The 243,793-nt window shown below is 44.7% G+C and overlaps 3 protein-coding genes and 1 long non-coding RNA gene across 12 annotated transcripts; 1 reads left to right on the top strand and 3 right to left on the bottom strand.

Annotated features, from left to right (window-relative positions):
* Window positions 1–575: 575 nt before the first annotated feature.
* Window positions 576–124,609, bottom strand: LOC111842992 (uncharacterized). Of its 3 annotated transcripts, none has more exons than XR_002838037.2 (6): window positions 123,827–124,609; window positions 71,515–71,760; window positions 52,649–52,770; window positions 41,283–41,367; window positions 40,800–40,917; window positions 576–3,022 (listed from the first exon to the last, which is right to left on the bottom strand). It is a non-coding gene; the product is annotated as an uncharacterized lncRNA (long non-coding RNA). The 3 variants fall into 3 exon arrangements; XR_011984280.1 differs by lacking the exon at window positions 576–3,022 and adding an exon at window positions 36,601–36,981 and having other exon boundaries at window positions 123,823–124,609; XR_002838036.2 differs by lacking the exon at window positions 576–3,022 and adding an exon at window positions 36,601–36,981.
* On the top strand, window positions 119,156–122,593 carry marcksa (myristoylated alanine-rich protein kinase C substrate a). Its single transcript, XM_023810177.2, has 2 exons — window positions 119,156–119,541; window positions 120,694–122,593. Exons 1-2 carry the CDS (start codon window positions 119,446–119,448, stop codon window positions 121,384–121,386), a joined length of 789 nt encoding a protein of 262 aa, XP_023665945.1. The 5' UTR covers window positions 119,156–119,445; the 3' UTR covers window positions 121,387–122,593.
* A 935-nt stretch (window positions 124,610–125,544) lies between the features above and the next one.
* Window positions 125,545–137,525, bottom strand: LOC111842990 (histone deacetylase 2). Its single transcript, XM_023810176.2, has 14 exons — window positions 137,299–137,525; window positions 136,018–136,130; window positions 135,437–135,554; window positions 134,326–134,400; window positions 133,553–133,691; window positions 133,261–133,402; window positions 132,680–132,772; window positions 132,259–132,367; window positions 131,838–131,978; window positions 130,727–130,835; window positions 129,916–130,046; window positions 129,476–129,631; window positions 126,918–126,975; window positions 125,545–125,877 (listed from the first exon to the last, which is right to left on the bottom strand). The coding sequence occupies exons 1-14, from the start codon at window positions 137,351–137,353 to the stop codon at window positions 125,847–125,849; spliced, it is 1,470 nt and encodes a 489-aa protein (XP_023665944.1). The 5' UTR covers window positions 137,354–137,525; the 3' UTR covers window positions 125,545–125,846.
* A 6,258-nt stretch (window positions 137,526–143,783) lies between these two features.
* LOC111842979 (heparan sulfate glucosamine 3-O-sulfotransferase 5) lies at window positions 143,784–191,152 on the bottom strand. Of its 7 annotated transcripts, none has more exons than XM_072702958.1 (4): window positions 191,054–191,152; window positions 172,502–172,612; window positions 146,761–146,902; window positions 143,784–146,322 (listed from the first exon to the last, which is right to left on the bottom strand). In XM_072702958.1, exons 3-4 carry the CDS (start codon window positions 146,865–146,867, stop codon window positions 145,392–145,394), a joined length of 1,038 nt encoding a protein of 345 aa, XP_072559059.1. In that variant the 5' UTR covers window positions 146,868–146,902; window positions 172,502–172,612; window positions 191,054–191,152; the 3' UTR covers window positions 143,784–145,391. The 7 variants fall into 7 exon arrangements, with proteins under 7 accessions (XP_072559059.1, XP_023665930.1, XP_023665931.1 ...); XM_023810162.2 differs by lacking the exon at window positions 191,054–191,152 and adding an exon at window positions 190,811–191,047; XM_023810163.2 differs by lacking the exon at window positions 172,502–172,612.
* Window positions 191,153–243,793: the final 52,641 nt, after the last annotated feature.

Here is a 243,793-nt window from a genome sequence, read left to right as displayed (position 1 = left end):
GGTGGGGCAGCTGGACCACTGACAGGTGGATGTCAGGTGAGCATGACTTTCGCTCAGCCGGGCACACGCATCCACATGATGCAATGAAGTTAATTTACGCTGCTGTCTGTAATATCCGCACCATAACCTGGACTGAGCTGCACGGGCTCATCAAGGAAAACTGAGAGGCTGTGGCACCATCTGCTGAAAACAGACGCCCATCGGCCTCTTTCCCGTCGCCAGCCTTTGAACCACCATCGACAGAAAAATATTTGCATGGCTCCGTCCACCTGGCGAGTGCAGTGGGGCGATCGGGACAAGTCACGTCAAGACCAGGAGGGTGGGGGCAGAACAGCGGGGCGCGGGAGGGCAGCACGCGGTGATATGTGCGCCTTCTACTTTGACACGGGGTTGGGGGGGGGGGGGGATTTGGAGGAGGTGGCGGCGGGGCAGGTCGGTAAGGGGAAGGTTTGTTGTCGCGTAATTGGCTGACAGCCTGCTGCCACCCTAATGGCTCTCGTGTGACGCGTGGGGGAGTGGGGGGGGGGGGGGGGGGGGCAGCGGCCTGACTGCAGCCGTCCCGCGCCGTGCTCAGGAAGTCTGCTCCCCCTGTCCCCACATTCCTACCGCAGATGTTTGACAGAGAAAATATTTTTGCAGCTGGGAGGGAAGGGAGGGAAACGCATCTTACAATATATCACACAAAAGGTGGCAAGGGAGAAAAAAACAGCAGACGATGTAGCACTCAGTTGGCAGCTCTCTCGTCTCCCACATAAACTTTCAGCAGCGCAAATCCGAGGTAGTTATCGTATTTCCACTCGCCACACATTGGTTCCCGGTACTTAATGGGGTGATTTTCTTTTCATTTCTTTTCATCGGTTGGCTGGAAGCCTGAACTGTATCTTGGCCAAACTAATGACGAACAGCTAAGGGTTTTTAGGATGCCAAGGGAGGTCTAAGTGGAATATCTGTGCCTCCTGAGTTCAAAGATTAGTTTTGCTGCAATGTCATCCACATAACCTCACCCCCTGAGCCGCTAACAGATTACAAAACAAACTGCAACCTTCCGTAAATATACCATTCAGTTGGAGCTGTCCTGGGATCTTGCTTGTCACATTCAGCATAATCCTAATCTCACTCCTGCCTGGGATTGTTCCGTCAACTGTGGGAATGGCTGCCGAGGAAACTTAGGATTCCCTGCTCGGAAGTCTCCGGACTGCAATTCACATTGCGGTCCAGTGTTCACCCCCGCTTAGAGTTTCCAGCGTGTGTGATCGCAGCTGCGTTTGCGAGTCCGAAGGTTCACAATGCAAGGAGGAAAATGAAGAGGAGTGGGGATCGCCCTTCTTTCCGTCGTTATGCTTGGCGCCCGCCGTTGGGTCACGAGGGCGATCCAGTGGGAAGCTGTCCTCCATGGGTGAAGGCCGCCCGCCGTTGGGTCACGAGGGCGATCCAGTGGGAAGCTGTCCTCCATGGGTGAAGGCCGCCCGCCGTTGGGTCACGAGGGCGATCCAGTGGGAAGCTGTCCTCCATGGGTGAAGGCCGCCTACTGTTGGGTCATGAGGGCGATCCAGTGGGAAGCTGTCCTCCATGGGTGAAGGCCTCATCATGACGCCCATCTTACCCAACAGCCTGGGCCAACTATCCAGACCGACATTATCTATCCACAGTCCCCAAGCTGTATATGAGCTGCACAGTTGACAGAGGCTGAATATTGAGATTATAAATCACTGATATGAACTTATAGCATAAGCACTAACGCACGATTGTGAAATCGATAACAGGGTAGTTTACTATGTTAACAACAGGAAGGGTAATGATGGAGATGAGCATTATGATGAAAATCATAGTCATATCAAATCAACGGAGGTTAATATCTTAAGCACAATGCTTAGAAATGTGGCTTTTGACATTTCTAGTGAATGTATCCTCGTTCTAGAAAAAGCTGTGGGTAAAATGATGAGAATTCAATTATTATTAATTAACATCATATACTGAAGTTCCCCGTGATGGACTGGCAACCCATCCTGTATTTCCTGGATCAGGCTCCAAGCTCTCTGTCTGCCTGTACTGGACCAGTGCTTATAAACGATGGATTGATGGAAGGAGAGATGACATATTTAATGAATTTCCACGACTATGGCAACCATTAAGACAGCATTCCTTCTACACCGTCAGCAGTCTGCTCAAGGCCATTTCCATCCTTGGAAGGAGATGACTGAGGTAGTTCCTGACTGCCACCAGTCATATTTCCATGCTACACGCTCAGCAAATCTACACATCGACAAGCACATGCAACAAAAACACCAAACATACCTTCAGGATAAAACAATCATGAACCACCAATACCTGTTGTAATGGATATGCTGTTCAGACAACAAATGGTACGAAAAAAACACCAGGTCTGGCCAAAAAGTGGCACGAAAGTGTGCAAAAATCATAATAAAGGGATCACAGCTATAAAGTATAAATAAGAGGCTGGTTTATACTCACACATTATTCTGTGTCTCTAAAGGAATTAAAAGCTGCAGCTCAATAATGAAGGACTTTACATTAAAGACATGAGGATTGACTTCTGTAGGTCGATCTGTGACTCTACTCTGCAGAGACTCGGGTGTCAGAGTCAGAGCTCCAGATCGATGAAGACGCGGAGTGGTGAGCAAACACGGCTCCCCTCCGCACGCGTGTGATCACAGGCGTCACCGATGAGCAGCGAATCCGAGATCCATCACACCTTCCACAAAGCAGTTGTGTGAGCAGAGCTGCACTTTCCCAAGATAGAGAATTGAAAATTATAGATCTATTGTCTTTTTTGGATAACTGTGTTAGAACTGCCCTCCTCAAAATGGAATATGTGTTTTATCCATTACATTAGCTGTGTCATCTTCATGACCTCGGACAACATTTTTACCCTGAAATGTTGATCATTGCAAATCCACCCTGTTGTGAATTGTGAATTGAACATTGTGCATCCATACTGTACTTCTCTGAGGAGAACTTGCTGTCTCTGCGATGCCGAACTGATCTGCGGGGCACAGGGAACCTGGAGAATGGGATGGGGAAATGTATTAGTATTTGTGGTCAGGAGGAGATAATGATGTTCAAATGCACATTTTGGTCTTTAATGTAAACAAGCACACTCTCTCTCATTCTCTCTCTCTCTCCCTCTCATATATAGTATGATCTTACTTAATACTACAATCAAATAATCACCCATGAGTAGAGGAGCCTGCCCCCCACCCCAGCCCTTTCCCCCAAACACCCACGCCCTTCCATGGTTTACAGCCTACCCCGGAATTGCTTTTTGCACTGCCTATAAATTATCGGCTTAATTATAAAGCTCAGTCACACAACTGGTTGTAGCCTAAGGCCCTGTTATGTTTCTCTGTATGCTTTGTGGTGGTATATATCCTCTCTGGCTTCCTTGCGATCGGGACGCTGTTGTGGACCTTGTGCCCCCAGCATTGTGGTGGACACCACCAAGGTCACCAAACGTTTCTAATGTTTGTGAGGAGATCGGCATTCTTTCGGGGCTCAGGGATCCTACGGCAGAAGGGAAATCTGATCGTTTGCTTCCTGTGTGCGGCCCGGCGCACATTGCAGATTTCTCACACTTGCACATGCTATTGTGACCCTGGATAACCTCAGGAACAACTGGCCTGTGCCTCACCCCCCCCATCTCCTTTACTAAAAGAACTAGTGAAAAAAATCTTTGGCTGGAGGACATGGGAAGATCTGCGTCTGTTAAATCTTCACCCCGGCTTTTTGGCTCATGTGGGCTGTCACTCGTACTCCTTTTCGACTAACGGCAGTCAACTTAATCTCCGCAGTGCGTCGACACTGCCGTTTATCTGCTTGATTAACTTGTCAAGAGCTCGGCGACTCCCACTGTTTCCAGAAAAGCCACTAAAGTGCAATGACGCAATAGCAGCCACCGACAGACCTGAGCCCATTGACTCATCAATAGCTGTAACCTGAATCTATAATTCGGTAATTATCCTCCAGCAAAGCAGACCCAGCGAAGTCACAGAAGGTGATTTCAAGGCATTTCTGTTCGACTGTCAGAGCTGGTAATGAAATTATCACATACTGGGGATGGTAGCAATTATGGTGCATTATGGAGCTTCCGCCAGAGGGAGGCGATAGGGAGACAAGCAAACGGAGGCTGACACCTCACCAAAGCCCGACTTCCTTTCATCAAAAAAATCTCAATAGAAGCGAATAAAGCCTGGGGGGGCGAGGGGGGTCTTGCTGGTTTCACAGGGCGGACTCCCAGTGCAGGAATGTGTCTGAGGCTTCCAGTGAAAAGGGAAGACAGTCACTGGAAGACAGAAAAGTGATACACTAGTGTCCTTGTGCCCCGGCACCCCTGCTCCCTCTCCCCCAAGAGCCCCGGTCACCCGATGATAGTGAACAATGGGATGGTACGTTCTGTCGACCCGGGCCGGATGTGTCACCATGCGCAGGCGTGCAGGACTTCCCGCCATTGTATGGGGACCTGGCCATTGTGCCTGGGCTGTACACACCCCCCCGCAGATTCTTCACACTGGGGGGGCGCTTTCAGCCCTGGTCAGGAAGCACGGGGCCCCCAGGCACAGGGCCATTGTGGCCTACAGCAAAGTGACATCAAAAGGGCCCCCCAAGGCTGGCCTTCCACTCAGGGCCCTCTCGGGTCCCACTGGGCCGTACACTCCGGGCACTGCGATTTGTGGGAAATGACGGACTGAGCACATTTGTGGAGGATGTACAGGAAAGACAGAAGAGCCTAAAGACTCTCTGCCTGCGAATCACTGCATGTAACGTCTCCTGTTTCATTGTCACTGCGCAAAGTATAAGTACTGCAAGATAGTTTGGCATCTAATCCGAAAAAATGAAATGATGCAAAAGTCATCATTCTATCTATCGGGGGGGTATGCAGTGCATAGCGATGGCCGGCATTGGGTACAGATTAGGTGCAGTATTGAGTGTTCAGCAGGGAGGCAACTGAACACAGGGCTGTTGATCTGAGAAAATCAAGGTCACATTTGCATACGTCTAAAGCTATATGACAGGGGAGGGAGGCATGGAGCCTCAGGGTCCCAGGGTTTTGGGCTCATTGCTGCCCCCAGGGTTTTGGGCTCATTGCTGCCCCCAGGGTTTTGGGCTCATTGCTGCCCCCAGGATTTTGGGATCGTTGCTGCCCCTTGTTCATGCAGTTAACCCCCCCCCCACCACCACCACTCCCAGTCTCCTCCCACAGCCCAAAAATGTGTGGACCTGCTGAATCTGTGTCTCAAAATTGCACTTCACATGTGCGTGTGCAGAAATGGACTGACATGGCCTGTCTCAAACCCTGGGGCGATATGCGGACTCGGTGAAGATGACAACCAAAGCGGGGAAGATATTATTGTTACGGTTTATTTGCTCACTCATACGTGGAACACGCTATACGTCTGCGAGAATTCCTCAAAGCCAGTGTTTTTTTCGTACTGTGCATGATTCACTGCAGATACACTGGTACGGAAGAAACCTAGAAAGGACGTCTCCGAACTTCATGGCTGTCGGGGCGTGAAACATGATAACCAGACTTCACAATAAAGGTGGGGGGCGGGGGGCCTTCAGCCCGCAGCCATTGACACATCACACGATGTTCAGAGCACTCTTTGGAACAGTATACTGTGAAGAGCTGTGAAAGTCCCTCAGGTGCATGCCAATGTCAACATTTACATGCGAGATTGAACGCAGGTACGAAAATGATAAAGACTGATCATTACCTGACACTGGAGCCTCTTGCTTTGGTACATCTGACCTTCCTTTACACCAGTTGTAGTCTGTTGTGTTGCTATTCAACCCCATATCATTCTTGAGTCCTCGGGATTTGCCATTTTAAGTGGATGCTTTAGGACAGGGTTTCTCAACCCGGTCCTCGGGGACCACCAGACGGTCCATGTTTTTGCTCTCTCCCAATTCCCTGCCAATTGGGAGAGAGCAAAAACGTGGACCGTCTGGTGGTCCCCGAGGACTGGGTTGAGAAACCTTGCTTTAGGAAACTAACTTGTTCTGCAGCTTGCTTGCCTTTTTGTTGACTGGAAGAGTATCTTCTATAGGTCCTTGGATAAACACTAATAACGCAGCACAGCAGCAGCTTATTAGCATGTATGATTTTTCTGCAGGGGTTCTGCAACACCAACCCTCCCTTTACAATAACAACAACATGCAACATGCTTTGTTTGCCATTTGCACAAGTACACATACAGGTACGTTGGGATGCTTCTCTTTGCCGACACCATCTTGCTCTCCATAGCTTGGGGGTCACAGTACAGGGTCAGCTGATGTGCGGGGCCCCTGGAGCTGGGGGTTAAGGGCCTTGCTCAAGGGCCCACGGACATGTGACTGTTCTGCCAAGGCTTGGGTTCAAACCAACGATCTACTGATTATAGGCACAGAGACTGAGTCTGCTGAGCCACTCGCCGTCGCCCCCCCCCTTATGACCTCTGACCTGTAATTGTAAATTAGAGGATGACGAAACCTCTTCAAAATGCAGAGAGCAACAAGCATTTTAATAATGTATGCGACACACACAAGAGAACCACCCTTTTTTATATGCTCAGAACACCTTCAGATGAAAATGCTCACAATGTCACTGGCAAAAGAACTCAGTGACACCTGACCTAGGTAATCCCATATGTTACATAATAGCGACAAAATAATCTGTGTTTTTTTTAATCTGTTTATAATTTTTGAGTCTGAATTCTTTCTTGGAGAGCAATTTTTTCTGTCTGAAGACTAAATGACAAAATGAATTGCCTGAATTTACACATGGTACATTTTACGATTTTCAACAATAAACAATAAAAACGTGTTTTATCTGTGGTGCTTACAATATGTCAGATCCATGGTTTCATGATGTGAAACCATTATGTAAACAGAAAAAAATACCCAAACACGTCCTTACCATCACTTGTCTGCATATATCATATTTTTAATTCCCATGTGTAAGCAAAAAGGTGACATTTGGAAAAAAAAACCCAGCCCCCTTTCTTTGCTTTGTCACTTGGTTACGGTGACCATGGAAACAGAGCTGTAAAACGTGTTGTCTTCCCAAGAATTAAAAGAAAAGACATCTAAATTTGACTTGAGCTGAGATTTTTGGAAAGACAGAATTGCAGCTTTAAGTAAAACAGCATTTTTGACTAATGGGAGAATATTCTCTTTAGCAAATACGTACACATTCAGCTTGGAGCGATTAGGAATTGTGTAAGCAAACCGAAATTTGAAAGACACAAATGCGAAATAAAATGTCTCCACTTTGAGCCGTGCCGAATTCACGTTTTCCCTGTGCATGTTTCTAACACTCAGGACAGGAGACGCTAGGTCTGTCTGCCTCGTCTTTCATTCCCGACTCTCACTCCTTCTCTCCCTCAAACAGCCATCTTAAATCCATTCAGGGATCTCTGGGGACTGGCTCTCTGCATTCTCAATATGCTCGCCGCTCCCTGAGCCCGCATGGTCGCCATGGCAACTGTGGACCACCTCTGGCTCCCGGTACATCTGCTGGCCCTCCCCACAATCCCACCCTCACCCCGCCCCCCCCCCTCCCCCCGCTTTGTGTGCCACTCCGTCCGTGCGGCGAGCCGGCCCGATGAATGCTGTGGATTGTTTATGCTGCACCCTGTGGCAGATACTGGTTAGCTAAGCATGCCGCTCTTTCATGACTAAGGAGCGCTGATGGGCACAGACACCACAGGGCGTCTTTCATCCTTTACGGCTAAGAAACCTCCATTTTATCTGCACTGAGATGGAGATGAACCCACCAGCGCCAAGCCCTCCCCTCCTCTTCAGTTGGCTGACAGGTAATGCCAGCACAGCCTGGAGAGGGCAGACGTGGTCTTCTGTCGCGTGGTGCAGTGAGTTCTTTCTGCTGAAGACCACAGAGCCTCTCCGTCTCCCGGCAAACATGCTGTGTCACAACACAACCCCTCTGTCCCGGACCACCCGCTCGGAACCGAAACCCCTCGCAGGGCTTTATGCCCCACAGTGACCCAACCCAGTGTGAGAGGGGGAGAAAAAAAAAGCAAAAAAATCCCCAGAGAGCCTCGACAGGCTGGCCGAGCACGTACGCGTTTGGGGACGTACGCGTTTGGGGACGTACGCGTTTGGGGACGGCTTCTTCCCACGCGCCTCGCCGCCGCTTTCTTGCATTGCGGCACCTTCCGGAACAAGCCCGTTTGCTCTGCACCCCCTCAGCTCTTTCACCACAGATTTCATCCCATTGTTATTCTTCGGCATCAACCCCCGCCATCCACCACACCCCAGCCCGGCCCCCACCCCCCTGCACTGCGTCGAAGCACATAAAGGGGGAGGGGGAGTGGGCGGGGCCGGGACAGGGTTCGGGGAGGGGCATATCCTCGTTTTGTAATCCACAATGCTGGCAGTCGGCAGTATAGCTGGGGTGTCACCATCCCGAATTGATTTAACCGTCAATGGCCGTCTACATTGAGGGCCGGGAGGCGCTTCTCCCCACCTTGTATCAAAAGCCATTGTGTCCTGGGGGGCCCCCGGGGGTCAGCCGTCCGCCCAGTGGGGCGACAATGGCCCAGCCGACGGCTGGATGGGGCCCCTTGCAGAACGTGCTCAGCCGCTGCATCCTCGCCATGCGACGCACACATACCACTCCGCATGCGGCCGCGGCTGCAATGCATGCGGGATGCAGGCATCCCTCTGTTAGTCAAAGACAGTTGTGATTAAGCGCCGTCAAATAAATGGATACATTGTAAAACCATCTATGTAGATCTGGGAGTCAATGGTGATAATTACTTCTGCAAGGGAAACATCTAACCTTGTAGCTGCGAGCCGCCTTCAGCGTGACCGGCACACGCTGACCGTGTTTACATTAACCGCACACAGAAATAAGGCGTAGCATCATAAACGGTAACGGACATCGAAAGCTCTAAGGCGCCAGGAACGCTGAGTCAGGAAACAAGCGACTCTGCATATTGCTCTCTGGTCCTATGCAACGTCCAAACCATCTGTACTGGGGGCACATTTCAGGTTCAAGAATGTTGGAATGCGTAATAACCCTGCATCCTACATTTCTGTGGTGAGGCTTCCGGGTGAGGGTTGTTTAAAGTGGGGGGGGGGGGGAGGGGGGCAGCCTGGGGGAGGATTCTGCTTCTGCAAAGTAGCTTCAGGAGGCAACAATTATGCATGAAATATCTTTGGGTTGCGCCCGTGCCCCGGAATGCAAATGAGGGCGGCTTTTCACATGCTTCCTGTCCACAAAGAGTATCGCTGTCTGTCACCCAGGGAAGGCCGTCGTCGTGACTCCCTTTATTCCAGCTTTGCTTCCCTGCGTTGCCATGGAAACAGGTATATCATTCAGGCCCGGCCGCAGGCGGCCATCGCAGGTGGCTCGGTCCACGCACAAAGGCTGCCACAGACGCTGGCTAAGCCCCAAACGACTCCTCACCACCACACTGAAGTGCATTGACGTCGGGGTCATATGTTTGTATATATCCTTTGTTTGCTTTAAAAAGACTGGCAAGTGTGGCGAGTTTATAAATAAGCTACATAATATATGTAGGTCATGATTTTTACTAATTTCTCACAGAGCCTTCAGGTAGCTTTGTCCCGCTTAAGAGCGATTCATTCCAGGTATGCAGCTCTGAGGGGACATTCGTGGCAGAGTGATCTCATCTGGAAGTTGGAGAGATGACGCACGCAGGTCCACATACCGCTGCCTGAATGTCTGTGCGCCTCATCTACGTAAGATCAAGTTCATACTTCAGGAAATGAAAACACAGAGCTAACAGATTCCGTGTTCCTCCCTGCCGAGCGTCTAATGGTCCTTTGGGAATCACTTTCGGTTCAAATAGCAGGACAATGGGGACAGAAGACAGCTAGGGTTGGTGGGGGCTGGGATGGTAATGATAGAGTAATGAGATTGTTGTAATTTAAGTGGATTTCTGTGCTGTGCTTGTAGCTGAGTAACCGGTTGGCATAGCAACGCGGTCTCACGGCAGCGTCTCCCTCGGCGGTATGTGATCTTCATTACGGCGGCCATGAGAGGGGCTTTTTTTAAGGGCCTGCGATATGAAGGAAGCCGGGATAATCTGTGCTCCGGCAAACGCGCGCACCAAGGCGGGCGGCCCGGGTCACTGTCACCTGCCATATGTCCGCGCAGCGGGCCAAGATGTGGCGTCACCGTTAGCTCGCTCTCGCCCCCTAGACGTGCCTGGTGCATTCTGGGCAGTGGCGAGCTCTGTGAAGCAGACCCCCTAGCTAATGAACTCACCCCTTTCAGAACCTGAATGCAGGCCGAGGAAATAACTCACGGGCGCGTACTGAAGGAGGGACGTCCGTCACCATGGAACCTTGTACTCCCTTGTAGTGAACACCAAGCGCCGATTGCGAAATTAGTCAGGCAGTGGCACAATGCTTAAGCCAACTGTGGTTTAACAGAACAAATCAAAGGTGAAAGAAGATTAACACTGCAAGCAGATTTATTTGAGGCAGATGTTAAACAAAATACCCGTCAGTTTTAAATACTTCTAATTTAACGTTTGCAACGTTTATTGATTTTAAATAGTTTTCTTTAGTGTGGCCCACATTGGGCTATTACGGTTGAACCAAAAAATATTAACCACATATACAGCTGAGAATAGCTGTCAGTGTCATGAGTGTTAGTATTCAAATTCTGGTCCAAAATGCTTTTATCTTGCTATGCTATGAGGTTCCAGGAGTTTACACAGCTATAACACCCAAACAACGTTTCGTCTCAGGCTTATCGTAGTAAGCGTTTTTAGCACCGGCTGGGAATATACTATGCTTGTCGTTAATTGTTAACACACCACCGCCCCCCCCCCCCCCAGGTGCCACTGCGAGTGATTTATTGTGGTACATGTTTTATGTGCTGTTGTTTTTTAAAGAGTAACCACTAAACTGTATTCCGAGACGTCCAGTCTGTGTCTGAGACAGAGACACAAACATTGCAGAAGAAATGAAGGGATCTATGGGGTTTGTTTGGAAGCAGGTCAACCACACACTACTGAGACACATCCCTCTAATGCTAAGGACATCGGTAATAGACGTGGTGCCTGGCGGGGACAGACGATGTGGTTATCGTCGAGGAATGGGCTTCTTGGTGCTCCACAGTTGTAAATCAATTGTCCTTCATTTTCACTTAAATGGGACGCATTTATAGATTGTTCAGTTTTATATCTGCACCACGCAAATCAGATGCAGATCACAAAGGGCCATAAAACGTCACACATGGCTCCATAAACGTATGTGTTCCCCGGGGGGGCGTTTTTGCAGTCAGAAAGCATAATTTTGCAACCACAGAAAAGAAGTTACAGCAAGCTGAGTCACAGTGTATTCCGTTTCACTGTTTGCTGTGTGCAGCTTCAGCTGCTGAGGCAGATTATGTGCTCTCACTGACTCCCGGGTGCTTTCCGTTGGGGGGAGAATCACCGCCTGGTTTCCCTCACAGCTGAAGGAAGCAGCATCATTTGAACTTTGAGGATGAAGCTGTAAGCAAATCTGCTTCCCAGGGTGCATCAGAGCGCTGCAACGAGAGCGATCACAACATTTTAGCTCCCTCTACTATATGATGCCTTGGATAAAAGTATCAGATAAATTAGCATTAAAACAGCTTTGTTATACAAATATATTTATATTTGAAAGCAGAGGCTCCTGTCATTCTAGGGATTCAGGTCCAAATTGAATATTGGAGGGTACATACCCCCCCCCCCCATCTCCCTGGTTCCTACACTCCTGACATATTTTATTTATATATTTTTTCATGTCTGAAAAAGAAAGGGTGATCTCTGCAGAATATTTCTTCTACAGCTGCCATTGAGACCCTAACCGCCCAGCTAGCTGCACTCTCTGATATTAAGAAGCTTTTAAATTCAGTCTCTTTTGGGAAGAAGGACGATATCAGTGCACATTACGATCCCCCGAGGGGCTGGAGTACAGTCTATAAACAAAACAAAATGAGTTTTACAGGCAGGAAGATGGATGTTTTGTTGATTCTTTTTGTTGGATTGATGTTTGTATTACGATATTCTGCTAAAACAGGACCCGATTCCCAGTTTCCACTTTTGTTTCTGGCATGGATGCTTTGTGGGAGTTAGACTGGATCATTGCTTTATACACACGGGAGTTATCTTCTTGTTGGAAAGGCCTTCAGCTTTCACTAAAACATGGAGGGCTGCAGCTCTTTAACCAAATTATCCTCACTCTGGCGATCAATAGGGGGACTTTGAAGGGTTTGCAATCAAGGCAGTTCATGCATTATTCATTTCTTACAAGTGTGCACTCAGAAGAAATTATAATTTTGTTTTAATTAATTGATTGGCTGTTTCTTTCATGAAAAATAAAAACTCTGCTTTGCACATTTAGTGCCACAGGGAGTCTTCGTTTTTTCCAAAGGTTTCAATTCTGCCCATTCACAAATAGAAACATGACATGTGAAGGACTGAAAACCGTATAGAGATAAAAAATCGGGGGTGGGGGAGTTGGCAGATGCGGGGGGGGGGGGGGGGGCGGGCAAGATGGGGGGCCCTCTGTTTTCGGAATCACCCAAGCACTCGTGTGACGTGCCTCCTTTCTCACCAAACCTTGGGATGCATTGGGAACAGAGGATGGATTCATTTTTCATCAGCTTCTGCCTGAAAATAAGGGGGAGTCTGAGACAATGGTGCTAAGACATCTGGCCCAGGCTGTACCGTGTGCCGAGAGATGCCAGGCCTGGCCGGTGAAGCAGAACCAAAGGGTTGGAAAATCAGTTAGGTGTCACAAAAGCCCGTTTGTCCGTGGCGTGATCCACAGGAGCAGCTGGAGTGCCTCGCTTAATACCGCGGCCAAAGCCTGCCTGCCGGGAAGCCTGCGACCCCGGCACACGTGACCGCCGCTGCCGCCGCAGGACAAATGCTGTAGCTGGGGGACCAAAGCTGGGGTCCATGGATCCGCCCCTTTAAGAGAAACAGGCAGATGAGCTAAAACTAATGGTGTAGTGTCACTTTCGTACTGGATTGGCTGAGAACATGCTTGGTCGAGAACATGATTGGCCGAGAACATGACTGGCCAAGTATGTGATTGACTGAGGAATTCGCTCCGGCACCGCCTCAGTCCTGACAGGTAGAGTGATAGATCTGTTATATCACACACAGCTGTGCACAGTGCCCATTTTGTAGTAAGTAGACACAGTTTTGGACAGTGTCCAGGGCAAGTGGATAGCATCCATTTCTTAGCAGTTGACGCCAACATTTCCAGCTTTTCAGTAAATGACAAAGACAGACAGTGGTCAGTATTTTTGTAAGTTGGAAACAGTGGAGCAGTCAGTTATCTTACCAGCCCAGCCAAGAAACCCTGCTCACACCAAGAAGTGTATTAAACAAAGTTATCTGGCACTGAAGTCAGCCTCATCCATTTTAATTGCCCTTTTAAAATAAGCCAAGTAATGTCTCCTATTGACTGGAAGGGAGCGAGGAGAACTGAGCTGTCTGTACTCTAGCCAAGACACTGGAAGGTGCGGAGAGCGGTCTTCAGAGAGCAAGGCAGCCCAAATGCGACATGTTTTACGCCTGAGCTTCTCGGAGCATCGGTTAAGTCTCTGTCACAGTCTGATGGTCACCGCTTGCAGACTATTGGTTTCATGGCGCTCGTGGTCGGAGTGGCTAGACAAAATGTCACCACAATAATCACCTACATAGCTGAAGTAACACCAAGCTGTAAAAGCAGGCGCCACCCCTCATTTTCCTGTGGTCACTGGGCCTGTGGTATATTAGTTAAAAATATAAATTTGACAACCTGTGTCCTACCTATACCGTGTGTCACATGACCAGAGAAAAATCTGCACTTTTCTCTGTTTTTCAGTATCTGAGGATATCAAACGCACGTGAAACACGAGGCTTCTACAGACTCTGTCCTCTCCCGCTTTATTACAGTGCGGATTGAATCATGACACATTGAATCATTCTCAAAATCTGCATGAAGTTTTGGTTTATTCTGGAGACTTAGTACCCTGGCATAACATTGAAAACTCTGTAAAAAAATATGAGTATCTGGTACCCAGGAGGTCCGATGCTGACCAGCCATGGCTGGATTACCAAAGATATAAAATAAGAAGAGTCACACACAAAACACACAGCAATATGCACAAAAAAATAGCATTAATAAAGGATCAGAACTCTGCCTAGTATCAAAATCAACTAATACAATGGGTACAGCACTCTAATAAAATAAATCTTACGATGATGCCCGTTGATTTGATATGTTTTTGATGTCTTTAGCCGTGATCCACACAATGCTCCTCTGAGCTCTACCAGCCTTCCCTGTCATCCTCATTCGTCTTTCGAACCCCTTCAACCTTCCCCCAGTCTCCCCTCCATTAAATGGCCTTTTCTTTTCATTGGACGCTGACTTTGGGTCCTTTGTTACCCCAGTCTTGCCACATGGATATCTTAATTAGCTTCTGCAGAAACAATAGAGTCGACAGGGAAGTTTTGCACAGTGCGGAATCGTCTTTCACTGTTTGTTTTAGTTGGGTTTCATTTTTTTCCCCGCCAATACATTGGCAAACATTCCCTTTTTAGTGCCTTGTGTTTGTGAGTGATGTTTGAGTGCATCTGGCCGTAGATAAGTGCTGTCGGGCTTGACCTTCCTGGCACCAGGTACACAAACTATATGGAGTTACCATATTTTGACTCCTGAACCCTGTGAAAACCAAGGATGGTCACTGTGTGTGATAGAAAATGTCAGTGGGCAAGAGTTAAAAATGTACTTGGAGTGGTAATGGACCAACAGTACACACAACTCGGGCCCGGATTCAGACAGAATCTCGCCAGTGCGTAACATTCTGCTGGCTGAAAATTCTGCGGTGGTGGAAGTTGGGTAAAGTTTGAGTTAGTTTTTTTCTCCAAAGTAGGAATAGCCAGTTAATCCCAGCATGCCTACCCCCCCACCCTGCTGCATAACGATAAACTCAAAGGAACATTAACACACGGGAGCACATGGTCCCATGTCCTCTAGTGTGTCTGCCGACCACCTGCTTCCTGTCACGCTTCAGGCTGCGCGTCTCATCGAGTGTCGTGACGGACTTGGCCGGTAAGACTAATCACTCCTTTCCATGCCCGGTGGACAAATCTGTACAGCAGTAAATCTGATCAACACGACGGAGGGCAGGCCAGTCGCTGCACTCGAGATTCATGATGCTTTATTGTCGTCTCACCATGTAAGGATACATGAGCGCTAAGATTTGTGTAACAGACCCCAAATGGCTACCCTGAAATGTCGCTTCTCCACGGCCGCCGTGCAACTTGAGACAATCGATGAGGCAAAGAGTGTCTGAGTCTCCTCACCACAACCAGCTAATTTGGCAGGATGGGCATCAAACTGAGATTTCCACCTTGGTTGTACTGGTGTATCTCCAGATTTGGAGTTTCTAATGTTTTTTTTTTTCCTCCTGATGAAAAGCAAGGAGCCTGTTCAGGATTAGGCCCAAGGACTCGATGATAGGACACAAAAAGCCGCTTGTTTACGGAACAGATTGCTCCAGTAGAAATTCAAGGCTAACACAGCCACTAATTACAAATTAGCTACCTGTGGGAATACCTGTCATGTGATAGCTATGCGGCTGGCATTGACTTAGTCACTGGAGATAAGGCTGATGCAAAATTACCGACAGGTAGAAACAAAGAAGTCTGATAAACTGGGTGAAAACACATTTTTTAAATTTTTAAAGAAAATTCCCATGCTTCCCAGATTCCTACTGCAATGCACAGTACTGGTTATGCGATTAGCGTTCTTTATAAAAAACTGTGTGCCGTCTTAATGTTTGACTGTTTTTTTAAATACATACATATACTTTTTAGTATATGCCTACAGAAGCATTCCGATTGGCTATATTCCCGATAGCGTCAATAATCCCACATGAGGGTGAAGTGTCTGTGTGTCTCCGCTGGGAGCACAACAGTGCGCACTAGCATCGTGTAAACAGAGCGGACCGGGCCAAGTACTGCCAGTCGTGCCGGGGTCTCCCATGCAAACAGAAAACAATCCGCCCCCACAGAGCCGTCTCGCGAAGGGGGCCAGCGAGAGACATTCCCAGGATAATGCTTACAGTCCGCTCCAGCAACCTGAAGGGCAGCAGCCGCCGTAAAATACTTTCGCCCTGTTTTTCTGAATAATACATAAACTGAAAACGCACACTAAGTGTAATCCACTGTTATGAACGTGAGCTGAAATTCTGTGGGCTGTTGGCCACAGTCAGCTCGTGCCCGGACAGACGGTCAGGCTCAACTACAGATTATTTCCACCCTATTTGTTTATAACCTCTGAGCAGCTTAGAACCATGCAGTCCAGAAGCCAAGGTGGTCAGAAAAAATATTCCTTTGTGTGGTTTGTTAGGAGTCATTGATGCTGTCTAATTAATGTAGTCTAATCCAGCTGATTAACAGGAAGGAGAGTGAGTGAGCCTGGGCCAATAAAATATTCATGATATAAGGCACAGAAATGTAATTCTAACGTGCTGCTGGGAATTAAGATTTATTTTTAGAGTCCTGCAGTTTTCCATTTCTTTTAATAATCTACCTTCAGAGAGCAGGAATCACATCTTTTTTGCAAACCACCCATCTCTGTATGTAAGGTCACATGTATGTATGAATGGATACACCATACCCGTTAGACTGCTACGTAACGAGCAGGATGCACAACAGCATTCTCTTTCCTAACTCGCTTTCGTCATGATCACTCTCTCTTGCCTTTCTAATTAGATTTGCACATCATTAGATTATGGTTACAACTGCACTATTCCATCATAAACAAACAAACAATCGATTATTGTGGCAAACGGCAAATTTGTAAGTGAGGTCTTGGCATGATGACATCCGATACTTTCAGAGACCGGACATAGTTAGGCAAGAGCCATTTACAATTTAGAGGCAGTGACAACAGTCATCTGGCGACCAGTCAGAATGCAGATTGAATTCCTTCATACATATATATAATTGTTACTGAGTTACTGCTTTGTTCTATCACCCTCATATCAATATCACAGGAAATGGGAAGAAAGGTGTGATTATGTGATAAACATCCCCCCCCCCCCACAGAATTTCACCATGATTTCCCACTGCAGAGGCTGACATTTTGCATGCTGCCCTTCACTCACCCTGAGACTCCATTATGAGAAGAAGGAAAGGTCAATTTGCCACACTTTGAGAGAAAATGAGCTTTACCGGGAGCTGGTTAACGTTCTTAATGCGGCTAATATTCTCGAAAAGCTAAACGGGGACGACGGAAACTGCTCAAACCACTGAGCAGGTGAACTGCGTACTAGGCCTGATGTTAATGAACAAGAAAAATACAGTTATTTGATAAATCATTAAAAGACACCAAATAAAAACAGTACACTTCCAGTCAAAATGCCCAGCTTATAGGAGAAAGCCTTTGGAGAGAATGGAAGACTTGCAAAATCTAACGTTTCAGACTCAACACACACCTGCTAGATTAACTTATTACCATTTAAAACATCCACCCTTCAGACTGTCCACTCAGATTTAGCCATAGGTAGTAGGATTTCAAAAAGAACTATGGAATGTAGCCACAAGGACAACATTACAGTGCAATATATGACCATTCTGCTCCTAATCAAAAATATTCCCTTTGTTTGGCTTCCTTTTTATTCCTGAAGGTATTGCTGACCTTTCAAGAAAATATCTGAACACAATTACGCCGCAGAATTGAGATTCAAAATTAGAGAAATAAACTGTAACTATAATAAGGGTAGCCATATTACAGAGTTTTTTTCAAATGATCAGTTGTGAAAATGTTCATGTGAGAAAATTCACATTAAACGCATTTGTCGCACAAAGCAGTGACTAATAAATTTTATTGTTAATGGTTAAAATAAGCAAATACTTCTGCTTTCCCAAGCATGACGTGTGGGAAGAGTCACAGGGCAGATAGCTTGGCACATGATTCCATCCATCTTCGGGAATAGGCCTGAAGCTCATTCCAGCACAGAACAAAAGCCTAGGCTACACCTTAACGGGATGAACACATGCTCTGTTTTGGCAAATTGCATGAGCTTTTTTCTGGGTGTCGATTTAATTTTGTGCTCGTAAATGTTGCGTCATGCCATCCTTTTTAGAGTCTTATGCAACAGGAATGAGTGTACAATTATCTTAAATAAATATAAACATTGTTCTGGCACTACGGAGAAATAACTAAGAGTTTAATAGCATTGCCATGTGGCCTATATGCAACTTAAAATATGGTATGTCCTTACGAAATGATTATTGTGGGGTTATGTATTATGTAGAAATAACTTAGAGTGAATGGATGGTGAAACACTGAAGAAATTCCTAGCAGGACAAAATGGTTTGTATTGTCTGGTTAGAAAACCACTAGGTGTGTGAAACTGTCACACACCTAGTGTCTTAAAGTAATTTCCTCTGGTTATAATTCCAGCTTGTGGTGGAGCTAAGAGTGCCCTTTCTGGCCCTGTTATGATAAAGGAGCTTAGACTCATGTGTGATTCACTCATTTTGGAAACAGAGTCAGAAGCTTTATTCACCAGGGACAAAAAAACACAAGCAATGTCTTTCGGCGCAGGTGGTGGCTTGGCAATTAAGCATACAATTAAATATACAATTAAACATATTTCAAGGTTTCAAGATTTTCATTGTCATGCGTATTAAGTACAAAATAAAATGAAATTCTTACTTGTGTGTCTCCTTGGAGCATGACACTTAAGTGGTAATAAATACAGGTATACAAGATTTAACAGCAATGACGATATAAATAAATACAACGTAAACAGACAAAAAATAAATAAATACAATTGGCAGCAGTACTGATGTGTAGCAGGACTAGGGAATAGCAACAGAATGATATAAATAACAAAATCAAAGGTGCCAGAAACGAATAAAAGTAAAACAAAAGTAGTAAAACTGAAATAAAGAATAAATAAACATAAATAAAGTGGGAGAGCCAGTTACTGGGGGGCAAACGGCAGATGAGCTGGTGAAGGCGTGAGGAGGCCCACGTTCAAGCTTACTCGCACTCTCTGCCACCTTCACCCGCTCCAAATAAATGTGCCGACCCATGCCTACTGCTCTGGGAAGGACATGGTCCTGCTTTCGGAGGGGTACTGTACTAAAATGGCTCACGCCCATGTTTCAAGGGGGTGTTATAAAAGATGTTTTTTTGGCACGTACCCTTCTTACCGTAAATCCCTGAGCGTGTCACTTATTTCCCATTTTCCGCTTCCCTCTGCCATGCGCGAAACAGGCCACACCGGTCTGCCATTGGCTGTCGCCTCTGGTGTAATGCCGTGCCGGGAAGGTCTCCTCTGCACCAGCATCAGCGGTTCCAGGAAGCACCCTGATCTCTGACTGAATGAGTCATTGCCCCCTCACATCAGACTGAAAAGGGCTCTTTATCTGGCCTGCCCTCCAGCACTATTCATTACATAGTATGTTTTTAAGTGACTCATGTCCTTTCACAGACGTGATAACGAATGTCTCATTTCGTCTTAGAGCGACAGTGACATTAATCAGCCTTTTGTCAGTTGTAAATGAGGTCTGCTTCTGGGGGCACAAATACAGAATATTCTAATTAGGAATAAACAGCTCATTGGTTATGGCAGCTGAGAACAAAAGAAAAAGGTTATTCCAGTTTGCTAATTGGAAAATCAGGCCTTGTGTGGCGTACGTGATGTGGAATCTTAAAAATAATCCCAGGTTATGGATAACAAGTATGATACATTTTCCAAGAAAGAGTATTTCCTGCTTTGTGCATAATAGTTTGGTGTTTTAACCGTGACGTTATAAGCAGAACTGAAATAAACAGTATTAACAAAGGGTAGGACCATTATTTACTGGATGTGTAGATGGCTAATCTCTCACTACAAAAGCTAAGCATTAAAGTGGGCTTGGGGTGCGTCTGTGATTCCTTGTTCCAGCTCTTTTTTTCTAAATCTTTGCCTTGTGGTGGGGGTATCGAAAATAAAACCAAAACAAAATAAAAGACCACGTATGTACTGTATAGGACTGTATTTGTCCCTGTAGGCTAGCAGGAAAACGTATGGTGTGGAAAAAGAGAAGCACGTTTCCAGTTTGTTCTAATTTAAACACATTTGTTACCCTGTAAATATGAACAATACTTGCACAGCTTCTCCAAGATTTGCTCTGACTAAAATAATTCTGCCAAGAATCAGATCTAAGCTCAGTTTATGTACTTAGTGTCCAGTCCCCTCTCATATTGTGTAGATTTATTTTTCAGAAGAATAATTATATCTTTCCCCAAATTTTTATGTCTGTGTACTATATACATATTTTAGGAATCAAAATAGTATTTAACACCTTCATGTGCTATGCTTAGACCTATAACATCCATCCAATCAACCATCCATCCATTTTCTATAACATCCATCCATCGATCCATCCATCCATCCATTTTCTGTGACCATCCATCCATTTTCTGTAACTATCCATCCATTTTCTGTAACTATCCATCCACCCATTTTCTGTAACCTCTGGTCCTATTAAGAGTCGCGGGGGGTCTGGAGTCTATCCTGGAGGCTACGGGCACAAGGCCCTATAACATAATCTATAATAAAAATGTGACCAGAAACTTGCTTGTGTATCCAATACAATAACTGGCCCTTAAGCATAATCTGTGTGTTCAGAAAATTGCAATACAATAGTATCTCAAGGCAATAAGCATCAGTAGTAGGTTTCACTGGATGCATCACCGTGTAGATGGGAACATAGCTGGTGAGGACCTCAAACTGCTACCCAAAAGGTCCTTGGCAGTGAGTCTATCATCCGTGCAGCAGCTACCCAGACCACGCCCAGGTCCCGCTCCGGGCCTCGGCAAAGCGCTACCTGCTTCGGGGGCTGCTTCACCCCCCCAGGCCTCCGGGTAAGCAAATAACCAGTGACCTGCATCTCTCCCAACTTTATTGCATTACAGTATATTTCGCACTATTGTCAATATTCCACTATTTCCTCACTTCAGTACCTGTCTACATCATCACCTTTATGGGAATTATTGCATATTCATACCATATTTATTGCATATTTATTTATTTATTGAGGAATGATGTGCCATTTTCATACATTTCGCCAGCTGCCAAAACATTTGAATTTGGTCACGGCCAATGAAATCATCGTTGTGTCGCAAGCATATTCAAGGTAAGAAAACGGCATCTTGCATTTTTGTGTCCACAGTTTTATTCCACCTAACGATGCATACTCAGTTTTTATTTTACTGGTCATAAACATCATTGCCTGCAGTCTGGCTTTGTCAATGCCTTGACTGAAAGGAGGAAAGAGGAAATACTGGATTTTTGTCCCAACAAAAATCCATTATTAAAGTTTTTTTGAGATAAAAACAGAACAAAATATGTAAAGGGAAGGATATTGTGGTATAGAGGCCAAGAGAAACTTTAAGCTGACATTATAAATGCTGAATGATTAAGTGGTTACATTCTAAGTATTGTGAAAAGGAATAATTTTAATCGTACACTAATAAAAAATTATCACTTTAGTTTTTGGGATAGAATGTTCTATACAAGTAGTTCATGCACCTAGACTTTGGCACTCAATCCACTCTCTTAGGGCTAATTAATTTCACAGATCCTTAACCAGTGTCTTCCGTCTGACAGTATGCAAATGAAGCTGACCACTCCGAACTGTCCATTATGCACCATCGTGAATCATCAGGCTGCTTAAATCTGGCAGAGAAACTGGTCAGAGAGCCTTTCACACATTAGCAGATGTCAGAAAGGCCTATTCTGTGACTATGAGCCTTCAGAATGAGGGCACTGCCGGGTAATGAAGCTAATGGTATTTATTTTGCGCAAATTTTACAGCCCGTTTTCTCAGCCCGTCGGCTTTTTCAGCCACTTCTGACCAAGCAGTGAAGCGAGAGACAAAAACATCTGCAAATCGCTATGCATCATTATTTGGCCAAATGGCATTAATTAGCTAAATAGCATGTAAGTTTTCACGTACTCCAGCGCCAAATTACCAAATTTGTTTATTCTTGACAACCTTTTCCTGTAGTTATTTCCCAAATAACAATCCATTACTTCTGAAAAAATATTTTGAAAGATAAAATGTTGTTAATGATGGAACAGCCAAATCTCCACCTCTCCATAAGACGAAACTTTGCATTAGACTTGTTCATTAAAAATAAACCACTTAAAAATACAGCACTGAGTTCATCCATGAATTGTTTCCACCTCTCTAAATGTCCTGGGTATGACGTTAAACTGCATCCGGCCCTGCAAGCAGTCCTCCAACTTGCAGGGAAACAATTTCTGGGGATTGGTGGTGGGATTGGCACTGCAGCCACTGTAAAACAACTCGCAACTGCTCGATTTAAACAAGCTAGATACTCTTCTGCTCCCCAGGGGAGTAGCTCTGCTGCAGCCGCCACCATGAAGGGGATGGGGGAAAGGGTTCAGGAGCCCCATCCCTGGACGAGTCGAAACCGTCGGAGAGCTAATAGGGTCGGGGCTGTTGGGGGTCGGGGCTGTTGGGGTTCGGGGCTGTTGGAGGTCGGGGCTGTTGGGGGTCGGGGCTGTTGGAGGTCGGGGCTGTTGGGGGTCGGGGCTGTTGGGGGTCGGGGCTGTTGGGGTTCGGGGCTGTTGGGGGTCGGGGCTGTTGGGGGTCGGGGCTGTTGGAGGTCGGGGCTGTTGGAGGTCGGGGCTGTTGGGGGTCGGGCCTGTTGGAGGTCGGGGCTGTTGGGGTTCAGGCCTGTTGGAGGTCGGGGCTGTTGGGGATCGGGGCTGTTGGGGGTCGGGGCTGTTGGAGGTCGGGGCTGTTGGGGGTCGGGGCTGTTGGAGGTCGGGGCTGATGGAGGTCGGGGCTGTTGGGGGTCGGGGCTGTTGGGGTTCAGGCCTGTTGGAGGTCGGGGCTGTTGGGGGTCGGGGCTGGTGTGGTGCTGAGGCGTCGCCCGCTGCATGGCGGCATTTGGGTCCCAGTTTGAGGCGGCCCATCCGGGTAGGTGTGTGGAACGTCTAGCAAAATGACCATCTTCCTCTGCTGTCGGAGGAGCTTCGTAAACTCCGCCTGTCGGTCGCAGCAGTCTCTGAGGTACGCAGACCGGGGAGTGGCCAGATCTCTGTAGGTGGGTATACTTACTTTCGGTCTGGTCGCTCTGACAGCTGCCATACTCAGGGAGTAGCTGTTGTTGTAGCGGATCGGCTCCTTCCGAAGGTGTCTGATGTCACTCCTTTCAACGAGCGTATCATGAAACTCAGGCTAAGGCACTCCTTAAATAAATACAAATTAAGCAGCGCCATTAAAATCCAAAAAATGAAAATGCATTTTTAAACGAGACTTAAAACTCCCAGAGGAGGGGGGGGGAGATAGCCTAACATGGACAGGCAGCCTACTCTCCTTTCATCTTTAATGCAGAACGAGGAACCAGCAAATTAAGCTGGTTCCTTGACCTTAGAAGTCGGGCAGTGGGATTGATGTGGAGCATATGAACAATATAAGGAGACTGACCGTGCAAATGCCTTAAACACAATTAATAAGACTTTCATTTCGACTCTCTGTCTAACTGTCAGCCAGTAAGACCACGGTAGTAACATCTTCCATCTTCCTGGTAGCAGGGGAGGAAATTTTGCAAGATTTTGGGGAGGATATAGGACCCTACTTTGTATCTGGCACAAAGCGGGACCAAGCGAGATGCGAGTGGTTTTGCTAGAAATATATGTCATAATGGTTAGTCATAATATTCAGCAGAATTAGCTAATCACAGTAATGACAAATGAAACCGGCTGATTATTACACTGAGACCCCAGTATCCACCGTTTACTACAGTCCCAAAAAAAGTTTAAGAATTCCAGAAACGGTTCATAAGTTTCCGAGCTGGTACAGACTGCAAGCTGGTGAGTACCTGCACAGGGAAAAGATTTTTAAACAAATACATTTTTCTCATTACAGATTACATACAGGTACATTACAATATTTTTCATTATAAAACGTGTAACAGTAGCCTATGGTTATTCGTTGTTTCTTCGTCCTTTGGTGGGGTATAAAAAACATGATTTTCATTGCTCTGTCATCTCTTGATACACAATATTTTTTCTATTTCTATATCATCTCTTGATAATTAGGCTAAAATGAATCCCTTGCATTTGAGAGCATACAGTACTGCATAATGATGTACAATGCACTTTATTATTACTGTATTTAATGGTGTTAATTTCTTGCTGTGCATAATTTATCAATTAGCCTAAACATTACCATATGTACACCACGTACCGTACAAAACAATTATGCTATATATTGGGTCTGCGGATGGTTTGCAATTAATTGTTTTCCGTGGTAGGTCTTGGAATGTATTGGGGGGGAAACTACTGTAATTATTATTATTATTATTATTATTATTATTATTATTATTATTATTATTATTATTGTTATAAAGCTGAGGGAGCTTTGATGGAATACTGTTGTTGCCGTAGATAGCCTGTTCGTGCACTATCATGTTGAGTGCTAGCAGATCTGTTTCCTCTGCAGAGAAACATTCTTTTCTACTCCCTGGCAAATCCACCATTATAATAGCAATCCGTCAAGGTGTGCAAACACCTGGCTCTTACAGTGAACGAGAGGTGACACTCTGAGCAGCATGTGACACGTTACACCCAAAACACACCCATGACTAAATCTGAGACCATTCTGGACCATGCTCCTGGCGCTGAGACTATTTTTCTGCCATCTAACTAGCAAAGGTGGGTAAGCCACGCCTTGAAGGAACTTGTGGCGTGTGGTTCAGATTGCGTACTTTACACCGTTAAAATAGGGCCCAAAGTGCTTCATGAACCTTGTGTATGCACCCTGGTTTCCACATCATTAACCACCACCACGAATATTCATACCAGTATTCATTCACTTCAACTGAGGCAGCATTCTCAGGTCCAAACTGGCATCTCCGCTCGAGCTTTACCGACTGGCAATGCCAAGTCACACTGCACTCTTCAACCAAGCACCTCAGAAATGTACACTGAAGACTTGTTTTTTTTCCAGCCTGGCTGTTTGGATCAGAAGCAGTTGAAAACCACAATCAGACGAAATTGGCCAGCACTTGAAATCGCTGTCATTGTGGAGATGAATAAGCAACTTGATAAGAACAACAAAACATGTTTCTTGACAGCCTCTTGGAAATCGGATAAGAAAATGTCTTAGGCTATGATACAAAAAAATCCTAAAAACTTTTGATACATCTGGCATAAACCCTGTCCTCATACAAATCTAGTGTATTAATACATTTTATTAGCTACAAAATGAAACTTGAAAGTGAAAACCATGTTTCCAAAAATATTTACCTCTGTGACATTGCGTGTTACTATGCAGTACTTCTAATATTTATTATGCTACATTTATAGCACCATGAACAGGTGAATTAAGGATTTTACAGCTGATATTACTCTGAAAAGAAAAACAACATAATTTGTTGTTAATGAAATGAAACATGAAACCTAAAAATCAAATTTGCCTCTGGTGACACAGCAGTGAAGCCACCAGCCTCATCACCATCAAGTATATTTGCTTTTGATGTCATTCTTATTTTCACAAGCTGTTTACAGATGGATGTTTACATGGTTTTCTGTACGCGTAAGTGTACGTAGGTGTGCGACAGCTCTCTTAGAGCTGTTTACAGCTTCAGAACGTGACAAAGTCGAGTCTTTATTGGGCATCCTTGTGGTATATCTGGGTCGCTGTACTAAACAAGACAAAAATACTGAAAGAGTCACATCTTCCAGCGCTTCGTATAGAAAGAAGCAGGTGTGAGAAATGATTCTCACACTTTTTGAAACTTCATTCTTAACAGCAAAAAAAAACCCCTCAGACTTTCCTTTTATTTTATTTATTAATAAACTTCAATCAGAATCTTCTAGCAATATATAGCAGCAAAAAAATTCCCAGGATAACATATGTTGGGCTGGTGTCAGGAATTGCAACCCCAAAGACTTCTGGGAAATCGGGACTAGACAAACTCAGAAATGCCAGAGGATTGGGCCTCGTGACGCAAGCGCCATTCTGCTGTGCGAAGACTACGTCTCTGGCCCAAACAACATATGTAAGAATTTTATGAGTCTCCACAGTGAGGTGAACCACTCAGCAGTGGCCTGCTGTCATCACGAATTCCCGACACATGGCTTATTATGTTCGAAGCTGAAATCACACAGACAGATATGAAAAAATGTAAATAAACAGCAGACCCAACATTCCTGGCATTGTGGGCCCTATCTTACCAGAGATAGCTTCTCTTGACATGCAATGTTTTAAGGCGGCTCTTCTGCTCTTGCCAGTTTGGTTTTTGATCTATGGGCACCCAGTTCTGGAAATTTCCAGGGACTGATCAAATCAAGGCCGAGAGCCCAGATAACACACTGTCACTTCTTAACGGAATGGTGTCCATCCAACATTCTCAGATAACACACTGTCACCTCTTAACGGAATAGTGTCCATCCAACATCCTCATTTCAGCACGTCTTACTGATATCCGGTTACAAGCCTATGTGGAAATTACAATCTCGCCCCGAGTTCACGCTCACGTTTCACGCTCCGTGTCACCCTAGGCCACTGCTCTGAAGGTCCACCAGATATGATTACATTTTTCCCCCTCTTAGAAGATTTCCTACCTTCGTTTTATTAGAACATGTTCATCCCCTGCACCTTGCATGCTGGTAACTCTGGGTACATGTTTCTGCCCCGTTTCATAGCTCAGTTGGTAGAGTGGAGGACTCTCAAAGCTTAAAGATAGACATCCTTAGGTTGCTGGTTCAGTGCTGGGTCGAACGAGGTTGGGTTTTTCATACTGCTCTGTATTCATAATGGTGCACTTTATTTTCATTGACTAATAGTATAATGATGTTCTTACTTTGTTTGGAAGTTGCTGTGTAGCTCCTGCTCCAATCCTGTTTGCGCTCGTACCTGGGCCACTCACTGCACTAGCTGAGTCAACCCCTCGACAGCATATACAGCTCCACTGCACAATTTATCGTTTCATTCTTTTCTCAATTTTTAGGTGTGCGTCGGTGAATAATATATATTTTTCTGCAAACTGCAGCCTGGTTCTTCTCTATTTCTCACTAATGAAGGGTTTCTTCCTTGCTTTATGGGACTTCCATTCTGCTTCTAGGAGCCTGATATGAACTCTCCCAGCAGTGCACTTCACACCTGCACTCAATGTTGAAGGTCACTTGATGTCATCTTCCAATTCATGAGAAACTGTCATATAGGTTAACAGTCATCTCTGGCATTAGAAATTTGCTTCTGCCCTCTATCTGGCTGGTTTTTGGTCGTTCCCAGTGTCTCCTGCTTCTCCTTGTTCTTGTGTACTGCTGTTATAGAAATTTTGAACCTGGAAGCAATCTGCTGGTCTGCCAGCAGAACCAGGGTTAAACCAGGATTTCAAAATTCATATTTGTTTACAACAGAGTGGTCTGTAAATTTTTTCCAGAGCTGTATATTTTGCAATGTGCTGTTTGCCTCACATGTACATCACTTCGGACATAAGCGTCTCGTAAGTAAAAAAAAATAAAACGTAAACATAAATTACTTCATCTGTAGTCTTATAAATAAATGACAAAACAAATGAGTTATCACACGAAATAAGACAAGAAAGGCGGCCTTCATCCCTTGACCAGTCGATTTCATACCATTAAAGGCAGATTAGGGAGCAAATGGACTATCGGAATCTATGAGAATGATATCGGCATGATACAGCAAATAACTGTGCGGTACTTAATTTACTGCATAATATTGGATTTATCTGAGTGTTGTTGCAATTAATCGCTCCTAAAAAATCTTAATCAAGTAGTACAAGTAGTATCCATGACAGTTATCAAATGCCTGAAGCTGTAGGCTGTCCTGAGCATCGTTTTACAGGCTGAAACGGCGAAGCCAGCGGAGGTGTGGCTCATACAGGAAGCGCATGCATTGCATGTGACGTCGGCCTTTGGCTGATTATCTCTCGCACTGTGTTGCCCAAATTGGGTGGGTGGGTGTCCAGGGTATAAGCTCTTTTCATCATGCCTCAACACATGATCACATGACATGCTTTATTACTATTCCAGGGCAGTACTAGAGACCTGCTTCTGTACCAGCAGGCATAAATCTTTAATTAAAACCCCTCATTACATGTTCTGTAGTACTTCCACTGAGTAAACCTGATTACCTCCCTTTAATAATGAGCATGGCGTTCACACTGCCAAAATCAAATGAGGATTTATAAAAATGACTTTACAGGCTCACAAACTGCAAATAGCAGAACCATGAAATAATTAACACGCTCTATGCGGGAATTTCATGTGACTAGATTAAGGAAATTGAGTTAGTACCAAAAATGCAATCATGAATGTGCATTCAGTTCTTAGCTGACCAATATGCTTAGAAAGAAAGAATGTTTTGTGTTCTTTCACATTCAGGTCTTGGTTGAATAAGATCTTGTCAGATACATACATACTGGAATACAGTTCTACTGTTGAACAAAAAGTTGTATTGTAGTAAATTTCAAAATGCATGTCGTATATGTATATATAAAGGGGTAATGCAGAATGAAATGTATCTTTCGGGCTAAGATCAGAGGGCGGGACTGGAAGCCTGTTCCCTCCTCACTATTACATAACCAGTATAATTACAGGTTACAGTGCCAAAACCAGCAATTAAACATGAAACAAATATATATTTATTTTTAGCATGGATACAGCAATTGCATTTAATTAATCTCATTGTACCGGATTTAATTAATTCAGTTCCATTGTTTTTCTGACAATTAAATCTGATTGTTTCTACTCAGCACTGAGATGTAGAGAGGAACGGATGATTGGATGTCAAGATAATGTGCAGTGTGGAGAATGACAAGCCGAACTTCATAAAGGCGTTGCCCTGACAGATACCCTTACCCAAAGCAAATAAAAATCTAAAGCTATATCGAAAGAACTACAGTATATATATAATTTGGAATGGGTTTTGACAACCAGTGTTTATGTGAGATATTTATAAGACTAATACACTAAAACCTAAACGATGTGGCTGAAAAAATGGATAATCCCGGCATACATACTATAATAGGACATTTCGTTCATATGATGTATGCTATTTTCTATTAGTAATAATATTAAAATTTTAGTGCGACTGAACACTAAGTTAAAATTTTCTTGACGTTGCTAAAACATTTATGAAGACATACAACCATTTTTCTAGTGTTGAACTGCATTCAGAATCCAGGTGATTCAGCGAGATAATATTCTTTTGTCAGACTGGGCTTATGTTACAGGGCCCGACTCAGCAGTAAGACAGACGTTCTGACACTAAAACCATTCCAGCGGTCCCGTTCCTCATGGATCGATGTACCAGATAGATTCATTTTACTGGAAAGGTCGGGAGGTACGCGACGCATTGATTAAATTCTTCCACGAATCACTTGGTGTGTTTTATTTTTTTGTGGAGGAATGAAACGGGAGTGGTTCAGGGAGCCACACGAGAGCATGAGGGCCGAGTGGGAATGGAGAAACACCACGAGAAATTCCAGGCAGGAAACCACTCTTCTGGAGCAAGATAAAAATCACATACCACAAATACTGTACCACCTCGGGCTCCACTGACACGCAAAAAATGCAAAGCAGATGGTCACTAATGTGGGAGGAATGAGTTTGCTCATACCAAGAGTTATTTTACATACATAAATCCACATGCTGTATTGGGGACTCTCATTGTGAAATATCAGACCTATCGATAATAAAACACTGTTGAGATTGTTTACATTCTTGAGTAGGACACCAGTAGGGTCACCCTGGTGGAATCTTCTCTGGATGAACTTATAGTTCATCATCATTATATGGTTTAATTCAGGTATACAAACACACGCAGAAGTTGTGCAGCCTTCTGTTTATATTGACTTAGCAGTAAGTCTGATGCTGAGCTGCAGGTTTTAATTTCTTGCTCCAGTAAAACCAACCATTTTCAAAGTGATCCCAGTGTCTCGGACCGAGGGAGGGGGCCAGAAAGGGAGAGGCCGCCTTTTAATTTGTAAAATGACACTTAAAAACAAAACAAAAAGCAGCTGCGTGTCGTTTCATTAATATGGGCTGATCATTGAGTTATATCTGACCCCAACATGCAGTCAAATCACTTATGAAATTATGCTGTAAGATCATAAGACAAAAAAGCCAGCATGCAAACACCCAGAGAAAACCAATTTATACTAATTATTTAGGTAATTATGAATGGGTTAGGTAAGGAGGATTAATACTTAGCTATTAGCACGAGGTGCCTAACTAACCCACATGTCATTTTCATGAGTAACATCACCAGTGAGTAACACCGCCAATTTTCTGTCCGTTTGGATTTCTGGCAATGAAAAGTAATTTAAATATTACAAAATGTAAGCCTTACACTGACCAGCGTAACACACAAACATATTCTAATCATACATCTGAATTGTTTGTTAAGTATTCAATTTCCCCTGTGTAAAGGCACAAAAGAAAAACGACATACTATTCAGTCACAATCACTTAGAGTATCTCTGGGGCCCATTAAAGTCTTTATGCTCGTAATGAAGGCTTCCCAGAGTAATGCCGCTGCATGCCACGCGTCATTGCAGCGCATGGACGCATGCTTTCTGCATGCAAGCTGTCACCTGGGGGGAATCAGCAGCGGAGCCAGGATGGGAGGAGGTGGGCCGTTCCCGGGTCAGCCTGCTCCCCAGCCGGACGTGTGCCCGTGGCGCCGAAACTGCTGACCTGTCAGATCCCGGGCGTGGGCTGTCTGCAAACGGGGGGCTTCCCCGCAGGCCGGGCCGGCGGAGAGCGGCGCATGCCAGGTTCTGCGGCAGGAAGTCGTGGGACGCTCCTGGCGAGGGGGGGGGGGGGTGCTGTGTCCTTCAGAATCCCTCCCCTCCCAAGGCCGTGGCCAAAGCAAATAAAAGCAGACTGACCCCGACCTCCACCAAGTCCATCACTCGGCAGCAGCTGTTACCGTTTAGCCGGGGGGGGGGGGATTTAAAAAAAAAAACCCACCGACATTCCTCACCCAGAATGTATATGTGACACATGAGACTGCGATCAACACACACATTCCTGGAGTGCGGTTTCACTCCAGCGATCTCTCCCCTTCTGAATGTAAACATGCTGCGAGGTTAATGCTGGAGCCGCTCGAATCATGACTTTGGGACGTTATTTTTCTGTTTTGCTCGTAAACAGTTCGCACTGTTATTATTCTGCTCTGTTACATGCCACAGCTACTGCAACCATCCATAATTTAGACTGTTACTCAGCACGCCAGGTACGAGGTATTGTTTATGCAGAAGCAAATGTTTGGGAACCGCACTTTGGAATTCAGGATAACAAATTAAACCAAACCCTCTGCTATTTCAAACATAGAAATGTACACACCACATGCATTGCTGCACACCATAATGTATCTTTGTGTATAAATTGCACAAAAGGCAAGATAGATTTTAAGATGCAAACCTGATTTGGGCTAATGTGTCCCTCTTTACAGTTCAGCTAAATGCAACAGGCCAGATATAAATGTTGAATTATAAAAGTCTGCAGGAAATTAAGAAGCATTTCAGTTACCCGCCTCGTGCCCGTAGCTTCCTTGATAGGCTCTGGACCCCCCCCCCCTCCCCGCGACCCAAAAAGGATGGATGGATGTATACTGGCTGCTGAGTGTGATTTCCTCTGCCTAGGCAAAATAAACAGGAAAATGTGTGATCAGTCAAAATCAGGCCTGCCCAGCTCACACACTTGGAAGGAAAACTCAAAATAACAGACAACGTGTTCACAGGTCCAGCCTGCTACTAAAGAGGAATGGTGATCACGATGATGATGCAGTTCGGCAAATCTCCCAGTCAGTGCCCTTATCACATTGCCGTGCATCAGAAAACACACATGATCCAGGCTTAAAATCGCCACACCAGCTAATGACTGCTGACGGCCCCCGACAACAGTACAGATGCACATGTTGCTGTGCGATTGCGCCCAACGGCCAGGTGTTGAGAGTAAAACTCTAGTCCGGAGTTAATTTACCACTTTGGAAAGAATCATGTGATTGGAAAGTCAGCAACCCGATGTTTATCAACAAATGCAAAGTGCCGCAATCCGTGCCTGTCGCCAGCTCCCAGCCCCCTGGACCATCCCACACTCAGCTGTGACATCCTGCACATATGGATGGTTTCCACAGAGGTTCTGTTCATATATCTGCATCAGATGGTCCGAGTGCTGTGTTTGTATGTCTGCTATCCCAGTAAATAGGAAAGAAGGCAGTCTGCTTTAAAGAGCTGAATCATGCAACAAATGTGTGCGGTGTATACTGCCTTCCACATCGCATTTCATTCAGTTTAAAGGTGTAGAAATACCACCAGGAACACATGACAAATACGTATCCCATGGACTCACGGCACTTTGAAATCACTCCCATTCTCATTTGGCCATGAAACACTCATTTGTGCTTTTCAGTCCTCTTTGGGCGGGCCAGTATACAAAACAGTCGCATGCTTGGATGTGTTTATTTTCATTCCTGCGACGTTCCACAGGTTATCGCAGCCGGGCATTCGCAGTAATTGTGCTCCCATCTTACAGAATGGTTATGCTTTAGGGATCCTGTTAAGATCTCGAGTTTTGTCTAATTGCATGCACAAGCCTGCCTGCCCCCCCCCCGGGCCATCTAGTCCGTTTCCCCTATGTTTGTAACGTACTCCTGTACCATCAACAGTGGCGGTTTATAGGACTGTTTAGAAATATGTAGGCCCAGAAGGTGTGGCCACCCCGGCCGGCAGCACCCAGCTAACATAGCATGTCCCGTCAGGACAGCCGTGGGGCATCCAGCCTTTGGCTTCTGAACTCTGGTCTGGGCAATTGGCTGGTCCAACAATCTGTTGTGTTGTGACGGTTGCGAGCGGTTTGGACTGGTACGGGTAGCTTTTTGATGAGCTCTGACAGTCATGAGAGTGAGACCGGAGGGGGGGCGGATGCTCGGAGTATGAGGAGACCAAGGAAAATAGGAACTGAAATATGTACCAGTTAATTAAAAAATGGGCGATCCAGCCAAACCTTCGGGCCCCACCTTAATTACTCTTTATTTGTGTATTCAAGTGTCAGTCACGGTCGATTTCGAATAAGGCCAAACAAACGGTGGGGAATTCAAAAGTGCAAAACGATGACAAAGGGGTTTGATAAGCGGAGCTGGTCAAAGGGTGACGCTGTTTATAGTGAACGGCACAGAGTGCAGTCAGTCAGGTTCGGGGCGCGGTGCTCCCACACCACACCTCCATGAAACGGCTCGCGTGTTTACAGCCAGGGCTCGCTGATAACGCGGAATGCTGCTTGAAAGTGCCCTCTTCGGAGCGACAGCGGGAGTCATATGCAGCAGCCGGTCGGCTTGGGTTAACTGCCTTTGCTCAGGGGCACAACGGAACCTCCTCTCGAGGCTGGGAAGCAAGAAATCCGGTTTCTGTACAATTAGACCCCCCTAATCCCCCATTAAGTGCGGCACGGCTGCTCGCTGGGCAGGTGTGGCCGCTTTCCCATGAGGCCTTGCTGCTGACACAGGCCCTGAGGCTGTCTGTCACAATGGCCCCATCTGTGAGCAAGAAGAGCAGAGTCATTGCCAGGGTCTCTCTGGGTCAGACAACGGGGGGTCAGTGGGCTGGCGGAGATGGAGAGTGGCAGTCTTACGCAACGCGGGTAAATCCCATTATTTCCAATTGCGCGGCCACAATGGACGACACAATTAGATTAGGATGCTGTTAAAAACTGAAGCTTATTGTAAAACCGTAGCTGCAGAGAGCTAAGGAAATCTCAAAACACCGGCGAATGTATACAGATGTAAAAATAACCCCTATAATGCATAAATTAATACCATGATCACTCTGGAGGCCTCAGGAAAATGTTCACGTCAAAATAAAAGGCTTTGAGATGTCATAATTCATGCCTGTCCCACACACAGGCTAGAAAACTGGTGAGCGGTGTTGTCGCCATAGAAACAATCTTGCCACTAAGAAACCTATTTTGTGCATGGAGCAGGGACACCGATGCTGTTTTTCATTCTCCAATACGATACCTAGATAGGTCTGACCTTTACGTAACATCTGTCATTATATGCGAGAGCCACCAACGCTGCTTACCGAAATACACACTGTCGATAACAATGCACCATTCTCAGCGCATCTCTGAAAACAAAATATTGGCCGTTTTATGCCGCTTATTGCCAAATTCCTGCTATTTTTATACTCCTTTGATCGAATCGACCGTTGAACAAAAAAAAAAAACGGGCGAGAGAGGAAACGAGGAAACTGCATATAGCTTCCTGCTGCGCCTTGTGAACGCCGCGCCACGCTTCCAAGTCATTAATGACAGGCTGGAAACGAAAGGCTGAAACCACCGAAGGGAGCGATTGTTACTCTTCAGGCTGTCGGGCACAATCCTCGCTACTGGCCTGGCGCGAGCAACCGCATTAGATAGACATGATGGCATAAACACATGCCACAGTGCGTGGGAGAATAATCCAGCCTCCCCCCCCAGAAAGCCTGAACACCTTAATGAGACCGAGCCCCCTGCTACAGCAAACACAGCAGTCTGGCGCAGCCCCAAACACCACATCACATCTGTGCATTTCATGCAGTCGCAGCCTCCATCGCAGCAGCTGCCAGAAGCCAAAGCCTCACCTGTTTCCCATCCAGTCCTGTATCAGGATCAGAATCAGTATTCACTTTATTGGCCAGGTACACCTCAGGGTACTAGGAGTTTGACTTGCCAATACTGGTGCGTACATTCACAGGAAATGCAGACCATAAACTAAGACAAAATAATGAAAATAGACAATTAATAATGTAGATTTAAGTATGAGTAGTGCTGCAAATCATGGCTGGATTGTGGACCGGGCTAATGAGGCTTCAGGGCCTTGGAGCACTAGTGACTGTGAGTCACAAAATTCATAGTGCAAGCTAAACACTACGACCTTCAAATACAGTTCGAGTTCACTACTAGGGCCCTCTGCATATACAGCAAGAGAGACCACTGGGGCCCCAGGGCCATGAGACATATACAGCACAATTAAGCCATCAGGGGCCCCAGGCCCCTCAGCAAAAACAGTGCAAGTTAACCACCAGGGGCCTCCAGGGCCTTGTGTATTTACAGCAGCAGGTCACCACCAGTCACCCGGGCCCCGGGAAAATACAGTGAGTGTCAGGGGGCTCAGTAGCTATAGCAGAGTTGACCATCAGGGCTCCAGGGCCTCTCGATATACACAGTGAAAGTTAACGACAAGGGCCCCGGGCATGCAGAGAGCAAACTATCAATCAGGCCCCTGCCCCCCCCGGCACATACGATGTGAGAATCCAGACCCATTACATGCTATGTGCACTGCAGCTGTATGTCCCCCATCCCCAGGGGGGGCTTCCAGAAAGCAGGGGCCTCACAGGACTACAATCTGACCCAGGTACAAGTCCGATAGATAAGTACTGCCTAGAACCAGCTTCCCAAACAAATACAAATGAATAATGTCATCCAATAAGTATAGATGTGCATGTGCATGCAAAAGGACAGCAGAAATATGCAAGGAGTCCAAGTATGTGCAGATAGTGTGTAGGCAGAGGTCCAGAGATGCACAAATATTGCGGAAATGAAGCATGACTTCTGCTCTCCGTGCTTCACTTGATGAAGCATTTGATTTTTCAGAGCTGTTATTCCACATCCATAATGTGGCCAGTTGCACTCGACGAGGGACACGTTGCCCAGAATGCATTGCTGCGCAGTCCTCTTTGCAGAGACCCCCTGCAGGTCCAGGTTCCCAAGCCAAGGACACGGGGCCCGTGATTGGGGCCCAGCCACAGTGGCACGGTGCGATGATGGCCGGAGCGGCCAAGAAAACTCATAAAATGCCAGCGCTACGTTTTATTGGTGTGGCCATCGGAAGAAAGACAGCAAGGTATCTAGACTCAGTGTGTTATGATGCTGCACTTATCACCGGCAGGGTGCCAGTTCAAATCCCAGTGTCAATGGAGTAAGCAAGGCCCTTAGTCGCTCCAGGGATTGTCTGACCCTGCTTTCTCAAAACGTGATTGGCTGTCTGTGCCCCTTGGCCTTGACCCAGCCACCCAAGTCCTGTGTTTTCCTGACTTTTATCTGTCTCAGGGAAGTGATACATGGAAGCATCCCCTTTGTTACCATTAGCTAGCCATACTGTGTTCATCCCCATGTCTATAAACTCTGTAGCCATGCTTTCCATGTAACCATATCTCTGTTACATTATTTGGCTCCCTGTCCAAATGCATTAGAAGTTATGTATAATGCGAACATGATACAGGGACCTATGAGGGCAGAGGTGGCTTTGCATTTCGCCTGTTCTAAAGTCCATAAGAAATGGCCTGTAAAAAAAATATTAATATAGCTGTGAATATTGATGCCTGTGAATTTAGAATGGGAGGCCATAAAAGTTCATGTAGGTGTAATGGCCCAGTGTCCTAATACTTTTGTCCATGTAGAGTATTTACATATTTCCTCCACACCCCAGACAGCAGCATTAAATGATATACAGAGGAATGGAGGAGAACATATGTCATGATTACAAAATAGAATAGAATAGAATAGAATAGAATAGAGATACTTTATTCATCGCCATGGGGAAATTGTTCGCCTACCAAGGTGTTAAGAACCTTGCTCAGGGGTCCAATAGCGTTACCAGTCTTCTGTCCGCACGGTATTTATATTATATATGATAACAAATATATATGTGTATACGTGTATGTACACACAAACAGATACTGGAAATAAGATTGAAGTGGCTCAATCTTCCTTTGGTCGGTCCCAAAACAGCCCCAAGATTTTAGCACTCCTTTATTTCTGAAGAAGCGGTAAAGCGCACCATAGTGCTCACAATGTGCTCTGGCTATCCGTCACGGTGTGTTCCCCGTCCGGCGGTGGGATGGGCGCCCACAGGTCCTCGGTGAAGCACGCCGAACCACGTGAGGCAGTGATGTCAGCCCTTCCTGGTGGGAGGACAGATTTATTAGCCCCGAAGCCTGGAGCCTCTCCCAGGAACAATAATGATAAACACGTGTTTAGGATTTCGTTCCACCATCCCTACATTCCAGCACCGTCAAACTTATGAATCATACAAATGAGGAGAAAAAGCTTCTCTTAGCCGAGCCGTCACTCGATACGGTCTCCCGACGCACGGGAATGCCAGAATCTCTCATGGGGTTTATCTTCAGTTGGGACTTGTCACTTCTTCCGGTCGAGTGATCGCTGTAATGCCACTTAGAGGACAGATCATTTCTTTTAAGGTTTTTGGGGAAAGACATTCTCAGGCTTTCTAACTGTGCTATATATGTAATGGGATTCGTATATAAAAGAAAAACATAGCTATACTTCACAATTTAATTAAACAAGATGGAATACACCATGTTTTTCCATCTTGTGAGGGACAGTCTTTCTTCCCAAACCCCGGCACTTCACCTTACAGTATATACCAGGGGCGCACAAACTGCCGGTTGATCTCAGCCAAATTCCAGGTCGATTGCAGTAGATGATTAATGGATAATGCTTCACTTCATCGTTGGCCATGTCGTTACCGACAAGAGGGAGACCCCCCCGCCAAGTCGGCAGGAAAATATACCAAGGGGGACTGCACTCCCACATCCCAACTCCCCCCCGGTCAGCTGAAAATTTTGGGTGCCCCTGTCTTTTGTACACTGATGGTCTAAGTGCTGTATACTACAATGTAAGTGACCAATGTTGTTAAATTGTAGCAATTCAGTAATTATTCTATAATTAATAATAATTCTAATGGATAATAATAATTGTTATTCTCTTCTGGATCTGATATGAATTTATTTGATAAAATTACTTGAAAATAGGCACATTATTCGCTGCTGTAGGTAGATTGGTGTATCCAAATTGGCCCTGTAGTTGTGTGTGTGTGAGTGTGTCCACCCTGTGGTGTGTTGGCGCCCGCCCAGGGTTGGTTCCTGCCTGTGCCCATTGTCCCAGGGATAGGCTCCGGTCCCCCCCGCGACCCCAGTTGGGATCCAGTGGTTTCAGAAAATGGATGGATGGATGGATGGATCCCCTACTGTACGTGTCAATACATCTCGAACAACTTACTCAAGGGTACAATAACCCCCTCCCCCACCCCCCCACAAAGATTTCAGCCAGCGGTGGGTTCAACATCGGAGAATTTTTTGCAGACCGTAGCTAAGCTGCATACATTATAATCTAGCAAAATTAAAATAAACACAGTGCCATTTTTAAACTGATGCTGTGGATTTCCTGCACACGGCTTTCATTTTAAACTCAGAGCAGCTTTTTAAAAACAATAAAAATCTCTGACTGCTAATACTCTGCCAGGTTATTTCCATATTCACCCCAAAATGACTGTGCTGGACACACAGTGACAGAGGAGGGAGCCTGAAATTACACAGCAGACTGTGATTAAATGCCAGCCAACTCTCAGACTATCTCGCCGATCAAAGTCCAGCCTGAACCTGACTTTACAAACGCACACCCGCCTGGCACCAAAAACAAATGAACCTGAATCGCTGAATCCTTCAACCACAGTGAGTCACACTTCCTGCTGGGAATGCTGGATTGCGGCATATGCCGTTATCACTACGCACGGAAAATCTCCCCGGAAGCCTGGTGTGTGGAGTCACGTTCAAATGGTCATAACAAGGAATTTCATGTTTTTTTTTTGTTTTTACATGAAATTTAATGTTTCCATATGAAAATGCACAAGGAATACGTGCATTCTGAACGACTGTCTGAATGGAGGATGGTGCCTTCCTGTGCTGCATTGCGATCTACATCCAATACACTGTACCGCCTACATCTTCAGAATCATAAATTATGGCTACGTTAGTTTCCTGGAAATGTATGCCAATGATATGTTTGGGTAGATTTGTGGAATGCATTTACAACAGTTTGGTAAGAGCAACTCACAAGTCAATGCATAATAACTTACATCAAAATGAATGCAGTGTTTCCTATTCTGGTTTTAGCATAGTACTGCGTAGTCTAGTGCAGTGTTGGTCCTTCAACAATGGTCCTTGGAGACCCACAGACGGTGCACGTTTTTACTCCCTCCCAGTTCCCAGTACAAAAATGTGGACTGTCTGGCAGGGAGCTGGAAGGGAGCAAAAACTTGGACCATCTGTGGGTTGGAAAGCTGCACTAGGCTATGAACAGTACTCATAACCACATTTAATTATACTATATATAATTATATAATATCCTCATAATACTGCACTGGATGACTGCTTTGAATATGGATGGATATATTAAATGATATATTTATATTATATAAATAAATAGCTAAATAGAACTGGATTAATTAAATTGTTTTCAAATACACAAGCAGCAAGCATCTGTCTATATGGATCCGCTAAGATGAATGAAAACAAACACCGGTGCAAAGACAGTGAGATGGACGTGGCACTTGGTGGGAGGAAAGCCAGGCGTGAGAAGATAGAAACGCAGAAGCAGCTGGATCCCTTGTGCAAAGCAAATAAAAACCCAAAGACCGGTGATGAAGGCGCCAAGGCCGACTGGGAGAAAAAGTCGGCTTGCTGCCACTCTGTGAATAATCAGCCAGTGTTTATAACCGTTCCCCTGAAGTGGCGACATGAAGGACGAGGAGGCCGGCCTGTCACTGATATTCCCACCTATTATTTCCAGACCAGCACCTGAGAAAAGTCATGTTCAGGTTTCCCCATATTGCCAGACAGAGTTATCTTCCTTTTTTTTTGCGATTCCTGGTGGCAAACAGAGGCAGCTAACTATTAATAATACACTATATTGAAAAATGGCGTGACTGGATTGCAGCAGGACGGGGAGATGTTAAATGCCAGGCTGTCAGTACACTGAGAGCATGTTTCTGTGAACAATGGCAACGGGGAGATCAGCAGCCCCATCGTGTTTCCTCCACGGATGCTTCTTGTTCTGCCTGCATCACTGCACGACGCATGTCTAGCCAAAGCTTCCGTGCGGGGGGGGGGGGGAGGGGCGGAGTCTGCAACACATACCCACTGTGGCGCAAGTGTGCCTAGCCTGCATCGTGCCCTGTCTGGTAGGGAATATGTGGAGTTACTCTGTGTCTGTGTATTGCATGTGTGTTTATTCTGATCCCGTGGAGATTGGAAAGGAAGTAAAAGCTCCATTTCTCAGGACGCAGGAATCCGAGTCCGGCGGGGCAGAGACGTGCACAGCTGATTGCTACAGAGCTGCGTCGTCTGACAGCTTAACAACGCTGCAAATGGAAATGGCTCATCCTTCAGCTTCTCCAAGTTGACCAGGCTCCATCTAAGACCTGCTGCGAGATGTTCTCTGCCTTCCTGCCATGTCATTTGACTAGGCTATCTACCATGCTACCTTTGCCAAACGATTACAGCCAATCATTGTCAAGCAGATAGTGCACATGGTGTTCTGCTGCTCTGTGCCATTCATACATTTCATGCTAGCATGCTTAGTAAAGTGATGGAAGAATGTTTACGTTAGTAGCATATGCAGTTTCTACTGGCAAACCACTGGTCCGGCCACATAGTGGTTAATCTGGACCTTCTGTGGAATCATTCGGGGCAATATGCTGTGAAAGGCCTGAGGCAGCCTAGATCACAGATGCACGGAGTCTCCTTCCCTCAGCTCCGAAGCCAGCGGGTAGCTGCAATGGAGAGTCTTGCTCACCCAGGGAGGGTTAGGGTTAGGGTTAGGTTTAGGGTTAGGCCTGCAAAGCAGCAACTCTCTGAGATCATCAGGAGATCTTTCTTGGCTCTGGAGTCAGCGTGAAGTTGGAATAGAGAGTCTCACTCACCCCTGGAGGAGGCCTGGAGCTGGAAGGGAAGATCTCTCGCAACTCTGGAGCTCGCCTAGAGCTGCAGCTCAACCACTGAGGACGCTCCAGAGCCAAGAAACCCGGACCACTGGCAGGCCTACAGCGATGCAAATAACCATCAGCACATCGCTATTTCCTGCCGAGCCCAGGACTCCGTGGGTGACGATTTGTGCATTTGATGCTGTGCGATTGATTAAACACTAACAAACTGCAGCACCATGCGTCCCATATGCTAAGCGTCCCTGAATGAGTTACATAAAACTTAATGTGTGCCAGAGATGTCGATAAGCTTGATTTTCAATTAAAAAGCACTTGGAAAAGTGAATGGAGCTCATGTGGGCCTTCAAATCTAGGTAATATTTTACTTACGTCCTTTAAAGAAGCAGCTACTTTTCAAACATTTGAATGCTCAGAAAATGTGTATGCAGACATGCAATCAATCCAAGCACCCAATCTGCTTACCTACTATAGTGTTGCAATGAACTTGGGGGTTCACCCAGGAAGTCTGAAGAACAAGGCAGTGAAAGAACCTGGATGGGACTCCAATCTGAAAAAAAATATCGATACGAAGCAACATAAGAATATGCTGCCAGGGAAATTACATATGTGTGTCTCTCCTAATGCATATGAAGCACTGACTGCTGCCCTCTATGAACCTCTTGGTAACTACAGCACGTCTACATGCTGACAGCCCTTCATTTGGGGCGATCGGATACAGAATCTTCACACTGACTTTTGGCAGCCCGCATAACCTCCTGAGAGGCCGGAGGGGGGATGGCACACGGAGTCTTGTCTTAGTGCATCCCTAAAGACCCTATCAGCAGAACGGCCGCAGAATGTTCCATAAATTCAACAGTTTCCCTATGTGTTACACAGCGCCGCAGCGTAATACTCAGTGGAGAACTGAGGGTGGTGTTTCACCTACACAGCATATCTCACTTATCCCATTGCTGACCAGACCAAGGCAGCATTGATCCACTTTCCACAGACCCCGCAGCAGACAGATGGATGTGTAATCCGGCATGTCGTTTCTACACAGTTGCAGTTTTGTGGCTTTTAATCTCTGATTGTTTTTTTTTTAAAGCTTTGTCCTGACTAGTTCTACCTTGATAAACCCTGCATATCATTTATGTATTTTTTCTTAGGGGGGTGGGTAAGAATTTGATTGTATATCCACACAAATTACTGCGTAAATAAATCAAGTTCTGTAGCTTAATGATTTCTGCACCGCTAAAGAACCTGACTTGTAAAAACTTAATTGAACTGGATATTTTTATTTTTTCAGCAAAGCTGAAACAGGTAGTGGAATAGCTGGCATATATTACACATATTTGAAAGTTAATTTGATTCTGTCCCAGTTATAAGTCATTTATATACAAGTACAAAGTAACGATACAATGTCACTTTATAGATGCAGAAAGATGGTAACACTGTAAACCCCCAGCCAGTTTAAGTCGTTGTTGCTTTGCAAAGTGACCAAAGTGTGTGTTCCTCCTTGTCAAAATGCTCAAAATATCTTTTTTTTAAGGATTTATAGGACATTCAATTCCAATATAAAACTTCCAGTAGGACAAGAAACACAGACTCACTGAGAATTAACCCCCCTGGGCTGTCAAATTAAGCAGCATGCTTGCAATGATCCCCTCCAGCACTCTCCCAAAATTTCACTCCCTCACCCTCCTGTTGACGGAATTTAAAATAGAACACACAATAATCTCTTATGCAAGTCTTCCCGACCTGTGTCTCAGCAAAGATGTGGTAGGGCTGACCTTTTTTTAACCCTCCAAACTATATCGCCCAGACTGTGTCCTCGTTTTTCATTTACGTTTTCCTGGCTGATGTTGACTAGCCACTATTAATAGATTTGCGACAATTTCCGGACCAAAATGACTGTGCAACATCAGACTCCCTGTGCACTTACGGCAGAACCAAGAATCCTAATTTACACTGTCAAATTGTAAGATTTACGGTGCTGGTGCTGCTTCTCACAGCAGGATGGACAGTGCTGCAGCAGCAGGGCAGGAGAGACGTCACAGGCAGAATAAAGCTCCGATGTTGTAATAACCTTGCCTGGCTCAGCAAGCTGAGGTGTTTATTCATTTCAGAATCAGAATCAGAATCAAATTGACTAACCATATGCAGCCCCAGCACAAGGAATTTATCTTGGTGTAACCAGCGAAGGTGGAAAGTTCAGGTCTAGAGAGTACAAATCCACACCAAGATTTTGTTTCAACCAGCCAGTTGAGTACTCTGTAAATGCGACTCTGTACACTTAACTGGTTGGTTGAAACAAAATCCTGGTCCGGATTTGTGTTTTCCAAAACTGAACTTTCTACCTCTGGTAATTGGTCACATTAACGTGAAATAAATCACAAAGAGAACATAACATAATGCATTAACCAACCAGCAACAAAGAGCGTACACAAGTGAGCAAAATGAGACAGTCGGACAAGGTGCAATGTGAAAATACACTACAGATATATTAAGGGAAAGGCGAAGGACTAAAATAGGTCATTATAACGGGGGTGTTTTAGTGAGACACCGACAATGGATGCTACTGTCTAGATTGGATGCTGGTTACTGTTTTCCAGATGCAAACGAAGCATGGTTTACACACTTGTCCAGGACCAAAACAATGGACAGTTATTCACATTTAAGTTTATTTGTGATTATCGCCATACAGCTTCCATAAAAAGGCAAACAAAAGCCGCCATGGTTTTTTGTTAAACGGAAGCTGTCACCAGAGGCTGAAACATCATTAACGTCTGCAAGACGGGGGAATACACACAAGTAGGGATCAGCGGGATGTGCAAACTCAATGCATTTGTTGCCGTACTTGTTGCCAAAACACTGATAAATAATCATGAACGTATATGGTTGTAACATGTAAACCCAGACTAAACCTGCTTGAGTGATGTGAGGTAAGATCCCCCAGTGAACTCCGTATTTGGTCCTGAATTTGCTTCTCATCCAATTTGCTTCAGTGTGTATTGCCATGGATACTGTACATTACTGTTACCTAGGAGTTTCACTGAGCTTGTGCTGGATAAATATGTACATGGAGGAGACTAAATCTGCTTGTTTTGTGAGAATTTTAAGGCAACAGATTGGACGCTCACTAAGGCTGTGATATTTTGCAAGTGTGAAATGGTTGCAGTCTGAGTAGATCGATTAATGATCATGATTATCATATGGTGCCTGACTAATTGCAAAGAAGGAAGAAAAAAAAATACCTGAAACAAATTTGAGCAACAAGGGTTAGCTGAAGTCTATGCTATGGGGGAGGACTATTCCTTTTAGCATAAATGAAGCAGCAGATTTTACAAGTACTTGTTCTGCAGTGGTCAACACCCTATTTAGTCGTTCTGTCTCTGCTGCTTCAAAGTAACAAAACACTGTTTACAGAACCGGCTTCAAGTCAAAAGTCAAAAAGTCTGTCAGGCTTAACACCCGGCAAAAGCCTTACTGAATAACGGTGAGCGTGGTTTTTACGAGGGTTTCTCCTTCTGCTAGACACATACGGGCAGGCCCAGAGGAGCCGAACAGACCGCTACCCAACAGGGCGAGCGAGTCGAACGGCATTTCCGTCTGTCAACGGGCCCAGCTTTCAGTGACATCTGTGAAATTAATTTGTGGCCCTTGATTTTCGAGAGCAGAGACGACGGTGGAGTAACATAGGCATCGGCTCCGCGATCAGCCTGTGGATGTAGGGACTAAGGTTTGATTAAGTGCTTAACTGTCATTGGTGACACACCACAGCACACAGGGCACAACAATGAAATGTGTCCTCTGCATTTACCCCATATGTGACATGGCAGCCAGGCCCTGTCTGATGCAGCGCAAAACCTGCAGGTGGCTTGGCTGCAGCTCACAAATCCAGCCTGAGTGGGGGGGTTACAGTTAGGGTTAGGCTTAGGGTTGGGGGGGGCTATAAGTATAGCTATAATTGCCCTTAAATGGCCATAAAGCTGTGTAATTGGGAAATTGTCAGAATACCTGCCGTCCCACCAGCCGTTATTAAGCCCAAAGGCCCCCTGCCACGCTGCCTCGCCAGCTACCCTGCCATGCCACGCCTCCAGCCATGCGGCCAGCCACACCGCTAGCAACCCAGCCAGCAGGCCCACTACACCTCGCCTCCAGTTACTCCACCACTCCACCCCTCCAGCCACCTCGCCATGCCTCCAGTTACTCCACCACTCCGCCCGGCCAGCCGCCTCGCCGTGCCTCCAGTTACTCCACCCCTCCAGCCACCTCGCCATGCCTCCAGTTACTCCACCCCTCCAGCCACCTCGCCATGCCTCCAGTTACTCCACCCCTCCAGCCACCTCGCCATGCCTCCAGTTACTCCACCACTCCGCCCGGCCAGCCGCCTCGCCGTGCCTCCAGTTAATCCACCCCACCAGCCGCCTCGCCACGGCTACAGCTACTCCACCATGCTGCCCTGCCAGCCATCCTGCCACACCGCCGCGCTAGCTGCCCTGACCAGCTGCCCCACCTTGACCGGCCGCCCCCCCATGCTATGCTTTGAGCTATTTCGCCACTTCTCCCCCTTAGCCACCCAGCCAGGCACACCGCCACGCCCCCAGCTACTCCACCATTCTGTCCCACCAGCCGCTCTTCCATATCGCCTCACTAGCCCCCGTGACCAGGTGACCCGCTACGCCACGCCCCCAGCCACTACACCAAACCGGCCCACCAGGCTGCTTCGCCAGCCACACCTCGACACGCCACCCCACCAGCCACTATCGGTCACACTGTGTCCAGGGCATCTGAGTCAGAGCGGTGCCTCCCGCAGGTTGACATGGGAGCATCCGTAGTAGTCAGTAATTGCTCGCAAAGTGAGAGGCGTCTCTCCTGCAGACAGTGTTAATTTCTCGGTGTGCCATGGTGTGAATTAAGCTTTGACAATTACTGGAAGTATGAACTGAAGATTTCATTAGAGAAAGAAAATACGACACTTACAATATCGTAGTGATATTGCTAAAATTCCTAACACACAAACGCACACACACACACAGAGGTTTGTAATCATTCATTTCTATGGGTCAGCCTTAACCATAAGTAACCAAACAAAATACATTTTTAGTTTGTTGATTGCATTCACAGATCTTTGTGGGGACCTGAAAAATAGTACCCACAACATCAAAAAACGGGATTCTATTACATTGTGTGAACCACAATGTAAAATAAATATAATCCACACACACACACACACACACACACACACACACACGACAAGCTAAAACTTTTCCAACCAGAAGCTTGGCTTGTGCTGAGCAAAAACCCCCACTGAGGTGCTTTATTCCAGCTGCCCTATTAGCTGCCTGCCACCCCGCCATGCTGCCTCTGCTGAGGCGCTCTCTTCCAACTGCCCTGCCACGTCACCCTGCCATGCTGCCTCTGCTGAGGCGCTCTCTTCCAACTGCCCTGCCACGTCACCCTGCCACGCTGCCTCTGCTGAGGCGCTCTCTTCCAATTGCCCTGCCACGCCGCCCCACCACCCTGCCTCTGCTGAGGCGCTGTCTTCCAGCCTCCCTGCCACTTCACCCCGCCGCGCTGCCTCTGCTGAGGCGCTCTCTTCCAGCCTCCCTGCCACGTCACCCCGCCGCGCTGCCTCTGCTGAGGCGCTCTCTTCCAGCCTCCCTGCCACACCACCCCACCACGCTGCCTCTGCTGAGGCGCTCTCTTCCAGCCTCCCTGCCACACCACCCCACCACCCCGCCTCTGCTGAGGCGCTCTCTTCCAGTCGCCCTGCCATGCCACCCTGCCACGCCACCGCCCCGCCTCCCCTGCTGAGGCACTCTCTTCCAGCCACCCTATTATCCGCCCCACCACACCTTCCCATCACCTCTCTTCCAGCCATCCCCCCACGCCGCCTCTACTGAGGCACTCTCCTCCAGAGGCTGCACTATACCTCTCCAGCATGGCCCAGGCTGACCCAGGCAGTGATGAAATAGCCGCTAGCTAACAGAAATATGTTCGGGGGGCGGGGTTGTGGGTTGCATCATGCTGCCCCAGAATGGAAGGGGACAAAAAAATATCCAGTGTAAGAAACATAACTGTTCTCAAAATTACGCCTGTAACATGCAGATGATGCCAGTGCTACTGAATACTGCAAGTACATTACATCTTCATGTTGTGCAAAATGCTATCTGATCATCAAGTACTCCTTTGTGTTCCCATATAATAATAACTACTTATAACAATTTCCCAAATTGACCGGCGATCTCTTTTGCACGCTACGAGGAATATAGCAATATTTTGAGCTCACTCTTTTACTTTCACAGTCCCATTTGTAACCAAATCAAGGCACCATTTGTAACATTTTATCCATGCACTAGAGAATAATATTAATATGCCAGGAGGAGAGCTGCTAAATTTAATCTCCTAGTGTTTTAAAGTGCTGTTACATCTTAAAAATAAAATCACAGGGATCGTCATATTAGTGCCACTATGATATCAGTGTAAAGTGGAATATTTTCCCAGTGCCTCTCCAATCTCCTTTGAATTCATTTCTAAAAGTGCAGAAGAAAAACGTGTTTATTCCGGAGGTCTTTAGGCCAGTGCCCTGGGACCTCCACAGATCAAGTTTTCGGCATTAATCAAGCGAAGCTTGGACACTAGGGGCCAATACAGGGGCGGGGCCACAGGGCCACTGGCCCCAGGTGAAAGCTGATTGGCCCCTCCACTGGCCTATCCCCAGTCACTCACAGATAAAAGAAAAAAATATCATTGACTAATGATAAGGTCAGCCCCTCTGTATGAATTATGGGCCCTCTTATGCCCCCCACCTTAAAAAAAAATCATAGAATTACCCCAGAAGGACACGGGTATTCCTGCTGTGGTCCTTGCAATGGGAGCGTGCCAAACAAGTCCAATGACTCATGTCCTGTCCAGTGTTGCCCCCTGACAAATATGACACTTTCTGGAACTGAAGAACCCTCTTTGTTTCTATGTCACCGGTTATCAAAGCTCTCAAAGTCAATCTAGAGCAAAGAGCATAGATGGTGATCGGCAACGCCATATGTTTGATGGATTTGTGAGAGAGTATTTGGAAAACACATGCAGGACAATACAACAGAGCCTCCATTGCCTAACCTTTAATCTTTTCATTCAAGATAGATATCTATTTTGGATATCTTCCTCAGAGACTCCAAAGAAAATTTCGTAATGGTTCATTTGCCTTATTTATGGAGTGACTGTTTTTCTAATTCATTTCTATGCATTTCCTGGGGCAAGTCTAGTCAAACATGCTTCTCAAGAAACTGAACCAGGAAATATCATATCTTTAAACCAAAACTGTTCTAATGGTTCGTAGTAACCGATCACCTGTGTGAAATAGCATGGGAAAAACCCAGAAATGCTCTGTGCAGAGCCAAAAAATAGATTTGTTGTAACAGTCAGTCACCCAGTGAGTGCAACTCCCCATGGGGTGAAAGACAGTGCAGTAGAGACAGATTTGTTTGTGTAATTTATTTTTGTTTTTCAAGTAGTCACGCATTCATTTCCTTATAAGGCAACCTGAACAGGAGGGGTCTCTTTGTCAGTGGACAAAGGGTGGGTCACAGGAAGTAGCTTTGTTGCTTCCAACTCAAGGCACTTCCTGTCACAGAAACAGGTGTTCCTCGGTGGATGGCCGGGAGAGCTGTGGCTGACAGATTAACGACAAATTCATGTTTGCTTATACATTACTATTAATCTTTTGTGCAGCATGTGAGTCTGTGCATCACAGTGTAGACCTCCATAAGGGTGTTAATATTTTATTATACATAATAACCACCCACGTGAAGAACTAAATACCCTTGATGCTGCAGACTGGAGTAGTCAAACGTCGTCGATTGTAGGAGCCAAGGCGCCTCATCCTCAGTCACTTGTGAGCGTGCACCCTCGAGATAACAAGCCTACCACAGACAGCAGGCTGCCGCCCCCACCACAAAGGCCTTCATTGTGACAGACTGTCAGGAAGCCCCCACACGTAGGAGGGAGCGTAATGACACGGCTGCACGTCTGTGATTGGACAGCAGGGTCTGACTCCTGGTTTAATGTCGACACGCACTGCTGTTTGTCCTCTGTAACTTTAGCAGTGGTGCATTGTGGTCGAACCCATGGCTACCTCTACACTAACACCACTTCTCGCTAAGAGCCCAACCAGTGTTCCCTGTGATAAACTGTCTACTTTAATCACCATATTGATCTGCGTCTTTCCTTTAAGATTCATTTCACTTTTAACACGCTAGTTTTTCCCCGTGTAAAACACCGACAGGCCTGTCGCAGATTATCAATTTAACTGTCATGCATTAAAAATCCTTTTTAATGGCGGGAGACAAAAATGTTTCAAGAGTCAGATGTGTCAGTCAGGATTCCACCTGGGTGGCTGATCTTCATTACAGGCAACGTGCACGATGGTGCCACCAGCAGGACACTTAAGACCAGAGGCGGACATTTCAGGTCCAGAAAGTAAAAATCCAAACCAGGATTTTGTTTCAACCAACCAGTTGAGCATAAAGAGCCACAGTCACAGAGTACTCAACTGGTTGGTTGAAACAAAATCCTGGTTTGGATTTTTACTTTCTGGACCTGAAATGTCCACCTCTGCTTAAGACGCAATTTTTCGAATATGACTGTGTCAGGCTTTACACCAGCCACGTCTACAAAGGGGAAGCCAAGCTGGAAGGGCTCGGGACAGACACTGCCAAGCCCCAGTGCAGGGCGGCAATAAAACAGTGAACTCCATTTTACCCCTGGCTTCAGCTGGTCATTTCGCAGGCTGGGAATTTGCCATGAGCCACAGAAAGCATTCCGCGATCATCGCGCAAGCAAAAAGACTAACGCGAAGTCTGCGTTCGATGTCTGGGCACAGGTACGATGGACTCATGCCCAGGAACTCGAAAAACCAATTTTTGGTCACGCATGTAATTGTGCAACAAACAAGGCAAAAGTTCCATTACAATATCTGAGGAAAATGTCCTTCCAGCCACTGCAACCACTACATCTCCTACTGGGACATGCTTCAAAGCAGCTACTACACATCTCCTTCTGGGACATGCTCCAAAGCAGCCACTACACATCTCCTACTGGGACATGCTCCAAAGCAGCTACTACACATCTCCTACTGGGACATGCTCCAAAGCAGCTACTACACATCTCCTACTGGGACATGCTCCAAAGCAGCTACTACACATCTCCTACTGGGACATGCTCCAAAGCAGCTACTACACATCTCCTACTGGGACATGCTTCAAAGCAGCTACTACACATCTCTTACTGGGACATGCTCCAAAGCAGCTACTACACATCTCCTACTGGGACATGCTCCAAAGCAGCTACTACACATCTCCTACTGGGACATGCTCCAAAGCAGCTACTACACATCTCCTACTGGGACATGCTTCAAAGCGGCTACTACACATCTCTTACTGGGACATGCTCCAAAGCAGCTACTACACATCTCCTACTGGGACATGCTTCGAAGCAGCTACTACACATCTCCTACTGGGACATGCTCCAAAGCAGCTACTACACATCTCCTACTGGGACATGCTCCGAAGCAGCTACTACACATCTCCTACTGGAACATGCTTCAAAGCAGCTACTACACATCTCTTACTGGGACATGCTCCAAAGCAGCTACTACACATCTCCTACTGGGGCATGCTCCAAAGCAGCTACTACACATCTCCTACTGGGACATGCTCCAAAGCAGCTACTACACATCTCCTACTGGGACATGCTCCAAAGCAGCTACTACACATCTCTTACTGGGACATGCTCCAAAGCAGCTACTACACATCTCCTACTGGGACATGCTCCAAAGCAGCTACTACACATCTCCTACTGGGACATGCTCCAAAGCAGCTACTACACATCTCATACTAGGACATGCTCCAAAGCAGCTACTACACATCTCCTACTGGGACATGCTCCAAAGCAGCTACTACATATCTCCTACTGGGGCATGCTCCAAAGCAGCTACTACACATCTCATACTAGGACATGCTCCAAAGCAGCTACTACAATCTCCTACTGGGACATGCTCCAAAGCAGCTACTACACATCTCCTACTAGGACATACTCCAAAGCAGCCACTACACATCTCCGACTGGGACCTGCTCCAAAGCAGCCACTACACATCTCCTACTGGGACATGCTCCAAAGCAGCAACTACACATCTCATACTAGGACATGCTCCAAAGCAGCTACTACAATCTCCTATTGGGACATGCTCCAAAGCAGCTACTACACATCTCCTACTAGGACATACTCCAAAGCAGCCACTACACATCTCCGACTGGGACCTGCTCCAAAGCAGCTACTACACATCTCCTACTGGGACATGCTCCAAAGCAGCTACTACACATCTCCTACTGGGACATGCTCCAAAGCAGCTACTACTGCTCCTACTCCTATCACTCTGCACGCTTAAAATACAATCAAAGCCTGCTTGGGCCAACAACCCAGAGAGACGTTTCCTGCAGGCCACTGGCTTCCCATCACCCCCCCCCCCCCCCGCCCCACGCACCTCTCTGGATGTACTGCACCGTCTTTGCATCCACGTGGGTTGAGGTGGTTCCCCCGGAGGCATGGACGGACTCACGGGAACAGTCACTAGAGCACAGCACGTCCTGCAGCTACCCGTAATGTCTTGACTTTCAGAATAGCCCGAATTAGGCAACCAAAACAAGCATTTTCATTGCGATTTCAGCAGTTTAGCCTTGACCCGTCTTCAGTGCGTTAACCCAGAGACGTCTCCAGTGGTTGGGGTGGAATGTAGACAGCAAAGGGCTTGAAGAGTTTCAGGGCCCATTTGGCAGCGCGGTTTGAAGAGCAGGCTGCCCGAATTGGGCAGCACTGTGTGACCATGGAGTGACTGCTGTTTACTTTGCAGCTTGGAAATTTAATTCCATTCAACGTATTTTTATGTAGCACCCTATTGAAAGTACTTGCTGCGAAATGCTTAATGTAGGTTGTCACAACAACATTATTAGACGAGAAAAATAATTAAAAATTAGAAATTGGTGCTAGAAAGCCAGAACCAGAAGGTGGAAAAGACAAACAGGATGTTTTTCATTAACTGATGATGCCATGGTTATTATCATGTGCTTCCAATACTGTTGTTTTTTTTTGGCTAGCAGCATGCTATTCATCTATCGAAATGATATTCCTCATAAAGATAATATCGGCTGACACAAGTGTGCTGCAGAAAAGTTCATCGCTTGCATAAAACTGCTAGCAAAATATATTGCCAGGACGCTGCCAAACTGAGTGAAACAGAAATCATAAAATAGGATCAAAACCGATAGCTCTGTTTGCTGTTGGTTCTCATTGGGTATTACATTCTTGAACTGCATATTCATATCAGGCCAAAGCATGTGGTGAGGTCTTGGAGGGGCGCTTTCGTGCTCACAGCTGCGGCAGAGCGTCTCCCTGCGACCTGTGAATTTGATAAAACATCCCGCATCATTTACCCTTTGTCATTCCCACAGCCCCCCTCTGAAAAAAAATAAAAAATAATAATAAAATTCAGAGAGGCACTCCAGGGGTGGAATGCAGACCAGAGGGTTACCATTATTCATACACACTCGTTCAGCGAAGAAAATGTTATGATATGAAAAAGACCGCAATGTAAAAATATCAAACCGTGCCAAGAGAGCAGAACGGGATTGGGCTGGTTGTTTACTTTTTGTGGAGCAGCGGCTTTTTGAAGGTTTCACATTTTACCCTAAATGACACTGTCAGATGCATTAATCCTCTAAACTGTGAAGAGATGCACAGGTTATTAAATTGATGGGGCTCCCCCTGAAGGTACAGTCTGGCCGGGCGCTGCGTACCTGTCTTGGACATTCCTCTTCCGTGATGTGTGAGGGCTTTAGTTTGTTTTCCATCCTCGGTTTGCCCATTTAACGAGACACTCCTTTCACTGGGATACTCGCGCTGAATTTTTCATTTAACACTGTAAAGTAGGTCAAAGGAAACAAAGCATATTTAATTTCAAAACAACGAGTGGGGTGAATGGGGGGGGGAAACACTGCTTTTGGTATTTCCACAAAAATGAAGGTAGGATGCTCAGAGCACGTTCCCAGAAGCACGCTGCTGTAGTAATTTCGCCAGAGTGTCCTTTTTATCAGGCCTGATCTCCGCTGTAAAGCCTGTGTTTGGCCAGTCATGTGACTCTGTCTCTGGTGTCGCTTTTATTCTGCCCTTAGGTTTATTCAAAATAATATTGTGCAGTGTGTAGTCCCACTATCGAGAAGGCTCTCCCCCTCCCACTGGCCCTCAGAGATGAAGGCAGTGTTTGTATTCCTCTTTCTCATTGCCCTGCAGTCAGGGGATATGCCCCCTTTTCAAATGAAATACTGGCCTTCGCTTCAGAGTTCAGCTGGTGCTTATGGGCCTGATTTAAACGTGCCCTTTTTTCTACTTACATAACAAAATGTTTTTCGTTTGGTTTTGACCCCAGTTTCTGATGCATGTAATGAGTCTTGGGTCCCGAACCGATCCACAGGTCACCGAGGTCGACGTTCCCCTGAATGCTCCAGCAGCCAGAGGAGATCATCTACAACCATCTCAGCTGCCTTGCAGCGCTTTGGCTGGGTAGCCAGTATGATTCCCTCCATATAGAGTGCAGCTTGAACCACGCCTGACTGGTTTCACATGGGCCATGCTAAGTGTGTATAATGGTTTGTGTTGGGTAGGGTAATTAGGCACCTCTTCCCTCTCGAGATGTAATCTTCTAACTTCAACAAGCGTTCTGTGGCATGCTTTGATGGTGGCTGAAGAGGAGGGGGGTTCAGCCCAGAGACTTCCTGCTACCTGACGTTTATTTTGACGGCCGCTCTGCTTATTTGTGACAGTCTTAATCGGCATTGGGGGCCCCTGGCTCCACCGAGGCCGCACATCAGAGGCGGACCCTTCTCGACACAGGGAACCCACTTTAAACGGTTGAATGTGGTGCCAGAACTCCAAGCATGTGTCGTGCTGCCTTGTACATAATATACAAGACTCCTATGAAATATTGACAGATTCCATGGCAAAATATGCACAACAACATTGCCGCAGACCCGCAAAGCGGTCGCAGCCCAGTGCTTTCCCTGCATACGGAGTGCAGTGTCAGTGATTTGCAGAAAAAAATGCATGTTAAGGAGATAATTACAGGCATCAAGACAGACGGAATAAAAACAAATAATTAAGACGTAAAATAAACCGATCGCACATTGTTCTGTGGCTTTTCTCCTCCCAGAATGCATTGCGCCTTAAAACCACAAAATATAGCTGTTATGCCTCAAGATGGGTAAATCATTTCATTTGGTGTGCTCTGCATTTCCTGTGAACCGGGGACTGTTTTTCCAGCATTTGTCTTTAAAGATAATTGAAATAGATAATTGAAAAACTGAAAGGATGATAAGTTGACATGACCAAAGCTGCACTGCTGGTCTAAACAGAGCTTCCCTCTGGTCATGTTACAGTGGTCTGGGGGAAACGATCGGAATTTAATGACCATAAGAAAACCTGGCCCAGAGAGATAAGGTCTGTTGGCCTTTATTCGTGGTCCCCATAGTAAAATGGGCAATAAAACTGCTTTGTCATCTGATTAAGTTAGTTTTTATTTTTCTGCTTTGTAAAAAAAAAAAAAAAAAAAACATTTATTGCTAATCGTTTTGCCTGAACTCACACATTCCTCTGAATAGTCGATAAAGGTCGGATGAGCACATTCTATAGCTGGTGACACCAGAGAGTATTAAAACCCTCAGTGATGCTTCACATGGAAAACGTTAGAAAACACTGCGGGGGAAGGATGATTCTCCAAGCTACGTCATTAGCTTGGCACTTCAAACATCAATGGTTTTTAGCTCAAGTGCCCTTGGATAGTGAGTAATGAGCATGAGCCCAGATTTTATAGTGACCTCAAAACCAATCCTTCGCTTGATATCTGGATACCTATGTTTTGCAACTGAAATTATGAAGATGGATGAAAAAATGTGAAAATCTGGCAGAAAAATATTCCATCAAAATATTCCATCAATATTCTATCAAAATGAAAACAATGAGATGGTAGAGATGCTGGTCTGTTATCGGACATTCTTATCTGAATTTGCATTTAACTTTCATGGCTCTGGCTATGTCAGAGGTCAAGGGTCAGGCTATGTCACATGTCAAAGGTCACACTCTGCACTGTGACATTCTTCCCAGTGAAGACCTTACTGGTTCATTCATTTTTGCTGTTTTGTGTTTTGTGCTATGTTCTGAGCTAGGCAGACCAGCATTCTCTAACTGCTTATCATGGTCAGGGCTGCAGGGGGACTGAAGCCTATTCCAGTCAGCAGAGGGCACATGGGTGGGGGGCACCCTGGATGGGGTGCCAGTCCATCACTGGGGACATGGCAGGGGACACCCTGGATGGGGTGCCAGTCCATCACTGGGGACATGGCAGGGGACACCCTGGATGGGGTGCCAGTCCATCACTGGGGACATGGCAGGGGACACTCTGGATGGGGTGCCAGTCCATCACTGGGGACATGGCAGGGGACACCCTGGATGGGGTGCCAGTTCATCACTGGGAACATGGCAGGGGACACTCTGGATGGGGTGCCAGTCCATCACTGGGGACATGGCAGGGGACACTCTGGATGGGGTGCCAGTCCATCACTGGGAACATGGCAGGGGACACTCTGGATGGGGTGCCAGTCCATCACTGGGGACATGGCAGGGGACACCCTGGATGGGGTGCCAGTCCATCACTGGGGACATGGCAGGGGATACTCTGGATGGGGTGCCAGTCCATCACTGGGGACATGGCAGGGGACACTCTGGATGGGGTGCCAGTCCATCACTGGGGACATGGCAGGGGACACTCTGGATGGGGTGCCAGTCCATCACTGGGGACATGGCAGGGGACACTCTGGATGGGGTGCCAGTCCATCACTGGGGACATGGCAGGGGACACCCTGGATGGGGTGCCAGTCCATCACTGGGGACATGGCAGGGGACACCCTGGATGGGGTGCCAGTCCATCACTGGGGACATGGCAGGGGACACTCTGGATGGGGTGCCAGTCCATCACTGGGGACATGGCAGGGGACACTCTGGATGGGGTGCCAGTCCATCACTGGGGACATGGCAGGGGACACCCTGGATGGGGTGCCAGTCCATCACTGGGGACATGGCAGGGGACACTCTGGATGCTCCTCAGAGTCCATTTTTGTACCTTAACAGGTACATTTACCTACAGCTAAAGGTACAATTGACCAAATTGTCCATAGGTGCGCATGTGTGAGTGACTGGTGTGTGAGTGACTGGTGTGTGAGTGATTGGTGTGTGAGTGACTGGTGTGTGAGTGATTGGTGTGTGAGTGACTGGTGAGTGAGTGACTGGTGTGTGAGTGATTGGTGTGTGAGTGACTGGTGAGTGAGTGACTGGTGTGTGAGTGATTGGTGTGTGAGTGACTGTGTGTGAGTGACTGGTGTGTGAGTGACTGGTGAGTGAGTGCTCATAATTCACAAATTAGCACCAAGTAATGATTAAATGGTCGGTTTTCTCCACGTGACAAGAGCTGCAACGTTTTTGCCGTGCCTGTCTCCTGCATGGGTGCATGACAGAGGCCTACCGTGCATGACAGAGGCCTACCGTGCATGACACAGGCCTACCGTGCATGACACAGGCCTACTGTGCGAGGCTGCAGATGGCGGGGGAGCTAAAGAGCAGGGCAGGCACAAATTAGGCCGCCAGTTAGCGGCTTGCTTTATCATACCAGCTTGACATAATTGTTTCTGCACGTGTCTGTTCAAGAAATCTATTAAGTCATCTATTACTGATGCTGTATTGTGGCGACGAGCTACTGCACAAACAAAACACTACAGAGTAGCCTCGCTGTTGCAGATATTTTAACGCATGAATAGCGATACACTCATGTTTCATCTTTTTCATGTCTTAATCCGTGTAGCAGTATTCAATACGCTGACGTTGGGAGGGACTGCTGGAACCACTTATCAACTGATGAAAGAAGCTTAACAAGACTGATTACAATCTGATTACAACGCACTCCCCAGTGAAAAAAAAGAGAAAAACATGACGGTTTATATGTCATGATTAAATCTCCATCTAAAGCTGACATTGTTACATGCTGCATATACATTCTGGATCAGATGCTGTCCGGAGGGTGCGCTGGTATTGGTTGGCACCCAGATTACCCAGCATGCAGTACTGGCCCAGCTTGGGGGTGGATCATGGCCTGACACCTTCCATTACTCTGTCATGGCTCTGTCAGGGGAGGCCCCTTTGGGTGGCACTAATGACCTGTGATGGCTGCTTCCCAGGGACCATCATGGCAAAGACTGCAATTCGTTCAGCTTCCCTTCCGAGCAACGGCAAACAATGCAGTTCAATTTATTTTTAGAAAGACAAGTACCAAACATATTTGCCTAAAGTATTTCACACATATATATATATATATATATATATATATAGACTGGCAGAAATATATATACAAGCACACACACTGTGCACACGCAAACAGGAAAAGGCAGAATAGAATTTGCAACAGGAACAAAATCTCTTTAGGTTGGAATGGAAGATGGAGACCAAAGGTCAGCTGACTGGCCTCAACACACAATTAGCTAATGTTCAGCTGTCTTCCTAAGGAAGGCTTTCCAGCAACATTAGAGAACATCTGCAGATACAATCAAACAAGGAATGGTTTCACAGCATAACCCCCAAGACCTGTCATGAACGACAGATATGCTGTATTCTTCACACAGTATTAAGTGTCTTTTTTTTCCGCCATATTGATCTTATTGTATTTTTGTCTTGATAGTCCGTAAATCTGCACGGACAGGAGTGATTATCAAATGAATAGCTTTAAACATTGTACTGTACATCTCCACTCAAGCGCTTCTTCTCAAACATTTGGGGAAAATTCGCAGATGTCTTGCAAAGTGACTTTTCCATATGCCGGGCAAACCTTGAAAGCAGAACACTCCACCCAGAGATGCTGATCAGCGTCTCCAAAGACTAGCTGAAACATTAGTTCGTGAACTCGCCTGTTTCGGTCCACCGACATAAGGCCATATGTTGATTAATGGGAAAAATACACTCGCGGGGAGAAAATCGAAGAATGTAGTGACCTAGTTTAAGCCTAATGATGAGGAAAATCTGTGCTATTTCAATACGCTGACGTTGGGAGGGACTGTTGGAACCACTTATCGAATGATGAAAGAGCACTGCTGCTCTTTGCGGCATCGCATGTGTGCGGGCGTGCTGTGCAGTTTATTGTGAGAGCTGCACCTTGTCTGGTCCCTAGAAGACAGCCACCTGCAGGGACGGACACATGTCGCCGTTCTCTCCGACCTCGTGTGTATCAGTGACCTGTGGAGTGAACGCTGGCTCTGACTGCTGGTCTGATGTTGGCCCGGGGGCCTCGGACGCATGGAGAGTGCTTCAGATGTTGCCCGCATTGGTTGCACCGGCCCAACTGCGGCCCTTTGATCCTGGGGGGATGATCGTCGGCGTGGTTGTCATGGAGACGTGGAAGCCTGGGAGCACTATAGCCTTCACAGGTCTTCGGGGCGATGGCTGCACCATCAGCTCCCAGAGACTCAGTCTTTCCAAACAAATATTGCCTCCTGTTGCCACTGACCCTTAATAAAAGGATGTGAACATGAGAGGCCAGAATGTGATTTATTTTCCTTTATTTAAACATGAGATTAAGTCCAGAGGTTTACCTTTGAGACGCCAATCCCCTACGGCCGTGTGCGTGACTCGGATGTGATTTGAGCTCCGATGCACTCCCCCAGCAGCCACGACCTGCACAGCCTCATGGGAAATAATATGACTAAATTGCTTTGAATAAAGGAACCAAACCTCAACCCTCTTCGGTGTAGCAAGAAAACAGCTGTTTTATAATTCTACACGATACACAAACTCATTTAGGTCGGGCAGCTTGCAAGATTCCCTATATTGAATCTACTTTCGCGACATTGGGTGAAGATGCACATAAATTCTTGAATTCAGTTTTAATTATGAGCAGATTTGCAATACAATTTTCTTTTAAGTTCCTGTCTAGTTTGCAAAAATCCAAAAGAACTCATGCCACACCCCTCCTTGAACTTTGCACAACATCGGCAGAAAGGACAATATCTATTTCTCCAGTTTCGAGAATCAACTCGGGGCCATTCGGAGTGTTTTTCAATTAGAAGTAACACGAATGGGGCGAAGAGAATTCTCGACGGTTCTGTAAAGTTGTGATGAGTAACCTGAAGCAGAGTGAACAGTGAAGAATTCAGCCTGGCTGCTTTCAAGCTAACAATCCCTTAATTAGATATTTTAAATTCTCTGCGAGTGCTACCTGTTCTGTATGGGACACTAGATTTACAAAGGCTTCTGCACATTATTCCGCGCCAAGTGAGCAAGTTGAGTGGCCATTGGAGTTGGGGAGAATCCTCCTGCATTTCAGTAACAGTCAGAAGAGCAACAGACCAACACACAAAACCCAGTGGACCCTTATCTAGTGTGACCTCTATTAACTGTACTATGCAAAATTAACACACGTCTATGTAATGAGGCTAACATTTAAGTCTCAATGTCCCAGCGTGACTGGAACCACTCTGATGTGTGATTAATTATATATGTTTTTTTTCCCTGTTTAACTTGACGCACAGCCCGGCGAGGGTCCAGGCAGCACATGTGGTTCTGATGCTGTATTTTAGCTCTGCCTGAGTTCAAACAGAGTTTACAGATGGGATTTTCTCTGCACGGGTGTCCTGTGGATCGACACATATGAAAAGCCACATTCAGATCTGGACCGAGGTCTTACAATCTTAAAAACTGTATTTAAAATGGAACGGGAAAATTCACCACACGAGAATAAAAATCAATGTATTTATACAATAACACTGGACAAAAGAAATTAGGTCACGGAAACTGCAGCTCCAAGCTTCGGATATTGAGATGCTGACTTTCTTTCATAATAAGCTTTGGCAGGTGCACCTGTATGGAATGTAGTAAAACCATGGATGTTGCACAACAGGTTGATGAATTATGAAGTATAACCCTATAATCGGGGGGGGGGGGGGGGGGTGGGTAGCTGCGGAAGTGATTTTTTTCTGCACTGACTTCCACTGTTTCTAATAGAGAAGAGAGCTGCACTGATGGTTTTCTGGAAGAAAAGACTTTCGCTACCAGTGGCTGTTATGTCTGCAACCCTCATCACCTCCACACCAGAAAAACAGCAGGCTGGAAAAGTACAGCAGATAATTCACAGTCTAATGAAAAATAACTCTTTTATGTGTACTGCCTTGTCCGAACTGGGGACCTTGGTAAGTGACCACATGATACTGTTATTGATGCAGTGAGAGCATCTTAACTGAAAGGGTACAGTGACCTAAAGAAAGTATGCAGTGGATTGTTTGCTGAAGAACCACGGGCCAGTATAGCATACACCCCAGTCATAGCTTAACCAATGGGGTTTAAGGGTTCTCAAACCAATCCCTCACATCTTTACTCAGCTCATGCTTTTCTTCTATGCTACTCCTTGACTGAGTTGAGAAAAGTCGATATATAAAGGAAGTTGGAGTGTCATTGATTCCGGCTGCTTTTGTTTGCCTCAGGAGCTTGCCATCGGTGACATGATGATGAATTCTGTAGGCTATGAGGTGCTTCTCGAGAAGAACGTCAAGCCATCTGTCCATGACCTGAAGCTGAAGCAAAAGTGGGTCTTTCAGCAAGACAGTGATCCGAAACATGCAAGCGCATCAACAACAGAATTTCCTTCTTTTGCTGGGGAAGAAGATATTTTACATTTTACACGGATCTAGTGAAGATCTGGACTAAAACCCCCACAGATATTTCAAGGCAGGACCTGGGGGAATTTGTCCTCGTTGGGTAGCACACAGACATCACTGAATTGAAGTTTTTAAAAAGTAACAGCCAGAAATTCCTCAAAAATGGTGCAGGAAACCATTTACATGAAAGGCTTAGTGCTTAGCTGCACAAGAAAGTGTTGTCATTTACTAAAACTAAAGGTTCATAAACTTGGTTACAGACATTACTATTGAATCATTCGAGGGTAAACACATGTGGAAGGAGCATCTTGGTTTTGTTTTAGTGGTACACTTGAATTATGTATAATATGCTAACCTTTTAGGAATCACTCTTGCCGCTGCCTCTATTGTATACACAAAGACATATTCAGGCAGATTATCATTCGTTTCTCAAACCTGTTCAAACACAAATCGCCATGCCGGTGAAGAATGGCAAATGGCTCATCGACTCTATGGTGATGCAGATATGCCGGAAGCATGGCTCATGGCTGCCCATTTTTATTTCCCACATTGTATGAATCTTGGGATCTGTATTCAGGAGATTACAAAAACGTAGCTGTCTTCATTGCTCTGATTGAGAAGAGAGAACAGGAAGCTAATTCAAGCCCGTCACACCGTCCTCATTCATGGCCGTGTGAGAGATGCCTGAGGTCCAGGGTGCGAGAGTTCAGCTGCTCCTTGTGGTGGGAGTACACAGGGCAGGTCTGTTCCCCTGCAACCCCTGAAAGTCGGGTCGAATAATCCCAAGCATTTGACAGATCCAAGTGCAATGATTCCTACACGTACGGTGTTACGCGATGAAAAGTGTCGTGAAAAAAGTTGCTGAATACAAGCTAAAAAATGGTGAGAATGGGGATAAATGTTTAGCATTGGGAAATGAAATGCCACTATCGATTGCGGGAAATGGGAATGAGTCGCTTCTTAAAAGGACTGCACTTCCTCTAGTGCTTTCCCAGAGGTCAGGAATGTTTCCACTGTGGAAATAAAGAGAGCTGAAGATGAGTATTAGACGTCTAAGCTGCTTTCGCCTTCCATCCTCTCTCTGCCTGTCGAACCCAAAGTGGTCATACCGAGTCACCACCCAGGGTCCTCCAAAGGAAGGCTAAGGTTCCTGGTTCACATGGCATCACAGGAAGTTCCCAACAGGCAAAAACGACAGGGGCTCAGAAGTCAAGATCCTCTAAAGCTGATTGGAGCCTTTCGACGGGGCGAGGCGTGATGTGTGTGTTTCTTCCAAACAGGAATCAGGTCTTCTCGTGGACATTGAACTGACTCATCACAGCTGGGCCACACAGAGGACTTACAGAGAAACTCAAAACAGGACATCCTGCCATTGAGTGCTGGTGTCACGGCTGGCAGAGAAACACAGCTGCATACAGCTTCCTCTTTCTGGGGGGAGGTCACTGTGTGTTTGTCAGAAGCGCAATTATGGAACTTTCTCCATGCGAGATGACCAAATGAAAGAGTGCTTGTCAATATGTATGATTATGAGTGGGTAGGAGAATGACCTGACATCACATAATCGCAGGAACAAACAAGGGACACTACATGACCAGGTTGTCCAACATCTCATTACAAAACCATGAGTATTAATATGAATTTATTCAGCAATCGCTGCTGCAATAGCCTCTGATCTTCTGGGAAGGCTGTCCATTCGATGTTGGAACACTGCTGGTGCGATTTGCTGCCATACAGGTACTGGATTGATGCTGGGTGATCAGGTCCCTTTCTGTGAGCTTGCGTGACTGACCCCTTCACATCGAAACTTACTTATGGATGTTTTGACTCCACTTACGGCTGACCAGGGCAGCTCTAGCAGGGCAGAAATGTGGCAAACTGACTTGTTGGAAAGATGGTGTCCTGTGATGGGGCCGAGCAAATAGTCACTAACTTCTTACATAAGAACATAAGAATATAAGAACTATACAAACGAGAGGAGGCCATTCGGCCCATCGAGCTCGCTTGGGGAGAACTTAACTAATAGCTCAGAGTTGTTAAAATCTTATCTAGCTCTGATTTAAAGGAACCCAAGGATTGAGCTTGCATTACGTTATCAGGAAGACTATTCCATACTCTGACTACATGCTGTGTAAAGAAGTGCTTCCTTAAATCCAGTTTGAAATGTTCTCCCGCTAATTTCCACCTATGGCCACGAGTTCTTGTATTTCAACTAATGCTGAAGTAACTATTTGGTTGAACAGCATCCAAACCTGTTAGAATCTTATAGACCTGGATCATGTCCCCCCTCAGTCTCCTTTGCTTGAGGCTGAACAGATTTAGCTCAACTAACCTTTCCTCGTATGACATTCCTCTAAGACCAGGGATCATTCTTGTGGCCCTACGCTGCACCTTTTCTAAGGCCGCAATGTCCTTTTTAAGATATGGTGACTAAACCTGCACACAATATTCTAGGTGAGGTCTGTATGACCATCCATTCTGCTGCCAGTGTTGCAGAAATTGCACGTCTGTGTGCTTCATATATATGTATTGGCAATGGGTGTGGCTTAATTTGGCAATTTCTCAAATTCATAGCGATGTCTGCATAATGTTGGCAACATGGTATATCTGGAGACATCTTAAAAAGAGGCACGGAGATTTATTAGACTTGCAAGGTAACTGACCTCCCTCCTGAACTGTATGGGCCCACAGTTAGCTGTTGGTGAAAAAAAATTCAGACGGAAGCCTGCACTGGTTACCTGCTGAACTCAGCACACATATCACGCTGAGATCTTTCGCGCCGTTCCTAAAGTGGCATGGAAGCTTCCTTCACCACGGCCGTCTCCAGTTTGACCTTCCACTTTGAAAGTTCACAGTTTTTTTCAAGCCCCCTGCTCTCAGCCAATTCACATACCACATTTACATTTCTCACGAAAGACCTTGACGGGACAAGACAGTGTAAAAAAAACGAGCCCGGGATTTCCAGCGTGAATCCATGCGGCGTGTTTTCTAACCATGTGCATTTCCCATATCCTCAGCTGGCACAGCTGTGTTGCTTAGACACAATCTCACCCTACAGCGTCCTGTTCACAAGCAATGAAATCGAAAAGCAGACTGTGCTCACTAGCTGCCACGTGTATGTCCACCAAGGGTAGGCCATTACATAAATTATAATAATAATAATAATAGTGAGAACTTAAACCAGGTTTGATAGTATTTGCAAACTGAAATTACACCGTAAATGCAGACCGGTGTTACGGCTCTTAGTTACACACAATGAACAGAAATGTTGGTGAAACGGGTAGTGTAAACGGGTAGTGTAAACGGGTAGTGTAAACGGGTAGTGTAAACAGTCTCTTTATAGATACATCATCACTGTGACCATCCTGGAACCACAGAAGGCAGGCTTGTTGTGTGTGATCAAAATATGACTGTGCTCGAAGGTTGTCATGGCAACGACATGACTCAGGAGAGCGGCGTGCGGTGTTGCTTCATGCGATGTCACGAGCTGCCCGTGGCAATGACAGTCCTTCATCTAAGGGGCTTTAAAGGCAGAGAAGCCCAGCGGTAGGTAAAGTGATGCCACACCACAGCCTCCCTACCAAACCAAATCCTGGCAACATTTTGGCTAGAAACCTGCTATTAACATTAAGACCTGAAGATGTTTGATTAATGCATCGTATCTAGAGCGTGCATTATGCCAAATATGGTGCGAAGAGGCTGATGTTTAACTGGGTGTGTTTCCAGTCTCACTGTCTGAAAGGACTTGGACTTATACTTTGCTGATATTAGAGGGAGTTAACACGGACAGGAAATTCATCACGCTGAGTAGAATTTCATCGCCCTAAGTCATCTTCTTAGATGTTGCTTTTGTTGGACAGGGCAGTGTGGGAGCTGAGACGCTGTGACGCACGGAGCACAGCTCTCTGGATTATAAATCCATTGTTGAACCTGGAGCACTACAGTCTGGTTGGGTGCCAGGTTTCATCCCAGCTTGGGCCTCCTCCGAGGGAGGTGTGAAGGCCAGCTGCTTTACGGCCCTCGCGTGGCCGGTGAGAGCAGTGACGACAGCATGACCATCCGTAAGAAGGTGCCACTGGATAGAGTTCATGCATGACAAGCTGCTGCCACTCAGCAGCCACTCAGAGGCAACGATTTCCAAGATGCCATTCCCAGATTCTCTCTCTCACTCTCTCATGGTTTTAACAATTGAAAAAAGAAGAAGAGAAGAAGCAATAAAATAAAAACTCCACTTACTCCAGCAACTACCTGCCTACTTGGTCGCACTTAAAACCGGCTTCCCTTACATAAATATAAATCTGTTCTCATCCTAAAGAAAGTGACAAAAATTACACAGTCTTTCCTCTCTTTTTGGGTCCAATGATCTTTCTGTCACTTGCCAGGACACCAGATGGTACTAGTCAATACATCAGAGTATAAGGCACTTTTATGTTACAGAGCCTTGTTTGACAAGATGTGAAGCGCTTTTGTGGACGGCTGTTACAAAAGGACATTCACTCGGCCCGAAACCTCTGACTTTCCTATAGAGTCACTGACTGTGTCCAGTTTTAACAGGCGGCCAGACAAAAGGGTGATTGTACCATTTGGTATTACTGTATAGTAACTGTAAAAGCTTGATAAAGAATTTCAGCAAACTTACTGTCTACATCCCACAATGCAAGTCCTACAATAACGGCACACCAGCAACAGTGGGAACATATACACATGATGAATAAAAAGCATTGATATAAACAAGAATGAAAGGACTCTGGGCTGCATATCGCTGAATTCCCAAAGTCCTAATATAATTACATGCATTCCCGCTGTCTGAATCCTTCAAATCCCATCAAAGATAACGAGTTCTGCAAGAATTTCATACAAAATATACACACCATCTCGAATGAAACTGATACCCTTATTCAAGCAAACCAATGAAATTAATTATGAAATCAAACATTTGCTTTTCAATATAATTTTAAAAGGTTTGGTTTCAAATTCTAGCAAAAAGAATGAACAATGCAAACACTGTGCTGATCCTGGACTGAAAAGCAATTTAAACAGAATAGGCACCAGCACTAACAAGAGCTGAAAACCTCCCGCAGACAATTTGCAATGGATTGTGGGAGCACAAGACACTCTCCAATTAAGACCAACCAGCTGCCAGACTAACAAAGAGGGTGTGGCCAGAGCGGGCCACTGAGGTGGAGTTTTGGTGATGCAAGCTGGGAGCTTGCCAAATAAGGCGGCCAGACTCTGAGGTCACACCTGGGACTCCTCTTCTGCTGCTGGAGAAAACAGAAGAGGAGGATTTGACAGCTCCATAAAGAAAAGGATGAACACGGCAGAGTCTCCTGTTGTTGAACCTCTGACTTGATAAGCTGGAAGCAATTATTAGTGGACCCAGAAGAGGGCTTGACAGAAAGTTGACGATGAATTTAAGGATGACGACCCATGAGGTTTTCCAGGGTTTGCAAAAATGCAGCCAGCAACTGCCTGGATTTGGATGCTGGGTGGGGATATACAGCTGTTTCATGTGATCTCATGTATGCAGAATTTCAAGCCATCAGGGAACTCCCAACAAGCTCTGAACCCCGATTAACTACAGGTCCAGTCAGGGTTCCTGCAATTCACAGCCTATCCAAGGAAGCTGGGAACAACCTGGATGAGATTCATTGCAAGGCACTCACACATCAGGCTACCATCCATTCAAGTAGCATGTCTTCATAACATGCCATGACATGGATAAATCTGTTGACAATGCATGCAAACGTGAAAAATCTAAGGAGTTTGGGCCCAAGTCCAAATCCAAAACCACAACCCTTAGAGCTGTGAGGCAAAAAAAATAAATCTGCACATTGAATCAGTATGTTACTTAATTCCAGAAAGTACAGGCATATAATTTTATGTGTCACCAGTGGTCACAAGACCATGCATAATTGGATACATCCCATGAACACCATTTGGTACCACTTGCATTGGTATTTTTGTCTCCACAAAGGCTTGTGATGTAACTTCAAAAGCTGCCCTGATTCTGCCGCCTTACAGGAGCTTGGCAAGCATCCTGCCTTGTTAACTGTGGTCTATAGTCAAGAGGTGAAGCGTTTCATGCCAGTCGCACAGGGTTTGCCCTCAGCCTCCAGCATTCCTGATTTCAACTGCATTCTTACGTCAGCACTTCTCCCTGGGCAGACTGACCCCTGAATTTATCGAAAGATCTCGGCTTGACCACGCACGTGTGATCACACGGCCAGAATATAAGGCCACCCTGTTCTAGCGCCGCCATTTGTACGTCACTCTGTGTTTTGACGCTCACAGGATATAGATGGCGTCTTGTTTCCCTGCATTCCGGCGGGATCAGAGGAGACATGCAGCACGCTTTGCCGCAGAAACGCGCCCATCACTCGGCCGATGCCACCTCATGCATTCTAGGATAATAACCCCCCCCCCCATTTTCCCGGTGCGACATATATCTGCCATTCTGAGTAACACCTGTCACTTGCTGGGATGCACGTTTTCATCCACTCTGACAGCATCAGAATATGCTGCCGGATATGCCTCTTTGTCCCAGCACCCAGACAGAAACGTAGTGACCCCCTCCCCCTACACACACACACAAACACACACACATTAGTAATCGCCTTTCCTCGGAACAAGGAACATGCTTCAGTACAGTTGAAAAGGAATATTTAAGCGCATGTCTCTGCAGCTGAGAACAACATCGCTTACGGGTCAGCAGAATGAAGCCAGTTCCCTCCACATCCAGAATCCCTTTTATTACATTACTCACAAAGAGCATTTATACATCTAAATTTACTGTCATAGATGCTCAGCTGTAAGCTTTACAATAAAGGTCTGAATGCTGAGCCCTGATGAGGTATAAAAAAAATGTGAGGTTGATGAAACCACAACAAGCCATGTAGCAAAAGTAACCACTGAGATCAGAATAGAGAAATGATCAGGTACAAGAACTGCCAGAAGCCAGCTTACAAAGGGAGCACATTCGAAACAATAAATGTTATCTGTGCCATTCCACGAAAGCAGTGCTCTCTCGATTTTTGGAGACATTTTCTGAATGATTTACAGCATTTCTTCCCTGCGAAAGTACCTAGCAGTGCAATTAGAGTTTTCTAATTAATTCGATTCACAGGAAAACCCAGGGACTTGCAGGAAAGTGAGGAATATGCTCGACAAAATGGATGAGCCACCAGCAGACCATGCTAATGAAATCTGTCTGTCCTACTGGGACTGTGGCTGAGGCTCGTTTTGACTTTCTGCAGTTGGCTCCCCCCCCCCCCCTTAGTGAAAGAGTCACACCCTGGCCGAGACATAGCTGAAATCTCCTAATAACAAGTATCACTTCCATATGTTCGGCGCTTTTCAAGCATAAAGTGAAGAAGATGCTCAAGAGATCATCAAGCTTCCATGTTACATATCAGACTTAATGAACCCTCTGCGAAGCACGTGAGAGTGTCTCCTGCTGTCTGCAAGCCCCAGCAAGAGCCAAGCCTTTTATGTCTCAATGTTGGTCAAAACAATGGTACTTCACTGGCATTGTGGAAGGAAGGTTAGTACTGTGGGACCTATGGGACTAGGGATCAAGTCTCTGTTAGGGTTCTGCGTGTAGAGTTTTGCATGTTCTCCCCATGTTGTCATGGGTTTCCTCAGAGTACTACTCTGGTTTTCCCACCCTAAGTCCAAAAATGTACTGAGGTTAATTGGAGTTGCCAAATTATCCCAAGGTATGCATGTGTGAGTGAATGGTTTGTGAGTGTGCTCTGTGATGGTTTGGTGCTCCGCAATGGGTCATCCCTGTCTTGTGCTTGTAGCCTTGGACTACCAGCAACCCTGATACCCTAATTAGGAGAAGTGGTTACATAAAATGGATGGATTTACTCCACCTTCTGTTCTGGTCAACCAATAAGTTTATGGGTGTGTGTGTGTGTGTGTGTATATATATATATATATATATATATGTATAGAGAGAGAGAGAGAGAGTGCCCTACGTTGTGTCCCGTGCTTCTATACAACCCAGGATCAGCATTTATGGAACTTCAATCAAGTAATGATGCCAAGCATTAGCACCTATTGCAGGTCTTGCACATTGGTCACAAGGTTACCCGCCGCATTTAGAGTGACAGGACAATGCACTACTTTGTGCAAAATCATATCACTATCACACTCGAAGAACTATATACACTTGAGGAACTCTCGACAATAGAGAAGTCCTTTACATGTGTGTGTGGGGGGGTTTTCATTGCTGCTGTTTATTATGCTTTAGTTGCTGGTCCATAGCAGACTGCTTCTGGGAAATCTGCCCCATTCCAGTCAAAGACATCATGTTCCACGGTACCTCTATTATTTGCATTTTCTGTATAATATCTTATTATTCCCAAGTAACAGGCAGCGAAGCTTCCAGGCTCAGCAGAGGCCTTGCTGTAGCCCCAGTGAGCATAACACTGAACCTAAAGTGCTCCTCTACGGCATCGAGCAGCATAAATGAGCAAAAATTGTAATTCACTTGGATAAAAGCATAAGCTAAGCAAATAAACATACTCATATTTGACAAAAAATGTGAGTGTAAACTGAATTAAATCATTTCCATTTAAATTCACTGAACTGCTGCCATAGCGACAACTGTTGATGGAAGCAGCTGAACTGTTAAAGCACTTCTGCAGCTGCCTCCAGTCCGGCCTCCTCTGCCTCGTCGAGCGCCGGCCTCCTTTAAACAGTGTTGCTGGGATACACTCGTTCAAGCTCATTAAATGTAATCGTTTATTCAATCGAACTACACATCTGTTACTCCAGACTGAGTATCTCAGACCTTTCCAAACACATTCTTTGTCCAATGAAAAGAAAACCAAACCTTATAACCAAACTTCAGCAACACGATAGTGGATATTTCATAAGTTTACATTTTCACCCTTGGCTTTAGGAAAAAAATAAAAGATATCCAAAGTATCCCACGTCCCTTTACCTCAAATTATAACTTTTCAAAGGACTTTACTATATGTTTCTTAAAGTGTTGCAACTCATTTCCAGTTATGACCAGTCCAGAAGACTGGCCATTCTTGAAGAACCACTCAAATCATACAGTTCTCAAGGAATACTCTAGTCCACTTGTTCAGAAAAACCGATTATGGGCCATTCTGTGGATTTCTGGACATATTATGGTTCTGAAAGCATCACAAGCACATTTCAATAAATTCTTGTATATTGGAATCTTTATTGTGATTGTGCCCAGCAATGGGTTGGTGTCCCATCCTGGGTTATTCCCTGCTGTGTGCCCGTAGCTTCAGGGATAGGCTCCGGACCCTGAGCAACCCTGAATTAGACCAGCGGTTCAGAAAAAAAGGAGGGATGGATGGATGGATAGAATCTTCATTACCACAAAACCAAGGATGGTGGAAATTTGTAGACATATATCTATGTCCATGTCTAGGCTGGGAAAAGAATTACAGGACATCATTGGAAAGAACTGTCCTACAAATTACCACATGGGAAAAACCAAGTGCCTGGGTCTTCAGGGGGAGAGAGTACAGTAGTTAACACCCCCCCCCCCCCCCCCCCCCCCCATGAGGGGGCGCTCTGGCTGCAGATGCAAAACTCGTACACATCATTCAGTCCCACCTGTTTTCAGCTATATGGGTTATTAACAACTTGGACACGTCTTAATAAGGAACAGCGGCCAGCATGGTTAGCCTGCAGAGCTAGAAACAGGTGCGAGACCTCTCCCATCGAGTGTCTCCCACCAGGGGGTGAGAAAGACATTATCTGTGGACACGTCACAGCAATGGGACTGAAGGACTTACAATTCACCCCCAAAACCCAAGCAGAAACAGAATTGTAGGCATAAGATTACTCACACAATCCTTTATATAGGTTCCAAAAGCAATAGCCCAGATCAACTCAAAACATTATAACGTGATGCGATCTTTCTTACCTATAAATAAAAAACACTTGATCTTTTTACTGGGGAATAATTACACAAGACTATCATATGTCAAATATAGGTTATGCAAAATAGCCTATTTAAGATATAATGTAGTGCATATTACAGAGTTCTGAATACCGATCAGAGAAATCACCTACGCTCAAAATTACACAGTATGTTGCTACTGGCAACTGACGTTGGTGTTTAAGAGCCCATGTTAGCAGAAGAAAGCAAACATTGCATTCACAATCTGTAGCTCAATGACACAGGCTGCATTTCAGCATTGTGTGCATATCACATAATTTGTCAGTTCCCTTTGGTGTCATGAGGAAGGAACACATAAGACGGCCCCAGTCTACGCGCACAGCTAGCAAATATTCTGCTGTGTGACCAGAGCTGTGCATGTCTGTATGTCTCTCTTTTTCTCTGCCTGTTTCTCCCTCTGTCTGTTTCTCTGTCAGTCCCATGGTCTCTGTCTCTTTGTCAGTCCTATGGTCTCTGTCTGTTTCTCTGTCAGTCCTATGGTCTGTTTTTCTATCTCTCTCTCTCTCTCTTTCTCTCTGAATGTTTCTCTGTCTGTCACTCAGTCTGTTTCTCTGTCAGTCCCATGGTCTCGGTCTGTTTGTCAGTCCCATGGTTTTTGTCTGTTTCTCTGTCAGTCCCATGGTCTTGGTCTCTTTGTCAGTCGCCTGGACACTCTGTCTGTTTCTTTGTCTGTCTCTCTGTGTCTCTCTTTTGTCTGCCTCTCTTTGTCTCCTTCCATCTGCATGCTTGTTTATCTTTTTGTCTGTAGCTTTCTCCTACGCTGCTCCTGGCCCCTCTGTGTCTTTTGTGCGTATGCCTGTCTGTCCACATGTCAGTTTGTCTTACTCCCCCTCCCCCATGCCTCTGCCCAGGACCTTCCTGGCACACTGTGGATGATGAAGAGGAGGCCAGATGGGCAGCCTTGCCCGTGGGCCTCCTGAGGCCTCCCTCCTCTGCCCCGCCACAGATGGGTCAGGCGTGGCCCCATTACCTGCTAAGTGGCTCTCCTCCGACACACAGACATGCCTCGTCCACCGGGCCCTGAGGTCTGCTAATCGCTTGGGCCTCGCTTGCGTCTCATGGCCGATGGATCTCCGGGGATGGCTGTGGTCCTGGGTCCGTCAGCGGTCTGGGCGGCTGGCTCGAATGGGGAAAGGTCACTGCATGTGTCAGTGTCCTACTGCAGTACTGCAGGCTCCATCCAACATGCGGCAACATCTGCGGCGGCAGGATGCGCCTGCGAGTGTGAAAATAACTGAAGTTACTATAAACTGCACTTAAAAAAATACAGAAGATACACTAAGAAGTATATCAGTATATATATATATATACACACACACACACACACACACACACACAAGTCTTAGGCAGGCAAAGGAAATGATGTTTAAAGCTTAGCTATTTCAATACCTCTCCTGAAGGCACTTCAGTTAGGAACGCCCATCCCATACATCAATGTGTCGACCTCAGCACGCCATGCTCTCACTGATTCCAGAGCTATAGACCTCCCTCCCTCCCTCCCTCCCTCCATCCATCCATCCATCCTCGAACCACTTACTCAGAACAGGGTCATGAGGGGGGAGGGGGTGTTGGACTCTACCCTAGGCAGCACAGGGCCCAAGGTAGGAGGACACTCTGGACCCGCGTCCATTTCAGGCCACGCACACCTGCACACATTCACGCACAATCGCACGCTTCAGAAATTAAGTACATTTAATACAATTATATTTTCTTTTGTAATATGATGTTGTCCGATTTGACAAAATTTAAGGCCCGAGCCGCCGCCCCACAAACAGGCCTCCGGGTGTCGTGCCATAATGGACTCGGGCACTTAGTGACGAATCGCCAGTTGGTGTGCAGAGCAGATGCCCAGAGGAAGAGGATTTACCCAGAAGTGCCTGCTCCTGTTCACCAGCACACTAATCACAGTCACGGGTGCGCTGCTGCCTTCAGAGCCCCTCACCAACAAAACGACCAGCAAGAAAACGGCACCAATTACGGAAGGACTTCCTGCCCTGAAACCAACTTCTGTTATAATCAGTATCAAACAAATAAAGGATATTATTTCATTATTTAACTGAAATTATATAACTGTAAAAGACTCATTTTAATTAACCCCGTTTTATTGAGCCAAGTTCATATATGAGGCAGGAAACAATGACTGAAATGTTGTGTAAATATCCATTGGGGTCATATAGCAATGGGTTCTGTTTGTCTCTCAAGTTAGAACAAGCATCCAGGCCCTGCTCTGCTCTCTGTTGTAACCCTCACCACAGGTCAACGTTCATTTGATCTCCCTGTGGGTTTTGTTTTCATTTCGATTTTGTAAAGCCCACCTCCACTCCCATAACCAAACAAATCACCTATTGTTTCTGACCATCATGTCACATGGTTCTGTTTGTTGTCTTGCTGTCTTACAGAATGCTTGCAAGATGCATTCTGGGTAAAAAAAAATCTATTGCTGGATAAATTACACCGCGATGGTAACAGCTTCAACCTGCAGAGGTAGTTAAAGTGTATCACTAAGTATCATCTCAGCACTTTCAGATGCCTGGTCAGCTCACTCTGGGGGCATTTTGACTACAAGAGGCCCAGAGCAATGCTTCACCTCACCCAAAGTAAACACGCCGGCAGGATGGCAATGGGACAACAACTGAGATGGCAATGGGACGCCGGCTCCCAAACATCCCGTGCGGCTTTCTGGATGACAGATGAGGACCCCACCTTCAGCACTGGAGGAGCCTCCTGGTTGTATCATCCCCCAACCCTGCAACCTCCAAGTATGAATACTTCTGAGCTCTCCTCTGCAGGCCATACTAGCCCTGTCACAGCTGAGACTTGTAGCTCGGGGGTCAGCAAGTTATTGGAAGTAATAGAAGTAAAATAACCTTAGTTTACATACCTCCAGCTGCACTTCATTAATTTTGCCTTGTTTACTTTAATGGTAATCTAAGCATGGCTCGTTCATTGAAAACCTTGACATGACAGTGTAAATTTCAGGCCTGGCACACTGCCATGTGTATAGCACACTGAAAGAGCCCTGGGCCCCGAACAGGGCGGCATTTGGCTGGTGGCGCTTGGGAGTGACCCTGTTGCTGGCTTGTCTGGGGTCCTCCAACAAAAATCGCTCAACGTTACAGCATAATAATGTCACTGTAAATAGTATGCCTTTGACTCTTTATCCGACACAAGACTACCAAGTGAATAGATAAATTAATGACAATGAGAAATTGCCTTGCAGATACTTTGTAATGGCCTTTGCTTATATAAATAACAATGTTACCTGTGTAATGCTTTACAATCACTGCACCATCTTAATGCATTCACGGAACATTCATAAGCAGCATCTAAGTATATCTTAACGTCATAATGGATTCAATTCATATTACTTTCAATGAACAAGTCATGGCAGCTTTAATGTACATTACTAACTAACATTATGATCATATAATTATATAATGTTCGTTAGTAATGTACATTAAAGCTGTCATGTCAAGTATAAGCATGAATGCAATATGAATGCATTATGAATGCACTATGAAGGTGCAGTTAATGTAACCCATTACTGCTAATGGTTTCTCCAACCCACTTGGTGTAAATGTTTTGCAATTGATGCAGTAGCATGCATTGTTTTTTTTCCTATTTAAACCACCACAATTAAAACTGCCCTCAGTTTGAAATGTAGCGTGCAGCCAGTGGTAACACCAATGGAAAGCTGGGTGTCTTTGAAAGGGCATTTTGTCACCTTCGTGACTCTGAATTGCCTTTATTGCCAGCTATCTGCACCACTGAATGCCCTGATGAATGGCGGGAAACGTCCCTGGATTACAATGGGATGACTCAGGACCATTCACCGTTTCCAGGCCGAAGTAACGCTTCATACGGTGTTTTCCTCAGTGGGAAACCCAGAGGCACAGTCGAGGGCAATAATAAAGATGAAAAGTTGAATGATCAGCCAAGATTACTTAACGCTGCCCGAATGTAAATCGGCCCAGGGGGACACTGCTGGCTATGCTCTTTGCTGTGAGGAACGAGGTCGGTGACAGCAAGAACTATTAAGACCCCCCCCCCCACCCCCAAGTACTTTTTTCCTTGGTGTAATATGCTGAGGACTTTAGGTAGGACAGGGAGTAGCGCAAGGGTTGCGGGCTCCAGCATGAAAATTTATTCCTCCTGTAAGAGTGTCACAGGTCAAAAGTTCAGCCGACAGACATGGGCTCACGGACAGCGAGGGGCTGAGACTCAGGGTTCAGACTCAGCCTAAGCAGCAGGGTATCCATTATTTGCGGCTGAGCCGTTCCCCATCTGTGCCCCACTGAAAGCTTCACCTCATCTGTCTCTGCAGAAAAGACACTGAAGGGGGTCAGGGCGCCTCCTTTCTGCTGCCACCCTGCACTGCAGTGGATGTACAGAGCCGGGTTTGATCAACTAGAGCGTTTCTAATTGGCCGACAGACACAACTGCGTACTGTGTAACCAGCTCCTTCCACAAAACACCACACTCCATTAGAGAGACTCTGCTAAATGGCAGGCAAAATGTCAGCAATCCCGAACGAGCAAAACAGCGCAATAAACTGATTTATGAGCCAGAAACCCATAAAGGGCTGAAATCAGAGATAAGCACCATCATGGAGGATTATTACGAGCTGCCGTCAGACCATCAGAGCAGATTTGGGGCAAAGTCCGTTCAGCTTGGGGCAACTGAAAGGTTCCGTGACTCTACCTGGGCAGAACGTGACTGAGATGTGATCTAAATGTAAAAATCATTATTTATCATTTCATGGGCCGCAAAAGCCAGTTTAGCAATTCGCTCAGCCAGTTAAAAGCTCCAGTAACACAGGTACATAACCTGCAGTGGCAAGACATAAAGTCAGAAACACAAACCATCAGTGACACGGAGAACGCATATGTTACTTTCCAAAAAAACATCACATTCTCTCAAGATGTTTGAACATTTTGCGTCTGTAAGAGATACAGCTGATGTGAAGCTGAATCAACCTCAGACACACTAAACCATATTATTAAAAAGACTTTTATATTTTCTGTGTTAAAAAAATTAAGTTGTCCTTTGTCTTCTGGTTACATATTAAATGATAGACCAGAGAAATATGAAAGGCTATTCAACATACTGTAGATATATAACCAGATAGTCAAGTTGCAAAACATGAACCTTACAAAGAGTTGAAGATATTGCTTTGAGTTGGCAGCAACTTCTTGTTTATAAATTTACCGTGAGCTATGATTTAGCAATGCACTTGGCCGGGTTGCAGGTGAGGTTACAGCATGCTGGCAAAGGTGTGGAGAAGCCAGCCGTTAAGCTAGCCAAGCGGGCATCGTGTTCGGATGCGGCAACGGGTCACGGCCGCCCGGCCCAGGATACTCCCAGGAACTTCATTAGCACAATGCCCAGGGACATCTGTTTAACGGGAACTCCGTTACCACATCCACCTAATCAGCCTGCACCCTGGGGAAAATTATCTGTACGGGGGAAGCCAGCGGGGGGCGGGGCAGCATCTAAAAGTATCACCCTAGAAGTCTGCAGGGTCCTTCAATCTTCCCCAAATTAGATTCTTTATGAAAATGGAGGCAGCTGGTTTTGCTACGTTAACAGAAGTGGAACTAACGTAATTCCCCCCAGTCCAGCCAGAAATTAATCTGTGACTAGATTATAAACAATTTTTTGAATGGCATTGCCTCGTTGTATTTTTCTGGGCTGGGTTCAGTTCTGTTAAAGCGCAGTATCAAGTTAATGAACTTTAATTGCTCATAGGCATCTTGGTAGATGATATTATCCAGAAAAGCATCATAATGGCAGATCCACTGCACTTCTGTGATGCACAAGAAGGCCTTTGTTCACAGCGGCACTCTGAGCAGAATAAAAGAATTAGTGAAAAAGAATTTACTCTTTGTGATTCATTACCACATAAATGTAGGTCAAGGCAAAGAATGTGCATGAAATTGCTGCAGGATTGAGTTTAAGTGCTTTATGATGTTAAAAATCCAAGCATGATGAGAAGGCAATCTGACATTCCCATGCACAGGCTAAAGATGAAATAATGATAGTCAAAAACGTATAAGTGCATCACCAGATGCTGACAGTCCAGTGTCAGACCAAACAGAGAAAACCCACGGAAAAAGAATTCTTGAAAGGTTGTGTATGCTTTTTCACACATATTAATTTTTGTATGATTCAGCAAAATGGCTGGCGGCTGTTTTCTGCTGATTTGGCTAAGCTGCATGACATGATGACAAAGACAGCCGCGTGTTGGGAGCTGTATGTTTCACATTCTGAACTTCAGCCAGCCAACAGACAAGCAACAGGCCAATCAATGGTTCCCCCCACCTTCCTCTGGAGGAAAGGGTGTACTTTCCATTCCCTTGTCCAACAACAAGCCATCCCTGACTGTCCCTCGGTGGGTATATGCATCTTTGCAGAGATTAGGCTACACGCCCTTAAAGGCCTCGCCAATCCCCATGACGACAATATAAACTCATACACATACAATAAGAGCTGAAACTGTATTAAGGATATACAGCTTTAGGTTTGTTTAAAGACTTAGAATGTAGATTAGGTAAAAAAAAATAAATCCTCATTGAATTCTTTCTGAATGCCTCTTGTGAAAGGCTGGAAAAACAATACGAGAGTGAAATACTGCACGGATCCACCATGCTTATGAGCTATAGTTAGACTGAATGTGCCATCAAACAAATAACTGTAGGTATTATTTCGTTGCTCAGAGGATGCGATTATCTGAAACAAACTTACATTTTGAGTCATACATTTCTGGCACTGGCACCTGCTGGCACTAGAAGTGGCATCTTTGAAGGGAGCACTCTAGACTGTCCTGCCGGCCTGTATTTACATAACACTGCACTGCCACGTTGGCTGTTTTCTGCAAATGAATTGTACCATGGGGGGGGGGGGGGGTGGATTTTTAAATCCACCTTTTTGGAGCTCATTCTTTCACATAGCAATAGATTCACCTCCAGCAATTTGACACATCTCATATATCTCATAATTATGTGGCATCATTTATGCGGTTTATGTCTATCATTAGCTGCTTATTGAGCAGTTGCCTTTAACTATTAGGTTGACAAAACATAAAAACATAAAAAGTAAAAAAAAAAAAAAAAAGTCCTGTACTGAGCACAACTAGTCTAAATATCTCATTGTCAGTTAGGCTGTGTGGTAACATTCTAATTTATTTCTTCAGGGAGTGGCGAGTACAGTATGCCTGTCCTGAGAGAGAAATGCTGAAAATTAAAAAGGGTGGAGCCCATTATACGCTACACCCATGTAACGGCACCAGAGGGACAATGAACCCAGCTGAGATATTCAGTCATACTTCAGAATATACCGGCTCATTGTGAATTCTAATGCATAATGCATCAGGTATGCGTAACTGGTCTCACATGCAAACAATGCTAAATGAATCCAAGAATGTGCTCATATGATTTTTTTACTATGCCTATCAATTTATAGCCAAGTACATAATGGTATTCATGGATCTGCTGGAAAGTAGCCACACGCATATGGTTCAAATCAGAATATGGAAACGCGCAAATGTACCTATAAAAACCCATTAATACAAAAAACAGCATTATTAAAAGAAGTGTCACCCGTTTCTGGAAGGCCGGTGTGAACCTGAGGTTCTAAAGCGAGGCAGTCAAATTCATCCCTTCCTCCATTTTCCAAAACCGCCTATTCAGTGTTGGGTAGCAGTGACACAGTCAAATTTCCAGTAGAAATAAGGACTTGTTATTACAGTATTTTTATTGGAATGCCAAGACTCAATGGTTAACGCGAAAGGGACTGCGGAGTGGCTCTGAAATACAGTGTTAGTCTGAGGGTGCTTTTAAGAATGAAGAATCCTCCTGTTCTACTGATGTCTCAGACCGACCAGCCCATGGAATGGGGATGTGCTTTTAGAGAGGGTTTTAGAGAGGTTTTGCTGGGCCTGGTTTGGTGCTCAGCAGAGGATAACCTGGCGTCCAACCATGCTGCACTAAGGCCGTGTTTTCTATAGGGATTGCTGGAATGTAGCAGAAAAATAAGGCCCGTCTGGAAAGCTGATACCAGGACAACCGCGGGAAAATGGGACCCACCCAGACAGAAGCGTGTTTTTCTGGGCATGCAGTGGGAAGCGGGCTAACGTTTTCAGCTGGGCTGCCTCGGTTCAGCCCGAAAGCTGCACACAAGACGGTCAAAGTAGTGGCCACAGCACAGACACAAACCAAGTAGCACGTAAAATTACACCAAAAAAGGATGTTAGGGAAGGATAAGGAACTGAGCAAGCAGACCTTTAAACACGTTTCCTCTGATTGAGGAAGGATGACGACCATAGAGACATACGGAACAGATATGAATCAGAGAGCGTCTGTTTGGGCGGGACAAAGAGCTCCAGCTTCCTATGTAATGATTCATGTCGTTTTTGATGAGACGTTTGCGGTTAAAAAAGAAAAACCCAGTGGATGCCATGGATTCGGAATGCCAGCCGTGCCAAGTGTCTGTCATTCTGCACTGAAAAGAAAAAGAATAATTTATTGAGGAGATAATAAATTTAAGTAGCCAAACAGATCACCTTTGATCTGACTGTAGTCTATTTTTCTGCCATTGATATTTCGTTTCTATTCCGGTGGGGCCCGATGTTACGCCCGGCTTGTGTTCTGCAGTCGCCTACGTTCAAGCAGACGACCGCCACAAAATGGAGCCACACTTTCGCCAAACATACAAGAACATGAAACAAACAATTACATGAAATAGACGAGTTGCCCTCAGTGCAGACCTGTCCGCGTCATAAATAGCGTAATTATGCAGCATGACCGCCGCTGGGGAGTTGTACGTGTGTGCGACAAAGGCCGGTATTTCACGGCCTCTCTGGTCCTTTCAGCAAGGGTATGGAGGCGAACATACCAGCCCGTAGTAGTGCAGACCCTGGCAACGCCGGTGGTCCACGTGCTAGGCTGGGGACTGGTGAGATTGTGCTGCCTTCCATAGACCCTATGTGGGTATCCTTTGTTATTACCCCATATTGTGATGCGTACAATGTAGGGGAAACAAACAGTACAGGAAATGCAGGGCAGAGAGGCTGCTGAGCGTGCAGGAATGAGCTCGCTGCAAGACAGCAAGGACTTCCTGCCCCACGCCCCACCCCCGCATACATCTCAACGGGAAGAATGGGTCGGGAGACAAGGTGTTCAATAACCACCCTTTCCACCCCACTCACTCGACTCCCAGTGAGCCATCGGAAGGAACAGGAAGCTGTTGCTCCACACTCTCCCACCTATCAGCTGAAATGCAAGTCTCTCCTGAGCTGTTGCGGGTGACAAAAAGAGCCAAAGGTCTAACATGAATCCAGCGTGCTGGATTCGCTTCATCTGAGGATCACAAACTATGCAGGTGGCGGTGATTCCGTTGTCCGTCTTGACATGTTCCGCATTAATCCGCATCTCCAGAGAGCCACTGCCTGCACAGTAGGCCCCGGCTTGCAGCCTCTGCTCATCAGAGGCACAAGTAAGGTACCATCTACCCGCATGTAAAAGCACAGGAGGCCTCCTGCCGAAGGCAAGGCGAGCAGAGCTGGCCTGCTTGTCAGGAGTCCCTGCTGTAGACCGACCGGCCAGGCTTTCCAGGCTCGGAAGCGCTCGGTGTCGTCCCGCCCTGCTGCATTTTCTGCTGTTTTTCTAGCGGAGGTCACTGGCATTCCTGCAACACCATCCCTGCCATTTGTGGAGAATGGAAAAGAAGGGCGAAACGGAAAAAAAAAACAACTAAGGAAAGTTTCAAGGAAATCTTCCCCGACCCGCTTAATGATATAGTGGTCAGAATCACAAACAGACATGCAATGATTTTCTCTCTCTTAGCGAGGAAGGAAAGTTTTCTTTTAATTACAGAGGTAGCTCTGCAGTTTCCCTATGACTCTGTGCATCTTGCATACATGTCTTTATACGGCGATTCTAGGAACAGTGAACAAGTAAATTAATTTTAGACCATCTGTGTCATTTGTCCAGGTTTGCTGCAGCAACTAGCATCTAGAGCACACTACTGCTGACGTGTAATCTTCGCTTTTGGAACACATACATTCAGTGCTCATTTTATTAGGTACCAAGTAGGACCATCTTCTGTCTCCAGAACAACTTTATGGGTTGACAAGCTGTGCATTCAGTCAACCCTTCTGCCGCACCGTCGTCACACTGACCTGGTGGCCTTCCTGTTTACTTGAAGCAGCCTGGACGTTCTCCTTTGACCTCTCTCATTAACAAGGTGTTTTCAGCCACAAAAATGCAACTTGACTAGATGTTTTCTGTTTACCACACAACTCTCTGCAAACTCGAGACACGGTGGTGTGTGAGAATCTCAGCAGGGCTTCTCCTTCTGAGATGCTGGAATCACCACATCAGCCACCAACAGTCTCACCACATTTCACTGCTGACCCACACAGTAACTGACCCTCCTGACGCAGTCTGAATGTTATATGTATGTGTCTGGAGGAGAAGGTTGTTTGCATTAATGAATAAGGGCACCCCACTTGTAAGTGTGCCAAATATAAGCCGTCAATCATTAACTTGAAATATTCGCCTGGGTAGTACTTGTTCCTCATCACGCTGGTTCCACTTTCGGACAGGTGAGGAACACGTGCAGACAGACGCAGTGTCAAGCCCAGAGCACGAAGATGCGAAACCCTGCCACGTGCGACGTTTATTTTCAGCACGGCGTTTGTTCTGGCTGCACTCTGCTGCTATGGAAAACAGAAAATAAACCTAAACATTGCTAGCTGGTGATACTCGTGGCAGGCTGCGGTGTGTGCACAAAAGGTGTGATGGATTGTGCAGATAGGCTTCAGATACCAGAGTCAAGCGAAGACCATCTGATAGATCTGACGGACCCCAAAGTCAGACAGGAATCTCGGGGGCAGTTTTGCGGATGCAGCTAAAACAGCAGCAGGCAGAAAAGGGACACAAGTTGTAAATATAGACATTTGAAGAGGCTCTACTAGGGCTTGGCAGGCTGCCACTCGGCCCGCTCAGTGTGATTGGCCCAGTCGTACATCCCATCCCGATCCTTATCTTGCAAATGGGCAGAGGCCGTACGCTGCAGGTGTCGCATCCCGGGGAAGAGGCTTCCACACCAAGCGCTGAGCATTTCTGCACGTACCGCATGTGACGCAGCCGCGCAAGTCACAACAGATCAGATGAAAAGGCGCGCATGGAATGCAACTGTCAGTAGAACTAATTGCAGATGCATCGTAAGATAAGAATAATGTCGGCCAATAGCTTCTGCAGGAAACTGTCACATTTCTTCATGAAAGGCCACCATTTTTATCTTGCTAATTTCAGTAGTTTGCTGAACCTGTTTCCAGAGGAAGGGCTAGTTTCATGACAAAGCCGATAATGATAAACAAATGTAGTTCAAATGTTTATCTGAAGGGCAATACGCTATTAAACTGCAGTTGATGTAGAGGCTGTCATTCCTTGAAGACAAGGACAACAACCAGAAAGTGCCATGCATCATCGAGCAAACTTGACGTTTTTGTATGTTTGAACAGCTGGATTGAATATCAGTGGGTTAATTTACAGGTTGTTGTAGCCAAAACAAAAAAAAAAGTGCATGTTGTCTTTTTTTCCTGGCTTCCCTTTTCCTCCATGGATTCATAACCATGTGGTCTTTCATCCTCTGAGCAACACAGTACAGATCTGGCAGAGGGCAAAATGCAAGAGTGCTAAAAATGTGGAAGCATGAGGAAAAGTGATCAGGGAACTTGTGTGTAGATGCAGCATTCACGTGGCGGCTTATGTGTCGAAAGTCACCTGATGCTGTGAATTATGCGTCAAACGAATCACTTATCTCCCACGACGTAAAGTCGTGCTGATGAGCATTATCCGATGTCCGTCACTCAGAATGCAACGCCGTCTGTGAGAACGTGAGATGGCGAGATGAAATGCTAGCCTCTTATCGCTTAGCTAAGGCTTGAGTCGCACACAGGCCAGAGGTTCAAGACCTAATACTTCATTCCAGGTGATATGACGTCACGATCCCAGAGCGAGAAATCTTTTCCGGCAACTGTAAACTCTGCTCGGCCCAAGGTTCTACAGCCCTGCTCAAGGAGCACTTAGCTGAAAACCGGCGTGCGATGCTCCCTGGTGTGTGAGAATGTCTCTCAGAGCAAAAGCCCAGGAGATGGGCCAGGGAACACAAAAAAGATCCAAGGTTCTGCACATGGCCTCTGTATGACACCGACTTGGAGGGGCAAAGGCAGCATGCGGAAAGCAAGCGCTCAGTTTGGGAAAGCGAACGAAAGCAGGAAGCTGAGAAGGAGGCCAGATTGGCAGCGACCGTGTGCGGTATCCCCCCTACTGCGGGGAACTTGTGCTGCAGGAGAGCAGAAGTGAAAGTTTGGCCTCAGCTCATTCTGAGAGCTTCCTCCTGGCACCAAGGCAGCCAGCGACCCGTCTAGGCAAGGGTCATGCAAGCCCCCTGACATTCTCTTAAAGTCTCACTAATGGTTGCCAAGCTTATTGTTGTATTGCACCAGGCATACTAGCACGGGAAACAATAGACACTACATTTACTGTTATATATTTCTTTGCACGTCACTGGGTGACCACAGGCATAATATAACTTCGACAGAAATCTTATCTGAACATTCTCTCCCTCCCCCCTCCCATTTTTTTTTCATTTTCACCTGACAAATACTGCAGATAATAGTGCACAATTGTAGAACTGTAATGCACACAGCTCAGCTAATATTTACCTAACTGGGAGCACCGATTTGCAGGAACAAAAAGCAGACGCGAAAACTGGACGAGGTAAAGGGTCAGAGAGTCTGCGTCTGCCTTTCTCCCCAGTACTGGTTTTGCTTTTGTCTCTCCTCCTGGAACTGTGCACATACACAGAGAGAGTGGATGAAAATCATTAATTTCAGATGTACTTCTGAGAATTTTAAAAAATGTCTGTACTTTCCTGGCCTTAGGTGTGTACACAGCATCCATTGTTCTCTTGCTTGGGTCTGTCACATCCTATTCATTGACCGCCTGTGAGTTCTATCCATGCTTTAAAATTATGACAACTCCGTAATGTGTTTTTCTGTGCCTGTCATATTAAGTGATTTTAAGGGGAAGTATCTCTGGCTGAAAGCAAAATTGTGCCTTGGCTTGCTTTGTGTTGGAAATAGCTGCACAGCTTTTGAATACCTCATATGACCTGTGATATTTTGAAACTTCCAATGTCACGGTTTATGACCATGAGCACATTAATGAACCCAAAGGTTAAAGTTAATTGCGTCGTATTAAACAATTGCTTAATTCGCCATTCAATCACGGGTGACATTTTGCTCCAGAGTCGTCTTCTGGAGACACGTCACACAGATTCATTCTGCACAGGCGACAATATGTGTGACAGATATTTCTAATGTTAAATGGAAATATATATATCCATAACTGTAATACCAAAACTGCAAAAAAATCCATTTGCAGATGTTTTTTTCTAAAGCTAGTCCCCCTCTTACTTTCCCATTACGGTTAACTTGCAGAGCAGTTTCTGTTTTCTATTTTGAAACTGCACAAACAGCATTTTATATAAAGGTTTTTGGTCGATGTTCCCCTTTTTTTGTTTTGTCCTCTTTTTATATGAATTTATATGATACTGTCCTTGATTGTTTTGTTTTGCATGACACCCAAAGTAAATTCCTTGTATATAAAAGTACTTGGCAATAAATAAGCGATTCTGATGTGCTTCTGTAAATAACACAGGCTTAAAAATACAATGTTTACAGTGATGTTATTGCTGCTTATATTTGCAGCAACACTAAGAAAACATGATTGTTGTACTGACCTGGATGGAGGATATTGACTGTTGGCTCTATATGAAGCACCTCTGTAATTGGCTACATCTCGGTGCCTAGTTTAATCTTGCATATATTAGAGTCACAATTCCTTTGAACGCATGTGGTGCTGTTTGTGTTGGTCTCAGCCATGGGAATAAAATGAAATGATGCTTTATTTACCTTTTGTATTCGCACAGGTACATTGGAATTACAGTATTTAGTTTTTGCATGTGATGTGATGTGACTACTCTGCCGATGGGCAACTGGTCTTTTTGACAGCTAAGCATCTCAACCCACAATGGCTGGTTTCTGGGTGAATCATCCTCCCCTTCTGGTAATTTCAGATCGCAAGCAAAAAATAAAAAAAACTCAGCAGAGTGCACTTTCCCCTCATTCACATGATGCCCATAGCTGCATTTACATCCGGACCGGGGGCAGCCACACAGGCCAACGTGCTGAAATTGAATCAAAAGCATGGATTTGACACTTAGCAGCCAAAGGCTTCAATCCCCAACTTCTCCAGAGCAGTATGGGAACATGTAGTTCCAGACAAACATTGCGAAAAAGGCCTTTAAACCAAACCGCTCTTGATTCTTTATAACCTGCTTAGTAGGGGCACAAGATCAGTCACTAACCTTAAATTTAACTTACATGTTATACTTGGTTCTCTAAATTCAAATACAGAAATATTATTGCTGTTAGGCAATATGTCTAATTAATTGCAAGCGCTGCAGCCCAAAGCATTAGCAGCCCATCTGAGACAAGTTATATTTTACAACTGTTTTCAATATCACTCTTGATTGTTTAATAGGGAGGCCGGCTTTATGGACTTTGGGGGATTTTCCTTTTGTAAAACAATATTTTCAGAGAAGATTCTAGGCCTTTATTGCTGATGCCTTTGTGACCGAGGCTATTACAATTTTCATGCCAGCAAGCAAGTAAAGATCAGCATTAAATATTACTGCTAATTAATGTGGAAGTGCCCCGTTTTATCCGCCTCATTTGTATTCAATTCGCTCTGTAAATCAGCACGATCAACGTTTGTTACGACTCCAGTTGGCAAACCACACTCATTTTCATTATTTGAGTCTTGGTTTTCACATACATTGGAATTACTGTGTAACAGGAACTTCACCAAAATGATTTAAAGAGGCCCTGCATTCAAACTGTAAAATATATTTAATATCTTCACTTTTCACCATGAATTAATGTGCTTCTCTATGGCCGTAAAACCTCAGTGATTCTGACGTGGCTGGCAGTCAAATCAGAAGTAATAGTTTTTTTCTGGGATACCAGAAAAACGATTTTCAGATACTCCAGAAGTGATGGACACCTCTGTCTTAAAAGTGCAGCACTTTAATTTAAATCAAATTTAAAGTGACCTTTCCTTCAGAAAGATTCATTAATATAGGACACAAGTATATACCTGTTCAGCAAAGGTAGTTTAATTCAGATATAGTTATAGAACATATTGGCACATTTGACTATAAAAGTGCATCATGGCCACATGAAAAATTTAAATGACTCATCCGAAACTAACAGCCAAAGTACACTACAAAGTACAAATATGAAAATATGTATTAAGATACATATTTTCAAGCATTTTATATAAATAAAGTAACAAAGTAACCTTGTATGAGGACTTGCATGTGTTTTCAGTGCCCTAGTCCCTGGTGTGCTTTATGTTTCCATTTGTCAATAACATCTAATGACAAGACGATTAATTAGATGGTTTAGGGGCCTTTTATGTAGCTTCATAGAAAATGGACTTTTAATGAAGGAAAAAAACACCTTGTAAAGAAGGCCAGTGAAATCAGTTGTCCTATTGTAACATTAATTTTCAGTCTCAAAAGGGCAAAATTACTGACCCGCCAGAATAACCACTGAACAAGTAATTGTTACATAAAAACATAAATAGAATATCAGACGTTGTTTGACAAATTTCAATGTCATGCTGTAAAAACAGGTGACAGCAAAGGCTAAACTGAAAGGGTTTTACAGGCCCGTCCCTCTACGTGTGTGGGTGGTGTGTGGCTCTGTGCCCATGTTCGGAAGGTCGCAGGTTCAGATCCCGCGGCTGGCAGAGTGATTTCACCGTTGGGCCCTTGAGCCAGGGCCTTAACCCAAATAGCTCCAGAAACTGTCTGACCCTACTGTCTCAATTGTACATTCATTTAAATATAAGGGTCTGCAAAATAAATAGGTGTATATGTGCTGTATGTACATTCCAAGTTGGGGCACGGTAAGTCATGTGACCAACTCACTCAGAATCACTTTTTCCTGTAATTATATTGAGGTTACCTCCCTCTCAAGTGCAGCAAACGTGAGCCGGTCTGGCCCACCCCAGCCCAGCCCGCAGTTAGAGCCATTCCGCGACCCCACGCCTGTTTTGATTTTCGCCAGTCTGTTTCCACCTTCCTAATATCGAGGAGGCTGTCTCTTGTTTTCATTCCCTGATACTGCTTTTGTTACACCTGTCACGACTCCCATCCTGACATAAAGTACCTGTTCCATCCTTGATTTGCCAGGAGCAAATACTATTACATGTATGTCATATCCACTATCCAACTAGAAGTCACAAAATACCCTTCTTACAATTGCAGGACAATGGGTGTAATTATAAATAGCCCAAGAATAACAATGAACCCTGGCGAGAACATAGCCCAGATCAGAGCAGTGACCTCAACCCCACAGGTTATCATTAAGATACAGAATTACGGTGGTCTGGAGTACCTCCTCCTCTGTGGAGGAGCTTACAGGTGTTTCAGGGTGTGAGTGATAAAGAAGAGCTTCAGAACTTCCTCCATAAGTTAGCATGATGTCTTCTGTGATACACAGAGGCAGACCCAAGCTTGGGAAACACGTTACTCATATCTGTTCGTGGGGGATCTACTCCAGTGCTCCAAAACTCTGGAAGATGACAAATATCACTTTTTTTCACCTTAGCTCTATTGTTTCAGGAGATACCAAAACCACCTCCAGCTAGGGGCCCTCTGAGGAAGTGGAAAAAGCTCCAGCTGCTGGGTGAGCTCCTGCCACTGACATCAGCAGGTCAAAGGATATCTGTAGCCTTTGTTGGCACTGCTGTCCCTCACAGCACACAGAGTGCAGCTCCACACCACACACTAGGCCTATATTCATCAAAACAAATGATGTCATCTTCCCTACCCATGAATTTGATGTGCTCCTGGGGACTGACACATGAGGTCATAAATGTACATTCAGACCCTTATTCTTTAGACCGGCGCTTCCCAATCTGGTCCTCAGGGACCCACAGACAGTCCACGATTTTGCTCCCTCCCCGGAAGCAAAAATGTGGACTGTCTGTAGTTATTAATGCTGGGACCAATGAAAAACTAACGAAACCAACGAAAAACTAACGAAAATGACTGCGATCTCCGAAGCAGCAAATCGCCAACAGTATGACCAACATGCATAAAAATTTCCAGCCTCTTCAAAGTAAAATGTTTCTGCAAAATCCCTTTGGTCATGCCAACGCCGCATGCACCTTGACATTTTCCCCTAAACTGAAGCAGCATGGTGTGTAAGGCAAAGTTGTTTCACGCTTGGGACTTTTTCAGGTCTCAGACGCCCTAGACCGTGTTTGTTTCCATTGCAAGGTCATGGTCAAAAATACTTGGGTTAAGTACCTATTTTTACCCTCTTTTTTTTCCTTTAATGAATAACTGCATAAATATAACACTAGGAACTCCCCTCTTGAAAGAAGAACTGAGAACAAGCTATTAAATGAGACATTATTCGTTTTTAAGTTGATGGCTTTTATAGAAGTGCTGAAGAACGGGTCTTTCGGACAGCATGGATGTCGGCCCGCTGTAAGGATGGCGAGTGGACACTGTAAGAGCCGGCTCCGGGTCACACAGCCACCTGACACAGGCTGCTGTCTGTCGTACAATCCTGGCTTGATGCAGGCCTTTGAAAGCAGGCCACAAAGAGGCCTATTGTGAGAGCCACAGCTAAAGCCACCTGAGTGTTAAGCGCTGACATCATTTCATTTACTCTAATCTTTTATTTGTGTGTGGGGAGTCCTGGGGGCAGTGAGGAGGGGGCACAGGTTTTGAATATCTGAAAAGCTCCTAAATGTATTTGGGAAACCGATCGGAGGGACGTTAGCAAACACCAGGCTTTTCATTCCATAAACGATTCCGTGTTTGTTTTTCAGACAGCAGGATGATAATTTCACCATGACCACAAAAAAAAAAACACAAAAGAATGGACAGAGGGCACGGAGGTGTCCTCCCTCGTCCTCTTCGGTGAGATAGTACATGTGATAATGACAGAAGTGTCAACACTTCCTTTGCGATTCGGACAGGTGCAGAAATAATTCATAAACTGGGCTCAAAATAGCCCTGTGTTCAATGTTTTAATATGGCCTTCTGTGCGGTTGGGCCCTAATCCAACGTGACAGTCCTATTTAGTCACAATCATTCAACGAAAACAGGCACTGCTCATGTGGGGCCAAAAAAACAAACAGTGAGCTCATCTGTTTGCAGCCGCTGTCCATCGATTCGACTTATTTCGTCTCATGGAGCCCCATTTACACCAATGCACACCAAGTCAGAAAGGGCAGGAATTAGCCTACACCTCCGTTAGACGAAAAAAAATAGGTGAAAGAGAGATGCAGAATTCCTCCAGTCGGCTTGCAGCCCCCTGTTTGGTTTTGTGTGCCCGTCTGGGCGCTGCTGGCAGTCGGCATTAAGGTTACCCTGTCAAACCGGTTTAGTGAGAACTGCGAGCTGGAGTTGGAAGCGGCCTGAGAGGAGCGCCCATACGCCTCGGTGACATCGCTATGCCGAGGCCCTGTGCTTTTCCTGCACCAGAGACAGAGCCGGGAGACGGCGGCCGACAAGCCACAGGGCAGAGGCCTCTTAATCCCGAAGAGGCCAAATCAAAGGCTGAGCGACGTCAGGCTTCGGACAAAGGGATTCCTTGGCAGGAGAAAAAAAGGATGGATGGAAAAAAGACTGGATTAGCTTAGCTCTGCATCAAAAGCGACTTAAAATCATACTCATTAATATTTCACTGGCCCAGTCCATAGCCAAGGTCCATCTAAGTTTCAGCTGTGCTGTAGGGCTACACAAAATGTCTTTTCTAAAAGTATTTTTAACCTTTATATTTAATTGTTTTAACATTTTGAAGTTTTTATGTTGTTCGCCTTGTAACAAGACCGGCCAAACATCTCCTCCAACAGAGTTAAATAATAAAAAACAAAGAAAATGAGGAGAAAGGTGAAGATATAATCAACCACCATAAAACAGAGTAGATATTTGTACTGGTAACTGCTCTGCCCTCGCAGAGTCACACATGCTCATGTTTAGCAAGCACTTCAACACACTCAGGCCAAAATACCGATCACGACGACAGTAACAATCAGCCAGCCAGCTGTATTTCATAGAACGCTATTATCTGCAAGTGTTTTGCTCAGCCAACTGTGAACTCAACTAGGACAGAAGTCCCTGGAGCTGCGGATTCTCTAGTAACCAGCACACACCCTAAACCTCAGGCGAAGGGGTGCATAGTGCTACGCAAAACAAAGTGGAAGCTTTCACTGAAATCCTCACGTCTATTCACCAGATCTCCGGCTGGGTCTTATATCTCTGTGCCTGCACTAACTGCCGGCCAAGAGGGGAGTGGCTAGGGTCCGACAATGAGGGTCATGGGGGTAGTGGGTAGAGGGCAAGCCCTGTTTGACCTCACTGGGGAATGGGGGAAGGTTCCCAGGGTTCTCCAGGGCAAACCGCAGCTCACAGACATTCATTGTAGACCAGTTTTCTAAAAGGGGAGGGCCCTTCCCCCATCTCATACACCCACGATAAGGCTGTGGTGTCAAAGGTTTTCTGTACCTTACGTGGTTGTGTTTACTGTTTCACCTCCACCACGTGGCATGTTTCCCAGTATTCACTGGTCTGACTGAGGAGGTTGTTTCTGCACTCTTTTTAACTACAGCACTCTTTTGATTTTCGGTTTACAGGCCCGGTGGCATGTCACCTTCTCCGCCACGCAGACCAGCATACCCAGGACGAGGTAGAGACCCAGCCACAGAGTCCTGAAGATGACGCAGAGGCCTCCTGAAGACTAGATTTACCAATTCCAGACCTCAGTGTCAGCCCTCGGCAGTTATTAAATAACCGCTGTTGGGTTTATTTAACTGGCTTAGCATTCATGGATGCCTGTCCCAGGGTTGCCAGTTCTCATGCATCTGACGTGACACTCACGCTTTCAGACTCTCATGTTCACGCAAGAAATCTGTATTATTCCATTATAAACCTAAAATTTGCTACACCAAAAGGGATAGTTTGCAAACCGTACAGACTATTTACAAGGTAAAAAGAAAACTGTTTCATACATGCATATGCATGTATGTGCAGACTTGTCTCAAATTAAAAATCTCACTCCAGCCAGGAAACCCAGCTAATCATCACAGAAACACGGCAATTTCTGGGCAGAACAGCAAAAATGTTCAGTCACACTCATTCAAACTTTTTCAGGTTTCCCATGTTGGCAAGAAATGTCCTGTGGAAAATACCTCTGCACAATGATACTGGTCATGTGAGTCTGGCCTAATCTAATCTCTGTCCTGATGATATTCACACTAAAAGGTACTTTCCAGGGAAAAGAACCAGTCAGATGCCAACGTCCCCCATTGCACCCATTGCCTGGCAACCATTGTGGTTGGGAATTACAAATCCCAGGCAGCTTCTTCAAATTTATTCAAAACATATTTTCGAAAGCTTATTCGAAATATCGTGATGATGTTGTTGTTTTTGTCTTTTTAGATGACTGTGGTGTTGCCAGTTGAAATATATTAGACACAGCCATTGACCTGAAATGTAAGTGACAGTTATTTAAATGTTCTGCTGTATTTCCATGAAAGTGATTAACAGTCATGAATAATCCCATTATCTTAGCACGTAGCTAACAATTTAAGGCTTTGTTACTCTCAGACAAGATAACGACTGCCATAAAGGAAGCTGACAGGCACTGACGATCGCTAACGTTCCTGGCCTCTGTTTCACACATTGTTTAGACAATTCACCTGAAAGTGCTTGAGTTCATGTTATATTTCATCTAATCCTGAAATAAATTACCGTATTAAGTAATACATCAAACTGAAAGCTATATTTAATTCCACTTCAATATCTATCCATCCATCCATGTTTCACAGCCAGTTACCCAGTACAGAGCCAGAGGCCTGTCTCAGAAATCACAAAAAAAAATTCTCTTTATGCTCTTTTAATAGCGATCAACCAGAATAACCACATGAAAATACTCATTAAATATTAACTTGCTCTACAATTAAACTCCCGTTGAATTTGAAATTGTGCTTGCAACAATTATGAATAGTACACCTCGATAAAATGTAAAAATAGAATGAATAGATAAAAAAATAGACAGTAAACCCTGTGTGAAATCTAATCTCCGATATATGCATCTGAGCGTGCGTTTTGATATTCTGAAGAGGGGGAGCTGTGTTCTGAAGATGACAAGCGTCTCCTTCAGTTTTCTCATGAGATATTTGCATGGTTTTTGATATATTAATACTTTTGTGGGATTTTGTGGGGAGAAGCTGATTGGCTACTGCAACATCATACTTCCAGCATGGAAAGAAAGCTGTCATCTAGAAAGGATGGCTTTGATAAAAAAATATGGCCAACCAGGATTTAAGTCTGTTCAAGGATTGAGCTAAAATGTCATTGTGAGAGGAATCATCTGGGCGGTTGTATGAGGCCGCGGGAACAGCGGTCCAGCACATTTTCCCATCATGCACCTGTGTGTGGGGAATTTACCAGAACAGGTACAACCGGAACCTATTGTCATACATTCATTCAGCCTACTTCATTAAAATCATTTGCGATTCAGAACATTATTTCAATGTTATCTGATATAATTTTTACATCTAACAGCCCCAGGCAGCATCACTAAGCACGTCTGAATGCAGCTGTATTCAGCCTCACCAAGCCCTTGGCATTTTTGGCATTCCCTATGGCCACGCTGCATCCTATGTCCACACTGCATCCTATGGCCACACTGCATCCTATGGCCACGCTGCGCCCTATGGCCACGCTGCGCCCTATGGCCACGCTGCATCCTATGGCCACGCTGCGCCCTATGGCCACGCTGCATCTTATGGCCACGCTGCATCCTATGGCCACACTGCATCCTATGTCCACACTGCATCCTATGGCCACGCTGCGCCCTATGGCCACGCTACATCCTATGTCCACACTGCATCCTATGGCCACGCTGCGCCCTATGGCCACACTGCATCCTATGGCCACGCTGCATCCTATGTCCACACTGCATCCTATGGCCACGCTGCGCCCTATGGCCACACTGCATCCTATGGCCACGCTGCATCCTATGTCCACGCTGCATCCTATGTCCACGCTGCATCCTATGTCCACGCTGCATCCTATGGCCACGCTGCGCCCTATGGCCACACTGCATCCTATGGCCACGCTGCATCCTATGGCCACGCTGCGCCCTATGGCCACGCTGCGCCCTATGGCCACGCTGCATCCTATGGCCACGCTGCATCCTATGGCCACGCTGCGCCCTATGGCCACGCTGCATCCTATGGCCACGCTGCATCCTATGGCCACACTGCATCCTATGGCCACGCTGCGCCCTATGGCCACGCTGCATCCTATGGCCACGCTGCATCCTATGGCCACGCTGCATCCTATGGCCACGCTGCGCCCTATGGCCACGCTGCATCCTATGGCCATGCTGCATCCTATGTCCACACTGCATCCTATGGCCATGCTGCGCCCTATGGCCACGCTGCATCCATGTAGGCTAATTATATATAAGTATAGAGTGCGTGGGCTCCCTACATTCTTCTCTGTACCTGTTGACGTGACATTTTTCATCAGGCAGTGAAAGAGAACAACAGAGTCTGATGAACTCCAGAGCCTTGGTTTCTGGTCAAAAGAAGGACATGCAGGTTATGAGTGGAGGCCTGCATGTGTTCGCTAGCTGTGTCATGGCCAGTGATTCTGTTACAAAATATGGCCACTGCTCCCCTATTCCAACGAGCCGGCTTTCACTGGCTGCGACAAGCAGTGTGCTTGGCCAGCCAGCTGTAATGAGACACAGGCTGAAACCATCCACTGTCTGAGGACAACGACAAAGGTGTGCATGGTTTCCTTAACATATGTTATAAACAGGAATAAGGTAAAAGGCATTTTCTCAAAAATATATAAAAAAATCAATCATGCAATATATTAGTCATATCGATCCTTGTTATTGCTACAGGCTGCTGCCTATTTGACACGATATGAGCCTAGATCACTAGTTGATGTCTTCCGTTACCCGGAAACGACCAACGTGCTATTTGGTAGTCCACTGGCGGCTCATTGGCTCTTTGTCTGTGACGTGTCAGTGTTCTGCACATGGTGCAGAGCAGCTAACAGCATGGGGACCTCCACATCCCTGATTGCTTTGCTGTAGCAGGTAATAGCACCTGGCTTGCAAGCGCCCCCTCCGCCAGTTAGCGCTGCGCTATCTGCAAAGTGACATATAAGATGGAGTCTGACCGCCACCACTGTGACAGAAGGAAAAAAGGCTAACGTAGCTGGCAGCTCAAACTCAGAGCATATGGCGTGGGGGCGGGGTGGAGGGGGGGTGGGGGGCAAAGCTATCCATTTGGCTTAAAAAGGAACAAGGAATATGTGGGCAAGTGAATGGCACGGGCATTAAATTCTGCACCCGTCCGGGAAGAGGTTACTGTCGGCCACTTAGCCTTTTAGGGGTCCGATCGGTTGCGGTGGGCGGTGCACCACATTAGACAGTGAATCTGAAAACCAGCTTTTAACTGCTGCCAGACAAAATGGACGACAGCGTGTGTGGGTGTGAAAAGGGATGGGGGAGACAAACAAAGCGGGGTGGGGGGGGGGACTGGGGGGTGTGGGGCCCCACCATTTGTCGCTCCATGGGACACGGTGCTCGCCCGCCTCCCCCCAGCCGTCGTCGGCCGCCTGTACGGCACTGGGCGCATTGTGGTGTGGTTGCCATGGAGATGTGGGTCAGAGCGCTGATGTGAGAGAGCCCGGCGGATTCGGGACTGGCGGCGGAGTGAAAACAGCCCAGGCCTGAGCCGACAGAGAACTCCAGTGAATCTGGGTCACTGGGACTCTCCAGGGGGGGCAGCGGAGGCCTCTGTCCGAGTTTTTTGCTGAAGTTGGGGCTCAGGTGATAGGTGGGGGCGGGGGGGGGGGCGTTTTGCTGGAGGACAGGGAAGAGTAAAAGATGGGGGCATGAGGGAGCCAGGGCTGCTCACTCAGCATTTAAATGTAGGTTGGGGTTGCTGTCTGTGTTAAGTTTTGATTACATGTCAGCACCCCAAAGCCCCGACTCGTGCCACACTTCTGCCATATTTCAGCACAAATTGATTCGCCATCCTGGGAGGCGGATAAGCGTGACACGATAACCCAGAAAGGAGCGTGGCTGAGATACGCTGCACAGGACACCTGGGAGGCGGGAACTCCGCGCAGCCTCACTGCCGGGACACGCTCGGGGCCAGTCACTGCTCACCCTGAATCTGCCTGCTCAGGCTACCTCATCAGAAGGGGACGTGACCGGCCCAGAATCCCAGAGACGAAGCCCGAGGATCGTTCATGCGTACAGTGCTGGAATGGGGGCCACTAACCAACGGCAAATATTTGAAATGCCAAATGTTGAAATGTCCAACATTTCCTTAGACTATGGATCTTACTCACAACTTTTATTACTGGCCAAAAAGGACAGCTATTAGGACATGCTAAATTATTATCATGCTTATAGCATGTTCAATACATAAAAATACTGCAAGATGGATGGATGGATGGATGGATGGAAGTAAAAAATAATCAGTCATGCAGAATCAGCTCAAACTTTACTAAGCAATTGTGTAGGGCAGTGTTCCTCAATGCAGTCCTTCAGGACCCCCAGACAGCCTACATTTTCTCTCCCTCTGTACCAATGTTCTTGATTGTTTGGTTCCGCTGTGCTGGGAGCTGGGAGGGAATAAAAATGTGGACCGTCTGCTGGTCCCTGGAGACGGGGTAAAAAACACTGATGAATGGCATAGATGTATGTTTCCAGGTCAGGAGCTCCAGCATATATGAATCTCCCACTTTGGTTCATATCACAGTTCATTCCCAGGATCCTCCGCCTTCTATGCACACACATTTTGTCCACCGTGCTGTCTGTTAGCTAGGTAAGCTAACAGCATGTTCACTGCATCTGTGCATCCAGTTAATCACAGGGTCATAGAGGTCATCATCAAGACGCTACACTGCATACAACTTAGCTACAGCAGTACATAATTGCTAATACTATCATGCAAGCATTTGGAATTGCATTGCCTTGAACGTATGTGAGCAACTTGTATGGCTTCTGTTTCTGTTATCCCTGTATTTGGATGGCAACGTGTTCCAGAAAATATTTCTTTATTATTCTACATAATCCTTTTTAGTTGAGAATGCGAGGCAGCACTAGCGAACCTGGGAGCACTGCATGTTATTTTCAAAGCAACACCCAAGAACGGCGTTCCACTATTTTTTTGCTGTATTCATCCATTCATCATTCACCCATTCATCCATTGAAGTTGTGGTCATTAAAGTCTCAGTTTACGGTCCAAACTTGAAAACCGCTCAGCATTGCCCCTTCACAGGTGGAGCTCTAGGCTAAAATATCTGGTGTTTTTTTGTGCACATTTAGTGAAATTCCTCCCCTCTACCTTCTCAAAAGGCCAGCCTAAAGAGCCAGGAAAGGCTGGCAGCATTCCAGAAGAGATCTTAATGATATGCCTGGCTTAATTCCTCTTTTATGCCAGATTCTTATGTAGAACATCAATTACTTCATCTTTATTGGCAGAAACCGGATCCTGTTGAAAATAAGATCCCATCCATTAGTGAATCCACCCTGTGAAAATATCTTCAGTAACCTGGACCTTCAGTACAAGAGGTTGAGGTCACAATGCAATACCTGTGTCTAACAACTTTGGCCAACCATAAAGGCACACAGGGACACTGCCTGCTAGTTTAATCGCTGCTCGATTAGACCTAATTTTATGGGGCTTAAGGTTTTTTTTTGTTTTGTTTAAACAGGTGATTCACTCAAAACATAAGGCCTTTTGTTAGCTTGCAAGAACGCAGTGTTCACAAGTTGTTTATTCTTCAAATGCTACAATATGTTTTCTCACATATAACTATTTAATGAGATGAAGGCACTGTCAAAATTAACAGTTACAATTTTTAAACCCTCTTTGAATCTCCTGCTGAGTAATGAGCAATTTGACCAGTTTCATATAGTTTGTGAATTTGTAACATCTGCATGCTCTTTGAACCAAAGTAAACCTTTAACACTGGAGAGAATTTGCAACAATTAACTCCTCTCTACAATTTCCACAAAAAAACAAAAAAAAAAAAAACACAAAAAGAAGCCCTGAAACAGACAGAATGGGCCAGTGTCAGCCAGGGCCTTTTAAGATAGGCCCCACAGATAGGGAATAGGCAGCTGTGATACTGAAATGTAAAACAGGGGTCCTGGAGCTTTTCTGGAAAAGCCATTGTGATGTAAATGGGAGTGTTGAAGGTGGGGTGGACTGGGCAACTTCTGCAACTTAAAGGCAGTTTTGAAAGTCTTTAAGAAAAACATCCCCCACTGGGGATTCACCTCGAGGGTTAAAACTGTTAATTTATACCATGCATCTCTCTGAATGTCCACCAGCCACGACCTGACGTAAGGTGAATTTTATAGAGTTAAAAAAGCAACAACTTTAAGCTCCAGATTTGGGAACAGAGCACTGCGAAGAACAAGAAGTCACTTAGGTGTCGTACATTTCCTTATGGGGAGGAAGAAGCACAGAGGACACGTATGGGAAAGACTGCAAGCCGAGCATCTCTGCAGGGAGCGTCCTGTGAGGTATCTGCACGTTTCCATGCTCCCTGCCACTGGAATCTGTATCAAACTTTGTATTTAAACAAGCATGAAAATGGAAGAAAGGCTACGACCTGTGGGAAGTTCTGATCTGCTCCCTGGAAATCCAGTAGGTATTTACTCTCCCTGGAGGACTACACGGCACCATGAATATTTACACAGTTACTAAAGCAGTTTCTTTTGTTTCAAAAATTCAAAAGTTTACAATATAAACCCCCACCACCCCACACTGATTTTATTTTGATTTTACAAAACAAAGTGTGGCTTCTCAGCACTTTCAGACAGCCAGCACCAATGGTGATACGAGCCAGTTTAACGTGGGTCACAGGAAGGAGCTTAAGTGAAAATGGAGGCAGTTTCGTTACATAATCACAAAAAACGTGGCCGCAGCTAGAAATTCTGGTTCCCTTGACAAAATATCTCCTTGGTACCCCCTGGTAGGGTTTTCCCATCCAATCTGAAGAAACACAGGATGCCTCAACCCCACCCCCCCCCCCCAAATAATAAAATTTGGTGGAGGGGGGGGGGGGTCCCATGGTAACAGTGGAAATGTACACACAAATACCACAAGTCACCATTTTATTTAATCATATTAGCTGTAATATTCGGGATGGGTGGCACCTTGAACGCCGCCCAACTTTAAGTACTATTTTACACGTTCTAAGGCCTCTGCTGTGCCCCTGATGAAAGATGGCATGTAGCAGCTTCCAGGATCCTCGCCCCTCACTTCACAAGCTGCCCAAACGGCAGCCGGCTTTCTCTGCATTTTGGGTGCTCAAGGCCTTCCACTGCGTCGCTCGCCCGCTTCGGAGCACACACAGCACATTGAAACATGAACGCCGAACGTGGAGACCGCTCAAAATGCAGCAACGAGAGCTGCGACACACTTATCCTGAGATACCAAATGAATGCAACCAGCTGCCACATTTAGAAATGACTTTTTTCCCCGTTTCAGAGTAAAGATGAAAGGATTTACATAAGCAGTCCCTGCCTCCTTATAGAAACTGATTCAGTCTCCCAAAATATCTTCACCATGGAAACCCATTGTTCTGTTAAAATGGTATTAAAATGAAATTTAATATGTATAATGTCCAATAGTGCTCTTAAGTTGCTTGGTAACCAGCAGTTTTTCTTTTTTTCATAATAGGTCAGCATAAGGCTAAGGGCTTGAACAAGAGTTTCTAAAGTGCTTCTCTTTTTAACCTAGCATCTAAGACCTCCAACCTGACGGAGATTTGCATGGCAAGACTGCGGACTGATGAAACTGATAACTCTGTCACTTAACCCATGTGGCAGAGAGAAAAGTAAAAAATCTCAAGCCATCACAATTTAAGATGACCGTTCATCACCGGCATGAAGATCAAGGAATGTCAGAATGATAAGAATATACTTAACAAGCTATGAGGAAAGTAATGTTTGTGTAGATCAGTGAATCCCAATCCAGTCCTTGGGGACCCACAGACAGTCCACACTTTTGCTCCCTCCCAGCTCCAAGCAAAAACATGGAATGTCTGTGTGTCCCCGAGGACCGGACTGGGAAGCACTGGTGTAGAGCGATCCACATCTCAGCATGTTTAAATACAGCTGCTTTGCACACTACTTTAAAGTTTGCAATTTAGCGTGGAAAAAAAAGCCAGAGAAGGAAAATAAATGTGATCTTTTCCAGATCTGAACCTGGTGTTAGATTTCTGGCCCTAAGTCCATATCCTGATGTAAACAAACGGGCCGTGGAGGGAGGGGCACGTACTCTGACTGACAGGAATGGGGTCAGTAAAGTGTGCGAGCTTTTATAAATGGCTAAGCACTTGGCTGAAGTGGCACGCCACTTGGCGACAAGTCCTGCGAGACGGCAATAGGGTTTGTCTGCATTGCTGATGAGCTAAAGGGAGATGCTGGAGAAACTCTGATATCCCGTGGGTGGCTGCTTAGTGCTCCACCATAATATAACCTAAAGGTTTTGGGCTTGGCAGTCAAAGAATAAAGTCCACTTGGCACTCGTGAAGAAGCAGGCCTGTAAACAACGTCTGCTGCTAGCTGAGCGGTGCACGATATTTTTGAACGACATAGCAAACGCCTTGCAAGCCGAGTGCCATTACACACTGGAAGATATGCTTGCATGCATATAATACTGCATATACATATATTAAAAAAGCCAAGATTTTGAATAGTTGAAAAATTACTCTTATTCTTGCACCTCAAGAGCCATTCCTTATTTTAGTATTATTGTTTTTGCTGCAACAGTGACTGGAAAAAGGGCTGATGCATCCGTCACCCCCTAAACGTTAGAGAATCTCGTTTTGAATTGCCTACTGCTATAAACCTCATAGTACTTCTGATCTTATCTGTACCTCAAATATACTGGCTACCTTTACTCAGAAACATGAGCAGGCCTGCAGGACCAGGGTACTAGGAACAAATTTACACATCATTAATTTATGGTTCACCTTGGCTTTATCGTTTTATATTAAAATCTGTATTAAAGACAGTAGTCAAATGTGAATGAATCTGGCACTGTTATTCTGAGATGTCCTGTTTTGCAGCTAATGAGGCCTGTTCCATAAGCCAGTCACATGGCCTTGCACTGCACTATTAAATCCAGCTACATAAATGCATAAAATTCCTCCTGTAAATTCTGAATTGCCACCCATCAGTGTATTTCTGTATCAATTTGTTCACAGGGATTGGGAATATTGAACATAATGGGAAACAAAAGGCAGGTTACTCAGTTATTGGTCTCAAAAGAAAACTCATAATATGTCAAGGATGTTGAAATTTGTGCAGATAGTCATGTAGGTAATAGCCTTCATGCAGGCAAACATTTTAAGCTAAGAAGAGCATGGAAATCCCAATGATTCCATTCAACTTCATAGGCCAACAAGAGCTGTATTTAAAAAGTATACACAATGCAATAGTCTAACCCTGTGAAATAAAATTCACGATAAACCCTGTCTCAGACTGAACCAAAGGGTCTTAGTATTTGCATGCAGTTGCAGTGGGATGGACACAGTTTAGTATGTCAATCCATAGATACACAATGGTCCTATTCTATTTGTGGTGCAGCACTGTCTGTTGAGCAGACTTTCCATTTATATTCCTCGTTTTCCACAATATACTGTTTCAAATCTGCTTCTAGTCCAACCATTCTTCCATGATTGCAAAGTGACGCAGGTCCATACCATTGTCAATTCTCTCGACCGCAAACTCAACCGAAGCGATTAGTTGGCTGTCAGACACAGATGTAGAAGGCCAGGGAAGGCTTGATTTGGGACCCTTCAAGGACCTTTCAAATTGGCTCGACAATAGACGGCAGGGACCGATGTGTATGTGCGCCTGTGACTGTTCGGAGACTTGCCCGCATTCCAGGCAGCATGGGTATGGAAGGGACAAAGAGGCCACAGAGAGCTAGCTAATGACTTCAGAATCCCTGAGGCTTGGGAGGCACAGGATGAATTTCTGCACTGTACATAAAGTCTTGGGAAACAACTGTGGATTTTGCCTGTAAACTTTTCGCTTAACCCTGTTTTTAAGTGTGCCTCCCTGCATTGAGCCCGGCTATCAGATAACACCCTGGCAGAAGTATAAATGCTCGTGTGTGTCAATAGTATTTCCTTAAAGCCATCTTTTGCAATTCATACAAGTGGCAAATATTTTAATGGATGGATGCCCTGGGGCAGGGCGAAGGCAGGTGACGGGCCCATCCCGTTACCTCACCTGCGCCTCACGATCCTTCCCAAGACCCAATCCTGTTTTTCTCCTGACCCCCAGAAAACCTCTTAAACCCAGATACCTGATCCAGCATCACATCTGAGTCCTTTCCATGACACAATGCCTGTTTTGTTTTCTTGATTTTTCTGATGCCAAAATACTCGTGTTTTGTTTACGTTCCTCTCTGCTGTTTTTGTTAAACCCATCTCCCCTCCCATACCCAAATTAAGTCGCTTCTCCATCCTCCAGTCCCTGTGTGACGTGACTCGCTTCAGAATTCTGATGCTATCTGATGTTACAACGCGGCACCATTCCAACAAGCTGAAAGCCTCCTCGGCTGCGGAGAAGGATTGTCAAAATATCAAATGGACACAGGAACCTAAGACGGTTCACTCCCATTTCCCCATGCAAAAACTCATTTTGCTTGATGGTTTGCACACACCCATGAGTGGGAAGGTCTGCTTTTATTTGCATGCCTTGGTATTGGTTAACAGAAAGATGCAAATCAAAATAATGACATCACCATTAATGTGCCACCAGCTGGAAGACACTAAAATGAAATCCACCAGCTTAAACTTGATGTAACACACTCAGCATAGTACTCAAACAAGAAATACCAATAAATTACCAGCCGTAGATAACATTTCCAACAATAATGATTTAATTGGTACCTTATACACCAATAATTCATTTGTGACAGCATGTATATAACAGTTGACAAAGGACAATATATGCCAGTTTACAGCATTGGTCACGGAATTTGAGCATGAAAACTTATGATGACCTAAACTCCTGTAGTGCATGTGGAATAGAGCCAATGGACACTGAGAATACCATGCAGGTGTGGTATAAACCTTTAAGAAGAGAGGTTCATCTAAGGATAAGAATTTAATAACTTGGTTCTTCAGGACTATGAATATTTTCTGGATGTGCTGATATTCAACACATGGGCCTCATTAAAAACCTTTTCCCACAGTGGAACCCTGTATTGACAAAGCAATATAAGCAGACAACTTGAATAAAAAGGTTGACATTTCATCCTTAGCTCATTAATGTGTAGGTACAAGACAACTGTTTGCATGACAACGCCATATTCTAAAGGTTATCTTTACCCTCAACAATGGCTTTACAAAATGAATTGCTCACGTGTTTTTGGCAGGTTACACTGAATCTGGATGCTGGCCAGGCCCTTTGAAGAAGATTCCTCTGTGTAGTGTATTTATGACGAAGAAGAATTTGATTGATGTGATGAAACAGTACATCAGTCATGCAAGACATTCTTGTGAGCGTCAAGACCGGATTACATCACATCAAATCATCCCCTTAAATTGACCAGTAGGGGCTCAGAAAGTCGCTTCCTCATCAAATTCCTGTCATGTTAGTACTCCAGCCACCTGTAAGCTAACTATGGGCTGCACACATGTCCCATGCAGTCGCAGTATTGAATTGTAGGTCTACATGAACACTTCACTTTATGCCATGTCAGCTCAGCCATATTTCAGGACCCGGAATGAAGAAAAATGCACAACAGCTAAAGATTAGTTTAGCTTATGTAGTCCACTTGGTGAAAATAACGTAATAGACCATCTCGTTTCTGCACACTTCCAGCCTTTTACCAAGTCCATGCCCTTTGTAATACACTCAATGGAAGCTAGCGGAACCCTTAACGGAAATCAAAAAATTCAAGCAATATCTGCTTACATCACCTAAACTTCTGATACAGGGAAATTCTACACAAGTTTAGATAACATGGACATATTGGGGTAGCTTTGTAGCCTGGAGCGCTAACCACTTCAAATTACTAAACCATTAACTATCATTACATCTTACTATAAAACCGTTATGTAGCCCCGCCTTGGGGCAGGAGACTTTCTACAGCTGGAGAATACATGAGCTTTCCATGGTGGGTCAGCTCAGGCTTTCCAAAATGCTTCAGTGAAAACAAGAAGGTCAAGTCAGTCAATCTGGGTTAGCAATATCCTCTACAAGGCTTTACAACCAACAATAGATGTTTTTACTATGTGGTAAGATGAGGAAATGTGCTTTGTCTGATTGGTGCAATGTGAATCTCTCAGGCTGCCTCCTGCTATCTGTCTTTCACTACCTTTTAGTTGAGAAAACCTAAAGCAATCTTCCAAAGATAAAAGGCTAATCACCGGGAATTCTTTTCATTTTGTATGAACTATAATTTATGTTCTCCGTGGCCGTGCATGGTTTGAAACTATGTTTAATCTTCAGAGGGCCTTGTATTCATTATTTATGCCGTCCACAGGCTTTCTGTGAGGAAGTACAGGGTTGGCCCAAAGATTTTCCTGGGTTATCTCCATGCTTGAGTCACTTGAATTCCAGCCCTTACTCAGTTTTTTTGGAATTTTGTGTTTGACTCTCATCTCCTGTATATTATAATGTTTGGATTTATGTCAATTCATAATTTTAAGTGCGTGATAGCCATACTCATGCGTAGAAGTGCTCCATCCCAACATGTTTATTTTAATGTAACTGTTTGGAATATCGAAAAGCATCCAGCTACCGATCAGCTCAAACCAGCCCTCACCCCGAAGCCATTTACGGAATCCATTAAAGGACACTTTGCACGATTAGATGTGTCTCTTGAGGTTCAGTGAGCCCTTCAAGGTGCCTCAAAATGAGTGTTGCAAAGCTGGATATCTCTGAGTACAATGGATGTGACAGAAATGAGTATCTCACATTCTATTATAGCATGGATGCCAAATAAGGACAAGTTAAAGGATTGAAAACAGGATTGAAAACACATCAAAATGGCAGTATTGCTCAACATAATCCATTTGGTTGAATATACAAGCAGAGAACAATATGTCTGTATCGGTAGTGAATCACGATGGGCTTTATGTTTTGCCGAGCAACGAGTAGCAGGCTGTGGTGTTTGGCTGAGACGTCTGTTCAGAGATGTATAGTAAACCCAGCTGTGATGATGCTGAAATAAATGACAAGAATACAGCCAAATATTAAGCTCCACCAGCTGGCTCAGGGGTGACTGAGCAACGACAGGTTAAGACTTAATCAGCCTTCTTGGCCATGGGCGAAATGAATGGAATGAGTGGAATTACGCAATTACACTGCTCATATTTTCCCAAGCATTCACACTATGATTCATGCTACTAAAACTTGAGGTACGCAATTCATGCCAGGCATAAGATACTGTGACACAATTGCGATCGCATCAGCGTAAACAAGGTGACATGAGCTTCAACTTAAATTTCACAATTTGTCACGAAAGCGCTCCTCACTTTTCTGGCAACTACATTGATCAACCCAGAAAACAAAATGTAGCTTTTTGGTTTGATTTGAACATGTTTGGTTGCTTACTTGCATTGTGATTATTGTAGGGGAAGAGAGCAGAGTTACTCTTTTAAGGTAATTGGCTGAACCAGCAGCCCGGATTCTGATAATGAATGACCACAAAAGGCCGTATAGTGATGGCAAGAACCGCTGAAGAGTCGAGCATGCAAAGAGCAGCCTTCTTGCCAAAACCGTGCATATTCATTGTCCCTCTATCAGCCACTCCCTGGAAGTATAAACACTGTGAATGCCATGTCCTCAAACAGACTGTAAAGCTTTTCAGCAGACAGGATATTGTACAGAATAAAGAGGTGCTTGGCCTGCCAGACAGAAACAGATGTTAAATGAGCAAAAGAGAAGCTCTCCAAGCTCTTGACCCATAAACTCTAGTGTGGAATAAGCTGGATACTCAGCTCTGCGGTGCCGTGCTAATCTATCTGCGACAACGGAAAATCCGACGAAAGCCTCCCGATGCCACCAGCTTTCAGGCCCTCTTCTGCCTTCTCTTTCTGTCTTATGTAACATTGGCCCAAAATACACGCGTGCACATGTGACTAAAACCAGAAAGCATGCTGCCGAGCGAGGAGAAGCTCCTGTGGACCTCCTCTGTGCGAGCAGTAAGCATGGATTACGGTCAGTCAATCAAAAGAACGCAGTGTAGCCTAGCAGAAAACGCTACCACTGTCCATTCTGGTAATACAGGAGGCATTAGTGGCATGACCAGTTTACCAGGTGTTTGCAACAGACATAACATATCACATGCAACAGGAAATAAAATGTTACTAATAAAGTGTAACATAATCCGCTTTGTTACCTAGCGTGCCTTAGGTTATGGTATTCCATGTGGCAGCCAACGAACAATGTCAAACAAATCCTCAGTTCAGACGTGAGATATTTTTAATGAATTTTGGATGGGGTGAATTTTCATTTGTAAATAATCATCTTTGCCCCCTTAGATTTGTACACTGAGAACAAAATTAAGCTCCATCTCAATCTTCCTCTCCTTCGACCATTCCTTTCCTCCCACTTTCTTTTCTCTCTATTACCTGCACACACACACACACACACACACACACGCACACGTTTGTAATTATCTTTGTGGGGACTCTCCATTCATTTCTATGGGGAAATCTCTAATCCCAACATGACAACCTTAACCCCTACCCAGCCTTAACCTTAACCATAAGTAACTAAACAAAATACAAAACTTGTGGCATTTTAAATTTTTTGATTGCATTCACAGATCTTTGTGGGGACCTGAAAAACGGTCCAAATAACAGGTTTTTATTACATTGTGCAGAACATTTGCCCATTGGGATTTACTTGATTTATGTATTGATTTTGAAAGAGGCCCCGTTGCAGGCACTCCACCTAGCTTAAGCAGCTGGAAAGGGGTGCATGATCTTTCTCCTCCTTCACTATTTGCCTCCATTAACTTTGCTCTCTAAAGCTTTTATGGAAGTGAAGCTTACGGTATCATGGTGCCCAGCCCATCAAGCACGCAGTGGGCATTCATAAAATGCAGTAATGTGTTTAATTACACAGTTTCACAGCTTTCTTGTTGGTGTCTTGGATGAATCAATTAGCATCACCCCAGCGGTGGATTTCCTCTATTTATTCAATTAAAGCAGTTTGCCCTGATCTAAAAACTGATTTAAAAGGATTAGGGGTTCACAGCGTTGCGGGATGTTGGGGTCATTACAGTGAAAGTGAAAGTTTCTGGCCATCCATCGATCCCATGCGGTTTGCACAAGGTCATTTCGCATTCCGGGCCAAGCGCAGAGACACACCTCGTCGTGCTGCCTCGCCGACGAAACACCATTAAGAAAAAAGCAACAGCCTGCATTTGCTGCCACTGCGTTCGAACCTGACGCGAGACAGAGCCGCACGGCATTCCGTTTGGGTCGCATGTGGTTGCCATGGAAACAAAACTGACTGGTAAGCTCATGATGTATTAGAAAAACGCACACGCGCTCACACGCCGACGTGCTCAGCCATTTACAGCAGATTCTCTTTTACAGTCAGACTGTGTTGGATATGCAGGGTGTAAACAGATTGGCTTAACCATAAACACTCACAAGGATCCTGTAACCAGACGCCTAGGACCTGAGACTGAATGCCCCCCTGCCACAGGCCGACCACTGACCTTACTTACCTTTTCGCTGACAGACTGTAATTCACAGTGTGGCGATGGCATCCGTGCTTCTTTTGATATTCGATATTCGTAGCCGACTTTGACTTTTCTGCGACACATCAATCTGGTGACCTTAACGCATTTAAAAGGTGGTGGTTATGGGCTGGATCTAAAATGTCAACACAGATTGCAGACTGGAGTTTAACTGCAGGTTAATGGAGATTAAAAGCATGTGGACCTCCATGCCGAGACGACCCCGGTAATATTGCACCCATTTGCAACCTAAGAATTGCTTGACAACAATACAGGATACGTGATATTTCAATGTTTGAGATATCATGGTTCGTAGAAGGGCCTTAAAATGCCTCACCATTTGTTACTGAGAAGTGAAAGAGCTCCGCTTCATCATTCAAGCATGCTATTCTTATACTAGCGACCGGATATGGTTTTGCTGCTGTTGTTGACGTTAGGCAAGTGGGCGGAGCACTTGGGGTAGGGGAGTGGCTACTTAAACAACCAGGGCTCTTATCAAAACAACAGGTGCTCAGAGGTGGTCTTGTGGAGACGCTCTCGGTTCCAGCTGACAGTCTGCCAGAATGCCTCTGCTCCCCCTGCTCTCCTCTCATCGCCACCCGAGCGGATCTCTTCAACCAGAAACAGCTGAGGCAGGGAGCCTGCCAGTCTGGCAAGCACCAGCTAAACAAGCCAGCCGTAATCTCCTAGATCCTCACCAAACACAAGCACAGTCACAGCACGACCACCAATTGGGAAACTCCGCCTATACCATCCACTGCCACCTCCCCCCCCCACTCCCCAAAAGCACTCTGGAGGTGCCAGTCAAGCTGAGGAAAAGTCCAAGCCCACCCGCCCCCCCCCCCAACCAAGGGTCACTGGCACAGACTGGCTGATGGAGGGGATGCACAATGTAAGACTGTATTCCTCTGGAGGATTATTGGATTTAACACCACAACATGAACCACAGGTTTAATGGTCAGGGGAATTAGGAGACCAGATTAAAAAGGATCACAAAGTGCTGCAAGGAGGCTTTTTTTAATTAAACCATGACAGCTGGAAAAAAAACATGCCGACCTGAACAGATTTTTTTCATGGGAAATAACTGGAACACACAGTGACACTGCCTTTGCTGAGAAGGTTTGGCTTCACAAGACTAAGGATCGCCTGTTGAGTTCACCTTAGGGGCTTGACGGACCTCAGTGGCCTCCGTGCAGTCATGCAGATGTGGGCAGAGAGCAGCAAGGACCCCCTCACCGTGCCTCATTCCTCGAGGGGCCAGTTGTTGCGGGAGCTAAGCTGACCCACAATTTTTGCATCAGTGGTATAAGAAAGGTTTCATTGTTAAGTAGGATGGCATGCTATCCAGGGTGAACCCCAGCTTTGTGCCCTGTGCTGCCTGGGACCGACTCGAGGTACCTCATGATCCTGACCAGGACAGGACATTGGAAGATGGATGGAAAATATGATCAAACACACTATCTCTATATTACACCTTTCACGCAAGGAGGAGATCACTGGGAATACCTTTTCATTAATGCGCCTTATTCTTATCTGCGGCGAGTCTCCTTCACTTAGCAGAGTCTTCTGGCATGTTAAGTATCAAAAAACCAGGCCGCCTGAAGGCCACATTTGGAGAAAGAGTCCTCCCTTTTCTCAGGCCTCCCATTCTGAATAGTCACCTGGAAATGAGGCATATTTAGTACTGCATATGCAGACTAAGATTAAATGAATGTATCAAAACACAGCTACAGCACAGCGGTGTCAGCGGTGAGGGACATTCCTGATTTTTAGCCGTTATGCTTTTGTTAAGAGACAGGAATCACAGTTTTTTTTACATTAAGTTCCATTGTTGCATTGTACTGTTTGGGACCTCATAAAAATTTCACAAGTGATGCCAAATAGAAAACCTTACCCCCGTGCGGCTTGCGCGTCATGTCACACAAGGCTCTTGTTTTTTTTCTTTTTTGTTTTTTGTTTTAAGCGAATAAACGAAAATGGAAAGCTGGAGAGCTCATCTCTTCAAGCTCGTCTGCTGTTGGGACACACTGTCATGTAGACCTCGCTCCAGCGGAGTTCACGATATCATTCTACAAACTGACACAAACAGTTCTATCTTTAGGAGAACTGCATAAAGATGGCTAAAGAAAAGCTATTATGGAAAGGGGCTTAAATGGAAACTAATGATTTTATGTTGTCACCTGAGTATGTCTCCCTATAGAGGGGGGGCTTCACAGCAACCGCAGATAAAACAATAGCAACAACAACAACAACAAAAATCATTTATACTTCCTGAAATTGAAAAGAAAACAATTTCACACAAGAGGCATGAATCACCCCTAGTATATCTCTACTTTGCGGTTTTTGGGCTATTTCTACACAGGGGGAGTACAAACAGAGAAGTTTATTTGCATTCAGGTCTGGATACATATGCTGATCCACTTTTCCTTTTCAACTTCACAGTGAGAAGTAAAATCAGCTATAGACGTCAGCTGGGGCTTTCATGCTGTCGGTTTAGGTCTTCTGGGGCAGGTAAAACATTTTAGCCTTAGAAATATTTAATGCAATGAATTACAAGAGGTAAGAGGTACAAGATTGCTTGGTGGATACCTGAAACTGGGCATACCCTCATTACCATCTCTGATGCCAGGCATGGATTCAAACATGACAGCCCCATTGCATGGATGATCCTGGGATGATATCTGAACTGTGGGGCCAAAGGCTCAGCTCTGCAAAGATGGAGGCTCAAATTCGGCTCAACTTGTCTATTAACGTGTTATCTTCAGGTAATAGGTAGCCAAGCCTCTGCAGCCAGCTCACTGTTTGTCGCCCCCTGTGCGCCTGTCTGCCGCATGTCATCGTTTGGGCTTCACAGAACCAAGTCCTCAAGCCCTCCTCCATCTATGCTTTCCCAAATATCCACTGTTGCTATTGAAGCAGCTGCAGCAGCCTTGAGAAAACAATGCTCTCCTTGTCTGTAGATATCTTTACGGGAATGGATACTACCACTGGTAGAAGACAAAAATGCAAAACAAAAGTCGATCGAAATGACATGAAGCTGGCCTGTAGCGGAGGGAAAGGACTATCTAGACGCCTCCCTGATGTCGAAAATGCAGAGGAGGAGGCCTCGGGTTTGGAGAGCGACAGTGGGTGGAAGGGAGAGGAATACCAGAGCCGGAACTCCATCCATGATCCCAGTGGCTGCGAATTCAAGACCCAAATCCTACATTCACTCCCACAAGACCAGCAGGTCTATTTACGGGGGTCTGAGGTCAATGGTCCTTCACATGTGTTTGCCGTTAATAAGTGAATAGCGGGCTGGTGCAGGAAATGCAGGCTGCATTAATGCCTCACTGCTGCCCGCAGGTACGGCACTACAAGTGGCACTAGCGCACATCTGCAGAGGCTCATAAACACCAAGCCCACTTCGGGTTAAAAAAAATCTAACTGGGAAAGGACAGCGTTTGATCTGCCAGCTTTGAAGGGGGACCGTGGACCTTGCAAGAGCCACAGTTAATGCTGAGCAAAGCGATGTACTGATCTCATTAAATACTCAGCAAAAGGCACAGTGAGTGGGGGGCAGGGGATCAGGGGTCGTGTCAATCACCAATGTGGGAAGCGAGGTGGAGGACACGGGATATAAGCCCTGATGCAGGGAATCTGTCAGGAGCTCCAAACGGTTCCATAAATAAAAGCCTGTCACTTATCCATATTCGATACCCCAGTGTGGCAGCTGGCAGAGATAAGGAGACAGCTACCATTCTATCCTGACAGCGTGTGCTTCCTCTGGAACATATATTCAAGCCTTTTAGAAATGCTCAACTGAAATAACACACAACAAAATACTTAACTGTATTTCAGCATCTCTAATCCAGCAAGATGGCGTCCAGCTACCTGCTTGTTTGAGCACCTTTTAGCAATGCCAGTCTCCTCACTGACTGCCAAGGCTATTACAGCCTCACGGCAAACTGAGCATCATTCCGGATGTGCAGCACTGTCTGCAATCGCACAGGCACCGCATGGTGGCAAAGCAATGTAACGCGGTGACAGATATGCCCTTCATTTTGACGCCATCTTCACTGCTGCGATGGACTAGCGAGGGCGACCACTGAACTCACATAAACAGGTGGTGCAGCGTTACGATAAGGGCAGGAGAGAGAGTGTGTGTGGACATATCAGAGCCTGAGTGTCGGAGTCCCAGCCAGAGAGCCTGAGGCCGGACACGGGCCTGTGAACACGGAGCACAGCCATGCTGGCATCCGCCCACGGAACCGAATCCACGTTGTGGAGATTCAGCCCAATAGGCAGAAAGCCTCCAAAGGCTTGCGGGGAATATGGTCACTGAGGCTGAGTTACATCTTGTTCTGACACCTCCAAAAAGCTGACTGAATTCTGGGAACATGACCTTTGGTATCAGGCAATGTCTTTATGGCCTTTATGCGCCTTTACAGTCACTTCATGTTAGCCACCTCTGGTACTGGAATTCCTGCCCACGTTCCCAAAACCAGCCGCTGACGTACTCTCGTATTTGTGTCACCTCTGCATTGTATTATTTTTTACTAAAGCTACCCCTGTTTTTCACCCTTATGTACTGAAAACAGTATCATGCTGGACCATGTTTCTCTGTAAGCTGTACAAGGTGAACTGACATTAAATCACTGAAAGGGAATTAGTAGTTTTCAATTAAAATTGAAAGCAGGATCTTCCGCATAATGAAATGGTTCACGATTCCACGCAACTGTGGCGATTTACATATTGTGGGTGTTTCTTTTGGACGACCCTGGCGATGGCCGCCCCCCCCCGGCCCGACTTGGGCCGATGCTGGGGCTGTTCCCGCGCAAGCCCGGAACCCGGGCCAAAGCGATGACACCGCGAAAGGCCCGCGTCTGTCGGCCTGCGGCCATCCCGCTGCTGAGGCAGCCATCTCCACAGACAAAATCCCTGTCAACATGGAGCACGAGCAACGGTCTGTCTCATGGAGCGGCTCTCCGTCAACCGTTCCTCTTCCGAGGGCCTAGACCACCAGCAAACAGTCCGGCTTTGGCCCAGCACCAATGCCAACTTTAGCCCAAAAACCCTGGATTTGCCTGACCTCTCCTCTGTTAATTAAACAGCACTCTGTTTATATGTTTGCATGCTTTATGTGATATTGTATTTTTAGTTGCAACATGTCAACGTAGCTGCACAATGCTGCACGAAAAGTTTCCCTATTTGTGTAGCCCTAACTGTAACTCTACCCTTTGTCTACATACCATACAGTGCAAAAGATTTAGGCAGTCAAAGAAAATGATGGTAAATGATCTTCATGTTGGTGTAAAACCATAATACTATGACACATGATACTATATCAAAGCGTGTCAGTCTAACCATTTAAAAAGTTTCCCAGCCCAGTACTTGCAGCAACCATCCAACACAGCTCTGTATTTTTTTTCGTTCACTAGCACACCATATTTGGCTATTCAAAACCTCACCGAGTTATTTAACTAAGTTAATCGAGCTGGTGGTGAATTTTAACAGATACATGGAATGGCTGAGGTGCCCCTGAAGCGGAACGGCGTTCTTCTAGCCACCCAACACAACATTAGCAGCCTAACTTTTTGGTTTATAGGAGAAATTCTTGGTTTTATTGTGTCACTGTTAAGCACATGTTCTAATGTTAAATTGCATTTTCTGTCTGAGCAAATATATACTTACTATGCAGATAAATAGCTTTAAAGATTTCCCTTGACTGCCTATTTTGAACACAATGTGAATGGCTGGGCTAAGTGTCCCAGTTATTATTATCATTGGCTGTTTTTATTAAAAACTGTACTACTATTTGTTTTTGATCAGGCATTTTAGGTATCTTATATCTGTGATTTGTTTAATGTTCTTGAAGGTGCAGTACGCACTTCTATGTTTGAAAGCATCTGGCAAATGGTAGGAGCGTCGATTTTAGCCATATTGAGCCGCACCTCAGAGGACAGGTTCCGGAACCCGGGCCAGATCACTCCCAGCTGTGACAGACACACCCACGCATGTGCATAAACATACATGCACGTGCACTTACCAGCCACTTCCAGCTATGATGTCAATGAGCCAGACTCATGAAGCGAAAGGGCATCTAGCAGAGGCGGATTGTGTCTTTAAGCGTAAGATTTCTGTTTTGTTTTTCGCACCTTGGGACCTTATTGCTCCAGCACGCCTTTCGGTGGCTGACATATCTGATCACGCCACCGGGCTGAATCCATGCACAACTTGCATCTTTCAAAAATAAATTTGCATTCACAGATTTGAACTGGACGCACCAGCAGCAGTCCCTCACATCCCCTTCATGTGGGATACAGGAATCTGGTGACTTGAAATTCATTCTGCCCGAAAAAAGCATTTTTGGATGCTCTTGGATTCTGTGTCATGGACAGATGCTGGTGCCTGGTGGTGTTTGGATGGGTGTAGGCGGTGCCCCCGCTGGATGACAGGTCCTAAAACAGGGTCCTTGTATGTTCACCACTGAGATCAACCCCCCCCCCCCCGCCCCCACTGCAGAGACAGACTCACCTGCACCCCCCAGGCAATGAGAATCTACTTGGCTGCATGTGGTACACAAACCTCTGAGGCTAAGAGCACCCCTCCCCCACTCCCAGTCAAAGACTATGGTGACAATGGGCTAGGAGAACCTCGCCACACATCTTTGGTGGGACAAAGCCGGAAATGGGCTGGATTATGGGTATGTGCTGAGCCCACATCTGTGTTAGCCAAGATTCCACCCCCCCCCCCTCCCCACTGTCCTGTCACCCCAACCCCATCCCCCACCCAGAAAAGGGAAAAAAAAACAGCAGACGGAGATATTCCCCAGTGCCCCAGAGCTGGAGGGGTGCAGTGCAGGGGGAAGAGACAAAGCGACCAGAACAAAACAGAGAGTCTGATCTGTAAAGTGGACTGGAGACCAGCAATTACGGTAGAAAAAGGAAGCAGCTCCTCTCAATCGCACAAGGACAAAAAATAAATAAAAAACAGGGGACTCATATAGAGGAATATCCGATTTCCCCATTGTTTGTGCTGCTTGCTATTCACTTCCCTATGGTTCACAGCGAACACAATGCACTTAGGCAGCACAGGTTGGCCTCGCGTAGGAGCACACGTGTGTGCCTGCTGGGAAGCTTCTGACAATGGTCACCATCGGGTTCCCATGCCAGCTAGAGGTGGGGAGGGGCATGAGCTTTGAAGAGGGTCCTGTGCCATTCATCCCAAGTGCTGAGCTCCCTGCTGCTTCTGTTAAAGCCTTTCAAATCCTGCCTTAGCTACTATGTTTTTCTCTGATCCCGCATGCAGCGGGGCAACTGTAATCCAAGCAATGCATTCCGGCGCTGGATAAAGCAAAAAAAAAAGTGAAAATATCCCCACGACCTTTGACCCTACCTCATGAATATAAAAGGGAAGCAATGGAGAGAAAGTGGATCGGCAGAATTATACTTATGTGTGGGTCACAGCGAGAGGGGTATTGAAAATATATAGTAATCCCTTTTCACCTCAGCGCCGGACTGTTTTAACATAGCACACCGCTGTCTCAGACTGGTTGGTTCAGTTACAAACGGACTGGTTGAAAAGCCAAAGGGTGAACTCACAAGCTACGCCAAAATCTCTGACACATGGGGATATGAAACTCAGGTATCAAATGGCTGCCTTGCTGCTCACAGGCAGACACCTTGCTATGACGCTTATACTGTATCTGACATCCACATTCCAGCCTGCCTAGCTCCTTTTCTACTGGTTATGCTCCCACAGTTATGCGATTCCTGGCTGACTCAGTTTATCCATATAGGTAATTTGGCACAGGGCTACAGTATAATGGAAGGACGGTTACTTGGTGGTCAGTCGCCTTCATAATATTCCTGTTGGTTCGTTTGAGAACAGAGGGAGGCTTGTTGAAAAAAATACCTTGAGGAAATAGCAGTTAAGGGCGGTGTGTGGCTCTGTGGGCGAGGGTGCTGTACCCATGTTCAGAAGATTGCCATTTCAAATGCTGTGGTCGGCAGAGTGATGTCACCATTGGGCCCTTGAGCAGGGCCCTTAAGCCCAATTGCTCCAGGGACTGGGTGACCCTCCTTCCTCAATTGTACGTCTCAATTGCCAAATAGGCAAATGCAATATACCACTCCATTTCACTGGAATTAAAGATGCCTTAATAACAAGTCAAATAGTCTCAAGTATCTCTTATCGTGACAGTGTGGGTAGTTAGGTTGCACATTGTTCAGAATAACATTTAGTCCTCCACAATCTCCATTATCTAATGGATCCAAATCCTGAGGCAAATTCTGAATATGGGCGGGTTAGCAACAGCAGTAATTACACGAAGCCCGGAAGGTCTCTCGATCATGAAAACTTAACAGAAACTAAAATCCAAACGTCTTTTCACAACAGTCAAAATAAGACAGCAACTGGCAGAACTATTCTGGATAATCTATAAATATTCATAAAATGATTTGCTTTGTAAATTAAGGGCTAACAACCTGACTTTTTAAATAAATCACAAGTCATGCTGAATAATCTCTGAGAGTAATCACTTTAAATTAGACTGAATCAACTTCACAGTCAGGCACATGGTAATTTTCATCAAGGTCTACAATGGTGCATTGCTGGGCCTTGTTTTGGTGCTGCTGTTGTCATAAAAGTGCTTTTTGGGTCAAGCAGTCTTATAATGACCATCCATTCAAATGGCTCTTTGAATATTGCCATTGATAGTCTCCTGGGGCCGTTTGCTCAACATAATCCCCATGTTGTTTTTTAGCCCACAGTCAGCAAACTATAGCACATATCTCCCAGGCGTAACGTCTACCAACATTTGATTTCATGCAAATAGGGAATAGATAGATTGCCTCTGCTAAAAGGAAGTTTTAGACTAGAACATTGGTGGTAGCCTTTTCCACCACAAGGACAGTCACACGAATAAATGTACAGTATAACCAATAAACCTGAAAACACTTGCCACATGTACTGTAACAGATTTACAAGCTGTTCCTGATTTTGGACTTTCCTGTGCTTGGGCCTCTTGCCTCAGCAAAGGCACAAAACTAATGGAATCTCTCTCAAGCAACCCCTTTCCATACTGTCTTCATGATAATTCTGCTGAGCTCCAGCAGTGAGTCCGCTGTGACCATGCGGACCAGTCGGACAAAGCACAGCATCCATCATTTCTCAGCTTTTAGGTTCAGCATGAACAGGTGTCAGCTCTGCATGTGAGTGGATTAGTCAACATTGTGTTTTACTTTTACAGCCTTAGCTTGGTGATAGAGTTTCAATACTGCAAGTGTGTGTTTTAAATACAGACAGCAGCACTTATTTGCCCATTTGAAATCCTGCTCCTTGAAATACCGTTACAATATTTCACTTCTTTTCTTATCTGGAATAATATCAAGAATGCAAAAAGCATCTACCTGGCCAAATGTCATCCTGTAGTTTTCTGCTTATTCATTTACCTTGTCTAGGCCCTGGCAGATTTGCAATGCAAACACATACAGGCTCATATAGCCTATTTCTCCAACAAAAGTCACATGATCAAGTCACACTCAGGGCCTCATGTCAAACAAAAGACCAGAGAGGTTGCTTGCCATCTGAGGAGTGGGAGTGTGAGTGCTTCAAGGGGGCCGCTGACTGATACCCCACAGCGTCAGCAATGTTTACATGCACACCTCACCCTGCTGATGATGTCACTGGCTTCTGTGCATCAAATGGAAATAATGATGTGTCCTGGCCAATTGAAGACCTCCCTGAAAAAAGATTGCTAACTATTGGCTGTATTTTATCAGTGGTCAATTGTTTTTGTTATTATAAGGGTCATGATGGATCAATACTTATATTTCACCTGCATTACAAAACATGGTATTGATGGTTTGATTCTCTATACCACTATAAACAGTATTTTAAATATTTCTATCTTTTTTTCCAATCATACCTTAATATCGATGGCTTAATATGACTATACTTGACTATAAGCATTGTTGTATCATTTTAATTACCATTAATTAATATTCAATTAGAACAGAATCTGACCCTATTTTCTCCCGTATTTGTGGCACTGATTGTACTGGCATCAAACCAAAATAACAATGATATCCAGACCTGGATATCAGTACACTGTATGTGTTTAACAGTTATTACATAAATGTTTTGAAAATATGTTTGCATCATTGAGAAGGCGAGAGGTAACATATTCTGAAATTGCTTCTCACATACACTTCACAAATATAAAGTAGATAAAATACGATTCTAAAGGAAGAAACCTACAGAGAACCAAAAGCACTATTCAATATAATCTTACCACAAATCTGAATCAGAATGTAACAATGGCTATGATTATATGTATAGGTCACAGAATTGTTGTCGCACTTCCCCGTAAGATGTTAATATTCTTTAGCAGAGCACTTTTTGCAGAACTGGATCCTGTGACCAGAGGGAAGTTGACTACAGAGATGGTCAAGTAAGCAGGTTTCACTGTGCTAAGGGTCTTTTAAATAGCATACATACATCACATGAATACAGTTACAAAAGGGGCATTTAAAATTGATCAAATATGAACTTGACAAATAAAATTTTCTAAAAAATTTTGTACTTTATTCACATTGCGAAATATACCCATGCACTTAACATCTTGTCCAACGATTGTGTTTGAGTGATTTTGTAAACGATAGTGAGGAAGGTAAACCTCACTAACTTGTTGAATCATAACAACTCAAGGTATATTCGATTAACTGATGTATCGTTTCTTATGTGAAAAAAACAAATGGCAGCACGTCAATAAGCACACATATATCAGTGGCAAATTCGTTGCGATATAACTTTATCAGCCACTTTTCCATTTGCCTCCGTATACTTTTTTGAAGCATCAAAGTTGTAAGTCTTTTTATACTTGTGTTTTACCAGACTGCCAGCATAATTGTGTGTAAATAAAGCCAATCAGGTTCGTGTAAATAAAGCCAAAAAATTCATTGTTATTTCCATAATGTTTGGGATCCTTAAAGTTTCCCAGAACTGCGATTCGGACATATTAGCAATAAAAAAAATCTAAAATCTACTTTATAGTTATTAATTCCGGAGAGATTTTCTTTCATCAAGTGCGACGCATTTTTTGTTGGCATGTTTTACTTATATCACTTTCTCCATGAACCATGTCCATTTTTCTTAATGTCACAGATTCCTTAGTTACGCGCCCCCCAAACTTCACATGCGCTCACGAACATATGGACAGAAAAATGCGAATTCTCTCTCCCATCTCATCTCACTTCACATTGTCCCTGCGCCTTTGTCACCGTCGCCGTCCCTCGGCAGTTGTCGCGCTCGGCCGGCGTGGGGAGCGCTGCTTTCCGCATCTCACATCTCCCCTTTCTCTTGCTTCAAATTTGGCTTCGCCTCAGCCAATGAAATCACCATGGAAACGACATGATCCCCCAGCTACACGGCTGAGAAAACGCAATTTCTCTTCTACGTTAGAAAGAAGGGGCATCCTATATACCCCAACAAACCATAAAACCAGAATATGTAAATTATTAAAAGAGTCGATTAGATAAAACGCCATAAACGTATTAGAAGACAGGCGTACATATAGATCATTCGTGCCCTTTCAATGAAACGTTTATTATACGGTTATTCCATTTTATTTGCTTTTTATTAGTACTCGTCGTCCCACCCTCTGCCATTTGCTTTGGAAGAAATAGCGGGGTACTTAAATATTATTCGTTCAGCGCACTTACTACCTACACGTACGAGTTACATAAAAACGGCGCTTCATTTGCAACATAAATTTAAACCTAACAAATTTCTTTCGGCTTCATAAAAACATGACCTGCCAACTATTAAAACTAACTTGACGCTATTTCAAATCAATTTTCCCTTTTCCTTAAACGTATGGGTGTTGTAGCCCACGCATAAATTGTGTTATAGGAATGTTTTAACTTCCACAAGATGGTGGGCTACAATGTGTGGGTATGGTGCCATTTGCTCAGAAGCACCATTTTCATTGCCTTATATGACAAAAGCTGAATCACACTGCTTTATTCTAATAAAATAGAAAGTCTATTAATGAACCGTGCATGACTATTAAATCACATTTTTGGTAAACTGCAAAATTTTGATATATTTCAAAATTATCAGTGACTCCAAATCTAATTCAAAAATCAGAGGCGTCTTTGCAGCCTTTACTGCTGCAAAGAGTAACGTTCGACCGAGGGATTATCGAAAAATGAGCCACCGTTTTCTTTAGATGCAAACGAAAAATTAAGACACACGTTGATTCATACGTTTAAGTTATTCAAAATTACCATTCACGGTTCCATATTGCAATTCATCAGAATAAAAAAATGTCATTTCACTTCGTTGTATGAAGACGAAACATACGACCATTAAGCAATTAAAACAATGGAGTCGGTTTTCTCGACGATTAATGAAACGTATTGTAAATCCGAATAACTTATTTTACAATTCATTTCAACAGATGCATTTCTAATAATGACATATTTGAGTGTGCCTAATAAATATTTTTTGCATTTAACTAATCATTTAATTGGGAAAATGTTGCCGGGACAAGTTGGTTTTTTCAGATTTGTAACAATCTGCTTTGCTCCATTGTTCACTAGCAATCGAAACCTCGCCCTCTTTCTGACGGAGGTTTTTTGATTGGCTGGCTCAGAGTGGGAATTGCGTCACCGCCCGGAATGCCCATTCATCTGTGCACTTGGGCGTTGGACTCCGCATCTTATTAGCAACAAGGGAAATTTCTCCATTTTCCATCCTGTCTACAGCGACACAGCCACAAATCTGGGATTTTTATTACTTCTCTTAACTTGGCAGGGTTTTTTTTGCGAATTTCCCATTTTGATCACTGCGACTGGACATTGATTACCTATAGAATAAACTTTACAAAGGGGGCACCTGTACAGACCTTGCTCATAGGAAAGAGGCTTGTGGTCTTTGTTCGTGTTTTTGGATCAGTTGAGTTTCTTTGTTGGACGGAAAGCATGGGAGCGCAATTCTCCAAGACCGCTGCAAAAGGCGAAACCGCAGCTGAAAAGCCGGGAGAAGCGGCTGCTTCACCCTCTAAGACAAATGGGCAGGTAAAAGCTGTTTGATTGTACAAGATTTACGCGATTTTTAATATTAAAATATTTTGGGGGTTTTGTGTGATGGTGCGCTCTCCGCGCGTTATCTTGGGGAGGTTTCTCCAGACGCGCGCCGGTTAAGCGCGGATTGGATTGAACCACGCTTTCTTTACAATTAACTGAGGATTTTGGGTCTATTTCGGCGGTCGATGCTTCGATTTAATTGGAGAATGTTCACAGTTTTTGTATGAATTTCTGGCCGTTATTTGGAAATTTACAGGACAGTTGACTGGTGTGTTATACCTTTGAGTATTAAAAAGCGTTTTATGAACTGTGTCCGCGTGTTGAGCGTGTGATTCCGACTGCTGCGTCGTTTGATGGCGCGGCTGGGGTTCCAATGTTGACTTGCGTCTTTTTCCAAAGACTAGAAAACGGGACAAGTTAACCGACTGCTGAATTTAACGTTTCACTTTTCTATTGAGGGGAAAGGAATGTGAAACCGTGCTTGTTGAGCGTCCAATGAAGCGACGAGGAACACGAGCAGCGGGTTAGATGGTTCAGCGCCACAGTAACAATGGCTTGCCACGATCTGGTTTACCACGCCTTTTGTTACGGATGCACGGCTAGAGATGCTTATTATAACCAGAGTGTGTGTGGGGGGGCTCTACCCTTAGTGTCGCTTTTCAGCTGTCCATTTTAAGCGACTGCTTAATAAAAGATCATATGGGTAGTTGTTAGCCTCTCTTTAATTTTCAAGAAAAGTCTTCTTTAAGTGAAGGCTGCGTGATCTGGGGTATTAATTAGCATCTGCCGTTTTAATGAGCATCTGCTCTGTTTTGGCGCTGCACTATTGGCAGATCTAGGTCGCCCCCTAGAGGAGGCACGGACATCCATCTGTGGCTTTACAGATGGAGATTCCAGATTGGATAATCCGCTTTAAAGAGGAGGATAAACGACCGTCAATTGTTGCATTAATTATGAATCGGACTATCCCCAATTTAAACATTAACTTTCTTCTGTGAAAGGAGCTGAAGGGGTTTGGGTTGAGAACTGAATTGAACCACCGGTTTGTGGTGTCTACTGCCCCTACTGTTACTTGGTGGTACTGTAGAGCCTGGCATTTAAAGATGGGTTTTGCATACACATTAAACGCTTCTTTTTCTACAGGAGAATGGGCACGTGAAAGTGAATGGAGATTCTTCTGCTGCAGCAGAGGCAGGCAAGGAAGAGGTACAGGCCAACGGTAGCGCTACAGCTGAGGAGAGCCCAAAGGAGGAGGCGCAGCCAGCAACAGTTGAGGCAGCCAAAGAGGAAGGGGACAAGGAGAACACAGAGGCTGTTGCCCCAGCCGCCGAGGCCGATGGGGCTGCCAAGACGGAGGAAGGTGCCACACCTTCCACCAGCGGCGAAACCCCTAAGAAGAAGAAGAAGAGATTCTCTTTCAAAAAGTCCTTCAAGCTGAGTGGATTCTCCTTCAAGAAGACCAAGAAGGAGACTACTGAAGGGGCAGAGGGTGAGGCCGAGACTACTGCCACCTCCACGGAGGAGGCAAAGAAGGAGGAGCCGGAGGCCAATGCCACCGAGGAGGCCAAACCCGCAGCGGAGGAGGCTGCAACACCTGCCACAGGCGAGGAGGCTAAGGAGACCACAACCTCACCGGAAGCTAAACCCGAGGAGGTGACGACCCCTGCGGAGGAGCCGAAGACGGAGCCCACTGCCGAGGAACCGAAGGAGAAGCCCGCGGAGGAGAAAGCTACCGAGGAGACCAAGCCAGCTGAGCCGGAGGCGCCCAAGGCAGAGGAGCCGGCACCGGCCACCCAGGAGGCTGTGCCCAGTCCAGGAGCTCCAGCTGCTGAGTAAAGGTGGAGGTGCCAAACACGAAATTGAGGAAACGAGGAAAAAATTAAAAGGTGGAAAAAGATAATCAAAGACACTTTCCCTGTTTGTATGTCGGAGTGGTGCCAGATCCTGGCCTTGGAGAACTTGTCTACATCCAGGGATATTTTAAAGCTTTTCTTTTGTTTCCCCTACACCCCCCCTCCCCGCCCCCCACCTCCCCCCCACACGCACACACACACACACACACACACACACCACAAAACCCATCTTGCTCCATGCTTGCTACCATTCCATGGGGCAGAGAGGTGGGTGGCTTAAGTAACTTGGGGAAAAATCACATCCACACTCTGCCACATTTTTTTTTTTGCATCAGTATTAAATGTTTCCCCCTCCATTTTTTTTTCTGCAAATTGTAAACTTCTCAATGTATGGACATGCCCATGGTATGGAGAAGGTGGGTGGTCAGTCAATATGTAAATCAGGGGGTGGGTTGAATGAGGCACCTTTTGTGCCTGTGGGACATGCTGCAGGTTGGTGTAAAGGATAGTCTTAATGATCTTACAGGAGCCTATGTACCATGCAGTGTACAACACTAAGTCTTTTTTTTATTGGAGAAGACAAGATACAATTCCCAGAACTAGATTTAGAAATCATTTTAAAGATCATAGCTTTTTCACTTCTCATTAGCTGTACCAGTCAGTGAATCAGTAGAAATACACGTTGTATAGGCTTTATTGTTTATTGCTGGTTTTATGACCTTAATAAAGTGTAAGTATGTATAGGCGGGGTGTTTTTAACTGTGATTATTGTACAAATGAAATCTTGATCTCAAGAAGCACATGAAGTTCGCAGCTCTTTTTTCCACCCTGCTCATTTTTGTAAGATAACAAAAGACAAAGTCATCCTGGAAGAAACTTTTAAGCAATTTTGAACTCAACCAAGCTGTGATAAGTGGAATGGTTACTGTTTATATACTGTGGTATGTTTTGATTACAACAACTTTTTTTTTTTCCAGTGGTCTTTGACAAATTTAAGGAATCTCTATCAGATGCAATGTTTGTGTAGCATCTTGTCTCTTTCTTTTGTAAATACTGGACAAGCTTCGACCAATTTGACTTAGAGATGGAATGTAACTTTGCTTACAAAAATTGCTATTAAACTCCTCTGCTTAAGGTGTTCTAATTTTGTGAGCACACTAAAAGCAAAAATAAATGTGAATAAAATTTGAGCTTTGTCCTTTTTTATTGTGGGAGTGGTGTGATTGTCACTGGTGACTTAATTGTAAGCAGGAAGTTTGATACTTTTAGTGAGTTTTATTTTTCTAGCCGGGATCGTATGATCGCTAGAGTTCAGTTTTGGGGGTAGAGGCTTGGGCCTGTTCAGTTCAAAGCAGCTGTCAGGTCACATACCCAAACTCAATTACTTTTTGTAGTTAGATAATTCACCGTGAAGCCATTTTGTGCATTAAAGAGAGATGGTTTAAACACACTTTAATGACCTTAGTTCCCAGCACTGTGGCTGAAATTGTCACATGCAGGGCTTAACTGAATTCTCATTGGTTTTCCTGCTGGAGGACACTATGGGGAAAATATGTGCAAACTATCAGATGCTCAGTGACTTACAGTACAATCAAGTGGCTCCTAATCGGTTACCAAACATGATCTACAGTCTGTTTTGGGTTATAATCAGCTTATGCAAATGGTTTTTACACATATGAGTTTCTTAAATATCCAGCATAAGCTAACAAATCATGACAGCTCCGCCTGTTTCAGATTGATTTGCATTATCCCATAAAAGCTTGTATTCTCTGCATTTTTATGCACGCATTCCTTCTTAATCAATTCCAGAAGCCAGAGCACCTTATTTCCAGTTGTCAGTGGTGGTCCAGGGTCAGTAGTTAATACCGAGCCAAAAGGCAAAATCGGTGAAAATGATGTGACAGGTGTGGGTGTTTCGTGAGTGATATCACGCGCGTCCGAAACGCTGCTCGCGCGACACCCCGATTCGGTGCCAGCCAATCAGGACCGAGCACGCATTCCCACGATCAGAATGGCGCCAGCGGTGCCGCAGCTAATATAGTGTACCCGCACACTTGCGCCCAATTTCAGATTTTACGTAAAATTCCCGTACCGTTATAAAGCAACTAAATGCGACAAGTAGCTAAATGAACTAAATGATTCGTCAGAGCAAGAATGATGGTGTACAGGACATGGAAGCACTTTTCATTTCATAGACAGTTATACATGAAAACACACGTTTTTAAGATGTAACACATGGTGCAGATTATGGGTAATTATATTTTCTCAAGACACATCGTTTGAAAATTCATTCTCAAAACGGAAACGAAATTTAAAAGCACACATTTGAAACTATCGATTTGGTGGCCATTCCCTTCATATCCATTTTCAATTCCCTCACAAGGCACGTAATAATAAAACTGGATATGTAGTCACGTACTCACAGAATTTGCCTATATCTTCACCCTCGAGGGAGTGGGGGTGCTTTTGGATCTGTTTTGACCCGCTGAGCTGTTTTTCTCACCACACGGTGATATTACGGTTTCCGTAAATTTAATACAAACAAATGGAGATTTTGTATACAGTGACATGCTGCTCATACATCAACACAACTGCTGCTCAGACGTGCGTTACGTGTCCGTCGGGCGCGTGCCAGCCATTCGCCAGCATCGCACGCGCAGCCCATCGGTTTTTAATCGCCGCACAAGCTTCCCGAATGAATTGCAGGGTCGCCATTATTTTCGTTGTATACGCGTCAATGTCATAAATAACCGTTCATTTCAGATCACTAAATTAAATTAAACGAATATCCCATTATTTTTTTGAAACACACGAGGCACTGTTTCACGTTTTAAAAAATGAGCTCAGCACAACAAACGCCCACGTTTCTCATACAGCCAGATTTCTGCACGTATCTGTTTTTTTTTTTTAAGCAATCCTCTTGGAGACAAATTTGAGGGTTCTGCGCCATCGTACGGCACAACGTGATATTGCACTACAACGTAATAGTCTGTAGAACGGATTAGCTACGTACACAAACAGCCATTTAGCTGAATGATTGACGGCTTCGGGTTAAGTACCAGGTTCCTGGCAGGTTTCAGGTTACAAATCCATTCACTTTAGGACAGCAATGTTCTAACAGATCGGCAGCAAGAACAACAACAAAAATAATAATTTGGCCTGCCAGTATTCAGAAAAGATCATTTTAGTTAAAATCCTGGAGGCTATGGGCAATAATACAGAGATCAATATCTCTTGGAAAAACAAAATGAAAAGAATGTTTAGCTTCTTGTGTGCCTTGCATTTTAGAGATTTTGCTCTTTTGGGGAAGTATCTTTATTGAACGCCAAAACAGTCCATGGGGCCGCAATGCCATTTTCTCTGTTAATGTTGCCTCATTAAAGGAAATCATTAACAAAAGGCAATTAGAGAATGCAGGAAGTAATGGCGTGATTCCTTCTCTTGGGATGGGCAAGTGAGGAACAGGCCTGTAGTGGCAGAAAGCCATGCGTGTTTCTCAAGGGGAGTTTGATTGATACTGTGGCGCTTTTGCCATTAGGCAGCCATGCTCAGTCTCCCAAATAGCTTTGGGGCAGTGACACTAGTCACATGACCAACAGACCAAGGGCTCACAGCAAACCCCCTACAATCACTTCAACACTGCCGACAGGACAGACCTTCAGCCAGCACATTTCTGCATAATCTACGTAAAGATAGGTGACCAGCTGAAAATATTTGGACCAATGAGTGACTCAATATTTTCTCAAGTGCTTTTCTGGCCAATATAAAACTCCAAATCCCTTTCATAACTGTCCAAAGGGTCAAAGGGGAGGTGGTGGAATGGAGAAATAAAATCTGCTGACAGTGGAATGGAACGAGATGGAATAAGACTGACAAGTACAGCTGGGAAAACTGAGGGAAATTCTATCAATTGTTAATTCACAATTTAATTCAGTTGTGCAGGCTCCATTCCAAATATCATGCAAGTTCGCTACCTAACAACTGAAATTCCAACAGGTCTTGATCGCAGGCATCATTAAAAATCTGTTAAATGCAACAAAACCATGCAGCACCCTCTTGTGGGCGATACAAATAATACGTTTTACATGCCAAAAAGACGTCTATGATTTTGGTCACATTAAGAAAATGGAAGAAATAAATATTTCAGTATAAAACATTTAATGTGCATATTCAGAATATCAAAGTCAACATTTCATTCTAAAAAACATTTTCTAAAAAAAAAAAAAAACCATACAAATACAAATGGATAGAAAATGTTTTTGAAAATTGAGTAACATGAAGGAAATACTGATTTCCTTCAGTAAATTCGCCAGTATAAAACAGTCATGAGTAATTTAGCTGCGATGGACAAACATGTTAGATCTATGACAGCACAGCAAATAAATACATCAGTGGAGTGACGCGGCGTCCGACATCCAGGGGGCGCCGTCCTGATGGCGCTGGTCAGGCACTGCTCGTCTGCTCAGCTTTAACACTGATGGCGGGACACACAGCAGAGGTCATGCAAGCGCTACATTCACCTTTTAAATCCTCAAAAGCCCCTTTCTGACCCTAATTTAATGAATAAGTCTTGTTGACTGGCTGAGGTCAGTTTTTATACAGAATTAAATATACATTGACGCAACAAACATTGTACTTGGTGGTCATCCATTACGCCCCTGGAGAGGGGCATAGTCCTGACAGATTACGTTAGCACTGTATACCCCTACAAGCTACCGCTATTACTGAGAACTGAGAAGAAGGGCTTCGAACCTTTTGGACTGGCCACCCGTGTGCGTAATAGGTAGGTAAATTAGAGTGTTTTCTGCAAAACCAATTTGACCTAAGATATTTCGTCACGAGGTAAAACAGCCTAAGTGACCCAATTATAGTCAAAACTCAAACAATGAAGTGTAGCATCCACAGGGCCTGAGCCATCAGATGTTGTTGATGTTCACATTCAGTCCATATAGTTTATTTACAGCTGGAGTCATGCTGTTTCCATCTAACCTGTGCACTATTGTCTAACCACAGTGCATATAAAAATTAAATAAGTAACATATCAACTCAGTTTAAGATCAACAGGTAACACCTTTCTGTGCTAAAGATTACATCCACGTGTGGCTGCAGTTTCCTTGAGGGATGTTCTCAATCTGACGTTCATGTCAAGGCACCTTGGTATCTAGTACAATCCTCAACCATTCAGAGTATGACAGTTTACCAGACAGGTCATCCCACAGGACAAGCGTACCGTCAATCACCTCCAAATTTCTCTTTCTTTCAATATTTCATACCCAATTCCATCACTTTTGCTCTAGTAACTTGGTATTTCTGTGTACCTCTTGGTTTCAACTGCCTACAAAATGAGCTGATGCTGTCAAGAAAAACTGATGGAGAACGCTGATACTTTTCAACATGTCTCCCCGGCGCCTGGGCCTCTAAGTTCTGCACCTTCAGTTATGCGTTTAGAGGGCTGGGGACTGGCAAGAAAACACGGCTGACCTACTTTAATTCCTGTCAGACTTCAGACCTTACCTTTTTGTGTCGGCCTTTTCAGAACTGCTGTCCTTCGGTTTCTCCTCTTCTTTTACCTCTGCATTCGGGAAAAACTCATTACAATGGGACGGCTCAAATACTCATCTGTCTTTTCACCTTAGTCTAGAAGAAGGCCATGCTGTCATCGTGCTGAAAGTACATTCAATAATGTGTCCTCTTACTTCTGAATGACTCATTTTACTAGTATTTCCCAAGTTCACTTTACAGATATTATTTAGTGCAACATTTCCTGAACATGAACAGCAAAGCTTTCTGCAGTTGACATAATTTCAGCCTAAATGTTCATCCTTCATGGTCTGATACCCCACGTCTACTCAGCTCTCCTTCAACACCCGCCTGAAGACCCCCCGCTCACCCCCAATGTGTTCCCGTCTACAGCCTAAAGCAGGACAGGACCTGGAACCTGCTTGCACCACTGTACTGCTATGGGGACTTGGTAGCTCACACTGTGAAAAAATGTCTGGAAACCACTAGGTTAAATCTAGAGGGGATCATGAGTCTCTAGCACTTTTATTTTAGGGGTGATGGGCTGAATAGTTTTGGAACCTATGATCTAAAGTATATCACAGCGAGTCCTGTAAGTGTCATGTATCAATAAATGCACGTGCCACACACATGAACACCAACACAGACTAGCTCACTGGATGACACAGATCAGAAAAAGCCAACGATGCTGATGTCAGAGGAGCAGCCGACGCAACAGATGTCATGGATAGAGACATGGCCAGTGACATCACACTAGCTATTGATTTTTACGCTGGAATAAGCACCATCGATCCAGCTAAGTGGCGAAGTGCTTGCTTACCGTCTGAAGCTCAGGACTGTCATGTCCTCGTAAGACAGTCTGTGGCATTTAATGCCAGGCCGCATAAGCAAAGCAGGGCTGATCAATGCCCTCATGCTTGGCTGCGGTCTCAATCACACTGATGTATTTCACTGTCTGCTGCTGGGGACGTTACAGTTATCGCACTAGTAGGTCTTTGGCTGGACAGAATTGTATTAGTTGAGCGTAAGCTGCATTTGGCTTTGTATAAAAACACAGAGCTCCATAGAAAACAGTACAAGGCCATGGCGAGTGTGGAGTGAATCTTAAACCTAGTTCATACTTCACTTTTTCACGTGTGCCGTTGGGCTGGAGAACTTAAGTCTGCACCACAACTTGCATTCATAATACATTTGGCATAATACAGTCGATGCATGCATCCGGTCGCAGTCGATGCATGCATCCGGTCGCAGTCGATGCATGCATCCGGTCGCAGTCGATGCATGCATCCGGTCGCAGTCGATGCATGCATCCGGCAGTGTTATTCCACCACCCTCCTAATAGAGCTAATCACAACTACTGCAACTATTCTTCCTTTACTCTTTCGTTGTTGACTGCTGATCTGTGAAAGTCCATGCTGCCACCTACTGGAAATACTCAATCATTTACCTTGCACATGTGCAGTCAGTGCACACAGATGTACAGTTTCCACTAGACAAAAACCTGGGCTACACACGCATGACCGCAGCCGTCGGCAGCCAACCCCTGATGACGAAATTTACGTCACATCCCCTCACACGCTATCACACACTATGGGGCGATATTAGGACCAGAGCAGGGTACCCATGGTCATGGAAAACCTGGAAAAGTTTTGGAATTTTTAAATAATTTCTCCAGGCCCTGGATAAGTTTTGGAATTCTTGTACAGAGAGGAAAAGTTTTGGAAAGTAGCCTTGTTCATTTTTGTTTCCTGCTTCGTTCTGCAACGAGCTACTGGAAATATATGAGCAGAAGTCAATAGTAAACTGCCTTGGTAAACATCCGTTTCCAGCACTTTTACTGCGCAGATTTCGCGTATTTCACATCGCTGCTTTTTTGCTCTCTATTCCAGTTTTTATGGTTTTATTTATTTTTTTGCACGTATTTGAATTTTATTGATCACAGGTTCTTGTTTTTGACTCTGTTTGCCTCTACCAATCATAAGGTACGTATAATTATTTTAATATTGGGATTAATTCTCTTAATATTTGAATGCTATTTGCACATTGGCGACAGTTGTCCACCGTCTGTGTTTATTTGGTAAGCAGATTGGCTATTATCATACCGAAAATTGTAGTATTACCATCTGAAACTGCATGATCATCAAATCAAAGCAAACTCGTGGGTTTTGGAAATTTTTCTTATGGTACTGGAAAAGTTTTGGAAAAGTCATGGAAATGTATTCTGCCAAAATTGGGGGAACCCTGCCAGAGGAACATGTGAATTCCACACACGGGGCAGGGATGGGACACAAGCACCCAGAACTGGAGTTTACAGCGCTAACATTATTCTATTCTCATTATAAGTCGTCACAATCTAAATCAGGTATTATCATTACAGAAACATTCTAATGATTCTTGGTCAAACTGCTGAATATGCAAGAAAAACTATTGTTTTAAATAAACTATTGACCCCTGGATTCTTTGAGCCCCCTAGAGTTGGTTAGTGGCTCAGCGCCCATTTCATAGTTGAATGTGGGAGTCAAACCAAGCAGCGACTCGCCCCGGAAACTCACCGACTTTCTTCTCCTCCGCGTCCTTCTTGTCCTCCTCGATCCGAGCTCGCTTCACACCCTTCTTATGATTGGCCACGTTCCTCCTCCCGCCCTCTCCCTCATCCTCGGAGTCTGAGAACTCCTCGTCGCAGGCGATCCTCTTGTCGGAGGCGCGAACTGAAAGGGGGGGGAGATGTATTGACGTCAGGATGGCAGGGTGCCCCCCCCAAGGAAGGGACGCGTAGCAGCAGGTTTCTACGCCAGCCGGAACATTACAATTACAGCACCTGTAGCCAAGCTAATTAAGCTATTCATAGAACCTGAACTGGATAACCTCATTTTCATGAATGAATGAATCAAAGTTCTGTTACCCCTTATGGGCACTTTCTCGCGTCTTTGTAATAACAGAATATCTAGGTAGAGCAAAGACTGAGCCGGAATGTGGGAAAGGCAAGGGTTACTGGTGATGCGCTTTTCGGGGTCTTCTGTGTCCTCATCCACGGTGTCGTCTGGGACGATGTCCTCTGGGATGGCCTGCATCTGCACCCCGGGGGCGTGGGGTAGCATGCGGAGGTTCTCAAAGAGGCGCTGCCTGCAACCACGGGCGCAGTGGGGTGAACACACTCCATCCGAGTATACAGACACACACAGGCAGGCACACACAGACCTGCAAACAGCATACAGAGGTGCAGGCACACACAAGACACGCAGACACACTTACATACAACATACACAAATGCAGGCGCACACACACATACACACCCATAGAGACAAACATACAGACAGAAACACTCGCGCACACACACAAGACACACATACATCATAGAGAGATGCAGGTATATACACATACACACACACACACACAGTGGGCGGGGTCACATACAGGACAAACCGGTTTCACTCCTGCCATCAGGGAAACGTTATTGAGTATTGGTGCACGAACAGACCGACCCCGTAAGAGCTCCTGTCCTCTGCCTGTGAGGCTACTCGTCATCTGACCAGGCTGTTGCCATGGACAATTCTCACATTTTATTAGTATCTTTACTTATTGTTTTCTTTGCATACTTCTATTACTCACTATAGTGATCCTGCAAGGAAACACATTTCTTTACTTGCATTTACTGCTGTACTACTGTACATTCCAGAAACTAACTTTCATTTGATTTGATTTATAAACAGGCAAATAGACTAACTGGAGGACACACTTCCAGAGAGCCTGGCTGCCAAGTATTCGGGTTTGCCATTACAGCACGTTAAGGGTGCTGAACTTACTTGATCTTGTCCATGTACTCCAGCGTGTTCTGGTTAGTCATGTTGGACGGGCTGATGTGCAGCTTGAAATCTGGTCCGAAGTACTCAAAGTAATCGTTGTAGGGAAGTTCTGCAAGGGGATGTGGCCAAAACTGAGTATCTAGAAATGCAAACCTGGCTGCCAGTGCGGTGACAGACCCAGCCCACTGGTATGAAGCCCTATGCGTGTGCAATGGTTTCAATTTACAACAGCAGCAAATCAATCCATGTGGTGTGGAAAACACAGTGAAATAATTTATAACATACCGCACCCTAACAGTAATGGCATACTTATCAGTAATAATAATCATCATCTTCTTACCATCATTATTCACAGTTATTGTGATGTATCTAAATTATTTACTTTCAGAGTCATTTAATGAGACTTGGGGTTTGAAAAAGCTGATATTTAGCATTTCGATTCAGAAACCTTTCCGGCATCCAGAACCAGTAACCCGCATGACCTGGGTGTAGCCTGATGGAAGGAACAACTAACTGGAAAGCAATATGAGGGAAGGTAATTGTTATAATCCCCCCCCCCCCCTCCATAAAGCCATGACACACAGGTCACGTTTTCTGATTGGCTCCCTTCCAGCAGCAGCCAGGTTGCTCGCTGAGGACATTCAGGTCAGAGAGGTGCTTCAACTTCCAACACAATGTCATGGTCAAACTAGCTACCACTGATACTGAAGGAAAAACGTATCTATCATGCTTATCCATTAAGCACGCAGTGTATTTAGTTTTACAGTAAAAACCTGAACACATATTTTTTTCATAGTCTAGTCTGTTGGTTTGGTCTGTTCTTTTTGCACCTTGACTGAGGGAACCGTGCAAGAATTCCTATGGACCTGTACTTCTATACCTGTACAAATGGCAAATTTCATTTAGTTTTGTGTCAATTCAAATTCAGTCTTAGGGGGGCACACTGGAGAGGTGAGAATTAAGGCCAGACCATTCACGCGCACAACGGGGAGCGTGATCACATTCTCACATCACCCAGACAGACGGACCGGAGTAGTGCGGACCTCGCTCAGTAAGAGTGACCCTCATGCACGCGGGGACACTGAGAATCTGCGCGGCGTGACGCTCTCACCGTCGGGGATGTCGGTGTCCAGCGCCACGGCGGTCTCGTAGGTCCAGCAGCGGGCCACATTGCGGATGGTGTAACCACCACCCCCCAGCATCAGCAGGGGCAGGTTGAAGGTCTTAATGTACTCCACACACTTGGCATGACCTGGTGGTACACAGCACAGAGACTGTGAGACACAAGGCCCGACCTGGGGCAGTGCTGCGGCCAAGAATCTCCACTGAGGCCAAGGCGCATTGTCGCTAAGCAGCGATTCAGCTGCCGCTACGCTATCAGCAAGTGCCGCATTCTGCAGGCCGCGTTTCACAACCCCAGAGGAGGACTTGACGAAAACGGAAAGGGCAGTCCAATTTTTTGGGGAAAACACGCATGCAAAAAGGCGGCACGCTTTCCCGTAAATAAAAAAAAAAATGCACGGATTGCTGACCCCGAATGGTGAGGTTGAAGCAGCCCAGGCGGTCTCCAGAGAGCGAGTCGGCCCCACACTGCAGCACCACTGCACTGGGCTGGTACATCTCCATCACCTTGGCCATCACCTACAGAGGGAGGTACCACCACCTTCAAATGAGAACCCGCTAAGGAACACCTACGACTTTATGAGGGAGGCTTGATCGAACTAATAACTAATAGTTTGAAATTCACAACACAGACAAGCTTTTATAATGAAACGGAAGCTGAATACTTGGATTCAGTACAGTCAGTTCAGCAGATGTAAAGCCCGGGAACATCTAGATCTTTCCATTTTCTTATTTCCTTCCCAGAGATCATTCACCTTAGTCTCCCGGATATTAAATCTTATGAAGCAGCCACCAGCGTTACTGACAGACATACTTGAGTGTCCAACTTACCGGCTTGAATATCTGCTCATATGACTCATCGTCAATCCCGTCCCTAAGGGGGAAGTTGACCGCGTAGTACTTGCCTTTGCCTGCGCCGATATCCTGAGAGAGAACAAGGTATTGATAACTGGCTTTCCCAGCGGATCCGGCACCAAGCCTCCACTGTTCATCAGTGTCTCTCCAGCAGAGATTAATCAAATCACACGAATCCACGGTAAATGACATCATCCATTTATCAAGTCTATCAATCATATCAACCTTTACAATTTTGCTAAATAAATCGAATCCATTCTTTATAAGTATTTTGCTTCAGTCAATTCTGGAACTAGCACCACATTGGCATGATAATACTGACAGATGGACTAATAATAATAATATTTATATTAGAAGATGATGCTGGATTCAGTCCACCATTAATATTCTAGTACAGCCTGGTCCTCAGAACTCCCACCTCCCTGCCAAACAGTAAACATTTTTGCTCCCACCCAGCTCACTACAGGGAGGGAGCAAAAACATGAACAGCCTGGGGTCCCCAAGGACCAGACTGGGAAACACTGTTCTAGTATGTAAATAAAAAGAGACTCACTTACCCTGAGGTCTCCAGTCCCGGGAAAATACTCTCCGTATTTGTGGAAAGACACAGTCATGACTCTGTCTGTGGTATAGAAGGCCTCTTCGACCCCATCGCCATGATGGATGTCAATATCAATGTACAGCACTCTTTGGTGGTATCTAAGGGAGAAAAACGAACGCATGAAGCCTCAGTCAAAGTGCAGGAGAGAAAAAAGTTCCCTCTGTTAAATATAGCTAGACAAAGGCAATCCACAGGCATCCACAGAATAGCACAGCACAGCACGGCATCAGAGGCAGAAGCCAACTCACTTGAGCAGTTCAAGGATGGCAAGGACGATGTCGTTGACGTAACAGAAGCCAGAAGCCTCGGACTTCTTGGCGTGGTGAAGACCTCCGGCCCAGTTGACGGCGATGTCAGTCTGCTGCCTGTTCAGCTTCACTGATCCGGCTGCCATGCCGACAGGGCAAAAGGTCTGTTTATTCATGTCAGTGGAATTACAGGCACTGCTTGTCAGGCAAGGGACTCGTGCGTAACAAAGCACAAATATTTAGTACTAGACTTTGGAGGTACTATGGTAACCCGGTATACTGCAGTATTCTGAAATTCTGGCAACAAAGTGGGGGTGGGGGGGGGTCCCCAAAGATAATATTTGCCTCTTGGTGCCCCCCCCCCCAACTGGCACATTTTATTACCACCATTTCAATTGTTGCTTTTGAAAGTACCATCAAAATACCACATACTATGTCTGGATATTAAAACGGCATGAAAAATTAGTTACCAACAAGCCCATTTAGTACCCCAAAGGTATTCAAAACATGAAAAACTATAATTAAATTGTAGCGTTATGAATACACAGCATATTTCCAGCCACACCAGTTACGCACACTATATTATAACAGGTCTGGTGTTTACATTATGTCCATATTATTTACATAAGCCATCTGCAACTGGACAGACCACCATCACTTAATTACCAACATGCCCACTGGTTATCTGGGTCACATGCTGCTGTGGGCAAATGTCACTATTTCCACTAGCTGGGCAGCATTCATGGGTATTTAGGCAGAATCTCCACACTCACCGGCTGACCCTCCCGCCGAGAGCTGGCAAAACTCAAACAAGCCATCGAACACAGGGCAGTCCTCTCCAACGTTGACTGAAAAACACACCAAATTTTCATACCTGGGGCCTTGTATGTGTCACTGCCCATCAAAGTAACATTCAAATGCATCTGATGGGTCACAATCTAACGACAAACAGCTCAGAGCTTAAAAATAAGTACTTCACCAATTGATTTAGAAGCATGCAATCCGCCACAATAGCAGCTGATTAATAAACACAAAAATGAATACATTTTCACATAAATTTGATTGCATTTCTTTCAGGGAGAGATGGGTTTGTCATGTTTAGGGATGAAATTGCTAATGGTTTCACGGTAAACCACAGTAGACTTCCCTACGTTTAGTATTACTGTTTCAAATTTTAATTACCGTTAACACTGCAGTCAATTATCCTGCTTTGAAAAACTTACTGTAATGTGTGGCAGACTGGGGTAGCACAGCAACTTCGTCAATGGTGTAATGGAGCCAGCAATTTTGGCCTATGTGCTATTAAGAATGAATTCTGTGTATGTTTATATTTGCATATTCTGGAAACAGGACACTCGTCAAACAGGACACTTCCTTTATCTGTATGGATTTTCCTACGACGGAGTATTAGGGCTACACTGATGAAAAATATGTAAGATTTCAGGAATTACGTCGTAATTTTGGGTTATGTGTTATTTTAGAGGGGAGATATTAGAATAGCCATTTTCAGGACAGAAGTAGAGAGGTTAAAAAAAATGATAGCAGAATACAAGGTGTTCGTTATTTTATAATGCTAATGAAGTTTTTTTTTTGTTTTTTTTTTATTTTACATTATTACATTATTTTAATGTTGAAGTGTATAGTACTGCTAATTGTATTTGTGGTTTTCAATATAAAACTTGGTGAAATGATTTCAGTTTGTGTATCAGTACTTTTTGAACATTTTAAGCCCATTTTAACATCACTGTATTAATACTGATAAAGGTGATAATTCTGGTCACAATAATCGTGATAATAAAGTTTCATAACGTTGAATCTCTAGTCCTGTCTTATCTACCTCGTACACATAAAAATACACCCCCCTCCCCCACCAAAATCACTCACATCTCTGCATCTGCTTGCTGAACTCTGACATGTTGTCTGGCCGTATGGATCGCAGGAACTTGATGTAGTCATCACTGTGATACTTCGTCATTTCCTCTGCTGTGGCTTTATGTGGCCGCTGTGGAGTGGAAACACAACTATTAAAACAAAACAGCATTACTGATGTTCACAAATGGCAAAAGAGGTTTGTTTAAAGCCTAAGTTCTACCTATTCCTGCCCAAATAAGCATCTGTCTTAATATTATAATGATGTTTTATGTATCACAACACATCCATGTAAAGCGCTTTGGGGCAACCCTTTCATGAAAGGCGCTATATAAAAATAAAATGAATTGAATTGAATATTTTATCTTGACAGGAGGTTCACTTATGTAGATCCTACAATCAGAGATCTCTTTAAGACCTACATGCTGGTATCTTTCTGTTCTCTAATCCATTTTCCATCGATGGTTTACTTCAGGCTTTTTATTCACGCACAGGTTTCACATTAAAGTCTTCCTTTCCAAGTCAATCAGACAGGAAAAAAATTTACATGAAAATACTGCTGTATTCAGAGTGGAGACTGACACAGACATACTCACATATACTTCCATTTTCCTGTACAGCCCATAATTTAAAAGCAGATTATGGGTCATGCGGATTCTGTGAGGTTTCATTGGGTGTCCTTGTCCATAGTAATAGTTTCCAATGTCACCTGAAATTAAAATCATCATCATTTTCTTCATTCTGACTGTCCTCTATGCACATATCTAAGTTAATGTTTTGCATGGTTGCAGATTAAAGGCTATCTGTAAAAATCCTAATATGTGTCTTATTATTCATTCTAAACTGCTGACTTACCATCTGGAAAATGAATAATTTAGCTGTCAGAATGGCAGAACACTGCCTACATTTTCCTAGAATATCCAGACATTCCATTTTCTGTGACCATGCTTACCTAACAGTATCCCTAGATTGTTTTCGTTAATTGCGAAGGTACTTTGTGTATGTTGCCCGGCTGATATCAATGACATCATCACGTGGTATCAGTACATTGTCACGAGTACATGAGTACAAGTACATGAGTACCGTATAACACTTGATACATGCACCCCAATAATGTACATCATATGTTTTTGGACTGCAGTGGGAAATTGGCGTACACAGAGGAAACAAGGGAAAAGCCTGCAAACTCCACACACAGAGTCTGGGATCAAAGGAAGTGACACTTAGAACATATATCCTCACGTTTGACTGCTATACAGTTATTGCATTTGCCGTTTAATGAGAAAGAATGACAGAGTGAGACAGAGAAACTGTGTGTGTGTGAGTGCGAGAGAGAGAGAGAGAGAGTAAAACAAAATGAACCTGATCATGCGCATTGCTGCCGTATTAACCTCAATCTCTACCGGGCCTGGGCGGCAACAAATAACTTCCTAGGTTGTATTTCGAGACCTTGGCCCAAAGTGGAGCCGTCTCGCTTTCGCTGACACATGTTTTAAAGCACCTGCACATTTATTCTGGGCGCATTTTACAGCTAGCCACCAGGCTAATTCCGCTAGCTAGCCTTCCGGCGGAGCGGCCGTTTTTGGTCTTTGACGTGACACCCCTCACGCATGATCGGTCACCCTGAACGTGCAAATACAAATGTGAGGGGGGAAACTTCACTCCTCTACAGTCCAAACAGCTTCATTTACATTATTGGCTTAACTAGAAAGCTTGTGCATGTTTTCTCCCGCTCGCTAGCTGGTTAACCCCACGTCCCGTCCTCTCCTCCCTCCATCCACACTAAGCAGCGCGGTTTTTCCGTCCGAACTCCGGCGCTCAGTCTACCTGCCGTGTAACGCTCAGGCCGTTTAGAAAAGCAAAGAGCGGATCCATACCGTCGTAATAGTAGCAAACCTTCTTCTTATTGCCACCTTGGAGCGAATACGCCATTGCTGTTCTGTTGTTTTGTTTTTTTAGACGGGCAGATCAGCAGCCGGCTAATGATTCGGCAAAGAAAGAAAAGACATGGAGCTGCGAGTGGGAGGCGCAAGTCGGCAGGAGCCGAGGGAGGTGTCTGACCGCGAGGCGGCGGCGCGCGCCGTGCCGTGCAGTGCAAGCTGCGATCAGCGCGATACGCAGCGCCACGTGCATGATGCTTCATTATCATGCTCAGTTATTAAAGCTGATAATGCAGCTGACGCGTGGGGTACGATCTTAAAGGTCACGTCTGTCTGTATTTTACCCAATTTTATTGCTTGTATTTCATGTAAAAATAATATTTTGGGTTACATGCTCATATGTACATAAAACATATTTTTATTTTAAAGAAAATGAAAAATTAATAGGAGTATAGTTTTTTCTGCATTCCCGAATATGTATGGTGAGCTCAATACAGACTACTTCGATATTTGTAGAAAATACAATATTATCTACGTGACTCTTTCAAGGTTACAAAACAGACTTTCTTCACTCATCAGACCTTGAAATTTACTATAAGTATTAATACATGAACTGTTCTCATTTATAATAAAGATTTGTTTGCGGCCACAAATGTAATATATTTTCAGGTGAAATATAGTTCTGATTTTGTCTAATACAATCTCAAGTGTATCATTGATCCACCTGCCTTTGATTAAATGGTGAACAGGTATATTAATCCGTACATAAATCATTATTTTATGATTACATTTTGGGGGCAGGCCAAATTAAATTCTCGTTTGAGACACTTATATATCTGCATTGTGCAAGGGCTAGTTATCAGATGCATCATAAATAAGCATTAATCAACTAACAGCTTTTAAAAGAATACCTACTGATTGGAAAAAGCAGAGGCATTTTCGAAATTGATGAATTTCCCTGGCAAATGGAGAAAGTCGTATTCTCTGAAAATATAGGCCTAAAATAGCTTGATTGACTACTTAAAGGGTTCCCCTTTGGTGGTAGTGCCTAGTCACTTATTTTTTTTTTGCATTCATTTATGAATAAATTTTTCTATAAATAAAAATGGATATCATCTGAACAAAGAAACATGACGGAATCTGCCAACAAGGAAAAGGTTTGGGATGACTTCAGTTTCCAGGGCGAAGGGAACGTGCCCAGGAAACAGTCTGCAAAATCATAAAAGCGTTTCATTACTTAAAAGGTATTGAGGTTCAGTGTAAGCTTGATAGTAGCATAGGGGTTAGAGTTTAGATTCATTCAGACTGCAGCCATTTGAGGCATCAGTGCTCTATGATGGGCCAAATATCCTTATTAGAGATGTAGCTCTGCTCTCAGATGCTCACCTAATCCTTTTTGAAATCAAAAGATCTGAAGTTTTTTTTGGCATACTCAGAAACTTACATTCATTCAAAGTAGCGATGAAAAACATCCATCCATTCATTCATGTCCTATGGGCACAAGGCAGGGAACAACCCAGGATGGGGCACCAACCCATCGCAGGGCACACTCACACACCATTCAGTCACACTCACACACCATTCACTCACTGCTATGGGCAATTTGGTAATTCCGATTAGCCTCAGCATGTTTTTGGACTGTGGGGGAAACTGGAGGAAACCCCACGACAACATGGGATGAACATGCAAACTCCGCACACATAGAGCTGTGGTAGAGCCATGAACGCAGGTCCCAGAGGTGCGAGGCGAAAGCGCTAACCACTGCACCACCGTGCCACGCACCAATGAAAAACAGCTATTTGTTAGGTATTTCTTTTATAGGGAGCTTAGCATTTTTTCCTTCACTGAAGTTTCCATACAAAAGTATGTTTAATGTTATCTGTCTGATGGAGGTCCTGCCTTGCGGCCACAGTCTCCGGAATGGGCTCCAGACGCCCTGCCACCCTGAATAGGACCAGAGATTACAGAAAATGGGTGGATGTTTGATAAACCTGGAGGTCCCTGGTGAGGAGCCTTTCAAAGGTACTAGCTAGGGCCCCTCCTGGGACTGGATCTAAGGACCTCCTGTTTACTCACCCATACATTAATGCTGTCTTTAGGATGGGATAAAAGGATGGGATATATTTAACATTCCATCCACCCATTTTCCAACCACTTATCCTGATCAGTGTGAATGGGTGGGGGGGGGCTCTGCCTTTTATGTTTGTGTAAGTACACTCTGATGTTCTCACAACGATAAAATCGCCCAGTGACGCATTTCTCAGAACGTATTCCCACTGTTAAGCAACGCATGGCAGTATTCGCATGATGCGTTGCGGTGTCGCTGTGCGTGTGAGGGTGCTTAGGTTCACCTCTCTCGATATAGCGGCGTCCCCGACAACCTTTACATTTCCCGCTCGTTTTATTTATTAGTAACCTTAGCAGACGGGCCCTCAGTTAGCTGTTTTTTTTTTCTCAATTAACACAACTCTATCAGCTGTGCAAGATTTAACACACCAATCAAATAAATACACAGCCACTGGTCTGTGAAACAAGTTAATTACGTTTCCATTTGTGCAGATTAATGGTTGCATACCTTTGGCTACACTCTAAATTAGGTAACAGGAAAAGAAGCCAACATATTTTGTCATACACATTACCATAAATAACATTTTTTTACAAGTGCAATATCTGGTATAAATTGCTATTCATTGCCATTATTGTTTTGCCAGACAAAGCAGGAGTGTCTACCTTTACATCATCTATTAATGCAACACATTTCAAAATAAATCTGTCTGAAGTAATTTAATAGGGAGTGAAAGGTTTAAATGACACATTTAGGAGCAATAACACCAACACTCATTAATCCCATTACGCATTTAGACTGTGCAGCTGGCACAGAACAGCCACGTGTACCACAGCACGATTAACAGATAATGTTCTTTAAGCAAAATGTGCTTAAATGGGAACATTTATAAGCGTTGATGTTTTAAAGACGATGGAAGCGAGGCCTGATGAGATTTGTGGCCCATTTGCAAAATGTACGCCTACCCACTGAGAAGACAGCGAGGATTACGGACTTCATGAGGTGATGATTCAAAGGGAATTTAGAATGGATCACATCAGTACCGAAGTAAGATAAAGGAAGACGGTAAGGAGACAGAATGAAAGTTAGCGATTGCGAAAGGAAAGACTGTGGATGATTAACAAAACATCTGATTTTAAAAAATAATACATCACTTGATCCAGTGATGACAGTCAACAAAGAAGCATTTCTACTTGACATGTGGGAACACCGAATACATTTTTGTCGATTATGTCTACTGCCTTTTTTGTTTTTAGAAATCTGATTGGTCATCTGTTCTGTTGGTCCAAGAAGCAGATTAACAGGGTGACAGGTGACCTCTGCTTGGGGATTGTCTACTACAAAGATACAGCTGCTGATTACCATCGTTCACTTAAGATTAAGCTGTCTAACTGTCAGCACTGCTCTGTGATACTGTCTTTGTAAGTGTTCGGTTGTATTGGAAAGAAAGCGGAATATGGATCTACTTTTCTTTGGCGAACAAACTTCAATTGATCATGAATATAAGCGATGTAGCACTGCTGTGTTTCTTGGGGAGCGATGGGTCAACGTTCATGTCATGTTACCTGGGAAAGTCTCTTCCTATAAGGGGAAGCCAACAGTCCAATTAGTAAAACGAATTGGAGTGCAGCTTTGAGTTAAAATTCAAGGTCAAAACCCACTTGTGGACAGGAGAAGAGGCAAGTGCGTGATTACCCTGACACGATCGGAGCCCAGTGCTCTGCAGACAAAGCTCCAGCATTTTCAATTCTTCAGCAGAATAATAAGTGTCTGTCAGCAGCCAGGTGCAGCCTCATTAAAAACCCTTGCAAGCCAACACACCACTACCAATACGCGCTTGCAGGAAACCCACCCAGTAACAGAAGAGACAGGCTAACACTATGAAACAGCTATGACCTATTATGCTACATCTTCTGTGCAATACGCCTCTATTCCATCTGGCAGCAACCACACATTCAGACACTAGTATGATGGGTGGATTTCGTATAATCAGTGTCTAAATGCTTCCTGTACCAGCTGGGACCAGCAGGTGCTGCCCACCTTGTCCCATCCTCCCATCTGCGTGCAAGCAAATTATCACCCATCAAACCAGCACCTGGAACTCATTCATGATTTCAGATAATGTATGAAATTTGGAAAACAGGCAGTCTCAAGGTTATGAACGAGTCCCATTCCCTAAGTTTGTCTTTAAGTCAAATGTGCAGTACATAATAACGATAATATTTATTCAAGAATAATAAAGGTAACTACATATGGTACTGTACTGTACTTCAAGCTGACGAACCGCTAAAGCCGCGTAATGCTTTTCAGAAGCGTCACAAAGTAGAGCGTGCTTTCATTATCACGAACCAGGCCAAGCTGCAGCTTATCATCTGCCCTACGGAGAAGGTGATTGGCTGCAATCCGCCATCCCTACAGGACCTACACACCTCCAGAACCCTGTAACGGGGCCTATCGGATTATGACCGATCCCTCCTATCCTGGACATGGACTGTTAAAAAACGACCCTCCTGCAAGGGACTCAGGTATATCGAGACCAGAACCACTTGCTACAAACACAGCTTCCATTCAGCGGTTGAGCTCATCAACAAGCCCCCTGACCCCCGCCTCTGTCACCCCCCCCCCCACTCACTCTGAATGCATCTTTGTACATCTTTTTCTTCTACCAGACATCATACTTTTATACTCCAATATTCAAATCACCTCGGTTCTCTTTAATGTCCTTATAATTATTGCTAGCATATTACACCGCTTGCGCTGCTCATTTTATTTCTAATTATCGATTTTTTGAATTTATGTTCTTTGTTCTTTTTCTCTGAATATAACCAACTCTTCCGGCCAAAACAAATTCCTGGTACATGCAGTAGTACCTGGCCAATAAAGTGAATTCTGATCTCAGCCATATTTTTAATATAATAGGCTTTATGGCAGTCTGTTCGTAAGCAGGAGTTGTCTGTAAGCCGGATGGTCGTGACCCAGGGACTGCCTGTACTCACCTTATCTTGGATGGGTGAAGTCTTTATATGGATCAGCTTCCAAAGAGCTTCATCCCAAATGATGCTGAACCTCAGTAGTTGTACTGAGTTTTTTAGCACACTAGGTATAGCAGGGAAAGCATTGCGGAAGGAAATTTCAGGAACTCCAAGAAGAAGTTCTATCATATGTTGACCTGAGGGAGGGAGGGGTTAGGAGCACACGCTGCCGCACCGACCACATGACAAATCACCTCAGGGATGAGAACCCAAGTGCAGCTGTGCAGTGGGTGATACCTCAGCACCACACAAGTCTGAATGGACCAATCCTGCACCCAACCCCCAAAATTTCCCTGTAAGTTGGAGCACCTCCTTGCAGGGCTGGATGTATATTAACATCATACCCAGGATGGAGCAATTTCAGGTTAAGGGCCTTGCTCAAGGGCCCAACAGAGTAGAACCACTCCTAGCATTCATGGGATTCAAGCCAACAATCTTCCGTCTTCAGTCACCGGCTTAGGTTTGTTTAAGGTAGCATTGAACAAAAACATGAAGAATTAGCGATGATTTCAGAGCATATGTTGTGACCTACGGGGGAGCACACTGGCATTGTTTCTTACAGTGTCACAGAACTATGAATGGTTTTGCAGGACCTGAAATGTGGCAAAGCAGCAGGATATGTGAGCATCAAGAAAAAAATTAATGAAACACCTGGGACAATAATCGCTTTCCTGGCTGAAGACCCTCCATGTACTGGTCTCAAACGCCCACAGCAAACCTGGAGAAGACTCCAAATCCCTGCAAGGTACCACGTAGGTTCCCTCCTGTCAATCCCCTAGATGCTGAAGGCACCCTCAAAGTGGATCATCCTGGTTTCCTTAGGCGACGCGACACAACAAAACTAATGCCAACTCTCACCACCTACTTCCAAGAGGCCTGAAGACAGGCTGTGTGTCCCTCGACCTCACTGCAGCCCACAACACAGCCCTGCGCTCTCTCCCTGTACTGAGATCCTCATTCTTGGGCATCAGAAATAATCTAAATGCTATTGTGCAACACATCCAGCATGGACCTCATACAGGAAGCATGTTCACGGAAAGTACAAACTAATGGACTTGCCCAAGGATCGGTGCTGGGGGCGGCCCTCTTTAATCTGTACATAAATGGCCCCCTCTCGCATCTGCCTTATTATGCGATTTCTACCCATGGCAAATGGAGCAGTCAAATGTATCTTTTTTACGCAGTTTTGTACCTTTAAAATGAGTGCAACATCAACGTCCCTCTTGAGACTTAATCACTTCTCTACAGCGGTAACCTTTACAAAGCAGCACAGCATAATCTCCAATGAAATGGTAATAAACTGTTAAAAGGAGGCGCAAGATTCCATAACCGTGTCCAGTGCTAAACTCCCTTAAAAATAATCATCCCAGCAGCAATCTAACAAATACATTTGTGCGGTTTATTCTGGACAAGCTCTAGTAACATTTCGAACCTGTAAAACATCCACTTTGTTGCAGTTCCAGGTTATACATCACCCAGAACAAAAGTTAACACATTTACACACGTACTTGCAGCGTGACCTTGCACACATAGAGTGCTAGGTCACTTATGTAGACTATGACAAATAATAACCACCGATGTAATTATTCATCTATGCATGTGTTTTGCCAAACATCTGGTAGGAAAATTATAAGTCTTTAATGGATAACACCCAAGCTTTTTTGAGTGCGGAGCTCGCTTTAATATTAAAGAACATGGTTTGTTTTAAGTCATAACACTTTAAATGTTGTCATATTTTAATTAAAGCCATTTTTTCCACAAAACAAGTTATGAAACAAAACAAAGCCACCTGTTTGTATTATCCTGTACACCGTGTATAGTAATTTGAAGGCTGAGTAAAATATGGTCAAAAGATAAGATAGAAAAGGATATTAAGGATTTTATCTGGTTCTTACTCCTAGAGAAAAAGAGAAATACAAAAATCTTCCAATCATATTCATTGTACGGATATTTCAAACATTTTTCGATGGTTAAAGAAACATACCTTATTACACATATCTAGGTTCAGCCTTCTGCATACCTTTTTGGAAGATTTTTAGAATCCACTGTATTGGAATGATGTTAGTCTGTATTGCAGTTAAAAATACAATAAAGATGGAAGAGGAAATGTCTTATAATTGAGCACATAATTCAATATTTAAAAAATGAGTTGTTAAAAGATGTTAAAATATGGTTTGTTGATAAAACTGTATCCAAAACTATGCTTATTGTATGTCTTGTTTATTACATATACAGCTACGTATTTCATTTTAAAATTCAGTTTTACAGTATTTATCCTGACTGCATCTCTCTGGAGTCATTAAATTTAACATAAAAATGATTAACTTATCTTTTATGCCAATGCTCAGTAACAGTATCTAAAAATCTGAAATATGTGATGTCAAATTAAACTGTAATTATACATTGGGCTCAAATATAGTTGTTTTCCTCAATGCTAAAGCAACATAAAATATAACAATGAACTGTCCACATGCCATCGTCCGGCAAAAGAAACGAAAGTATTTATGACAGCATTTAAACTGATTATTCTAGAGTAACAGCTGAAACTTAAGAGGCTTTTTTTTTTGTATGAAGAGATACTGTTTTATGCCGTGGTCTATATTTTGTGGCTGACAATCACCTTTAAAAAAAAAAAACAGTATGGCCAGTTCAGCTGATACGATCTTTCGCTAAAGTAAAACAAGACTGGTAATGGATCCAGACATTGTCTATAAAGCGGAATCATTTCGTCTGAAACTAAATAGGCAATTAATAGGAAGAATGGGCACTTTCAATAAATGCTTACAAATTACAGCCATCAGCTGTCATCCATCAGCTTGGTACAGACATACATATTATATATATTGATCCCATTCCTAATTTGGTCACCTTGTGATACCTTTCAGTCTCAGTTGCAATCAAAAAGTGCTTTGAACATTTAATTTTTAAAAGGGACAGTTCTGGAAATGCCAGTATATCGACTCCAACAAAGAGCATGTGAGCCGCTGAGCTCCTCAGGGCCAGCTGAATGTCCTCCCGGTGATCTGGTAAAACTTCTGATTGAACGGGTGGAAGAACCTTTGCAGCTTGGCCACCACGGAGGGGTCGACGTCGGGGTGGATGCGTCCCTTGCTTCCTGCCAGGCACTTGCTGAAGACGACGTTGAATCGCAGGCAGTAGAAGCCCCTGGTGGCGTTGAAGTACAGGTTGTACTGACTGATGCGGGACGGGAGGTCCAGGAACTGCTCCACCAGCTGCAGCTCTGGCAGAGGGTCCACTATGAGGCGGTCCCCGTCCACGATGTGGAACTGCTCCACAGGGAAGTACTTGAGCCATCTCTCCAGGTGTTTGGTGTATATGCTGGTCCGCACAGCCTTGTACTTGGTGTTCACCTCGCAGGTGTTTGCATCGATGGCCAACTTCTCGAACTTGTGGTAGGTTTTGTTCTTCCTTTCCTTGCCTTCCAGCACCTGGGTGTAGTCGGAGATGGCGCGGGTGGTGGGCTCCCGCACGATCACCAGCAGCTTGATGGAGGAGTTCATCTTGAAGATGCGCTCTGGCACCTCCTCGGTGATGAAGTAGGCGGGACTCTTCTCGATGGTTATCTGCTGGGGGAAGGAGAAGGGCATCTTCTGGCGGTACCAGTCAACCCCGCGCGCATAGTTCCGGTCGTTGTCGAAGAAGTGGATCTCCTGGGAGGCCTTGACCACGGCCGGGTGCAGGTTGAGCATCTCCAGCAGGGCGCGTGTGCCCCCCTTGCGGACGCCGATGATGATGGCGTGGGGAAGCTGCTGCACCAGCTGCTGCAGTCCCACCTGCTCTTGCGTGCCGTTGACTCTGTGCAGCTCGTGGGCCGAGCCGCGCTTGTACTGCAGCGTCCGTAGCAGGATCTGCCCCAGGGGACGTGGTGCCAGTCTGCTTTCCACAGAGCAGATAGGCTGCAGCCTGGGGGATTGGGGCAAACGGGGGGAGAGGGGGGGAGGGGCATATGCTCAGAATGACTGGAATATTGGCATAAATGGCACAGCACCTTGCAATATTTTTGTGTAAAAGACCTGTATATCTGATCAACTGTGCCATGTTGCCCACAAATACTTATTTCTAACAAATATGATACCTGTGTCATAAAAAGTGAAACTAACAAAACAAGAAATCATGAGGGCTCGCAGCCAAGGCTTTGCAGCTGTTCAGTATAATGCATTTTTTAATGCATTTTTTAATGCATTTATTAATGCGTTTATTAATACATTTATTAATGCAATTTATTAATACATTTATTAATGCATTTATTAATACATTTATTAATGCATTTATTAATGCATTTATTGCATCTCACTAGTCAAATATTTTTTTGATACTTTTCCCTCAGCACGGGATACAGACCTGTCCAAGCTACCAACTCTGGCCACGAGGTAGAGGAGACTCCCGATGGCGAGGCTTCCCAACACGAGGAGCTTCTGTCTGAGCAGCGCCTGCTGTGCGGGTAGCATGACCCTCCATCAATCGTCAGGCCGGTGTCCTCAGCCTGGGGGAGAGCAGAGCACATACACCATGACTCACCGGCAGGCCAGAGACAGCCTAATGCTTATTAACACACACTCCATCATGCCAGCAGCAGTAATTAAGTCGCAAGATGCACAGCGCTGTGATGACATCAGGGGGCGCGGCTCCCGTTTTTTATATATTTATTTCAATTGCCCAAAAGCTTTGAGGACTGCAGTCTTTATGGGCCTGCTGGTGTGGCACTACAGTCAATATGAGTGAGCAGAAACACACGCCCTACTTCGGAATTACTCTGGGAAGTGCACTTAAGGCAGACTGATTTTCACGCGCGGAATAATGAGTGTGAGATGGTGTAATGCAATGGCAATTACTGACGACCCAATGCGGAAGTTTTGCAGGCACGTAGCGATCCGTCACTTCAAAGCAAAGGCGTCATCAAACGCAATAATCCTGTTTCTTCCACAGTGGGTACTAATACCCAGCGGGGAGATGTGTATGTCCTCAGAAAAAGAAGTCATGTTTCCAAAAATAATGTGTCTGAAGGAGCTGCCTATTGAAAAAAAATGGATCAAAGGGTACACTGTTCGGTTTGGTTTCTGATCTCTGATTGTGTTATTGCAAGTTTTTTGGAAATGAAACAGGATTTTATTACTTGCCCCTATATTTAGACAGCTGCAAATGAAGCTGTATATGACAATTTGAAAATAATCCACACCATTATAAATATGAATGAGGTAAATATTATGTTTAATTCAAGAGATTATTAAACTACTTTGAAGTTACTGAACATTTTCAATAAAATGACAACGGCTCGATTAACCAAATAAGAAATTTGCTTAAGGGGATACGCTTTTAAAGAGTTTCTTTTTTCAAGAGTCAGTGAGTATCAGAAAGGCACTGTATTATAATAATAATAATAATAGTAGCTCAGTACCATGGAGGCATGACGCTGGGCACGCGGCTTATAAACAACGACAGCATGGGTGTCACAGGAGCCCAGAAATGTGGAACATAATTGGATTGGTCTGGGTTTGGGGCCCAATATGATGTGCTTTCATGGGGCCCAAAATCTCTAGTGGCGCCTCTGCAGAGAATCAACTATCGACGAACTTTGGATTCGACTTTCACTAGAGTTTACACTTGGTGTTATGAAAGCAAGCCATCTTGTTTTCCGTAATGTCAGCATGCCGGTGGGGGGGGGGGGGGGGGGGTTGTATTTTGACTTGCACTGTCTTGTCTTTTACTACACTGCTGCTTTGCTCTTTATTTGCACTATTGCTGATCCTATTGTCCCCCATGAACATCTCCTCTACCTCTACCACAATAATCTTACTGGGTATTTATCGATACCAGGAACGCAACTTGCCTCCCAGGAACGAATCTGGGATGCAATGAATCATGGAATTGTTCTCGGGGAAAACAACATCCGGGGATTTATACTGTTCTCTGTATATCTGTTCTTGAGTATGGAAGATGATGTATAATAGATACGTGAGAACACAAGAATGGTCAAGTACGCACACTGATAAACAACAACTATGTTTCTCGCAATACAAGGGACGACCAAACATGAAATAAAGGTCTTATTTGTAAACGACTCTAGTGCACCATGTATCTGGCCAGAAGGGGGCAGTGTGTTACTGCTCCGTGTAGCAGCGCAGCGTCTGAATGAAATGGGAAGTATTGTTATTACGCTGCTTTGTATTTTCATTTTTCCTGGGGGGGCGTCAAACACTGATTTGTTCAATTCCTCGCTGAGGTGGAATTGCCACTGCTCTTCGTCGCGGTTATAAACCAGTCAAACATATTGGCTGGGGAGGAGACAGGCGGGAAGCGGAACGCGTCTTATAACGAAAGCCCTGACAAATAGTACCACAGATCGGCGTGACTCCCCCGCCTTTACTCCCCTCCGATTCATCGTGACCCTGCCCGGTGCTGCACTGTTACCATAATCCGCCGAAGGCGAAAAACAAAATGAAGTATCGTTGCACACGTGTGGGCGGCAGAGAGCCGGGCTGTGTGTCCGAGCTTAAGCGCCTGGCCGGCCGCTGCACTAGCGGCAATAATCGGCTACAGCAACGCAGCCGTCCTTCGCTCCCTCAGATAAATCGTCCTGAAACGCCGGCAGATGGCTACCGTCGTGGCCGGTGCAGCGTGTTCCTGGCTAATCCGACGTCGAATATAATGGGGGTGCAGACCACCGGCTCCAGCGGTTCCTGAAGAAATCCGCCAAACTGCGGCGCTGCGCAGGCAGCGAGCATGCGGCCGGAACCCCGGCTTTAACGCCACTTTTAGGTCAAACCTGTGCAGGATCTTTGAGAGGCTCCAAAAAGACTGCCAAGTGTTTAGGATTATTACATTTTGCAGATGGATTGACATCGACAACTAGGAAACGCAGTAATCCAGTACATTCCTTTTTAAAATTATATATATTCAGTGCGTTTTCTTTTCCAAATTATGTTTTTTACTGTGGTAATGTTAAGCACAAAATGGAGGTAACATCACCACTTGGTAATTTTAAGTCGGCTTATCGCTGTGAAACAATTACATGGTTTGCCCTTTGGGAACAGACGCTGCTTGGGCAGTAATGCGGCGAGCAGGCGTCTCCGTTTCTTTAGTTTTAATAACACGAGTTACTGCGCAAACAGCTCTTCTGAGAAGCAGCCGCTGAGAAATGCACCTTATTCAAAATCAGCATACAGTCTGCGGAGGGTCCTGTGCTGCATAAGCAGATAGTGCTTATAAACACTACGCAAAATATTTTAAAAGTATTTAAACGTTTATCAATGTTCTGAGGATTAAACAAGAATCTTTAATAAAAATCCCTTTTATAGGATTAATGCAAAATTTCTCTACTGTGCGTGACATGGACACTATCCAGTGAGCTGAGATGAAGACTGGACTCCGGTACTGTGTCTCTTCGGAGAATCCTTGGGTACGGCTGGTTTGACTTTGTGTCGAATGAGCGTTGATAGAGGAGTCCCGAATGAGGCACATTACCTGCATTGTGAGGGAGCGTCAGTTACGGCGCTACGGCCATGTGATGCGTTTCCCTGAGGGTGATCCGGCTCACAGGATCCTCATTGCTGACGCCCAACCTGACCTGACCTGACCTGCAGTATTTCATGTTGTTAACCAAACCTCTGGCCGTATTTTCTGTGGGAGTTGAAATGTATAGGAAGTTAGGAATTGGACATATTGGAGTACAGACAGGTGTCCTTATGTATAGAAATATGCTTGCATTCACTAACGTCACCTGTGCCAGTGGTCACAGGAAACCGCTCCATTCTTTAACATTCTAGTTTTTTCCATAGTTTCATGAGTTGACATCACCTGCTTATATACATCATGGTCTAAAAAAAAGAGGAAAACGCCAGAATACAGTCTTATTCTTAGACCTTTCCGTTTGGCTCGAACAAACGCATGTCATCTGCTGAACCCCTGAATGCGGACGCTCCTGAAAGCAGGGGAATGACACTGCTTTTCATTTTCATCAAAAAGCTGAGTCTACACAGCACCTAAACGGAATAAAAACCACATTCAGGCGACAGTATACACCGTAGACACCTTCAGAGTGTCTACATTAGGTTTCATTTGCCTGTTGGTTTTTGTTGACTCCTCATGTGCAAATTAAGATAAACACAAAAACTGCAGTGCACACACCCATTCCCGTGAAAGTTAGCGGACACATTCTTTTGTGCTCTTACCCCAGGTAACAGACTCACTAATGAAAGTCAGAATTCTCTATTGGCTTTTCCTGTTTCACATCTAATTTAAATATGTCTGCTTTCCAGTGGAAGGGTTACTGTCATACCCTGTCTTTCGTTCGACGGCTGACAGATGAGAAACTGAATGATCTGTGATTGTTGTATCATACCAGCAGACCCTAGCGCAAGAGCATGCAGGGTCGATCTCTATTTATCAAGCTTATCCGGAGGGTACTAATGAAAGGGCCATCTCTCACCAACCATAGCGCTGTTGTTCTCAATTAGCTATTTGGTGGTGATAGAACAAATGCAGATTGACTAATCTTAATGTGACATCAATAAAGTATCAGTATGTACAGCCCAGCAGAGTTTGATGCATGCCTTTTCCACTGCGCTGCAGATTTGCATCCATCCAGAATAATAGGGGCTGCAATGCTGCAGGAAACTGGTACCCGAAGGTGTCGAAGCACTGCTTCGATAAGAAATGCATCGGTCGTGTTCTTCTGCTCCACGATGATGCATGTAAGCACAGGAGTAAACTGTGTGGACATGCTGCTGCTGCCGTCCTGTACCTGGCGTGTGTGCTTCCCTCTACAGTGAAGCGGAATAAAATGCGTACAGTAATCAAGAATCAAGGGCAGGTTGTGTGCAACTTATTAACCTGGTGCTAGACAAATTCATGGTGGCCCACACTGCGATCTCTGTGAAAATAGATGATGCACTGGGGTCTCTGGGGAAAAGTCATCAAGCCCCTGAGCATAGACTGTTAGCTTAGCATGACCCCCCCCCCCCCCCACACACACACACACACACACACACGCACACGATCCGTCAGAGCCAGATCGCAGACAGGCTGCTTTCTGTGGCGTCCCTTAGAGGACACAGTCACATCTGTGTGCTTCAGACAGTAACAGCGACATGGGCGACCCGTCATCTGTCATCATCTGACATCGGAGCCCAGGAAAATCTATAGTCTGTGAGGAAATCGGTGCTGCTGGATGCATCTGTACCTCCACTTATGTTCAAAGCCCACAACCCTCAAAGCACTGCTTCAATGAAAAATGCTGACTGTCCGTTCATTTATCTTAGCAGAGTCCGGACACTAAATCTGGCAAAGCCTCCACTAGGGTTCCCTCTCAAGTTCATTATAAACTTGTTTGATCATCTGCAGTATTGAACTTTGCTTTTTTTCCTGTAAAAACTAAACCACATGTTTGCATTCAGTCTTGAGAAGCAGGATAACTCCGGTGGGATCAATACTCAGTCACAACAGTGAAGAGGGAGGTCATGATGCATCAGTGGACTGAAGAAAATCTCTACGATGAGTTCAGATGGGCAAATTCCCATCTTCTTATTGACGTACAACCCGATATTTGTAGTTTCTTAATCGCTTATATTTCTAAGGGATTGTAAACGGACCGCATGCTTCTGCGTAGCCTTGATCATGGCGGTCGTGGGCAATATGAAGAATGAAAGAGTACAGAAGAGACGCCCATGAATAATACATTACTGTGCAGTTTATTATTGTTATTATTATTGATCTACACTTATGCAGCAGGGAATGATGACGCGCTCCCCTTCCAGCCCCCACTAAGCTTCCATGCCCTCCCCCTGCCCGGTGACTGCCTCCATTCGGTGATATTGCACCTACATTATTTATCACTAGAGCCACTGAGCCTTTGTCCCAGACGCCGCTCTGGCACCGTCTCGTCTGTGTGCTGACAGTCAGGGCATCTCGCCCTCCCCCGCTCCCCCACCCGCCGGGTCAAATGTCTGCCTCACATGTTTTCGGACCTTTCCAAATTTCATAATGGCAGTCGGTTTTGGGCCTTGGGTTTCTCTGCTGCTACTAATCGTTTCAAATGTAATGTCTTTGCCAGGTGCTGTGCTAAACGCTCCGGGGAGGTTACGAGGTACGAGTGAAGCGAACGGAGAGCTGAGTCTAGCTTCTTCCGTTCGGTGTGATTCTGTGAAAAGCTGGAGCACAAGCGGTCAGGTGTTACCTCCCTCCTCTCCTTTCAGACGGCTGTTCTCATGTGCGCTTCTAGGTTCCTGTTAGAAGGCACACATGCACACAACTAATGGTGCACAGTAAGTGGGTTAGGGGTCTAAGGACAGCCTCAGTGATCCCCCCCCCCCAGCCAATACATTTAAACACCTGAGTATAGGACAGACTCCATTTCACAGAATTGATTTGGACAGGGAGGAGTCGCTGTAAATGGTCATCCTAGATCAGGGGTCTCCAAATCCGGTCCTGGAGAGCTACCGTCCAGTAGGTTTTCTATCCTACCTGGCTTCTGATGAACCACAGCTGTTCTCAGGTAAATACCAGGAGCAGGTGTGGCTCATCAGAAGCCAAGTGGGGCAGAAAACCTACTGGATAGTAGCTCTCCAGGACCGGAGTTGGAGACCACTGTTCTAGATCTTAGGGATCATTTGCATGATGTCGCCATTTAGGAAACACATATTCATATGCAGTAATTACTAACCCAGAGACTGCCTACCACAGGGGAATCACACACACACACGCCAAGGACACTTCAGAGGAGCCTTTTTACATCACATTTCGTACCGCGGCGATATAGGAAAACTCCAAAGAGAAACGATGTAAACTCCAAACAGACAATCACAACATATGATGCTTATAAAGGCAAACAAGGCATAGAAAACATCAGCTTTCTATCGCATCACATGGAGTGCAGAATACTGAGATACTAAGTTTAGGCACTAGTTCAGCTAATGTACTGGTGGTGGGTAAATGCAAAGCTCTGCCAGAACTCAGCTTCTCCACATCTGCCACAAACACTCAGTCGGTCACTTTTGCTGTAGACACAGCAGTCGACTGTCCCCGGCAGACAGTGACCGTCTAGCCTTCTGTTCTAAACGATGCCGCAGACTGAGGTAAACCTGCTACTGAAAGTCCATTTTTGTGGCCACAGTATAGAGCCGACGCGGCTGAACACGCACAGCGAAGTCAGCAGCGATCCATCACTGAACTCAGACAAAAACACTCTCTCCTCACTGTGACGTGACGTTGAGTGAACGTTGAGTTGAAGCCGACGGCTGAGAGAGCAAAGCGGTCCAACGTTAACAAGTTAGGACATACTGGACTCAGATCATGGCAAACTCTGCATACATCATAGAAACGAGGTCAGATTGCAGCGCATATTACGACGCAACAGGAACTAACCCTAACCTTAAGATTTCTGGTTGTGGTCCTTGGAGGAACTTCCTGACGTACCTCAGAAGAAGGTATAGAATCCTAAAAATAGGCAAAACTCAAAAAAAAAAAGAAGAAAAACTCCAGCTGAGTAAAATGAGCGATAATTATAATTACCTTCACCACATGGATGAAAATTAAATATATATAATCCTACAGTGCTGGGTAGTTATGCAAGTTGAAAGTCTGGTAAGAGATCACAAGAGCTTTCTAAAGTGCACTGTTCTCCTGAAGGACCCAATTACTGCCGCGACAGACACTTAACTGCAGAGTGTGGCGCATTCGGTCCACTTGCAGACTTCTCAGGTGCTTCTCTGTGGAATTGTGGGTATTTGTCATAGGAGGGACCGGAGATGCAGTGCTGCAGCTGATTGGCCGACACCATTACCTCACACCTACACGGCTACGGTTTGGGTCCTGCTTTCGGCCTGTGTCTGCATGGCTTTGTATTCCAGGTTCTCTGTTTCTCTATGCACTTCAAGTGAATAGGTGCCTCTAAATTGCCCAGAGATCATGAGTGTAAGTCCAGTTTTGGACCAGCATCCTGTCTGTGGTGTCTCCAGCCTTGTGCCATTTGTCAAATGTTGTCTCAGTGCTGTATGTAGCTGTATATTATCGGCCGCATACTTCATACATACAGGTTTTTGTCTGCACATTTCAGCATGTGTCTGCCCCTCCCCCAGCGCATTACTCAAGGCAATGCGGCCCTTTGACAGGGAATGCCCTCCCCCCCCTGGCCGGGAACAAGGGATTCAGGCTTGTGCTGTGGCTGCCGTAGTGCTGAAATTGTCCCATCTCCCACGTACCCAAATACACGTGTGTACAAACACACACACCCACACAGTGAAGCAGCAACTCCAAATAACAAATACTGAGAAGGAAAACCTACAAAGCGAAGGCCTGCTTCACCCGCTATCACATGAAGGTAAAGGGCCAAAACTTTTTGTTTGCTATTGATTTTCGGTTTCCAGTTTCCAGTTTCGCTGACGGTGGGTTTGGGATCGGCAATCTCATTACAGCAGGTCTCCATGAAGACAGAAATGCAAACGTATGTGTGTACATTTGTTAAAAACAGTGCATGACACGACAACCGGGAACCCTTAGTGTATAAGAAATCATGTTCACCTGTGTCATTTAAATATTTGTCAAAGTCAGTGAATTCCCAAAACCACCCTCTTCTGCAGTTCAGCAGTACAACTTCCCCGCGACCGTGGCCTTAAAAATACGGCCGACAAGCCCTCGGCATCAACCTTTTCCCTTCGTTCTCTCTTTTTTTTTTTAAGACAACAGTGAAATCTCAGTAGCTGGTGCACAAGGAGAAATCAATCAGACAGATAATAGCCGCGTTTAAGACTGAATGCAGGCCTTCCCTCAGCTCCCACAATGAAATGCTTGCTAGGACACAACCAGGGACGGCGAAGCAGTAACAGCAGAGTGATACAACAACAAAAAAAAAGGCATGAAACAGACCGCGTCTCTTAAAAGCCTGACTTGCGCAGTCCTTTGGGGCGCCGGGGGTGAGGCGGGGGGGGGCAGCTTCCGGGAGGTTAAAGCTGACTAATCTGTAAGCGATAGGAATCAGTGTCACGCAGAGCCCACCTGGGACCACAGCAAGATCACAGCGGCGAGGGTCAGTGCCTCCCTGCACCACTTCCTGCCCCCCCCACCCCCTCCCCCAGTCCCACGACATGCTGAACGACGCATGGGGGGTGTTATTCTTAGGAAGAGGCTCTCACTGAAACACAGTGCGTGGGATAAAAGCCACATGGCAGGCATGCTAATCCGGCATCAGCAGGGACAAAGCGACTGTGGGCAGACACGTCACTATCACTGTGTAATTCTTTACGACAGTGCCTTACATCGACCGAAAGCAGTGCTCAGCTGCAACGCAAGACAAATGTTCTGGTCACAAATGCTGGCCCACACAGCTTATTGAATTGAATTGGCCTTTAACCCTAAGGGGCTGATATTACCTACAGCAGTGAATAGGATTCATGGCATTCCGGGGCTTCTTGGGTGGAACAACAGCAGCAGTGGCTGGGCATCTCAAGCAGGACCAAAAGGTTTCGTCATGACAGAGTCAGAATCAGCTTCATTCAGCCAAGAATGTTCACAGATGCAAGATCATCTCTGGTGTCAGTGGCTAGCATATATATATATATATTATACACACACACACACACACACACACACAGACACACAGACACACACACACAGACAGACACACACAGACACACACACACACACACACACACAGACAGACACACACAGACACACACACACAGACAGACACACACAGACACACACACACACACACACAGACACACACACACACACACACAGACAGACACACACAGACACACACACACACAGACAGACACACACGCAGTAGATACAAACACAGTTAAGACAAGACAATGATCACATACAAAGACTTAAATTACTCTGGTGCACTATTAAAGGAGAGTTCCTTTAATGAAATCTTTGCATTTTGAATGTAATGGAGCAGGACGACAATGACAGCATGTTGCTGCTGATGAGAGTCCAATCACATGGGTCCTGAGGCTAAAGTTGTGGTCACCTTGTATGAGCCAATGAGCACAGGAGTGTAAATTCTTAGCTACCCCCCCCCCCCCCTCCTCGTCCACAAAGAAGTCTGCTGTGGTATCCTGTGGTTGGGGGGGGTCACATTCTGCCTGTCAGAGATAGGATCCAGGGTGGTGGGTAAATTTTCATCTCTGCCTCCAAGGAAACTGTTGGTGGGGCACAATTCTGTTGCCCTAGAAGACTGCAGGCAAACTGCAAGCCAGAGCCGCAGGTCCCCGCAAGATCAGGTCGTGTTCAGATGGCATAAGGAGATGGAGTGTGGACTGTGAGCCCACAAGCATCGCTGCTAGCCTGAGTGCATGTCAAGCCTGGCCGAACCTCCATTGTCATTTACCAAAGCTGCCGGAGCCTAGATGAATATTGCACTCGATCATTTTGCTTGCACTGCCTCTGATTTCCTCAACTCTGGCTAATACACAATTATTCTTACTTCCTCCCTCACCCCTTCTGGGGTGTGCTCCATGGAGCACAATGTCGTTGAAGAGTTTATGCCTCTGCGGCCTGCAAGACAACTACCTCAACCTCCGGCAACTACCCTCCAACCTGCCTGCCCTTGGCTCAACACGATGCCTCGCCATCCATCCTGCGGCTGTGTGTCTATTAATCTTGCCATCGTGCATCAAGCACCACGTGCCTGCACCGGTCGGCCGCTGCATTGAGACATATATTTCAACCCCTGTATTAGCTTAGTCATATCATCTTGTCTGTATTAGCTTAGTCATTTCATCTTGTTTGTTTGACTCATCTGCCGGCCCCTGGAGGATGGGCTCCCCCTTTGGGTCTGGTTCCTCCCAAGGTTTCTTCCTCTTAGGGAGTTTTTCCTTGCCACCGTTGCCATTGGCTTACTCAATGGGGGGTCCTTACGAGGCAGAAATGTAAAGCGCATTGAGACAATGTAATGTTGTGATAATGCGCTATATAAATAAAATTGAATTGAATTGAATTGAATTTACACTCCATCCTCGGCAATGCCAGGACTCAGTCAGTGATTTTGCCTGGATTTGTTAGCATTATGCACGGTAATACCTGGCCTTTTTGGTGGCATTACAGTGCAATTAGCCGTTTGGTGCAATTAATGGGGGGGGGGGGGGGGGGTTGGGGGCGGAAGTGTAAGAAAATCAGACCCCACCCAAGCCTAACTTTCCCCATGTAATATCACCAGGTGGTAAAACTTCCTAATTTCCTTGCTCTTTATACACACAAAACCTTCCATTGGTTTTTGAAAGCTGAATTTATAGTATTAAAGTAAAGGTATATAAGATACAATTAGATGAAGTATAATAAGCATTTTTGTATATATATTTCAGATAACTAAAAAAGCAAAGAAAGTACAAATACCTATAATAAACAACTATACTTATACCATATTATACATTTTAATAAGGTAATTGGTTCCTCGTTTTCTTCCCCAATGACTTCTAGTGGACGGCTGTAGATTCCATGCTTCTCCGAAAGAATCGCACAACAGACTGCCTCGTCCCATTGTTGCCGTTTATAATAGATCTCATTATGTACTAATTTGTCTGATCTGCGTCCACATTTTGCCGCCTGGAAGTCAGAACGCCCACGCTTATTTGCACATTAAGTGAATTTGCATATACAAACTGTTAAACCTTCTGCCTCCTGCTATGTGACTTCATTAGACGATGGCGATTCTGTGGGCGCATTCAAACGACTGACGACGAGGTCAGTCAATGCTCCCTCCCTAAAAGCACGCAATAAGGAAACGTCTTCGCAGGCATTACTGCACTTCTGCTGCCATCGAGCTGCATCACATGCACACACCTTGGCTACTCAGCTGGGAAAAAGATTCTAAAGACAAAAATATTACAGGCTATACCGAAAAAGTTAATGTAATGTGAATGATAACATAAAATCCAGTGCTACATCTATAAATAAAAACAAGCTATGCTACCAATTAGCCTTGGCTAACACGGCCAACACTTCCGCGGTTTGCTTTCCAGAAGACTCGCGAGTATCATTTACAGGGATGCATCTTGACTTCCAGCCGTCCAGCCTTCCAATACCCCCGGTAACCAGAATTCACTCTCCACAAAATAATGGCATTGCATCCAGTCAGCAAAATGATTGATCGTGATGATGGCTAACATGTCACAGCCATTCTGTCGCATGATCCGCCGATTAGTATAGCTATCATTTGTGGTTTGCCCCCCCATCCCGCGAGAGATGAGCCCCCCCCCCCCCCCCCGAGCGTGTGGTGGAGGGGGGAAGCCGGCTCACCCTGGCTGTTTATGCTTTGGCACATTTTAAATGGACTGGAAGCAGATTGCTCCAAAGCAGCCGTGTCCCCACGTTTCCAAACAGAGCCCGCTCGGGCGCGGACTGATCAGCCAATCGCAGTACAGAAGCCGAAAGTCAGCGCCGGTCACCTCCAGTGGCCGCAGGCATTTATCGTCTCATTTCACCCAGCGACAAACCGTCACGCCGCTTTACCTCAAGGGCAACGCAAGCGGTTTTCTGGATGCAGGCATCAGCCAAATGTTCAGCAGGTCGAGCATAAACGTATAAAGGTTGTTTAAAAGTTGTACTCATGTGCGTACGGCTGCACACAAGGCTGACGAAGATGCGCAGGTGCACGGGTGTGATGTCAGACGAAAGAACCGGTAACTTTGACAGACATACTAGCAAATCCCCAGACATACTAAAAAAAAGTCAGCAGAACTGTGGAACACCAGGATTCTTGGTAAAAGGATGGCAGAGAACAGAATTACTGAGGACAGCAACTGCACCAAGCATGCATACAAGGGACATTATTTTGTGTCTCCTGCAGCATTCCCTATCTTCAAAAATTAAATATTAATTATATACTGTTGGAGGTTTTCAGGTTCCTCCTTTGCATATTTCTGTTGGGGAGGAGACAAATCTGAAATTACCGGCACCATAACACATGCTTCATCATATCTCTCATGCAAATGGCACTTTTCTGCCTTGGGTTTAAGTAAGGAAACTGTATTAAAAAGGAAAATAAAACCTATATTGGAATGATCACTGTTCCTAATGGAATGGTATTGTGTTGGTGAAATCGCAGATGACCGCTTTGCTCGCCATGAGGCGTACTGCAGCCTGTCACGACGCACACCCAGCAGATCTGAATAACACCCGCGACACGCAAATAAAAAGGCGGCCAAGGCCTGGCATCCATCTCTCCGTCCATTTGTCCATTTTCTCCTTGGCTGAAGGTCATGGTGGGGTTGGAAAAAACATGTTCGCTTATGCATGGTTTGAAAGACAGGCGTGCATCGCAGGAATAACGTGGGACGCGCTGCATTAGTGCTAATAAACTGTGCTATCAGAGGCCATAAAGCGAGTTTCAAACAAATCATAAGTGGATTAATCAACCGACCAGCCACGTTACTCCATTACTGTGACTCCGACCTTTAAATGTGCATCCCTTAGCTGGTCGCCAGCTCCAGCAGTATATCTTAAAGGCTACAGCGGAAATACTCCTCTTCACTTGTTTCTTTCTTGTTTTTTCATAATTTAAACGTGCCCGATGCCGCTGACCTTTAATGGCTCTGGTGGCAGATTATTATTGTAGGAATGGCTAATATTTACGTTATTTGTGTCGGCGCAGTGCTATCATTAACGAGCAATCTCCGCTAGCATTAGCGGAGGTTAGCGCTTCTGTACTGCACCTTTTGCCGCCGTTCGAGTCCAGCCGATTCATCTTATTGCCTATGATTAAAGAGGCCGCTATCCTGCGTGTGAAAAGGGCTGCAGGGACACAGCCTGAGATGTTCCGCAGCCTGATTCATCAGCTTCTAGCTGCACCTACGGCTCCATTTTTTTCAGAGCCAAGAACGCGCATCCCTGTGACTGTCCTTTACCCTTTAACCATAGAGCCCAGAGAAACTCTTGATAATAATCAATCACAGTGGGGGAGTACTTTTACAAAAGCCAGAAAACTGTGTCTAAATCCCATTTACTTCACAGTGAAGAGATGGATGTAGTATATGCAGAGCTAAAATAAAACATAATTTTTCTGGTGTCAGGCTAGGATAATCAGCTGGCACTTGCTCAAGTGGAGGGTCCCACAGAGAAGTGGTGGCTTGCCCCCCCCACTTCCTTAATCTTTACACTAATTCTAATTATCATATTACTGAAACTTTAAAAGGCAGGAAACACACTTTAATTATTTTTTTCCCCGTAATCTTTAAGATGATATTTTCTTGTTTTACTTGAATCCGCACCAACGTTAAGCTGAAAAGCCACGGCTTCAGTTTGCGTTGATACACGGGCTGCGCTGGGGGTCGTTTGGGAGTGCCGCTAATGTCGGAGGGATACAGGACCCCTATTATGCATGCACTCCGTCCATCTCGGGCATATTTGGCATTTGTGGAATGCTGGAGAGCCCCGTGAGGAGGCGGCAATAAAACACAACACGCCACTTATTACCATCAATTATTTATAAGGCTACATTAGCAAGGCAAAACCCAGCGATTTCTCGGGGAGGAGGTCCTGCCAGCGTAGCAGAGACAGATGGAACGGCGAAGCCTTGTTAGGAGAAAGCGAGGGCTGCAGAGACCGGTGGCGCATGAATAATGGATCCCGCGCTCTGCCACTGCACGCCGGCGCATCGGGTACGTGCCCGCTAGGCTGTGCACTGGCCCAGCGCAGCCTGAGGACAGGCTTTACTGCCCGTGAACCAAAGGGCGCCGGCTCAGAGCCAGATCAGTCAGGTGCACTGGGGTCCCCTTGCTTACAACTTCAGAAAGTTTATTAATTTTTTTTTCCTCAACAAGATGTAGTTGTCACGACCACATGGGGCGATTCCTCTGTAGGGCAATGTGTTTACTGAACTGTGAGCTAGCTGATAACGTTAAAGTAACGATGTTTACAAACTTAAATTATTCATATAGATTCTTAGGTTTTACTATAATGAAGTAGTTTCGGTTTTCAAATACTGCGTCATCTGTGTTCTTTGGCATACAGGACAGATAACACAGAGCATTGCTGAACAGTAAGGGCACCAAAATACCCGTAATGTTAACGTTATGCTTCCGTCTCACACCTTCCGTCAGGCCAATCTACGAGGCTCGACAGCCGAGCGCAGCTTATCAGAACCTAAAATGGAAGGAGACCGCACTTCACAGCTTGTGCAGCTGAATGGAGGCAATTTAACAGAAACACATCAGACGCCAGGAACTTCAAAATCCAACCCAATCATTTGAATAACACAGGAGTACCAATTAAACTAATCTTTCACCTGCCATAGGTAAAAAAAAAATTGGCAATTATTTTTAAATATTACTATTATCTCTACAGATTAAAGTTTGATAAGATCTGACATGAACATCCACACATCTAAAGACAATAAATACATTTTATCACCCAGACAAATTGAATTTCGCGTCCTTTGGCATCGTAGTTTAATGCCGTTAACATCAGCCTGCTGTCCTATCTGATGGGCTTTTAGATGGCAGTTTTCAATGACCTAAAACGACACAAGCCGCCAAAAGTGCTGTGAGCACAGAGCGAAGGTCTATTCCAGACATCCCTCCTTCTCTTTGAGTTTTACTGTTCGAACGAAGGTCCAGAGTAAACTGCAAGGAATAAGCAATTCAGGGCACTGCTCTGTGCAGCTGGAAGGTGCTCCAACGCAAAATGCTTTGGCCCAGATTTCAGCAGTGCTGGTTAAGAATTTTCAGGCGCGCGTCATTGCGGGGACAGGACCATCATGCCCTTAAGAGAGGGTTTTCATATATACCTATATATCACAAAGGCTTTCTTCAGCAGAAAAGGCATGAACCTGTCTGGTGTGAACTGAAAGGCTCAGTATTTCGAAATGGCACCGTTCCTGTACCTGCCGAGCAAATAAAAAGCCCTGCGAATCACTCAGCTTAATAAAGACTTGTTTAGCTTGTTTCCTTTTCCGCTGTGGCCTCAGAAACTCATCAAAGCTCTTTTAATGCCCCCCCCCCCCCCCCCCTAGTTAAAGGGGCCTGCAGTATGTAGCTGTTTTGCTTCAGCCCATCGTCGCAATCTTGGTAAATCGTGTATCCAGGGAGGGCGGGCGAGGTTACTGGAGCCCCCCCCCCCCCGCATGACCTCACCTCACATAACTTACACATTACTCCTGTCTTCTAATATAAACCTCAATTATGGTCTAGCATGTGGGATTCAGCCAGGGGCCCGAGGCTGCACTACAAAGCAATATGAGCCTGAGAGGTGGGTTCTCTGGCCGCTCTGTGATAGCTGATACCTCCCCTAATTAAAAAAAAAAAATACAGATGGAATTATTAATGCAGTAGAAACACCAGCAGCCAGTCAAATGTTGTTTTGGGAATATATTAGCAATTATATACAACTCAAGAGTGTCACTGAAAATGGTTCAGCTTGTCAGGGGTACAATTCAACAAGTTTGTTTGTCATGGAAAAAAATTCTGTGATAATTACCTGGTGACAATTTGTATTAGAAAGTTCTTGTAAATTAGAGTTCTAAAGGGAAAAAAACATATTTTTTTCCCTTTTCCCATAAGAATGACCTTTGAATTAGTTGAGACTGTCTGTTAATCCCACAGTAACTCTTAGGTATCAATAATTGAGTAAGAGCAGCAGTTCTTATTTTTTTCCAGCTTCTTATTCCGGGTGTTTAGCTGACATTTACATACCACTTCCAACTACCCACAATGCAGCAGGGAGGCATTAACATGAAAAGGGGATTATTTCTGCTACAAACCAAAATTGCAGTTAGTGGAAGGCGGTCGCTGGTGGGAGATAAAAACAAATGATAATAATGAAATGGGAAAAAAAACTGGGAATAATATGAATCCTAACCGTAACGTTCTCCACTTCAGTAGCCGAACCAGAGCGATTTTTGCTACAGCAATGTAACCTTTATCCAGGTCATATCTGATGTATAACTGCTGGGGCTTTTCTGCCTATTTATAACAAAATCCCTCAATACAATGCGAAACACATTTAATTACTGGGAGCCGGCGTCCCCTCTGCTGTTATTGCACACGCAGGGACCCGCTATTGATTCCGCCTTGTCTCCTGCCTCATTAGAGCGTAGCAGAGTTCTGCCCGGCAAGCTAAAATGGAGTCGTGGCGCTCCATAAATCCCCCGCCTTGGTGATACCTGTGATCGCGTCGGGATAAAATATCACGGCCCCCAAAGGCTGGTACCCGCCAGCTGCCCGGGCTTTGACGGGGGTCAGCAAGCGATGCAGTGCCCTTTCTCTCCCTCTCTCTCCGTGCGGGGACTTTCGTCTGTCACCTGCTAGGGAGCCCCTCAGAGACACGGCCGTCTCCACACAGGTGAGGAAATTAGAGACGCTTCGCTCGCACTCCCTCCCAATTAATTCTGCAGTAGCAGGTGGCCCATGGCAGAGCAGGAACGACAGAGACATCATTACCCTATCGCCTTTCAGCTGCTCTTCGATGATTGGCTCATGCAAATTATTCAAAAGGCATGAATTATGTTGTCACGTGAATATGATTACATACAATCTGTTATGGGGGGGGGGGGGGGGGGGGGCAAACATTCAAAACAAAACTGCTGCTTTTGTTATATAATTATTGAACTTGATTTTACACTCAATTTGACCAATCACCTTTAAGATTACCACTGAGGATCATGTCATTTGAACCAACATTTATTTTTTTCGAGTTTTATTGCTGCTGTGAAATGAGTGCAGTGCTAAAATAAATCCCACTGCTTTCCTGAGTGATGAGCAAAACAGGCAAGCCCCCCCCCCCCCTCCCCACACACACACATTACACAGGATGGCAGGACGAATATAATAAATGGCGGCTCCGCGAATTTAAAATTCCAGCCACCTGAAAGGCAGCTAAAGACGGGCTGGTGGCTGAGAACCGGAGCAGGCCGTGACGCCGCGACAGAACTCGCCGGAGACTCCCACGGCGACTCCCACCCTTACGGTGGGAACTCAGAAGCTGTCCAGCCCCTGATGGAAGCCACAGAGAAAAAGCCCCCCCCCTTTTGGCTCAGACAAATCATCGGCAGGCTTGCGTTGGATAAGATTCCTTCGGGAAATTCTGTCTCCTTCCCTTCCATTGAAGCTTTATAAGCCCAAAATCTCCTACAGAATGACATCTTCAAGTTTAATTGTGTGACACCACATGCCCCCCCTCCCTGCCACACCAACTCCAGCTGTCTGCTGTCAAAACACATTCAGTATTTTCATTTTCACTCCATAGAAAATCTAGGAAACTGAAATGTCTGACCGGTACTAAATACGCAGCTGTTTTCTAGCTTGACTGTTTTAAAAATAAAGCCAGTGATAAAGGATAAGAGGGTGCAAGATGTGTGCATCACATTTATTACCAATTTAAATTTGTTATTTATACGTGTCAAGAGCCTTAATTTGGTGATACGTCGAGAGAAATTGTCACGTTGCTTTAAAACAAGCCTATAAACCAACAATTCTGCTGACGCGCATGGAGAGATATGAGGGGCCAGATTAATCATGGAAGAGAGACATTGTGTAAACAGGGACATCTCTCAGCCTGTCGGAAGGAACGGCAGCACGAGCGCGAGAGGAAGAGAAAGGGTGACGTGGTAGGCTGATGGATGAATGTATGGGAGAATGAGAGCGCTGGACTCCACCACAACCCAACCCCCATCCCCCCCCCCCGACGTCCCACCACAAGTTGGAGCTCACAGTTCATGTGGAGTCCCTTCATCAGCCGAGGCACGCTTAAGCACAAGAAGCAAAGTCATGAGCAAGGACGAGCAAGAGAGAGTACAATGGCAGATGAAAAATGACTGCGGGCTGGTCAGTGCAGCCAGTTATTCTGGCTCCTGTTTACCACACCTGCTATGCACAATATTCATCTGAGCTCAGAGGCACAGGCTGTAACCTTCAGCTACACATTGTATCAAGTGTGACCTTATTGGCCAAGCTGAGAGAAGTCAGTCCAATCCTCTGTCCTTGATGCTGTAATGCTCATTTTAGAACAAACTGTCACATAGGGGACAGGTATAGGATTACAAGCGTAATGGTCCCTATTTAACCTTTATTACCAGTAAACAAAATCTGGCAGTAACATGGATTCAACTGAAATCTACATTCGCTTTAACAAAATGATGAAATATTCAGAAATCAGTGTTTGTGGTCACTGTTAGAGTAAATTTACATAAATTCAGGAGTTTACAATAACCATACAAACACACAGGCCCAGTCCAGATGTCACATGGGGTTTTATCCACGCCATGGATCACTGTCCATGCCATGTTCCCAGAGCCGCCCGAGCCTCCGCACGCCCGCCCGCGCCTCCATACACCCACGCGCCTCCATACGCCCACGCGCCCGTGCCTCCACGCGCCCGTGCCTCCACACGCCCGTGCCTCCATACGCCCACGCGCCCGTGCCTCCACACGTCTGTGCCTCCATACGCCCACGCCTGAGCCTCCATACGCCCACGCGCCCGTGCCTCCACACGCCTGCGCCTCCATACACCCACGCCCAAGCCTCCATACGCCCACGGCCGAGCCTCCATACGCCCACGCGCCCGTGCCTCCATACGCCAACGCGCCCGTGCCTCCACACGCCCGTGCCTCCATACGCCCACGCGCCCGAGCCTCCATACGCCCACGCCTCCATACGCCCACGCGCCCGAGCCTCCATACGCCCACGCCTCCATACACCCACGCGCCCGTGCCTCCACACGCCCGTGCCTCCATACGCCCACGCGCCCGTGCCTCCACACGCCTGTGCCTCCATACGCCCACGCCCGAGCCTCCATACGCCCACGCGCCCGTGCCTCCACACGCCTGCGCCTCCATACACCCACGCCCAAGCCTCCATACGCCCACGGCCGAGCCTCCATACGCCCACGCGCCCGTGCCTCCATACGCCCACGCGCCTCCACGCGCCCGAGCCTCCATACGCCCACGCGCCCGAGCCTCCACGCGCCCGTGCCTCCATACGCCAACGCGCCCGTGCCTCCACACGCCTGTGCCTCCATACGCCCACGCCCGAGCCTCCATACGCCCACGCGCCTCCACACGCCTGCGCCTCCATACACCCACGCCCAAGCCTCCATATGCCCACGGCCGAGCCTCCATACGCCCACGCGCCCGTGCCTCCATACGCCCACGCGCCTCCACGCGCCCGAGCCTCCATACGCCCACGCGCCCGAGCCTCCATACGCCCACGCGCCCGAGCCTCCACGCGCCCGTGCCTCCATACGCCAACGCGCCCGTGCCTCCATACGCCAACGCGCCCGTGCCTCCACACGCCCGTGCCTCCATACGCCCACACGCCCGAGCCTCCATACGCCCACGCGCCCGTGCCTCCATACACCCACGGCCGAGCCTCCATACGCCCACGCGCCCGTGCCTCCATACACCCACGGCCGAGCCTCCATACGCCCACACGTCCGAGCCTCCATACGCCCACGCGCCCGTGCCTCCATACACCCACGGCCGAGCCTCCATACGCCCACACGTCCGAGCCTCCATACGCCCGTGCCTCCATACGCCCACGCGCCCGAGCCTCCACACGCCCGTGCCTCCATACGCCCGCACCTCCATACGCCCACACGCCTCCACGCGCCCGTGCCTCCACGTGCATAATTTTAATAACAGATATTCACAGCAATTTATCATATGCGGCATACGGTCAAGTAATCTTTTCATGCTACTTTCCTTTTGTCAGGGCATTCATTCTTGGAAGGGACTATATAAGACTAGTGTAACCCTCTACAGGATAAACAATCAAAAATGGTATGTATCACCATTTCCATTTATTTGATGCTTTCACAGGACCAGCATTGCATGTCAGTGGGAATAAGACTTCTGTCGGCCTCAGGTTTTGTGTAAACCAAATTTATCAGGGCAGCACGTGTCACTGGAGTCTGTTTTTAGGCAAGTGCCAACACAGTGGATTTAAAAAAAAATTTGAGTATAATTTTCAATATATTCAAAAACTGCTATTCAAAGACATTCGAATTGGAGCTTTTCTAACACAGATATATTGAATATTCAGGGATAAACAGCACAGAGTACCGGCAGGAAATGGATCTCCATCTTAATTAATATGTTTCAAATGTGGTTCATCCCTACAGCGAAATAATCAGGGATATTTACCAAGAAAATTTTTTAAATGAGTTAAAGATGATTGGTTTCCAGTGCAATGAAAGCTTAACGTACAAAACCAATTCCGGAAAAGCAACGGCTGGGGGCAGTCTCACGTCACGAGCATGCAGCGCGTAATTAAGTCTTCCATGCATCTTCATAAAGAACATCTGGGGATGGAAACCCAGCTACTGTCCTTGGCAACAGAAGAGCAAACCACCATTGCACATGTGGGCTCAGGGGCCAGAGTGGGGGAAATTTAATCTGGGACAAACTCGGAAAGATAATTCACCGGCCGTCGTCTCTGGGACGTGTATCGATCCATGCTCAGCGAGCTCCTCTTAATTTATTCCATGTTACTGGTGCGAAACAGGCCGCGCGACACTGTTAGAGTGGCAGCTCTGAGAGGATGGCGCCGTGATCGATGATACCAAGCCGCCGTTTGCTCAGACTTTGGGGACGGCTCAGGGAGGGACGGAAGACCGGCTTGCACAGTGATGTATTGGTGTTGACCTTCAACACTTGACCAAATGACAACACATTTGGAACCCGACTGCCACAGTGTGGTAATGTGCTTCCTGTTGGCGCTCTCTCGCTGTCGAGTTACGAACGGGGAGGAAATACGCATGTATCGACTGATCAGCGTTTTGCTGGAGTCTGTGGACGGCAACGCCCAGCTATAGAACCAGGATGACGGGGGGTGGAATTGAGTTTGCTTAGCAGTGCAGAACAAATTTTCGTTTAACTCATGCAAGATACACACAAGAGCAAATTCATTTTAATAATTCAAACCGAGACAACAGATTGTTATGCCTGTGAAGTCAGCACATCACAGACCTCTCTATTTAAAGATACGAGCGAGGCGGAATGAAAGTGGTTTGAGACGAGATATTCATCAAAATTATGGTAACGAGAGCGACGCCTTACTCGTATCGCCTTTAGTTGTTCTAGGAATAGGTATTTAAAACAGTCAAATGCCGTATAAAAATGCAAATGTTGTGGCTGTCGAGGTAATAATTATATCAACTCACAAAACATGCCTGAAAGTAAATCGCCATTATATTCAGCCATGTGCTTCCCTGTCAGTAGTTCCAGTAGTGTCTGAGAGGCGGGGTTTATTTGCTGAGCAGTACGGAGAAAGTGCAGTGCCGTGGTTCACGCCCTTTTCTCTGCACTGCCAAAGGTCTCTGGTGCTTCCCAACCAGCTGTATGTACTTACAATCATGGATCCCTTCACATCACAAAAACACCCCTCTGGTTGGGCGGGACCTCTACAGAGTGTGGAATGCTCGGCTTGTTAGCTGTGTCGGAGGGGGGGGTCTTACCTTTCATTGCTTCATTTTAATTACCGTTGAGGGATACTCACAGTCTGCATGGTATAAAAATATTAAATAAACACGTTCACTTTCATTTTGTTCTACCCAATTTATCATCTGGTTTTATGTTATGAGGTCTATTTATAAAGGCCTTTATGAAGTTTTAACATATTCTATGAAAAACTAGCCATTTATCAAGCGCAGTAAACAATGACTTGACACATCAATCTTTTTTTAATAATAATAAAAAAAAATCTGTCTGTGTTAAGTATCCCAGATCCCAAGCAAGCTCCAGACTGCTTTGCTTAATTGCTTTCATTTCTCTGTCCAGTTATTCTGTTAAGAACATAACAAGGATCACAGCGAATTTAGTCAGCCGTGCGATCCTGTCCGGCTCGTCGGCTTACAGTGCCACTGAAGCTGGGATCCTGTCATGCCAGGTAAAGAGCGCAAATCCTAATCTTCTAATTTATAACGCGCTCCGGCCATGGCGATGAGCCGAGCCGAAGACCGTGAGAGGTTGAGTGAAAAACTGCAGTGTCACCCTGCAAGTGCACATTTAGCCCTCCTGCATCAAGTTACTGTATTTATGTGCTGATGCAGCCCAGGGAAAACAGATGTCCTTGAGTGTTCGATTGTAATTATTAACGGGGATTTTTTTCCCCCCCTCACGGTGTACCTCAGCCAATGGCTGCTTTGCGGCTTGGGCAGTCCTCGCTACTCCGTACTCCTTCCTATGAGGCTGCTCTGAAGGCAGCGTGGTTCTCCGCTACGCTTGAGCTGAAGCTGCACATTATTTCACCTTGCTCTTTGAGTCTTAATTAAGTGGTCAGTCCGAGAGGCAGATTATTCTCTTTTCGACATATAACGGCGATGAACCACTACATCATCACCTTGGATATAACAGCACTGTTAAGGGCGCGATCAAGTTCTGCGGGTCCGTCTGATGTACTCCCAAACAGGCTAAGGACCAATTTGCAACATCGCGGTTTTTGGTTTGGTTTTTCACTCAGTAGCTTACCGATTCTTCTTGCACTCACATTTCTAGTCTACTCACATTTTTGTAGTTACGTTTCTTTTTAAAATATTAGATATCTCTATAACAAAGTGTAATCTATTAATATGCAAATAATGCAACTCAATCTTACGAAAGTAATATGGGAGGTAATGATGCCTACAGTTCATACCGCGCGGAGGAATTCACAAGAATAAATTGCAATAACCCTTCAAAAACTAACAGCTTTTAAAAGTATTAATTTCTACTCCAGATAATTGGATAGGACACCTGTGTGGCCGAGCAGTATTTCTTAGGGTATTGCCTTGTCAGGACTGTAGATTGTCTTTCGAGGCAGAGTGATCGTTTAGTGCAAAATGACAGTGAATCTTGGAAATGGGTCTCCTCAGAACATTATTTGCCATAAATTACGGGACGGAATTCTCTCCAAGGTCAGCTGTGAAGCTGACGGCTCCCCCACAGGCAGGGGAGAGCAGCGAGATTGGCCTCTGCCTCCACCTCGGCGGCCACAATTCGTCAGAGGCTGCTTGCCTGATTGTGGCTCCTTGGCTGGAAAAAAACACAAGCAGTGGGGGGGGGGTCTGGTCTGTAACTGGAGCCCTACTGAGGCCAGTGTTGTGGACAAGTGGCGATCTATGGGAGAGGCAATTATCCACTGCCATACCATAACGACTTTGATAGCTGGACTTTTATCATGAACTTCCGCATCTCAGACTGTTGGGAGCAACGTGCCTGCTGATACACAGGTTAAAAGTGGAAATAAAAGGACGGATTAACCCCAGCGTTTTTTTAAAATTCCTTTTCTTAGGTTTGGGCGATATCTAATTTTTTATACTGCTATACTTAACCAGACATTATACTGCAGCAGACGATATTTTGATGGCATCATCAAAAGCTACGCTGTTCTGGTGTTTTTGAAATCTTGGCGATAAAATGTGCCGAGGGGGTGGGGGTCCCCCATGATAAATTTCGGCAAATTTTATCGCGGGGTAATTTTATCGACAAACTTACAAAATACTGCAGTATACTGTATTACCGTAATTTCGCCCAAGTCTACATTTTCTCTGAATGCATGTCACCTCGGTTCATTTAAGAGCCCATTACTTTAAGCACCTGAAGACAAGAGGAAAACAACCACAGGTCTACATAAATACATCTAAGCTAAATATCTGGATTCATACATAACGAAAAAGATTGATAACAGGGAAACTCTAGAGCCGTCAGGATGCTGGAGCCTCTTCAGTCTCTTCAGATGTCCAACTCCCCTGGGAGCAAAACCACCCACCATCGATACACCAGGTTCTTCAGTCGTCGACTCCAAGCGATAATTTCCACCAGGCATCGCAGCAAGTCCTTGCCTGTCATCTGCAGTGTCACAACAAGCGCAGGTGCTCACCGAGATGCGTCACATATATCTGACAGTCTGACTTCTTTCACCGAGTCAGTTGGTGGTGAGTGTAAACACAGAGCTCCATTCATGTGCTGACTTGCGAAGCTTGCTTGCACTTCAACGCCACACTCTGTGAATCTGGTATCTGTCTCTGAGAGATAGCCTGCTTCTGCAAACCCATAATCATTACATTTTCAGGCTCCAATGGGTCTTTTATTTTGGCGCTTAAGGCTCTCTGCCTGCTCTTCCACGATTTGGTCTAATGGCATTCCTCGGAAGTAGAAATTTGGCAAATCAAAGCAAAGTGGTTGGATGGGGAACATGGACTGGTTAGTAATTTGACAGTAATGGTGTCTTCATCTACTAAATCAACCCATTTATTATGGAAACTGAAAACCAGAACAGTTGGCTCAAATCTTCTTGTCTTATATTTGTTTCAGTATAGTTTCCAGCTGCGTGTTCTTGAGTTCTGTATAAATTCCATATAACTCTTACACTGGCGATACAACTGACCCACTATTCTTGACTAACACGGCCACAAGGACTGCTGCGTGCATTCTGCTACATAAAAGCAATAGAACACAACCGCACTGGATAATGCACTCGTGCGGCACTCGCACAAGCACTGCACACAAATCCATAAGCCACGGGCAAACCACTGCGGCAAGCGCCAAAGCGTTGTGCAAAGGAATGAAGACGCAGCATGTGATAGCAAATTTCTACAGACAAGGATCAATATGTCAGTGATGGAGACTGATAGCAGCTTCCAGGCAGCCGTCAATGCACGGCATTAATGACTTGTAAATAGAGCTGATCCCCATAATCACGCTTGTCACTCGCCGTCTCCATGCTCCCGAAGACTCCTTTCTGGCAGAGAGAGCTCAGGAGTGACAGAAGCCAGATCAGATGTCTGCGGCACGTATCAACAAGCCGTGATCAAAGCTCAGGAGATGTTCGCATTTTGCATAATCCACCGTGCAGAGGCATCCAAAATCCTGCCGTTTTGACACCAATTTCCGTTACTTCTTCAAAACAACCCTCTTCCTTGTCTCAATTACATTAACAGCAATCTTCCGCATGGGACGCAGTACGTTTGAGTAACAATGGAATGCTTACTGACCATGATACAGTCACCCCACGGACATTGTGGTGTCAGCTGGCAGGTATAGTACAGACGGAAAGTGTCAGTCCATAACTCGCCAGACAGGCTGGGGGCTTCTGTCCTGGGTGCATGCAAAAGCTTTTAAAGTGGTACCAAGTGTTCATTACAGATAAGGGAGTTTTCTTGCCAGTGTAATTACCTTGGTCTTGTTGCAGGAAAAACGTGCCAGTTAGCTGGCTGCCCCCTGGAAAGCCAATAAGCATCTAATGGCTCCTCTTGTTCTCAGGTTCATTATGGCGCAGAGTCTCGTCTTGTGGTTCCATGTGTAACATACAATAAGAAAACCATTAGTTAAAAAAAAAAAAAATCAAAGTTAAATCTGCTTTTGCCATAATTGTTTGTGGAGATCTTCAGTAAATATTGGATAAATATTGCAATTTGAACTTGAACATTCAAGTATGGCCAATATCTTTCATTTATTTTGTTTAGCTCGTAGATCAGTGCATAAACGGCGATACTGCAAGGTCCCCAAATGGCATTGCGACACCAAACCACTTGCAGAGATGTATCTCTCCTTCAAAAGGTTCCCCCAACACTGGAGGATTTGTTTCTAATGAATGTTTACAAACAAGTATCTTTTTAAGAATAGTACCGCTACCCTCTGTTTAACTATAATGCATTATATATTTAAGATTCTGTGTATTTTTCTGGTATATTTTGTTTTTAAAGACAAATATTATAAACATACTGGGTTAATGAAGAACAAAGGTTGCTTACACACCGCTCTGATTATTTCTGACAGCCGGAAATCAATGTTCTCTCTCTAAACCTATTTTCTCTTTCTCTTTGCTTGTAAAAGTGAATTCAGCCTGCTTTTAATGGCTTTAATAAATAACGGTATTCCCCAGGGGACCGAGTTTTACAGAAAAAAAACCTCCTGCTTCGATTACCTATGGATATCCAATTAGTTTACTTTATCCCATATAACAAGACTTTAGCAGAAATATGTCACAACCAATTTAAGAGACTTTCTTCATGCATCCACTTGGAGAATGGAGCCAGAGGCAGAATATCTGACGCAAGACTGGTTGATTGTAAACAAAGAGAGAAACTGAGCAGCCTCACTCTGGACAAGGCAAAAGGCTGGCTGCACTGAAAAGGGTAGAAAAGCATTAGCTCCGAAAGAGAGCAGATCCTGGTTCATTTTAGTTTACATTTTAGAGGAGCACGTTTTGGACAGTTCACCTTACAGGAACGTCAACGGCACGGCTGTCATCACCGGTGGAATAGAGATAAGGGTAGATGGCAGGCTTGGCGGGCACAGAAGCCTACTAAGTGGTTATGAGACCGCCAAACGCGTGATGATGGATCAGCAATCTGAGCCGGTATGACACAGCGAGCAGAGTCCCGTCGAGAGCTGGCCGACCTGCTGCGCAGCACCCAAGCCGGAGAGGTCCACGGGGGGACACCGCCCGTGACCATGGTTACCGCTCCCAGTCAGGGTCTGCTGTCTCCATGCGTCGGCACGGTCCATCGGTTACGTGCCTCAAATGAGGACAACGAGGTCGTTCTCCTGGAGAGAACCCATCATCCGAGGTGTTTGCCGTCTCTTAGGTTGCTGGGTTTGTTGCCACGGTGCCCGAGAAAAGGGGGGGGGGGGGCGACTCTCCCCAAGTCCCCGACGAACTGCTTTGCCAGAAGGCTTAATAAACCAAGAAGAGGCCATTAATAAGTAATGCAGAGCTGTGTTGACAAATAATGAAGAGTCTGTCAGTTGTGGTCGGGAGCAAATCAAATCACACATTCAGCCAAATGTCACATTCTACACCGTTGTCAAGGATTCCGCTATAAAAACCAGCCTTTATTGTGCACCACACTGTAAAGAGTCACTAATGACAATAAAAAAACGACACTTAAAGAGCCAGTCAGGAAAACGCCAGTCTGAGACAGAACTCCATTCCAGCTGTAAGAGTGATGCCCACGAGTGCTGAGGTCCCCACAGGTGCTGTTTGAACCTAAGCAAAGGAGAGCAGTTGGGCGCTCTCTCTCTCGCTCTCGCTCTCTCTCTCTAACAGCCAAAGTGTGAGAGGATGGGCCATTCAATCTCCACCGGAGAGCATGTCAGAGAAGAGAGTGGTCAATTTATACTTGTGTGTGTTTTTTTTATAATTTTTTTTTTTTAAAAACCTGTGCTAATTATTTTCGTTACTATGCTGTGGGACTTGGGTGGAAAAAAAAACAGTGGAATTGGCACAATAAAAATAATAACTTTTATAAAATATTTATAGGATATTGGAGTTTTATGAAGGCTCATCTAAACATGACATTTCTTGTCATAAGTATATTTACTACTCAGCACTAAAACATATTTCGCTCATCACGGCTCTCATATAAAGATCTGTGCTATAAAACTACCCGTAATGTTCCTAGTCTACTGGTGATTTTTTTGGCCCCGTAGCAGCTGGGCGACTGCACAACGTGAATGACCGGTAACTTCTAGACAAAGCACTCCAAAGCACCTGAGGCCTGCCGCTGGCCACTGCTCCACAAGCATAGTTATGAAAATGCATTTGAGCCGCACATCAATCTTCAGGAACGTGTGACACTCACTTCCATGACAAGCTGGGTGCTAGACCTTTATCCCCATTCCCGCCGTTATCAATAATAGTTCGTTTATGCGAATGCGTTAAGAGGTTGTTTGCCCATCACACAAATCACAGCATGGATCCATTTTGACACGGCATCAATTTGTGGCGGAATTAAATTTGCCCGAGCAAATTGTCCAGCTCTGCATTTCACAAGATCGCCAAAACAATCAGATCTGTTTGCACAGTGGTACGGTGCTACTAATGAGGCACTTTGCACCCACTTATAAACACGTTTGTTCCAAATACACCTGACACATTCGTAATGACAGACATATAAGGGGATTAGAAGGACTTGGGCATGTAAATGATTTTAAGCAAACAAACAATCAAGTGCAATCCCATAATCCCGTCGGTGAAATCCCATGGTGTAGGAGCCTGTTGGAGTCCTGGCTTTCGGTGTTGTGGCAGTCCGCACTGTGAAGGGGAGGTTAGGGGTAGCAGTACAGCACCACGGACAGCACCACAGCCCAACCGACACAAGTCTGGAGGCCCCCACTTCCTGTTGGCCATAGTTGCCCTGGTGGATCATGAATTAATCTGCACTGCAACTCTCCTTTCACACAGCCTGCCTGCTGCTGACCTCAAAACTGCAGTACTTCCTAATATGTACATATTTGTGTTTCAAGCACACAAAAGTATTGTTTTTTTTGGGTAAAATGCATTATACATTTGTATACAACACACAGTATGTTTGACTGTAAATATATATGTACATTACATTATTAGATTTGTTTACACGTATTTTTTATAATCATGTCTCTGGGTAGTGTATCCTATCTAGGATGTACCCCAGCCGTGTTCTCTATGTTACCTGGGATAGGCTCCAAGCTCCCAGACCCCAGTGAAGCACAAGTGGGTTCACAGTAAATAATGCTCTGTGCTTCACAGTTCTTTCATTGAGTAGCATACATAATTTTGTAAAGCAGTACAGAAGAAAATGATACAACTCTGTGTAATTTACGTATGGCATATATTAATACTTACAGCATATGGGCACAGACACTGGGATGTGTGAGGAGTAGTCCTAGCACTAACGATGTCACAGGTGGGTTCATCACGCCCCGTATGAAGATCTGCTTCCATTAAGCGTCAGTCCGATAAGCAGAGTGTAAAATGACTAGACCTTAGGGACAATGTGTTTGCACAGGCAGCATATTTATCAAGGGGGGGGGGGGTCTAAAGATGCGGTCACAAGAGCACAAAAAAACTGCGTCATCTTCGCCGTGTTGAGCGACAGTGAGCATGGTGCAGGATGTGACGTGCTGTTTCAAGACAGTGTTGGTGCAGTGAGGGATAATGTTGATAAGGAATGTCACATTTAGTTTTGCCTATAAGATATACATTTGCACGCTGCTTATCACGTTTTTTTTTGTGTACCACACCAGTCAGTATCGGTGAAATTAGTATCACACAGTGCAATAAACACATATTCTAATGTTAGCCTTCTAGCTTAAGTTAGCTTGGTGTAACGCATATAACAGTCATCCAGAGCGCCGTAATATGCTTTCTACCTTCCAGACCAGTTTGAATGCTCACTGCCAGCCATGCAACTTTTCTCCTGTTTACAAACTTATATTCTGGCATTCGATAGTTAAAAAGAATTCGTGGCTCCGTTTTGTCCCACAGCCGGTGAAGCTGCAGGGTCAGCCCACCTACACTGCACCTCATTGGCTGAGCTACAGAAATTCGTGGGTCAAAGTTCAATGAAGACTATCGCTCTGCTACCGGATGTGAGGGACCTGATTTTCTCGTTGTGCTGATATAATGGAAGTGAATGAGATATATTTTTTCACACTAGTGAGACAGCACCTTTACTAAGTTCCAGAGAAAAAAAAAAAAAAGAAGACATATCTCCACTCTTGTGCATCCAAGACAAACCATGGAAGGCCATGCAATCATGATTATCATAATAAATCTGTCAGTCCAACAATTAATCTGTCCAAAACTTTTAACACATAAATTATCATACGTTCCTCAAATTCATAGTAAAATTGCGTCCATTTTCCAGATGCGCAAAGATCAACAGCACAGCTCCTCACACTACTGGAGTATTCGAACAGCACAGCTCCTCACATTACTGGAGTATTCGAACAGCACAGCTCCTCACATTACTGGAGTATTCGAACAGCACAGCTCCTCACACTCCTGGAGTATTCAAACAGCACAGCTCCTCACATTACTGGAGTATTCGAACAGCACAGCTCCTCACATTACTGGAGTATTCGAACAGCACAGCTCCTCACACTACTGGAGTATTCAAACAGCACAGCTCTTCACACTGTAATTTTCCTCTGGACACCTTTTTTTTATAGCAACAACACACATTTGGAAATGTGGAAGATTAATGCCAGAGATTACGGTCACATTTGGGCAGTATTTCAGCCTGGTGAGCCCAGCAGAAGCACAGTAAATTAAATCCTTGGTATAATAGCTACTAGCTCCCGACCAGAGGATTATGGGAAAGAAGCTGTGTAGCTGCAACCGCGGATAGCTTCTATCAGGGAAGCACAGGAGCACTGAATTCACAGCATCACAATAGGCTCCGTCAGATGTAAAAAGACGACACCAGTCCGCACATCAACTAGCGCATGGAACAAAACTGGTAACCATTAAAATGCATAAAATTAGAGAAGATGCTTCACATATGTGGCACACATGGATACTGAGTTCTCCTACTGCATCACTAAACACATTAACTGTACAAATGGGCTACAACCTACAATGGCTGCTTTGGATGAAAGTGTTTTCTTATCTTAAATTAAATCTAAAAGTATCTTTGCAACTTTGTGAACACAGTTTGTATTTTTGGCACAGGGTACAAGTACATTGCCAAAGGACCCAAAGGTCGAGGCTCATCGGGAATGGAATCTACACCCTTCTGGAAAACATTTCTGACCCTTCTTTTGCCAAAAAACCAGCTGAACCTATCCATTAAAATGATGTGACATTTAAGGCTTATTTAAATTTTGCATAAAATATCTGCATATGTATGCAAAATGATGACTTTCATATCAAAGGTTCCACAGTTTCTGCATGTTCTCTAAGCACATGAAAGAACAAACGATCAAAAATGTTCATATTCATCTATTTAAGACGCACATATACAAATATTCAAAAACAAAGTTACACGAACGCTAGTGTGAGCTATAGAACCTCTTAATATTAATGATACACATTACCCAACACATTTGCTAACGCTGAGAACTAACTGCAGGGAACAGGAAGCGACGGATGATAAGCCGCATGCCCTGGAACTCAAAACCGGAGCTCAGCAGATTAGTGCGGTGGGCTGAAAACACGAGACACCGGTGCCCCTTTCCGCACTCCGTTCTGCACCGGTAATCAAGGAGATTTTAGATGGTCACAGTGAAATCTGTGGACGTGACCTGCCGCAGACCACCTCCTGTCACACGCTCCCCCAGAACAGCGTCCGGAGACGCGCTCATGCAGACCCGCTGCGCTGCAGCATCATAGAATAATACGTAAAAGCTGAAATGATTGGGGGCAGGGGGATGACGAGCACTATTAAAATCCACAAACCAGCCCTTTTAAGTGACACTTTCTCAATGAGGATTTCCTTTGAAGACTGAAATTCACAATACAGATAATCCATTATGATACGCAGTCGTTTCAGACACCACTTCTACGGCCGTCAAACGAATGTCCGAGAGCGTGTCCGTGCGTGACTGTCCCCGTCTCATTTTAAGACGCTGTGCATTGTGCATGATAAAAGCACAAACTTCTCTTTGAAATATCCCGCGTCGTGCCTACATGAGCAGAATGGAAGGCAGTCTTCCCCAGATCTGAAAACATTAGGGATGCCTCTGTTCTGGTTTGCCACACGAGGAAATTAACTTGACCTCAGAACGCATCCGTACAAGAGGCTCAAAGTCAGAGCTTGCTGGAAGTTAAGATGCCAAGTGCTAAGCACTCTCGTCGTGTGACATGCTGATTTTCTAAGCCAAAGTGACAGTTCTTGCTTTCAGGATAATTTTAATATTTAAAAAACCTGACATTATGTCAGAGCACTTTAAGTTTGAGACAATTTAAATTTTTAGCTTCAGGGTCATTATACATTGCTATTAATCAGTTTGAATTCATCTGCTTTACTGAAATCCTAATTTATAGGTTGCATGAACAGAAACTTTAAATTGGATGATTTTTATTTTATTTTTTTAAACAAAGCCTCTTCAGTGTCTACAGGGAATATTTAGGGGAGAGATTTTGGAGTAATCTAGTTTTACACCCAAAATATATTAGTCAGTTGGTGCTTCAGGACTTGTTTAGATATTCTTGGAAATCTATGTAAATTTGTCATACAACCGATTTAAAAAAAAAAAAAATCAGGCATATTGCTAGAGTGTTAGCTATTTGCCTCCATTTTAAGGCATCGCAGCCAGGAGTGACTGTGAGGCTAGTTGATGCAGATGATGATGCCACAGAAGTTTTTAAATGCCCAGGGCTAATGATGCGGCCGCCTATCCCACCTTTTATCCGTTACTTCTGCACCGTGACGAGGTAAAACAGAACCGATTCCACCCCCTTGCTACAGAAACATTCAAGGCGCGTTATAAATTGGACTGCAGAAGCTGAGAGCCAATTGGCTCCTCTCCCACCCTACCCTGGATTGCTGAGCATCCTGAGTTAAGCTAATGCTGTCAAACCAACAAATTCCATTCCATCATTAGCGTCATCTGTTTAGAGGTAGGCTCTAGGGCAGGGGTCTCCAACTCCGGTCCTGAAGAGCTACTACTGGACGGTAGCTCTCCAGGACTGGAGTTGGAGACCCCTGCTCTAGGGGAACAGGATTTCAAGCCATTTGGCAAACGCATACAAGGCTTTTTATTTTTAGTTTTTTTTCTGCATCTCTCAGCTACCTGTTCCACCTTGTGGTATAATTGATGAGAAGCCAAGCCGTTGAGTCTTGGGTCGACGGTGGGAGGGAAAATTAAATATTAATGGGATTTTCTTATTTTGACTGAAAAAGCATTCCAGTTTTCCACCCTTTACGGCCTCTGACATGTCCTTTATTACATCTCTTCAAGCTATTAAAAGGTGACCTGAATACTGAATCAGTGCAGGCTCTGTCCTGCGAAAGTAATAAACTTACGAGGATAAAAGTCCTGGAGAATGTGCTGTGAAAGGAATCTGTTTAGGAAGGGGCCAAAAGAAAATGCTCAATTCATAAATATGTATGGGCTTCAACAGACTGCATGCGGAATGCAAATGTCATCACATGTTTGTCCAACAGTTTCATGAAAAATGTCTGCTAGCTTTGGCATGATTTGGAAATCTGACTGAACACTACCTTATCATACACATGCATAATTAATGGAAAAAAAACATGGTAGCTAATAACAGCTGATGTGCACGGATTATTTCTAATTTTCTGCTGGAGTCCCAAATTATATCCATGAATTATATGCCATGACCTCGTGCTTGGGAGCCTTGGTTTCACCTCGGCATGTAAATTATTCGGCTGGCGCATTAGCCGATCAGCCTGGGCCTGCATGGGTGAGGAGAACAGCAGCGGATGTGTAGGTAACATCTCGGAAGCGCGCGTGAACCTGGCATGATGCCTGGAGCAGCCCAAGGCCATGGCGCAGGCAGACTCAGCACGACATAAAGGTATCTGTCTAGGGCAATGAGAGGAAACTATTACAGAACACTGGCTGCAATTCCCTGCACTCCTTGCGTGCTTTTGGTGAGCCCCACGCTTTTCATACCTATTATATTTCCTGCTCCGATGAATGAGGTGTAAATTTGTCTTGTACCTACAAAGGTGTGTACTGAACCTGCAAATTCCTGCCGTAAATTAATCCAATTTCTTCTTTGGTTTAAAAAAATAAATAAAAATCTTTTGACATATAAACAGTTCATTTGCCATATGTGTTACATAGAGTGCACTAAATGTTCACAGAACCCAGTCAATAAAGAAACAACAAACTCATTTAATAAAATGGATATACACCCCCATCCATTAAAGTAAATGATTATTCTGTCAGTTTCACACCAGCGTTTTATTCCGGCTGTTATCCCAAACTATTAATCTCTTTAAGTATGGGGGCTGATAAAAGGTGAGGACTATAAACTTGTGGGGTTTTCCCCCCCACTGGTATCTGAGCGAAGGCAATCTCTGCAATTATGTTTTGCTGCTGCTCCTTCTTCTAAGTGCTTCTGCACAGACCATAATTACAAGGGCCATCTACACCAGAGTGGGAGGTAATTCAATACAGAGCAGGTCATTGCATTTAATGGCATGACTCATTATTAGCACGCTGTCATTGAGATCGATACAATATAAGTGAAAAGACGACCACCAAGCTGGGCGACCATCTGAATGCCCCGGTCCGATGGATGTTAGAAATCGCTCATGCTTAGAAAAGGCCCCTAAAGCCTGCACCCCCAAGGTCAACTAGGGTTAGCCTAAGTACAGTAGCTCATCCCCCCCAGAATAATCCTGCAAATACTTCGAGGAGTCTAAGACTGGACCAATAAGGGTAGCTGTTAATGGACAAGTAATATCCAGCAACTGTCAGCACACAACTCACTCACAGAGCATTCGAACAGATTGAGAGCCACACGGGGGGCTCTCACATAATGAGGAAGGCTAACAAAAATCACTTTGAGTTAGAAAATCCAATTGAATCCATTAATGAGTTTGACTGCAGCAGTCTTACAATACGCTTCTATAACTGTTACTTTTATGCAAACCTGGGGAAATATGGTACTGGCACATTAAAGAGCAAAAATGTTTATTCATCTGAAATCCAAAGTAAACGTGAGGATGTCTAATATTAAACTATGTGTAGAATGTATTAAAGGGGAAGAGGACATTTTTCTTATATGTAAAAAAAAAAACACTAACACTCAACCAATATGCTTAAAAGTATTTTTCCAGCAGGCAGGAGAAAAAAAAACCATAGGGGTTCACAAAGACTGGCTTTTTAGAGTTTAGCTATTGAAAGAGAAATATATGTGAACTCCATCCATCCATACATATTCCACGATGAAATTCACAGTGCAGGTTCACTGCAAACATGAAACGAATCCCAGGAAACCCAGAGGTTCTGGGTTTAAACATTTTCAGTTAAAGTTTTTATGGTATTTAGATTTAAACGTCACATTATCATCCACGCGAGTCCAAACAAAAGTACAATACCATCCATCCATTCATCCATTTTCCAACTGGGTAACCTGGACAGGGTTGCAAGGCAATACAATAATATACAAGACAAACATTATGCAATAAGTTGCTATTATTATACCATTATGTCATTATTTAGATTATAATACCATTATATGTCAGGACTGAGTTATTGCCATTCATTGCATGACCTGTTCTTGTGTGTTAAGGAAATAACTTCATTAAAACAAAGAGTTCAGGGCAACATTAAACATAAGCCTAAGAACCTGGGATTTGTGACAGCTCATGTTCAAGCCCTGATTGTCCTCTCTTTGCATGATACATTTCATTGTAACAGTGAAGGTCTCTAAGGGTCAGGATCAGTCCCAGTCCTGCCTCTTCTGTATGTCAGTTCCCTGTTTGGCCAGCAGGTGTTGCTGACCATCAGATTGTTCTTAGCTCCTAGTATTTTCCCCTGTTCTCTTCTTTATGGGTGAAGTGGGTAGCTGTGTCATCCAGGCTTCCCATTTGACGTGGGTTACATTTACATTTAGGATTCTTTGCTTATTCCTGTTGGTGTATTTCTGTGCAGTTCCTTGTTTTGTTCTTAGTTGTTATTTCACAGTTTTCATTAATGTTTAGGTTCCCTCGTTCTAGTCTCCCCTGGTGCTTGACCTATTGGTCTCTTATTGCCCACACCTGTTCCTCAGTGATCTTAATCCCTAGTAATTGTTAACTGCCCCCATCTGTCTCTCGTTGAATCTAGTTATTTGTGTATATAACTGCCAGCCCATGCTTCAGTCTTCATTCGGTCATTGAGTGTGTTTGTGTTGTAGAATTGCTGTTCGGCTGTTTTTCTGTTCCTGGTTCCTTTGTGTTTTATTGCCTTTGATTCCTGATTGTTTCCCTTAATAGTCAGAGTTTGCTTGCCTTGTGTTACCCTGTGCTCCTTGTGACCTTAGTGTTTCCCTGCTTGTTTTGACCCTTTTTGGTCCTTTGTTTTTCATTTCTTTTTTGAGTTCAGTTGTTCAATAAAACACCTTTTGCCTGAGAGCCACACCATAGATTGTCTGTTCACCATACCATACCGCAACACCAAATTGCTTTTGAGTCTGAGGTGTCCCATTCCAGGAACATCACACAAGGTGTGCACTTTGAAGAGAACCCACTTTATTAGTTGCATGAAAATGTAAATATACTGTAAATGACTTTTGGTTCCATGTGTTGCTGGGGCAACTCATTTGTCCCTTTTTTTAGGCACCATACTTAAAGGGGTGACACTTCAATTAATAGCTCTGCAGAATGACAGACACAAAGCACTTTGGTGACTAAAGATGCTTTCAGATCTGGGGTTTAACAAAGTAACATCAATCACTCATTTAAGAACTAAAGCGTAATCACTGTTATATGTTTAACAAGGCTTTAAAACAAAACAAATTCAAATTTGATATACGTGAAACTCTTTCCTTATATTCGATTTAAGCATTTCTAAAGGCATCCTGTCAGTGGTCACACTCATTGCTTCTGCACTTCCTCACAAAAGTACATCTACAATTCTTTGCACACGGCTACACAGCAGGTACCTCCAGGGTCCATGGACAATCCGAGAACCCCTTGCCTCTAGCTGCAGACCTAGCCATTACACTCGAGCGATACTGGACAGGAGGCAAGATGAACTAAATTGATCTATCTCACAGCAGTGGATACATCTAGCACCCCTTGTCTCACAAATTCTTGCTGTTCATAGGACACTTTCAACAAACCTAGAAAGCGGCTTGAAAGGGAGAAACACAAAGTCTCTGTTATCGGAGTTCTCCGAGCCGACCTTTTCCTTTCGTGCTCCCTCCTCTCATCTCCAAACACTCAGAATTTTGAATTTAAATCTTAAAACCATTTAAATCATTTAAAATGGAATCATGAAATAAACTTGCAGTGCTACATCCAATGCCCTCGGGAAATATCCAGCCCTGCCGATGACACCCATTGCCATGGTAACACTCAGAGCACTTCCTATAAACCATTAATTGACAGCAGCAGATACAGCTGAGAAATTAAACTCATATTTGTCTAAAATTGTGTTTTACACATTACTCTGTGTAATGCTAGCTTAAATAGCCCAGTGAGATCCAAAGCCAGGCTGTACAGCTTTTCCATTTCCTCTGAGCTTTCGGTGACACAAAACTCTCCCATATGTCTTCCTAATAAAATATCTAATGTAAAGACGGGAAAAGCAACACAAGCTGCTTCTTAATACGGGTTTGACCAATTCTTAGTGCAGAAAAACAGAAAAGTCAAAGTCAGAACATTCATTCTACACATATTCATAAATATCCCCTTTCAACTAAATACAATCTGGCTTAATTTTGCTGTAAAGCCAAATCTCTTTAAACTATAGTCAATCAGTAAATAATAAACAGTTGGGTCTCTTTATGTATTAACTCACACAAGCAATCAAAACAAATCAAATTTCAATGGGAAAATAAGGTGCCTTCCCTTAGCTGTTCTGCTCTCATTCCTCATGGTCAAGGAGATGGGTTCCCTGCAATTGATGAACCCAGCTCTCATCTAGTTATGTCTCCCATTACTCTGCCAGAGTAAGAGAAATTGACTGAGCTAAATCAGCTTACTGTTGAAAATATAATTAGAAATGATTTTTCTATTTAGTACAATGGCATTATGTCCAAGCACATCAATAACCCCTTAACAGTTCATCTTTTTTTAATAGTTTTGGAGCCTATGTGCAAATAGTAAGTGGTCTAAATCTTATCACAGCTCGACTGAATGTTAAAGAAACAAACACAGCTTCCTGACACAGACAAGGGCTCAATATTGGTCTGTCAGCAGGATCAGGCTACATACCAAGACTCTGAGAACCATGCTAAGCTGCAAAACCAGATAAATAAAACACATTTCTATATATTGATTTATAATTTATTTGGGGGGAAAAACAATTACCCATAGATCCAAATATTTCTAAACAAACACTAGAAAGATTATTACAGTAACTTGCTGGCAAAGTGCAGGTGGCATGAAGTATTAAGATAATCTGCAATTGCAATGGGTTGTATTTCTCATCCACACTGTAGCATTATGAATCCATATGTGATATTGATCTTGTCTGCAGACACACAAGTGTTTGATCACGACAATCTGGCTTTATAATCTCATTCACTCAATCTGAAGGCAGTGAACATCTAATGTGAGACAGTGTCAGATTCAGCTGGACTTAAATTAGAACAAACCACATTAAATTTAAAGATAAAGAAAGATTCAGGTATAAACTATAGTATACTAATGTAAAAATGGCTTCGGAGTCAGCAATAACTGGTCGCAGAAGTTTATAAAATAATTCTATAAAATCCTCCTTATATTCAAAATGTATTGGGCTAAAACCTAACATAGCTTGTAATCTGAACAATATTGTCATAATTTAAAAACAGATATTCAGATCAGTAGATAGCAAGTATTTTCTTTGAGAAAATATCTTGCTGTGAAATGGTTCCATTGCTATCAGCTTATCTGGGTTTTACATACTGCTGCCTCTATCAAACACCAGTGAGTTTCCCTACAAAGCACATTTTCTGCATTTCAGCAACACTGTCACTACTCGTCCAGTTGGATACTTCCTCAGGTGTCACGCTTGTTTCTGGTGCATCGAAAGGTTTTGAAATTCTTGTGCCAATGCAGTGTTTAAGGTCTAGTTGATATAGGATTTCTGCTTGATTTTTATGTTTCCCATTAATGAGGTAAAAAGGCACTTCGTAAACATCACCTTCCCAACTCCATCCATCCATCCATCCATCTTCTGAAACTGCCAGTCCTACACAGGGCCACTGGAGGCCCGGAGTCTTTCCTAGAGGCTACAGGTGCAAGACCGGGAACAACCTGGGATGGGGTGCCAACCCATAGCAGGGCACGCTCGCACACACATGCACATCTACGGGCAATTTGGTAACTCCAATTAGCCTCAGCATGCTTCTCGACTGTGGGGGGGAAACCGGAGTACCTGGAGGAAACCCCGCAACCACATGGGGAGAACATGCAAACTCCACACACATGGAACCCTGGTGGAGACTCGAACCCAGGTCCCAGAGGTGAAGTTAAGTGAAATTTTATTGTCATTCACACCATACAACAGTACAAAGACAGATGCAGGCAGAACGAAATTGTGTGAGGCGACCACCCCTCTGTCCCAACTAACTACTCTTATAAGTGTAGATTTTCTTGAGTGTGTCTGATCTCCTGTCACAGACCAAGAGCATGCACTTATGGAATGACTGGTGCACATTCTCAAGATTAAGCCTGTAATGTACGTTGACCTTCCATCTGGGTTGTATACATACCGTTGGCTTATTTTGCTAGAGGGAGCATACAAGATCTCCATTCAGGAAAGCTGCCGCTCATCTTTATCAGTTCAGTAGCACTCGCACACAAGAGAAGCTTGAGATCCTACTGGCAAGGCAGAAAGGGAAAGCCTTTGCATCTGCAAGGAGTACTACAGAAAGAAGCTTAACAGTATCCATCAAGCATGTGGAGCTCCACTCATTATTTATGTATCCTGAAGTCGATTACATGAGTGGAGCAGTGCACCGAGAGGAACCCATGCCAGAACAATCTTGATCCTTTTCTCCCCCTCAGAAAGCCTCCATGCCACAATCAGTACAGTTGATCTTACAAGAGACACTCAATGTACTTTAAATCTAGCTGGTCCACAGAGCTGATGTATCCATCCTATTATGGCATGTTTCAAACTTTAATTAAGCAACGTAGACCAAGTCAATGGAGCAGGGAATGGTGCTGCGATACAAGAGTCTAAGGCTAGAATATGATCATCCACAAAGGGCTTTCTGTGGGTGCAAAATGTGTCTACACAATATCTAAAGCAATGTAAATATCCTTTTGTACACAATCAGTCCAAGTGTGTGCCTATATGATCATACCCCTTCAAAAATGGTAGTAAAACAGATCCAGTACTCTAGAAAATTTCAGGGTAAGTTAAGACAGATTTAATATTAGGTTTCAGCAAAACAACTGTGGAAATAGAAAAAAAAACTACGGAATGCCAGGCAATGTCATTTATGATTTCAATTCACTAAAAAGGTATCTTTTCACATTGCACATTGACAGCAGTTAACAGAAAAAGATAAAAAGCATTTCAAAAACATTCAATTAAAAGGACAAAAAGGTAGGTCGGGAATGAAAGCATTGACTGACAGTATGTCGAAAATATATGGAAACCTTTAGATGTGTTAATCATAAAATATCTGTTGAGCTATACTAAATGAACATGTGATTTTAAAAAAAGCATTTTTATCCACCATCGACGTTTGTCAGTTCAACTGTTCACTATTCAGGACAGAGGAGGGTGGATCGTTATTTTAAAGACACATAATGACATTTTAGGCATATGGGAAAGTGCATTTTAAAAGCTTTTCATAAAAATATAAATGCCACTCATGATAGTCCTTACCACTATTTAGTCCATGTTGCAATAACTTTAAAAGGATATAAATACCATCAGTGCAGTAATACATTGATGTATATTAGCTAGGAACAGTTTCATGGTACAGAGCTTTGGTGGTCATCTAAAAATGGAAAGGTACCATTTTCACTGGAGTCCAGCAAAGTGCAAGTGAAATATCAAACCTGCTGAGTTCAGAAAAACTGTAAACCGAAAAAGAAATGTAAATGCATGTATCCTGTAGTTGGCACAAATAGTGCTTTTAAGGGATACCTACAGTGAAACTTTTTGGCTACAATGGATGTAATACAGAGTGCCAATTTCCAGCCATATCTGAAATTGGTTTGTTTTCCCCCACAAGTAACATCACAGGACTCAAAGTTGTTTCCAGGAGGATAAACAGAATATATCCATTTCAACCAGCAAAGTCTTTAAAGCAAAGGAGTAACATCATCAGTCTGGGAAGAAGAGACACGGTTACCTTTTCAATAAATCATAAGCGACAAGAAGATGACTGAGGAATGTGAGGTTTGCGAATTGATGCATTCCTGAACCCATCTTTGCAACTGCAACCCTGATTCTTGGGTATGTGTAGAATGCTAGCAATTAGCTTGTGCCATTTATCTCTGTCACTTAGAGATTTGCAGTATTTTCAGAAGGCAGCCAAGTTCAAAGCTGCCAATAGATCAACATTATTTAAGGCTGATATTGCTCTAGTTCAACATGCTAATGGAATCACAGACCACACTCCTCCAGAATGGCAGAAGAGTGGTGATACACATCACCCACATCAGTCTGTTTGAAAGATGGTCTTACATACAATGAAGACTTGTAAAAATGTAACGATTTTAACGACATTTGCAGTTCCTTCACTCACCAGCAATACCCCTAGCCGACGCAAGCAGAAACAAACTACTTCCAAATTGCGACAAAATTAAAACTGATAACAAATAATTACTAACTTCCAACAACATGAAACCCATACTTCTTGAAAAAGGTGACAGGATAAGAGAGGAACAGTTGGAGAGCAGACTCGCATCAGGAAGGACAAAGTTTTGATTTGTTCCCCATGTGCCACAGAAATGATAAAGTGACCAGAGTTTCTTTTTGCTCTCCACAGACAGTTTTACTGCACCTGGCATCTCTTCAAAGCACCAGTCATGCTGCCAAGCCACGCAGGATACTCTGCTCTCACCTCCTCCCTGAAGGTCAACATTATGCCATCTTGTTTCCAAACAGAGCTCCTAGTCTTTAATTCCCTTTAAGGGGAAGCTTGTTCCCTGCTCTGTCATTAAGATTAATATGGTGCAGTAGCTTGAACCCTTGGTTTGTCACCGTCACGTTAATTGAGCTCTGTAAGGCGATCGGCAGCACAGCAACCATTGCTTGGGCTTAAGGTGTGATTTTGTGTGTGTGTGTTGGGGGTTGAGGACAGAACCCAAGATCAACAGGTTTTATTCTAAGCTATGTATAAAGGAGGGTCTTTTAGTGCAATCCAGCAGCCCCTGTAATGTACCGTACAGGCACATCCTGACTGCAGTGAGGCAGTGCTTTGAGGGACAGCTGCATGAAAGGGTAAACCGAAAAAGCAGAGCGCTCCCTAACCCTCACAGGCTGGGGGAACGCTTATACGCCACTCTCTCGAAGCACTGCTCCACGTACTCAATCTGTTTGGTTGCTCTTCCCCATGCGCATCTTTAGTGAGTCTGTTTCATACTTCGAGCGGTTTTAAAAAATTGATGCATTTATTTACTTGTTTATTTCATTATTTAAATTCAGCTGCTCGTGTTTAGGTCTGGGTCCCAACTATGTGTTTCTGTCAGCACTAAATAAATCACATTTCTTCCCTGGGCTAAATCTGCTACTGTGGGTGCTCTTGGAGAGGTACTCATAAAAAATGCACTGCGGAGCTCTCCATACTTCCAAACTATTAAGGGAAACCTCTGGAGGCAGCCCAGAAGATTTAGATTGGGGCTTTACAAGAAAGCCAGTGATTAGGCTTGAAACACTTCCTCATGTCCTCTTTATCAAATATCTTTTGCTAAAGCAGCTGGTATGAAATCCCCCTTGTTATGGTAGCGCAATGTGCAAATATATCCCTTTTCTGCCAAACTGGCACAAGCGAAAAGGCAAATGGTGCAACACACGCCCCCGGGCATCAGAGATGCCTCCACAAGGCGTCGCGGCTTCGTCCGAGTATGCTGATGTTTTCTTCCAGATAGCACAGAGACATACTGCGAGACCAACCGAACTACCACAGCCAAAGGAATCTGAACATCATGTAAAATAACATCCCGGGAATTGTTAAAAGGCAGCGAATTATACAGTATTCTTTGCACAGTTTTTCACCATATTACGCTGTATTTTAAATACTCGTCACCTCACTGCTGCATGTAAGAAAATAATATAGACAAACACGATAATATAATATAATACTAGTAACATAATAACACAAAACGGATTAACGCCCAAATCACGTAAGTCTGTCCAGATCAAATCAGTCAGCATGTCCAGATTTATTTCCTCATTAAATGCGGCAGACAACTTCATTACTTGATTGGGTTATCACTATAATGAAATCGTAATATGTTAAGTGTGTAATTTTAAAAAGAAATCATGCGGCACTAACTTTTTGTTTCAATTTCTCTCCAAAGTGAGACATTCGTCACGCTCATGGATAAACAGCAGCCGAACATTAACCGGCGTACCGGTAGATCCTCACGGCCACCACGTATTTCATTAACATAATTAAATTGCAGAATTTATCCAAGCGCTGATAAATGTGTATTGCTTGATTCTTGCCCTATATCCGCGGTTTAATATAGCGACGGAGATCTCAGTCAGGCTCCTGACCTGTAGTGTCTGCACTAAGTTGCCCCCACGACGTCAACTTCACGACAAATGCGAAATAAATGACTAAACGAAAGAAATCTGTCCATATAGAAATACCACAATCAGTTTCACACCTGTCTGTACATCTCTAAAACTTAAGAAGAACGTCGCTTTGTTCCGCCCGGCGACACAGTTATCTTAATCATCCCCAAGTATTACCAGGTGTTTCAGGCGGCTGCTGCTTAACTGCGAGTCTCATTATCCCAATATAAAATAAAGCAATATATATTTAATGCCCCCTCAGCATGGCCACTTAGGTGTACAAACCGCTAATTGCTTGTCGTATTCATGCACTCCGAGCATTTCTCCGACCCGCACTTCGCACCCCCTCCCAAGCCGCCACCCCCCAGCAGCGACACCGGCGCCGAGCCGCCGCCCTACCTGCTCGGCATCCTCCGCGGGACACGGCTATCCTCTCAGCGTGGACATGCAGCAGAGGGCGGAGACGCGGCGCAGGTCGAGACGCTTCCCCCCATTTCCCCGCGCTGCCCGTCACCAGGTGCTTTTCTTCTCTCTCTCTCTCTCTCACACACTCTCCCCCACTCCCTCTATCTCTCTCTCTCCCTCGCGCTCTCTCTCTATTCCGCCCTCCGTTCTCCCTCACACACACGGACGTACATTCACCTCTCAGTTACACCAACTTTTCTTGCTGTTTTTAAGCGCTATCCATTAGATAAACCTCCTTATAAGCGCCCAATCTCGCGTCGCTCGTTCCTTTACGCAGATAGGTAACGGCGGCGGCCGCCGGGTCACGTGGCGCTACGGTGACATATAAAGGAGGACCGAAGCCGCTTCATTCAATAAAAAGCTGCGGGTTGCTAGGGTGTGTTTTTTGTCTGACGTTCACAATAATCAGCAGAAATGAATTTACATATCTTAATGGCAGCCTGGAATGTATCAGCTTTCCTTAAATTGCCTTACATTAAAATAAATCCATCCTTTTATTCTCCACACGACGTTTTTACTACGGGGTCGTCGGACGCCTGTAGCATTTCCCAGCAAGCCGCGGGGCGGGGGACACTGGAAGGCATGACGCCCCTTTGTGGGGCACACGCACATGCACACAATGGCACAGTTGTGGCAATTTTGAGATACTGACTCACATAACTGTATATTTCTGGACTTCTGAGGAAATGGGAGTGCCGTAAGATACCTGTATAAACACGGAGAATATGCAGACTCTGCACAGAGAGCTGATGGCAAGAACTGAACTTGCAACCCTATCACAATTCACAGTCATGTCAAAATATGGGGACTCAGCTGGTCTATGTGGGACATAAACCTGTTTGCTGTTGTCCTCACAACTGTATGTTGACTGTGCACTCTGGGGATGTAGCGCAGGTGCGGCCGACACTGAAACTGCAATATTCACAGCACTAAGCACTTTATTTATCCAAAAATTGTGTAAGAACAAATATCTGATAATTCATTCCAGGAGGCTGCAGCTGGAACTCTTGCACAATGCAGGATGAAGCCCAAAATTAACTGGAATGTTGAACTTAAGTTATCTTTCACCAAAATGCTGTAAGAAAAATATATAAACGGACAGTAGCAATACTTACACAGTGAATTAAGCTACAAGTCTTGCAAAGGAATGGTGCAAAGTATTTGCAGTTTCATCAAGTACTCATAAGCTTAATATATCTGCAAAGTATGTAACTACAAGTGCATGATAATCCATCAGAGGGGGATTTAACAGGAATGCCTGTCTACTGTGGGCACATTAAACATAAACATAAGTTTACCCTGACCTACAAAGAATAAACAATGTCAAACAATACTCGTGATCAAATACTGAGAAATCCCTGGCAGACGACCAAAAAAAAAATAAACTGTAGAAACTACAGTACAGTGGTATTGCCATCACTATCAGTAATCGTGTTGGGAGAAGATATTGAATTTCTTGTCCAGTGGAGATACTGATAGCTTAGTTTTACAGCGGGTCACCAAATGTATTAGACGAACTTGGGATCCTTCTCTAGCCTCCGTAGAAGCCAGATGGTCTTGAGTTAGAACTTTCAATTATTCAGTCATCCTGAGAACAGATTGAATCTGTCAAGCGTGAGAGAACTTGGCTGGCCTCTTCCAGGGCTCCACAGTGTCATGTGCTCTTATCTGTGTGTATGTGTGTGTGTGTGTGTGTGTGTGTGTGTGTGTGTGTGTGTGTGTGTGTGTGTGTGTGTGTGTGTGTGTGAGTGTGCAGTACTTGCAAAAGTATATATACAGTACTTGCAAAAGTCTTAGGCAGTCAGAGAAAGTGGTGTAAAACTATACTGTCTGTCATTAAAGTGTGTCAGTTTAGTATTCGTTTCAAAACATCTCCTAAGTTTACCCCAGTATTTGCAGCAACTGTTGCATACACCTGTGTATTTTTTGAATCAACCACTAACCCACATTGTTAGGCTAATCAGTACCTCATTGAGTTATTTAACTACTTAAGTTAAATTGCATCACCAGCTCAATTAATAAATTAATGAATGCATGGAATGGCTGAGGTGCCTCTGAAGAGAGGTTTGGGAACCAAAGCGGTGTTTTAATCAAGAATAATGTAATAGTTAACAGTGTTTTAATGCAATATAATGCAAGTTGTAAAAGATCTGTCCATCCATCCATCCATCCATCCATTCCATCCATCTTCCGACCACTTACGAGGTCACAGTGAGGCTGCAGCATCGAGGACACCCTCGATGGGATTCCAGTGCATTGCAGGGCACACAGATGCATACACTCTGGCCAGTTCAATGTTGTTCTTTAATCTGTCACTGACTTTTACATATTATTGGTAACAATAGAATTGTATGTGCCTGTCATGGAATGTTACCACTGTTATCACTATAAGGCAATGTGTCATGCTTCTCCCGCTCTCTAATGCATCCTGCCTCATCAAAGTATGTCCACTGCAATTATGGAAATCACCAGAATGTACTAAATAATGTAAAGCAGCGCATGAACATTACTTATCATAACTTAATCATGCTTAAGGCAATGCTTAAGATATGTAATGGGAAGGTTATCACACTGGTGATTAGTAATACAAGATGGAAACATCAGTTAATAGCCTTTAATGAAGATTCTATCTGTATATTAAAAAAGCAATTATGCCACCTTAAAATAATGGTGTTTTCCCCAGGTATCAATAATATAATCAATAATGTTTAAAGAATATTTTTTGTTACTAACAAGCCTAGTTTAAAGAAAAGCCTTAAGACTGGATGGAGAATCTTTATTATGTGAACATAAACATGTGAGCATTATCCAGTGTTACTTCATTTAAGGTTTTACACTAATAATTATCCTTAGCTGGATATTTAAAGCATGTTAGATTTATTGCCAGAGGAAAGAGCAACCGAACTACTCTTGGGAGTTCAATCCCAGCTATAAATAATATTATTTCCAAATGTCTGCATAATTATCTGCTATTTTTAATATTACTGGGAGGAAAACAAATTGATGATCACTGATGAAAAGGTTCAGTATGAAGAAATAATGTGCGCACTTCATTTAGCTTCATATTAAACAAAAACAGGAGACTCCCATGGCCTGGCCCATGATTGATGGATGGAAAAACAGTACAGAATTTGCACTGTTTTGAAATGCATATTTAATTCATTAAATGTAGATGATCCATGTATCTTTGTTGTTGTGCATGTGCTTTGTTTTCTAAAAACATCTGAACGGCAGCTGTTTCTTTATTTGTTAGCTACTTTGTGCTGCCTCCACTCCATGTTCAATCTGCAGATGAGTGTCGTGGGTTGTGGGTATAGCCCAGGGGGATGGACTCCGTGTTGTGCTTGTTGCCGTGATGCTCAGATCCGGCTGGGCTCTGTAAGTCAGTCTCAAGGAGGCTTTCTGCTAAGCGAATAGCGTACGGAATGTAATCCATTTCGATAAAAGGAATACAATCCACTATGGATCTGGCTTTTACACCTGCGTCCGCATTGTAATCATTCTGAGAGCATTCCGGTAATCCAATTGATGTTGCTTACATGGAATGGCAGTCCTCTAGCTTAGTCATTTGTCTCCATAGGGTATCCGGTCCTGAAATTAAAATGGCCAGTTCTTGACCGAGTGCTGCAATCACAAGTGTTAAGGCGACCTTGCAGCACCTAGTATTCAAATCATCGGAATGAAAAACAGCAGCTTTTCAAGGTGACCAGCACCTGAATCCTCTGACAGAGTTCTTATCTTCAGCTGCTAGAACAAGAATATTCTGCTAAATAATTTTGGATTTATGGTTGTTTTGTTTAATATGACAGAAAGACCTTATTAATTACTATTTACTGGGAGCCCATTTAAGATCTGGGACCTGTGTATCGCTGTGGATGCATGCATAGTATTTATCTCATTAATGGTGGCATTTAGATATGGCAGTAAAGGCAGTGAACGGGTAAGCAACACCCAGGAGAGAGGACTGTGCAAGAGGTAGTGAGAGAGCTGCTTGGAGTGCACTGATGCCGTATAGAGTGTAACAATGTGTGCTTTGTACAACGCTGTAAGTCACTAGCAAAGTAAAGTGTCTCTGTTCTCTGCTGTCTGGTTAGTTGTTTACTTCTGCAGCAGTTGCATCGTCTATGAACACTAAAAGGAGGGGACCTGCAGCAAAAATTGCAGTGTTTTGCAGTGCAAGGGCATATGTGGAAGCCCTTTGAATACAAGCATTTGAAGCACTGGCCAGCAGGGCAATGGGGAAGAAATGTCAAGTGGCTTAGAGAAAGAGAAAGACAACAGTGTAAAAATGCATGAGTAGCTGATCCTTGTCTGACCCTGTCAGTCCAGTGATGTCTCACACTCCCCGCCTGGGATAACGCCCCCCCCCGCCAACCAGGAACCAGGTCGCGGGACATAATCTCTCCCAGAATCAATCCCAGAGATGGACGACAGGATCTGAGCACGACTATGAGTCATTATGAAGATGCCAGCCAGTCACTTGTACTGCACATGGAAGCTGATTATCATCCATACCTTCTGCTTTCACCTTGTAGAATAAACACGACCGGATCAGTAAACGGGGTAATGCTGGTAGGTGTAGAAGCACGACAACAACAAAATCTAGCATCATCACATGGCCTGTTGCCATTCTATTAATTAAAATATGAATTAATGGCTGGAGAGATAATAATAGTATATTGACCATATGTACAGGTCGACTGGAAGGGTACTCTTGTTTCAATGTATCCAATTTTTAACTCTTCACTTTAAAATTTGTTTCAGAGTACAGTAGTAATAGTGGGAGTCTGGATAGCTGTGGTGAGGACATTACGAAAACCGTATACCGCGATGGCAAAATGGAGGGCAGCTTTGTCAGCAATGATCCAATGAAAAAAGGCTATTGGGATGCCTTCCCCCAATAAAGACGATCAGAGAAGAAGTAGGCCAAAAGCTTAACTAATAACTTAATGAATAGCATCTTTTATGTCATTACATAAATGCAATAAATTAATATTTAAACATGTACTGAGAGTAAACAGCAGAAATTACTGAGATAAAAAATTGCAGCACTTTTGCACTAATTTAGTCATATAACATTTTTATTAAAGTTATATGATTTATTATAATTAAATTTGTTCTTTCTAAACATTACCAAAAATAAATAAAATAACCAAGGATAAATTAGGCTATATGAAATATAAACAAAAATAACACTGTTTGTAATAACACTAACGTGAGGTGAACATTTCCCTGCCTTCTGTCTGAAAACAGTTTAGCCTCTAGAAATATGATTCATCTGACAGGACACGACCCCACCCTCCCTGGCATTTCCTGCTGCTCCATTTTCTTGGCAAAGATCATTGTTTTATTATCCATAACCCCCATTATTCTGTTCTGTATTCATTATGCCACTATTGATTTGTGGCTTTGGTTTTATCTCTGATAACTGAAAGCAGGGCCATTCTTCCTGCAAATGTATATTTCAATGAGAGTCTTACACTAAGTTGACAGAATTTTGGTACATTGTGGAATTAAATTAAGGTTCAGGTTCTGGTCCCGGCTGGTCCACTCGTCAATGAATTCATCACTTCTGAGGCAGAGTCGCGTAATTTTATGAGTAGGTATGTGAGAAAGGCTTGGTGCAACCTGCATCGGATGGCCGATCATCCCAGGACACCTCAGAGCAACCATGGGCCAACCTACTGGATGACAGGACTTCCATGCTGCATGAACACAAAGCCCACCCAGGAATCGAATGCACGGCCTTGGGGACATTGTAATAATAATAATATCTTATGGATCTCCATGGGGAGATTCTTTTTGCCCATCCCATCTTCTGCTTCATGCTTCAGGTGAGAGCGAGTTTGGCAGGGAAAGGCAGCCGCCTGTAGCGGCACCCATGGAGCTGGGGTTTAAGGACCTCGCTTGAGTCATGTGACTATTTTCGCCAAAGTTGGCCTCAAACCAGTGACCATCCAATCACAGGAACAGAGATGCGACCCCCTGATTGGCTGCACCATCCCACCTACACTGTGTGGCCTGATAAAATTGTTTTACATGTATTGCGATTGCATACTAATGTTGTGAACTGAGTGATTGACTGTCGATATCTACAATACCTTGTTTCCATTACATAATATGTTTGAGAAATTACAGATACATCCACAAAAGATGTATTTTTTTTCAGCGCGCCCCATTTTGATCTCGGTCCCCAGAAAGCTTTAAAGATTTTTTTAAACCTTTTATTTTTTCAACTGTGTCTTTTTGCAATATCTTGCAGCTAAAAATGTTCGTTCAGAGTTTCAATAGCATGCATGGATGAAGATACATATGGAATTACAAGACTTTTTTTTGCCTTAGAAACATTAACAGGCAATCGGGACATAATTGCCTTCAAAGCTTTTGTTTGAATCTGCAGAAATCTGTACCCACCTGTCTTCATTGCTTGCCACTTAAATTTTGGTTCAATCAAAAGTGAGTACAAATAATAAAGATAATGTTAGATGAGTAATGATTTCCCATTTTCTCCTGACTTGTACCCTGTTATTAGTTAGATCGGGATGGCAGTGGAAATTAATTCTCTTTTCACTTAGAAGGAACATTACCATGATTCATTTTGTCATGGAGTGGAAGAAAGTAGAGGATTCCAGCAATTTGAAGGGTGAAATCAATTTGTCCCAGTGTGGGTGAAACCAAATGGCATTGGCATAAACAAGTATGAAATTACCCTCTCTGTCTTCGCAGCTAATGGAAAAAGAAGCGCAATCTGAGAGGTCCTTTGTAGAGAGAATGCTACTTGATTTCAGCCTTCGTTCATGGGGGAAAGGAAACAGATTCACTCAGTGCAATTGCAATTATCTTAATCTGACTTAAAGCTAGTTGTTATGTGAGTCATTTGGAAATCAATTAAATGGTCTGGTTTTCCATTTCATTTCACCGACACGTTGCTGTTGTATCATTTGCAGATCATGGCTTTTTTGTGGGTCAAGCTAGTGCTGTAGACATATAAAGGCAACATACATAGTGCACCTGCTTATTAATGCTAGTGTTTTATATTATGGGTCTTGCGCTGCAGTCAAGGGCATAACTTTGGGTGGAGCACTGAGGTGGGGGGCGGGGGTTGAGGTCTCCACCCATTTAAGGGGGTCCAGGGGGTCGTGTTAGCTGGTTTTGATTATTGCGAGGGCTACAACTCCCCCCATACCCCATAATTTATACCCATGGCTGCCCCTGAATACATACCACAAGCACACAAGGGTCAAAGAGGTTCACTTACTGTTTGGCTAAGCATTAATGTGACCAGTGTGCATCATTTGTACATTTATTAAAGCGGAGTGACTCTATCTCAGAAACAGTCACCCTCCTGGGATTTTCACATACTGCAGCACCTACAGTTTACAGAGAATGGTGTAATGGACAAAAAACATCCAATGGCTTTGACCAATGGCATTTTTTTGCCAGAAAAGACCTTGTTATTAAGATAAGAGATTTAGCAGACTCATTAAACGTAACAGGAATGCTGTAAGTGCAAAAATAACAGCTCAGTACAGCAGTGGCGTACAGAATGACTTCTTTGAACATGCAACTAATTTACCCTGAAAGTTGTTCTGGAGGCAAAAGTGGGTCCTAGCCGGTACTAGCTAGGTGTACCTAATAAAATGGGTCTTACCCAGTACTAGCTAGGTGTACCTAATAAAGTGGGTCCTACCCGGTACTAGCTAGGTGTACCAAATAAAGTGGGCCCTACCCGGTACTAGCTAGGTGTACCAAATAAAGTGGGCCTTACCCGGTGCTAGCTAGGTGTACCTAATAAAGTGGGTCCTACCCGGTACTAGCTAGGTGTACCAAATAAAGTGGGCCCTACCCGGTACTAGCTAGGTGTACCCAATAAAGTGAGTCCTACCCGGTACTAGCTAGGTGTACCAAATAAAGTGGGCCCTACCCGGTACTAGCTAGGTGTACCCAATAAAGTGAGTCCTACCCGGTACTAGATAGGTGTACCTAATAAAGTGGGTCCTACCCGGTATGAGCTAGGTGTACCTATTAAAGTGGGTCTTACCAGGTACTAGCTAGGTGTACCTAATAAAGTGGGTCCTACCCGGTATGAGCTAGGTGTACCTAATAAAGTGGGTCCTACCCAGTACTAGCTAGGTGTACCAAATAAAGTGGGCCCTACCCGGTACTAGCTAGGTGTACCAAATAAAGTGGGCCCTACCCGGTACTAGCTAGGTGTACCTAATAAAGTGGGCCCTACCCGGTACTAGCTAGGTGTACCAAATAAAGTGGGCCCTACCCGGTACTAGCTAGGTGTACCTAATAAAGTGGGCCCTACCCGGTACTAGCTAGGTGTTCCTAATAAAGTGGGTCCTACCCGGTACTAGCTAGGTGTACCAAATAAAGTGGGCCCTACCCGGTACTAGCTAGGTGTACCAAATAAAGTGGGCCCTACCCGGTACTAGCTAGGTGTACCTAATAAAGTGGGCCCTACCCGGTACTAGCTAGGTGTACCAAATAAAGTGGGCCCTACCCGGTACTAGCTAGGTGTACCTAATAAAGTGGGCCCTACCCGGTACTAGCTAGGTGTTCCTAATAAAGTGGGTCCTATCTGGTACTAGCTAGGTGTACCTAATAGAGTGGGCCCTACCCGGTACTAGCTAGGTGTACCAAATAAAGTGGGCCCTACCCGGTACTAGCTAGGTGTTCCTAATAAAGTGGGTCCTACCCAGTACTAGCTAGGTGTACCTAATAAAGTGGGCCCTACCCAGTACTAGCTAGGTGTACCAAATAAAGTGGGCCCTACCCGGTACTAGCTAGGTGTACCTAATAAAGTGGGCCCTACCCGGTACTAGCTAGGTGTACCTAATAAAGTGGGCCCTACCCGGTACTAGCTAGGTGTACCTAATAAAGTGGGCCCTACCCGGTACTAGCTAGGTGTTCCTAATAAAGTGGGTCCTACCCAGTACTAGCTAGGTGTACCTAATAAAGTGGGTCCTATCTGGTACTAGCTAGGTGTACCTAATAGAGTGGGCCCTATCCGGTATTAGCTAGGTGTACCAAATAAAGTGGGCCCTACCCGGTACTAGCTAGGTGTACCTAATAAAGTGGGTCCTACCCGGTACTAGCCAGGTGTACCTAATAAAGTGGGCCCTACCCGGTACTAGCTAGGTGAACCTAATAAAGTAGGCCCAACCCAGGACTAGCTAGGTGTACCTAATAAATTGGGCCCTACCCGGTACTAGCTAGGTGTACCTAATAAAGTTGGTCCTACCCGGTACTAGCTAGCTGTACCTAATAAAGTGGGTCCTACCCGGTACTAGCTAGGTGTACCTAATAAAGTTGGTCCTACCCGGTACTAGCTAGCTGTACCTAATGAAGTGGATCCTACCCGGTACTAGCTAGGTGTACCTAATAAAGTAGGCCCAACCCGGGACTAGCTAGGTGTACCTAATAAATTTGCCTCTTAGAATATATATGTCTTTTGCTTATAATATCTACTGTCTGGTCATGCTACCCTCTTTATGCACTGTGATTAATAATGCTAAATGCAATTTAGATGGATTTTTCATAAAATACAATATTTTGCTTTGTTATTTAAAGCAGTTAGACAAACAACAATTTTTCTGGATGCAGAGTTCATAAATCAATTGCTTTTAGCGAATGAATTCACTCTCTCACTCCACCTGCTGCCTCTTTTTGGTATAACTGTCTATGGTAAATCGAAAATACACAACCAAACATAATTTGTCAGCTTTTTTGTAAAAAGGATCCTGTGGTGTCCAAAGAAGTCAGGTGGCTGGGTCTGGTGTTTACAGGCCACCACAGGCATACAACACTTATTTGTTGTCAACTTCTGGCTTCCAAATAAAACTCAGTCCTGCTTGACTTTGATTTGAGGGACATTGCGCATCCTGATTAGACCAGGTGTGTGAAGGGGGGTGTGGTCGTCTCAGCAGGCAGAGTCACATGACAGTGGTTGTGTGTGTTGATTCATTAGACCTGTTCATGTCTGATGGTATAAATTCATGTGGCCCGTTTCACATCCCTACCTGATGAAACTCTTCCTTCTGATTTATTTTTACTTTATAGACATTTTTCACTCATAGCAGCTTTTGTTTCTTTGTTGATCTGCAGGCTGTATACATCCAGAAATGGGAATCCACACCCTTGCATCTCCCCGTCAAGTGACTCCATTTGCCATCCCAGCTAAAGTGATTTCCAGATCTTCAACAAGAAGCTTCTTGCATTTCAGCTGAACTCTGACCAAATGGTCTTTACCTGTTGTCACAGGTACCTGTAATGAAACAAAGACGAGCTGCAGAAGGATGGTCTTTATGGAACAATCAAAATCCCGCAGGAATCGGGGAGTTGGCATGGTGGTCGATTGACGCAAAAATGTGCTGTTATCTGATGTCATTCTTTATAGGGCACAAAATAGTTGGAAGTCCCCTGTCATTCTTGGCTACACCCAGTACCTTCGTGTCTTGGGGACCTGAGATGGAATCAAGACAAATGCTCAAGTTTTGGTTTTTCTGACCAAGTCAGGAGCGTGACTAAAGGCCTTTTCTCGTGGATGATGAAGAAGGATCTGGGGACAGCTTAGCATCATCCCTCAGTCCCTCACTTCCCAGGATAGAGGACCCCGGTGCGGAGATGCTGCTGTCCTTGGCCGTGGGACTATTGATTCATGATCACTGTGACTCTGGCATCTCGGAGGGCAGGTCCTTGACTGATTGGGAAGGCCAAGACAAGGCGAGTGATTTCAGGTCTTGTAGCCCAGCCTCCCTGCTGATAGATGACCATACCTACCCACACAGGCTGTCTGGGAAGATCAATACCTTAAGAGCAGGGAAGTGAGTCGAGGAAACCAGCTGTGCTACTGAGACACAAGGTGCATAGCCTAGCTGGTTTATCCCAGATATACCTCAAAGGTTCTGCTTGGAAGTCTCAAGCATACCGGAATAGTCATGTGGACAACACACATCCTAGTACTGAAAGATAAATCACTCATCTCAATATAATGATAATTCAAAAATTAAAAGCTGGCTAGACACAAAACAAATTCACGCTACCTTTCTTACGTGGCGATTTTAGAACAGGGTATTATGGTACAATATTAGGGTACAATTCCTCTCCTGTAGTTCCAACCTGTATGTATCACATTTATCTGTTAGTCTCAGCTCCAAACACAAGCCATTCTCACTGCCTGTTTATTATAGTGTATTTGTCACGCTAATTTCTACTTCCTATCTACCTATCGAGTTTTATTACCTCTCAATTGCTCCATGTACACAATTCATTTGTTAATAAAACCAGTTGATGACAAAAGGTGCTGACACGTGTTTGCTTTTGTTGAGTGATGACACCTTCCCACTAATGATAATGATGCTGCTTTCTGCTTAGAGCAGCTCAAATGTAATTGATGAAGGTAGAGTCTGTGCAGGCTGCTTAATGTTGCTTAGGAGTCCGTTAATGGACACCGGCACGACAAGGTAGAAGAACAAAATTAGTTTCAGTAACGGATCTTTATTGGACCTCATTCAATGCACAGGCAATGCAAAGTACAGATATGCGCATACAAACACAAATGCCAAAGGCTCTTACATCAGTCACTGTCATGTTTCGTGGAAACAAGATATTAATTTAGCTTTAAATAAAATGTTTTGAGTAAAAGAACTGCTTTAAGATTTGTGTTGTTTAGAAGCAAGGTGTGGTGGAATAGTGGTAACATTCTTGGTTTTAAAAGATCTAAGATTTTCTGTTAAAAAATTGACGCTCTACTGAAGTGGCCCCAATTGCTTCTGATTTTAGGTTACGAGGTCCCTGTGGGAGTGGAGATCTTATGTTTACTGCACCCCTGCAGGTAGACGTAGGCGTGCAGGGAAGCTCGCATAAGCCCTTCGTCACAGACAGAAAGCTGCGATCAGATCCCTGTAGTCTTTGCTCCCCTTATTTCATTCTGGAGAAGCCGAGAGACAGAGCAGGCAACAGTAACCTCAGCTTTATGTGATGTGACATTCTGCGTTTCTGTCGCTTCTTGCCGGCGTGTTCCCGTTATACGTGACCCCGTTAGTTCTGAACATGACACACCGGCGCATCATCGAAGCCTAGAGTGTTTTAGCCTTGAGTTAACTCCGAGCCAGGAAATAGCTAACAGGTAGCGTTTATGCCACTAAGCACATATAAGAAGCTTCAGGGCGATATTTAGTCAGACCTCAGGTGCACACAGCCTGAACTAAGCTGATTTAATTTCCATTTAAAAAGCTGGAGGAATACACACGTTGGGGCATATTTGCTAAGATAGGCACGATTCCGATAAGGGTTTTTTCAGCGCGGTGGTTTTCTTCCAGTTTGGATGATTATGTAAATGAGCCCACAGGAAGTTTGTTAATTTGTGGCTTGTGTGTGTTGCCCGCAGGCTACAGCAGCACTGGCCTCCGGGTGCCATGGGCGATGGCGCGGTCATGAGCGGAGGGCTCCTTTCAGTGTTTGATCAGCATGCTGCATCATGAACACAAGGAGACTGTTACTGCTTGTATTTTGCCTAAAATAATATACATCATATACACTGTTATAGTGCGTTTTCAACGTAGAAATTCAGAGCATCACCAAATTTATGGTAGGGGTGACATCCATGGCTCTGTGTGTGTGGTGTTTGCATGTTCTCCCCGTGTCATCACGGGGTTTCCTCCGGGACCTCCGGTTTCCCCCAATCCACAAACATGCTGAGGTTAATTAGAGTTAGTAAATTGCTCTTAGACTTTGAGTATACCCTGAGATGGGTTGGTGCCCCATCCTGGGTTGCTCCCTGCCCTGCACCCATAGGTTCCGGACTCCCACAACCTTGCATAGGATGAACAGTTACAGAAGATGGATGGATGGATGGATGGATAGTTTAAGATATATTAGATGCTAAATGAAAAGCTGTGATTCCTTCATTACTGGTGGTCTTGAATAAAAACAGCAGAGATGTGTGTGGTTGGAGAAAAGGTAGAACTGCATTTGACAGCCAGGAACAGTATAAGTAGTTTTCTCCAAACTATTTGTGACATAATTTCTGTGACTCTGGAAGGGTTTCGTTTCTTGGGCCAAGCAGACATCTCTGGCCAGGAGTCTGCAGATTGCAGCGCAGGTGTGGGAAAATGCCACTGTGACTGATGGTGTGTTTGTTTTGGAAAATCCCTTCAAGTACAGGAAGACATATCTCCAAAGCCACAATCGCCGCCGGCACCTGCAGTTTCCATGCATTGATAAATCACGTCAGGTCAGTCGTTTGAAGCGGGGACCATCATCTCCCCCCAATAGTTGCGTCAGGCATCGGGACCCTGATAATTGTGATAAGCCAAGTATGCGAGCACAGCTACTTCCTCCTGTGATAGACTGCCATCCCAGTCAGGGTGCCCTGCCTTACATCCTACACTTTCCATGATTGGTTCAGATCTCCGTAACTCTACCTGGATCTGACTTAGATCTCAACCTTCCTCAAAATCTTAATGAGCTCTGTGGTTTGTTCAAGCTGGGATGAAAGTTTGCCTGCATCATGATCACTTAAAAAAACAAGAACCAGTCCTCCGCTCAATGTTGCTATATCCGGCGATAATATTTATGGTCCTGCTCTGTTGTGTGGCTAAATCATCACTGTAACCAACTTGCTGTAGTGACAAAATATACATTAAAGCAGAAGTATATTGCATAAATCAGGCAGAAAGTTAAAAATAGACATTAATAAATCTCAGTGGTATTATGCACCATCTGTACCTGCAAAGACACCTTGTGTCGGAAACTTTATGGTCAGAAATACATCTTCAGACACATCGTCAGATTTTCAGACTTTCTTGGCATTTGGAGAAAAACTTAATAGGTAACGCTTTACAGTATCTGCACCCTCGTAATACATTCATTATGCATTAATAGAACATTCATAAGCAGCATGTAATTTTACCTTAATGTGTCTTAAAGCATACTGCATAATACTGCATACTATGCATACTGCATAATACTGCATACTATGCATAATGCATAATACTGCATACTATGCATACTTCATAATACTTTCAAAGAACAAGACATGACAGCTGTAATGTACATTAATAACAAACATTATGATTGTATAATCATATAATGTTTGTTATAATGTATACTAAAGCTGTTAGGTATCGTACGTTAGGATTTTAAGGTGTAATTGCATGTTCCTTAAGAATGTTCTATGAATGCATCATGAATGCATTTTGAAGGTGCAGTTAATGTAAAACGTTGCCACTTAATTTGCTTTAAAAAATGGGGAATGATTGTTTTTTTAATCAATACCTAAGTGACTGGACCCATAGCGTAAGAGTCGTCAATAATGTCTCATAGTTGAAACAGAAAGTATGGGGTCTTATGTTCTCAGTGGTAATGTGTGCTGCAGGTCCGAAGCTGTGCTTGTGGCTGTGTAAGGACTGTCAGCATTGTGTTATTGATGAGAATGTAAAGATAGAAATTAATAACAGGCATGAGCTGTTTCAGTGTCACGCTCTGTCGCGATGGTCACATGACTTTCTGCACTGGTGCTTCCGTCACCCGACTTGCAAGAATTATTGGTTCCTAACAGTATTAGAAAGAAATACCGTTAAGGAAATTGGTGGTGGGGCGACAGACTGTGACAATTAAGATGTATGACTTTCTACCTGGGCATTGTGTCTAATATAGATGTTCCCCAGCTTGGATGATCATATCTGCAGGAACTAGGAGCTACTGGAGGCTGGCCTTGTCCATCTTTATTATCTGACTTATTCTTCTCAATGTCAGACGTGGCGTTCATTTGTTCCTCGTTTTTGTACCAGCTGTTAAGGTTAAACTAGCTGAATGTCAAGGATTGATCCTGCGACTGATATAACGACATTCCGATAATCCCGGATGCTCGTGTATCCTTGCATGTAGTGCCCCGTAATTTATGGACCTTCCACTCAAGGTTTAATATGCTCACTAACATCCAGAGGAGTCATGGCGTCTAATTAAGGAATAGCACGTGTGGAGAAGGTGTTAGAGACGGGGGGTCGTCCCGCTGAGCGGAAACAATAATGGCGTAGGTCATTGACGGGGATGCAGTCAAGGTTATGGCGAGAGTCTGACAGATGGCGCCGTGTGGGGCTACCGCGATGGCCTCACATGATGGTGTCTCAGAAACGATCATGGGCGGAAGAACACAGATGACATTTAATAATGACAAAACTCTCAGCCGCCTCCCAAGACCCACCTCCCCCTCCGAAAGTAAGGGCCCCCTCTCCCGCACGACGAGCCTCAGCATAGCAGAAAGCCTGCATGCCTGCTGTAGTGTGTCCAGGGAATCCGTGTTGGCGCTTTACCTTCGGGGTTTTTCAGTCTGCCTCCACTTTAATTTCAGCTCTGGGATGGAGGACAGGTTGCAGCTGACTGGACGCCAGCATCGGAAAAAGCCATCGCGGGGGGGCAACCATCGCGGGGGGGCAACCATCGCGGGGGGGCAACCATCACTGGGTGGCAACCATCACTGGGTGGCAACCATCACAGGGTAGCAACCATCACTGGGTGGCAACCATCATGGGGGGGCAACCATTACTGGGTGGCAACCATCACGGGGGGGCTACCATTACTGGGTGGCAACCATCACTGGGTGGCAATCATCACTGGGTGGCAATCATCGCGAGGTGGCAGCTATCATGAGGGGGCAACTATCACTGGGTGGTAACTATCACTGGGTGAGAACTATCACCAGGTAGCAACTATTGCCGGGTGGCAACTATCACTGGGTGACTGTGTTTATGACCTTCTTTCCATTCCTGTCAAGACTTACCGAGAGACTGACATCCCACGGCGCTAGGATTACTGAAGCTGGACGAGATACTGATACTCAGATACCACCCCCACTCTGCCCCCCCCCCCCCTTAAGCTCAGTGGTATTACTTTTCTTTGTGGTGGTTGCAGTGCAGCCTACTGAAAACTGTCCCACTGGCTGCAATCGACTCTCCTTCCTGTTCCTTTCTGCCGCTCCAGACGCCTCCAGGATGGTCACATGACCTGAGAGCCGTGTGCTGCGTTGCTGCTCTGGCTACACTTGCAGGTGTTAAAAAAGCCAAATTGGATAAACATCTAACTATGTGTCTGAAAGCAGTGTACAGCAACCCAGAGAGGCAAGGGAATACAGAAGGGCCAAAGCACAGCGCTCGCTGACCTCCGCGTCTGTGTCGGACAGCTGTAGCTACAAAGCAATTTTTTTTTTTTCATTATTATAAAACCTTAAAACCCCTCTAGCCCAGTCTTTCTGTTGATTTTTTAATGTTTTCAGTCACGGCTGGGCTGGAAATAAATGCTGCCATGAGTTTTTCCATTAATCTAAAACGTCTGTAGAAATTAACCAGGGCCGGGGTCCCAGCACTGACTGGCATCAGAGTGGGCGCCGGCCTGTCGCTCCCGTGTAACTCATTTTCATTCACGTGACTCCTAACCTTGTCCGCGGACTGAGATTTCTGTATTTTTAAACATCGTATTTTCCATGAGTACTATTAAGCAGAATAAGCTGCTTCCCAGTCTAAATAAACATATTTAAGGGTTCGGCAGCTTTGTGGGAATGGTAAACATAGTTTTATGGGGAAATGAAAGGAAAATATAGGAAGGACATTTTATTCGGGAAGTATATCAGAAGCCAAACATGCCTAAAATGAAGTTGTACACATTAAAAGCAGGATAATTCGGTATTGACCGGAGAGATGTGGTATTTTACACATAGAATCAAAAGGCGATTTGCATTTATAGGACTTCCTATAGCTTTTACCGGTGAAGTGACATAGCGAGTGACTAAAATAAAACGACAATCGCATAAAGCAGGATAATAAAAGTGTCCGTCCTCCTGAATGGGATAATGGCCACCGTAACCTGTACTGTAAATGTTCAGCTAGGCCATGAATCCCCCTATTGAACCTGGCTGCTGATTGACTTAACAGCTACTCGCTATGCAAATCTGGCTGATGACTGCAACAAATGCTGGGACATAATTGTTAGTGTTAATATCGAAAGACGTAAAACGCACAAATGAGATACATTACAGTGGAGAAATCTAGCCAGTGGTATCTAACTATAGCGTGCAAAATTAGGATCAGCAAAGCAAATATTCAGTGTCATGACCAGGTCTGGACTGGTAAATTTTGCTGAGTGTGTGTATATGAATGTGTGTGTGTGTGACAAAAAAAAAACCTTTTATTTTGATGTTGCAGGGACCATTGTTTTTCTCAACAAGGGGAAACTCAACTTTATAAAACTCTGTGACTGCAATCAAAAAAACTAAAAATGGCAAAAGTCTTGTATTTTGTTTGGTTACTTATGGTTAAGCTTAGGGCTGGGCAGGGGTTACGGTCGTCATATTGGGATTAGAGTTTTCCCCATAGAAATGAATGGAGAGTCCCCACAAAGATACCTGTGTGTGTGTGTGTGTGTGTGTGTGTGTATGTGTGTGGCAGGTGGGGCTGCATGATAAATTTGGCTGATCAGGGGAGATGTCGGTCCTCCACGATGAATCTTGCTGCAGGGAGTGGGGGGGTGGGGGTCTCCTCCATGATACTTTTGCCATCCCGCATACCCAGAATCCAGTGGGAGATTGCCCAGTATTCCTGAGGGCCAGTCCAGCCCAGACCATGGCTGTGTGTGTATTTATGTTTTACTGAGGTCAATGTATGGTATAGCTGGACACTCCCAATCACCCTTACAGTGACACTCAGTTCTACACTGCCAAGGCCCCACCCCCCGCATCTCCCCCCCTCCTCATTGCCAATTAACCCATGCCATCCACAGTGGGTTCCACTCAGGACTTGTTTCGCATGTTCATTAGACCTGGAAGAAGGGAGCAGGGGTGAGAAATGTCAGCTTCTAATTGGCCCACAGGGGGGAAAGGTCAGTGGAGACAGGAAGTCACTGTGCAGCATATGGACCAAATGCCACCGGCGACGGCTCGCGGACACTCAATCGGGCGGCGAAAGCCCCGCGGCGGCACGGCATCGATTACCGTCCCTAAGCCATGCGGGTTTCTCATCGCGGCCCCTGAAACCTCGCCAGCGAGTGACGTGAGATCCGTCACCACGTCAAGCATTTTTAATTAAAAAATGTGATCTTTTGTCTCCCATATTATTTCCCTGCTATTTGTGTATTTGGGTATTTGATTAATAAAACACTGCTAAAGATGGATATTCCACGGAAGGCGGAAAATTGCCCGTCCAAGGATGTACATCAACAGACAAAGGTAACAGTCGTTAAAATGACGGGGCAAAGTGAAAGATCAATATCTGGAAAGTGCTGAAGATGAGGCATCAGCATGCGAGGGCCAATGCTGGCTGGCAGAGCGCGGCGTGGCAAGCTAATGGACTCTCCATGCCGCCCAGCGGATGTAGCGCCGTTCATTTCCAAATGGTAATTCTTTATTAAGAGAAGCTGGTGGCCAGTGAATTGTCAAGGACCGGACCCATTAACTATTGTCAAAATGTATCATTAGGCGGCATGAAACAGGCAAACAATCCCCCATTGTGCATGCGTAACGGCAGCGTGAGTTATTAGGCCCAATCAATAACTGGGATTCGGCTGTCGGGTGCGGCGGTCGGACGTGTTTCTCATTCACTTTTAAAAGACTGTCCATTTATAACGCGAGTCGTCCCGCCCAGCAGCAGACCGGGATTATGTCTGTTTAGCAGTAATGGATGTGAGGTGTAGGGACCCTGCAAGACGAGCTTCTGGAGGCTCAGAGCGTCAGAGTTGGCCATTCATGATAACACCTGCCCTGAGGATTACTGCAGAACGAAGGCATGATAGACCCCATAACAGGGCTCTCCAACCCTGGGGCGCTGCTAGAGATTGTGGGCCCCATGACAGCAAATCATAACAGACCCCCGACCCAGACCAGTCCAATTATGTTTCACATTTTTTAGGGCCACTATTTCTGCTGCCCCCCCCCCCCCTCATTGACGACACCCCCCTGCTCCAACCATTTTTTACAGTGAGAGCTACTTCTACAAAGTAAACAATGTGTGGGGGTGGCGTGGGGGGGGGTGTACCTACCACTGAGGACACCGAGGTCAAGTCCTCAATATTTTTTCTGCAACTCGAATAACCATGATTCATTACAGGGCACACTTAGGAAGGGCTAACACTTTTGACCTGGTTATTTTAAATATCCTTGCTATGGCCCTGGAGCGTTGGGGGGGCGGGGGTGGATAATTTAATCCGATTTCAGAGGCTACCCGTATCTCGCGGTCGATGTGTTGGCAACCACTGTCCTGATAGATGCATTTCCATGTTTGTCCAATTACACATGGCATGAATAATCAAATCTGTTCACTGGATATAAGAATGAAGAGATTATTTGGGTTCCGCTGTAAGGGAGGCGACATATCAAGCAGCAGAAATGGGGATGCATGTGTTTTCTTTTAACAACTCTATGGATTTCACCTCCATCAAGGAAATACACAGGCTGCATGCTATAAGCTAGGGGAGTTCATCCGCACTTACCCTGTGCAAGAGTTAGAAAATGTCAATATCTGTAGTGCGATATACAGGTACTCCGCGGCTCACAATGGGGTTACCTCCCGATGACCATAAGTCGAATATCAAGGTTCAAGGTTACTTTATTGCCATCGGCAATAAAAACGTTTCTCCATGGCCCCAGTGCGACATATAGTAACATATAGTACACTTACCATCACAGTAACAGGGCTGCAAAACAGGAAGTAAATAGAAAGTGCAGAGATTTTAGAGCCTCCAACTCCGGTCGTGGAGAGCTACCGTCCAGTAGGTTTTCTATCCTACCTGGCTTCTGATGAGCCACAGCTGTTCTCAGGTAAATAGCAGGAACAGGTGTGGCTCATCAGAAGCCAAGTGGGACAGAAAACCTACTGGATAGTAGCTCTCCAGGACCGGAGTTGGAGACCCCTGTTTTACAGTAAGCAGGATTTTCCCCAGCATAAGACACCACAATACGCAGTAACAGAATCAAAAAACAATACAATACAAACATTAATAGACAGGACGATAAATAGACAGCATACAATTCCAATTTGTAACCGTGGAGGGACGTGAACCGTAATGGCTGGTATTGCACATGATTATTATATTGCACGGGTCAGTGACAGAATGTTGAAATTTATAGTTGTAAAATTAACATGCTGAAATGGATGCATAATGCGGCAGTAACAGTGGACAGTAAAGTGCAGTTGCAATTTAGAGGTAGTTTTTGTATATGCAGTTTAAAGGTATTACAACCTTATCAACCTAACAAATAACTACTTTCACTGAATAAGTGATAAATAACTAAGTGCCAGTAATTGAAAAGCAAATAAATGAATATAAGTTTATTCGGTTAAACACAGAAACTGTTGCGTTCGCGGTGGACGGGCAGGCAGGAAGCGGGATACGAGGGTTTATCCGGACGAACAGGGCAGACGGCGACCAACATCACTGACGGATCTGGGGAAAACGGACTCAGACGCCGACTAGATACACAGGACAAACCGGAGATAACAGGCGACAGGTGATCACAATCAGGAAGTAACACGAGGTAACGAGGGGGGCGTGGCACACAGGGGGATCGGACGAGCAGGTCATGACAGAAACAATATGAAACGTTGTTAACCACTGTATGAGATGTCTGCAGTTGCTGGAGAGACCGGAAGCATGTCTGCTTGGAAGCTCAGCTTCAGCAGGAAGTATCGCAAGGCAGATTGCTAGCCTGGGAAAAGATAAAAAAAAATTGACTACTAAATGTTCGTCACTATGGCACCATTGTAAAGTTGAAATATAGCAAGTCAAACCATCGTAAAGCGAGGAGCTTCTCTATATGTGTCTATTGACGTGAGCACGGTTAATGTTTGCATCAATATTGCTAACCGCCCTTGCATGCCACCTCCCGTTCTGAATGTCACACCCTTTTGTAGTCGTTTCAGTTAGTGGCGGATGGAGGAAAGAGATGTGTAGATCTTAACGACCCTCCCTTTGGCAAATCGTGCCGCCGGGGTAGTTCCTGAGCGCGAATGCCGCCCAGACACTGTCCAAAATATCCTCACTTGATGAGAATCCACACAGCAATCACTTAAAGTGCTAATAAATGTTCAAGGTATCGAGAGGTAATTTGTTGATGCTGCTTTTACGTAACAGATTTTATAGAAAATCTGCCCTGAATTTTAATCAGTACCTAAGTGTCTTGATAGCAGCAGAATAACATTTAAAAGCTGAAACGATAATCTGAACTAAAGTTGCAGATTAGTTTGGAAGAACAAAGGCTGGGACAGCGAGGCCACGTCATGATATGCACGATCGTTATCGTTAGCTCGTTACGTTGACGTGTAGCTGATTGGTGCATTGCAGAACTTTAGAGGGTAACCAGTGTTTTCTGCTGTACTGGCTGTTGTACAAACTCTGAGGAGATTCTCAGCCCTCGCGTGAGACGTGTCCACTCAGCTGTGACATCAGCGGCTCAGGGAGCACACCACCACTGCCTCCTACCGCCAACCTCACAGAAGCTCCAGGGCGCTGTGTCACTCAACTGGATGTTCAGTGCATCAAAAGGCAGTGTCACAAAGGTCTGTCATTAGGATGCAGCTGAAAGCAATAGAGAATAAAACTGGATCTAAGTGACATTTATTCCCTGGGATGTACAGTACCAGATAAAAACCTAGACGCACCTGCTCTGAATATATCTGTCTCCATTTTAGCTATGTTATTCAGCTTATAGTGGAAGGCCTGATCATATATTGCAACGACCAAGATAAGTGTTCAACATCTCAAAATTTTCCCATATTTTAGACTCTTCAAAATAACCCCCTTTGCTTTGATGACAACATTGCAGACTCTTGTCATTCCTTCAACCAGCTCCCGCCTGTAATGCTTCTCTAACGTCCTGAAGGAATTCTGGGTAAATTTTGGCTACCCTGCTCTAACTCTTCAATCCGACTCATTTAAAGCCAGCTGCAGGTATAGGGTTCAGGTGTGGGGGGGGGGGGGTTGTGGGGGCCAGGTCACCTGTCACAGCACCTCCATCTCTGTCCTTGTTTCCTTGCATAACCTGGAGCATCATTATCTTGGTGAAAAACAAATTATTTTCAATAGTTATGCCCAGACTTCTGACTGAAATAACCCGCTAGTTTGAAGTACTTCTGAGCCAGTTAGCCCCCCTCCAAACCAGTTGCTAAAATCCTTAGTGTTTTCTGTGCTTATTTTGTCACTGGTTAGAGCAGTGTGGTTTAGGTGACCAGTCATCTACACTGCGACCTATCTGACAGGTGAAACACCATGAACTTCTCTGATTAGAATCCCGTTTGTATGATCTCACTGCTGGCACATCAGTCTGTTCCAGTATTTGCAGACGTGGAGTTTCAAAGTTTGAGTCATCTTTTGGGACAGAAGACCAAAAGGCTTACGGTCATGCTGGAAACTTTAGATTAGATTGGATTAAACTCTATTGATCCCAGGGGGAAATCCTTGTGCATACAGCAGTAAGGTACCTTAGAGCGCAGATGATCATACATGTGGTGCAGAACAGACCCCAAGGCAGGATTTCTCAGTTAGCCGGATTAACTTAAGATAAAGGTTATGATTGTCCAGTAGGAATGCTCTTTACCTAAACTCTAATTGGATGATCATGACTTCTAGCTAACTGAGAAGAGAAATCCTGCTTTGTGGAACACTCCCCCCCCCCCCCCCCCCCCCCCACACACACACATAGTGCAAACATGTAGTGTAAATAGATTATAAAGTACACAGTACACAAATACTATCCTGAAAAACAGTATATTGGTGAATCAAATAATAATAATAATAATAATAATAATAATATGCAATAGAAAGTCAGCTAACTTCTACTGTTGTGATCCAGGTGCTTCCTGCTGTGTCATTAATTGGCCCTTAATGTGGGACATCCATCCATGTAAGCATCCATTTTCTGGGTGTCAGAGAGCGAGTGCATCCTGTCAGCAACCTTTGTTTGTCGAACTTTTCCTAAATGATGGGAAAATTAACATAAATCTCATAAAAAACTTAAAGTAAAGCAACTTATCAAGCGGGTAATTATGTCAGACGTAGTGACTTTTTTTCAGAATTTACCAGGATCAATTTAATCCTATTTACATTTATTATGGAAATGAGGAATATCATTTCCCGATTTGGAAAAGACACTTTCTTTCTTTTTTTAAAGCTGAACATCTATTTCCTTTCTTTTTAATGGTTCACATCCTTTGTTTACACTGTTGCTCTGGTGAGGAATAATGAAGAAAGGAACAGGGCTCAACTGCTGAGGGATCCAAAAGTTCTCATTGGGTTAATGGAAGCCCTCCTGCCTATTGTCACTGGAAATCTCTGTAACAGATGCTGCAGTGACCCACATGTCAGTCTGCACTCCCAGGTGACACTGGCATGCCAGTAAATAACTGCCTGACACAACATTCTCTGGTACCCACCGTATCCAAGGAATCCAGACGGTCAGGGAGAGAATACAGATTATCTACGGCAACCAAAACATGAAAAATACACTATTTTCTCTCCAGTGTTTTGTTCTACAGCTAGGGGTAATATCTTCTATTTAGTGAGAGACAGTTATTGAAGGTGTCGGCAGGAAATCGGCCTTCCACTTTCATGCAAATTGTCTTAAGCCTGTGAGCGTTTTTAACATATGAATCCCCTTATACTTGACGTGTAACTTAATCAATACCATTTACAAATGCATTCAAATATCTGTCAGCCATGTGCATTCAATGTGAGCAATAGAATTTAAAGGGAAATTATAACAATATAGGTATTTATTTGCCTAAACGATGAAGCATGTATGTTTGTCTTTTTAACCTCTGGCAGAAACTGTTGAAGGTTGCAATGGACCTTATTGAGCTATCAACTTTGTTGCAGACAGAATTTTTCCATCTTTAAAAGAGAATCAATGGTAGTTCTAAAGAAAAGAGAGGGGAGACTTGTTAATGCATGATCAAGACCAAGGTTTTGTTTTAACCATTTGCAATGTACTCTTTGTACTCAGCTGGTTGGTTAAAACAAAATCTTGGTCTGGATTTGTAATTTCTGAACCTGAACTTTCCACCTCAGTATGAAAGTGAAATGCCACTTGTTATTGGCAACATCAAAACCTATTGTCTTGTCACCAGGATAACTAAGGAAAAGGAGCGTGTACAAGTAACACAGTCTAGGTTGATTCTCTTCCTTCTGTTCCATCAGTAGGTTTGTTTCGACAAGAACTGCATTTGTGATGCTGCACCTTCTGTGAGAATATGAATTCATGGAAAGGACTGAGACAAAACACAGAAAATACACATTGAAAAAGGCAGCCAGCCTCAAAGGCCTCGTGTTATCGTGTTAACACGCTTGGCCGTGGCAGAGGTATGTGGATAGAGTCTTCGGGGACGTCTTTACTGCCGAGAAGTACAGCCCTTCCATGACTGACCTGAATCCGATTTTCCCAGGACTTTTGAAACCTGTAAGACTGTTTGGATCAATTTCTCCTAGAAAAAACATTTCTGCACAAAGCTGTGTTTTTCAGGAGACACAACCTCATTTTTAGCTCGGATAATATTTGAAATTTGATTCTAATACTGTTATAGCTTAAATAAATTGCTTTAAAATATCAAATCTTAGCAGTAAGTCATGAGAAAAGCAATTCTTGTTTTTATAATAATTACAGTTTATTACAATTACAATTTATTACAATGGAGACCACAATAGGAAGAAGATCATCTATCATTTTCATTTATAAAATTCCATTAAATAGATAAAGAGAGATTTGTCCACAACATAGAAAATTTGTTGGGTTTTTTTTGCATCTGACTGACACTCAGCTGGGGAGATTTCCAAAGATTGCTTAACGAGACAAAAGCTCAAAGTCAAACCAGCAGCTGACATATTTGTGTCATATTGAATCAGGTGAACTGGTGAAATGAAAAAGTAAAGTCATAGATCTTTGCACTATTGTGCTTCTCCCCAAGGATCGTAGGCTCCTGTGTGTCATAGTCACATTTTAAAGTCTCAGACGTAACAATTGTATATGCATACATCTCAAATAGCCACAGGCTTTCAGTGTCAGCCGTTGAATGACACATTATTTAACAGATCATGTCAGCCTTGCCTGCCTTTTAAATCCAGAAAAACTGCGAGAGAGATTAAAAATCCACCACATCGGGGTCAAAGATCGCGATGAATGTGAAAGTGAAAAACAAGTATGCCCTTTTAGCCCGATCCGGGAAACTTCGCATAAAATCTGCCCTTGAGTGAATTAAAAGGACTTTTACAGATTCATGCTTAAAGGAGAAATATTATAAATGAAATAGGATGTTGTGCAATGGGCTGCCACTTGGGCAAAGAGTTTTGCAGATTTCATGCAAAGTGCAATCCATTGATCAAAAGGTGTCCAAAAGAAATTCAACAATTATTCATTTTCGTAAGTGTTGTATTATTTTTATCGGGGTGGGGTCATAAAAGTTTATCAAATTCAGGACACAGTTCTTTTAGCATATTAGTGCATTTCTTAGATAACAAAGTAACAAAGATGAACCAATGTGTCGATACTGATCAATGGGACTGACAACATGACAATGATTTCATATAAATCATTCTTCTTGGTATTTAGTTTATTTTGCTTGTAATCGTAAGCAAAGGGATCGATTTTGAACGATCCAGCGACCTTGCGATCAATGTTTTACATGCAGACATGTTTTTCTAAGCTCTAAATTGCTTTTTAATGAAATAACTAAATAAAACATGAGAATCAAGGAAACATGATGCTTTAATATGCTTCAGAGGACCTGTGAATTAAGGCCTCTGTTTTTTTAATCTGGAAAAAGGCCTCTGATCCATTTGTTATACACAATTGCTTCTCCAGATTGTTATTTATAACTTGATTATTTTTCATGGTGGAGACTTGACCAATGTGACGCACAGGAGCCTAATTTATTTTCTGGTACAAATCTAATAAAATCATTTTCACGGTAACAGTAAAGAAAACAAGCTAGAAGCTTCAGCTGTAAAGCCATCACTCTCCATTTGTAAGCATGCTGAATATTTTTCTCTAAATGCAATGAACTCTGTAAAGACTGCAATAAAATCATTCTGCCCCCCCCCCCCCCCCCCGAACTGTAGAAATATGGAGCTTGACGAAGTAACGGCAGCTCTCATCGAAAAGCAGCTCTGCCTTTAAAAATGTATCACCATAAACAACCCCTCCCTTCTATAAACAAACCCACTGACACACGCTGAAGATTTATTTCATGGTGATAAAATGAAGAGGAAAATAGGATCATTTGTATATCGCCCCATCCATGTTCCAGTGCACAGGACAAATTAAATGGGCCCCCGTTTGATTTACGCACAAGTGGGCTCCTTTTCATTTTACCCTGGGAAAAAAAAAAACTTCTGGAGACAGGAAAAAAACTGTATACATATTTCTGCTCTCTTAGGATATGCGCTGAATGATGGATTGTTTCCATTTCAATAAAAGGTGGCATACATTAACATTTATTCTGTCTTTAAAAACATATAGCTTTATTTCCATAAATGTAATCATGCTAAAAACTACTGAGCCCTTTTTTTCCCAAGCTGCTGGTGTCACCACCTCTCTTCCCAGTACATATTCTGTCCGCATTTCTAACCCGGAGAGTCCTTCCACGCTGACCTTGATCGAGGTGCTGTACCCAACTGTTCCCCCATTTGCCATCTGGCGAGAGGCACGGGTGAACGTACAGGCGGGAACACAGCTATAAAATATAATGAAATGTCATCAGTAACAAACCTGTCACTCAGGCGCTGCACACGGTCAGTCCCGAGCGCACCGCCAAGGGTCTGCCTCTGCATACGCAGACTTCAGAGAACCTATTACATTCCCCTCTTTCTTGCAGTCAGTGATGCATCGATGTATTCCTTCTGAAGTTCAGGGCATTCACTTGTGCTTGGAAGAACTATGACTATGTATTCATGCGTGTGCTAAATGTCTGCGGCCAGTTATGGGGGGGGGGGCTTACTGGGAGGAAGATGGGAACCTGGAACGACTAAAAATAGGCACAAGAACTAGGGCATGACCCTTTATTATAAAATAAGGAAAAATGTACATAGAGCCAGAACAGAACAAAGCAAATGTAGCTGAAAGCAGCCGCCTGAGGAGAGCAGCTCGTCCCTCCCGGATGACCTGTCTGCCAGGGTATCTCCTGCTCTTCCTCAGTACACCTGACTCATTGTCACTCCTAGACTACAGTTGTGGCCAGCTGGGTGTTATTGAAACTGTAGACTCCATCTCAAGCATTGCTTCTCCGAAAAGCATTTTTCATTATTACTATATGCCGACCACTAGCCAGTGAATGACTTTGCTACAGTATATAGTCCAGTTCAAAGACGGAGCAGAGAGTGTGCACAGGGCCCCTATAAAAGCCGGGCAAACATCGCCCTCGGGCTTCTGTCACAACATTGGGCTCGGCTGCAAGGGGCGCAAGTGCAAATGAAAGATTAAATTGAACAGGGTGGTGTGAATGTAACAGGAGGACCGTAATCTATCCCTGGCAAAAGGTGAGACTGGACCAAAAACGGTAGCACAACAGATATAGAGAACTTGACATTTTTGATTTGGACTCCGGTCACTGTGACACTATAGAGCTACAGAGCTGTTATGAAGAAGAAAAGCTAAGATCACACTAAGGCATTAAAAAATCCCATTCCTCTAGTCCGATGCAGGGTCACGGGGGGCTGTGGGGCCTATGGTTGCAAGGCCAGGAATAGCTCGGGGTGGGGGGGGGGGGGTGCCATCGCAAGGCACCCTCACCTGCAAGCAATTTGGTAACAGAGACTCAAACCCTAGTCTACAAAGTGTGAGGCAACAGTGCTATCCACTGCATCACTGTGCAAACCACTGCGTCACTGTGCAAACCACTGTGTCACTGTGCCAACCACTGTGTCACTGTGCCAGCCCGTATTAGAAGAGTAAAGAACAATATATCAACCGGCGATATACAATAACCAATCAGTAACATTATAGGGATAAGGACTTAGAATTGCATGCAATTGCAGAAAAAAATAAGCTTTTTCAAGCTGATCAAACTTGCTGGATGTTTAAAATTGCTGTGTAATAACTTTGCCTGTTTTGTGGAGGCTTGCCGGGGTCTCCAGCGACCCCCTCCAGGCGGCCCGGTCCGCTTAATTCCTCCACAGCCGAGAGACGTGCCCGCAAGCACCAGGTGGTTTTTGATGAGATGAGAATCACGTGCTTGTGTCAATATAAATGAGATTTCCCCTAAATGGGAAGTACCAATTCCAGCGACTGGCTCTCTTACCCCCTCCATCTGTTAACATATTACGCTGGTAATTTGCAGAACATGTCCCCCTTTGGCTTATTGAATCGACCGACTGCAGCCGGCGCGGAGGGGGCCGGGACCCTCTCCCCCGCTCGTGTTTCCCTCCCTGGTTCTCCTGCGTGGGCCACACGCGCATTTTAGTGCCGCCGACATCATCGAATGGACTGACATTTCAGTGAGATTTGCGGCGCTCAGCAGGTCCGGATCCAGCAGAGGTGAAACGGCAGCCTTCGTATCGAGGCGCTGGCCCATCCATGTGTTTCCATTTAATCACGAGCGGCTAAATGAGATCAAACAGCGGCCGCTCTCCTGGCCATTATGGCACGCGACGGGGCGGGCGAGAGAGAGAGGCCAGGGGGGAATTAGGGAAATGCACACCAAACAGGTAGAAATGGCTTCCCTGAGCCCAGCAAAGGCCAAGTACGTGTTTTGCATTGCAGAAAATTTAAATTATTGCAATCAGAGTGTGGATCAATAATGTAGGGGCTCAAGAAGGCCATCTTAGTACTTGCGCACAATTTTGTAACCTTTGAGTGTAGATGTGGCATTTCAGGTCTTTAATGCCCCTTTCGATGACCAATGGTCACGCAAAATTTCCCCCCAGTTGACAAATTTTACCCTCCTCCCCCACCCCCCATTTAAGCACCCCCTCAAAGAGCCTATGCTCGGCACTGCTTTGTAATATTTGTAATTGATTCACACGTTAGGACAGGGGTGCCCAACTCCTGTCCTATGGGGCCGGAGCCCTGCACATTTTTGGGTCTCCCCTCATTTAACACACCTGATTCAACTCCTTGTGCTAATTACCACACAGCCCTTGAGCTGAATCATTTGTGGTGGAACAGGGAAAGAGCTAAGCTACACAGGGCTCCGGCTCCTCAGGACTGGAGTTGGGCACCCAAGCGTTAGGATTTAAGGGTGTGGTATGTGGCAGAGTGGGTTAGGAAGCGCTGCTTGGGATCGGACGTTTATCAACTGCTGTCAGCAGGGTGACTGGGGCCCCAAGAGAGCCCCGTAACCCCCCTCCAGCGATTGTTTGACCCTGCTATCTCTGAAGTGTATGTTGCTTTGAATAAAATGCATATGATTTGTGTTTATCAATGGTACCCATTTGGCTCGTCTTAGCTGAACAGAAGCTAACATTCAGCAGCTGTGCAGAGAGACTGTTAAACACCGTTGCAGCTGACTGGAAGACGCCAGGGAGCACTGCAAATCCACGGCCGTTTGGAATGAGGTCACGGAGCGGCGGTGGAAGCGAGGATGACGGTCTGTCTCCTGAAGCTGGCTTGAGGGAGCAGTGCTGTCGGAAGCGATGCTGGAGAAGCGTCTGTTTATGAAAAAGCGAAAGTGTGTCACCGGCCTAATTTCCCATGTACCTAGCGGGAGTAAACAGCTTCCAGGTGTGTATCAGTAACATTCGAAAAGTGTCTTTATTGGAACAGTTTGCACACCTTAACACACAGGATTTAGGGGATGTACTGGCATCCCATGCAGGGTGTCCCCTGTCCTGGTTCACTGTGACCCTGCACTGGAATGATAGATGGATTTATACTTTGCTATACTCATGCTATACTCTTTGCTGTGTACTTTGCTATAGTCTCGGTATGTGCAGCATACACAAGTAAGCATGACATCAGCATAGATGATCCCAGCTGATGCATATCTTCTTATAAGATGCACATTACAAGATGACCATGTGTGCCTCCCCACCAAAGCTACATATTATAAAAATAGATCAAATAAAAATTAATAAATGTAATGTAAAATTATAAATTGCTCATTGATTCTGGCTCCTGTCCCGATCATTTCAATGCATTCTGTATGTGTCATCGCACTGGTCATCTTCAAGGTGTCCATGCACTGGAGTCGAGCGCCACGTGCAACACTGATCATGCAGCGTCCATCTGAGCTCCGTCCATCGCATTCGCTCCAGTGTGCAGTGCACCACTGCTTGGTTTAATGCGACCCGGGGGGCCTGCAGGACTGGACTTGGAAAAGCTAGCAGATGAGGGAAATGCAATAGCTTTGGACTGGGGGGAGAACCCCCCCCCCCCCCCCCTACATTATACCACTAGATCACAATGAATAAATCAGGTTCTGCCCCACCAGGGGCATGAATCTGCAGGGGGAAATGCTTTTGAGTCTTTAATATCACTTCCCACCCGCAAACATCAACGTTAATATCGGTTTATATGAATCCCAATAAAATTAATTTGCTCAAACGTTCGGCCGGGCGAGGCCAGCCCCCGCTGGGCCCCCAGGACCTCACCAAACGCCCACTTACTTCGCAGAGGCTCCGCTGAGCATGTAAACATCTCCACGCCGGGGGCGGCCCCCATACCCGGCGACGCGGCCTTTCGCTCGAGGAAGTTACTCCACTGCAGCTGCGCCACGAATATGGAGCACAGACAAGAAAAGCTTCCTATCATATCAGTGGCCCTCGAGTGGCTCCGCACGCGACATGCAATCACAGCCCCACAATACTTGTGTGAGAGCCGCACGGACGTGCAGCACCTGGAAATGATTAAAAATAAAGTGCGATGCCTCCACTGCTATTGTTACCAAACGAACACGAGGGCTCCTGTGATTATTTGATTTATTTCCTGCAGTTTCTCATCAAATATGAAAGAAGACCAGAGGACTCTTTTGGGCTCAGCAGCCCACAAATGCTGTTCTTTGCTCTCTAGAAACGTTGGATCAGCTTTTTTCTTCCATAATATGGAAGTTCTGTACCAAACAATTCATCTTCACTCATGGGAGTTTTACTTATACAGAAATGTTCTGAGGGCAGAAGGAAAAAAAAATATTGGTTAAGGGAGATAACCAATCAGATTGTAGAAGAGGTGTGTCGGGGCAACTAGAGGAGCCAGGACCAACCAATTAGGTGTCTTGGTCCTGCCTCCTCTAGTTGCTTGGACCCAACTCTTCTACAATCTGATTGGTTATGTCTCTGAACCAATCATTTTCCCCTCTGTAATCATAACATTTTTGGGTATGAAGGAAGGGTATCAGCAAAGGACGGTCTTTGCTGAGAAGCTTGTCCACCCGGCAAATTCAGCTGCAGCCATGGCCTTATTTTTTAAGGGTTTCCTTATCGGGGGTATTTAGGTACCTGGGGGCTTCAAGGAAAAAGAATAAACAAACGAATGTCTGGTATAAGATACAAACCGCAAAAATCAGATGCTGTGATGTTTTGGTTCTTTAGGGACAGAGCTCAGGTTATGGGTTACAGCAGACAGAGTCCCAAAATGTACAACATCCATCCATCCATCCATCCATCCATCCGTCCGTCCATCCATCCATCACCTCCAAATCACATACGCAGTACAGGGTCATGGTGTAAATAAGGAACAGGTGATGAAAACCAAGACGAACAGAACTGTCACCTTGCAGGATGGATCGTGCCCTTACATAATCATTTCAGCCGTGTCCCAGACTGATTTAACAGCTTTGGTAAGAAACCATCCAATGCTGTCAGATTAAAACCAAACACCAGAAACAAATGCAGCCTCCATGCCCGTGACAGAGCAGGACTGAGCACAATGTCCCTTTCAAATTTATTGCCCTAAAATAATAACAATTAAAATGTGCATCAGCTACCCTTATAAAGGGGTCCTGGTTTCATCGGCCTTCGTGACATGAGCCGTTACCGATACCAGCGGGGCTTCATTCAGCTGACCGATGGGATATTCCCTCCTCCCGGGGTGTGACTACGCCTCAGGCTCTCGGGGTTAAGCCCGTCGGCAGAGCAGCAGCCTCCCTGCTGCGTAAGACCCACCCACTGCTGACACAGTAACGCCGGATCGGATCTGAGCTCAGTGGGGGCTTCAAAGGGTGACCCAGGGGAAACGCCGAACACCAAGAGCATGTCACCCACCTCTGTCCGAAGCTGGCATGGTGCCATCTTGGGTGCTCTCATCACTGAGCGTGCGATACAGGTCGGCATGTCACAATGCTTTACGGAGAACCTGCTAATGTATTATGCATGGATTTAATTATTTCAGACCCATTTGGGAAATGAATGGTGCGGTAAACGTTGATCAGCAGTGACAGGCGGGAATGTGGTCAATAAAACCTTCTTTTTCAGTTGCATTTCTTTTTTGCAGGTTCATGACCAACTCTGTGACTGACTTCTACCATAAAGGCCCCAGCATCTTCTCATAGATCTACTCTAACCCTCTAAAACGTCCATAACCTGTGCCATACCAAGACCAGGCACAATCACAAGACAATATAAGTGCTTTTTGGTCATACGGGGTCTTACCTGTTAGGTTTGTTCAGCTGTAGCAAGATGCAAAATTTGTTTCAATGCTACAATAAATATGATTTTATAGATCCACTAAGTGGATTAATTAAATTATGAAATTTTGACAGATTAAAAACAATGTTATATTTTAGCCATCATTCAGCATTAGTCAATTAATCAATTAGATATTTTAATATGAAGCAGTCAAGTCAAGTCAAGTGATCTTTATTATCAGTCCATCATTATACATGTATACATCCGGGATGAAATATCCTCTCTCTCAGCCCAATGGGGCACATTTACTAAACAATAAACTGTGACATCCTAACATATACTTCACAGTTCACACAGTACATTTACACAGTGGCTGTCAGGGTCAGCACCTGTTTTGTCCCAGTCTTGCGTCTTCTCCCTGTTTGGCCAGCAGATATTGCTGGCCATCTTGTCTTTCCCCGTTGTCCTAGTCTGTAGTGTTTCTCTTGCTCCCTATCAGGTGCATGGCTCAATGAGCTGAGCATGCAGCTGCCTGTTAACTCATCTGTTGTTTGAATCCTGTCTCTTCTGTTTTTGTATTTTGTTCCCTAGAGTTTCATTTGTAAGTTTTCTTGTTCCTGTGTCTTGTGATTTGTATTTGGTTTCATGCTTTGTGCCTGTGCTTGTGCTTTTACCTGTCTGTTATTCCCCTCATGTAGATTCTGTTTCTTAGTTTCTTTGTTAGTTTGAGTTTCCTGAGTTTAATTATTAGTTTCAGCTGTTGCCTGTTCTTGTGCCTGCCCTTGTGTTTTTACCTGATTGCTTGCTGCCCTGCACCCTCCAGGATTGAATTGTCTATGTCTCATTCCTGCTGTGTTGTTACCTGGTTTAGTTTTTGTATTTAAGTTCCTGATTCTGTTCTCTTCGTGCTGGAGTCATTGATGTTTGTTGGATGTTAGTGATGTTTGAATGTTCTGTTATTTGTGCCCCTTGTTTCCCTGCCCCATTTGTAATTAGTCTTTGTTTATTCCCTTTCGGTTTTGCCCCCTCGCGGTCCATTTGTTTTGTAGTGTTTCTTGTGTTTTCTGTGTCATAAACCCCTGTGTTCCTGTTAGCCGCCAGTGGGTCGTCCACATTCTCTTCCCCGTCTCGCCTTCGCGCCAAAAAGAGGCCGGATGACGTGTATGAAATACATAGGATGCCTGGTAAAGCAGGGAGACAAACACACAAAAGCTTACAGTTTAATATGTGGCATGCTGCAGTTTTTTGGTAGCAAAGTGTAATCCACGCTAACAGAAAAATGTGCCTGATCGCCAATGCAGTGTCTGACGTCTGTTGTTTAGCTACCTTGTTTTTGCTTCGGGCCACAAAAGGCGTTTCACAAAACAGCTGAAATAACGCAGTACGAAGAGAACCTTCTCATATTAAACAGCTGTGTACCAATGCTGCTTTGGAAAGACGTGGTTGAATTTAGCTATGTTACAGCTAGCGCACATTACGGAAAGCAAGGACAATAAATCATATGCATTAATTACATGAGTGTTATTTAGTCATTAGACCACCTGGCTGGTGTTAACTGACACTAACAACCACGTCATCTTGGGCCTTTTTTCTGATGGTGTTGTTTACACGTGGCAAATTCATCTGGGGCGCTCAAAGGGAGGTGGTGATGGATCACAGCCTTCAGTTAATAAAATCATGGTGCACAGGCGTACAATTACCACTGATTCATCACGAGGTGGCTGTAGATTCCTGCCACACTCCATCCATCTTACGCATGAAAGGCACCAGCCTTAAAGACTTTGGGGAAATCGGCGAATATCAGTGACAGGGCTTTGACATGCTGGAAATGCCAGCATGCGACTTACCTGCATGGCGTGCGCGTGTAACATTTTTCACGACAATGTTTTAAATACGGCAAGCATTGGTGGGATTAGCAGAGTTTGGGGGCAACACCTGGCTCTTTTGTAGACAGCCTAGTTGTCAATGTCCAAGACGGCCAAACTAACTGGAATCCAGCTGCTGCTCTGCCTTGGGGGGGGGGAGGGGGGGTATGTGCCAAATCTGTGAGGGCCAAAAGCCCCAATATGCCCATGGGGTGACCGCAAGTGGCGCTGTTGAAATGCTAGTTTTTGAAAAAAAGAATCAGTCACTGAGCACTCTGAGCAAGTTTAGAAATTAATTTTATCGGAAGGGGAAATTTCGATGGCTGTGTCGGACTGTAGCGTGATATATGTTCACTTGAAGCCTGTCAGAGCTGTATGCAATATGAAATAATCTTATTGGACAGGTTTGTGGAGCTCAGTGCGACTAATAAATGCATAGCGAGGCTCTGTTTTGCTTTAAAACCTGAGCGAGATAAATGTCAAAGTGTATTATGAAGCAGTTTACAGTTTAGGTTTAACTTTGCTTAGAAGATGGATGGCGTTATCTCTGACACGACTCGGGTGCACGCTGTAGACGGAGAGAGAAACGATTAGGTCATGTTGGTTTGAATTATTCTCCCTGCATGCCGGAAAGTAAAACTAATGATAGGCATGACTCATTTGTACCCATTTGGGCAGAAAAATGGCTCTGGTTGTTGGATTTGAAAACACAACATCTGTTTGGGGAATAAAGAGTGGAGCTTGAAGGACATGTTGGTATTAGCGGAATAGCAGTGATATTAGCAGAGGGTTCAAGGCGGTGAAAGATTATATTTGTTTGTTGTGTCCATTTGTTTAGAAGTTGATGTTCCATTTCTTACTTTATAGGATTATCTATCATGGCTCTTTGGTCTCATTTCAGAATATTACTCAATGAAACAACAATGAACAGCAAACGGTGTAAAAACAAATATTGACTTCAAAATGTGTGATTTTTCACTGTAATATAATTAATATTTTAAGAGGTAAATATTGTGCACTTAAAAACAATTACAAATACAGTTCAGCATCACCTTATTGTTTACGTGTCACTGTGGACCCACTTTCATTTTCATGTTTTATTGCTTCCTTTGGGACTCGATGTCAAGCCTGGAAACATTGGCTGAAATATTGTTTTTTTTGGCCACTTATAACATCTATGGCCTGGAAGCACTAAAAATGACATGAAATCGTTACATTTCTGCGGTGCCGTGCAAACTGGCCAGCGACGGCTAAAGACAATTGACAGATTCAAGGGTTTTATTTGCCACATGCAAGATGTACAGGCAGATGATAACCTGCGGAGAAATGAGAGGAGGTCAATAAAACCAGCGAAAGCAATAAAGACATAAAAGTAACAATACAATAAATATGTCATAAATTAAAAAAACAGGAAGTTATACTGGAAACAAAGACCAACAAAGTTCAAGGACACCTGAGCCAGTTGCCAGTGAAGTTAGTTCAGGCCTCTGGTTGGGACAGCAAGCGCCTTAAGATGCCTGAGCAGGTGAGAAACCCCCACACTGAAGAGCCGCGGCCGATGTTATTCCTGGGATGACATATTTACATCTTTTAAGGGGTACGTTCACATTTCTGTGTGCTTTTGGGCATTTTAAGTTTGTAGTTCAGACCCATTTAAGTTTTAAGTTCAGACACAAATAATGGTCTCATTTCAGCTTTTATACTTTACTTGCTTATGCGACTTTTTACTCATTTATCTTGATATGAACATTTTAACACCCAATTGATTTTCTCGACATCGACTCTGCAGAAAGCAGTATCTGATGTCTGGAGCTATAAAACGTATCTGCATCCTGCTCATGGTTTTCATTTTAAACATATTTTAGGAGACCAACAGGAATATATTTTGAATTTCTTGGTGATTTCTCACCATAATTAAAGTTTGCGATCGGGCGTATTCAGTACACCGACACTCTGATTCACTTCAGCGCAAACTTTTTACTTTATTATCAACTTGTCCTTGTGCCAAGGTGGCCTCGCTACAAACAGGGAAGCTTAATTAATCTCTACCTCGGCACCAGGACATTATTAAACAATGGGTTTATTTTGAGAAGCTGCACAGCTGATCCTCTGGGATATTATAAGTAAATGTGTGTGTGTGTGTGTGTGTGTCCCTTCCCCCACTTTGACGTATTTCCCGCGAATCAGTTTGACAGGGAATGTATGCAAACCTTTGAAAACAGGAGAACTCAGACAAGTGACTCTCAAGTGCAATATATTTATCTCATGTGCAATAATTCACGTGCGACATTCCTCCTGTATGTTTACTCCGTGTACTATTATCGTTATATCTTACCTATTTTATTATTATTTTTTTTAAGTTGTACGGTCTTTAACGAGACTTCTTTAGAAGGATCCAAACATCATCTCATTGTATTCCTGCAGTGACAATAAACATATCCTACCTTGCCTTACCCTGCATCCTATTTTGTAGGTGGAGTAAAATAAAAAAAACGCTACTCATGGTGTCCTATTCTCCGTGTAAGAGTCCAAACAGCGACACAGCGTAGAAGGAGAGTAAGTGGGTTATGTTCCCTCAGCAAAGACGTCATGGATAACGCCTTTGCTTCCCTGAAATTTACACGCCCGGCATTTCTCGCTATCAGTAAAGGTCATGGATCGGGCCCCAGACTCAGGCCCCGGGGCCCCGCGTGCCTGCTCAGTGGGAGGCGACTTTGGTGCCCAGATCGCTTTGAAAGCCAGCTGAATAAAGCCCGGCTTAAGTTCCCTGATGTGTTTATCAGTCTACGGCAGAGAGGCCGCCGTTCGTCTGGCAGAGCCATGGGAGCCTCTCTGCTGGTGCCATTATGGAGGGACATTAGGGGGGGACATAAATAAATTAAAGGGGGCATTTGTTTGGGGGGGGGGGGACTTGGCTGCAATCGCACTTTGAGCTTCATTACTCTAAGTGTTGCCACTTCCGAAGGTCTGACTGAATCCCCCCCTCCCATTTCAAAATGCCGAATGGATGTTAATTTAAATTAAATAGAAGTTCGTTTCCCAAATGGGTTTCGTGTTGCTTTAAAGCTGCAACAAAATCTTATAAATTTATTTTTTTATTTCTTGTTGTCACATGACACCAGAGCCCCCCCGCTGCCCTCTGCTGACGTCTTGAATATTCATGGCAGTCGAACCTCATGCGTGGCGTTGGGGTGTCAGGGAAAGAAAAATCACGCACAAGACTGCTCATGTAAGCTCCGCTCGCAACACTCGCCTACGGGGGAAAATACAGACTCCGAGATCACTGCTACACATCAATACCGAAAAGGCAAATGAATGGGTTTTCAACAAAAATGTTCCTGTTTTAGGCTCAGTAATGAGCAGGCCAGTGTAATTCAAGGTGCTGAAGACTGAAAATACGCCTTCAGAATGTAATGCGGGAATAATTCAATCTCACACCAGACTGTCCGGAGACTACACTCCACATTGTTCGGAAACATCTTAAAGACGTATTAATCTTCGAGCCAAAGGGGAGTCGTATCATTCATCTCGGATGCCTCCAATGGATTCGTCATTTACTGCTACAGTCATATTTCATGTCCTCGTAATGTTAGCATTATTTTGAAATTAATTTTGATGACATTTAGATGGTGCTTAGCCTGGAATATCACAGTCTGGCTCTCACGTTCCTACAGGAGCGCACCTAGCTGAAATACAAAATATGACCTGAATGGTCTCCCCTTCATTAATAATGAAATAACACGTTTAAACAGACATTTTTGATGCTTATAGTAGGTTAAGGAAGAATAGGAAGAAAACCTCAAAGCTATGGACCTGAATGTTAGATTTGCTAATAAAACCTTAAAAATTAACATAGTTACATAGTTGCAACACTGGTGTTAATAAATTCTATGGTATTTAAAAATATATAAAAATAAGTAAAAATTTTTCTTTTAAGTTACCTAAGATTTATGGACTATGAAAGCAAAAAATATGGAATATTATCATTGTTTCACTTGAATATACTTTTGAAAACACAATATTCTTGCAGTCAATCAGTTGAATTTGATTTAGAATGTAATACATTTTTACAACTTTGACATTTCACAAACATTAAACTTTTTCAGTAAATTCTGGTACTTTTTCCAGAGGGAATTGAAACAGAGACGTACCCAAAATACCAATATTTGGGAATATTTTAACTGAAACTGATTACCTGACTCTCAAACAGGGCAGCTGGGAATGACGACTGGAAAATTGCGTCAGCAAAGGTTGAGATGAGAAATATGGTTGCAAACGGCATAGGAAAGTGGGTTAATCACGGCTGGGGGATAAGCGCTCATGTGCAGGTGATCCAGCCTGTAGGAGGAGGGGCCTGAGAGAGGACTGGGGTTCTGAGCACTGGATCGTACCAATGTGTGGTGAAGGGGCAAGGGCATAAGTTTGGTTTCGACACTGGTGGGGACCAAATTAGCCCCGAACCCCCCGCACCGCTGAACACACACAATCTCCCCACAACATTCGTTGGGACACGTCCCCACCATCCATGGCCAGATCCGCACCCTTGAGAAGGTGCTTCTACGAGACAAACAATCATAATGCACATTAAAAAAAAAAAAGAACCGTCCATACCATATGATTCCCTCTGGTCGTAACCTGGGTAACCGGCCTGGATGAATTATCCACCCCCCCCCCCCGGGTACCGGTTTTAATGAGAAGGGGGACGGGGTGTATTGATTTTTTTTCATTGCTGGACCTTCTATTAGAGTCAGGTCTTAGAGTCCCCCATGTGCTGTTATGATACAGCGTGTCGGATGAGACAGGTATTGGATAGCTGTCTCCTGGCGAGTGCAGTTAGCATTCCAGCCGAGGAACGCCCCCCCCCCCCCAGATGCCTCTGGTGTCCTCCATGCGTGTGTTTCTGTGTGAGCGTCGAGTGAATGCCTGGTGTCAGGAAGATGGTGGGTGATCTACTCCCCAGACCGTAGCTTCATGCAGTTCACTGCATTCACAGTGTTCAATTTTCTCTTTATGAGCAGCTGTGGTTTGTGGGGAAATTAATGCAGCTTCCAGTTCAGAAAATTCAAAACTGAAAAGAAGACCTTGATGCTGGCTTCAGCACAAATTGCCTGCCCCCCCCCAAAGGCTGTAGGTTACTTTTCATCCTTAAACTCACTTAAATGCTCTTTCAAAGGCCACCGTCTTTTCAGCGCCCTTACACAGTCCGTCTCCTGCCTCGCTGGCATTTTGTCTTTTATAGTACTAGCAGGGATGTGCTGGTTGAGGCTCTGGGATGCAAATGGGTCAGATGCATGTTGGCGCGGATCCGTCGCCAGGCCGTCGCAGGCCGTCGCAGGCCGGCTTTAGAAGGGACCCGGCCGGCTGCATCGCTCCAGCGAAGGAGGGTGTTTTTGACTTGTGGAAGATCCTTTCCTTGAGGGCAGAATCTGTGCTTCCTGATGAAAAAGGCAGGTCCTAATGGCGATACCCTGGGGAAATATCCTCAGTCCGAACAACGCTGGCAAATAAGTTACAGTACAGGTGGAAAGCGTTATATAATTCTTTGGGTGAAAGCTTCTGCCCGTAATAAATAGTAATCTTGCGCTTACCTTAGCTGTAGCCCAATCTCATCTGCTCCTCTTAGCCGGAACACTCCCTCCACCCTCCCTGTACCTACTCCCCCCCCCCCATCTGCTTCCAGGCCTCCTGGATGTTGATCCCCTCCTATAGTCCAGGCGCAATCTCTCCCGCTCCTGCCTGCGGGGTCTTAGTGTAATTCGCAGCATGCTGAAGCTAATTATCTTCAAGTGCTCGCTAGCCATGTGCCAAAGTCCCTGCGGCCCCCCGCGGCTCACTACATGCGGGGCAGTACCGAGAGCCTGTAGCTCTCAGGAATCCCAAGCTTCTTCTCTTCCCAGGGTAATTAAAACTGCCAGCTGCCCTGCTGGCAACGACCCGCAGGTGTGTAACATCTTCCTCCGAAATGTGTAATAATGTTAAAGAATGTGTGGAATGCATTTAAAAAAACCAATGATTAGACAGCAATGTAACACAGGTCAGACTTAAAAGAAAATGGAGCGTCTCTGTCGATGGCAGGGGCTCTCAGTGTCTGGATCGCAGTCCGGATGCGGGCCGGATGGCAAGCTGATCTGGACACAGCCAATAACGCTCCACATCAGTCTATATGGTTAATGTAAGAAGGCTTAACGTGGTTTGACGTACAAACACAATCAGTCAGCATTAGAAGGTTCCCATTGTTGTTATATATTGATGTCTATGTGGAAAGGTTTCGGCGCGATGGGTTGGCGCCCCATCCGGGGTTCTTCCCTGCCTTTTGCCTGTAACCCCCGAGATAAACTCCGATCCCCCAGTGACCCTGAGTAAAATAAGGGGTTACAGAAGATGGATTAATGGACGGATGGATGGATGGATGGATGGATGGAAAGTTATTGTTAATTCACTAAAGATCATGAAATGCTGCTTTGTTTTTCAAGATTGTTCCAGACCTCTGACAAAAATCTGATGCGGACCTTTAATCAAAATTTCGAGAACGCCTGGTCCACGCCAGTGATGTTAATATTTTCCCTTGCTAGCTAACTTGGTTTATTGTGAGCAAGTTCTCACAAATGACTTTCCAGTATAGCAGAAAGGGGCTACAACATACCAGAGTTATTCCCAGACCAGAAATACTCCGGGAAAATGATCACATATTGCACGTACAATTGTGAAGGACGACTGAGAGCCTGATCACAGATGGTAATGACTGGGGGTTCCATAGTCTTGCTCGAATGATCTGGCTAATGGAAGTACAGCAGTGAGAGAGAAGCTGATTCAAGCAACTGGATCAGCAGACACCATCTGACGAGTGACCCTTTCTCTGGACACTACTGTGGGTGCGTTTTGGGAACGAGGTATCTATAGTACAATAATGGATGTATATTTAAATAAATAGTACGTGATGTGTCAAAGAAGGACTGATTGGGTGTCATTCAGATTGAACCCAGAGGGCTTAAGCTATGGCAGCTTAGTGAACACATTCCATCTTTTATTTCTTCACCGAGTGGCACAAGAAGGGAAAGATATTGGTTTGGAAATTACAAAAGGAAACCTTTCCGAAGACAAACAAACAGACAGCCTGCAGATGGCGATCCCCAGCAGAGTACAGGCAAGACAGAAAAACACATTTTAGGGGATGCTATCAAAAACGTTATTATTTTTATTTTTTATCAAAGTAATAAGCAAAAACACTTGTGAAGAGAATCTGTAGGACACCCGAGAGGCAGCCAAAATGCTGGGGATGCCGTGAAGGAATTTCAAGCTGAAATTCACTATCAGCCAAGGGAATTGGGGAGTCGCGGATCACCCTGCGGGGATCCCTCCGTTCACATCTGTCCTCCTGGACATATCACTGCACCTTAGCTGCAGACAGTTTTTGGCCCTGTTTAAATTGGGGGTGTGAGTTGAAGAGAGGATTCAGGGTTTTTTAATAATATCACATGCATGGGGATGAGTACTGGGGAACTTCCTGTTTTAGTACTAAATGGCACACTTCCCAGAAACCATATTTTATAGAAAAAAGTAGTGTTATGATTTGAGTAAAATGTTTTTGTATGGTGTTTCTATTGTTTTTATTGTCAATACACACTTCAGGATTGCTGTGGTTTTATTTTAAATTCACTTATTAATCACATTATCGCTACGTTTTTGAATGTCTGTAGTGGACACTGGTAACGTACCCACATTTTTTAATATTCCAATGACATATTTAGTATAAAACAGACTGTTGTTATGAACCATTGCACTGAGCTCGAATTTTTAACATATTAGACTTTATGGCAGTCCGTTGGCAAGTACGAGCTGTATAGAGCTTGGGCATTCTTATTGCTATCTTATTGTTACGTCGGGCCCAAGGAAGCAGGCGAAGGGAGCCGTGAATACTAGAAAACGGGGCTTATTTGGGTTAAACATGCAACGTTAATGACAGACCTGGGGAAACAGACTTGAACGCGGACTGAAATACACAAGACAAGCCGAAATAACAGGAAACAGGTGATCATAATCGGGGTAGTACACATGGGTAATGAGGGGGAGCGGCAAACACGAGGATTGTACGAGCAGGTCATGACACTTATCTTGGGGACAGCCTGTGTGCTATAAAAGACAAAATCGAACAACAACAACAACAATAATAATAATAACAAATTCAACTCACAGACAGATTTAGGGCACGGATCTCGTCCCTAATCTGGGGACTCCCTGCATATTGACTGTGGGAAGAAAATGTAACTGGACCTTATTGGCCTCCTTTAGGACTTATGCTTCAGTACCTAAATCTTCATTTATAAAAGAATCAAACCTGATCTTCCGGTGCCTGTTGATGCTGACGCTGACCCTGCATTGTGTGCCCCAGCACAGTCTGTATTTTCAGTTGTACAGTAAGGGCAGAGTTTGTGAGGACATGTCACGATTCATAAATCAATGTGACGTTATTATTTCGGGGAATGATCTGAATACTACACCCGCAGAGATAAAGATTTTTTTGGCATCACAGTGTATCAATTCTGCTTCGGATACCCAAGGCTTAGAATATAAACTATCCATTATACATGAGACGGTGGCTAGACAAACTGAAAAAAAATCGATTTCATTGTTTCTGAGGTACCAAAAGATGGAGGATCGGCTTTGTAAGGTTAGACCATTCACTGAAAGAGTAACACAAAGCAACCCAAATCTGACAAGAGCAAATAAGCTTTGCATTGATGAGCAGATGATGGCATCCGCCGGCTTCTGTGAATGGATTAGACAAGGGTTGGGAAGCCGACAGGGCTGAATGTGTCTGTCTCTGCCGCTCACAGTGACCTCATGCACCCAGGAAAGAGAGGACCTGAGTGTCGATGCATCGGCAGGTGATCACTTGACAGAATCTGTCCCACTAAGGAGACGCCTCTTTTCTGCCCACTGCTTCACATCTGCCGGGCTCCTTAATATGCTGTCTAAGAAGGGCCTTCCAGAATGTGGACCAATAATAAAATCAAGATTGTACAAATAATGCAAAGAATGCAAGGATGCTTAGCTGTGCTTTGAATCAAAAAGGAAGAGGCTCGTCAGAGATGGTGATAAGACAGTTTATTGAAAATGGTATGATAACAAGCCAGTGATTGTGGCGTCTACTGTACATTGGGAATTCTCAGCCCCGGGGAAGAGTACGAGTCAAACCAGCAGGAACAATATTTTAAATTTGAGCTGCTCCCTGGCAGAAGAGCTGGTTGGATATAACATTTTTGCTACCTCCCAGTTCCCTGAGGACCTGATTGGGAAACACTGCCTTAGATCCACCTTTCATGAAGTTCTCGATGTCAGCAGCGCCCCCTGCAGGCGCAGCTCCGAGACTCACGCGCTCCAGGCTGTGACGGGCAGATCCACGGGGGGGCTGGCAGAGGCAGAGCCGCGCCGCTAGCGGTGGTCGAGCTAGCGTGAGGAGTTTTCTCCCAGCCGACGCGCCGTCGTGCAGAACCTCGGGCCCCGTCTAGCCTGGCCGTGTCAGCAGCTACTCCTCGAGTCTCCCTAAGCGGGAATGTGAGTTTCCCAAAAGCCGCCGCACCTTCCAGAATGCCAGGATGGCGTCCAGAGGATTAAAAACTGCTAATCAGCCATGGAGGTTACTGGGAATAATAGACATGACTCTGGTCTGAAAGAACCATTACACTGTTGTCAAACGGTAATAAACACTGTCTTTCAGTGCTTAAAGGTAATGACACTCTTCATATCTCTCTCTGCGGACCGCAGTGCAGAGTTTATGAATGTATTGTTCTCTGGTCAGAATTTAATTGATGTGTGAATCAATGTGAAGCAATACACTTATATTAGTCAAATTTTTGTCTAACAGAAACTGGTTATGCATAAATGCCAGTATCTTTGTGTTAACGTGTAATGTAAAGACAATGCAATCCACATTGGCTTGGATGTCGTCAAGTGAGATGAGGATGTTTACATTACATTTTGCATTTTATGCTGGTTCTTTTGTCCAAAGTGACGTACAAATGATGCAAACAGCTCATTATGAACATATGGCTGCTGAGGAGGCGACTGGGTGTAAGTGCAGCCTGGCTGAGCTTCCAGTGAGCGACCAGGTACGAGTATAAGCAGGACTGGAGCAGGAGATCCACCAAATCCAGAACCATCGGGAGGGACACTTGCAGGGAGCGATTTGTGTAATTTCTTGTATAATGACATTTTTGACCTGATTTTTAGTATGATGTCATTGTTGAAATAGGTGTGTCAGTAAACGTATTTATGTTTTGTTATAACGTTAATTGCAAAGATTCCTAATTTTTATTAACTGCCAACCACACAGGAAGACAACTGTACTTTTGCCTTAAATAAGCACAGCCACCATCCTAATTTGTGAAAAATGTGGGGTTTTTTTTGTTTGTTTTGGAAAGTTTCTGGTTTCCAAAATACTTCAGGTCACCTGAGACAAGTATGCATGTTATTTACCCAGAGATGGGTTAAGAGGGGAGCGCTTGGAGTGGGGGGGGGGCTAGTGATTTAACTTCAGTGAAGAGACAGAGCTGTAATTAGACGGTGGGAAAATGTATCTCCTGCCGGTGGCTGCAGTCCCCGCGAGGGTCCTGGGGGACCGGGGCTCAGCGGAGTGACTCTCCTTCCGTCGCACGGGTACCTCTGGAGCCGACAGTGATTCACAGGCCAGGAACTTTGTCAGAAACAACTAGCTTCACTCGCTAGATTAGGTTAGGATGAGAGGCTAGTGGACCACACCTGTTTACCAGTGCGGCACGGTCTCACGCGGTGATGGCTTCCCGTCTACCGAGGGCGTGTTGCTAATGAGTAAGTCCTCAAATGAGGAGTGAGGGTACGAAAGGGGACGAAAGCCTGCATGGCTGTGGAGGCGGGGCAGCCCGCAAGTCAGCATGTAGCATTAGGGCAAAATGTACAGGAGACGTTCTCAAGCACACAAGCATAATTTCTGCTTGGGATGGTGAGAGCAAGAAAGAAAGGGGCACTGTACGTGTACTGCACCTCCTTATATGGGCTTTGGTGAAAGAAAGGGGAACTGTACGTGTACTGCACCTCCTTATATGGGCTTTGGTGAAAGAAAGGGGCACTGTACGTGTACTGCACCTCCTTATATGGGCTTTGGTGAAAGAAAGGGGCACTGTACGTGTACTGCACCTCCTTATATGGGCTTTGGTGAAAGAAAGGGGCACTGTACGTGTACTGCACCTCCTTATATGGGCTTTGGTGAAAGAAAGGGGCACTGTACGTGTACTGCACCTCCTTATATGGGCCACACCCCCCATCTCTTTCTCACAGAGAAAAGTAGCACATGGGTCATGGGGTCTAGTAGCAAACACAAGCCGCACGGAGGAAGGTGGCCGAAGAGTTATATCTCACAATTACTGTTCCATTAAACAACTGATAATTCAAGTTGGTGGGGGGGGAGTGGGAATGGCGGTGCGGGTGATAGTGTTGATAAAGTTGGATATTTTATTAGTTGCTTATTCAAACAGGCAAATCAGTGTGGCCTCTGTGTCTCCCAGTTAATTGTAATCCATCAGTGAGCCAGACTTCTCTGCAGGCCGTGTCAGGACTGGGGTCTTGCCACTCACCCCGATGCCCTATGCTGCCTTAAAGCGCAAGAATGATGTGTCGCTGTGCGCTTGCAACTTTGGCTGCCTTCCAAAGCAATATGACCAGCGCAAACTGCATTGAAACGGAGTGCAGACTTTCCAAGGGCAAAGACACCTGGAATCTCTCGCCTTGCAGAGTGACGTATCATTCGCTCCAGCAGGTGTCGGGATGCAGCAAAAGCTGATTCCTGAACGAAGCCATTTGTAAGTGTCACAAAGACTTCTGGCTTCCAGAACATTCTTGGTCAATCAATTGCAACAGGCAAGCAGCTTCCTCAGGATGAGCCCTAACAATGGAAATTGTGTCATATCCGGTGTTATCAATATGTTTAACCTGGCGTTTATATTTTTATATATAAAATGATGTTGGTGGAAAAAATAACTATGCATGTTACAAGCGAGTAAAACAAGGCTTTCATTCTGAGTCTTTCTGCTTTGTGCAGATCTTCCGAGCTGCACATCAGCGACTGGATGGCAGTTTCGATCTCCTCAGAGTGCTGCGAACACGTCAGCGCCAACGGAGAAGAAAAATGAAAGGAGGCATTGCTTAAAATTCGCCAGGACCTTCTGCACCACTTAGTGCTGATGGACACAGTCTCTACGGGGACCTTGACCTTTTCCGATGACATACTCTAATTTTGCCGGAAAGGTAATTGAGGTGATGATGGATGCTTTGGTCTTTTATTGTGTCGATTCATCCGCTGAATTTTAACTTGGCCTGTCGATGTATCTTCTCATAACGGCAGATCGCGAAACACCTCCCTTAAATGGCTTTAATTGATGCTTAAAGACAGAATGAATTATTGGGACGAAAGACTCCTGAGGTTTGCGAAACGATTTGTTTTTACTTGCACAGCGCTCTATTGCACCAGATAAGCCGAATATTACATCGACTGAGGAATACAGTTACTCTATTCCAGTTGAGGTTCAGTAATGTGGCCGACAATGAGTTCAGAGCTACAACAAAGCAATCCTGCAGTTAACAAAGATGAAGATGGATCCAGACATTAAATATATCGTTACTATTTTGAAAACTGGGTTTCTTATTATTTTTTTTCTTTTTAAGCAACTAAAACCATCAGACTCTGAGCAGAGCTGTTTGCTCCAATTTTCATTTTGCCTTTTTAAGTTGTCTTTTTCTTCAGGGATACAGGGAGTGCATTTCTGTTAACCACTGAAAGGGTCTCGTTCCCAGGAGTGTGGAGAATGGAAACTGCCCGTGGAAGTACGGAAAGCTCTAGATGCATCCCTGGAGTGTGCCGAATTGAAGGATGTCACTGTCGGCTGATAAGCAGGGCTCCGTTAGCACAGAGTTCCGATCCGCTGTAGGCCTGCCCCCTGCCCACATCTCTGCCCGTAGATGAGCCTGATTCGGGGGTTGGATGGGGGGGGGGGGGGGGGTTATCATGTCCAACTTCCTGGGGAAAGACGAGGCTCATGGCAGTTTTACTTACAAAAAAATATGTTCTGAGGGCAGAAGAAAAAAAACAAAAACGATTGGTTCAGGGAGATAACCAATCAGATTGTAAGGGAGGTGGGTCCAAGTAACTAAAGGAGGTGGGACCAACCAATCAGATGTCTTGGTCCCGTCTCCGCTAGTTGCTTGGACACACCTCCTCTACAATCTGATTAGTTATCTCCCTGAACCAATCGTTTTTTTCCTTCTAACCTTTTTTCAGCAAGGAAAAAATCCCATGAGCAAAGAATTGTTATCAGGCAAAAAGTGTTATCAGGTATGGCCTGTGACAGGGAACACTGGAGAGAAGGGCAGGGTCCCAAACACAAATTAAATTTGCAGAGAAGTCTGCGAGACCTTCGTTAACCATTGTGCCCCATCCCCTGGGGACCATGGGGAGAAGTGAACCACTTAGTAATGGCCTGTATGAGGTGTACAGCCTCTGCCAACTCCTCAGATTCATTCCTCTATCTGTCTGTAGATTCCCTGAGTTAGATATATTACAGCATGATTGATGTTTACTCTCCCTGTATATGGATATCATGCTCTCCTTGTACAGTATATGGATGTCATGTTCTGCTTGTATATGGATATCATGCTCTCCCTGTATATGGATATCATGTTCTGCCTGTATATGGATATCATGCTCTTGCTGTATATGGATATCATGCTCTGCTTGTATATGGATATCATGCTCTGCCTGTATATGGATATCATGCTCTGTCTGTATATGGATATCATGCTCTGCCTGTATATGGATATCATGCTCTGCCTGAATATGGATATCATGCTCTGCCTGTATATGGATATCATGCTCTGCCTGTATATGGATATCATGTTCTGCCTGTATATGGATGTCATGTTCTGCCTGTATATGGATATCATGCTCTGCCTGTATATTGATATCATGCTCTTGCTGTATATGGATATCATGCTCTGCTTGTATATGGATATCATGCTCTGCCTGTATATGGATATCATGCTCTGTCTGTATATGGATATCATGCTCTGCCTGTATATTGATATCATGTTATGCCTGTATATGGATATCATGTTCTGCCTGTATATGGATATCATGCTCTGCCTGTATATGGATATCATGTTATGCCTGTATATGGATGTCATGTTCTGCCTGTATATGGATGCCATGCTCTGCCTGTATATGGATGTCATGTTCTGCCTGTATATGGATATCATGTTCTGCCTGTATATGGATATCATGCTCTGCCTGTATATGGATATCATGTTATGCCTGTATATGGATGTCATGTTCTGCCTGTATATGGATGCCATGCTCTGCCTGTATATGGATGTCATGTTCTTCCTGTATATGGATATCATGATCTGCCTGTATGTGCATATCATGCTCTCCCTCTATATGGATATCATCCTCCATGTCTACACAGGTAATAGTGTGGAAACTCACAGTGCCTGAGTAGCTGCTCAGATCCTTTTGATTCTCTCTGCTCGGCTCTGTTCCGTTTTGACATAAACATGAAATGAAGCTGCAAAAGAGGCGTTTAATTGTGCATAGAAATTTTCCATCATTACGTTTGCATAACTAATTATATTCCACCTCATCAGCATGGATGGCAGATAGGAGAAATCCCAGAGTCATAAAGAAAGCGTGTCATGCCTTAACCATAAACCGGAAAAATGACCAGGCACTAGCCACACCGCTTCAAACTTGTTTGCCGTCTTAATGTTGACCTCTTAATGACAGCAGTTTTTACGTTTCTAAGAGAACTCCTCGTGAATTTGGAAAATCATTTTGGTTTTGAAATTGTTTAGAGCAAGACATTACTTTGTGTTTACCTTTTGGCATCGACTGTATAAATGTCGACCATCTTGTCAGTGTCATCCCTCTGTGTCAATGTGAGCGAAGTCATCGTCATTTTAGTTGGTTAGTACTACAGAGCTCTCTAGTCGACTGATTTCATGAGATTAGCAGCATTGTTGTGTGTTGTTCTCTATGACTGTCTCGTAGTTGACAGTTGTTGGTGAAATATCTCTTTCTTTATGATGTATTGCACTGCCTAAAAGAATGTGCAGGAAGGGTGTTATCTCTTGCTGTATGTGTCACTGGGCTTCGCCTACGGACAGAGTGTCCTGAAGCCAACAATACAAATGCAAGGAGAACATTCAATGTCTACTTGGGCTGGACACACCTTTAGTACTGGAGGGCTACCTCCAGACTCTCGGTGCCATGCATTTAAAGTATGCTAGTACGTCCTGGTATGTCTTGGTATAAGATGTAGGCAATCTGTGAAAGAACCAAGGAGTCTAAGACAAAAGCGATACTGAAAGTTTCTGATAATTTGCTGCTTTTCCTATACCATTCATAAATCAGGCAGTGCATTTTACTTACATACATACGTAAGAATATGAAGATACTTCTATGCATGTCATGTCCAAGGAAAGAGAAAAACTGCCTTGTTTTCTATCAGTTTGGATGAAGGTTTGAATGACATCCGACTGTTTTAAATTCGATAGGGTGTAACACTGCTGAAAGACATTGGTGCCATTTCTCTGTGGCTGTGAGACTGCGTAACGAATGTCGATGTAAAACGACGTTCTTTTTCCCCAAGAATGCTTGACATAAGTAATCCGCACGCATCTCAGTCTGCAGAAATGTATGTAAATCCGACGCCTGGATTATTCTAATGTACTTGGCAAGTGTAAATACGTCTGAGTATGTCCACCACTCAGTGGCATGTAAATCCACTTATGGGCACGGCGTACACATGCAAAGGGAGAACTCTGTCCTCAGTCCATAGAAGTTCCCAGTAAAACTTCTCGGTATAAGTTCTTCAGCTTGCTAACTGGAGCTATTCTGGATATGCACATGAGAGCACTGGCTCTGGTTGCCTGTTGATGGTCCAATATGTCATCAGTATCGCCCTCAGATAATATAGGGCTGGCTCATCACAGTCGTGTCAACCCCCTGGCGCCCGCAGCAGACATCAGAGGTGCTGGTTCCCGGGGGAAGGGCGTTCTCAGGGCATATCAGTGAGCCAGCGCCAGGCACGACTGGCATCTTCACCACGGTGTGCAGCTGCACTGGCAGTGTGCACTGGGCAGGGAGGGCGACCCCCTTCTTGACTGCGCGGGGGAGTCCGCTCACCGTGAACATGCTGCAGATTCCCCAAACAGCGCCATCGCCTAAAACACGACCCGTCATTCAGCACATTTTTTTCATAAACATTGATTAGCACTTGTGTCACACGAGGTACACAATGGTATTCTGCCATAAAAAGGCTAAGCGGGGTAGCTAAGCTGACACTGGAACTGAGGAAAAGGGAGAAAAAAGTGTAGTTTCTTCAAAACCAAGCAAAGTTCAACATAGATATTTTGTCATGAGATAAGTCCAACCATCCTTCCATCCATCCATCCATCCATCCATCCGTCCATTTTCTGTAACTGCTTGTCCTATTCAGGGTTTCTGGGGGTCCAGAGCCGAATATCCATTTACATTATATTGCCTTTGTATGGCAGTATTCTGCTATTTCAACTACTGGATTTTCCCATATTTTTTTTTCCATGATCAGAAAATCAGACCCAACTAATTCGTGTGCAGTACTGGCATCATGGGTGCTGCCTAAAACGTGGTCCTAGCTTTGAGCATTAGGTTATGAAATACTGAAGTCAGCATGCTCAGCGGACCGTGCTGCTCAGTGCCAAATAGAACATCATCAGTAATGGCAGCCCTCTTAAATATACTGCCTTCTGGTACTCCTATAAGGCTTCTGCCATAAATATTGCCCACATCATCTTCCCTTTGCTTGAGGAAGCACTTTCACTTTCCGTGCGACGGCTCCATTCCAGTGTTTAAGGCTATTTTAAGGTGCTAACGTTACCCTCGCCAACAAAGGCCTTCTCACAGTGACCTCCCATCCAAAGCAAACAATAAGCGATTTGGCTCTCCATTCGGCGCGCTCTCCGGGGAAAAATTTGGCCTGGCAGCAGAACTACAGCGTAATAACGGCTGTCTCTCCCCACAGTCAGTGCCAAAATGCTACTGTAGCCGGCTTAGTTACGCTCAGCGCCGATGCCATGTGACTCCGAGCCCAAGCAATCACATCCTTCAGACAATAAACTTCAAAGCAGATGGCTATGAACAGCTCAAGCTTCATTTCAGCCCTCAAATTCAGTGCATAATCATCCATAGCTAAGTTGCTCCAATTAACGCATTCACCTTGAAATGACATTTCTTCCAATTACCCATTTGTAGAGCTTATGCTACAGGGTCTGTTACAGTACATGGATCCTTTAGGTATCACACTACACACATTTTCACCTTTTTAAATGTATGTCATAGTTGTATTAAAACAAGGCATCACACACACACATGCATGCACACACAGACCTGTACTCATATCTTTATGGGGACCATCCATTCGTTTCTATGGGAAAATCCCTAATCCCAACAACCTAAAGCACTGCGCAGCCCTAAATTTAACCATACTGTAAGTGAATAATTAAAATACAAGACTTTCAACATTTTTAGTTTTTTGATTGCAGTCACAGACTTTTATAAAACTTGAGTTTCCTCTTGTGGGGACCAAAAAATGTTAGAATAACAAGTTTTTATCACATTATAGAGAAATTTGGTTTCCACAGTGTAATATATACATAATCCACACACACCCAGACACACACAAACGCACACAGACATATCAGGAGAGTTTTAATCTTTTTTTCTCTATAATAAAAATAGAAGAAAATAAAATATCTGGATGAATGACAACCTATCCCCAAATAATGTCTCTTTATTGTTTAGTAAATATTACTATGGGATCTGAGGTTCTTATTTATGCCTAACGTACTCTCAGTGTTTACTTGTCTCCTGATTTGTGGTTGAATACGGCTTGTAAGAAAGGCTTTCTTGAGCAGAACAAAGACCTGCATTAATCATCCTGAAATGGCTTTTCCCTCGTCGGAGACTCAACTTGAGCTATGAAAAATCTGTTTAAGAAATGTTTCAGAAACTCTTCCAAAAGGTCAATCAGATGGAGAAAAGGCAGGCTGGTACAATAAAAGAGTATGAGACAAAGCATTATAAAGTCTGCATTTCTCTGACCTTTTTGATATATATATTTTTTTGTCATCGGATGTATGCGGAGTGTAGGAAAGGCCAGTGTCCGCTGATCTGCAGAATGCGGTCATCTACATGAGCCTGATCTATTACAACCCAGAAAAGGGCGCAGGTATGGGCCACATCTGCTGATGATATATACTGGTGTGACTTTTACTGTACATGTGTGTGAGGAGCAGCAGATGATATCAGGAGCACAGAAACACCAGTACAGGGGGGCGTTTCCCAAAAGCATAGTTCCTAACTTAACTGTGTTTGCAACTTAAATAGTTGGCCCCATGCAACTGAAAGGGTCCGACTATGTTAGTTGCCAATGGGAGCTTTTGGGTAACA

Source organism: Paramormyrops kingsleyae, chromosome 19 (genome assembly GCF_048594095.1).
Source record: "Paramormyrops kingsleyae isolate MSU_618 chromosome 19, PKINGS_0.4, whole genome shotgun sequence".
NCBI lineage: Eukaryota > Metazoa > Chordata > Actinopteri > Osteoglossiformes > Mormyridae > Paramormyrops > Paramormyrops kingsleyae.
Note: the sequence above shows the minus strand (reverse complement) of the source record. Positions and strands in the feature narration are given on the sequence as shown.

Coding starts and splice junctions, on each gene's coding strand:
- marcksa (XM_023810177.2), top strand. CDS start 119,446: ATGGGAGCGCAATTCTCCAAGACCGCTGCAAAAGGCGAAACCGCAGCT. Junction 119,542..120,693: donor CCTCTAAGACAAATGGGCAG/GTAAAAGCTGTT, acceptor CTTTTTCTACAG/GAGAATGGGCACGTGAAAGT.
- LOC111842990 (XM_023810176.2), bottom strand. CDS start 137,353: ATGGCGTATTCGCTCCAAGGTGGCAATAAGAAGAAGGTTTGCTACTAT. Junction 131,979..132,258: donor CTTCAACCTCACCATTCGGG/GTCAGCAATCCG, acceptor GTGTACCACCAG/GTCATGCCAAGTGTGTGGAG. Junction 126,976..129,475: donor CGCGGAGGAGAAGAAAGTCG/GTGAGTTTCCGG, acceptor TCCCGAATGCAG/AGGTAAAAGAAGAGGAGAAA.
- LOC111842979 (XM_072702958.1), bottom strand. CDS start 146,867: ATGCTACCCGCACAGCAGGCGCTGCTCAGACAGAAGCTCCTCGTGTTG. Junction 146,323..146,760: donor AGAGTTGGTAGCTTGGACAG/GTCTGTATCCCG, acceptor CCAATCCCCCAG/GCTGCAGCCTATCTGCTCTG.